Genomic DNA, 288,358 nt, shown 5'->3' with positions numbered 1-288,358 from the left:
ATGAATGGGCGGCTGTAGTCAGGGTACGCTAGGATTTCCTCTCTAGTCAGGGCCGCTCTCAGCTGGCGGAAGGATTCCTCATGCTTTTCTTCCCACACCAATGGGGCTCCTAGGGGTCTACCACCCTTGGTCTGTCTCACGAGGAGGTCTTGCATGGGGGCAGCCATCTTCGTGTACCCCTTAATGAAGCGACGGTAATATCCCACCAGGCCCAGAAACTGCCTCACTTCCCTCACCGTGGTCGGTCTCGGCCAATCTTGGATGGCGGTGATCTTCTCGGGGTCGGGGGCGACACCTTCCGCACCAACCACATGTCCTAGGTACTGCACTCTGGGTTTCAGCAGATGACACTTTGAGGGCTTCAACTTCATCCCATACTTAGCAAGGGACGTGAACACCTCGGCTAGGTGCTCCAGGTGGGCTTCATACGTCTGTGAGTACACAATCACATCATCCAAGTACAGCAAGACGGTCTCGAAATTTAGGTGCCCCAGACAGCATTCCATCAGCCGTTGGAAGGTTCCAGGGGCATTGCACAGCCCGAACGGCATGCTATTGAACTCGCAGAGTCCCATAGGAGTGGCAAAGGCAGTCTTCTCTCGGTTTTCCGGTGCCACGGCCACCTGCCAGTACCCGCTGGTGAGGTCGAGGGTGGAGAAGTAGTTAGTGGTTCTCAGCGCGGCCAGGGACTCTTCAATGCGGGGCAGAGGGTAAGCATCCTTATGCGTTATCTGGTTTATCTTCCGGTAATCCACACACATCCGCATGGTGCCATCCTTCTTCTTAACCAGCACCAATGGTGCGGCCCAGGGACTAAAGCTGTCCCTAATAACCCCTGCCTCCTTCATGTTCCTCAACATGTCTTTGGCGCATTGGTAGTGCGCGGGGGGAATAGGCCTGTATCTCTCTTTAATAGGGGTGTGTGTACCGGTAGGGATGTGGTGTTGAACCCCTTTAATCTGCCCAAAATCTAGAGGGTGCTTGCTAAAAACTCGCTCATACTCTTGTACCACCCGGTATACCCCTTCCTTGTGATGTGTAGGGGTATCGTCAGTGCCTACGTGTAGTTGTCGACACCACTCGTCTAAAGGGGGCTTTACACGCTGCGACATCGCTAATGCGGAGTCGTTGGGGTCACGGAATTTGTGACGCACATCCGGCCGCATTAGCGATGTTGCTGCGTGTGACACTGACGAGCGATTTTGCATCGTTGCAAAAACTTGCAAAATCGCTCATCGGTGACATGGGGGTCCATTCTCGATTATCGTTACTGCAGCAGTAACGATGTAGTTCATTGCTCCTGCAGCAGCACACATCGCTATGTGTGACGCCGCAGGAACGAGGAACCTCTCCTTACCTGCGTCCCGGCCGCTATTAGGAAGGAAGGAGGTGGGCGGGATGTTCCGGCCACTCATCTCCGCCCCTCTGCTTCTATTGGGCGGCCGCTCAGTGACGTCGCTGTGACGCCCCACGGACCGCCCCCTTAGAAAGGAGGCAGTTCGCCGGTCACAGCGACGTCGCCGGGCAGGTAAGTATGTGTGACGGGTATGCGCGATGTTGTGCGGCACGGGCAGCGATTTGCCCGTGTCGCACAACAGATGGGGCGGGTACCCACGCTAGTGATATCGGGACCGATATCGCAGCGTGTAAAGTAGCCTTTACTCCCCTTGGGATGGGTGAGTGCTGGCAGTAGGTGGTGAGGTTGGGGGAATGGCCTCGTGGATGGTGTGGGGATCCAAGGTGAACTACTTGGCAAGGGTAGCGTACCGGGGAAGCCTGACTTCTTCCTCCCCGCAGTTCAGCACCCTCACGGGCACTCTCCACTTCTTTACATCTACCACCCCTCAGGCGGCCATTACTGTGGGCCAGTGTTCAAAGGGCATGGGCTCTATCATGGCGGGGTAGTCACGCCCCTGGGGCCCTACCGCTGCCCTACACCAAATCATCATCTCACTCCTGGGAGGCACAATCAAAGGGGCAACATCCATCACTCTCACCCCACCAATCTCTCCTCCTGTCGAGTTCACATGTTGGCGGTACATCAAGGCTCGGATCTCACGCTGCACAGCTCTCTGTCGGCTCCCCGCCGCCGTGGCGGCCAGGTGCTGCAGTAGGGTCAGCACGTCACTCATACAGTGCTCCATCACGTTGGCCCTTAGCACTACCTTCGGGTTATGATCACTGGGTTCATTCATTATCACAATCATACCCTGGTGTTGCAGTTCAGCTCGCCCCACAGTCATGGCCACTTGTTTGTATCCCACTTGGGTCAATGGGAGTCTATCAGCAGCAATCAGTGTTATACTGGCATCTGGGGGAGCCAGCTCATCTTTTCCCCAATACCATTGATATAGTGTGTATGGTATGGTGGTTACCTGTGATCCAGTGTCCAGGAGAGCCATCACCGGTATGCCGTCCACAGCCACGGGGATGATGGGCCGGGCCCCGATGTACCGGTCCCGCCAGTCTGGGGGGCCATGGGGTTCTACTCCTGAGGATTGGCCCGTGGCCCCAGGGGTTGTTCGTTTAACGGACACCGTCGGGAGTAGTGGCCGGGTTTGCTGCACCTGTAACAGATTGGGGGTCCGTTCCGTGAGTCATTGTCCCTTCTCCGCTGCATCCAGGGGACGTCCTCAGGGCTGTTGGCGAGCTGCATCTTCACCAGGGCCTGGGATCTGGTCAGAGGCTGGAGTGCAGCAAGGATCTTAGCGAGGTCCCCATTCATGCGGCAAACTTGAGCAGCGAGCTCTTCCATCGCTCCGCTTGGGGCTGCAGGCACTGGAGGTGCTGATGGGGTAGGGGCCACCACGACGGGAGCAGTCTCCACCGGCCACGGGGCTGGCTCAGGAGCTTCACATGCGGGGGGTTGCAGAGCTTTGATGGCCCGTTCCTTTAATACGGCAAAGTCCACATCAGGGTGTTCTAGGGCCCACAGCCGAAGCTGTTTGCGGTCCTCTGAGGACCTCATCCCCTGCACAAACTGCTCACTTAACATTTTGTTACTGTCCACACTGTTGATGGTGTTCACCCGCTTCAGTGTGCGGAGTGCGGTTTGCAGGCACAGGGCATAGTCCCGAATGCTATCTGCGGGCCGTTGCCGGCATTGATAGAACTGCATCCGCAACTCGGCCTCGGTACGGATCTCAAATGCAGTCTGCAGCTTTTCAAATATGGTGGCTACAGAGGACCGGTCCCCCTCGGCCCAGGTCTCCGCCTCTTGCTCAGCCGCGCCGGTTAGCTGCCCCAGCACTAGTGCTGCACGTTGCTTATCAGTCAGGGGGTACAGTTCTAGTAGCGGACTAAGTTTTTTTCGGAACACCTGCAAGGCATCAGGTTTCTCATCGTACTGCGGTAGCCAGGCAGCTCCGGGCACATAGGGCAAAGAGAACGGCATCACCTGAGCGAGAGCTGGGGCCGCGGTGCCCCCCGCCAGCGCGGCCGGGACCTGGGCAGGCCCATTCCCATCTACAGGTGCTCCCGCGGCTGCGTCTGCCGCTCTTCCAGCGGCTCCGTCGGGCGCAGACATCTTGTTTCCGTCCCCCTTAGTCTCTTTCCGGCTCCTCCTCTACAGGGGTGGGGTTTTGGCCTTCGCGCCTCCACTACTCGAGGAGACTCTCGAGAGGGAATTCTTCGCGCCCAAGATGGCAGCTTCACAAATTTTTCGGCCGGACACCTTCGGCGGTAACAAGGCGCACCTCTACCAGACGGCAGAGCGGTAAGATCCTGTTCGTCACGCCAAGTTGTCATGGGCGGAGGAGGGGACGCTGCGCTCTCCCACTGCTCGGGCTTGGCCGCTGCTGCGGCTGCCGCTGCTCGGTGGTGGCTCGAGCGGTGGGCCGGATCCCGGGGACTCGAGCGGCGCTCCTCGCCCGTGAGTGAAAAGGGTGGGGATTTGATTGTGGGGATTTGGTTATTGTCCGTGACGCCACCCACGGTTGTGGTGATATTGGTGACACCACCGCTGCTCTAGATGGGGATCCCAGGAGCGGTGACAGGGAGCAGCTTTGTTGTTAGTTCTCCCCTCCGTGGGTAGGGGGTTGATTGTCCCGGGGCCCGGTGATGGAGTAGGAGTAGATGGAAGGCAGGTTACAGGGCCTGGTGAGGTGCAGGGTCGTGGGGGCAGCGCTGTGCCGCACGGCACGGTGATACTCACTCAGCCAATGATGAGGACACAGTTCTCGGTAAAACACACGGCTGGATGGACGGGTCCCACAGACGGCTGCGGTGTTGTTTTCTCCCGGCAGGTTGATGGTGACTGCCTTTCCCTGCACCTATGTACTGTAAACGGTTCCAATGGGTTCCCAGCGGTAACCCGCTCCCCAGCTTGGATATGGGCCGGAGGAGCCCGTTTTGCCCGCAGGCTCTGGCCCTGGGAACGGTAGCCTTGGCGGTGGCTGTGTTTCCCTCTCACGGTTGGACTGTTGCCTTCTGTCGGGACTTGGCTGCTGGGAAACCCAGGAGGTTCCCTTCGCTGATGGATTTGGCAAATTCACGGCGACTCCTAGCCTTGCCGGGGTCCGTAAGCCCCTGCCAAATGGTGCTGACTTCTCTTTGTGTACCGGTCCGGTACCGCCAGGCCACCGCCCGTCCATGGTCCTTACGGTAGACTCCGATAGGCCACTCCTGCAGACAGTCACCACCGTTTGCCAACCTTGCTGTACCGCCCGGGCGACACACCCGGACGCTGTCAGATAGTTGCTCCACTACCACTTTCCTTCCTTCCACTTTCACCTCCAAAACTGAACTGAACTCTTTTCCCGCCTCTAGGACTGTGAACTCCTCGGTGGGCGGGGCTAACCACCTGGCCCACCCCCTGGTGTGAACATCAGCCCCTGGAGGAAGGCAACAAGGGTTTGTGTCTGACTTCGGTGTGCCTGACCGGGAGTGTGGGGTGTGTTGTTGCAGTACCTGTGACGTCCTGGCTTGTCCAGGGCGCCACAGAAGCAGCATGTCACTTCTTTTCTGCAGGTACCTGCGGTTTTGCCATTGATAATGGTTAAAAACCGCAGGGACAAAACCGCTGCAAAACCGCACCAAACCGCTGTAAAACTGCGTGCGGATTTTGGGTGCGTTTTTTCGCTGCAGGTGCGGAATTCTGCCAGAGGGTGCATATTTTGCTTAAGAAACACATCTAGCCAGTGCGCACAGGGCCTTAAGGTAGGATTTAGTGCAACGTAGGGACTAAATGAGCAGGAGGAGGTTTTAAGTGGTAGATAATGTGTGGCGCCCTGGACAAGCCAGGTCGCCACAGGTACTACACCAACACACCCCACACCCCGGCTAGGCACACCTAGGTCAAACACAAATCCTTGTTGCCTTCCTCCAGGGGCTGATGTCCACACCAGGGGTTGGGCCAGGCGGTTGGTCCCGCCCACCAAGGAGTTCACAGTCCTGGAGGCGGGAAAGGGAGTCAGTTTAGTTTTGGGAAGGAGAGAGTGAAGTGGTGGTAAAGGAGACTGACTGTGTCCGGGTGCGTGGCCCGGGCACATACAGCAAGGTTGGCAGACGGTGGTGACCGTCTGCAGGAGAGGCTGATTGGAGAGAACCGTAAGGACCGGGGACGGGCGGTGGCCCGCCGGTACTGGATCGGGGAGTGAAGAGAAGCCAGCACCATTCGGCAGTGCCTACGGACCCCGACCAGGCTAGGAGTCGTCGTAAAACCGGTCAAATCCATTAGCGAAGGGAACCTTCGGGGTTTCCCAGCAGTCAAGAACCGATTGAAGGCAACAGCTCACACCGTAAAGGGAAACACAGTCACCGCCAAGGCTACAGTTCCCAGGGCCAGAGCCTGCAGGCAAAAGGGGCTCCCTCAGCATCCATCCAAGCTGGGGAGCGGGTTACCGGTGGGAAGCCATTGGAACCGTAAACGCAACACAGGTGCAGGGAAAGGTAGTCATCATCAACCTACTGGGAGGAGAACAACCGCAGCCACCTGTGGGACCCGTCCATCCAGCCGTTTGTTTGACCAGAGACTCCGTGTAAATTACTGGCTGAGTGAGTACCACCATGCTGTGCAGCACAGCACTGCCCCCGTGACTCTGCACCTCACCAGGCCCCGTAACCGGCCTGTCATCCCCAAACCCTCACCGAGGCCCCCGGGACAACCAAGCCCCCTACCCACGGAGGGGAGAACCAACATCCAAGCTGCTCCCTGTCATCGCTCCCGGGATCCCCGTCCAGAGCAGCGGTGGTGTCACAACTTCACCACAACCGTGGGTGGCGTCACGGACAATATCCCCAAACCACACACCAACCTTCCTTTCACTCACGGGCGAGGAACGCCGCTCGAGTCCCCGGGATCCGGCCCACCACTCGAGCCACCACCGAGCAGCAGCAGCAGCAGCCGGACCCGAGCAATGGGTGAGCGCAGCGTCCCCTCCTCCGCCCGCGACAAATGTGCCATATGAAGTGTTAGCCATAGAAAATACTAAGTGCATGTGTTAGCAAATCAGCTATTGATATAGTGGTAACCTTGGAGGCAGAGCACAGTGGGTGGAGTAAATGTTTAGTTGAAGTTTAGTGAAGATGCAGTAGTGTTATGCACAGGAGGTCCGACTCCTGGGATCACGAGCTTTGTATCAGGGTTTGCTCAGTCCTCAGGAGGAATCCTCCATTGTGTCCTATGGGCATGGCTGCAAGAGCATAGAAATCAGACTCGGCTGCTGGAGGAATAGTGCCGAAAGTGAGGGCTGGACAGGTCAGTCTGTTGAGCAGCGGTAGTAGAACGGTAACATAGGGGGAAGTGCCATGTCTGTCCTAGGAAGGTTAAGATGAAGATTGAACCGTGTGATATGAAGATGTCTCCCAGAAAGTTTGTATGCTGAATAAAGAAGTTAAAGTTTTAGTTAATCGAAAATCGTTTCTGTGATGTGTTGCCCAAGGATGATACCTATGGCATTGACCGGTGGTGGGGTGGTGGACGAGCAAGTAGCAAGGCACAAGTAAGTGTCGCACCCCCAACCACATGCACAACACTGAAGTAAGAAAATGGAGTGGAGCATTGCCGGCCATCACCTGACTCTCTCCTTCAGCTACTTTCAGCTTTCAAAAGACAGCTATGAAGTGGAAGCTGGAATCTAATAGGTTGTAATGGGTAACTGCCAGGGATGATCGAATCTCTCTCTCTCTCTCCAGCTGCGCCAACGTGTATGTAGATGACGCTGTGCGGCCAAACCAAGCACAGTAGCACCACAACAAAGATGGCTGCGGCGTTATTGTGACAGCAAGCAACATCAGATGTGTTCATTGGCTGAAAAACAGGCGCCAGGAAGTCAGAAATGAAAATGAAAGTATCGGAGCGGATATTGTTTTATCCGTCGGATACCAAATAGTGGCGAATAGCCTGTTATCCGTCGGATATCGAATAGTGTCGAATACATTTGCTCATCCCTAATAACTACACCACCTTTCCCTTCCAGTTTTTTCTGTATATGATGACTATCTGATAAAAACAATCTGAACCATTTTGTAGAGAAAGATCTGGTAGCCAAATAACCTGTTCTTCACTACACCCTGCATCATTTCAATCACTTTTATCTGTGTATTTCATTATTAGGTCTGCTGGTGTTACCTTTACAGACCTCGGCATTGTTAACCGTGTCATAGACTTTTCCCGACATGCCACGTATTGTTTTGCATTTGGAAAGCCTGACATTGGTTATTCTAAAAAATGACTGCCTTGCCATTGTTATTGCTGAGAAAACATTATAACGCTACAGCTGGCATCCTCTTATTTTTTTCTTAGCATTTAATAATAGAATTAATTGCTGAGCAGGAAGCCTACAACCCTTTCTCTTCCCTACAATGCCCTCAGCTATCTTTATGAATAGATAATAAAATCCACGACAATTATATTTCAGCCTGTTTGGAAGAAATACATTTGCGCCACTGGAAATTGTACATTTTATTGGAAAATAGAATTTAGTATTCAGTGTGATTTCATTCAAAGTTTTGTACAAAATGATTGGATATAATTTTGTTTTTGGTAATAAACCAAAACAGTTTAGAGAGAATAATATGCTGTCACTAGATGTGACGTTGTGACGACTCAATAGGGTGACGCTGGGGTAGCATTACAGGCCAACCTGCAACTCCACTTAAGGATATTATAATCCCAATCCAACAAGTCTGACAATTTTCATACTAATCTTGATGAGGAGATGTGCTGGAGTCAAATGATCTGTGCACTGTGCGCTATGCACACTGTCAGGATTCCTTTTTATTGTCAGTTTCAGCTGCTGATGGGATTTGCATACTTGCGATCACATGCAGACTAGAAACCTTTTTATTTAATCAGTTTTTCTATTGCTCAACCTGGTAATAGAGGGGAATCCTGACAGTGTGTATATTGCACACGGTTAGGATTCTGCAGTCACATAGTAATTATGCTGCAGTAATTTATGCTCAGCTCTAATAACTCCTTTAACAATACAAAAACATAGCTAACTACAGGGTGAAATTGTGGAGATGTGGTGCTAAAGGGTTATTCCTAACTGAACATATCTCCCATCCAGAGATTACTGTAGGTAATAACTTGCTGATCACTGAGGATCTGACTGCTATGACCACTCTCAAACCCAGGAATGGGGATCTGAAAAGTCTTTTTCGAATGAGGTGTAGCCACTGATCCATTCTTTGTCTAATGATCTGATGGAGATATCTTAGCACTGTTCTTGGCTATCTCCAGCAGCCCCATGTGCAGGCACCACTCCATTCTATTAAAACATTTCAGAGCTCCACTTTTCAGGATCATGAGCAGGGCCAGATTTACACATTTCTACGCCCTAAGCCAAAGTGCATAAATATACACCCCCTCCTCCTGTTCCTAGTGTCACTCATTGCTACTAACGCCGCCCGCTTATGACGTCTTTTGTAGAAGAAAGCTGGTGCTGCACTCACATCTCCCACAGTGTCTATCACTCAGGATCCAGGATGCCTTCAGAGGGGACAGTGATGCAAGAAACTTGTAAGTAACTGCAGTGCTGCCCCCTGTGACTGAACAAGACAACAAAAACTGTAAATATGGACAATGTACTGTACATGCACCACTCAATTTATTTAATGTACGTGTACATTTGAAAAACAGACTTTTATATGTCTTTTTCCAAAAAAGTACTGAAAAATTTGTAATTATTTGGTTACTTCTTCTGTATATATGCCCCCTAGCCTAGCCTAGCTTCGCCTTATAGGAAATTTGGCCCTGATTATGGGGTTCAGTTGGAAATGCCCAAAGAGGAGTGGATCAATTCGTAACAAACTGAATTTCTTATGACTGTCATCTAAAAATATTTTGTGACTTAATTCACCTGAATTGCAGCAAAATTTGATATTCATCTTTCCTCAGACCCCCTTGTACTTCTGTTGCTCCCGATTATCTGACTAGCTCCTCTGTCTTCTACCTTCTTTTCTTCTTGGCCCGCTGACATTGGCATTGTTCCTTAATCCCAGAAGCGACATGTGGAGTGCATTGCAAGTCACTACCATTAATGGCATGCATCGCACCCCAAGCCGACCATGGGAGACTGACACTGCGTACCCCCATAGATCAACACCCAAGGAGACCAGATGTGAATAGTTGGCCAACTGTTCAGTGGCTACTGGGCATTCCAAATTAACTCCTTATTCATTGCCTTAGTTGACTTTCATTTTTCGGCAGCGGTAGCACCGCAGCTGTTTTAATTCGGCTTCCGCTGGAAGTACATCCGCCGAGTACATCTGATTTGTGAGGATGCCCCATGCTGGACCTTCTCGGATCTGATATTGGTGACCTATCCTTCAGATAGGTCACTAATATCTTTGTAATGAATACACTTTAATAAATATTTAAAGGGATTAGAAGACTGTTTTTTTAAACACCAGCAACGATATTTGGGATTAGAACGACGTGTCAACGATCAACTGAGTAATTTTGATCGTTAGCGGTCGTTCGTGCGTTTCACATGCAACGACGTCGCTAATGAGGTCGGATGTGCGTCACGAATTCCGTGACCCCAACGACATCTCGTTAGCGATGTCGTTGCATGTAAAGCCCCCTTAAGTCTACACTTTTGTAAGGATATTTAGATATATTTTCCGTAATATGCAGCATCCCTACACATATATTTATAAGTACTACTATTATTATTAAAGCCTTTATTTCGCAGATGATGATTGCAAGCCTCTAGTGCTGAAGTATGCATTGTATATTACTAACTACCTACCTGTTCTGCCTTGCGACAATCTCCCACTCCAAAAAGTGGTCACAGACAGCTTATGCCTGCTTATTTTGCCTGCTTCCAGTGAGGTCACATCAATAGAGCAGTTATTTCTCTTCTGCTCTGCTAACATCATGTTGATTGACAGGGTGCTCCTAGGTTGAGCCGGCTGTCAACCAACATGACATCAGCAGTGATGACCCGCTGACAGAATAGAAAGGAAAAGAAGGAATTGTTCTGTCTATGTGACATCACAGGAAGCAGGAAAATCGCTGGCATGAGCGGTCCGTGACTACTATCGGCCGGGAGAGATCATCGCAAGGCAGAATAGGCAGATAATTAGCAATAAGATCTTAACCCTATAGGGAAAGTATAAGAAGTGCTGTATAGGCCCTTTAAGGTGATACTAGAAATAAGGTCATAGATTTCAAAATAACTAATGCTATTAATTTTCTCCAAAATTCGGATGCCAACGAAAACAAATTTTTTTTCAGTTTCAACATGTGTGAACCCAGCAAAAAAAGTTGCTGTTTTGTTGGATTTTGAGGACTGGGAAGGGGTTAAAAACATGTTAGAATCAACTCTTGGCTCTCATGCCACCTGTCTCAACTCCGCTTAATCCTCCAATCATTTTTTCCTCTTTGGCCTAATTTTTCTTCTGGATCTCCAAGTGAGCAGTCTCCATGTGACCGAGTGGGGCATGACACATGATATTAATGTCAATGATGTGTATGAGACACCACGGCATCAAGTAAACCCTAGAAATCTGCAGCAGAAGCTGGAGGACATGGACAATGAAGGAGCCTGAAGCTGAGAAAAGGAGTAATCAGGGGAATGAACAGGAGATGGACAAGTATAAGTGCATCTCAATAAATTAGAATATCATTAAAAAGTTCATTTATTTCAGTAATCCAATAAAAGGGAAACATATATTATATAGAACAATAAGGATAACGTTTGGAACACCATTCTAAGTCTGAACTGGGTGCAAAAAACCTAAAAAACATCACTATGGGGAGATAAGGTATGCACACCAGTGACTATGTAAGGGGAATACATGGAATAGCAGAAACTGCTGTGTGAATACTGACTTGAAAAATCCAATAGCTATATGTAAAGTGAAAATGTGAAAAATGGAATCTGCATTACTGCCATGAACATATGAATCAAGAGAAATTTAGCTACTGAATTGATCAATGCAATAGAGCCCCAACACTACGCCAAAGTATTTCTCTACGTTGGGGTCCCTAGCTTGTGTGTGTCCTCTCATGCAGTTAAAAAACTTACCGTGTATGGGAAGCTGAGACCCAGGCTATATATGCGTATGATATGGATTGGCAATAGGTGTGGTTGGGGAGGGTTCACAAACGAAAAACAACTCCCCAACCACACCTATTGCCAATCCATATCATACGCATATATAGCCTGGGTCTCAGCTTCCCATACACGGTAAGTTTTTTAACTGCATGAGAGGACACACACAAGCTAGGGACCCCAACGTAGAGAAATACTTTGGCGTAGTGTTGGGGCTCTATTGCATTGATCAATTCAGTAGCTAAATTTCTCTTGATTCATATATTCATGGCAGTAATGCAGGTTCCATTTTTCACATTTCATTCTTACATATAGCTATTGAATTTTTCATGTCAGTATTCACACAGCAGTTTCTGCTATTACATGTATTCCCCTTCCATAGTCACTGGTGTGCATACCTTATCTCCCCATAGTGATGTTTTTTAGGTTTTTTGCACCCAGTTCAGACTTAGAATGGAGTTCCAAACGTTATCCTTATTGTTAGTTGTTTTTCGTTTGTGAACCCTCCCCAACCACACCTATTGCCAATCCATATCATACGCATATATAGCCTGGGTCTCAGCTTCCCATACACGGTAAGTTTTTTAACTGCATGAGAGGACACACACAAGCTAGGGACCCCAACGTAGAGAAATACTTTGGCGTAGTGTTGGGGCTCTATTGCATTGATCAATTCAGTAGCTAAATTTCTCTTGATTCATATGTTCATGGCAGTAATGCAGATTCCATTTTTCACATATTCACTCTTGCATATAGCTATTGGATTTTTCAAGTCAGTATTCACACAGCAGTTTCTGCTATTCCATGTATTCCCCTTACATAGTCACTGGTGTGCATACCTTATCTCCCCATATATTATATAGAGTCATTACACACAGAGCGATCTATTTCCAGTGTTTATTTCTGTTAATGTTGGTGATTATGGCTTATAGCCAATGAAAACACAAAAGTCATTATCTCAGAAAATTAGAATAATTACCGAAAAACACCTGCAAAGGCTTCATAAGCATTTGAAATGGTCCCTAAGGGTGGATTTACACGCTGCGACATCACTAGCCGGTGCTTGCGATGGCGAGCGTGATAGCACCTGCCCCTATCGTTATGCCAATATGTGAAGATCGCTACCGTAGCGAACATTATCGCTACAGCAGCGTCACACGTACTTACCTGCTCGGCGACATCGCTGTGACCGGCGAACCGCCTCCTTTCTAAGGGGCGGTTCGCTCGGCATCACAGCGATGTCACTAGCGGCCGCCCAATCAAAACGGAGGGGCGGAGATGAGCGGGACTAACATCCCGCCCACCCTCTTCCTTCCTTTTGCTGGCGTGTGGCAAGTAAGGAGAGGCTCCTTGTTCCTGTGGCATCACATGTAGTGATCTGTGCTGCCGCAGGGACCAGGATCAAGTTCGCCCAAGCGACAGCAGCGATAATTGGGAGAGGACCCCCATGTCAACGAGGAGCGATTTTGGATGTTTTTGCAACGATCCAAAATTGCTTCTAGGAGTCACACACAACGAGATCGCTAGTGATCTCGTAGCGTATAAAGCCCACTTTAGTCTTGTTCGGTAGGCTACACAATGATGTGGAACACTGCTGACTTCACAGATGTCCAGAAGGCAGTCATTGACACACTCTACAAGGAGGGTAAGCCACAAACAGTCATTGCTAAAGAAGCTGGCTGCTCACAGAGTGCTGTATCCAAGCATATTAATGGAAAGTTGAGTGGAGGGAAAAAGTGTGGTAGAAAAAGGTGCACAAGTAAGTGGGATAACCGCAGCCTTGATAGAATTAAGAAAAGGCCACTCAAAAATTTGGGGGAAATTCAGGAGGCCTGGACTGCTGCTGGAGTCAGTGCTTCAAGAGCCACCACACACAAATGTATCCAGGACATGGGCTACAAGTGTCACATTCCATGTGTCAAGCCACTCATGAAAAATGGTATATACCATGCCCTTTTAAGAACTAAAAGCATTCTTATTTTCTTAATAAATACACAATAAACATGTAAGCAACTAATCAGAATGAAACCTGCAACATTTCAGGAAATGGTAGTGAAGTGTAAAATCAACTAATAGGTAAATTTCTGACATTGAATTGATTTTAAATTTACAGCTATATCTAATAGATAAAGCTGAGTATATGTATGTATGTGTGTGTGTGGGTGTATGTGCATGTCCGCTAAAGGAATCCACACCGTCGCATTTACAATCACGAAATTTTGCACAGACATCTCATGTGACTCAGGGAATGTCATAGACTATGTTTTAACTGGAAAATTTAACCCCGCACTATACAGTTACCTCCAAAAAACCTGCCTCCATTATAATAAATGGAGCTGTGAGCTACAGGTTATTAATAGGAGCTATGAGTGGTTGCTATAGGAACAAAGGACATTGTTAGTATAAGAAGCTTATGTGTGGGGTAATAAGATGTCAGTGGAGAGACAGATAGAGAGACAGACAGACAGAGATAGACATAGGCACAGACAGACAGAGACAGACAGACAGACAGACAGAGACAGACAGACAGTCAAAGAGAAAGACAGAGGCAGACAGAGACAGACAGACAAACACAGACCGACAGGGAAAGAGACAGGCAGACAGGAAAAGAGACAAACAAAGACAGACAGAAACAGACAGGGAAAGAGACAGACCGACAGGGAAAGAGACACACAGACAGGGAAAGAGACACAGAGACAGGGAAAGAGACAGGAAAAGAGACAAAAACAGGGAAAGAGACAAAAACAGGGAAAGAGATAGAGACAGGGAAAGAGACAGAGACAATTAAAAAGACAGGGAAAGAGACAGAGACAAGGAAAGAGACCGGGAAATAGACAGAGACAGGGAAAGAAACAGACTGGGAAAGAGACAGAGACAGACGGGGAAATAAATAGATGGGGAAAGAGACAGATGGGGAAAGAGACCGATGGGGATCGAGACAAACCTGGAATGAAACAGACCTGGAATGAGACAGACCTGAAATGAGACAGACCTGGAACGAGACAGATGGGGAAAGAGACAGATGAGGAAAGAGACAGACCTGCAATGAGACACACCTGGAACGAGACAGACCTGGAATGAGACAGACCTGAAACAAGACAGACAGGGAAAGAGACAGACAGGGAAAGAGACAGACTTGCAATGAGACAGATGGGGAAAGAGACTGACAGACAAGAGAGACAGACAGACACAGAGATAGAGAGAGACAGGCAGACACAGAGATAGAGACAGACAGACAGACACAGAGACAGACAGACATAACCAAAGACAGACAAAGAAATAGACACGGACAGAGAGATAGACACAGACAGAAGAGAGAGTTAGACACAGACAGACAGACATGGATAGAGACAGAGACAGACATGGATAGAGACAGACACACAGACATAAACAATGGGGAGATAAGGTATGCACACCAGTGACTATGGAAGGGGAATACATGGAATAGCAGAAACTGCTGTGTGAATACTGACATGAAAAATTCAATAGCTATTTGTATGAATGAAATGTGAAAAATGGAACCTGCATTACTGCCATGAATATATGAATAAAGAGAAATTTAGCTACTGAATTGATCAATGCAATAGAGCCCCAACACTACGCCAAAGTATTTCTCTACGTTGGGGTCCCTAGCTTGTGTGTGTCCTCTCATGCAGTTAAAAAACTTACCGTGTATGGGAGGCTGAGACCCAGGCTATATATACGATGTGGATTGGCAATAGGTGTGTATGGGGAGGGTTCACAAACGAAAAACTACTAACATTAAGGAATAACGTTTGGAACTCCATTCTATGTCTGAACTGGGTGCAAAAAACCTAAAAAAACATCACTATGGGGAGATAAGGTATGCACACCAGTGACTATGGAAGGGGAATACATGGAATAGCAGAAACTGCTGTGTGAATACTGACATGAAAAATTCAATAGCTATTTGTATGAATGAAATGTGAAAAATGGAACCTGCATTACTGCCATGAATATATGAATAAAGAGAAATTTAGCTACTGAATTGATCAATGCAATAGAGCCCCAACACTACGCCAAAGTATTTCTCTACGTTGGGGTCCCTAGCTTGTGTGTGTCCTCTCATGCAGTTAAAAAACTTACTGTGTATGGGAGGCTGAGACCCAGGCTATATATACGATGTGGATTGGCAATAGGTGTGTATGGGGAGGGTTCACAAACGAAAAACTACTAACATTAAGGAATAACGTTTGGAACTCCATTCTATGTCTGAACTGGGTGCAAAAAACCTAAAAAAACATCACTATGGGGAGATAAGGTATGCACACCAGTGACTATGGAAGGGGAATACATGGAATAGCAGAAACTGCTGTGTGAATACTGACATGAAAAATTCAATAGCTATTTGTATGAATGAAATGTGAAAAATGGAACCTGCATTACTGCCATGAATATATGAATAAAGAGAAATTTAGCTACTGAATTGATCAATGCAATAGAGCCCCAACACTACGCCAAAGTATTTCTCTACGTTGGGGTCCCTAGTTTGTGTGTGTCCTCTCTAACTACTAACTACTAACATTAAGGAATAACGTTTGGAACTCCATTCTATGTCTGAACTGGGTGGGTCTCAGCCTCCCATACACGGTAAGTTTTTTAACTGCATGAGAGGACACACACAAGCTAGGGACCCCAACGTAGAGAAATACTTTGGCGTAGTGTTGGGGCTCTATTGCATTGATCAATTCAGTAGCTAAATTTCTCTTTATTCATATATTCATGGCAGTAATGCAGGTTCCATTTTTCACATTTCATTCATACAAATAGCTATTGAATTTTTCATGTCAGTATTCACACAGCAGTTTCTGCTATTCCATGTATTCCCCTTCCATAGTCACTGGTGTGCATACCTTATCTCCCCATAGTGATGTTTTTTTAGGTTTTTTGCACCCAGTTCAGACATAGAATTGAGTTCCAAACGTTATTCCTTAATATAAACACAGACATAAACAGACTGACAGGGAAAGGGACAAACAGACAGACAGACACACAGAGACAGACAGGGAAAGAGACAGACAGAGACAGACAGAGAGACAGACACACAGAAACAGACACACAAACAAAAAGAGACAGACACACAAAGATAGACAGAGACTGGGAGAGAGACAGAGAGACAGTTACTATCCCAGGCAACGCCCGGGTACTACAGCTAGTGTGTTATATAGTTGAAATTGCATACATTTTTGCCGGTATTCAATGGTGGTTCTATTAAGTCCCATTTTTACATATAAATCTTGCACTAAGGTGCCTTTTCCATTCCATCTCTGAACTGAATTTACAGGTGTCTATTTTGTAGAGGATTTTTCTTTTCCTACTGATTAGGCAGATTCTCATTTGTGCAGATGGAAATTGCTTATTATGCTGATAGCGTTCTGCATTGTTAACAAAGATTATTAGACAGAATTGTTAAATGCCTCTAGTGTAATTGTATAGGTGACGAGGTAAATGGAGGAGATAAATGATAATCAGGATTCTGGAGTGTGATACTTGAAGACTTTCACAGAGAAAAGAATATGAAGCACTATTGTTTTTATTATTACTAATATCTTTATAAGAAATGCATTAATAATTGTCATTACTTAATCACTGAGGATTTTGACAAGGGTGAATGACCAGAGATGTAATTTGAAGACAACAATTAAAATTGTACTGGCTTTTAATAACAATTATGTGGTATCAGTTGTGCAGTGTCATCACTATATTGTAGGTCCTATTGGGCCCCAACAGACTCCAGGGCAACCTCTGCACCCTCCACAGTTATGGCTCTGACAGTAGTTGTAGACTATTATGGTTAGGGTTGAGTTAGTCTACTCTGTGACTCACCATGCAAGGCTTGGTAATGCAGCCCTACTGCTCCAAGTTTCACTCAATCTTTCGCAACTCCGCACAGGCTTCCACATCAAGTCCTTTGGTCCACTACCTCCTAAAGCTACATTCATATATCTGAGTGACATGATCTAGTGCTGTCCATTTTTTTTAGAATAGCACACTAACCCATAGTTTCATTGAGACCTTCACACAACAGTTCCGAGACTCTAAGCAGGTTCTGTTCTCATATGTGTTGCGGATAAGGCTCGGCTTACAAACACTATGGGGATCCATGTATTATTAATATTATTATTATTTATTATTGTAGTGTAATTTATTCCATGGCGCTTTACATGCGAAAAGTGGTATACATAGTAGGGACAAGTACAATAATCATAAACAAAACATGGCACAGACAGGTACAGGAGGAGAGAGGTATCTGCCCATGAGGATTTACAGTCTACAAGGGACAGGTGAGGATACAGTAGGTGAGGGTGGAGATCGTCATGCGGTACTATATCAGACTGAGGGTTACGGCAGGTTGTAGGCTTGTCGGAAGAGGTGGGTCTTCAGGTTCCTTTTGAGGCTTGTCAAGGTAGGCGAGAGTCTGATATGCTGTGGCAGACCATTAAAGAGTATGGGGGATGCACGGGAGAAATCTTAGATGCGATGGTGGGATGAGGAAAAGAGAGGTGAGTAAAGAAGGAGATCTTGTGAGGATCAAAGGTTACGGGCAGGTAAGTACCGAAAGACAAGGTCACAGATGTAAGGAGGAGACAGGTTGTGGATGGTTTTATAGGTCATGGTTAGGGTTTTGAACTGGAGTCATTGGGCAATGGGAAGCCAGTGAAGGGGTAGGCAGAGAGGAGAGGTCGGAGAGTAGCGGGGTGACAGGTGGATTAGTCGGGCAGCATAATGTAGATAGATTGTAGGGGTGCAAGACAGTTAGAAGGAAGGCCAGAGAGCAGGAGGTTGGAATAGTTCAGGCATGAGATAATAAGGGCATGCACTAGGGTTTTTGCAGCTTCTTGGGAAAGGAATGTTCAAATCCGGGAAATATTTTTGAGTTGGAGGTGGCAGGCAATGAAGTGGGCTTGTATGTGTGGCTTGAAAAAGAGAGTAGAGTCTAGAGTTACTCCCAGACAGCAAGCACATTGGACTGGGGAGAGTGAGGAGCCATTGTCAGTTGGGGGGGGTTGAGTGAGGAGGAAAGATAATGAATTCTGTTTTGTCCATGTTCAGTTTCAGAAATAGAGCACAGAAAAAGGTTGAAATAGCAGACATTGTGGGATTTTGGTTAATAGGGAGGTGATGTCAGATCCAGAGAGGTAGATCTGGTATCATCAGCGTAGAGCAACTAGGGCTTATTTTTTGAGTAGGCTTATATTTTAAAAATAATAAAATAAAAGCCCCAAAAATCCTACTAGGGCTTATTTTTGGGGTAGGTCTTATTTTCAGGGACACAGGGTATGTATTGGCTACCAATGATTAGTCTGAGGTTAGGTAAAAAAAGAGTTTCCTCTGTTTCATAATGATTAACAATGTAATGGTGTCATACTGTTGGTGGTCATAGCCTTGTGTAATAAACTATCTATTCTGTTTCTTTTTATGCCAAACTGATACAAACAATTGGAAAACCTACTTTTTTTCCGTAATATGAAACAAATCAAAATGTGATAAATGACCTCCATTCACAAGTTTGACTCTTCCTGTCTTGTAGACTTTTAAAACTGCGGTAATCACTTGCCATTATCCTGTAAGAAAGACCAAATTGTAGGAATTAAAGCTGATTTATTTTTTGCCGGCATCATTGAGTGAAACAGAGCCCTCCATTGATGCTGTTATCAATCACGTGTAGCAATGTGAGCTTGCCTATATTAGGCAACATAAAGAGCGCATTTCCCGATAGGTCTTCCTGCAGCAGCCTGTAGTTCCTCAAGCTTTCTTGTTAAGTCTGCATTATTTCAATGTAAAACAATAAGCCCTTGAAGAAATATCACTCGCTTGGCAACCACCTACTTCAAGATAACAACTGACATGAGGACTAATTTGGTAATATAAAGTATTAAAACATGACATTTACTGTATCTCCTAATGTAATTGATGGAAACCATGCCGCCGCTCTCAGCTGTCTGTGGTATTTGCAAAGAGACATCTAAAAAGAGTAAGCTGTTCATCCGTTAATTTCAGTGTATATCACTGCAGCCCATCAGGACGGCCTGCGCAATGTATAAACACAGGGAGGCTTTCTTCTCAAGAGCTGCTAACACTTCTGTGTGGTTTCTGATAGTTCGTGTCAACTTCTCTTAAAAGCCGGAGATCAAGAGGTTGCATTTTTTTTTCTCCCAAGAGATATTGAAGTAAATGCTACTTTTTATCAGTAATTGCCATGCGGGCAAATAGAAACATTCTTTCAGAAAAGGCGTCAACAAAAAGTTTACATAAATGGAATTAGCGTTTAAAGGGAATCTGCCATGTCAAAAAATGCTATTAACCTAGAGATATTGGGTTAATCTGTAGGTTAATAAAGTTCTGAAGCCTACCGGTCACCAAACTAAGAATCCAGCTGCTGGGAGGAAATTAACTTTGTTCCTCCCAGCAGCCTCAGTCTTTAAAGTCATAGTGAAGAGGCAGGAGCAGTTTCAGGTACTGCTCAGTATAAAGTGAGCTCCAACCATGCCGCTGGAACTGACTCACCGCTGGCCCTTTACTGATGCAGTGCTGATCCTGCTGTCAGTCGGTGCTGAGGCATTTATATAGCTGCCACTTATTATACACTGAGCAGTGACTGAAGCCGCTACAGCTGCACCTCTCTGACTGAAAGCCAAGGGCAGTTGAAAGGAATAAACTTAGTTTCCTCATGACCAGCTTCAGAGCGCTATTAACTTGAAGATTAGAGGTGAGCGAACCTGAGGTGCAGAGTTTGGGTTCGGAAAACGACCAAAATAGAGTTCGGGTTCGAACTTCGAGTGAGTTACGAGTGCAAACCACTCAAGCGAGCAGCTCTGTGCTTGGATATGATTGATGCTCAATCCTGTGTGAGTCGATAGTAGTGTTTGGATGTTTCGCACTGGGAGTAAAATCAGGGGAATCAGATGCAATGTGCACATACATAAACATAAAAAAAAATTGAAAAACCTCACCCATCCTCCCCCGGAATTGATCTGTTTATAGCTGCGTGCATGGGGGCAGAGGCTCGAACTGCCCAATTACTGACTTTGAGTCAAGAAAGGGTCAGAAACCAAACTTTTTTAAGGTTCCACTGTACCTGCCGAACCGAACGTCCAAAGTTTTCCTCATTTCTAGTGAAGATTAATCACATATCTGCAGTTAATGGCATGTTTTGATGTGCCAGGTTCCCTTTAAGATTAGAGATAGGAGACATACTGTATTTCTTGACATTTTCTGATACAGAGGCTCTATTTGCTGGGGACTGTTCATTGCATTCTGCTGTGTTGCTTGTAGCAGGAGGAGGAACAGGACTAGTGAAGCGCGAACCCGAACTGTAAATTTTGGGGTTCGTACCGAACTCATAGTGTTCGTGCACACGACCCTGACCACGAGCTTTCCTGGGTTCGGGTCCAGTTTGGGTCCAGGGGCTGTAAAAACAAGCACATTATTAAAAAACATTATGAATATACTTACAGATACCGCGACGCCTCCTGCATACTCTGTCTCCCGGCCGCTTCTGCTTCCACGTCTGATCATTGCTGTGACCCTGGGTAACCACCACTGACTAAAGGACCTTCCATGACTTGATAGTCATGCGACCAGTCTGATGTGAATGTTGTACAGACATTGGCTTGCAGACTGGTCACATGGCTAGGACATCACACAAGGTCCTGTAACCGCAGGACGCGTCGCTGGACCTGTAAGTATAATGACAATGTTTATTATTAACGATATTCTTTATTTTATAGCCCCCCCCCGCCCCATCACAGAACTGTAAAGTTCACGTTCGGTGTTCAGACGCAAGTTCGCGGTATCTCAGAACCCAAACTCGAACTTTACAAAACGTTTGGGTGGGGCTCTCAAACACGGACATCGGGGGGTTCAGCTTAGGGCTCAGCACAGAACATAATGCTGAAGACCTTGCTGGCATCACATCTACTGCTGCACTTAGTATGACTGGATCAAACAAATGAGAGCCAATTGACCCATTATGTCAGTTTCCCAGCAGAAATCTGTAGACTAAGGCAGGCTATCAGTCTGAACCTGCAGCAATATTTATGAATTACTTAGGGAGCCATAACTTGATGCTTTTGGGCTACAATTCCAAATCAATTCAGAGTGCCCATCTGTAATAGGGTGTCCCTGTCGCAGGCGGGGAGGACGCCGTCGCTGCTGCGCTCTCACTAACACTCGGATTCGGCGCTGCTGCGATGGCTGCTCGGTGGCTCGAGCGGTGGGCCGGATCCGCGGACTCGAGCGGCGCTCCTCGCCCGTGAGTGAAAGGGGTGGTTGGTTTGGGGGATTTAGTTCGTGATGCCACCCACGGGTCGTGGTGAAGATAGGCACCAACGCTGCTGATAACGGGGATCCCGGGAGCGATGGTAAGGAGCAGCTGGGACGTTGTTTTTCCCCTCCGTGGGTAGGGGTCGGTGGTCCCGGGGCCCGGTGATGTTGTGACGGGGAGGCAGGTCTGGCGAGGTGCAGGGTTGCAGGGACAGCGTGGCACGGTGCCGGATGGCACAGGTGTACTCACTCAGCAAAAAATGTACAAAGTCCTCGGTAAACCAAACGGCTGGATGGACGGGTCCCGCAGCCGGCTGCCGTCTCTCTCCCCGGACAGTTGATGGCGGCTGTCTTTCCCTGCACCTTGATGTTCTCCTTCTGCCTACTATGGATTCCCAACGGTAGTCCGCTCCCCGGTGTATGGGTACCGGAGGAGCCCGTTTGCCCACAGGCGCTGGCCCTTGGGTCTCTAGCCTTAGGCGGTAGCTGTATACCCTCACGGGTGTGGGCGGTTGCCTTCAATCGGGAGTTTTGCTGTTGTGAAACTCCTGGGGTTCCAGTCACATTCGGATCTGACTATTGATGGCGGCTCCAAGCCTGGTCGGGGTCCGATGGCCCTGCCTGTGTGTGCTGGCTTCACTTCTCTCCCTGGTAGGTACCGGCGGGAGACCCCGGTCCTACGGTTCCGCGTTGCTCCACCACTCCTGCAGACGGCCACCACCGTCTGCCAACCTTGCTGTCAGTGCCTGGGCCACAAACCCAGACACCCAAGTGCTTACGCCTCACTCCTCAAACTCCAAACTCTATCTGACACTTTTCCCGCCTCCAGGCCTATGAACTCCTCGGTGGGTGGGGCCAACCGCTTGGCTCCGCCCCACCTGGTGTGGACATCAGACATTGGAGGGAGGCAACAAGGATTTTTGTTTGGCTGGTGTCCCTGTCTAATGGGGGTGGGGGGTGTTTGTATGTTATCTGTGATGACCTGGCTAGCCAGGGCGCCACATCCCATGCCCTGCTACCCCTGAATATGTCTGGTGAATGAGTTTTATCTTAATGCACTATATTTCTTGTTTATGCTTGTTTTTTATGGATTGTGATTTTGTAAATGTATTCTCCTGTGATATGTGATGTGATGTGGCCGGTTGCCACTGGGTGTCACTGTTTCCCGGGTCCCTTTGTGAGAACGGATGGATAGGGAGTGAAAAGGCAGCAGGGGATAAGTGGGGAGGGATGGTCCCCGAGATAGGAGGGCATATAGGGCAGAGGATTCCAGGAGGATTGGTAAAGGAGGAGTCGGTGAATAATACAAGAGGGAAAGGACCTGCAGGGTCGGACAAAGCGGAGTAGAGTGTATGGTGTGGAGGTGACAGACATAAGACTGAAGGAGTAAGAAGAGAGGAGTACACACAGAAAAGGGAGCTCATTTGCAGTGAGGCATAATATCAGTGAACAGGGAGAAAAGGAGGAGGGCACCCGTTCCTTCGGCCGGCAGCAACTAGTGCCTGTGGGAACGTTAGCACAGCTGGGGCATCATCAAGAGTTCATCCGTCCATTGAAAGCCGAGCCTAACAACCAGCCAACATGTGGAGGGATTGGGTCAGGGAGAGGAGGATAAGTCACCCCATGGTGGCCGCAACTCTAGAGCCGAGCTGGATACTGAATAGAATGATTGTAGATGATGATGACAAATAAGCCTTAAAGAAATGGAAATCAACTGTGAAATTTCTGTTCAGTAAAGTTATGGAAGTTTTACCTGGTGGTTACCTCATTCCTGACAATGCGGTGTGCAAGGCTGATGGAAGTGAATGGGACTCAGATGTACGGTACTCACTCCGTACACCAGTCTGCCCCCTGTGTTTGTACTGTGCCAGGGTGGGTTGAAGTCTAAGACCTTTGTCCACGACTGCCCCTCTCTAGCACTTTACACACCGACCATGTGCCATTTATGATACTGATGTCTTTTTCTGTGGAAAACCAACCATTGGTCTCCTCCATCTGTATGGCCGGGGCATGAGTTCTACTCACCTAAGGAATGCGCAAGAATGAATTCTCAGCATGTGACGATCCTTTTAATTGCGGCGTGCTCCTTGTATAATGTCATGGATTGATCTATAATGCTGTATAAACCATAACATATAACATGTGTAAAATGCTCGGTGTACACGAGTATATTTATACTTCATGAACCTATCTGTGTGAATATACTTGTGTTTTATAACAGACTTTAAGCTCTCACTCTTGAAGTTTCTTTATTAATTTTAGATACTTTGTTTTTCTCATCAATCTTGGTACATCATCACAGCCATCTGTTAGATCTAAGCTTTAGGGCAGAGCCTCTGATGGCTGTTTCATGTTAAGTTTCGATTATTGTCTTGTTTACTTTTTATTTTCCAGATTCACTTTCCTTTCTTTTGTTACTTTCTTTTATTATTTTTCTCTTTAGTCAATCAGGTTATAGAAAAATCACACTTAAATATCTTTAGAATAGATCATGTTTTAAAGGCTAGTTCACATTAATACAGTTCTCCCCACACAATACTACCTCAACATAGCACCTCCAGAGCCACGTACATGAATGAAGCTGATGGACTCACTGTGGACAGTCTGGCCTTCATCTTGGCAGTATTCTTCTATTTTAGACATGCTCAAAACTGTGTCTACAGTGACTCCATCGGCTTCATTCATATGATTGGCTCTGGCCGAGCTCTATAAAGGGGTGGTTCACTAGTTAGCATTACTGGCCACATCAATATAATGTTGAGACACAAGGCTTCTCTCAAATACCTTGTGTTGCCAATAGTGCCTGTGAGCGGTGCTATTGTTGTCCACTCATCCCCATCGCATGATCACTGGGCTCCGTGACCTCTGATGTCAGGTGATGTCACGTGAACTTCCAGTTGACCTGACACCACCGAGGTGGGCCCCAGTCTCTGCGAGTGACTGGGCTGTAGGCAGCCCAGTCACCGCTCATGACAGCTCACCATCACAGCCCAGCATCTCCCTGCTCTCTCCTTCACTTCAGAGCGCTGCAAGCAGGAGCGATGGAATAATCAGCAAGAGACAGGACAGGGAGCTTCTACCTTTTACTGACGCTCTGCAGAACAGTCCAGAACATTCCATTTATATACTAGGATGGTGGTCTGACCTGCGCCAACGAGAGTTCAATTTCTCTGCTGTGTAGTAGTGTAATCCTTCTACTGCTACTTCCCTTCCTGGGAAAAGTTATCTTGAAATCCTGGGATTTTCAAGACAGACACATTCTGGATCCCTGATCCCTTCTAGTGAGCAGGCAACTTGAATCCTATAGGAACACTTACTGTTTCTTATAGAAGTTTCCAGATTCAATGACGTCTTTGAGCGCCTGGGCAATTTACTGCTCCTTATAAAAAGGCTTCAAGTAGTCTTTCACTTTATCACCGACCCTGAAAGTCCAGGTGGTGTAGGGACTGATACCCAGCCAATTTGCAGCTGGACCCTTCACAGGACTCAAAAGCCACCTTAGTCCAGGACCGTCTCCATTTTACACTCTCCACATGCACACTGACTTCTCCTCACACACTAGCTCCTTCCCTCTCCTTCTAGGGCTCATCCACAAGTCTTCTTTTCAGACTAGGTGAACAGCCCCAGTTAGGTAGTTAGGCAAATGTGGGTGTGTACAGTAAACAGCAGAGAAACCAAATCCCATCAAAGCTGGCGACACATGTCACATACCGAAATATACATGTAGCCATTTTTTGTGGTGACTCAGACAAAGGGTGCCACACCAGCTTAATGTATTCATCCTGATCTGTGGTTAATTTTGCTTGGACTATTTATATTATCTCCCTATTTTGGGGGTTCCATCAACCCAAGTAACTTTTCTCAGACTTTAATCAACCTGGATGTCCCGGTTTCATGGACAAATACATTGTGGGGATCACTGTATTTAATTATTTTAATTAATATTTGTTTACAGCATTTGTTTGTATCATTATTGGTTTACTTATTACAGCTATTTTTATCAAGGGCAGTAAAGTAATATCTATATATTTTTTGCATTTATAAACCTCTTGGCTAGAGCACGACACAGGTTCTATTTTATAACTAACAGCTACAACTATATATTCAAGTACTTCACAAAACTGACAATTTTTGTAGTTACTTTCTCTCTTTATATCCTAGCAAGCTCTGTATTTTCTGTGTCTGTTTTATTTCTATTCAGCTGTGTTCACTTACTTGTTTTAGTTGCCCCATCACATCTTGGGAGGGGCCATTTATACTCACCATGCACATGCCTCCAGTCTTAACTTTATTACAAGGTGATGGATGTTTGGAGTCCCAGCTCCTCAGTTTAGGATAATTTTGCTGAGTTATCGCTTTTGCTCTTCCCTGCAGTTTGTTTATGTTTTTTACTTTCCAGTATTCTCCCATTATGTTTCCTTTACAAGTTGCTTGGGTTCCACTTATTCTGTAAGTTTTTTTCAGTTTCCTCTGTCTTCCTTGTATGACTGTGTGAACACATCTTTAGCCCTGTGTCTCACACTCTGCCTGTGTACACTCCTTTTATGTTTATTGGTGTTTTTTGTTGCACTTGGTTTATTGTTTAGGGTGCAGTTAAGGACACTCAGGGTCAGCCAATGTTGAGTGGGGACACCATTGAGTTCATTTAGGTTGCCAACCTCTGCGGTCAGGCAGGGACAAAGCAGGGACAGCCAGGCCTCTATCACATGTCAGTGTTTGTATGCCAAAACCAGGAGTGAAACTTACAGAGAAGAACTACTGTATAATTGAAAGACTGACATCTGTTCTGTGTTTTTGAGACACTCCTGGTTTTGGCCTCCAAATATTGATGAAACATTGATAAAATACTGACGTTTGAAAAAGGCCTACTTACGTGTGTCCGTGTGTTTCTCATGCCGACATGTCCATTTTTCTCCAGTATCACGGGTATCACACGGAACACAAACGTGTCACACGTAATGCTAACGGACCACACGGATTTGTTCCGTGTGACACGTACCGGAGAAAAGACATGTGTCTATGAGAAAAAAAAAACCCTTTTAGTCACCTTCTCCAGCCCTCCTGTTTCTGCCGCTGCTGTCACTTGCTTCCGACCGCCACTCATTATGCTCATTGAATATTCACTTCACTGCGGCCAGAAGCTGCAGCAGCGGGGGAGTCGGCAGGATCGGAGACCGAAGATCAGCACCACGAACAGCAACGCCAGGGACAGGTGAGTTGAAAGTTCCCATTCTCCGTGTTATCACGGATAACACACGGAGAACACACGTGTACCATACACACGGCACACCGAGGGCAAAACGCACCTCTGACACGTCCGTGAAAAACGTGCGCGTGTACCGCCCGCGGCCTCGGCTGCGGCCGCCAAGCCACTCGAATCCATGCTCGCACTGCAGGCGGTGGCTCGAGCCTCTCACGGACCCGGGGGTCACGTCGCTCTGCAAGGGGGGTTGGCGCTACGCGCGGGGGAATGCGGGTGTTTGGTTTTGGGATTATTGTGCGTGACGCCACCCACGGGTTGTGGTGATGGTGGACACCACTGCTGCGGTGAAGGTACGGGGACTCCTAGGAGCGGTGTAGTGGCGCAGCTAGGTGTTGACCCCTCCGTGGGTAGGGGATGTTGGTCCCGGGGCCCGGTTGTGCGAGGGCCGGGGTGCAGGGTGCAGTGTCGCGGTGCGGCGCGGTGTGGTGCCGGATGGCACTGGTGTACTCATGATTGAACCACACAGAGTCACTGGTAAACCAAACGGAGGGATGGACGGGGCCCGCAGCCGGTTGAAGCTTCCTAGTCGGGTTGGCAATGTCCTCCTTTCTCCTGCACCTGTGTTTGTAGTATGACCACTGTGCCTGGGCACTGGTAGTCCGCTCCCCAGCGTGTATGTGTCGTAGGAGCCCCTTTTGCCTGCAGACGCTGGCCCTTGGATCTTTGGCATCTGGCGGTGGCTCTTATCCGGAAGGGTTGGGCTATTGCCTTCAATCGGGACTTTGATTGGAATGAACCCCTGAGGTCCAGACCCCAATCAGTTAATTCGACTATGGTGGTGGTGTATAGCCTAGTTCGGGGTCTGAGTACCCTGCCTGGTGCTCCGGTATCCTGTTGGCTCCCCGGTTCGGTTCCGGCGGGCCACTACCCTGTCCCTCACGGTTCCTCTGGTCGTATTCCCGGTCTCCTGCAGGCGGCCACTGCCGTCTGCCTGCTTGACTGTTTGGGGGGGGTCCTAGGCTCCTATCCAGGCCCTGCGCAGAATCGTACTCCACTACTCTCCACTCTGCTGTACTGAACTGAACTGTCTACTGTGTTCCTGCCTCAGGCCAGCAGACTCCTCGGAGGGGCGTGTCTTTCCGCCTGACTCCGCCCACCTGGTGTGCCCGTCTGACTCTGAGGGAGGCAATCAGGTCTTTGTGGTTGATTGGTGGTGCCTTTCTAGTGTGGGGGGTGTGCGGTGAGTGTAATAACCTGCGACCCCTGGGGTCCAGGGCGTCACACGTGATTTTCAGGGACGTGTGAAAGAGGCCTTAAAGAGACTTTTTTTTGTCAAATTTGGAGAAACCACGTTATATTAATTGTGTTAAGCTACTTTTTTTCAATTGACATTTTGCAAACAGCAGACCATTTGTATAGTTTTCTGATAAACTTAATTTGCAGTGGATTTTGAATCAATTTGATTGCAACTTTAGGAAAGGTGCCTGAGATGAACTTTTAAGGGAGTCTTAAGCACCCAATGGCTTTATGAACAAAGCATGTTTCCATATAAATTTCGGCAGCTGGTCCTGAGAATTAGCATACCTGTGCAAAATTCCAGAACATATGGGCTGCTTTATAAGAAAACTATCTTTTAAGTAATAGGAATATTAGGAGCTTTGTGCACCTTGGCCGCCCACCTCCAACCTGGCTTCATTGATTGATAGTATTGGCTATACTTGTTGTGTTTCCCTTTAATAGTGATACTTCAGAGTCCATATATTAATACACCTAATAAGAAAACATTTCTACACTACTATATGGTACATACATAACAGCTGAAAAGAAATCCATCAGCTTTATTATATTTAATAGTAATTCTAAACACCAGACAGTGATTCTAATTCTTCTTTTCAAACTTGTTTTTATCTTCTGATTTTCCACATTTTTTATTCTGTTTTCTGTACACAGTTATGGGGGCGGTTATCCTTTCAAAGCTAATCTTTAAGCATTTTCAGATATGCTTTGCAGCAGCCACATGGCCCATAGACAGGCATATACCGGAGCTGGTCACTGACTCCTATGGGAGAATGTAGTAGGTCATTGTGCAGTAAGGGGGAAGGTCAGCGCTGGCATCACCTATTGCGACTGGTTCATCCTGTGTTATCTATATATAGGTATCATTTTTCAGTGTGATCCTGCCTGTGACGATAATGAGATGACCGCTGAACAGCAACAGACCAGGAAGTCTCAGGCTAATAGTATTATTACGCCATAAAAATGGATGAGGTTAGAGTGTCCTGCCATCGATAGCTACCTTAAAGGGATTTTCCTAGCAACACAATCACTTCTGAAAATTAAGGCTACCAGCAAATATCAATGATTATCAGCAGAAGCTGCTCCATGGTATAGCGGGAGCGACAAGCACAAGATACTCTATTTACAGTGTTCCTATGCTATGTTTAATACAAGGGGGCACAGGTTGGGATCCCTCTATTAAGTGAACATGTCATCAGAAAATTACCTACTGTTTAGAGGGAACCTGTCAGGTCCCTTATGCCCTCCAAGCCAGCAGCAGTACATTTGCATATCCCTTCCTAACAATCCTGTATATCATTTCCTACAAAAAAAAACTTAAAAAAGCATTATCTCAATTTTGTCATATGGAAACTAGGGCTTTGACTAGTCAAATGGGCGTTGTTTCCAGAGAACAAAAAAAGAGACTGATGGCACATCCTTCCTTTCTAATGTGAAAGATACGGTAATAACAAAAAGGAGACAGCTGCACTCTGTAGTGCGAAGTAGAGTTGAGCGCGGTTCGCGGTTCGAGGTTCTCCAGTTCGCGGCTCGAGTGATTTTGGGGGCTGTTCTAGATCGAACTTGGTGTCAGTCACCGCTGGCGTAGCTCCTGTCTCCGATACTGCTGTGTACGCTCTATACACAGCGCTATACAGAATAGGGATAGAAGTTTCTATTAGTCCTTGTAAGGGCTAATACCGGCAGGGTCAGAGCCATAGGTGACAGTCAGGTCCGTGAAAACAGATTTTAACAGCTACACAAGATGACAGCGTCTGTGTAGCTAAGGTCAGGGATTTCCTCGCTGCATTTCCCCATTAGGAGGGATAGAAAGGGAGGCTTCCATTCCTCTACCCAGACCCACAACCCTGCCACTGTACCCTCCTGCCCTTTGCACACTCAAACTCATTGTTACTAAGCCATTATACTAGCAAACACTGAGTAAACTTAGTGGCATCCTAAAAGTGGCTGTTGGACTTCCATTAGTGTCCCACTGGTGCAAACCTATGTGCAGCACCTCTGCATTGCACACTCAAACTCATTGTTACTAAGCCATTATACTAGCAAACTATGCTGCCAGTTTAAGGGCCATAGTTGCATTGTCAGGGATAGTTATTGTTGTTTATTCTGCTGTTAATAAAGATAGACCACCGCTGCAATCTACACCACCTCTCAATTGTTACTACCACATTTTAAGTGCACAATCTTGTCACAATCAAAATGAGTGGCAAAATGGCAGATGCTGGTGGAAAGGGGAAGAGGCGTGTTGGAAAAGGAAAAAAAGGGTTTGTCCGTGGGGAAGGTGGCAAAGCTCCATTAACATCTGCTGAAGATAGACCATCTTCCAGCAAAAGTAAGATGTCTACTACTTACCGTGGACAATCCGATGTGCTCCCTTTTTTACGGACACGAACAACTGGAACAAAGGTAGATGATGGCCAAAAAAAGAAAATGCTTGAATGGATCTCAAGTGGTCCAACAAGTGCCCTCTCCTCCACCTCAACTACCGCATCCAAAAAACACCAGTCCTCTGAGTTGTCATCCCAATCACACTTGCTTTCTCCCAGCTCTGAAGTCTCCATCCGCCCTGCACAGTATGGTGGAACTGAGATGGCTGAGTCTGCAGAGCTGTTCAGTCACACTATAGCCTGGGAATCAGAGGTCTGCTCCCAAGCTACAGTGAGTATAGACCAGGAAATGGTCTGCAGTGATGCCCAGAACCTTTGTGACTCAGATTCAGGCCGTGATAACCAAGTTTCTGAGCAAAATGTTGACCCTTATTCACAAACTGAAACACCTGTTGTAATAGACAATGAGGAACATACTGATGACGATGAGACGCAGATACCAGATTGGGATGACAACTTAAATATTCGGTCAGGGCAAGAAGAGGCTCAGTCTGAGGGTGAGGGGAGTGCAAACACAACAATTGATGAGGAAGTTCTAGATCCCACCTATTGTCAACCCACAGTCAGGCCCTCGAGGAGGTCAACAGAGACGGTGGAGGAGGATGCAACTGACGACGAAGTTACCTTGCGCCTTCTTGGACAGAGTCGGAGTACTGGTAGCATGTCTACAACTGCATCCTCAGCCACCACTGTGCCTCTGAGCACTAGTCGGGGTGGATCAGCAGGTCGCATGCCCTCTAAGCCTTGCCTAGCCTGGTCCTTTTTTGACATAGCAAAAGATCACCCAAATTATGTGATCTGTAAAATTTGTCGTGATTCTGTTAGTAGAGGGCAAAACCTCAGCAGTTTGACAACTTCTTCCATGAATCGTCACATGAATAAATATCATATGTCCCAGAGGGAAGCTCACCGTGCTGCAATGAGGCCTAGCGGAGCGAACCATCCACCGCCTGCCCCTTCCAGTGCATTCGCGCGCTCTTCATCTTCTAGGACTGTGGGGACAGCTGTCATACCTGGTTTTCCACGCACAACTTCCACCACTGTAACCGCAACAGGCAGTTTGCTTGGTAGGTCGTCAGTTGGTTTGGAAGGGGAAACAAGTGCGTGTGTACAGCTCTCTCAGACATTGATAGCACCAACGTTGGATGAAGGCAACATCATGTCTACGCCTGCACTTTCCTCACAAACCTGCATTTTTCCACGGACACCCTACTCAACACCGTCTACACACAGCAGCCAGATCTCTGTCCCTCAGATGTGGACAAATAAAAGGCCATTTCCTGCGACCCATGACAAAGCTAAGAGGTTGACTTTATCCCTCTGTAAGCTCTTGGCTACCGAAATGCTGCCTTTCCGCCTGGTGGACACACAGGATTTTAGAGACCTTATGTCTGCCGCTGTGCCCCAGTACCAGATGCCCAGTCGCCACTACTTTTCTAATAAAGGTGTGCCCGCGCTACACCAGCATGTCGCACACAACATCACCGCTTCCTTGAGAAACTCTGTGTGTGATCGGGTGCATTTCACCACCGATAGTAAGCATGGACAGGGAAGTTACATGTCGCTGACTGGGCACTGGGTAACTATGGTGATAGATGGTGAAGGGTCTGCTGCACAAGTCTTGCCGTCCCCACGACTTGTGTGTCAATCCTCTGTCTGTCCAAGTTTCGCCACTGCTTCTGCCTCCTCCACCTCATCTGGGTCTTCCACCTCCGCCCCAAGCCTGCCTGGTCAGGCCACCAGCGTTCTCACTGCGCAGAAGGAATCACGCACCCCTCATTACTATGCTGGCAGCAGAGTGCAACAGCATCAGGCGGTCTTTAGCTTGACATGTCTTGGAAATAGGAGTCACACAGCGGATGAGTTGTGGGCAGCTCTGGAGACTGAGTTTAATAAATGGTTGTCTCCACTCAACCTGCAGCCTGGTAAGGCCGTGTGCGACAATGCTGCAAACCTGGGTGCGGCCCTTCGCCTGGGCAAGGTGACACACGTACCTTGTATGGCTCACGTGTTGAACCTTGTTGTCCAGCAATTTTTAACACACTTTCCCCCTAGATGGCCTTCTGAACAGGGCACAAAAACTGTCTGCTCACTTCCGCCATTCAACCACCGCTGCTGAGCGACTTGCATCGCTCCAGAAGTCTTTCGGCCTGCCGGTTCATCGCCTGAAATGCGATGTGGCGACACGCTGGAATTCGACTCTCCACATGTTACAGCGACTGTGGCAGCACCGCCGAGCCCTGGTGCAATACGTCATGACGCATAGCCTGGGCCAACGAGATGCAGAGGTGGGACAGATCACCCTGATGGAGTGGTCTCAGATCAAGGACCTATGCACCCTTCTGCGCAGTTTCGACATTTCGACGAAAATGTTTAGAGCTGACAATGCCATTATCAGCATGACAATTCCAGTCATTTACATGCTGGAGCACACGCTAAACACTATTCGGAGTCAGGGGGTGGGACAACAGGAAGGGGAGGAACTACAGGAGGATTCATATGCGCAAGACACAACAACATCACCAAGGTCCAGACGTTCATCATCACCAACGTGGCAGGCATGGGACCATGGGGGACAGGGATCAACAAGGGCGCATGGTAGCAGGCGAAATGTTGAGGAAGGTGCAGGAGAACATGAAGAAATGGAGGACGAACTGTCCATGGACATGGAAGACTAAGCGGATGATGGAGACCTTGGTCAAATTTCAGTTGAAAGAGGTTGGGGGGAGATGTCAGAGGAAGAAAGAACGGTTAGCACCTCTATGCCACAAACACACCGTGGACTTGGTCCGTATGGCTGCGCAAGACACATGAGTGCCTTCTTGCTGCACTACCTCCAACATGACCCTCGAATTGTCAAAATTAGAAGTGATGATGACTACTGGCTTGCCACACTATTAGATCCCCGGTACAAGTCCAAATTTTGTGACATAATTCCAGCCATAGAAAGGGACGTACGTATTCAGGAGTATCAGCAGAAGCTGTTACTCGATCTTAGCTCGGCTTTTCCACCAAACAACCCTGCAGGTGCAGGGAGTGAATCTCCCAGTTGTAACTTGCCAAACATGGGACGGTCTCGTCATCTTCAACAGTCTACACGTACCAGTAGCACCGTATCTGGTGCTGGTAACAGCAATTTTATTGAATCTTTTCATAATTTTTTTAGACCATCCTTTGCAAGGCCACCAGAGACAACAAGTCTGACACATAGTCAACGGCTGGAGAGGATGATACAGGGGTATCTCCAAATGAACATCGATGCCATGACTTTGCAAATGGAGCCTTGCTCATTTTGGGCTTCAAATCTTGAAAAATGGCCAGAGCTCTCCACTTACGCCTTGGAGATTTTGTCGTGTCCAGCTGCCAGTGTTGTCTCTGAACGTGTCTTCAGTGCTGCTGGGTGTGTGCTGACAGATAAGCGCACGCGTCTGTCCAGTGACAATGTGGACAGACTAACGTTCATCAAAATGAACAAGTCATGGATCCACAAGGAATTTACTACCCCTGTGTCATCCTGGGGAGAGTAAATGCTTGTGGATTTGGAATGTGCTTGATGCAAATCAAAACATCCTGTTTGCAACTAGGGCACAAGTGCTGCCACTGAAGGGGTGGGTGTGTGTGGGGCCCAATTTTTGGAAAAAAGGGAGACTCTTCTTGGAGTAACCCTTGCTGTGTTTTTAAAAATGATCCAAGATGCACAGAGCTGGGATCAGGAAAGACTTTGCTACCTACCCCGGTGTAATCCTGGGGACGGTTAAGTATGGCGTATTTTTGAATGTGCTTGATGCAAATCTAGCTGTGAAGTGTACAACTAGGGCACAAGTGCTGCCACTGAAGGGGTGGGTGTGTGTGTGGCCCAATTTTTGGAAAAAAGGGAGACTCCGCTTGGAGTCACCTTGCGGTGTTTTACATGATTTAGAAGGGCGTGCCATGCCTATATCTGTGTCTCCTTCTCTTTTTCCTTGTCCTGCTCTTTTGTTTTCGCATGAGTATATGTTCTTGTCACTTTCCCATGTGTTTGTGTTGTGTTGTGAGTTGTTTGTCACCTTTTGGACACCTTTGAGGGTGTTTTCTAGGTGTTTTTATGTGTTTGTGATTGCCTGTCATTGTTTCCTACGCGGTTCGAGTTCGGTTCGTCGAACGTTCGCCGAACCGAACTCGAACGAGACGTCCGTTCGGTGAACCGAACTCGAGCCGAACCGCGACCGGTTCGCTCATCTCTAGTGCTAAGGCTAGTTTCACACTTGCGCTATTTTGACGCAATTGGAATCCGTCAGTAATGTAGTACAGTTCATTTATTTACAGTGGAAGCGCGTTAATATGCCACGTGTGTGTGTCTTGCAGTACCCGCTTGTGTCCACATGATGTCGCGCTTCCACTGTAAATAAATGAACTGTACTACATTACTGATGGATTCCGTTTGCGTCAAAATAGCGCAAGTGTGAGTGGGGCCTCAGATATACAGTATGTATTAATGAATATGGGAATATAGACATGCATTGAGCACGACAGCCAACGGCAAGGTGACCTGTTTGTGTTGGGTCCCTATCAAACTAATGCCTCTCTTTTGGTAAAAAAAAAAAAAACCTACAATTTATGGGCGGACAGGAACCTGCAAATGGAAAATTAACATAGCTTAAGGCTGAAGCGCCAAACAAGAAACAGTTGCACTCTGAAATGCTAAAGCATGAAAACCATGAATGTAGATATGCATTACTGCTAAGGAAAATCTAAGAAAAATTAGATATTTAGCATACAAGCAGCTCCCTACTTGCCAATACACAGAAGGTTTTTAAGCCCAGAGAAAGGCTTCAGTATAGAGTATGTACCCAGTTATGAGATATGCCGTTATGTGGCGACTGGGCAGATATAGAAATGGCAATTTTTGTATGCTAAATATCTCATTTTTCTTACATTTTCTTTAGCAGTAATGCATGTCTATATTCATACATTCATGGTTTTCATGCTTTAGCATTTCAGAGTGCAAACTGTCTCTATTTTGTAATTTTATGTCATGTTCATTTAGGCTCCTTTCACACTGCATTTTGCCTTACGTTCAGTGGTCCCATTGGGGCATCTGTCCGAACCGCCCCTCCCCCACCCTGCAAAACGTGTTTCGTATACATGCGCCGACAGGGCCATTGACTATAATGGAGCAGACTGTTAGCGTGTGCTCTGTTTTGTACCATTTTTGCACAGATACATTTTCTGCAGGCGGACACCCGAACGTGTACAAAACAGAGCACACGCTAATGTAGTCTGCTCCATTACAGTCAATGGCCCTGTCGGCGCATGCGTCCGAAACACGTTTTGCAGGGTGGGGGAGGGGCGGTCCGGACGGATGCACCGACGGGACCACTGAACGTAAGGCAAAACGCAGTGTAAGATTTCCCTTATGCACCTGTTCACATTGCAGTTTGGTGAGTGCCGTCAGTCTTAAGGCTGAAGAACAGGAGTGCTCAATCAGAAGGCATAACCCTGTAATCTAAGAAAAAGACTGATGGCACTTCCTTTCTAATGTGAACAAGTGAAAACCGAGCATGAACTAGTCGGCCATCTTTCTGTGTTATCACACCTTGGTGGACATGATAACATGATTTCCATGACCTGGCGTCACCAGTCACCACCGCCAGGATTTGGAAATCTCACACATGCATGTGGCTCATTTTTGCAATGTCAGTGTGTACCGCCCCCGTGTCAGAGGCCGAGCCGCTCGGATCCGGAGCCGCGGTGGCTCTAGGGGTCTCCAGACCCAGGATTCTGCGCGGACACTCGAATTAAAATAGAAGAGGGGGGGAAAGTATGTACAGGGGATTAGAAAGTTCGTGACGCCACCCACAGTGTGTGGTAAGATGGTGTACCACCGCTGCTGCTGGTGGGGGAGCCCAGTGGCGGAGGTATATCAGCAAGCTGTTTAACCCCTCCGTGTGTAGGGGTGTTTGTGCCCCGGGGCCCATTTGGGTGTTGGTGTTTGGGGTGCCGTTGGGTAGAGGAAAAGGGCTTTTCAGTGTACTTACTCAGTCCAGGAATAACAATACCGACAGCTTGTAAACCAGAATTCTGAGCACCACTGCAGCCTGGAGGGAGCACGCTGGGAACCGTGCCCTTGGTGTTGCTGTTAGCCTGTGGTCTTTTCCGTGGCACCTTTTCTCTAGTTGGACCTTCAAGCTTGAAACTTTTTGGGTCCCGCTCACCCATATGGCTAACGGAGTGAGCTTGCTCTCAGGGTTCACATGTAGGATTTCTTTGGACTGTATTTGGGAAAGTCCTATCCCATCGGTGTGCTAGTACCCCAATTTTGTAGCGGGTTAGGGATGAATTTTGAAGTCATCACCCCCGTCGGGTAAATTACCGGGACACGTGAAGCTACTTCCCTGCCTAAGGTCCACGTATCCCGTCGTGCCCTGGCCCCTGCCCAGTGATGGCTCAAGGCCGCCGGCTGCCCTCCTTTGCAGTCCGTGCCCCTTGACACGATCCCCTGCGACCGGGGTTCCAGCTCCTACCACGCCCAGACCAACGTCTGCCACCTAGTAAACTCCAGGAGCCCTGCTCCGAACCAGTGACCTCTCTCTCCCAGAGAGTCATTTTCCACCTCCTCCCCCTCCTGTTTTCACTCTCTTCTCACTTTCCCCTACCAACCCCCATATGGGCGGCCCTATTCCCTTCAGGCCCCCCAATGGTGTGTCTGGTGGGTTCGTTGTAAAGTGTTTCTAGGATTTTGACTGGCTAAGCTGTTAGCAACAGCAAAGAGGAGGTGGATACTGTGAAGAAGGGCAGATTGCACAATACCCTGTGACAACCTGATAGGCCAGGGCGTCACAATTGCACCTCTGAAGCATGGTGGATGCTTCCTGGCTTCATTACGCACACTACACATGAACGGAGATTCAAAAACCGTGCACATGAGCCGTCTTCTGAACTGCCATTCATGCGCAGTGCTGCTAATGAAGCCGGGAAGTGTACCCATGCACATTAGCAGCAATAGACTCACTGTGACTTTTATCTTTTGTATTGAAGCCTCTAATGATTGAGTGCAAAAGTTATTGTAAAGGGAGAAAGAGTTGTGACATTAAGGCTATGTTCACACAAGGCTTTTTTTCGTAAGTTTTTGTTGCATTTTTTAGCTGCAGATTTGCCTTGGTTTTATGTAAATCTATGCTAATAAAAAGCTGCTTTTTACTGTCCCAGCAAAGTCTATGAGATTTCTGAAATCTCATGCACACACACACACACACACACACACACGCATCAGGTTTTTCTCCTGACTGTTTTGTCAAATCCCTGCGATTTTGGTCAGGTTTTTAAAGAATGAGCATGTCCATTCTTTGCTGCAGTTTTGCTGCATTTTTTCTTTGATACAACCCATTTTGTAGAAAAAAAGCAGCAAATCCCGCACCAAAAACGCCACTAAAAAACGCATGAAAAATGTTCCAAAAACGCAGATAACTCAAAGGAGATTTCCTGCCACAAGATCAGGTTCTGGTCAAGAAAAAAACTTACCAAAAAAGCCCTGTGTGAACATAGCGTTACTGTAGAGAACGGTGGATCTTGTGTTACCTGCTATTGTAATCCTTCCTATTATGATAATGAGACTTCTGAAAAGGAAGTCTAAAATAGCCCCAGATTAGGAGATGAAAAAAAAATATCAAAAAATGTTAATAAATATACAATTAACACAAAACCTAATTAAAAAAATGTTATTCTCTAATGATACTGTACATTCCCTTTAACTTATCGGTATGCTGAAGTGTGACCCCCTGGCCTATCAGGTTGTCACAGGGTATTGTACAATCTTCCCTTCTGCATGATGTCCATCTCCTACTTGATTACGGGTCCCTGACCTTTGATGTTGCTAAGAACAAGCTAATCAAAACCCTAAGAACACTCTGCACCACACCCACCAGACACACCAGTGGACGGCCTGAATGGAATAGGGCTGGCCACTTGGGGGGTTGGTTAAGGAGAGGTCAGGAGTGTTAGGAGACAGTCAGTTCGTGGTGACTCTCAAGAGGAGAGGTCACGGAGCGGTGAAGTGTGTTGGAGGAGAAGCGGAGCTGGGCTCCTTGAGGCATCTAGGCGGCAGATGTTGGTCTGGGCCTGGTAGGAGCTGGACCCCGGTTGCCGGAGATCGTGACAAGGGGCACGGACTGTCGAGAAGGACAGCCGGCGGCCTTGTGCCATCACCGGGCAGGGGCCAGGGCACGACGGCGTATCTGGACCCCAGGCCAGGAAGTAGCTTCAGGCGTCCTGGTAATTCACCCAACGAGGATGGAGCCTTCAAGATCCGTTCTCCACCCGCTCCAAAATTGTGGTACTAGCGCAACAAGGCTGATAGGAATTTCCCACTGTCTAGTCCAGAAAATCCCAAGCATGAACCCTGAGAGCAAGCTCACTCCATTAGCCATATGGGTGAGCGGGACCCGTTTAGTTCTAAGCTAAAGGGGACCAACTACAGAGAAAGGTGCCAAGGTCAAGGTCACAGGCTAACAAGCGACACCAAAGGGCACGGGATCCCAGCGTGCTCACTCCTTGCTGCAGTGGCATCAAGAACTTTGGTTTACCACGGTTGTCAGGGTCAGCGTTATTGGACTGAGTGAGTATGCAATTAAGCCTTACCGGCCCGACGGCAGCCCCCGACACAATCATCGAGTCCCGGAGCATCCCCCCTACCCGTGGAGGGGTTAAACACCTGGCTGCCCACACCATCGCCACCGGGTACTCACAGCCGCAGCGGTGGTACTTCATCCTTAACACACACCACGGGTGATGTCACGAACTTTAATCAAACCGTCCCCTGTATATATCCCCCCTTTTAATTCAAGCGGCGCATGACCCCCGGGTCTGGACATTTATCGAGCCACCGCGGATCCGGATCTGAGCAGCCCGGCTGTTGACGCGGGCGCGATACAGAGGTATTTGGTCCCTGTATTATGTATTGGAGGAAATTATCAATTATTGTAAAGACGCTTTAATTTGGGAGTAACAATCATAGAATTTCCATTTTGTGCAAAGCCCCTAAGCCCTTATTCTATAACATAGCTTGTGATTTTGTTTCTCAATATGCGTCTTTAAGAATTTGTATTTTCAAGGAAAACAATCAAAAAAATCAAGAAAATGGCTTTATACTTATATTTGGAATTTTTAAAGCAAGCAATAAAAGTTACAGAAGGTTTAGGTTTACAGATGAAAGAATAAATCTCCTTTTTAGAATCATTTTCTGCATGGCGACACTTGTCAACTTTGTTTGTCAGCCAAGTTTCATTCTTTGCTAATGCAATAGAAATGTAATATAAATTGAATTTGTTATTCGATCATGTATTTTTATGGCAATATGGCCATGTTTTTATTGTGATATGTATAGCATTCGGTGCTAGAGGGCACAGATTTCACTTATACAGGAGGTAGAAATTATATATTTTTTTTCTTATGTACTACATTAATTAGTTATATTATCATGTAGGAAAAAAAAAATGTGTTCCAGATTGTGGGGCAGAAAGGAAAAAAAAAACTATTACTAACAGTTGGTCAGGTCACTGGATGGAGAAGTATGTAGGGAGGAACTTAATTAACGAAGGGAGTAGGAGGAAGAGTAATGAGCAGAATTTCCTCGGATAAATTTGTTTATATGACCATCGTGCAGTGTCCTAAAGTTACTGAGATAAATCTGTAAGATGCCACATTATTTAAAACCGAATAACGAATAAATAATATTATATTAAATGTTATTTACCAATGGATTATGTTTATTTTACATCAACAATGATAAATGTAAACAAACATGATTGTCCGGTGCTGGTAAGGGCTCACCTGCGTCACTTACGAGAGGAAATTTCAGATATAAATGACCCTTCTGTGTCACGGTCGGATGACAGGTCTGCGCAAAAATGTTTCCAAAAATTGTTTTGATTATTCCATGTCATTTTTATGTTTATGGGTGAATCCGAAAATGACCTTCGTTTTGTCATAGGACATCACATTTTCTAACAATTTAGGCAACTATGTTAAATAAGGCAATACCTTATTGCCTTATAATAATATAATAATAATAATACCTTATTGCCTTATTACCTTATTGCCTCATTATAAATGAAAATAGACTTTTAAAAGGATTTTTTTATTACATGAAAATCATTGTTTCCACTGGAATGAGCTCACTAGCACACACTAAAATAGATTATTTTTCCTTGTGATGCTCTTCATGGTACATTAATGGCTTATGCTTACGTAACTGCTGAATATTCTCCAGCGATTTGACAGCATGTGCGCTTCAAATCGCTGCAGAGATACTGCGTAATGCATGTGTGACGCCCTGGGCATCCAGGTGTCACAGGTCACTACATTCACCACATACACCCCCCCCACACTAGAAAGGTACCACCAGTCAACCACAAAGACCCGATTGCCTCCCTCAGAGTCAGACAGGCACACCAGGTGGGCGGAGTCAGGCAGAAAGACATGCCCTCCGAGGAGTCTGCTGGCGTGAGGCAGGAAAACAGTAAACAGTTCAGTTCAGTACAGTGGAGTGGAGAGTAGTGAAGTACAGTTCTGCGCGGGGCCTGGGTTGGAGCCTAGGACCCCCAAACAGTCAGGCAGGCAGACGGCAGTGGCCGCCAGCAGGAGACCGGGAATACGAACTGCGGAGCCGTAGGAATCGGGACAGGGTAGTGGCCCACTGGAACCGAACCGGGGAGCTAACTGGATACCGGAGCACCAGGCAGGGTATTCAGACCACGAACTAGGCTATATGCCACCACCATGGTCGAATTAACTGATTGCGGTCTGGACCTCAGGGGTTTATTCCCACCAAAGTCCCGATTGAAGGCAACAGCCCAACCCGATAGTAGCCACCGCCAAAGGCCAGAGATCCAAGGGCCAACGTCTGCGGGCAAACGGGCTCCTATGACATCTACACGCTAGGGAGCGGACTACCAGTGCTCAGACACAGTGGTCAAACTACAAACACAGGTGCAGGAGAAAGGCGGACATTGCCAACCCGACTAGGAAGCTGCAGCCGGCTGTGGGCTCCGTTCATCACCCCGTTTGGTTTACCAGTGACTCTGTGTGGTTCAATCGTGAGTACACCTGTGCCCTCGGGAACCACACCGTTGCCGCACCGCAGCTCTGCGCCCTGCATCTCCCCAAACGGGCCCCAGGATCAACCGCCCCTACCCACGGAGGGGTCAACACCTAGCTGCGCCACTACACCGCTCCTGGGAGTCCCCGCACCTTCACCGCAGCTGTGGTGCCCACCATCACCACAACCCGTGGGTGGCGTCACGAATAACCATCCTAAAACAAATACCCGCATCCCCCGTAGGTAGCGCCAACATCCCTTACAGAGCGACGTGACCCCCGAGTCCGTGAGAGGCTCGAGCCACCCCCTGTAGAACACGAGCACGGATTCGAGTGGCTCGACGGTCGCAGCCAAGACCGCGGGGCGGTACACATGCAGTATTTTTATTAAAAAGAAGCCGATTTCATGTGCTATGGCTGCTGCCCCCACCATAGACAGAGTGGAAGCTGCATCCAAAGCGCACAGAATAATTGACATGCTGCTTTTATGACCGCATGGATTTTGGGTCAAAATTTTAGCACCCAAATCGCTGCGTTCAAAAGCAAAGTGCGCACATGTTATGCACAATCTTCATACATTGTGCAAGGGACGCAGGACGCATGCATTTACTCTGCAGTGCAATACGCAGTGTAAATGCATGAAATTACGCAACGTGCGCACATAGCCTTACACTTGTGAGTAGCAGCTGGAATGTCTCTCTGAAGCGTCCAACAGTAGTCTGCCATCATTGTAAGGGCTCGTGTGCACGTTGCGTCCTGTCCATAGCATAAATAAATGCATCCTCTGGCAGTATCTGTTTTTGACATTTTTGTTTTTATAAAAAAAAACGCAATAAATACGCATGCGTTTTAAGCGTTTTTTCCCTGCATTTTCCATGCTTACATTTTGATGCGTTTACAAAACATTAACAATGGAAAATAAATTTTCGTCAAACAAACACCATGAGAAAAAAAAAAAGATTTAATGCTTCTACTCATGCACTATATTGTGAATATTCTGAAAAATTATATTAAATAATATTTATTAAAAAAAATATTAATAAATATATTATGACTGATTTTATTTAGGGCTGGGTGTGAGGTCAACAGTAAACCTTTTGTTGCGGATTGCAACAAAAATGCATGCAAAACGCAATATTTATGATTTTGGAAGCATTTTCAATAGTTACATAGTTACATAGTTACTTAGGTTGAAAAAAGACCTAGGTCTATCTAGTTCAACCTTCCTCCACCAGTTCTACATTTAGTCACTAAGTCATTTATAACCAACAATGTTGTGTGTACTGAGGAAATCATCCAGCCCTTTTTTAAAAGCTGTTATAGTATCTGCCGTTAATACCTCTTGTGGTAGGGTATTCCACAGTCTGACCGCTCTAACTGTAAAGAACCCTTTCCTATTTAGGTGTCGGAATCGCTTTTCTTCCACTCGCAGTGAGTGCCCCCTGGTCCTTAGTATTGTTTTCGGAAGAAATAAGTCATGTGCCAGTCCTTTATATTGACCACACATGTATTTATACATATAAATGAGATCTCCTCTGAGACGTCTTTTTTCTAAGCTAAACATATCTAACTTTTTCAACCTGTCATCATACGGGCGGCCTCCATTCCTTGTAGTAGTCTAGTTGCCCGCCTTTGAACTGACTCTAACTTCTGAATGTCCTTTTTAAAATGTGGAGCCCAAAACTGGATCCCGTATTCCAGATGTGGCCTTACAAGTGATTTATAGAGGGGTAACAATACGTTGGGATCACGGGATCTAATTAGTGATGAGCGAGTACTAAAAAGCTCGGGTGCTCGAAGCTCGGGCCGAGCCTCCCAAGATACTCGTGTACTCGGGCCGAGCAACGAGCCCAATGTTATCCTATGGGAGACCCGAGTATTTTTGTGAAATGACCCCCCGGCAGCATGGAGAAACCCTAAAAATGTCACAAAAGTCTCAGAAGAGTGCTCAAATGACATGGCAACAGCATGGGGAAGACCCCTTGAAGCATTTATCACTGAAAAGTCACAGCTGTGAACAATTTTGTCCGCGTTTTACGCCATTTTTACGGACTCACCAGAAAACCTTCCAAAATGACCCCAAAATGATTTTTCATGGCGGAAATGTTAAGGGCACATACCCAATAGTGAGATAGAGCTGGTGTATGTTACTTTTTGAGATTAATACATGAAAGATTTTACGTGAAAACATTGTGTGGCACTCCGATGTCCCTGAGAAGAGACGTACATGAAGGCCTCTTGAGTCTAATGTGCCCATTTTGAGGAAGTGAGTCTTTGTAGTATTTTCCTTTGCCAGGGCAGTCCAAAATTGTGAGGTTCACCAATGCCCCTGCATACAGACGTGCATGAGGGCCGCAAAACATTAAGTGTCCATTGTCAGGAAGTGGGTGTATTATAGTATAGCCCTTAGGCAGGGCAGCCAAAAATTGGGAGGCTCCACATTGTCCCTGGATAGAGACGTGCATGATGGCCTGTAAACCTGAAGTGCCCATTGTAAGGAAGTGGGTCTATTGTAGTATAGCCCTTAGGCAGGGCAGCCAAAAATTGGGAGGCTCCACGTTGTCCCTGGATAGAGACGTGCATGGGGGCCTGTAAACCTGAAGTGCCCATTGGAAGGAAGTGGGTCTATTGTAGTATAGCCCTTAGGCAGGGCAGCCAAAAATTGGGAGGCTCCACGTTGTCCCTGGATAGAGACGTGCATGAGGGCCTGTAAACCTGAAGTGCCCATTGTCAGGAAGTGGGTGTATTATAGTATAGCCCTTAGGCAGGGCAGCCAAAAATTGGGAGGCTCCACATTGTCCTTGGATAGAGACGTGCATGATGGCCTGTAAACCTGAAGTGCCCATTGTCAGGAAGTGGGTGTATTATAGTATAGCCCTTAGGCAGGGCAGCCAAAAATTGGGAGGCTCCACATTGTCCCTGGATAGAGACGTGCATGATGGCCTGTAAACCTGAAGTGCCCATTGTAAGGAAGTGGGTCTATTGTAGTATAGCCCTTAGGCAGGGCAGCCAAAAATTGGGAGGCTCCACGTTGTCCCTGGATAGAGACGTGCATGAGGGCCTGTAAACCTGAAGTGCCCATTGTCAGGAAGTGGGTGTATTATAGTATAGCCCTTAGGCAGGGCAGCCAAAAATTGGGAGGCTCCACATTGTCCCTGGATAGAGACGTGCATGAGGGCCTGTAAACCTGAAGTGCCCATTGTCAGGAAGTGGGTGTATTATAGTATAGCCCTTAGGCAGGGCAGCCAAAAATTGGGAGGCTCCACGTTGTCCCTGGATAGAGACGTGCATGAGGGCCTGTAAACCTGAAGTGCCCATTGTCAGGAAGTGGGTGTATTATAGTATAGCCCTTAGGCAGGGCAGCCAAAAATTGGGAGGCTCCACATTGTCCCTGGATAGAGACGTGCATGAGGGCCTGTAAACCTGAAGTGCCCATTGTCAGGAAGTGGGTGTATTATAGTATAGCCCTTAGGCAGGGCAGCCAAAAATTGGGAGGCTCCACGTTGTCCCTGGATAGAGACGTGCATGAGGGCCTGTAAACCTGAAGTGCCCATTGGAAGGAAGTGGGTCTATTGTAGTATAGCCCTTAGGCAGGGCAGCCAAAAATTGGGAGGCTCCACGTTGTCCCTGGATAGAGACGTGCATGAGGGCCTGTAAACCTGAAGTGCCCATTGTCAGGAAGTGGGTGTATTATAGTATAGCCCTTAGGCAGGGCAGCCAAAAATTGGGAGGCTCCACATTGTCCCTGGATAGAGACGTGCATGATGGCCTGTAAACCTGAAGTGCCCATTGTCAGGAAGTGGGTGTATTATAGTATAGCCCTTAGGCAGGGCAGCCAAAAATTGGGAGGCTCCACATTGTCCCTGGATAGAGACGTGCATGATGGCCTGTAAACCTGAAGTGCCCATTGTAAGGAAGTGGGTCTATTGTAGTATAGCCCTTAGGCAGGGCAGCCAAAAATTGGGAGGCTCCACGTTGTCCCTGGATAGAGACGTGCATGAGGGCCTGTAAACCTGAAGTGCCCATTGTAAGGAAGTGGGTGTATTATAGTATAGCCCTTAGGCAGGGCAGCCAAAAATTGGGAGGCTCCACGTTGTCCCTGGATAGAGACCTGTTAGGTTCTTAGTGCCTCCGTGCTTGCATTTAAAAACCGCACGTGTGTGCCTGTTGGTGGCAGCTTTCCGCTGCATTTGTGTGAGTTTTGCAAAAACTTGGATATAACGCACAAGTCTAGTGAATACACATCAGCACAGCATTGCAAAATGCGCAAGGGCGTTGTCAACGAACAAGGAAGTGGACGTGATGGTGGTGCAGGCAGAGACCGAGGTTGTGTGCAAGCTCTAATTTCGCCACAACAAAGGGCCACATCTAGTCGCTCGCACGTCCTGTCCCAAATTCTTGGGGACCGCAGCAGTACACCGCTCTTGAACCAAGACCAGTGTCAACAGGTTGTTAGTTGGATAGCGGATAATGCTTCCAGTCATATTGGCACCACCACAAACACTCTGTCTTCCACACAGTCAAGTGTCAGTAGCCGTGATACTGCACCGCACATTTCAGAACCTGATCCTCCTTCCTACCACCAGGCCGAGTACACGTCCACGGACATTACTGATACCACACTTGGACACTCGGAAGAGCTGTTCGTTCACGTTTCCATTCACAAATTCTGGCTTCTCGCCAGCTCCTGTTGAAGTGGGCCATGACGAGATTGTATGTACAGATGCCCAAATATTTGAGCAGCCACGTTCTCACGAAGTTGGCAACGTGTCTCAACAAGGGGTGGACGATGATGAGACACAATTGTCAGGAAGTCAGGAGGAGGAGCAGGGTGCGGAAGAGGAAGACGACGTGGTGGATGATCCAGTAACTGACCCAACCTGGCAGGAGGATATGCAGAGCGAGGACAGCAGTGCACAGGGGGAGGGAGGCGTAGCATCACAACAGGCAGTAAGAAGCAGAGTGGTGGCCCCAGGCAGACGTCAGGCAACTGTTCCCCGGAACAACACGACACAAGGTGCCTGTACAAAGGTTAGGTCTTCCCGAGTCTGGCTGTAATACTATTGTATGTATTGAGGATTTCGATTGCGTTAGGGCAATGACAACCAGAGACGAGTTCTTGGTGCAAGACGTTTATAATATGCAACCAGCAAATATGTACATAAACGGAACAAAAACACAGTAGAACATAAATACAGGAAATACCTTCCAGGGACGGAGCGAAAGGGAATTCCCGGGACCGCGCACCGGACTCCCCCAGGGAGACCACCAAGAGCGAACCCCTATACAGGGACTGTCTGGCAATCACCCCAGAAGCCCTAAATGCGCAGCAGCCGGGACACAAAAGGGCAATAGGTAAGTCCAAAAATGTCCGTACGTGATGGGAGTCCAGAGTGGTATTAAACGGAAGGAACCGGGCAGAAGTGCCGACCAAAGACGGCAAACGGAGTCCGGGCACAGCTAGATGATACCAGATGAAGTCCAGAGTCGGTGTCGGTTGTTTTCCAAGAGGATCCGAATAACAATCAGGAACCAAAAGCAGCAGGGCAGGAGCACACAGGAAGCAGTATACTCAGGCACTGGACTAAGCTTTAGGGGCGGCTTTTAAACAGATGGACAGGAAGTAGGGCAACAGAACAGAAAACTCCATGTTAACAAAGGGCAAGCTCTTTCAAAAGAAAACTGGAAAACCCGGAACTCTGACACTGGCAGTTTTTTAAGTTGGCTCCAGATGATTCTAAAAAGGCCATTTGCAACACCTGCCATGCCAGCATCAGCAGGGGTACCAAAACTAGCAGCCTGACCACCACCAGCATGATCAGGCACATGTCAGCCAAGCACCCGACTTTGTGGGAAGTACAACAGAGTCGAGGAGCAGTGCTTGCTGATGTCACTGCTACGTCTTCGCTGGTTGTGCATGCGAGCCAATCCCCTGTCCATGCTGCCTGCGAACAAGCCTCCTCCACTCCTGCACCTGCAGTTGCCTACGCAGAAAGAACACCATCATCAAGCACGTCCTTGTCCCAGCGCAGCGTTCAGTTATCCATTCAGCAAACCTTTGAACGCAGGCGCAAATACACTGCCAACACCCCACATGCCACAGTTCTAAATGCTAACATTTCGCGACTGCTTGCGCTGGAAATGTTGCCTTTTAGGCTGGTTGAGACAGAAGCATTCCGCGACCTGATGGTGGCAGCTGTCCCACGTTACTCGGTCCACAGCCGCCACTATTTCTCCCGGTGTGCCGTCCCCGCATTGCATAACCACGTGTCACAAAACATCACACGTGCCCTGAACAACGCTGTTTCAGCCAAAGTCCACCTAACCACAGACACGTGGACAAGTGCATGTGGGCAAGGCCGCTACATCTCGTTGACGTCACACTGGGTTAATATTGTGCAAGCTGGGACCCAGTCTGAGCGAGGGACGGAACACGTCCTTCACACACCAAGTTTTGCAGGCCCTACCTCAGTCAGGGTTTCACACACACTCTACAGCTCCGGAATGTCATGCTCCTCAGCCTCCTCCTCCTCCTGCGCATCCTGATCCACTTTACCCTCCACACCAGTCCCAAGCTGGAAGTGTCGCGGGCGGAGGAGGGGACGCTGCGCTCTCCCACTGCTCGGGTCCGGCTGACGCTGCTCTACGGCTGCTGCTGCTCGTTGGCTCGAGCGATGGCCGGATCCCGGGGACTCGAGCGGCGCTACTCGCCCGTGAGTGAAAAGGGGTGGTTTGGGTTTTGGGGATATTGTCCGTGACGCCACCCACGGTTGTGGTGATTGTGTGGACACCACCGCTGCTCTGGACGGGGATCCCGGGAGCCTGTGACAGGGAGCAGCTTTGTTGTTATTTCTCCCCTCCGTGGGTAGGGGGGTTGGTTGTCCCGGGGCCTGGTGATGGGGTAGAGATGGATGACAGGCGGGTTGCGGGGCCTGATGAGGTGCAGGGTCGCAGGGGCAGCGCTGTGCCGCACGGCACGGAGGTACTCACTCAGCCCAATGATGATGACACAGTTCACGGTAAAACAAGTGGCTGGATGGACGGGTCACTCGGACGGCTGCGGTTGTTCCTCCCTGCAGGTTAGTGATGACTGTCTCTCCCTGCACCTAAGTTAAGTGTTGGTAGTGATGGTTTCCCAACGGTAACCCGCTCCCCGACCTGGATATGGGCCGGAGGAGCCCCTTTTGCCCACAGGCGCTGGCCCTGGGAGACGGTTGCCCTTGGCGGTGGCTGTGTCTCCCCTTCACGGTTGTACGGTTGCCTTCTATCTGGACTTGGCTGTTTGGAAACCCTGAGGTTCCCTTCACTAACGGATTTGGCAAATTCACGGCGACACCAAGCCTTGCCGGGATCCGAAAGTCCTCTGCCAATGGTGCTGGCTTCTCTTTGTATACCGGTCCGGTACGGCCGGGTCACCACCCGTCCACGATCCTTACGGCAGACTCCAATCGGCCTCCACTGCAGACGGTCACCACATCCTGCCAACCTTGCTGTCCTGTCCGGGCCACACACCTGGACCAACTTCAGGCTCTTTGCTGTCACTTTTCTCCTCTCTACTACTTTCCTCCTTCCACTTCCTTAGCTTAACTCTCACTGCCTGTGTTTTCCCTCCTCCTCGGTGGGTGGAGACCAACCGCCTGGCTCCACACCCTGGTGTGGACAACAGCCCCTGGGGAAGGCAACAAGGATTTTGTGTTGACTATGATATGCCTGCAGGGAGTGTGGGGTGTTTAAGTGTTGTGCTCTGTGGCCCCTGGCTTGTCCAGGGCGACACAGAAGCACTGCAGCACTGCCTCGGCGAAGCGGCAACAGGCAGTGCTGAAGCTAATCTGCATAGGTGACAAACCCCACAATGCAGAAGAGGTGTGGACAGCTCTGAAACAGCAGGCAGATCACTGGCTCACAACTCTGAACCTAAAGCCAGGAAAGGTCGTGTGTGACAATGGCCGGAACCTGGTGGCGGCTTTGAGGCGAGGCCAGCTGACACATGTTCCATGCGTGGCCCATGTGCTCAACCTCGTGGTTCAGCGGTTTCTAAAGTCATACTCAGAGCTGTCTGATCTGCTGGTAAAAGTTCGCCGCCTGTCTGCACATTTTCGAAAGTCACCTACTGCTTCAGCCGGCCTTGCCGGCTTAAGACGCCGTTTGCATCTTCCGGCACACAGACTGGTGTGTGATGTCCCCACGCGTTGGAATTCAACTCTGCACAAGTTGGTCAGGATATGTGAGCAGAAGAGGGCAGTTGTTGAGTACCTGCATCACCTAAGCCGTCGGGAAATGGGTCAAACTCCACACATAACACCTGAGGAGTGGAGATGGATGTCCGACCTATGCACCATCCGCCAAAACTTTGAGGACTCCACCAAGATGGTGAGCGGCGATGACGACATTATTAGCGTCACCATACCGCTTCTCTGCCTTCTAATATGGTCTCTGCTCAAAAAACAACCATGATGCATTGCAGGCGGAGCGCGATGAGTTTGAGCAAGAAACAGTAGTGGGTGTGGGTGATGATAACACACAGCCCAGCCTCATCTCATCACAACGTGCAGTGGAGGACTATGACGAGGAGGAGGATGAAGACATGGAGCAACTCTCTGGCCAAATTGAGGATATGACATGCAGTCATATCCTCGGTTCAGCGTGGCTGGCCAGAGGACAGGGTAGATGATGAGGAGGAGGAGGAGGAGGACAGCATGTTCAGTCATTGTGTTGGTCAGGATACTGAAGTGATGGCTGTTAAGAGTCTGGCACACATGGCTGACTTTATGGTAAGCTGCCTGTCTCGTGACCCTCGCGTTAAGAACATCTTGGCCGACAATCATTACTGGTTGGTAACACTGTTAGACCCACGCTAAAAGGAGAACTTTATGTCTCTTATTCCCGAGGCGGAGAGGTCAGGCAAAATGCAGCAGTTCCAGAAGGCCATAGTCACGGAAGTAGGCAAAGCATTCCCCTCACAAAACGCTAGCGGCATAGGTCAGGAATCAGTGGACAACCAAGGCGTACAGCCGAGAGGGGCACAAGTCCAATCCGCCAGAGGTAGGGGAACAGTCTTTAAGATGTGGGACAGTTTTCTCAGCCCCTCACATACCACAGCCCCTGAGGTGAGGGGTAGTGCCACAAGAAATCCTAAGTTTGCCCAGATGCTCAAGGAGTACCTTGCAGATCAAACAACTGTACTCCGACATTCCTCTGTGCCTTACAATTAATGGGTATCCAAGCTGGACACGTGGCATGAATTGGCTCTCTACGCCTTGGAAGTCCTGGCCTGCCCTGCCGCTAGCGTTTTGTCAGAGCGTGTTTTTAGTGCCGCAGGTGGAATCATTACAGATAAACGCACCCGCCTGTCAACTGTAAATGCTGACAGGCTGACTCTGATCAAGATGAACAAGGGTTGGATTTGGCCAGACTTCACCACACACACCAACAGCAAATTACAGCGGAATTTAAAGTTTGTAACGGGAATTTGCCATGTACCTCCACTCACCCATGGTAACACACTTCTGGACTTTGGCTAATCGCTGGACTGCTCCTCCTTCTCCTCATGCGCCATCATGGTGACCGTTACAATAGTTAAGCCGTTGTTTCAGGTATACCCCCAGTGGTAAATTTTTTCGCCCATTCTTTCTGAATGGGCATTACAACGACAGGAGACCCGCTCCTTTGCAATGGGAACAATGTTTTGAGGCCCTCATGCACATCTCTATCCAGGGACAATGTGGAGCCTCCCAATTTTTGGCTGCCCTGCCTAAGGGCTATACTACAATAGACCCACTTCCTTACAATGGGCACTTCATGTTTACAGGCCATCATGCACGTCTCTATCCAGGGACAATATGGAGCCTGACGCTGCCACCGACTGCCACACACGTGCTGTTTTTAAATGCAAGCACGGACGCAATAAGAACCTAACTGGTTTTTAGGAGCGACAATTACTGAGAAGTCTGACACTATCAGACACTGCTGACTGACGTGTATTATACACTAGACTTGTGCGTTATATAATAGTTTGTGCAAAACGCGCACCTGTACCCTGCCACCGACTGCCACACACGTGCTGTTTTTAAATGCAAGCACGGACGCAATAAGAACCTAACTGGTTTTTAGGAGCGACAATTACTGAGAAGTCTGACACTATCAGACACTGCTGACTGACGTGTATTATACACTAGACTTGTGCGTTATATAATAGTTTGTGCAAAACGCGCACCTGTACCCTGCCACCGACTGCCACACACGTGCTGTTTTTAAATGCAAGCACGGACGCAATAAGAACCTAACTGGTTTTTAGGAGCGACAATTACTGAGAAGTCTGACACTATCAGACACTGCTGACTGACGTGTATTATACACTAGACTTGTGCGTTATATAATAGTTTGTGCAAAACGCGCACCTGTACGCTGCCACCGACAGACACACACGTGCTGTTTTTAAATGCAAGCACGGACGCAATAAGAACCTAACTGGTTTTTAGGAGCGACAATTACTGAGAAGTCTGACACTATCAGACACTGCTGACTGACGTGTATTATACACTAGACTTGTGCGTTATATAATAGTTTGTGCAAAACGCGCACCTGTACCCTGCCACCGACTGCCACACACGTGCTGTTTTTAAATGCAAGCACGGACGCAATAAGAACCTAACTGGTTTTTAGGAGCGACAATTACTGAGAAGTCTGACACTATCTGGACTGTTTTACACTGTGTACACCAGCCCCAGATATGATGAAGGCTGGTATACGGTCACCACTACCCTGCCTGCCTGCCTGTATACTGCTACAATAGTCCTGACAAGGACTCTTCTGGTCACTAGCCTGTATTCCGACCTGGCTATACCCTGCCTGTATATAGCAACAATAGTCCTGAGAAGGACTCTGCTACTGTACTCCGACCTGGCTATACCCTGCCTGCCTGTATACAACTAGAATAGTCCTGAGAAGGACTTCTGGTCACACTGTTTGCAGCCCTGCTCCGGAACTAACTATAAAGGGCCGCAAAGCTTTCCCTGAATCAGCGACACTCTCCCTGCACTGACTGTCTGGATAGCTGTGAGCAGAGCACAGCGCGCCGGCCGATATAAAGGCTCGGTCACGCTGTGCAGGCCGGCCAATCACTGCAATTCCACAACTAACAGGGCTGTGGCATTGCAGTGGTCTGCCAGCCAATCCCTGTGTGAAGCCCCACAGGTGTTGTGTCGGTGCATTACCTTCAGGGACTCCACGTAGCTGGATCTGGTCACAGGTAGGAGATCTTCTTCTTGTCGTGACGCCACTCTCAGTATTGCGGTCAGTGGGGACCGCCACTGCAGGTTGAGGGTCGCCTGGGGCTGATGGTATGTGCAGTTAGTTGGAATAGCCTCCTGAGAGTGAGGCAAGCCCCAGGGCCCGATGTAGGTGCGTAGTACCACAAGGCGCAGAATAACTCCACACAGGCAGAATGTCTTTCAGGGTTTTTACTCACTTCAGGTGGCAGGGTGAGTAACCCGGGCGTAGCTGGGATGAACCAGGCGGGAACCAGGTGTCCTTCAGGCTGACTTGTGAGGGTGACTACTAACTCGCCTTCCTTAGCCCTTGGTGGTTTGGGGTGACCCCGACTTTGAGTCCCTATGGGGGTCACCCAGGGAAGTTGCTGCAGCCTCTCTCCCCTTCGTTCGCCGTGTGCTTGTCGCCTGGGCCAGATCACTCCAGCTTCTTGCCTCCTGTGAGCTATGGGCCCTAACTGTGGCTACGTGGCTGCGGCTTTTTGTGGTGTTGTGGCGTGGGCTTTGAGAGCCCCACACCGGCAGGTTTAGCAAAAGAAAGCTGGATCTATCTCCGCTTCGGGATCTGCCGCCCGTTTGGGCCTGGTACTCTCCAGCAGTCTCCTTACTTCCCACTCCGTGCTCTTCTCTCTAGCTGAGATGGGTTTCGGGTAGCACTCCTAGTTGACCGTTCTCCCCCGTCAGTAGCCACTGCGCGGGCGCTGTTAGACAGCAACAGCCCCACAGGTCTGCTCCTCACTGAGCCCTATGGAGTTCTGCTCTAACTGACTCACTGCCCCTCCTCTCCTGTTCTTGCCTACGCCACCTAGCAACCAGATTCTCTTACCACACCCCTTGAGAGGAGATGGAGGCTTTTGGCCCCCTCCACTATTCCAGTGAAGGTCAAGGCTTTTCCCCCTCCTGGGATCCCCAGGGGTCCTCTCATGGGTACATGTGTGAGAGCTGATCACTATGCGCCTGTGTACCACACCCCTGTCAGCCTTCTGGATTACCTGTATTGTACTGTCCCCAGCATGGGTGCAGTACTCAGTGGTGCCTGACCAGGTCAGGGGCGCCACATTCCCCCTTAGTTATCACCAGCACGTCCTCGGGCTGCAAGACAACATTTTAAAAATGCATAAAACATTAAAACATGTAAAACATTTTAAAAGCACCAGGTACCATACATCACCACCCTCCACCCACAAGTCCGTTAACCCACCCAAAACCCTTTCACGTTGGCCGCGGCTTCAGCCACTTCTGGCAGGATGTAGAGGCGGCTTCCATGGGCTGGTGGTTTCAGGGTATACCTGGCCTGGTGGATCCGCGCCTTCAGCCTCTTCTGGCAGGATGTAGAGGCGGCCTCCACTGTTGGTGCTGACCAGGTACCCTCTTTGTGGTGGAGAGCCAGGCCCCATAAACAGGCATGCTCTCTGGTTGCAGGTAAGCCAAGGCCCTATATACGGACGGGCCCCCTGGTTGCAGACGAGCCAAGCCCCTAAACAGGCTGACTCTGGTGGTGGTGGTGCCCTCTGGTGTAACTATTTACACTGCGAGAGTTTGTGGCTATAGCCAGTTCATAGCCTTAAGGTTTATTTCTCACAATAGTTTTTGTGGGCACATTCTTAAACGTAAACGTTGCAAAACTTCCAACTTTTCAAAACTTTAACTTGCTGTATGCTTTACTTTATGCAGATTCCTCTACTCTTCCATACCAGGGCTTGGGCCTGTAGGGCTGCGGCACCTGTTGGTTTCTTGATCTCTTTCTTCGTCTGTGGTAGTCTCATCTGTAGGTTCCTTGTCTTTTCTTTCTTGATCTTCATCTGTTTCCTTTGCTGCATCTGTTTCTTTATCTCTGTCTTTTCTTTCTTCTTTGGGACATGGTACTACATCTAGCGCGTACCAGCCTCTTTCGCCTTGATGCAGGGTAAATTGTACGGAGTCTCCCATTTTTAAGTTTCTGCCAGGGTGTCCTCTGGGCAGATGAGCTCTCACATCTCTTTTATTGACGAAGATACCTTCTTTGATACCAGGTGCAACAATGAACCCGTATCCTGACTTTAGGCTGAAGTCCTCCACTACTCCTCTACAAAGGGGTCCTCTGACCTGTGCTTTGGCTCTTCTCAGGGACCGTTTTTCTTGTAGGTCTCTGGCCGTGACTTCTCTCTGCTCTGGGGATGGCGGTGCAGGGAAAGACTGGGTTCTACTGCGGCGCTGTGTCTTGCGGGCTGGATTCTGCGAAGTGCAGCTTACAAGCTCCCAGGTGAGACTTTTAGGCAGATCTTCGTCAGCGGACGGTGTCAGGTCTTCCTCATCCCAACGGGAATAGGGCAACATCTCCGGCTCTGGGACTAGCACTGCTGCTGGCTCCTGAGTCAGCTCCTCAGTTTCCTGGCCTCCTCTCCCTCTTAGTTCTTCTTGGCACTCCTTTGGTGGCAGTGCTGGGGATGAGCTTTCTTCAGCAGGCCCAGGCGGGGGACTCTTTGGCGTGGTTGCTGCAGGGGTTGCTGGAATCCTCTTGGGGGTGTGCGGAGGGAGCAGATACCGATCCACCATCTCTTGTGGGAACTGGGCCTCTAGGTCAGCCTTCAGCTTCCAGTATTCGGGGTCCTCTCCTATCAGGGACTTCCTAGCAGGGACTTCCTTAGACTGGGGAGCGGTGTCTGCTCTGGCCTTGCAGGCCGGGGTAAATGGTGATGCAATCTCTTGGCGGGCCGCGCCTTGTATGGCGGCGGCCTGGTCTTGGCGGGCCGCGCTCGGCATGGCGGCGGCCTGGTCTTGGCGGGCCGCGCTCGGCATGGCGGCGGCCTGGTCTTGGCGGGCCGCGCCCTGTTTGGCGGCGGCCTGGTCTTGGCGGGCCGCGCCCGGCATGGCGGCAGCCTGGTCTTGGCGGGCCGCGCCCTGTTTGGCGGCGGCCTGGATCGGCGTCGCTGTCGCGATGGAATCGGTGCAGGCTGGGCTGGGCGTCGCTGCAGGGACCGGGTCTTGGTGGGCCGAGCAGGGCATCGCTGCGGCGGCCGAGGCTTGGCGGGCCGAGCAGGGCATCGCTGCGGCGGCCGGGGCTTGGCGGGCCGAGCAGGGCATCGCTGCGGCGGCCGGGGCTTGGCGGGCCGAGCAGGGCATCGCTGCGGCGGCCGGGGCTTGGCGGGCCGAGCAGGGCATCGCTGCGGCGGCCGGGGCTTGGCGGGCCGAGCAGGGCATCGCTGCGGCGGCCTGGGCTTGGCGGGCCGCACCTGGCGTGGCTGCGGCCTGGCTCAGCGTCGCCGCGCCGGGCGCCTCTTCAGGGACCGCGAGCGTGGCAGCAGGGGTCGGGGCATCCGGGCCGGCAGGGGTAATACTGGACTCACCCGTCCGGTCTGGCACTCGTCGTGCGGTTCCCCTCTCATAGGCCTGAACCGCGGCAGCCATCTCCAGAAGTTCCATGCGTTCTTCTCGGATCTGCTCCACGACCCGGGTCTCCAGTCGGTCGCAAAACTGGGCCAGCTCCCGATACCACCAGGCAGCGGAGCCCGGTTCTGGGTTTCTGCGGTCAGACGCCATTTCTTCTGCGCCGTCTTCTGCACGATTTCCCAGCAGTGGACTCGTCGTTGCCTCTAGTAGCAAGCTGTTCAGTTTCTGCTCTGCCTCTTTCAGCAGCTCCTCTCCCAGCAGCAGGCTTGTGGCTCCCTTTCTGTCCCGACGTCTCTGGACGCCTCCGCTCTCTTCACAAGCGAGGTCAGAACTCTGCAGGGGATCTCTGGGTAGCCACACCTCTTCGTGGGCGGTAACTTCTTCCAGCGCGGGCTGCTGTTGTTTTTCAGCGCGCTTTTCATGGTGGCAATATGGCGGCGCTTCCAATTTTCCAAGCGGACCGCCCAGGCACATGGTCACCTGTCTGAACAGGTCTAGTCCTTATCCTGTTCGTGACGCCAGATGTGAAGCCCCACAGGTGTTGTGTCGGTGCATTACCTTCAGGGACTCCACGTAGCTGGATCTGGTCACAGGTAGGAGATCTTCTTCTTGTCGTGACGCCACTCTCAGTATTGCGGTCAGTGGGGACCGCCACTGCAGGTTGAGGGTCGCCTGGGGCTGATGGTATGTGCAGTTAGTTGGAATAGCCTCCTGAGAGTGAGGCAAGCCCCAGGGCCCGATGTAGGTGCGTAGTACCACAAGGCGCAGAATAACTCCACACAGGCAGAATGTCTTTCAGGGTTTTTACTCACTTCAGGTGGCAGGGTGAGTAACCCGGGCGTAGCTGGGATGAACCAGGCGGGAACCAGGTGTCCTTCAGGCTGACTTGTGAGGGTGACTACTAACTCGCCTTCCTTAGCCCTTGGTGGTTTGGGGTGACCCCGACTTTGAGTCCCTATGGGGGTCACCCAGGGAAGTTGCTGCAGCCTCTCTCCCCTTCGTTCGCCGTGTGCTTGTGGCCTGGGCCAGATCACTCCAGCTTCTTGCCTCCTGTGAGCTATGGGCCCTAACTGTGGCTACGTGGCTGCGGCTTTTTGTGGTGTTGTGGCGTGGGCTTTGAGAGCCCCACACCGGCAGGTTTAGCAAAAGAAAGCTGGATCTATCTCCGCTTCGGGATCTGCCGCCCGTTTGGGCCTGGTACTCTCCAGCAGTCTCCTTACTTCCCACTCCGTGCTCTTCTCTCTAGCTGAGATGGGTTTCGGGTAGCACTCCTAGTTGACCGTTCTCCCCCGTCAGTAGCCACTGCGCGGGCGCTGTTAGACAGCAACAGCCCCACAGGTCTGCTCCTCACTGAGCCCTATGGAGTTCTGCTCTAACTGACTCACTGCCCCTCCTCTCCTGTTCTTGCCTACGCCACCTAGCAACCAGATTCTCTTACCACACCCCTTGAGAGGAGATGGAGGCTTTTGGCCCCCTCCACTATTCCAGTGAAGGTCAAGGCTTTTCCCCCTCCTGGGATCCCCAGGGGTCCTCTCATGGGTACATGTGTGAGAGCTGATCACTATGCGCCTGTGTACCACACCCCTGTCAGCCTTCTGGATTACCTGTATTGTACTGTCCCCAGCATGGGTGCAGTACTCAGTGGTGCCTGACCAGGTCAGGGGCGCCACACCTGCATGAGGGCTGGCTCTCAAAAGAGCGCCAACATGCAGAAATGAAGACCACGAGTACAGCACGAGTATCGCGAGATTACTCGGTCCCCGCCGAGCAGCCCGAGTACAGCGATACTCGTGCGAGTACCGAGTAGTTACAAGCATGCTCGCTCATCACTAGATCTAATCTCTCTTTTTATACAGCCTAAAATCTTGTTTGCTTTAGCAGCTGCTGCCTGACATTGAGTGCTGCTGCTCAGCTTATTTGTAATGAGAATACCCAAGTCCTTCTCCTGTTCTGTAGTCCCGAGTTTACTTCCATTTAATGTATACGCAGCTATAGGATTACTCCGTCTGTCCATAGACTTCAATGATAGCTAAACGCTGCCAAAACGGACAAAAGAATTCATATGCTGCTTTTTTAAACTCTGAGATTTTGTCAAATTCTTGACAATCAAAACGCTGCGTTTAAAAAGCATCGTGTGCAAGAATATTGACGAAATCTCATAGATTTGGCTTGAAAACGAAAACTCATGCATTTTGACAATGAGACGCTGCTGCTCAAAACGCTGCGGAAAAGCAATGAAAAATGGAACGTGCGCACGAGCCCTAATGCTCCATCTTCCCTGGTATCTTCTTTCCATCTCTTTAATGTCCTGGTGGAATCGTTCACTTTGCTCTTCACTCACAGCTCCCATTTTTTTAGAAAAAGTTGTCAAGGTGGGAATGCACCGTCAAACTCATCAGGCAACCTAAAGCTTGAAATGCTTTCAGCATCCGTCCAATGATCTTTTTACCTAAAAATTTCTCTATGACTTCTTTAACCCTAAAACGCATACCTGGAGCCTCGCAGGCCTGCTAGGTCATTTGTTTTCTAAGGAAGATTGTTATGCTTGCGCGTTCTAGGGTTAATAATCCCTTCACGACCAGCTTTCCATTTTTTCCGCCATTCTTCTTCCAAGAGACGTAACTTTTTTATTATTCAGTCAATATGGTCATGTGAGGGCTTGTTTTTTGAGGAATGAGTTGTACTTTTAAATTAAATCAAGAGTTTTACCATATCGCGTACTGAAAAATGGCAAAAAAATTCCAAATGCGTGAAAATTGCAAAAAAAAAAGCGCACTATAGTTTTTGAGATATTTTATTTACTGCGTTCGCTATATGGTAAAACAGATGTATCAGTGTGATGCCTCAGGTTGGTGCAAGTTCATAGATACTAAACATGAGTAAGTTTACTTTTATCTAAGGGGTAAAAAAATCAGAAGTTTGTCCAAAAAAAGTGTTGTACGTTTTGCACCATTTTCCGTAGTCCGTAGCGTTCTCATTTTTCGAGATCTATGGCTCAGTAATGGCTTATTTTTGGCGTCTTGAGCTGAAGTTTTTAACGGTACCCTTTTTGCGCAGATGCTATGTTTTGATCGACTGTTATTGCATTTTGCAAAAAATTTGAGGAGCCTTAAGTACTGCAGAAATTCTTTTGTAACCTTGGCCAGATCTGTGCCTTGCCACAACTCTGTCTCTGAGAAACAAAGAGTGAAAAATTTAAAGGGGTCTGAATACTTTCCCTACCCATTGAAGAAAAACAAAATGCTAGCACTAAATGTGCACTTCAGCACTAAACATTCCAAACTGTACTTATTATAAAAATTATTATAAAAATTTTGAGATTTTTGGCAAAAAATTGCAATTTCTTGAGCTGCCTCGCCACGTCACGGCAAATCTCATTTGAGGCAGTCCTACACTAAAATATTTTTATAAAATGGGCCATACGGCCTCACATATGAATAGTTGAACTGCTCTTAGCAGCACTCACCTGGTCTATTTCAATCCCGCACCCATGACTGAGTCATGGCTGTGGGCGGGACAGGTCCAAGCAAATGCTGCATGAAGTAAATAGCCTGTGGACAAGGCCTGATGACAATGTGAACAGTCACCAACCGCCAAAATCTAGACAGATGGAATACATCCCAAATTGGGGTGCATAGCAAAGTGGGGGTCAGCCACCGACCAATTCAATGAAGAAAAACAAAAACCCAGCACTAAATGTGCACTTCAGCACTAAACATTCCAAACTGTACTTATTATAAAAAATTTGAGATTTTTGGCAAAAAATTGCAATTTCTTGAGCTGCCACGTCACGTCACGGCAAATCTCATTTGAGGCAGTCCTACACTAAAATATTTTTCTAAAATGTGCCATACGGCCTCACATATGAATAATAGAAGGAATTATTAGTGCTGAAGTGCACATTTAGTGCTGGCTTTTTGTCAGCACTAAATATCACAAGGATATCGCTGCTGCGACGGGGGCGGGGACTATCGCGCTCGGCATCGCAGCATCGGCCTGCGATGTCGCAGCGTGCAAAGTACCCCTAAGGCTGTGGTCAGATAGTTTCATATGAGAGTATTGGGGTGATTCTGCTAATGACACTATGATCAGTGTTTGATCAGAGTGTCTACTTAGTGTGATCCTATTTTCTCACATGAGAGAATCTTAACTCAGGTGAGTAGAAGAAGGAGAACAAAGTTTCCCCATATTCTCCATCTTATTATTGAGAATGTCTTCTGAGTACAGCTCGATGAATCCCACACACCCATAGACTTGAATAGATGTCTGCTCCATTGGACCAAGGGCTATCGTGACGCCCTGGGCAAGCCAGGGGTCACAGGTCATTGCACCACCACACCCTACACCCCAGTTAGGAACACCAAAGCTAACCCAAAATCCTTGTTGCCTTCCTCCAGAGGCTGATGTTCACACCAGGGGGTGGGCCAGGCGGTTGGCTCCGCCCACCGAGGAGTTCACAGCTCTGGAGGCGGGAAGAACCAGGCAGTTAAGCAAGGGAAGTGAAGGAGTAAACATGAGTTGAGTTAAGGAAGTGAAGTGGTAGAGGAGCAAAGGAGAAAACTGGAGAAAAGGAGTAAAAGTGAGAGTAGAAAAGCCTGAAGTTGGTCCAGCTGTGTGCAGGACAGAGTCAGCAAGGTCAGCAACGGCGGTGATTGTCCGGAGGGGTGACCGTTTGGAAGTTCCTGGAAGGACCGCGGACGGGTGGTGGCCCGGCGGTCTGGAGCAGTGTACAAAGGACAGTCAGCACCAGGGCAGGGGCCTCTCGGACCCCGGCAAGGCTAGGAGTCGCCATAATTTGCCAAATCCGTCAGTGAAGGGGACGTCGATCCCCCAACAACCAAGTCCCGATTGAAGGCAACAGCCCAACCATTACAGTAGAGACACCGCCACCGCCAGGGCACCAGTTTCTAAGGGCCAGCGCCTGCGGGCAAAGAGTAGAGCTCCTCCGGTCCAGCTTGAAGCCGGGGAGCGGGTTACCGGTGGGAACCCATCGAGACCATAAACAACATCAGGTGCAGGAAAAGGGACATCACCGTCACCTAATGGGGAAAGCAAGTGCAGCCGTCTGTGGGAACCGTCTTTCCAGCCGTGTGTTTTACCGAGAACTGTGTCAACGTCTCAGGCTGAGTGAGTACCACAGTGCCACAAGGCACAGCGCTGCCCCCGCGTCCCTGCGCCCACCAAGCCCTGCACCTCCCAACTCTTCACTGGGCCCCGGGATCACCAACCCCTACCCACGGAGGGGCAACACCACAACTTGCTACTTCACACCATCACTCCCGGGATCCCCACACCGAGCAGCGGTGGTGCTAACAAATCACCACAACCGTGGGTGGCGTCACGGACAATAGACAATATCCCAACAACCCAATCCCCTTTCACTCACGGGCGAGGAGCGCCGCTCGAGAACCCCCGGGATCCGGCCCACCGCTCGAGCCACCACTGAGCAGCAGCAGCCGGACCCGAGCAGAGGGGTGAGCGCCGTGCTGACACCCTCCTCCCCGCCCGCGACAACTTGGCGTCACGAACAGGATCTTACCGCTCTGCTGTTGGGTAGAGGTGCGCCTTGTAACCGCCGGAGGTATCCGGCAGAAAAATTTCAGAAGCCGCCATCTTTGGCGCAAAAAGTTCCCGCTCGAGCGTCTTCTCGAGTAGCAGAGGCGCGAAGGCCAAAACCCCGCCCCGAGAGAGGAGGGGCCGGAAAGAGCTAAGGGGGACGCGATGGCGGCTGGCTGCATGTGAACGCAGCTATAAAAGCAGGGACGCCAGGACTCTGCAGACATCTTGTTCCTGGGAAGAGCCACCAGCAACATGTGGATGCCGTCCCGCGACACCGTAGCCCCCGCGCCAGGAACCGCGGCGTGGGTGGAAATCCGGACCGCGCAGCTCTACCTAAGGCTGCAGGTCAAGATGCAGCTCCTCATGGAGGAGTGGGAGGCCGACATGGGGGACGTTATAGCGGCCGTGCGGAGACGCGAGGAGGGAGCGGAGGAAGGGAGGGTGAGTGACCCACGCCCCGATGCCCTGGAAGGGCCGGTCATCGCGGCTGCGGGACCCGGTCCAAGCCCTCTCCCCCCGTTGCCTCCCTCGCCACCCGTCTCGGAGGCTGTGGCCCCGCCACTAGGCCTGCTACCACCACAACCGGTAGCAATACCCAGCGTCCCCGCCCAGGCGGGCCGACCTGTGGCCGGAGCCCGTAGCCGACCGGAGGTGTTGCTCTGGAAGGTCCCAAAGACAGAACCAGAGGCATCCCGTGAAAAGTCCCCCGAGCCAGAGCTGATGACCCGCTCCGAGCCGAAGGCCCAGCAGCGGAAAGCCCCTATACCCATCCCCCACACCTCGGCTGAGGTAGCGCCGGGTTGTTGCTGTAAGGCAGCGCCCAAGGCCAAGACACCGCGGGACACGCCGCCCAGATTCCTGACAGTGGGCAACGTCCAGAATGTCCCGCGGGGCCCGACCCGTGCGCCGGAGCTCGCAGCAGCGCCGTATTGGGATAGGGAGCCGGTACCGTTGGGCCTGGAGATCGGTGAACGGGAGAGAAAGAAGGCCGAGCTGGTGGCCAGAGCCATTAGAGAAAAGGAGAATCTCCGGCAAGCAATATTCCGTGTCCGGGGACCGCTGTACGAGGGACAGGTGAGGCGGTTTGATGTCCGCCGGGGCTACGGGTTTATCTATGAACCGGGCCTGGAGGCCGAAGTGTTTGTAGCCCGGCGGGATGTGAATGCCCACCTGCCTGAACATTCCGGCCGTAATCTAATGCCGGGCGACATCGTCCAGTATACCCGGCACTGTGGAGAGAGAGGGTGGTTTGCCCTGGATGTAAAACTGCGGGGCAGCCAGGAGAGCAGGGTGAGTCCTGCACCCCCTCCCTCGGAAGAAGCTGAAAGTCCGGAGTAGGGCAGCGGATGCCCGCTGTAGCAGCCCCCATTGGGGCCATTACTGAGTTCATGTTAAAAGTTTGTTTGAAAGTTTTGAAAAATGATGAAAAGGATCACCGAAGTTTAACCAGATTGTCTAACAGTGATTGAACTGGCCGGAGCCGGCACCGTTGTCCCCGTGGGGACCATTTAAAAAGTTGTTTTGCATGAGGAACTGCTCATGGACAAGCCCGTGAACTTGCAGGGCACCCACAAACGTTAAGTGGCTTGTACATAAGTTGTTTGCCGTTACCATTTCCGCAATGCCGCCTCCGGAGAGGCAGGTTGGAGGGAGGGCCCTCAGCAGAGCAGGCTGGGGCCCAGCCACCAAAGGAACCGGTGGCTACCCTCTGGTACCCTTCCGTTGTGGGAAGAATTATTAAAAATGTAAATATGTTACCGTTTACTTTTATGCATTTTCAGAAAAATAAAACCGGTGTTGGACGGGCAGCCCACGGACGGTCTGCATTTTGCTAAGGGGGAATGTGACGCCCTGGCAAGCCAGGGGTCACAGGTCATTGCACCACCACACCCTACACCCCAGTTAGGAACACCAAAGCTAACCCAAAATCCTTGTTGCCTTCCTCCAGAGGCTGATGTTCACACCAGGGGGTGGGCCAGACGGTTGGCTCCGCCCACCGAGCAGTTCACAGCTCTGGAGGCGGGAAGAACCAGGCAGTTAAGCAAGGGAAGTGAAGGAGTAAACATGAGTTGAGTTAAGGAAGTGAAGTGATAGAGGAGCAAAGGAGAAAACTGGAGAAAAGGAGTAAAAGTGAGAGTAGAAAAGCCTGAAGTTGGTCCAGCTGTGTGCAGGACAGAGTCAGCAAGGTCAGCAACGGCGGTGATTGTCCGGAGGGGTGACCGTTTGGAAGTTCCTGGAAGGACCGCGGACGGGTGGTGGCCCGGCGGTCTGGAGCAGTGTACAAAGGACAGTCAGCACCAGGGCAGGGGCCTCTCGGACCCCGGCAAGGCTAGGAGTCGCCATAATTTGCCAAATCCGTCAGTGAAGGGGACGTCGATCCCCCAACAACCAAGTCCCGATTGAAGGCAACAGCCCAACCATTACAGTAGAGACACCGCCACCGCCAGGGCACCAGTTTCTAAGGGCCAGCGCCTGCGGGCAAAGAGTAGAGCTCCTCCGGTCCAGCTTGAAGCCGGGGAGCGGGTTACCGGTGGGAACCCATCGAGACCATAAACAACATCAGGTGCAGGAAAAGGGACATCACCGCCACCTACTAGGGAAAGCAAGTGCAGCCGTCCGTGGGAACCGTCTTTCCAGCCGTGTGTTTTACCGAGAACTGTGTCAACGTCTCAGGCTGAGTGAGTACCACAGTGCCACAAGGCACAGCGCTGCCCCCGCGTCCCTGCGCCCACCAAGCCCTGCACCTCCCAACTCTTCACTGGGCCCCGGGATCACCAACCCCTACCCACGGAGGGGCAACACCACAACTTGCTACTTCACACCATCACTCCCGGGATCCCCACACCGAGCAGCGGTGGTGCTAACAAATCACCACAACCGTGGGTGGCGTCATGGACAATAGACAATATCCCAACAACCCAATTCCCTTTCACTCACGGGCGAGGAGCGCCGCTCGAGAACCCCCGGGATCCGGCTCACCGCTCGAGCCACCACTGAGCAGCAGCAGCCAGACCCGAGCAGAGGGGTGAGCACCGTGCTGACACCCTCCTCCCCGCCCGCGACAACTATCAAACAAAAAATATCGGATAGCACTTGTCCAACTTATACGCTCATGTGAGCAAGCTCTCACTGCAACTGAGCAGAAATCTTGGCCTACTGAGCTGAAGAGCAGCTCAACACTGAGTTCTGAGGGAATGAGGGGCCAAGAGAGTGAGTGAAGCCAGAGGAGTCAGTCCCATTCGGCAATATTGTGAGTACCGAGACAGAGTGAGAATGGTTCTCGACCTAAAAGTCCCTTGAAGTGAGTCTAGTAAGTTTGAGAGGTCATGGCAAAGAGGTCATTGTCTGTTCATTGTCCCAATGTATTTTTAAAGTCTTAACAAACAAGTTTACCATCGTAGAAGCACTGGTTGCCTCCATGTTCTGTTTAAAGGCCATTAGAGATTATGAGAGCGTGTGTGCTAAAATTACAGAAAAACTGTGGATGACTGCACCAGTAAAATACTGTCCAATTATACACAAATATTGTTGATGTGCACACTATATGCACATAGACGTGACATGCCAAGGTGATTTTTGAAAGGTTAATGGCTACACTGTCACTCAAGACCTTACAAGCTGTAGAGCATTGTGACAGGAGGCTGGGGCTGCCTCTGATTGATGCAGGGAAGACTATGGTAAGGGGTAACCTACATTAGACACATAGCGGCAGAAAGCAAGGACTGTCAGTCATCTTGGCTGATATGTAAACTCTAAGTCTTTCTTAGAGTGAAGGATGGTATGGATACTGAGGCATGGGGGCTCCATATTGCTTCGTCAAAGAGAATCAGTGTGTGTATGCCTTTGGGTGGGGTGTGCGACACTGCTTTCATCGGAGTGGTGTTGTGGCGCCCCTGAGGCTTCCGTCACCACAGAGATATTGCACCTCAGTCAGAGGTGTGGTATCCCATCCCGGGTAAGAATGGGGACAACTGCCGGTGTACAGACAAAACTTGCACACACCAATTGGTAGGCATACACTGGGTCAGGGATAGTGGCAGCAACCCCCATAGATGTATTCATACATATAAGTCCCATTTCTGGTCCCAATAGTGTGGGTGGGGCCTAGTCAGTGGGTGTGTGGGAGGAGTCAGAAAGTAGGAAGTTCAAGTTTAGTCAGACAGGCAGTCTGTCAGAAGGAGTAGAGGAGTGAGGAGGTGGGCTGTCAGGAGAGGGCAGCAGAGAGAAAGGACAGAGACAGAAGGAGGTTCCTGGTGAAGATCCTGGGGTCTAGTCAGGCCCAGGTGACACTCAAAGAAAGAAAGGATTCCAGGGCCATGGAAGGGAAATTGTCCCGTGACCTGTTCCAATGACAACATCAAGTGGAGGGATCTGGCTGCATTCAGGGACGGTCCCTAGACAGAGGGAAGAAAGACAATTCCTCAAAAGTAAAACCAAAGGCCTGGGAGATCATTGCAGGTGCCCAGGGCCACTACCCGCCACAGATCCCCAGTGAAGAGGGCAAGAAACAACTGCGGTTAGCCCCCTTTATACAGGCCCTGTGGTGGAGGCCAAGACCAGCTCTGCTAAAACAGTCAAGGCTAAGAAGTCAGTCAGAAAAGGACACACAACTAGGGGTACACCGCGACTGACCTCTGACATATCCGGGATCGGCGGCGGCCCCTGACAGCGGATCCTGGCACTCCGTGGGTAACCGGTCCACGGACGAATTGAACTGAACAGTGAGTAAACATCTTGACTGCAAGCTCTGTGTCGTCTGGTTTATCCTACACCTCGTCCATTAACACCATAGACTTTACCAAGCACCAAAGGTTGCCCCGGGGTATCCGCTCTACCTGTGGAGAGCAAGAAATACCTCAGCTGCCATACCATCAGCCCCGGAGGTCCCTTCCAGCAGCTGCGGCTTCATAGCTGCAAATTACCACAGGTGGCGACACGAATCTTTCATAAACTTTATTATAATCATCTCCCCAATATCGCCACATTAATTGACTCCACCAGGGTCACGGAGTCAGGCCCCGCCACCGCTGACTACCCAGGACTAGTCCGGCCTGACACCGGGTCACCCAAAGCCCTGGGGTGGGCGAGTAAGTGTCCATCACCCCCCAGCCAATTCCAGTCGTAGATTCAGTAGACTAACTCAAAACACTAGAGTACTCTTGGCAAATCAAAACTTAAACAGTATATTCATTCCACACTATGATTAACATGGCCTCAATCCTGATGGTTCTACGGTTACTGTTTCAACCTACAGTATCCCCGCTATTTTGGAACTAGTCCACAATCTTCCGGGCACCTGTGTCTCTCTCCCTCCACTCTTCTTTTCACCGCTCTCCACTTCATGGCCCCAACAGCTGTCTACTCATGCGACTCCCCTAAACCAGCCAGCGTCAGCCGTAGGCTCCAGAAGTGTAATAGGTTACCTCAAAGTTCCCTGATTGGCTTCTGACTCCGTACTACTTCTTTACTTCTCGAACCCATCTGCAGAACTGGCTCTCAACTCTCTCTGTAACCGGAAATTGACTCTCTGCTCAAAACTAGTTCCACCAGTGAGCTGAACCTGACATTAATTGTTTCTGTTACTAACAAAAGCTATCTACGTAACATTCTTAAGCTTTACATTACTTCTAATAAATGACATCCTAAACCTTTACCTCACTCTACATCATACTTAACAGTCTCCACTTTGCTATATCTGACTAATAGACATTGTTAACACATTCACAGCACATAACTAGTGATGGGCGAACCCGCAGATATCCGGAATCAGCTGGTCCAACTTGAATTAATTCCAGATATTTGGTCAGATGCCAATCCCCATATAAGTCAGTCAATTGTAACCTGAACATTATGCTGTAAAATGGTGATAGTTAGGGCTAGGGGGATTAGAGCAGGCGCGTTATACTTACCGAGTCTCCCAGTTGTCACACTACTTCCATGGCCACTCATTATCCCTCATGCATATGCACTGCTTCCTCCACTCCCCAGCAGTTCTGGCATCTGTGATTGGTTGCAGTCAGACCACGCTTCCACCCTGTGTGACAGTATGTCTGACTGCTTGGAATCACAGACATCTGCATCTTTATCCTGGTGTAAAACTAAATAAATAAATAAATAAATGAAACTGGTGTAGGCTCTCCCCATATTATGATACCCAGCACAGATAAAGCATACGGCTACAGGATGCAGCCCCAACCCTTGTGTTTTTCTTGGCTATATTAAAATAATTCTGCTTTTCTTTTAAAGTATTTAAATAAATAATTTTTAAAAATGGTGTGCGGTCCCTACAATTTTGGTACCCTGCCATGATAAATCCCAATTCTGGGGGCTAGTATTCTCAGGCTGGGAAGGCCCATAGTTATTGGGCTCCCCAGCCTAAAAACTGCATCCAGGAGCTACCCCGAACTGTCAAATCCATTAGATGCGACAATCCCGGTACTTTACCTGACTCATCCCAATTGCACTGGTGTGGTGGCAATCGGAGTAATATCAAGGGTTAATGACAGCTCACAGATGCCACTAAGCCCTAGATTAGTAATGGGAGGCATCTATGAGACTCACCACTGCTAACCTGTATTTGAAAAGAAATAAACACAAAACAAAGAAAAAATCCATGATTTGAAAGAAAATACAAAAAAACCCTCTTTCTCCAATTTATTAACCCCAATCACCCAGTTCCGACCTAACCCACATGAGGTCCCATGATGATTCCAGCTCTGATACGTACTGAAGTCACAGCATGCGGGCATGTCCGCATGTTGTGGCTTCAGCCAGAGACTGACTGAGCCGCAGCTGTGACGAGACTTAAGGGTGCTTTACACGCTGCGATATCGCTAGCGATTGCTAGCGATTGCTAGCGATGTTGAGCACGATAGCACCCACCCCCATCGTTCGTGCGACATTTGGTGCTCGCTGCCGTAGCGAACATTATCGCTACGGCGGCGTCAGAAGCACATACCTTGTCAGCGACGTCACTGTGACCGCCGAACAATCCCTCCTACAGGGGGGAGGTGCGTTCGGCGTCACTGCGACGTCACTAAGCGGCCGGCTAATAGAAGCGGAGGGGCGGAGATGGGAGGGACGTAACATCCCACCCACCTCCTTCCTTCCGCATTGCTGTTCGTCGTTCCAGCGGTGTCACACATAGCGATGTGTGATGCTGCAGGAACGACGAACAACATCGTACCTGTGGCAGCAGCGATATTAAGGAAAGGAGCGAAGTGTCAAAGATCACCATTTTTGAACGATTTTGCAATCGTTGATCATCGCTCCTTGGTGTCACACGCTGCGATGTGGCTACCGGCGCCGGATGTGCGTCACTAACGACGTGACCCCGACGATATACCGTTAGCGATATTGCAGCGTGTAAATGGCCTTTTAGTTATTCTGCGACCACACCTGGAGGTTGCCATGGTACCCTACCTGTGACCGCAGGTAATCTGACCTCAGGTGACCATATTGGACTCTGTTACCTGACCTCTGGTGAACTAAGTTCACAGACCTGCATCTCCTGGTAGAAAACAGTGATTTTTTTGCCAAGAGATTCAGATTTGGTGTTGAAATTTTTACACCATATAACTGCACCAAATCTGAAAATGCATCAATACCACATCAAAACCGCATTGTATTTTGATGCATTTTGTATGCCAGAAGATGCAGATTTGGTGCAGGTACAGTATATGGTGTATACATTTCAGCACCAAATCTTCATCTCTTAGCAAAAAAAAAACCACACAAAAACGGTTTGTGTGTGGTGGGTCTGCAGCGCAGAGTGCCTCGCTCATGAGGGAGAAGTGGAAGGAGAAGGCTGATCCAATTGGGATGTGACGCCAAAAAATGGATAGAGGCATTAGAAATACAGGATGGGGAGCCAGAATAGATCCCAATGAATAAAAGGGGGAACCAAGAAACAGAACTCGAAGGGTTGAGTGAGATGGCACCATTTTCCTGCAGGAAGTTGAGGAAGGAGAAGAGACCTAAGATGATGGAGGGGGACTTGATGATAGCCCAAGGAGGCCCAATGGTAGGCAATTGCAGGTATGCCAATTGCTGGTGTGTTGCCCAGGGTTATTGGGTACTCGGTCTCGGGCGGTGTATAACTGGGGAATGTCACTTGGTGGCCGTTGCCCGGTTCCATGCCCTGGGTGCTTTTTAAAAGGGGTTTTATTTACAAGGGACTTAAGAGTTTATCACATGACGCCACTTGTTCGGCTATGTGGATGGAGCCGCCGCTGTACAGTTTTCACTACTGGGACTGGTGTTGGTGGCAGCCTGGATGTTAGGCATTCCGCAAGCAGGGCCAGGCCTCAGAGGGTAAGTGATGTAGATGGGTGTTGAAAGAAGGTAGGCCACACAAGGGGTTGCAGTGTAACTGGTTCCTTTACTCACAGTAAGCTGGAAACTGGTCACCCGAGGCCGGCTGGTCTCAACTGCAGATCCCCTTAGTTCCAGTGCCGGTTTAGTGACCTGGTGGCTTCTTTCCCCTGCACCTCTCTTTGGTTGGTGGGTATCCGTGGCTTGGAGTGGGATCTCCTCCGGGTAGTCTCTTAATGGCAGTCTGTATGACGGTAGCGTGAACTCTGTGGGGTTGGAGTCTCTGGTCCTGTTCCCCGGTTCTCCTGTTGCTACTGTGTCCAGAACTTCAAGGTCAGTGAGGTCCTTGATGGTCCCCTCATTGTGCATATTTTATCAGGTCTGTCTGGAGCGCTTGCCTGACCTAGGATTCTGTACCCCGTTGGTGCGTGGTTGCGGGAGTACACCACCATACTCCACTTGCAACCAACCGCCTGGGTCCTCAGGTCACTGTCACACTCCTGTCAGTGCTTCCTCTCTCTCTCACTGTCACCGACTCACTGCTCACTGTCCACTGTCTGCCCCTCCCACCTGGTCGTCAGTGGACAGGATTGGCTTCACCTCTAGGCCGCCATCCATTGGTCCAACCCTAGCCTGGTACCAGTCTATGGGGAAATTTGGGGGAGAACAGGGTTTTCTGGGATGTTTGGTTGTTACTGGCACTGGTCTTCTGGGTCCCTAGGGGGTAGACCCTGCATCCTTGTGGGGATGCAGTACCTTGTAGCTCCCTGATGGCTTCAGGGGCGCTACACTGGCACTAATAGAGGAAGGGGTGAGGCCAAGTGACTTGGCAAATAAGGTCATCGGGCCTTCTGAAGGATATGCCGGGTGTAGTTTAGAGATGGAACTTTGGAACCTTGCCTAGTTCATTGCTCACGGAGGGCCCGGGTCGCTGGAGGCCTTGTAGAAGCAGTTGCTGGTGGGTTTCCCACTGACCCCAAAATAAGTCCTGACTCCAATGGAAATTGTGATCCTGAAAGAAACACAAATCCATGAAAGCTAGGACCGCGAGACTGCAGGCGCTAATCGCCAATCCAGCCATGCTGTACATAGCTCCCGCTAGGAAGGACAATTTGAAGTCTCTGAAAGTCCGTGTTTCAACTGGCTGAAGAATTGCTTTACCCTCCCAGTTTTGTTGCGCATCCCCCTTCTGGATTGAGGGACATTTCAGTCACGAGACGGTTGTATGGTCATTTGAAGGACTGAGCCCAATCCAAAATGGACATTGCTCTAAGGACAGTGCGTCTGTCTTGTGGACAGGACTAAGGAAAAAAGAACTGTGTGTTTGTCCTAATGCCAGATGGGTGAACAATGGAATGTGCCCAGGATGTGAAGGGAAACCCTTAAAGAGGATAGACTATGCCATGATATTGGCTTGAGGGCCCTTATGAAAGGGGCCAAGGTTAATCTGGGAGACTGTTGCTGGGTTGGAGGAAAAAAGACTCTGATGGTTGTGATCTGTGTTCTAGAAAAGAGGGAAGATGTCATGTTAATTAATTTTAACTGGTGTGTGGGGTTGGGCTTGCTATCTTCCATGTTTCCGGATGGTTGAGGATGACTGTCATTAAAGGAGGGAGAAATATAAGGAAATAAACATATTGCCCAGATTCGCCCTTGAAGGTACCGTGTTATTGTTATGATGTGAATTGTGGCTTGCACTAGTGGTGGTGTAATGTGTTTTGACTGTTGACAGAATAAGAGGGAGATAATGTTGGGACTAGCCCAGATTGCGAGAGGCTAAAGTGTAGGGTCAGAGACAGTTTCCTGTCAGGAGTCCAGGTAGGGCCCAGCGTTCCAGAGAAGCAGACCTAAGGTCCGGCTACAGCAGAGCCACATAACGTGGGTCTCCCTAGAGTGAGAGGAGACAAAGACGGTGATAATGAGATCCTGATTGGAGAGACCAAGACTGAGGAAAGTAAGTTCCTGAGCAGAGAGCAAAAAATGACTAAAATATATAGTGACCGAGATTAGACTGGGCCTGGGACAAGATGTCTAGCAGCTCGACTCTGGGAATATAACTCTTAAAGATAATGGGCAAGGACGAACAGAATGTGAGATGCAGTGAGTGCCTCACATGGGAGTCCCTTAAGCACCTGGAAGATAGAAGCTAAGTCTGGCCATATTTGCAAATCAGTCCTCTAGAAGGCAGATAAGAGCAGAACCATGTGTGGAAGAAATGACTTTCATGGACTACACAGTACTGTGTTGCTATGATGTGTTGCTGTAAAACAAGCAAGACTATTAAAGGCAGGAAGTAGCAAAGTGGAAGAAGTAGATAGACTGTGTGTAGAGAAACTCTGTGTTAATGAAGAAATGTACCATAAAGGCTGCTTTACACGCTGCGATCTTGCTAGCGAGATCGCTAGCGTGCGTACCCGCCCCCGTCGTTTGTGCGTCACGGGCAAATCGCTGCCCGTGGCACACAACATCGCTCGGACCCGTCACACTACTCACCTGCCTAGCGACGTCGCTGTGACCGGTGAACCGCCTCCTTTCTAAGGGGGCGGTTAGTTTGGCATCACAGCGACGTCACTAAGCGGCCGCCCAATGGAAGCGGAGGGGCGGAGATGAGCGGAACAAACATTCTGCCCACCTTCTTCCTTCCTCATTGCGGGCGGCTGCAGGTACGAGATTGTTCCTCGTTCCTGCGGTGTTACACATAGCGATGTGTGCTGCCACAGGAACGACGATCAACCTGCGTCGTGTGCATCACGAATTCCGTGACCCCAACGACATCGCATTAGCGATGTCATTGTGTATAAAGCGGCCTTTAGTCATGTGCCTGCTATCTATTTATATAGATGCCATTAAGTGGTTGTGCAGTAAAGTACCATTTATTAAGAACTGGTGGTTAGAGATGAGCGGACCCGAACTTTTAAGTTTGGTGTTCATACTGAACACAGACTTTACAAAAACACTAGTGCTTGAGTTTGGGGTTTTGGGTGCTTTACTTATGCGAGCAGCACTATGCTCTGGCATTCTCTGGCTTGGCCTATGGCAAGCCACTTTCTGTGCTTGATCGGCTTGAACTGGGGGTAAAGTCAGCATTAGCAGATGTAGAGTGCACAAAAAAGTAAAAACACTGCCCACCCTCCCCCGGATGTGTTCTGTTTATGGCTGGCTGCAATCGGGCGGAAAGCCATACTGCCAATCAGTGACTTACTTCCAATGAAGTTCAAATCAAGTCCGGGTCCAGTGCAAAACGTTTTTTAAAGTCCGGCTGAACCCACGGAACCTGAACTTCCATGGGTCCACTCATCTATACTTTAGAAAAACGAAAATTGCCAGCTTATCACTTGTAAATGTCTACCTTATATGCCACTCTTCTTGTTGAAGGCTCAGCGTCAGATTAGAGGCAAGAGCTCTGTCACGGATGTGTTAAGACTGGCTGACAATTCTGTGGCATCCAGTGTAAGAAGATCCCAGAGATTGGCAGCACATATTTTTATCTGACAGTTCCCCGTTTCTGCAGCTGCAGACTCTAGGACCCTGGGAATCTTTCAGTTTTCCTCTCTGTTGCCAGCCTCTGACTTCCTTTATAAACTTCGCTCTGTGGATATTTGGGTGTGGTTTATAGTTTGCTCCTGACTGAGCTGTGGAGAAGTCATGTTGTGCTGTTGCTCCAGACTCATGTAATTGCTGCAGCTCAGATAAGTGTTTGTCTTTGCTATCTACTAGGGCTCTGGTGATTGCAGTTGTGTTTCCCCTGTATTGTTCCCTTGTGTCCTCCTTTAGTGATAGTGGTGTTAGCAAAGAGTTCATACCCTCCATCCTTACTTAGGGCCCATTTGCTAGGGTGAAATAGGGCCCCAGGTATTCCACCTCGGTGAAAGGTGCAGAACCTGTATAGGGTCTAGTACAGGGTTTCCCAAACTCTAGTCCTCATGGCCCCCAACAATTTGTGTTTTCAGTATTTCCTTACTATTGAACAGGTTATGGAATCATTATCAAGGCATCACCTGTTCTATGTTAAGGAAATCCTGCAAACATGACCTGTTGGGCGTCATGAGGTCTGGGGTTTGGAAACCACTGGTCTAGTAGGACTGTGAGTGTGAGCCGCACGTCATAGTCAGGGGTCACCATTTCCCCCATTCCCTAGCTATAGGGCATTCCTTCCCCCCTCCTGTGTGTTGTCCTTTATGGCCAGTATGCAGGCATTGGTTCTATCCCCGGCTGTGACAAGCTCATGCCACACTTAATATAAAAGAGACAAAGGATTTCCAGCCAGCCAGTAGAAGATGCAAAAGATAGGTGAATACTTTATTCCAAAGAGTATAAAAATCATCCGCATACAGGTAGTAAATAGGCAAAGGTAAAATATTGCTTGCAAGCAGTGAGAATGAGATGCCTTCTTCATAGTCACATTCACCTATTTTTTGCATCTACTACTGTCTCACTGGAAATCCTTGGTCTCACTCAACTCTACTGGTGGTCTCTCTCATTGAATTGGTTAGCAACTGGTCCTGGCTAGGTGAAGTCAACAGCATCATGCAACCCGTAAAGGCGTACTGTTTCCGTAGTCAACGTTCACACATCCAGCCAATACCCCTTCTTTCATGTAAAGAAAAAAAACAGACTTCACACACAGCTACCACCCCACACCATGTTACAGCTCTAAAGGGCAATAAATAGCAGCTAAATGTTTTATATAGATCAAAAGAATACTGTATTTTTAGGGCATTAATAGCTAAACAAACCATTCAGATAAGAACATTATACTAGGAATTGCCATTTAAAGAGGCTCTTCCCTTTGGACAATCTCAGCTTGATAGACGCATGACCTGAAAGAAGTCCGATACCAGTCAGATAATCCCCAAGAAATCATCTGTATTCTGAAAGGCATCCTGGGTGGAAGAGTGTCCAACGTCCCTGCAGTGCTTCCACTAGTAATGCTAAATATGCATGGGCTTTTATACATGTATGCGTGTGTACTCTACATATACACACACATATGTATAGAAATATGTATGTGTGTATATATATATATATATATATATATATATATATATAGATAGATATTTAGCATGGGTATTTGATGGTATCATAAAATCACAGTCATGTACTGTTCAATATGGAAAGAGATGTCACCATCACTCCGTGCCCTTGGTAAACATACAGTTTTCCAACATGACAAGGATCCAGAGGCGGAAATATCATTGGGCGGGTGGGATTCTGCAATATGATGAGCTATTGGTCTGCAATAGGGCCCATTTACTATTCTTGCACAAGGGCCCTTTTCAGTCGGTGTCCAACCGCCAGTGCAAGGATCTATTGTGTTCTGAACAAGTACAAGGTGAAAGTGATTCAGTGGCCAAGTATCTCCTGATCTGAACCCAACTAAAATGTCTATAGGTTTGTTCTGAAGAGACAAGTTGCTGTCACTCTCCATCCAGCATCCAGGCTCTAAAACAGGTAATTTTTGGAGGATGGAAGAAGACATTGGTCTGGACATTGGACATTGGTACTGTCCTTAAAAACCATGGAAGTCATACAAAATGCTAGATGTAGTACTTTTTGATGGGGGGATGAACTCATTTTTGCAGTAACTAATTGGAATAAAACCAAAGATTGTATTATTAAAGACATAGTATTAACTTTACTTTTATGTTATGGGTTAAAAAAATGTTCCCTGAAGCTCCATTTTGTCAACATTTTGGAAATTGTTCTTGTAATCAATGAGATTTTGATTCAAATTTTACATTTCAAAAGGGTTGCAGTCATTTATGCTGAGCACTGTATAACCATTTTTATCATTTTTTTTCTTAAGGACTTGCTTAAAGGGATTGTTCAGTTTTTAAGGGTGCTGTACACGAGACGACAGATCGTGCGATGCATCGTCGGGGTCACGGTTTTCGTGACGCACATCCGGCATCATACACGACATCATCTCGTGTGAAACCTCTGAGCGACGCAGTATGGCTCACAAATCGTAAGTCATGTACTCGTCGCTCAGTTTCATAATATCGTTCATTTTTACTTGTGCCGCTTGTTCATCGTTCCCATGGCAGCACATGTCGCTCCGTGTGACATCACGGGAGCGATGAACTCTGCTTACCTGCATCCCACGGCTCCCGCCGGCTCTGCGGAAGGAAGGAGGTGGGCAGGATGTTTACATCCCGCTCATCTCCGCCCCTCCGCTTCTATTGGCCGGCGGCTGTGTGACGTCACTGTGACGCCGAACGTCCCTCCCCATTCAGAAAGTGGACATTCGCTGCCCACAGCGAGGTCGCTCAGCAGGTAAGTACGTTTGACGGGGGTTTCACTACTTTGTGCGACACGGGCAGCGATTTGCCCGTGATGCACAAACGACGGGGGTGGGTACTATCTATTGTGAAATCGCACAATCGGTCGTCCTGTGTAAAGCTGGCTTTAATACTAAAATATAGATCCAAAGGTATGATTTCAAAGTTAAAAAACCTTCATGCAGTTTGTAAAATTAAATGTCTCCAAAGAAACTTCAATGGAATTTCATCTCCCTTCCTTTATCACGTCAGAAATCCATCTAGAGCCTCCACTATCCTCGTCTTCACTGGCATTTGTTCTTGGCCTCCACTTTCCGTTCTTTTAATATAAATCACAACAGCAGCATAATTGTGATTCCTGTTTCAATCCTCCTCAGATCTATACTTATCCGCCTGCCTCCCAGCTGTATAGGACGGTCCGTGTGTAATAATGGGCATTGTTCGTCCGTTCTGCGGAGTTTTGTATATTTATTGTTAGTTCCATCCTATTTATAAAATAATAGAAAGCAAGTTGAAAACAAAACCAACGCGGCAGATAATAATAGCAACATCCCTGCCATTACCTCCCCAGTGTTACTGTCGGAGCATACTGCAGATGACTAGCTCCCCCTTTTGAAACTTGCACAGGAATGGAAGATAAAACATAATGAATGTCCTATGTCTTATTTCTTCTCATTTAAATAATGCTAGGAGCACGCACAGTACGTTACACATCAGGCAAAACACAGAATACAAGCAAAAGTCCTGGGAAAAGTAGACACAGTATTTTATATTGTCAAACTTTTTATATACTTGCATATTTTTTATTGTTATTTTGCAATAAATGTTCAAACACTTAAGGCCCCATTTACATGCAATGACATCGCTAACGAGATGTTGTTGGGGTCACGGAATTCGTGACGTACATCCGTCCTCGTTAGCGACGTCGTTGCGTGTGACACGTACGAGCGACCGCTACCGATCGAAAATACTCACCAAATCGTTGATTGTTGACACGTCGTTCATTTCCCAAATATCGTTGCTGGTGCTGGACGTAGGTTGTTCGTCGTTCCTGAGGCAGCATACATCGCTACGTGTGACACCGCAGGAACGAGGAAACTCACCGTACCTGCGTCCTCCAGCAACGAGGTGGGCGTGTCTTTCATGCGGCTTCTCTCCGCCCCTCCAATTCTATTGGCAGGCCACTGTGTGACGTCGCACGAACTTCCCCCTTAAAAAAGAGGTTGTTCGCCGCCCATAGCGACGTCGTTAGGAAGGTAAGTATGTGTAACGCGTCCTAGCGATATTGTGTGCCACGGGCAGCGATTTGCCCATGACGCACAAACGGGTGCTTTCACGAGCGACATCATTAGCGATGTCACTGCATGTAAAGCAGCAATAAATGTGTGTTTATAACCAGAATACAGCATTGTGTGCTGACATTCATTACGCCTAGAGTTGAGCAAGTATCTAACTATTCGTACTTGCAATACTAATAATAAATACTGTCTAATACTCGCGTATTCATTCCGAATAGCGTGTGCAATGCAAGTCAATGGGGAAAACTCGGAAAGTAACGAGAATTCGTGCAAGTAGCGAATAGTGTGGAATCTGGTTACTCGTTACTTTGCCAGGTTTTCCCATTGATTTGCATTGCACACGCTATTCAGAATGAATACACGAGTATTGGACAGTGCTCGTTATGAGTATAGCAAGTACGAATAGCTAGATACTCACTCAGGTCTAATTATGACTTCTGTTTGAAAAACATAACTATAAGCCCTCATCCAGACGTCAGTCTCTTCTTTTTCTCATACGTGAAAAGAAACTGAGTTTCATCTGAATCTCTCTGATGGAAAAAAAAAAGTTTATTCTGGCCGGTGACAGGCGAGTGTGGTCTGATTTTTTTTTTTATGGACCCGTAGATTTATTGCTGATTTCGATCCGACACTCAGATTAATATCTGATGAGTCTCCGCAATTTTGCATGGATCACTTGAATCATGGAAAAATCAGACATGTGAATAACCCCATAGACTGCCACAGTCTTTTCTCTGTGGCGGAGTTTTTGTGACAGGTTCTGGGTCAAAATCTCACTTTAGCTTATGGGACTTTACGGATTAAATGGATTCCCTTTCCTTATGGGGAGGAGAGAGTTAATGTCAGTTTACCTTCCAGCAGATCCTGACTCTTCGTCAGGTGTTTCTGGTTCGGACCACGGCCAGGTTCTATAAATATCCTCTACTTCTGTGGCGCCCCTGATGCTTCAGGGGCCATAGGGTACTGCATCTCACCCGAGGTGTAGTATTCATCTCAGATAGGGAAGAGGTCGTCACCGGAAAACAACCAATAACTAGAGATGAGCGAACCGGCCGCAGTTCGGCTCGAGCTCGGTTTGCCGAACGGAGGTCTGGTTCGAGTTCGGTTCGGCGAACCACTCGAACCCCATAGGAAACAATGGGAGGCAATCACAAACACATAAAAACGCATTATAAATGTACACATACAGTTAATAAACATTGCCATAACACTTACCTGTCCCCGGGATGCGTCCTCCACTCTGTCTCCCGCAGCTTTTCCATCGGTAATCGCTGCGTCCTCCGGGAACACCAGCAGTGATGCAGGACCTATCGTGACGTCAAAATAGCCATGTGACCAGTCACGTGTCTATTATCTCATTGGCTACAGACTGGTCACATGACTATGACACGTCATGCTAGGACCTGTCATTGCATCTTTCTGTTACACGGTGCACGTTTGTGTATCGCCGTGTACCGGCGACATACTCTAGCACATGGTCGACTCCCCGCTCTGCTTCCCCGTTCCCTTAAGGTACCGTCACACTAAGCGACGCTCCAGCGATCCCACCAGCAACCTGACCTGGCAGGGATCGCTGGAGCGTCACTACATGGGTTGCTGGTGAGCTGTCAAACAGGCAGATCTCACCAGCAACCAGTGACCAGCCCCCGCTAGCAGCGACGCGTGGAAGCGATGCTGCGCTTGGTAACTAAGGTAAATATCGGGTAACCAACCTGATATTTACCTTGGTTACCAGCGCACACCGCTTAGCGCTGGCTCCCTGCACTCCTAGCCAGAGTACACATCGGGTTAATTACCCGATGTGTAGTCTGGCTATGTGTGCAGGGAGCCGGCACTGGCAACGTGAGAGTGGCGGACGCTGGTAACGAAGATAAATATCGGGTAACCAAGGAAAGGGCTTCTTGGTTACCCGATGTTTACCGTAGTTACCAGCGTCCGCAGAAGCCGGATCCTGACCGGCTGACACAGCTGGTCAATAACGGAGATCACCGTTGTCATAGCAACGCGCTTGGTAGCGGTGACGGTGACGTCCCGCTACCAGCACGCAGTGGCACTGGAATCACGTGATCGGAGCAGCGTTGCTATGGCAACCCGTGCCACCGCTTACAGCCGGGAGCCTGTGGTCACTCTCACAGAGTGATTTCTGCACGGAGCACAGCGTCCTTTCTCCCATGCAGCTGTGCTGTCTGAGGTAGCAGAGCTGCATGTGTTGAAGGAGAAAGAAGACAGAAGAGCAGGATCGTGGAGGGGTGACAGGGGGTAATAAAGATGGAGTCTATAATGTGTCTATTTATTTCTATTAAAGTATTTTTTCTCTCTGTGGTGTTTTTTTTTAACCCTTTATTGGAGATTCTTAATGGCCGGGTCAAACGTGCCTGACATTAAGAATCTCTGACTTAATACTAGCTAGTAAAACAAAGCTAGTATTAACTCATTATTACCCAGCAAGCCACCCGGCTTCAGGGCTGCTGGAAGAGTTGGATACAGCGGCAGATGATGGCGCTTCTATGAGATTGCCATTTTTTGGAGCGGGTGCGGACTGCAATTCGCAGCAGAGGGAAACCTCGGGCTAACCTGTGCTGCAGATTTCAATCCCCAGCTGCCTAGCTGTACCTAGCTGGACACAAAAATGGGGCGAAGCTCACGTCGTTTTGTTTTTTTTTAATTATTTCATAAAATTAATGAATTAATTAAAAAAAGGGCTTCCCTATATTTGTAGTTCCCAGCCAGGTACAAATAGGCAGCTGGGGGCAGCCATACCTGCCTGCTGTACCTGGCTAGCATACAAAAATATGGCGAAGCTCACGTAATTTTTTTTTTGTAGTTTTTTGGCAAAAAAAATAAAAAATGCTTCCCTGGATTTTCCATTGCCAGTGAAGGTAACACTAAGCAGTGGGGGTTAGCAGCCAGTAGCTGCTTGGATTACCCTTAGCTAGCAATACAAAAAATGCAGCGGGAGCCCATATATATTTTTTTTTAATTATTTATTTAAATAACTAAAAACAAAAAGGGCTTCCCTGTATTTTGATTGCTGGACATCACAGTGCTGTAAAAATTATTCTTTAAAAAAAATGACGTAGCGCTCCGCGGTATTTTTGATTCTCAGCGCAGATAAAGCAGACAGCTACGGGTTGCCACCCCCATCTGCCTGGCGTTACCTTGGCTGGCAATCAAAATACAGGGAAGCCCATTAATGTTTTTTATTTAAAAAAATAGTTAAAAAAAAAAATGACGTTGGGTCCCCCCATTTTTGATAGCCAGCTAGGGTAAAGCAGATGGCTGTAGCCTGAAAACCACAGCTGGCAGCTTTACCGTGGTTGGGGATCCAATGTGGAGGTCACCCTAGGCTTTTTTTTATAATTATTTTATAAATATTAATAATTACAAAAAAAAGTAGGGTCCCCCCTAAATTGGATCACCAGCCAAGGTAAAGCGGACAGCTGTGGTCTGGTATTCTCAGGGTGGGAAGGTCCATAGTTATTGGTCCTTCACAGCCTTAAAATAGCAGGCCGCAGGCGCCCCAGAATTGACGCATCCACTAAAAGCGCCAATCCTGGCGCTTCACCCCAGCTCATCCTGTGCCCTGGTGCGGTGGCAAACGGGGTAATAAATGGGGTTGATACTTGTTGTAAGGTCACCTGACATCAAGCCCAGCAGTTGTGATGTCATGGCGTCTATCAGATACCCGACATCACAAACTGTCAGCACTAACAAAACAAATAGACGAAAAAAAATGTATTTGAAAAAACACTCCCCAAAACATTCCCTCTTTCACCAATTTATTGTATGAAAAAAAAATAAGGTGGTCCCACGATGACTCTGGACCGTCTAGAATATGGGGGGACACGCTCAGGGAATGTGTTACCCATTTTCTAGGAGTGCAGACCCTCCATGTGAGGAGTGTGGGTGCAATGAATCTGCACCCACTCTCCCCGGGTCCACAGCAGCAGAGTCCATGTCGTAACTGTTGCTACCAAAGCTGCAATGTCCTGCTCATGAGGTAAGGACATGCCTAATCAGGAGAACTATTCTACATTTCCAAATATTGGTATTTGCTGATATTTTTGCTATTCCACCTACTTTATATTGGGGATAGGATCATGGAGATGGAATACCCCTTTAAGTCCAGTTATCCAGCTGAATGAATACTAAACAACAGAGCTCGCTATTTAGACAAGTTTTCTTGTGGCGTATAATGGACTCTCATGTTTGGTAGTCGTTCAGCAAGCAACAGAAATAGCAAATCCCTCCATTTGTAAATGTAGTATAGCTCTCCTGATCAACTATGTTCCTTACCTCATGAGCAGGGCATTGCAGTAGCTTACAGATGCATGGTTACCACCACTCACTGTGTCTGAACACAGGAAGCTGAGCTGACAGCCGCTCTGTGTATGCGGCAGTGTCTATTGTGAAGGAGGGAGCTGCGGGGGACCAATGCTGCACAGGTACCGTGGGACACCGGGGAACACCAGTGGGGTTATAGGGGGTGACCTGCCAGGGCCTGGGGAGGAGTTTTCTGTCGCATGTGTCATGGCACATGCGACAGAAATCAGAGGAGTAGGGTGAATGCGGCCGGTGCGCTGCTGTGCGCGTGGCCATCTTGGATTTTCGGGAGGGGTCGGGGGGGGGTACTTTGGCGACACGGGGGGACCGGAGGGGACCAGGGAGGAGATTTATCTCCCATCTGACATGTTTGTTCATGCCAGATGGGAGATAAATAATTTTTTACCGGCGCTGTCATTTACTGTAACATGATCACTGGTATACGATGTATACTGGTGATCACGTGAGCGGGGAAAAACCGACCTGAATCATGATCTCCAGGGTCTCAGCTACCTCCTAAAACCCCGGAGATTTTCTGACGCTGGGGGGCGCTATTCACTTATTTCTGCTTGCTGTTTATAAACGGCAGAATAGAATAAGGCTACATTCACACGACCGATCCGTTTTTGCGGTCCGCAAAAAACGGTCTGTTTTTTTCATGGGTGCATCCGTGTGACATCCGTTTCCGTTCCGTATTGTTAGGTCCAGGTGGTGGATCCACTGGGCCGTGCACCCCACCGGAGGCCTGGGTACACGTTAGCCGGAGCACTAGCGTGGCAGGGACTGCGTCCCACAGGGGACGGGTAGAACAGTCACTGGGGCTTCAGAGTTCCTGGAGACAGTGCAGGAATCCGGCACAGGTGCCGGGTAGGAATGTCAGGCAATAGTATGATCTCAGGACACGGTACAAGGGGGACCTGAGCACCTAGCTTTCAAGACAAGGCTTACAAGACACGTTGATCAGGCCCCGCCCACATGGCAAGGCCAGTCTTATATACCCAGCACAGCCTCATGTCATATCCTGCTGCAGCAGTGCTGGGCCCATAAGACCAGGTGAGTGGGCACGGCCCAACCATATACAGAAGCGAGTCATAGAAACAAAGCAGAATCGGGCACAGCACAGCGGATCCGCCGGGCAGTGGAGCCGTACTCACAGGTTTGATGGATCAGCTGTTTCAGGATTTCACATGCGCCTGTGTGGATAGTGCCTTGCAGAGTGGTGCTCAGCGAGCGGCATGAAGAGAGTTCAAAGATCCAGCATAAAGAAGAACGAGGCGGCAGCTCACTCCGTCAGTTGCACAAAACTTTTATTCTGCGGTTGCAGACATGTACAGGAGCAGTGAGGAGAGAGGGGGGTGCGGGGGCGAGGAACGGACGACAGCCTGTTTCGCGCTGTGTAGCGCTTTGACGAGTCCAAGCGCTACACAGCGCGAAACAGGCTGTCGTCCGTTCCTCGCCCTCGCACCCACCTCTCTCCTCACTGCTCCTGTACATGTCTGCAACCGCAGAATAAAAGTTTTGTGCAACTGACGGAGTGAGCTGCCGCCTCGTTCTTCTTTATGCTAGAAGCATGAGTCAGACACATGAGACTGGGGACAGGACACAGGAAAGCACGAGCGGGAGCGGCAGCCGTGACCGGTGGACACGTGGACCGGATCAGTGGGTAAGGAGCAGTTCCATGCAGGTTCGACCGGATCAGTGGGTAAGGAGTGGTGCCGGGATGGTGCGACCGGATCAGTGGGTAAGGAGCGGTGCCGAGGCATCGGGAGCGTGACACGTATACGGTCCGTATGTCATGTCAAAACAGAAGGAGGGAAAATACATACATTTACCCAGGATCCATAGCTTCATCCTACATGAGGCGGTCACATGTTCACTCCAGCGCCATTTTCTACTGCTTTTCACAATGTAGAGCTCTCTGGTGATTTTCTTGTGTTTGTACACTTCATATCAGTCTTGTCTGTCATTATAATGGCACAAAGACACATAATGTCCCACTTTCTTGCATTTTATAATTTTGCACCCTTTGGTGCCTTTCATGTGGCACTAAGGGGTGCTTAGCCTAGTATTTACCAAAATAAATAAATACATTTTTAAAAAAAATGACGTGGGGTTCCCCCTATTTTTGTAGCCAGCTAGGGTAAAGCAGACGACTGTAGCCTGCAGACCACAGCTGGCAGCTTCACCTTGGCTGGTAATCCAAAACTGAGGGCACTCCACGCTGTTATTTTAAATTAAATAAATAATTAAAAAAAAAAAAACGTAGGGATCCCCTCAAAATTGGACCACCAGCCAAGGTAAAGCAGACAGCTGGGGTCTGATATTCTCAGACTAGGGAGGTCCATGGTTATTGGACTCTCCCCAGCCTAAAAATAGCAGGCCGCAGCCGCCCCAGAAGTGGCGCATCCATTAGATGTGCCAATCCTGGTGCTTCGACCCAGCTCATCCCGTGCCCTGGTGCGGTGACAAACGGGGTAATATATGGGGTTAATACCAGATGTGTAATGTCACCTGGCATCAAGCCCTGGGGTTGGTGAGGTCAGGCGTCTATCAGATACCCGACATCACCAACCCAGTCAGTAATAAAAAAAATTGACAAACACATTTTTATTTGAAAAAACACTGCCCAATACATTCCCTCTTTCACCAATTTATTAGAAAGAAAAACAAATCCAGGTCTGCTGTAATCCAAGCGGTTACCATGACGATCCATACCATAGTCACTGTCCCAGCCAATGAAGAACAGAATGTTCCCCATTGGCTGGGAGAGCAATGCAGTGTCCTGAGCTAACATCAATAGGTCAGCCCAGGTCACTGCAGGGCATGACAAGTGCTGCTGTCAGGAGCGAGGTACATTACCTGCGGTGATGATCTCCTGCACTGCTGACAGCAGATCTGTCACTGAGTTCAATGACCTTCACAGCCAAGTATCGCGAGAGCCTGTGACGTCACCGCTAGTGACAGTCTCGGACCGCAGTGAGAGATGTGAAGCGGCGGCCATGGAAGACAGTGTCAGCGCTGAGGTCGGGAGGGCGGGACTTCATCACCGCAGGTAAGCCGAGCGGGGTAATGCATGCGGAGTGTGAGGTGGGCGGAGCCTAACGGGGTAATGTGTGCAGAGTGCCAGGTGGGCGGAGCCTAGCGGGGCCATGTGTGCAGAGTGCCAGGTGGGTGGAGCCTAGTGGGGTAATGTGTGCAGAGTGCCAGGTGGGCGGAGCCTAGCAGGGCCATGTGTGCAGATTGCCAGGTGGGCGGAGCCTAGTGGGGCCATGTGTGCAGAGTGCCAGGTGGGCGGAGCCTAGCGGGGCCATGTGTGCAGAGTGCCAGGTGGGCGGAGCCTAGCGGGGCCATATGTGCAGAGTGACAGGTGGGCGGGGCCTAGTGGGGCCATGTGTGCAGAGTGCCAGGTGGGCGGAGCCTAGCGGGGCCATGTGTGCAGAGTGCCAGGTGGACGGAGCCTAGCGGGGCCATGTGTGCAGAGTGCCAGGTGGGCGGAGCCTAGCGGGGTAATGTGTGCAGAGTGCCAGGTGGGCGGAGCCTAGCGGGGCCATGTGTGCAGAGTGCCAGGTGGGCGGAGCCTAGCGTAGCCATGTGTGCAGAGTGCCAAGTGGGCGAAGCCTAGCGGGGCCATGTGTGCAGAGTGCCAGGTGGGCAGAGCCTAGCGGGGCTATGTGTGCAGAGTGCCAGGTGAGTGGAGCCTAGCGGGGCCATGTGTGCAGAGTGCCAGGTGGACGGAGCCTAGCGGGGCCATGTGTGCAGAATGCCAGGTGGGTGGAGCCTAGCGGGGTAATGTGTGCAGGGTGCAAGGTGGGCGGAGCCTAGCGGGGCCATGTGTGCAGAGTGCCAGGTGGGCAGAGCCTAGCGTGGCCTTGTATGCAGAGTGCCAAGTGGGCGAAGCCTAGCGGGGCCATGTGTGCAAAGTGCCAGGTGGGAAGAGCCTAGCGGGGCTATGTGTGCAGAGTGCCAGGTGAGTGGAGCCTAGCGGGGCCATGTGTGCAGAGTGCCAGGTGGGTGGAGCCTAGCGGGGCTATGTGTGCAGAGTGCCAGGTGAGTGGAGCCTAGCGGGGCCATGTGTGCAGAGTGCCAGGTGGACGGAGCCTAGCGGGGCCATGTGTGCAGAATGCCAGGTGGGTGGAGCCTAGCGGGGTAATGTGTGCAGGGTGCCAGGTGGGCGGAGCCTAGCGGGGCCATGTGTGCAGAGTGCCAGGTGGGCAGAGCCTAGCGTGCCCTTGTATGCAGAGTGCCAAGTGGGCGAAGCCTAGCGGGGCCATGTGTGCAGAGTGCCAGGTGGGCGGAGCCTAGCGGGGCCATGTGTGCAGATTGCCAGGTGGGCGGAGCCTAGCGGTGCCATGTGTGCAGAGTGCCAGGTGAGTGGAGCCTAGCGGGGTAATGTGTGCAGAGTGCCAGGTGGGCGGAGCCTAGTGGGGCCATGTGTGCGGGTGGCGGAGTGCGGAGTGGGTGGAGCCTAGCGGGGCCATGTGGCGCTAAGGACGTCTGTGTCGTGGACTGCATGGCTAGGGACAGGTGAGTATGTGTGTGTGTGTACATGTCGAGTGCAGGAGGGGGCGGAGCCCAGCGGGGAAGTGTCAGCTCCCTGCACACGTAACCAGGGTAAATATCGGGTTACTAACCAAAGCGCTTTGCTTGGATACCCGATGTTTTTCTTGGTTACCAGCTTACCGCAGGCTGCCAGCGATGGCTCCCTGCACACTGTAGGTGTAAAAAGCCACGCTTTTGCTGATAGGACCGTTCTCGAACGTAACTCGAACTGTCGAGCTTTTAGCTAAAAGCTCGAGTTCGAGTTCTAACTAGAGCACCCCCCAATATCACTCGAACCGCGAACTGGAGAACTGCGAACCACGAACCGTGCTCAATGCTACCAATAACACATTCAACCAACACCTAACACGGGAGTTCTTCCACTGGGACTGGGCTAGGGTAGGTGCTGGAGTAGCCATCACAAGGTATGGGATCTCTGGCCCACTAGTTCAGGAATCCGGGAGTGTGGGGCACCAACAGGGGTAGTAAGGAGCCATCTCACACATTAGTCAGTCGGATCCAGGTGCAGCAAGTGCCAGGTCGTGCTCAGGAGGAGAATAACAGAGACACAGACAGTTCAGGACCCGTGGTCTGGAGCTGGAGGCGCAACTCGGATTCTTTGGAAAGAAAGGGGATCCTAGGGTTCACGGGGAGTGCAGAAGGCACCCGTGAACCGTTCCACGGCCCAGGAGCTGGGGTGGAGAGAAACCGTCGAAAGAAGACGCACAGAGGGAAACACTGGCCACGACCTCCGAATTATCCGGGATAGGCTGAAGCCCATCGCAGCGTAGCTCAGTGCTCCAACGGCAGTGTGCTTCCCATGAGTAAAGAACTTGAACTGCCCCCTCTGTGTCGTCCCGTTACTGCCGGTGCATCCAATATCGTGCCCCTTCGCTATTGGCGACTACCACTCCTATCATCCTCCCAGGGGCCAAGCTCTACCTGTGGAGAGCTGCAACACCCAAGCTGCATTACCATCCACCGCAGAAGAGAGTGGCCCTCCGCAGCGGTGGCTCCCATTGTAGCCACACACCACAGGTGGCGTCACGAACAACTACTCCCATCATCCCCTTCCCCCATCTTTATTGACACCGCCATGGTCATTGAACCGTGCAAGGCAACCGCGGCGACCCAGGAAAAGAACCGCGGCCCAGTGACGGGTCACTTCCACCAAAGGGGGCTGGCTATTTTCATCGTTTGGAAGCTTGGCCAGGAGGAGAAAGGAGCTGGTGTAACCCTCTCTCTGAGACTTGCTTTGTTTGCTGCAGCATTGGTGCTTGCTGCAGAAGTCTGTGTTGTGCTAGTTGTATGGTGTGGATGTTACCCAGTAGTCTGTTGTCTTTCCCCCCTTTTATCTTGTTTCCTTTTGTGCACTTTTAGTGGCTCATTTGTGTGTGGTTACCGTGTGTACAAGTTGTTGTCTTACTCTTTACCCGTTTGTCCTTATTTGTCATTGGGGCTGATGACTTCTGTTCTTGCGTTTTCCCCTTGGGTGGTGGGTTGTGGAGGGAGGGTCTTATCATTGGGGCAGATAGGACCTAGGTTGGAGGCCCGGACCTCCCTACCTTCAAGGGTACCTCCAGGTGTTAGGGTGAGCGCAGGGGCCCAAGCCTTAGGGCCAGTATAGGTTTTCCTGTGTTCCCTTGTCATCCGTGACATAGACTATCATAGGTATGAGTGCTATCCATAAAAAACACTGATAGCACTTGTACGAGAAAAATGAACATCTGAATCTTTTTGGTGCAGTTTTGTCACAAATCGGCATGTCTATCCTTATGCCAGCAAAGTCAATGACAATTCTGAAATTTTGTGCACAAGTTGCTTATTTTTTTCTTTGCAGATTTGGTTGCAGAAATAATCTGCAGCATGTCAATTCTTGATGTGTTTTTGCCTGTGGGTTTTTAGCTCTTCCACCCATTGAATTCATCATGAAAAACACACCTCATTTTTGGTGGGGGGTTTTCTGCCAGAAGATGCAGATTTGGTGCAGAAAATTTTTGCACCAAATACTCAGCGCATATAACCTAGGAAGAGCAGAGGTAGAGACTGAACCAACCGTCTTTTTGCCAAATTAGAAGACACCAGCAGGACACAATATTTTATAAATCATTATACTTGGGAGGAGGCTATTATATTATACATCACTGTACTTTGGTTATAAGGATGGGTGCTTATTACAATATATTGCACATCAGGCTACCTCGATCTCGGGGAGATGGAATTATCATACAATAAGCCATTATTGATTAACAAACTTGCAGAAATTTGTTTGAATTTGGTCAGGAAAATTGGTTTGCATCATATATATACTGTATTTATATATATATATATATATATATATATATATATATATATATATATATATATACTAGAAGGTGGCCCGATTCTACGCATCGGGTATTCTAGAATTTACGTATTGTGTAGTTCATGTATGATTTTTGTTATATATATATATATATATATATAGAGATGTTGTTGTGTGTAGTTACCAAGTGTTTGTGTAGGCGCTGTACATGTTCTGGGTGTTGTCTGGGTGTGGCGGGGGGTGAGAGCGGTGTTGTATGTGTGTTGCGTGTGTTGCGTTGTTTGTGGAGCGCTGTGTGTCTGTAGCGTTGTGTGTGTGTGTTGTGCGGTTTGTGTGTGTGTGGTGTGTTTTGGGGGGAGATATGTTTTGTGCAATGTGTGTGTTGTGCGGTATGTGCGTATATTTGTGTGTGCCGCGGTGTTTGTGTGTTGGGTGTTGTGTGTGTGCAGCGTTGTCTGTATGTGTGGGTGTCTGTGTAGGGCAGTTGTTTGTGGTTCCCAGTGTGTGTGTGTGTGTGTGGTGTGTTGTGCAGTGCGCGCGTGTGTGTGTGTGTGTGTGTCTGTGTGTGTGCATCAGCCTCTCTTCTCTCAGCCTACCTCTCCCAGCCTCCCTCAGCATCAGCCTCCCTCTCCCAGCCTCCCCAAGCATCAGCCTCCACCAGCATCAGCCTCTCTCCTTCCAGCCTCCCTCAGCATCAGCCTCCGCCAGCATCAGCCTCTCTCCTTCCAGCCTCCTCCAGCATCAGCCTCCCTCTCCCAGCCTTCCCCAGGATCAGCCTCTCTCCTCCCAGCCTCCGTCCTCCCAGCCTTCCCCAGCATCAGCTTTCCCCTCCCAGCCTCCCTCAGCATCAGCCTTCCCCAGCATCAGCCTCTCTCCTCCCAGCCTCAGCCTCTCTCCTTCCAGCCTCCCCCAGCATCAGCCTCTCTCCTTCCAGCTTCCCTCAGCATCAGCCTCCCCTTCCCAGCCTTCCCCAGGATCAGCCTCTCTCCTCCCAGCCTCCTTCCTCCCAGCCTCCCCCTCCCAGCCTCCCTCAGCATCAGCCTTCCGCTCCCAGTCTCCCCCAGCATCAGCCTCCCCATGCATCAGCCTCTCTCCTTCCAGCCTCCCCCAGCATCAGCCTCCCCTTCCCAGCCTTCCCCAGGATCAGCCTCTCTCCTCCCAGCCTCCTTCCTCCCAGCCTCCCCCTCCCAGCCTCCCTCAGCATCAGCCTTCCGCTCCCAGTCTCCCCCAGCATCAGCCTCCCCAAGCATCAGCCTCCACCAGCATCAGCCTCTCTCCTTCCAGCCTCCCCCAGCATCAGCCTCTCTCCTTCCAGCCTCCCTCAGCATCAGCCTCCCGTTCCCAGCCTTCCCCAGGATCATCCTCTCTCCTCCCAGCCTCCTTCCTCCCAGCCTCCCTCAGCATCAGCCTTCCCCTCCCAGTCTCCCCCAGCATCAGCCTCCCCAAGCATCAGCCTCCACCAGCATTAGCCTCCACCAGCATTAGCCTCTCTCCTTCCAGCCTCCCCCAGCATCAGCCTCCCCAAGCATCAGCCTCCACCAGCATCATCCTCCCTCGTCCCAGCCTCCCCCTCCCAGCCTCCCCCAGCATCAGCCTCTCTCCTCCCAGCCTTCCCCATGATCAGCCTCTCTGCTCCCAGCCTCCTCCAGCACGCCGTGCTCCTCTGCCGACACTCACACACCCGATCGCATCCACTCACACACACCCGATCGCATCCACTCACACACACCCGATCGCATCCACTCACACACACCCGATCGCATCCACTCACACACACCCGATCGCATCCACTCACACACACCCGATCGCATCCACTCACACACACAGACACTGACGATATCGCACATACGCGCTTATACTCACAACATCCGGAGGTATCACATGCTTCTGGCCATGTGATCCTCCCGCAGGTCCTGGAAGCTAACAGCACAGTACCGCCGCCGAGAAGCAAGCGATATCCCAGGATGTTGTGAGTATGTGGATGCGATGTGATGTGTGAGGTGTGTGTGAGTGTGATCTGATTTGTGTGTATGTGTGTGCTGTTATGTGTGTGTGCTGTTATGTGTCTGTATTTTCCGCCGCTGCAGGACCTTGATGTGTGGATGCGATGTGATGTGTGTGTGATGTGTGTGTGAGTGTGAGCCGGTGTACACTGGTAACTATGATACACATCGGGTAACTAAGGGACCTTAGTTACCCGATGTTTATAATGGTTACCAGCTTTCACGGCCTCCGTCAAGATCCCAGCATCGCAAGGTTATGTCTGGCGCTGCCGGGATCCTGACGGAGCCGGTGTAGAAGCAAGTGATATCCCAGCATGTTGTGATGTGGGAGGTGTGTGTGAGAGTGAGTGTGATCTGATGCGTGTGTGTACTCACCTGTGAGTCGCGGCTCCGTGTCAGTTGGGCCAGAGCGAGCGTGCATTGCGTGAGGGGGGCGGGGCCTGCAGAGAGCCGGGGAGAGAGGCCAATCCGTGTGGGGGGGCGGGGCCATGGCGAGCCCAGCGGCCAATCAGCTTTGTGTCACCGTAAGGACACAATTTCGGAGCATGACAGACAGACAGATAGACAGACAGATAGTCAGACAGACAGACAGACAGACAGACAGACAGAATAAGGCAATTATATATATAGATATATATAAATACACACAGCTTCATTCTGGTATCGTCCTCTTTGATCTGGCAACTGTGTTGTATTCAATGTGCCATCTTGAGCTTATTATGGCACCCGCCATCTTTCTGTGTTAACTAGGCCATGACGTTATGACATCACTTCACGCATTTCATGATATAGTGAGATGTCATGGATGATGTCGCAGCCTAGTCAGTGCAAGATATGCCAGACATTGGAAATGCACAAGAACTCCCAATTCAGACTACACTAATAACCAGAGAAAAGAAAACAATTAGGTTCAGGGAATTTATTTATTTTTTTTAACTATTTTTAAGCCAGTCCCAGCACTTTTGAATCCTGCAAAAAGAAGCCAGTTATCCAAGATTTGTACAAATGAACTACCAAATAATTTTATTTCTGTTGAACCCAAACATTTTGTGAAATTTAAGGCAAATTTGCCTCAAGCATATACAAGTGCATCTCAATAAATTAAAATATCAAAAACTTAATTTATTTCAGTAATTCAATACAAAATGCCTATATTATGTAGAGTTATTACACACAGAGGGATCTATTTCAAGTATTTATTTCTGTTGATGTTGATGATTATGGCTTACAGCCAATGAAAACCCAAAAGTCATAATCTCAGAATATTAGAATATTATATAAGACCAACTGAAAAAATAATTATAAACTCAGAAATGTTGGCGCCTACTGAAAAGTATGTATGGTAAATTCCTCAATACTTGGTCGTGGCTCCTTTTGCATGAATTACTGCATCAATGTGGCGTGGTATGGAGGCGATCAGCCTGTGGCACTGCTGAGGTGCTATGGAAGCCCAGGTTGCTTTGATAGCAGCTTTCAGCTCATCTGCATTGTTGGGTCTGGTGTCTCATCTTCCTCTTGACAATACCCCATAGATTCTCAATGGGGTTTAGGTCAGGTGAGTTTGTTGGCCAATCAAGAACAGTGATACTGTGGTTATTAAAGCAGATATTGGTAGTTTTGGCAGTGTGGACAGGTACCATGTCCTGCTGGAAAATGAAATTTCCATCTCCAAAAAGCTTGTTGGCAGACGGAAGCATGAGGTGCTCTAAAATTTCCTGGTAGATGGCTGCGCTGACTGTGGTCTTGAATAAAGCACAGTGGACCTACACCAGCAGATGACATGGCTCCCCAAATTATTACTGTTTGTGGAAACTTCACACTAGACCTCAAGCAGCTTGGATTGTGGCCTCTCCACTCTTCCTCCAGATTCTGGGACCGTGATTTCCAAATTAAATGCAAAATTTACATTAATCTGAAAAACACCTTGGCCCACTGAGCAACAGTCCAGTTCTTTTTCTCCTTGGCCCAGGTAAGACACTTCTAGCGTTGACTATTGGTCATGAGTGGCTTGACACAATGTGCAACAGTTGTAGCCTGTCCTGGATACATCTGTGTGTCGTGGCTCTAGAAGCACTGACTCCAGCAGCAGTCCACTCCTTGGAATCTCCCCCAAATTTTTGAATGGCCTTTTCTTAACAATCCTATCAAGGCTGCGGTTATCCCAGTTGCTTGTGCACATTTTTCTACCACACTTTTTGCTTCCACTCAACTTACCATTAATATGCTTGAATACAGCACTCTGTGAACAGCCAGCTTCTTTAGCAATGACCTTTTGTGGCTTACCCTCCTTGTGGAGTGGGTCAATGACTGCCTTTTAGACATCTGTCAAGTCAGCAGTCTTCCTCATGATTGTGTAGCCTGCTGAACCAGACTAAGGGACAATTTTAAATGCTTAGGAAGCCTTTGCAGGTGTTTTGAGGTAATTATTCTAATTTTCTGAGATATTGACTTTTGGGTTTTCATTGGCTGTAAACCATAATCATCAACATTAACAGAAATAAACACTGGAAATAGATCACTTTGTGTGTAATGACTCTATATAATCTGTGTTTCACTTTTTGTATTAAATTACTGAAATAAATTAACTTTGATGATCTCCTAATTTATTGAGATGCACTGATAGGGGAGGGCTATTATATAAATCATATCAATATAAATCATATCAATATAAATCATATCAATATAAATCATATCAACCTTATGGGAGAGCATTAATTTATACATTATTATACCTGGGTGATAAGAAATGGGAGTTATTGTAGTATTATTATTGTATTATTATTATTGTTTTCAAACAGGGATAAATGTTTTGTCGCATCCTAGTAACTGGAAGCAATTTTTATTTTACACTATCCACTTCTCTAATGTCGTCAGTAATTTTTTTTTGCAATATTGTGCCCCAGCACAAAGTATTATGCCTCCACAGTGCTCACCATATAGTATGATGCCCCCACAGTACATTCCCCAACACATAGTTTAATCCCCTACAATGCATTCCTCTTAGAGCCCAATAGACATAATTATGGCCTCCCAGGTTTTGACTCAGTTCATTTTAGCCAAATTCACCTGAACAGATACAGTACAAAACCCATTGAATTCAATGAGAGGCAAAAAAAAGGCATAGGCAAAAAAAGGCATAGACAACACCTTTAGGAGGGCCCAAAAGCTGCCAAAACAGCTCAAACCGGTTTACTGTGCAGCTACACTGTTGTGGCACAGCCATTAGCTTTCTAGACTATTAACAAAGGTAATATTAAGGTGAATGAGTGACAAGGATAGGCCTGGTGCACTGAGTCCCCTGCCACTACAGACAACACACGACTTGGAGACCCAACTTGAGTCTCCACATTTAAAAAAACTAGCTGCAGACATGAGGAAAAGTGTCATCAATTGCCCCAGAGAAAAATAGTATACTGGCCCAGCATGGACACATGGGACAGGGTCTGGAACAAGGCCTGGCTCAACATTTTTTGCTTAAACATTGATCAGTAACAGGTGGATGAGTGACAGGTGGGTGTAGGCCTGGTGCTCTGAGATCCCTGCCACTACAGACAACACATAACTTGTAGATCCAACTTGGAGTCTTCACACTTCAAAAAATTAGGTGCAGATACCAAGACAGTGGCATAAATTGCCTCAGAGTACCCATAGTGTCTTTGCACAGCAGTCACACATTGGCTATGCACAAAACAGTGTCTGGCCCAACATATACAGTTTTAAAATTAAGTTAAAATGAAGAGGTAGGTGGGTGGATGAGCGACTGATGTAGGCCTGCTGTGCTGGGAGTAGACATGAGCGAACCTGTCATGGTTCGGTTCATGTTGGCCGACTTTCCTGGTGTTTGACGAACATATCTGACACCATTGAATTCAATAGGAGGCAAAATGTGTGTTAGTAAGGGTTTTGGTATACTGGTGTTAGTTAGGGCTAGGGGGGCTGGTGCTAATAGGTGCTAGGGGACTGCAAAAAAAAGAAAATAAGGAATAAAGCAGGACAGTATACATACCGAGTCTCTCGCGCGGCTGTCACATTGCTTCCAGGGTCGGTCATTAACCCCCATACATATTCACTGTTTCCCCTGCCCACTGGCAGTCCAAGAAGCTCTGATTGGTTGCAGTCAGACCACGCCCCCAACCTATGTAAAATCATTTGTGATTGGTTGGAATTACATATGATGTCAGGGTCCCCTAATGAAATATAAAAATAAATAAATAACGAATAAAATGTCAATTTTGGGCTGGCCCATATAATTTGCAATAGCTGATCTTCCCTACTCTCCATGCCCCTACATGTCCCAATGTTACACTATCACCCTCCTATCAATCTGAAGTAGCTAAAATTAAACCCTCTAGCTAAGCTATCGGTCCATCAGCAGCAGCACCTTCCCTAACCTGAAGCAATCACAAAATGTCGCCGACACAAGTCCACTTTTTATATGCAGAGGGACATGTGACTTAGGCAGCCAATGACACAAGCTCTTGTGTCTGAACGATGTGGATGTTTTGTGCACCCTGATTGGCTGCCGGAATATCTAAAAAATATAGTTAAGAAAAAAAAACAGTCCACCTTTCTTCTGACCTCTCCCCACCCCCTCCCCTCATCAAACATGTCCCTCACTCATTATACAGCACCACTATCCTTGCCAAAGTTATAACAAGGTAGCAGAAAAGCATTAGTGCAACCCCGAATAGTTACCGAACTAAAGTTAATAAGGACAACATCCAGTAGCGTTGAAGGGGTGGAATTACATGTAAAAGAAGTTGATAATTGTCGACTGGCAATGAAAACATGAAGTGAAAAATACTGGGAGTTGCAATTTAGCATGACGTGGCCTTTGTCTCTCATTGGCTGAATCAGCTCAGCTTGAGATGTGTGAGTGTGCAACTCCCAGCATTTTTCACGTCATATTTTCGTTGCCAGTCGAGAATTATCAACTTCCTTTAAACATAATTCAACCCCTTCAATGCTACTGAATGGTGTCATTATTAACTTTAGTTTAATTAATTACCAGCAGCGTTAATTACATAGGAATGGGCGTGCCGAGCGTTAGCCACCTTTTGCTTTCATTACTACTTTGCACACTCTTGGCATTATCTTGATGAGCTTCAAGAGGTAGTCACCGGAAATGGTTTTCGAACAGTCATGAAGGAGTTCCCAGAGATGCTTAGCACTTGTTGGCCCTTTTGCCTTCACTCTGCGGTCCAGCTCACCCCAAACCATCTCGATTGGGTTCAAGTCTGGTGACTGTGGAGACCAGGTCATCTGGCTTAGCACTCCATCACTCTCCTTCTTAGTCAAATAGCCATTAACCAGCCTGAAGGTGTGTTTGTGGTCATTGTCCTGTTGAAAAATAAATGATGGTCTAACTAAACGCAAACCGGATGGAATAGCACGGCGCTGCAAGATGCTGTGGTAGGCATGCTGGTTCTCCGTTAGCCATACGGGTGAGCGGGACCCGACTAGTTCCACACTACAGGGTCCAAACAGTGACCAAGGTGCCAAGGAAAAGGCCACAGGCTAACAAGCAACACCAAGGGCACGGACCCAAGCGTGCTCCTTCCTGGCTGCAGTGGTGCTCAGAATTCTGGTTTACAAGCTGTCGATGTCAGTATTCTTGGACTGAGTGAGTACACAGAAACCCTTCCTTCTCCCAACGGCACCCCACTCATGCACCACCAACACCGGGCCCCGGAGGGGTTAAACACCTTGCTGCTGCACCATCGCCACCGGGCTCCCCCTTTCCCCAACAGCAGTGGTGGTATCTCACCTTACCACGCACCGTGGGTGGCTTCATGAACTTCTAAGTCCTGTGTACATACCCTCCTTTTCAAACTCGAGTGTCCGCACGAGACCCCTCGAGCCACCGCGGTTCCGGATCCGAGTGGCTCGGCCGCTGAAACGGGGGCGGTACATAAAAGCTATAGACTGAGAAATCAGGAAAAATTAGAATTATCTCATCCACATTTTTGGTACTGTATTCTGGTGGAGATTTGGTGATTCGCAGAGAATCCATTCTGTTGGAGCATATTCTAATGATACATTATGCAAATTGTACTTTACATTTGGAACCAGCATAACGCACGGAAGAGATATTTCAATAACGTACAACATGACAATGAATACATTATGACAAATTACATCTAGTGTACTAATCTGATATTGTTTATACAAATAGAAAAAATAAGTAGATTAGATCAATGCAGTACAATATGGAAACTAGCTTTAAATCAATAATGGATTGTGATGAGAAGCTATCGCTACCAATGTAACAATTAAAGTAACTGTTAAATGAAGTCATTAAATCCAGATTGTGTTGCTGTATTTTGGGAATAGTTTACAAATGTCAGAGTAATTGATATGAAAGTGTTTTATATTTTGAGTTCAACCAAAACTGGGAGTTGCTAATTAAATTATAACAGCATGGCTTGAATATTTTAATATGTTCTGCTAGGTCAAACATTCACTGCACTTTTTACACAATTAGGAAGTGTTGTGATACTGACAGTGTTCACTATAAATATAAATATCTAGGCACATTCACATGATTTTGGAAACTATTCAAGCTATATGATTATCCAGATAATGTCATTTAAAACATGGCATCACCATCGCTCTCATTCTGTGTTATTTGTGGAAAGCGTCTGCAACCTGTCAATCTGTAGTTGTGACAAAACTGCAACTCACCGTTTTCCCTGAAAGCCATAGGATTGGATTTGTCATTTTTTGACAGTAGAGGTGCAGGCTGATAACTGATTTAGGCCCTGTGTGCACGCTGCGTTTTTTCTCCGTGGATTTGCAGCAGAAAATGTTTATAACCTTTCTGCAGTCATTCCCCAGCAAAACCTATGGAGATTAAAAAATGCTGTGAGCACAGTATGTTTTTTTGTCCCTGCGGGTTTTGCCGCGGAATTTCCACTGCGGAATGAATGTGCATGTCACTTCTTTTCTGCAGGTACCTGCGGTTGTTGCCATAGATAATGGTAAAAAAATGCAGGGAACAACCTGCGGAAAAACCGCGGCAATACCGTGGCAAAACCAAGGTAAATCCACATGCGGTTTTCAGGTGCTGTTTGCTGCGTTTTTTTACCGCAGGTGCGGTAATCTTTCAGAAGCTGCGGAATTTTCTTAAGAAAGTTCCATTTTCTAGTGCGCTCAGGGCCTTAGAACATGTTTCTGCTTCATTTATTTTGGAAGGAAGGAATTGTGAGAGATCACTAGAAGAAAAAACTAGAGACTCCATTCTCCCCCCCATTCACCTTTTGTGCCTCCCCTATTTCCTCATAGACTGTAAGCTTACGGGCAGGGCCCTCACTCCTCTTGGTATCTGAATTTTGTTATTTTGTATTGTCTCATATTGTCCGTATATGTCCCCTCTGAATTGCAAAGCGCTGCGGAATATGTTGGTGCTATATAAATAAAAAATATTATTATTATTATTATGAGACAAGTGAATCTTTTGAAATTAAAATTCACAGGCTTTACTGAATTTCAGAGTAAATTCAATTTGCGTCAAATAAACTTACAGAATCTCAATACTGGAACAAGTGTAATTGTGTGGGAAAAACACATGGGGAGAGCAGATTGAGAGAGGACCCCACTGACCATAAGATCTTATAATGTGTAGTAGAGATAGAGAGGACCCCACTGATCATAAGATAGATCTTAGAATGTGTAGGAGAGATAGAGAGGACCACGCTGACCATAAGATCTTATAATGTTTAGGAGAGATAGAGAGGACCCCACTGACCATAAGATCTTATAATGTGTGGTAGAGATAGAGAGGGCTCCACTAACCATAAGATCTTATACTGTGTAGGAGAGATAGAGAGGACCCCACTGATCATAAGATAGATCTTATAATGTGTAGTAGAGATAGAGAGGGTCCCACTAACCATAAGATCTATAATGTGTCGGAGAGATAGCGAGGACCCCACTGACCATAAGTTCTTCTAATGTGTAGGAGAGATAGAGAGGACCCTACTGACCCTAAGATCTTATAATGTGTAGGAGAGATAGAGAGAACCCCATTGACCATAAGATAGATCTTATAATCTGTAGGAAAGATAGAGAGGACCATGATGACCATAAGATCTTATAATGTGTAGGAGAAATAGAAAGGACCCTGCTGACCATAAGATCTTTTAATGTGTAGGAGAGATAGAGAGGACCCCACTGATCATAAGATAGATCTTATAATGTGTAGGAGAGATAGAGAGGACCCCGCTGACCATAAGATCTTATAATGTGTAGGAGAGATAGAGAGTGTCATGGCTCTGATTTGCGGTGCTCTGCTCTCCTGCAGAGCCGATGCTCTGTTGTTGTATTGTGCTCGGGTGGATGAGTTGTTTCCTTGCCTCGGGTTCTGCATTTGTGCTGGGAGGGGTCTGTTCACAGGAGCCTTGTTCCGGGTGATTGCTCTGCTTCATTAGGGAGCAACCTCACCCAGAACACCGCCACTCGTAGTTCCTGTTCTGCAGCAAGTGCTTTTGGTTCCCTTCAGTGTACTGTTCTGATCTTGTCTCTCGACCCCAGACCTTAGTTACCTTTCTCCGCCCGTGGCCCTGACTTTGATGTTAACCCCTGGCTCCTGACCTTTGGTTCTTTACCTGACCTCGGCTCTGCTTTCTCCCTCTTTTCATACGTGACCTCCTGGCTTCTGATCCCCGCTTGTTTGACTGCTCCTCTACTAGTTGCATCTAGTGACACCTAGTGATTGAGCATCACAGAAAGGACCCCATTGACCATAAGAGCTTACAATATCTGTTCAATATGTTCTACTGACTGTAGAACCTTACACTCTACATGAGAGAGAGAGGACCCCACTGACTATAAGAGCTTACAATCCATGATGAAAGCAAGTTTACTTTATTTGGGTCTGATAGGAAACATTATGTTTGACATCAAACTGGAGAAAGATTGAACCCAAAGTGTGTTAAGAAGACAGTGAAAGGTGGTGGAGGAAGTGTCATGGTTTGGGAAGTGTTTTCTGCAGCAGAAGTTGGATCTTTTCATTTTCAGAGTGCTAGGCAGCTACTTAGAACAACTCATGGCTACTGGGTTTTTTTTGGCATAAGGTTAGAGGATATTGAGTTATTATTATACAAGGGTGTTCATGAAAGATTTCATCCTCAACTTGTTTAACTGTTCAGAATAATGGTAATTTTGACTAGGATTGCCCAAACCTTTACACTCCACTGTATTTTGAGATGACTTACGTGAGATAAACAGCTTTTAAACTGACAATATGTTTGCTTTGTATATTTTTCTGCTAGTTGACAATATTTAACATTTTGACACATATTACTCTGATTGCAACAGCACCAGAGCAATCGAGAAGAGTCAGGCAAAGCACCAAAATTGGCTCATCTAATAGGTGCGCTACTTCTGGCATGGCTGCAGGCTGCTATTTTTATTTTGGCAGAGACAAAACAACCATGGCCCCTCCCAGCCTGATAATGCCATCCCCCAGCTGTCTGCCTTATCTTGGCTGATTTTTAAAAATAGGGAGGAGCCCACACAGTTTTTTAAGTTAAGTTGGATCCCCTCTATTTTTTATAACCAGCCAAAGTAAAGCTGACAGCTCAAGGTTTCAGCCTGCAGCTGTCTGTTTTATCACTGATGATCATAAAAAATAGGTGGGAGCCCTAGTGATATTTTTTTATTTAGTCCCTATTCACATTTTTTTGCAGGGATATTGCCCCCACTTTGCTTTCTTCTGCAACATCCTAATCCTTACTATGACCAGCGTTGGACTGGCTACCGGATGAATCTCCAGTAATACCAGGCCTGGATTCAGGTACCTGCATTGCACTCCGGAGCTCTCACCTGAGCTCCAGAGTGCAGCCTAGACTGTACCGCGAGCGCCAAGTGATTGATTCCCCGGCGCTTGCGGTTCAGTTCATGACATCTGCAGACAGGCCGGGCTGATCTCCAGAGTTCAGGTGAGAGCACCGGAGATCATCCCGGCCTGTCTGCAGCTGTCATGAACTGAACCGCAAGCGCCGGGGAATCAATTACTTGGCGCTCGTGGTACAGTCTCGGCTGCACGTCGCAGCTCAGGTGAGAGCTCCGGAGTGCAATCCAGGTACCTGAATCCAGGCCTGGCATTACTGGAGATTCCTCCGGTAGCCAGTCCGATGCTGACTATGACCATTTTACAGCGCAGAAGTTCGGGTATCCATTAAATTATGTGGGGTTCTGGGTCCGTGGTCAAGTCCGGGTCCACAATCCAACTTTTAACTAAAGTCTGGCTTAACCTGGCAAACCCGAACATCCACTGGTCTAGTAGTAATCTGATGTGCCAAATCTCAGCTGTGATTGAAGCTACATGCAAATTAGCCTGTAAGTGCATTTGGGCTTGTTGAGGTATTGAAAATGCATCTATACATCTTCAATGCATACTCAAGCTAATTTGCATGTGACTTCAAAGTTTAAAAACTCAGGTTAATTCAGGTTATTAAATGACAGGTATCATTTTTAACCTTGTTCTACAATCTATTCATCCAGCTGATTAGTTTCATTCGTAAAATTATCTTGGCAGGTTCTCTTTAAATAATAGGCTTAGCTATTAAAGGTCCAGGTTAAAGACTCTGCCATATATCATTGCTAGAAAATTTTATATGGTAGGTGGGGGTCCTTTCAAAGATTTTCATTTCAGAGTTACATCTCTGGTTTGAATATTAGGCTGATTCATACTTTTTTATAATCTTCCTTTCCACATAGTGTTTATCTGTTGTACAATGGATGGTTTTACAATAAGCAATGATAAATGACTTCCTAAATATTAACCACTTTATTTTGCAAACACAGTTTTAAGTGGTTGGCTTGGAGTTAAGGTAGAGAAGGTCATCAACATTAAAAAAAAAGAACTAGAACGAGTTTGAAATTAGTAAACCATTCTCAAAGAACTAATGACCATCTGGATTGCAGATGCAGCATCCAGATTGTCTGTTGTCTCCACCAAACGAGTTGTCTTACCCAGGGAAAAACTGTCATCTGTCTGTCCTGCCCTACAGACATAAGCTTTCTTCCAACCTGTCCACATGGATTTACTGGTGGCAAGGTCATCCAGTTCTCTGAAACCTCACTTGCTCGCAATATAATTTCTGGCTGGATAACAGCTGCACACATGCTTGGAATTAAATTGGACAGGTCACTGCTGTCAAATAGTCGAATTTCAGAAACGCTATCTTTTTCCTATTTCTAAGCCTCTGTACGTTGGAAAAATGATATATTTTTCTGCTATCAATGTTTAAATATAGCGAAACACTTTTGTTTATGAATATGTAGATATATATTAAATCTGATGTCTAATTTGTATTTTTCATTCTTTATTCAGTTTGCACAGTACAGCTTTGTTAAAAGGATATTCCCATTTCAGACATGTATGGAATATAATATGTCCATCTCTCTCCATCCACTTCTATGAGTGTTATAAAAACATTTGTTTTGTTCAGTTTTATAGTCAAGAGCTGCATTCACAATTCTGCTTTTTGCTTTGGAGAACAAAAGTATTTACGGAAACACTTCTAAAGTCTTAGCTGAGCTTTTATGATGCACTACAATAATTTATCTTACTCATATAAAGACTTTTAAGGATGCTGAAGAAAAAGAGTAGGTGGAACAAGCTTTGTGAGATCAAGCAGGGTATGCTGGGAGATTTCGGCAACGAACGCATACAGATTTGTGAAGGTAGCTCACCTTTAGTATATGCTGCTCTTTGATAACAGAATAAAAGTAGCATACACTACAATTCTGCCCAGTAAAATAAGTAGAGCGATATAATTAATGAGGTCTGTCAGAAAGAATCTATTGGGATTAGTTACACTACAGATTCCAATGAATATGCCGGTCTCTGTGCTTCCTGATCTTTTTTGTCAATGACAAGTGACTTTGTGGCCAATCATCGACCAAACAGTTACCTGCTACAGCTGATGATCGGTTACCCATGCACACCAATGAGCCTGGTTCTTCATTGTACAACTTTTGGCAGGTAAATTTGGGAACAAGCCATAAGATCTCCCATTACAATTCAGTACTTGTCTAAATTGCTCTGACTTTAATGGTTGCCCATTTTTCATTTTCCAACACATCAACTTTAAGAGTTGACTCATCCCTTACTGTCTAATGTACAATGTACTAACTCTTGCCAGGATGATCCATAATATTTAATCTGCCAGGGGTGTAAAGCCTACGACTCGTGTACGTTCTCCTTCTTGCAAGTTTTCTTCTGCTACTCCAAGTTGGGTCAACTACTCCAAAACCAAGTTAAGGTTGAATGTCTACTAGAGTTGAGCGAGTAGCTGATTATTCCTACTCGCTATACTCATAATGAGTACTAATACTAATAAAGTACTCTCGTATTTGTTCCGAATAGCTTGGGCAATGCAAGTCAATGGGGAAAAACTTGCAAGAAGTGTCGGGTAACGAGTGACCCGAATGCCGTACTATTCGTGCGAGTGGCGAATAGTGCGGAATTCCGGTTACATTGCGAGTATTCTCCGTTGACTTGCATTACACATGCTATTCGGAATGAATATGTGAGTAGTAGACAGTACTCATTATGAGCATAGCGAGTACGAATAGTTAGGTACTCGCTCAACACTAATGTCTACCTGTAAATTGAGCCAACTATGTGTATTTGAGATAACATTATAGGATTCTGATTGACCCTGAGACAATTGTAAGGATATCTTCTCTAGATATAGACTAATTCAACATTGCATAATATATTACATCCATATCCTTTGTGTTCTTTGAGTAGATCCATAGTCACGCCTGAGCCTTTACCATTATACACATTACATATTGTCCCTATTTTCACTTCTATTAATCACTGTACTAGAAATACATGCAGCCTATATCATAGTAAGGAAATTAGTGCTCATGATAATAATGTTAACTATTTCCTTTAGCTTTCTAACATACACAACACAATATTTGTAAGGGAAACAGAATTCATGACCATTTCACTTGGAGGGACAGCTGGGAACCTTGGCATGCACCAATGGCTTACTGGAACGCTGCCATTCCACCAAGTGAGGCACTGTCTCCCAGGGCAATAGAATATGAAAATTGGGAAGAAATAATTTTAGTGCACCTGTTACTGCAAAATGAATAGACTGCAACTTCAATTATTCTTTTTGTGGTTTTCACTAATTTCCTTTAAATTGTAATTTCTAACAAGCCAGTTTCTCTATAATCTATATGTTTTACATGTTTGAACTATTATTATTTTCTTACTATACTTATCATGATTTATCACACATTTTTTTATTATCATCTATATATTACATAAAGTGATATAATATACATTGTGGTGATCCTATAAGTTACTTTAGTAAATGAGATGCACAGTACTTCATATAATATCTGTAGAGTTCACAGATAGGATACCAATCCTTAATAATAAGTATGAAGTGATGACACCACACTTTACAACTGTCCCGAACAGTGAAACGGATGAGGGGGAAGAAGAACCACTGGACAAAGATACTGTTCACTGAGTTGCTACCAAGTGTTCAGTACAACCGAAGGAGGTGGAAATAGACAAACACGCAGATAGGTAACTGCCAGAAAGCAACCCCGGGGAATCCTGGCACCTCTGCAGCTGACGCCAGAGGACAGAGACCGGCTAATGGTACAGATGAGGTGGAGGAAGATGTGGACAAGGGCAGGCTGGTAAAGGAGGACACAAGCTGGTGGATGGATGCTGCAGACAGGTGCAGCCTGGTACTGGAGGATACGGACTGGTGGATTGATGCTGCAGACAGGTGCAGGCTGGTGCTGGAGGACACAAGCTGGTGGATGGATGCTGTAGACAGGTGCAGGCTGGTACTGGAGGATGCAGACTGGTGGATGGATGCTGCAGACAGGTGTAGGCTGGTACTGGAAGACACGGACTGGTGGATGGATGCTGTGGACAGGTGCACGCTGGTACTGGAGGAGACAGATTGGTGGATTTAAACAGAAACAGAGTCAATGGACAATAAAGGAGTACAAGTAGAAGCACGGGAACCTGGCAACTAGCACGAGCAGCATAACTACAGGGAAAAATTTAACAGGCACCGTCCAATGAGGGAGAATGCCTTATAAACACACTGCCTCTCAGCCACTTGCTGAGAGGCATGTCAAGGTTAGGATGTGCTGGACCTTTAAGAAAAGGGAGAGCAGTGCGGCCACGTCCTAAGTGTGCTCCCAAGAGCTCTGCTGTGCAGGCACGGATATTGGGAGCCAGAAGCCAGGGAGAGAGAAGGCAGGGAGTGTCAGACACAGAGTGTGGTGGCGACGCAGGAGCTGCAGTTGGGTCACAGGGACTGGAGGACGAAGAAGTGCCAGGATTAGAGTGTTGGCACCCCTGACACACAAAATGCAGGGGTGCCAATAGTTTAACAGTACTCTCTCCCTTATGCCTCTCTACTCTAAACCAGACAAAAATCTCTTCAGGAGGAAAGGGGCATTAATATTCTCCCGGGTTCCCAAGACCTCTCCTCAGGACCAAAACCCTTCCAAAGGATCAAGAAAGAGGTTTTACCTCTCACCATTTTGATGGCCAGAATATCTTTCACCTTAAAGACGTTTTCAGTGTAGAGAGGCAGAGGTGAGGTACCAGGGTCACTGAGAAGTGACTCAGAACAACAGGCTTGAGCAGAGACACGTGAAAAGAATTGGGAATATGTAGCATAGCCGAGAGCTTCAATTTATGAGACATAGTTCATCTGGTTGATGACTTCAAACAGACCAATGTATCGAGGACCGAGCTTGTAGGTTGGAATGTTATGATGGATGTATTGAGAAGAAAGCCACACCGATGTCTCCAGGGAGAAAGCGAGTAGGATTCAATCACCTCTTGTCCGCATGTCTCTTCATCCAGCCAGACGTGCTTTCAAGAGAGATTTTAGTGTCCATGACTGGACAGGTTAACCAGAGCCACAGGAATCATTTTAATAGGACTGATGATATGCTGGCGATCTTCTTCCTGATCAAAGAGGAGAAATTACTTGGAAAGTGCTTCTTGTCTGCTGGCTAAAAGTGTTGAAGGAAATCAAATTGGGCAAAGAATAAGAACCATCTAGCTTGTCAGTAATTAAGCCTTTGTGCTGAGTGTAAATATGGCAGATTCTTCTGGTCTGTATAGATAATAACAGGGTGAACCGCCCCGTCCTGAAAAAAACGCCACTCCTTCAAGGCAAGCTTGATAGCGAACAACCCACAATCTATGATGGAGTATTTGTCTGCAGGAGCTGAGAAAGCCTTCAAGAAGAAACCACAGGTAACCATACATCTGAAGATTTATGCATGAGCACCCCTCCAGCCTCAGAAGAAGAAGCATCCACTTCCAGAAAGAACTGCTAATTAGTTTACGGTCTATGCAAAACCGGAGCAGAAGATAAGGATTTCTTAAGGGAAAGAAATGCTTTTTCGACCTCGGTTGTCCAGGCCTTTACATTTGCACCTTTTTGGTCATGGCTGAGATAGGAGCAATCTGAGCAAAGAAATGGGGAATGAATGCCCCATAATAATTTGCAAAACCAAGAAGCCCCTGGATAGCTTTAAACCCCATGGGAAGAGGCCATTTGAGAATGGAAAACACGTTCTCGAGATCCATCTTCAAACCTACCTGTGTCGGAGATGACATAGCCAAGGAACGGAAGGGAAGGGAGGTCTGTTCAAAAATACAATTCTCGAACTTAGAATACAGGCAGTTTTCCCTCAGTCTCTCTAAGACCTGACAAATATTCCACTATGAGTAGGCAGGTCAGGAGAGAAAACCAGGATATTGTCCAGATATACCACAGATATACCGCCAAACTAGTATTCAGAAGGTCATGGAAGATTACTACTAGACCACCAATTACTAGAAGAAAGCTGGGACATTGCTGAGCCTGAACAGCATGGCAAGGTATTCATAGTGGCCAACCCAGGTGTTAAAAGCATCAGGTTATATGCCCCAAGAAGGTTGAGCTTGGGGAAGATTCAAGCTCCTCTGAGAGGGTCAAAAAGCTCATGGATTAGAGGGAGAGGATATTTGTTATTAACTGTGATCTGATTTAGTCCCCTGTAATCAATACAGAGTCATAGAGAACCATCCTTGATCTTCACAAAGACAAACCAGCCCCTGCCGGAGAAGAGCACTTCCATATGATTTCCCTAGCAAGGTTGTCCTTGATGCACTCAGACATGGTCTACATCTCAAACAAAGTCATTGTAGATACGGCCCCTAGGTGGGGTGGCTCCAGGCATAAGGTCAATAGAGCAATTGTATGGTCTGTGCTTGAGGGAAGACCTCAGCCTTTTTCTTGTTGAAGACATCCACAAATGACCAATAGGGTAGAGGGTAGGCCTGGGAAACTCGACAGAGACCGTGGTTGCTGGACTGGCCGAATAGAGAGGAAACACTTCTCGTGGCAGTACTAACCCCAACAGATAACTTCTCCAGCATGCCAGTCAAGAATTGACTTATGACTCTATAGGCACAACAAGCCAAGGAGGCGCAGATGGGCCATATCTGGAAGCACATAGAAGGCAATCTTCTCCATACGCAAAGCACCAATCTGGAGTTTTACAGCCTCAGTAACAAAGTGCACGGACTCATTGAGTGGTCTCCCATCACCTGAAGAAATCAACAAAGGATTCAGAAGAGATGTTACAAGAATCTGATGGCAATTTTCTCTGACCTGCTGCATGAAATTCCCAGCCAAGCCAGAATCCAGATATACCACCTTCATGAACAGGGCCTCTCCAGATGACACTTACACATTTAAAGTACCGGGTGAAGAGATGCTATCTTCACCTAGGGTAGCCTCTCCAACCAGTCCTAGGCTTTAGAGTTTCCCAGCTTCTTTGGACAGAAGCAAATACGAGGATCAGTACTCCTGCAGTGAAAACACAACCCATTGGCCAAACGATCCTCCCAGCGCTGTTCAGGGATCTTGATATGATCCACCTCCATTGGTTCAGGAGGAAAGAAGGATGTGGATGGCTGAGGAGAGAGCGGTATCTGGAAGGAAGATGCTAGGCCTGTGCGAGGGTCTCTTATCTCTGGACATCTCTCTAGAGCACTCCTAGAACATTAGGTCAACCCGGGTGGCAAAAGAGATCAAGCTGTCCAAGGGGGTGGAATATAACGGCCTGCCAGTTCATGTTTATGATGCCTGTCAGTCGTTCCCAGAAGGCGGCAACCAGAGCCTCGTTGTTCCAAGCAAATTTGGAGGAGAGCGTGCAGAAACATATGGCATGCTGGTCTACAGTAAGAGAACTCTGACGCAATGTAAGGAGCAAAGATGCCACAGAGGTGATCATGTCTAGTGTGAAGTGTGAGGAATGTCAATGTTCCTATGGTCCATTTCCGGGTCCTGCAGCACGACCATATAAAACATCACCTCCCCTACAATAGCTGCATAGGAGCCAGGATAGGCACAGGAGTGCCTCTTATCAGCACCATACAGATTCTAACTTCTTATAATTGCTGTTAAGTTAGCCAATCTGTATGTCGGATGAATGTCTGATTGACTGAAACGTCACACATTTTGAAATTGCTGGACCAATGAAGCATTGACTCTTCTTTAATACAATACATTGGAGTGCATAATCAAAAAATCCTTAGATTAGGTTTCATCAATAAAGTAAATGTTTAAAAAAAACTCCAATGAGATAGTAAAAGATAAAATGTTTATATATAAAATACTATCCAGCTATGAATTACCTTCAGATATCTTATACCTTTCATCTCATCCTGTTTTGTCTTTTGAGAAACCGTCTTTTAATGCACTTGTCATCCTAGCTACTGTAATAAGGAATTATTTTAATAATATTGAATAAAATACGTGTTTTAACAGCAATTATTTTGTTTATAGTGTCATTTTAACCCTCATGAATAGCATTTTATTTTTTACTATCTCATTGGAGTTTTTTTTAAACAATTACATTGTAGTGCTAGGTTTTCTCTTCCAACTATAAGTTACTTTAAAGCCATTTTTCATTCACACACTATTGATTTAATTCAAACTTATACTCAAACAGATCTAAATAAAGGAAACATACAGTATAATAAATATAATTATGCTCTAAAAAAAAAGATAAATAAATAGCTATACGTTTTTAAATATATCCTCTTGGCCTTGCAAAGTTATGAATTTTTGTATTGTACCTAATTAATTTTCTCCTAAATTACTATGCTGCAGTGCTGTTTCACTAAGCCTGTTCTTGCTCCATTTAGAAGCTGCTTTTGATTGCTGCTCAGCCAAGGTCTATACTATGTTAACAGAATAATGGAATTCTCCTGTCAGATATGTGAGGTTTTATCATCAAAGCAGAGCTAGAAATTTGGACTTTTATTGACTTTCGTTTTTTCTATTTGCTTTTTTCTTTCAGCTAATTTTTTATTTATTTTTTCATTTATTTTACACATTGTTCCTCTAATAAGGTCATTAAAGATATTTGAGTGGCAATTAAACATGTAGATACATTTTTTATTAATAATAATTTTCCCTTTGGCATATTAGCCCCAGTTACAAAACAAATTCAGTCTTGTTGTTGCACTGTCAAACTGATATGGGTTTTATTACGACCCATCAGTTCTTCCTCCCTGCTGCATCTGGCAATGGCATGAGCACTATGATTGGAGGCAGTAGTGCTATTGTTGCTTCCTAAATTGTCCACGTAGCGCTGTTTATTCAGTGATCAGAAAGGCAGAGATGGTAATAAACTACCTCTGTGTTCTCTGTGTGGAGTCAGGCTGTTTCTGACACTCTGTACTCTTGCAGCTTCATGATCTTATGGAGCTGTTGATTGTTCAATGATGTTTTGAAACATCATTGCTGAGTCATCTGTATATCAGTCTGACATTTTAAGTAATTGGGCTGTCTGCGAACAGTTAATAAAACATTACTCCATGAGGAACTTTATGTTGAAGGTAAAAAGTAAAAGATAGAATGAAAGCTTTTATGATAAGAGCCACAGGCAGTTAATGATAGAAACCATAGTGTTACAAAATAATGGATAAAGGTTTTACATTGTACATGAAAGGCACCATGTAAGTTTTGTTTATAGTCAATTGTCCTGAACTAAAATAATCCATAATATACCGTGATATGGGTTTTATTATGACCCATCAGTTCTACCTCCCTTCTGCATCTGGCGATGGCATGATCACTACGATTGGAGGTTGTAGTACTATTGTTGCTACGTAAATTGTAAATGTAGCACTGTTTATTCAGTGATCAGTAAGGCAGGGATGGTAATAAACTATGTTGGGATCCAGTGACCGAGGAGGATCAGAAAAAGAGCAATAACTCGGAAACCCAGAAAATAACCAAAGTGGCTGGAACCTTAACGGACTGCAGACCTAATACTGACACACAACTAGAAGTAGCCGTGGGACGAGCCTACGATGACCTAGTCTTCTCGACACAGCCGGAGAACTAAATACTCAGAGAAATAACAGAGAAAAAATGTAGAAAAGCTAATCTGCCTCGGAGTAGTCCCCAAAGATATAGATCGCCCTCCACATGTAAAGATTACGGTGATATAGGAAAACATAATACGTAGCTAGAGAACAGAGTCAGCAAAGATGAGGCCCAAAATTATCTGCATAGGAAAGAATAGGAAAGAGCACTGACTGCAACCGTAAAAACCCTAATAAATACCAGCACGTCTGACATGGAAAAATACTGAGCCTGAACAGGCTCTCCTCGCTCTATCAGTACTCTGGTGTTACTGGGATCCAAGAAAAACATTGATATAGAGAGGGGACTGAATATTGTACCAAGCATGACAAAACACAATACATAACAGAACATGGAGCAAGGAACACAGATACTCCCAGCAGGGAATAATCCAATTCCACCAGGAACTCCACACAGGTAAAATCACAAGAAAGTGAAAAACCATAAGCAAAGGTACAAAACGAACTTATTTGAGAGGAGTTCTGGTAGACACAGAGAACAGGGCTGGTTTCAGGAAGTCCTTAGAACACAAGAAATATATTGAGCACCGGCAAGGAACAAAAGGAAGCTACATAGTTATATAGGCCCAAACCAAATGACCTGATTGCAAATCCTACTCAGCTGTCCAGTTCCTACTCAGCAAGTCAGATGCATTACCAGCACTGACCACAAGAGGGAACCCAAAACTGGAATCTAATTCAAATGTATTCACAAAAAAGTAACTCTGTATTCTCTGTGTGGAGTCAGGCTGTTTCTGACACTCTGCACTCCTGCAGCTTCATGATCTCATGGAGCTGTTGACTGTTCAATGATGTTTTGAAACATCATTGCTAAGTCATACAGAATGTGGCTCAGTCTAACATTTTAAGTCAAACAGTTAATAAAGTATCACTCCATGACGAACTTTATGTTCAAGGTAAAAAGTAACAGAAAGATTTTATGCTAAGAGCCACAGGCAGTTAATGAGTAGAAACCATACTGTTACAAAATAATGGATAAAGGTTTTACATTGAAAGGCACCATGTAAGTTTTGTTTTATAGCCGACAATCCTGAAGTGGATTAAATAATCCATAATATGCGATGAAGTCTTTTCCATGAGTCATGTTCGTTAAATATATGGTAACAACAACTTTATAAAAGAAGAGCAAAACAGCTAAAGATGCGAACTGCCAAAATTAGGACATCATGTTTCAAAGTGGTAATTCTCTTTGACAGTTTTGGTTGTAACAAACATGACATTGGGAAAATTAGCTGAGGCAGAGGAGCACACAGAATGGAAAACCAGGTGTAAAACTTCCTTCCTGCCTCTTGGATCATGGTACATTGAAGGGCATGCACCTGTCCTATTGTTTCCAGACAAATGGGAATACATCTTAGTGCAAAATGAACTTTTATCTAAATGGAAACAAGAGACTTGTGGTTAATTTATGCATGAATTAGTATGCTTCATTACTGCATTGTGTAACAAATTAATGCACGTTGTGAAGCGGTTTATCGGTTATTTTAAGCATCATCAAACTCTTTCATTCAAAAGTGAGAAGGAAACATTTAATCCTTAGTTTATTAGCATAATTTAATAATTGGATTGTTTAATAGACAATAGACTTGTCAAATAAACGCACATCACAACAGCAGGAAATTTTTACCTTATTTATCATTTGAGGTGTAAATCATTAATGGATTTTTTACAGGTACAAATGCATAAAGTTTGACTAAGTATGGGCAAACTTTTAAGTCAACGTGACCGACCACCATTGAACCCTCGGAGTGAAGTTACTGCCTCTACTTAACATTTTTCTTTGCAGAGTGCCTCTTTGTTCTATATGTCCAAATATTACTTTGGAAGTACTTTCTTAAATTATTCCAATTTCTAAAATGCATATTTAATATATATTGTTTTACCAAGCTGTAAAATTCTTAAAGACTGCAATTAATTTTACAAAAACTTCTTCAAATATGGTATGACAAAATTATGTTGTTTTTTTTTTAATCTGGTCATCTTACAGCACTTATATACGCCATCCATTAACCTCTTTTCGACACATGACGTACTTGGTATATCATGGATCCGGTCAGGGTAATCACCTGCGGCTGCTGCGGTGAGCTTGCGATAAGTCCCACACATGTCAGCTGATTTGAACAGCTGACATGTGCGGCTATCAGGTGCAGGTGGATCCACAATCCACTCGTGCCTGTTAACCCCTTAAATCGTGCTGTCAAAATATGACAGCGCAATGTAAATGACAGCAATGGGTAATGTGCACTTACCCGCTGCCATCTGAAGTCACATAACGTTATCACATGGAGCTGATGGTCACCATGGTAGCACAGGGTCATGTGATGACTCCTGTGGCTATCATGAGTCACTTCCTCTTCCAGACGTCAGAGTGCTGACTGTTAGAGAAAAGCAGCATTTCTGCAGATCAGAGCTCTGCAGCTGTGATCTACAGAAATGAATAAGTGATCTGACTACTGATACTTTAAAAAAATAAATAAATACAAATTTAAAAAAATATATAAAAATTCAATTCACCCCCTTTTGCCCCTTTGAGAATTAACGGGTTAAAAAAATAAAAAATAAACACACATTTGGTATCGCCGCATTCAGAAATGCTCGATCTATCAAAATGTAAAATCAATTACTCTGATCGGTAGACGGCATAGCGACAAAAATATTCCACACGCCAAAATTAAGTTTTATTGGTCGCTGCAAATTTTGCCTAAAATGCTAAAACAGGTTATCAAAATTTAGCATCTGTGCAAAAAGGATATAATTAAAAATGTCAGCTCAGGACGAAAAAATAATGAGCCCCATATCCTGAAAATGTAGAACTTTAGGGGTATCGGAAAATGACGCAAAAAGTGCGCCATTTTTTTACATACTTGTGACATTTTTTAACCCCTTAGATAAAAGTAACCCTATACATGTTTGGTGTCCACAAACTTGTACTGAACTGAATCATCACACCGACACATGAGTTTTACTATATAGTGAACACAGTGAAGAAAACACCTTCAAAACAATCATGCAATCACACTTTTTTTGCAATTTTTCCGCATTTGGAACTTTTTTGCTGTTTTCCAGTACACTATATGGTAAAACTAAAGGTGTCATTCAAAAGTACAAATCATCTCACAAAAAACAAGCCCTCGTATGGCAAAATTGACGGAAAAATAAAAAAGTTACAGCTCTCGGAAGAAGGGGAGCAAAACGGAAAAACGGAAAATCGCCCGGGGGTGAAGGAGTTATTTCAAATGTCAAGCAAGGTAGTGAAAGACGCATCTGTACATGAAAAACTAAAGCATAGTCCTGTATAAGTAAATGAACCAATGGAGGTTTCCCAGTGACTCCTGTGATAAACAGATGACTGTTGCTTTGTGGAGCTCAAGTCACACAGACAGGTAATATTAGGAGGTGTATACAGGACTGGTATTAGGGAGGGCAAACTGGGCAACTGTCCTGGGTCCCCACTTCATTGGGGGCTCCCAGAATCTACAAAAGGAGCTACACTGAAAATAAAATTAAAACAATAAAAAAAAATGCACAAATTTGGTATTGCTGTGTTCATAACAGAAATGGTATCAGTAAAAACATCAGCCCAGTCCCCAAGATATAAAGTCTCACCTAGACCCATATTCTGAAAACTGAACACATTATAGGTCTTGAAAAATTATAACAAAAGCAATTTTTTCACAATTTTTAGAATTTGTTTTAACCAATTAAATTTAAAAAAAACTATACATATTTGATATCTATGTACCCATCTTGACCTTGATAGTCTTTTTGCTAGGTCAGTTTTACTACATAGTTAATATGGAAAACAAAACTCAAATAACCATTGTGGAATTGCACTTTTTTTGCTATATTTTTAACGCATTTGGAACTTTTTTCCCTATTTTCCAGGACACCACAGTCAGGGCCAGAAATATTTGGACAGTGACACAAGTTTTGTTATTTTAGCTGTTTACAAAAACATGTTCAGAAATACAATTATATATATAGTATGGGCTGAAAGTGCACACTCCCAGCTGCAATATGAGAGTTTTCACATCGAAATCGGAGAAAGGGTTTAGGAATCTTAGCTCTGTAATGCATAGCCTCCTCTTTTTCAAGGGACCAAAAGTAATTGGACAAGGGACTCTAAGGGCTGCAATTAACTCTGAAGGCGTCTCCCTCGTTAACCTGTAATCAATGAAGTAGTTAAAAGGTCTGGGGTTGATTACAGGTGTGTGGTTTTGCATTTGGAAGCTGTTGCTGTGACCAGACAACATGCGGTCTAAGGAACTTTCAATTGAGGTGAAGCAGAACATCCTGAGGCTGAAAAAAAAGAAAAAATCCATCAGAGAGATAGCAGACATGCTTGGAGTAGCAAAATCAACAGTCGGGTACATTCTGAGAAAAAAGGAATTGGTGAGCTTGGGAACTCAAAAAGGCCTGGGCGTCCACGGATGACAACAGTGGTGGATGATCGCTGCATACTTTCTTTGGTGAAGAAGAACCCGTTCACAACATCAACTGAAGTCCAGAACACTCTCAGTGAAGTAGGTGTATCTGTCTCTAAGTCAACAGTAAAGGGAAGACTCCATGAAAGTAAATACAAAGGGTTCACATCTAGATGCAAACCATTCATCAATTCCAAAAATAGACAGGCCAGAGTTAAATTTGCTGAAAAACACCTCATGAAGCCAGCTCAGTTCTGGAAAAGTATTCTATGGACAGATGAGACAAAGATCAACCTGTACCAGAATGATGGGAAGAAAAAAGTTTGGAGAAGAAAGGGAACGGCACATGATCCCAGGCACACCACATCCTCTGTAAAACATGGTGGAGGCAACGTGATGGCATGGGCATGCATGGCTTTCAATGGCACTGGGTCACTTGTGTTTATTGATGACATAACAGCAGACCAGAGTAGCCGGATGAATTCTGAAGTGTACCGGGATATACTTTCAGCCCAGATTCAGCCAAATGCCGCAAAGTTGATCAGACGGCGCTTCATAGCACAGATGGACAATGACCCCAAGCATACAGCCAAAGCTACCCAGGAGTTCATGAGTGCTAAAAAGTGGAACATTCTGCAATGGCCAAGTCAATCACCAGATCTTAACCCAATTGAGCATACATTTCCCTTGCTCAAATCCAGACTTAAGACGGAAAGACCCACAAACAAGCAAGACCTGAAGGCTGCGGCTGTAAAGGCCTGGCAAAGCATTAAGAAGGAGGAAACCCAGCGTTTGGTGATGTCCATGGGTTGCAGACTTAAGGCAGTGATTGCCTCCAAAGGATTCGTAACAAAATATTGAAAATAAAAATATTTTGTTTGGGTTTGGTTTATTTGTCCAATTACTTTTGACCTCCTAAAATGTGGAGTGTTTGTAAAGAAATGTGTACAATTCCTACAATTTCTATCAGATATTTTTGTTCAAACCTTCAAATTAAACGTTACAATCTGCACTTGAATTCTGTTGTAGAGATTTCATTTCAAATCCAATGTGGTGGCATGCAGAGCCCAACTCGTGAAAATTGTGTCACTGTCCAAATATTTCTGGACCTAACTGTATGTAGTAAAATTAATGGTTTTAATCAAAATTACAGTTCGGCCCGCAACAAACAAGTCATAATATGTGTACGTGGAAGGGAAAATAAATAAAATATGGCTTTGGAAGAAGGAAGGAAAAAGCAAAAAGTAAAAAAAAAAATGAAAATCACCCAGGGATGAAAGGGTAATTGCCATATAATAACAGCAGGAGAGCTTCCTGCCGGCTTCATTCTTCACATGCTTATGATGGGTTTACTAACAAAAATAGAAAAATAACATCTATAAAATGTAATTAGCGTTGAGGTACCTTCTTAATTCTTTAATTTGTAGACTGAACTGCATGAACTGTGCGCTTGAGTTCTCCACAGAGTGGCTCAATGATATTGAGGACAGTAGACTGAGATGGCCACTCCAGAACCTTCAGTTTGCTCTGCTGTAGCCAATGACAGGTTGACTTCGCCTTGTGTTTTGGATCGTTGTCATGTTGGAATGTCCAAGTATGTCCCATGCGCAGCTTCCAGGCTGATGAGTGCAAATTTACCTAAAGTATTTGCTGATAATGTGCTGCATTCATCTTTCCTTCAACTTTGACCAAGTTACCTCTGCCTTTGTAGCTCACACATCCCCACATCATCAGCGATCCATTTCCATGCTTTACAGAATGATGTTCCTTTCATCATATACCTTGTTGGCACCTCTCCAAATATAACGTTTATGGTTGTGACCAAAAAGTTTGATTTTGGTCTCATCACTCCAAACTACTTTTTTCCAGAAATTTGGAGGCTTGTCTCTGTGGTTATTGGTGTATTGTAGGTAAGATACTTTGTGGCATTTAGAATCATAGAATCATAGAATATTAGAGTTGGAATGGACCTCCTGGGTCATCTAGTCCAACCCCCTGCTCAATGCAGGATTCACTAAATCATCCCAGACAGATGTCCGTCCAACCTCTTTTTAAAGACTTCCATTGAAGGAGAACTCACAACCTCTCGTGGCAGCCTGTTCCACTCGTTGATCACACTCACTGTCAAAAAGTTTTTTCTAATATCTAATCTGTGTCTCTTCCCCATCAGTTTCATCCCATTGCCTCTAGTCTTTCCTTGTGAAAATGAGAATAAAACTGATCCCTCTACAGTGTGACATCCTTTAAGATATAGACAGCTATTAGGTCTCCTCTCAGTCTTCTCTTTTGCAAGCTAAACAATCCTAAATCCTGTAACCGTTCCTCATAGGACATGGTTTGCAGACCAGTCACCATTTGCGCAGAAATGGCTCTCTTCTGGCAACTTGACCATGCAGTCCATTTTTCTTCAAGTGCCTCCTTTTTGTGCATCTTGAAATAGCCACACTGCTAGTTTTCAGTGAGTCCTGTGTTTTAGCTGATGTTATTTGTGGCTTTTTCTTTGCATCCCGAACAATGTTCCTGATAGTAGTGGCCGAAATTTTTGTTGGTCTACTTGATTGTGGTTTGTGTTATGAACTGGTAACTGTGGACGATCACAAAAAATCCCATTAATCAGGGAAAAACAAAAACCGCAAGAGTAGTTGGAAACTAAGATGACCGCAAATCCCCTATCTATCGGACAACACTAGACGTAGCAGTGGGATGTTCCTAACACACCTAGACACCTCATCACTGCTGGAGAAACTTGCTACACCTCAAAGATAGAAATGAGGAATCCTAACTTGCCTTTGAGCAGTTACCAAAAGAATAGCAAGCCCCCAACATGTAATGACGTTGATATAAGAAAACACAATACACAGATAGAAAATATAGATTAGCAAAGGTGAGGCCTGACTTAGTAGATACCACAGGACAGCAAAGATAACTGATTGTGGCCAGCAAAAAACCCTGCAAAAAATACCAAACTCCTGATAGAAAAAAAGGCCCTAAGACCACATGGTCTTCCCCCGCTATATCAGGTACTGCCGATATAATGGGAAGAAACAAAATCACAGAACAAATCAATTTCTAAAGTGCAAATAATCCAACTCAGAACAGGGAGAAAACTCCCTTTCTTGCTGAAGGAACTGCTCTCCCAATTTAGCAGAGTGCCAGATCCTCACATACAAGAAAACAGACACAGAACAAAATGGAGAAAAAAACCCACAAACACCCTTAGGTGCAAAACCAGCAATTCAGCAAAGAAAACCTGCAGACTTATCTGGAGTGAATTCTGGTGCAGGATAAATTGAGGAACCTGAAGGACAAATTCCAAGCCATCTTCAGAGGCAGAAGAAAACATTTATCATTGGCAGCAGCTAAGCAAAAACTATTCTCCTATATACACCAGGCTGGTCAGCAATATGACTTCCTGGATTCCCAATTAATACCAACACCTGTTTGAGTCACAGATTAAGAATCAGCTTCATTACCATTCCTGGCCACCAGAGGGAGCTCCAAGCAAGAACCCACTTGGATGACATTCACAACAGGTTTGGTTTTTATAGAGCCTCTGATTTTCCATTTGTTAATCACAGTTTGAACACTGCTGACTGGCATTATAAATTGCTTGGCTATCTTGTTGTATCCCTTTCCTGTTTTATTCAGTTCAACTATCTTTTCCTGTATATCCATTAACAATTGCTCTGCTTTCCCCATTACTCACAATTCAGAAATGTCAATGGCTGGTTGAAAGATGCAAGAGTCTGTCTGGATCCCAGAAACTCATTCAGCTATTATGCACTCACACTGATTACAAGCAAACAGGTCACAGGTGAGGATGCTACCTTTATTAGCCTTTCAAACACATTTTCGTCAACTTCTGTGCACGTTATCAGGCCAAAATCACCAGGGTATGTGAACTTTTGATCAGGGTCATTTGGATGTTTTTGGTTGTCAACATGATTTAAAAAGAGAAAACACAGAAGTTTGACATTAAATGGCTTCACCCAACCACTAAAGCGGGCTTTACATGCTGCGACATCACTAGCAATTGCTAACGATGTCGAGCACGATAGCACCCGCCCCCGTCGTACGGCCGATATGTGGTGATTGCTGCCGTAGCGAACATTATCGCTACGGCAGCGTTGCACGCACATACCTGCTCTGCGACATCGCTGTGACCGGCGAACCGCCTCCTTTCTAAGGGGGTGGTTCGTTCAGCGTCACAGCGACATCACAGCAGCGTCACTGGACCGCCGCCCAATAGAAAACGAGGGGAGGAGATGCGCGGCCGGAACATGCCGCCCACCTCCTTCCTTCCTCCTTTTCTGGTGGACGGAGGTAAGGAGATGGTTGTCGCTCCTGCGGTGTCACACACAGCAATGTGTGGTGCCGCAGAAGCGACGAACCACATCGCTACTGTGCAGAAAATGATATTTTGTTTTAGGTCGACCTCTCCATGACCACCGATTTTTCCCTCTTTTGCGATCGTTTACGGTCGCTCAGAGGAGTCACACGCTGTGATCTCGCTAACAAGGCCGGAAGTGCGTCACAACCACCGTGACCCTGACAATATCTCCTTAGCGATATCGCAGCGTGTAAAGCCCCCTTAATTGTGAGTGGAAAAAAAAGCTTTTGTATTATCATTCATATTTTCTGAAAAAAGGCCAAGAAAGTGAAAAATCTGCCGGTTATGTAAACTTGTGAGCACAACTGTATGTGCTCTGTAAAGATGTGTGTGTGCTGTGTGTGTATATATACAGTGCCTACAAGAAGTCTTCAACCCCCTGCAGATTTAGCAGGTTTGATAAGATGCAAATAAGTTAGAGCCTGCAAACTTCAAACAAGAGCAGGATTTATTAACAGATGCATAAATCTTACAAACCAACAAGTTATGTTGCTCAGTTAAATTTTAATACATTTTCAACATAAAAGTGTGGGTCAATTATTATTCAACCCCTAGGTTTAATATTTTGTGGAATAACCCTTGTTTGCAATTACAGCTAATAATTGTCTTTTATAAGACCTGATCAGGCCGGCACAGGTCTCTGGAGTTATCTTGGCCCACTCCTCCATGCAGATCTTCTCCAAGTTATCTAGGTTCTTTGGGTGTCTCATGTGGACTTTAATCTTGAGCTCCTTCCACAAGTTTTCAATTGGGTTAAGGTCAGGAGACGGACTAGGCCACTGCAACACCTTGATTTTTTCCCTCTTGAACCAGGCCTTGGTTTTCTTGGCTGTGTGCTTTGGGTCGTTGTCTTGTTGGAAGATGAAATGACGACCCATCTTAAGATCCTTGATGGAGGAGCGGAGGTTTTTGGCCAAAATCTCCAGGTAGGCCGTGCTATCCATCTTCCCATGGATGCGGACCAGATGGCCAGGCCCCTTGGCTGAGAAACAGCCCCACAGCATGATGCTGCCGCCACCATGCTTGACTGTAGGGATGGTATTCTTGGGGTCGTATGCAGTGCCATCCAGTCTCCAAACGTCACGTGTGTGGTTGGCACCAAAGATCTCGATCTTGGTTTCATCAGACCAGAGAACCTTGAACCAGTCTGTCTCAGAGTCCTCCAAGTGATCATGAGCAAACTGTAGACGAGCCTTGACATGACGCTTTGAAAGTAAAGGTACCTTACGGGCTCGTCTGGAACGGAGACCATTGCGGTGGAGTACGTTACTTATGGTATTGACTGAAACCAATGTCCCCACTGCCATGAGATCTTCCCGGAGCTCCTTCCTTGTTGTCCTTGGGTTAGCCTTGACTCTTCGGACAAGCCTGGCCTCGGTACGGGTGGAAACTTTCAAAGGCTGTCCAGGCCATGGAAGGCTAACAGTAGTTCCATAAGCCTTCCACTTCCGGATGATGCTCCCAACAGTGGAGACAGGTAGGCCCAACTCCTTGGAAAGGGTTTTGTACCCCTTGCCAGCCTTGTGACCCTCCACGATCTTGTCTCTGATGGCCTTGGAATGCTCCTTTGTCTTTCCCATGTTGACCAAGTATGAGTGCTGTTCACAAGTTTGGGGAGGGTCTTAATTAGTCAGAAAAGGCTGGAAAAAGAGATAATTAATCCAAACATGTGAAGCTCATTGTTCTTTGTGCCTGAAATACTTCTTAATACTTTAGGGGAACCAAACAGAATTCTTGTGGTTTGAGGGGTTGAATAATAAATGACCCTCTGAATAAACTTTTCTCAATTTAAAAAAAAAATGAAAAAAGAAATAACATTCTTTTTTGCTGCAGTGCATTTCACACTTCCAGGCTTATCTACAGTCCAAATGTCACAATGCCAAGTTAATTCCGAATGTGTAAACCTGCTAAATCTGCAGGGGGTTGAATACTACTTGTAGGCACTGTATATATATATATATATATATATATATATATGTGTGTGTGTGTGTGTGTGTGTGTGTGTGTTCAGTGTATACATGTGTGGGGAACATACAGTGTTTGTGTCACATAATGTGTGTATGTATCATCCATTTATAAATCCCAGCAGTGTAGATGAGCGTTCATAGGTGTTAACAGGATGGCCATTGCTTAACGAACGAACAAAATGGAGCTCATTCATCGGGTGATTGGATTGTTTATGTTGCAACAGAAATCCGTGTTCTCAGCATTATATCGCCCTGTACAAACTGCAGAAGTGCTGCTAATAATGTCGCGGGCGGAGGGGTGGGGAATGCCGCTCGTCTGGAATCGCTGGCGCTTGGGTCCGGTGCTTCTGCTCCTCGGTGGCTCGAGCACGGGGTCGGACTCAGGGGCTCGAGTAGTGCCTCCTCACCCACGAGTGAAAAGGGGAGGTTTCTGGTGGGTATTGGTGATGGTGGGCACCACCGCTGCTGGTGACGGGGAATCCCGGGAGCGATGGCGGAGAGCAGCTAAGGTGTTGACCCCTCCGTGGGTAGGGGCTGTTGGTCCCGGGGCCCTGGTTGGGGAGTAGGGAGGAGGTATAGGTGCAGATGCCGAGGCGGGGAGGCAGCATGGGCGCGGGTGCAACGTTGCGGTGCAGCGCGGTGCTGGATGGCACTGTTGTACTCACTCAGACACAGAAGGACAGAGTCTCTGGTAAACCAAACGGCTGAATGGACGAGGCCCACAGCCGGCTGCGGTGTTCTCACTCCCCCCGGATGGGTTGATGGTAGCTGCCATTTTCCTGCACCTGTGTAAGTGTATTTGACTCCTATGGCTTCCCACGGGTAGTCCGCTCCTCGGCGTGTACGTGTCGGGAGAGCCCGTTTGCCCGCAGGCGCTGGCCCTTGGATCTCTGGCCCTTGGTGGTGGCACTTATCCGGACGGGTTGGGTTGTTGCCTTCTGACGGGACTTAGGTGGGACTGAACCCCTGAGGTCCAGACCGCAGTCAGATAATTTGACCTTTTCGGTGGCTCCTAGCCTAGTCGGGGTCTGAGTACCCTGCCTTGGTGCTTGGCTTCAATCTGCTCCCCGGTTCGGTACCGGCGGGCCACCACCCGACCCCGGTCCTACGGTTCCGCTGACCTACACCAACTCCTGCAGACGGCCACCACTGTCTGCCGACCTTGCTGAACGTGCCTGGGCTCCAACGCAGACACCAACAGTTTTCACTCCTCTCCCTTTCACTGCCTACCACAAACTCTTCTGTCTTTTCCCGCCTCCAGGCCTGTGTACTCCTCTGTGGGTGGGGTTAACCGCCTGGCTCCGCCCCACCTGGTGTGGACATCAAGTCTGGAGGCTGGCAACAAGGATTTGATTGACTGGTATCCCTACCCAGGGGAAGGGTTGTGTGTTATGTTAGTGTACTGTGACCCCTGGGGGTCCAGGGCGTCACAATAACATAATAGTGTAGAAAATAGATTGATCTACTAGAGATCTTTCTGTGCCCATCATTCTTCCTAATCCTGTGCAAAGAGAGCCCAAAATAAGCACCGAAGGACTTCAATATTATCAATCACGCTCATTTACCAGTCTGAACTCGGCATGTAAATACAACCTAAATATTTGAATGTGATTGTGAAATATGTGCGCATTTAGGGCCTTACTTTAAACTTTAGCCCAGAACCCCATTTTGTCTAAACCCAGTCCTGACTATATGTGATAGTGTCTCATTGTTTTGTTTTTGGATGAGTAAATGCCACTGGCCATGTGCAGTTCTTTTATACATACTATTGGGTTGAACATATGTAAATAAATTTTAGTGATTCTTCATTGCAAACTCCAGTTTTTATTTTATTGGGCAGGTTTTTCACTCGATTTTAAAACATAGTTTTTAGAGTGTAATAGAAGCCTAATTATGGCCCATAAAACTTATCTTATAGTTGGACCCCAATTCTTCCCAAAGGCATCCAATAGGTTTATGGTTAGAAGTTCATGTAGATGTAGAACCCCACGGGACCTGCAGGGCCTAACTCATCACTGGGCTAGTGGTTTTGTGGGGCTGCTGTGAATAGCCTGACCCGGCTCCATGGCCCCGTCGGCTACAGGAAAAGAGAGAGTTAAAAAGGGGGGAATGGGGTTTGCTTGGGAGTGTCACCCCTGGTGTGCGGCCAGGGATTAGCCACCGCTGCGAGATGTCGCTCTCCTCCAGGGCTGATGTTACTGCAGCTCAGATAGTCCAGCTGAAGCGCTGGGCGGCAGCGCCGGCAACTCAGAGTCTCACACAGGGGCTGCGGCTTCAGGTGGTTTTACTCGCAGTTTGTGTGCTGAGCAGAGTACCGATCATCGCCGGGATGGGCCCCAGCCGATCCCGGATGAAGCAGAGGTCATCACCGGTGTTGTGAAGCGTGTGAGACCTTCCTCCTTGCGCCTTGTAGTGTTGATCCCTGCGGCGTGAAGCTATTTGGGGACCCCAGTGTCCTTGGCTTTAGTTGCTGTCCTGTACGCAGGAAGTGCAAAACTTGTTATGGACCCGACCATGGCCGTGGCTCCTATCTCTATCCGCTGCTATGCCCCGGGACTTTTGGTGGAGGGCAATGGGATGTGAAATCCCCTTTCCCTGCAAATTTGTTAGCATCCATGATGAAGGATCCCCTAACTGAGGGCTCCTCACCCTGACTTGGCGCCAGTCCCGAAGGGGCTGTTGGAGGCTCACCCTCCGGCTACCGAGTTGCTCCTCTGTCTCACAGCTCCACTCGGTCGTCTCCTGCTTCTCGCAGTCCGTCCTGTGCAAACTCAGTGTGGTATCATGGCCCCTGGTCCTGGGACTAATTCTTCCAGCCTCCCATCCCCACGACCAGTCTGCTAAACGCTGCTCTCCTAAGGCTATCTGTTCTCTTCTGCGTCCAAACTGTTCTGAGGTAAAACTCCTTCTAAAGTGAAACTTAATGCTGCTTTACACCAGACAATCTATCGTGCGATAGATCGTCGGGGTCACGGTTTTTGTGACGCACATCCGGCATCGCTGGCGATGCCGGCCTGTGTGACACCTCCTAGCGACGCAGTATCGCTCACAAATCCTGAGTCGTGTACTGCCCGCTAGGTTCCATAATATCGTTTATTTTAGTTGTTCATCGTTTCCGGGGTAGCACACGACGCTCCGTGTGACACCCCGGGAACGATGAACAGCAGCTCACCTGCGTCACACGGCCGCCGCCGGCTATGTGAAGGAAGGAGGTGGGCGGGATGTTTACGTCCCGCTCATCTCCGCCCCTCCGCTTCCATTGGCCGGCGGCCGTGTGACGTCGCTGTGACGCCGAACGTCCCTCCCACTCCAGGAAGTGGACGTTCGCCGCCCACAGCGTGGTCGCACGAGAGGTAAGTATGTGTGACGGGGGGTTACTGACTTTGTGCGACACGGGCAGCGATTTGCCCGTGACGCAAAAAGGACGGGGGCGGGTACGATCGATTGTGAAATTGCACAATCGATCGTACCGTGTAAAGCAGCCTTAAGTGTGCTCGCCCCCTTCCCAGACAGCCCCCTCCTTTTTGATGACTCATCCTGCCCGGGAATTTCCAAGTCTAGCTTCCTGAGCATTGTAAGTGCTGGCTCACTAACTGGGTGTTTATGTAAGTGTATTGTGTAAGCTCCAAGCACCAGCGGTTAACCTCCTCTTACCCGGGATAAGCATTACACCTTAAGACAGATGCAATACTTTGTAGCGCCGGAAGCCACGGGGGCGCCACATAGACAAGTCACCATTTTCCACACTGAGCAAATGAAATACTGCAGCTCTCCTTTGGTCAAGGACATTGCCATGCACATACAACCCATGTTTTTCAGAATATTTTACCATACAAATTATATTAAACACTTAACACAAAATCAAGTACATGTACATTGGAAGATGTGATGCCTTCACATATTCTCATTTACATATATATGACTTATTTAACCTGACAATGCACAAAATCACAAAGTGACAGTTTAATGACCTTGGTGTTTGCTGGCTTCATTGGCTTGTTAGCCTGTGCCATAAGCAGGATCTAAAAGGCAAAGTGCTAATGTAACACTGACAGGTCTGATGGACTGCAATACAGATACACTGCAGTCTGAGTACAAATGAGAGTAAAAAAAAATTCAAGTCCCATAGAGGGACAAAAATAATAAAGTTAAAAACAAAAACAAAAAACAATTGGAAAATTCATCAAAAAAAAGCCCCACATAACATATCTCCCAAAAATTGCAGAAAGAAAATTGCCTAGAAAAATGCATGTTTTATGTAAAAACAAAAGTAAACAAAGTATCCATACCTGACTTTCATATTATTAATCACTAACAGTGAGCAAAGTAAAAAAAAATAAACGACGAGTCGAGAATGTGGTTTTTCAACTATAATGACACAAAAAATAGAATAAAAAGTAATTAAAATTTGTAAAAAAAAAAATGTGATCACACCATACAAAAGGAACCTTCAAACAGCGCTGTCACGAGAAAAATAAAACACAGCTCTAAGCATATTGCAACGCTAAATCCATTTTTTTTTACAAATTGTTTTAATTGTCAAAAATCTCAGAATATACCTACACAAATCCGGTATTCCTGTAGTCATATTGACCTGAAGAACAAAACTGTCATCACTTTCCCCACACGATGATTGACTGGAAAAGTAAACAGTATTTGTGAATTGCTGCTGTTTGTCTATTACTTAGAAATATTTGTATAAAAAGCTTTAAAAAATGTTACGTACCCAAATATGGTACAATAAAAACATCAATTTACCTAACAAATAACATTCACCCACTCAGGTCCATCATCTGTCAACAGAATGTTGTGGATTTCCATGTTGAACCCGGTTCAAATGGGCATATTTAACGATCTGTACACAACTGTAATATCTGGACTGTCTCACAACTCACACTTACAGCTTTATAGACTCACATAAGGTTGTAAATTTAGGTTGGACAACGCATTGCATGTCTGAACCCAGCTATATTGATAGCTGAAAGACTTTCGAAAACTGACATGGCATTTAACCCCTTCAGCCCCCGGGCACTTTCCCTTTTTGCGTTTTTGTTTTTTGCTCCTCTTCTTCCGAGAGCCGTAACTTTTTTATTTTTCTGTCAATCTTGCCATATGAGGGCTTGTTTTTTGCAGGACAAGTTGTACTTTTAAATGACCATAAGTTTTACCATATGGAGTACTGGAAAACAGCAAAAAAATTCCAAGTGTGGAAAAACTGCAAAAAAAAGTGTGATGGCACAATAGTTTTTGGGATGTTTTATTCACCGTGTTCACTATATGGTAAAACTGATGTATGGATATGATGCCTGAGGTCGGTGCGAGTTTGTAGACATCAAACATGTATAAGTTTACTTGTATTTAAGGGGTTAAAAAAATTTCACAAGCTTGTCCAATAAAAGTGTCGTACATTTTGCGCCATTTTCCGAAACCCGTAGCGTTCTCATTTTTTGAAATCTATGGCTCAGTGATAGCTTATTTTTTGCGACTCGACCTGATGTTTCTAATGGTACCATTTTTGCGCAGATGCTACGTTTTGATCGCCTGTTATTGCATTTTGCGTAAAACTTGTGGCGACCAAAAAATGTATTTTTGGCGTTTGGAATTTTTTTGCCATTACGCCGTTTACCAATCAGATTAATTGATTTTATATTTTGATAGATCGGGAATTTTTGAACGCATCAATATCAAATATGTGTATATTTATTTTTTTAACCCTTTAATTTTCAATGGGGTAAAAGGGGGGTGATTTGAACTTTTAGGTTGTTTTTTTTTAAACTTTTTTTTTTACTTTTTTTTTAATTTTACTAGTCCCCCTAGGGGGCTATAGCGATCAGCAATCCAATCGCTCTGCACTATCTGCTGATCACAGCTTTACAGCTGTAAACAGCAGATACGGTCACCTCCTGCTTCACTGGTCTCCGGGCCGAGTGAAAAGGAAAGTGACTCGTCATAGCTGCAGGCGTCATCACATGACCCTATGCTACCATGGCAACCACCGAAAGCCACGTGATCACTCACGTGACTTCCGGTGGGGGCGGCGGTAAGTGAAAATCATGACCATATGTATATACATCTCGCTGCCAGACTTTGGCAGCGAGATGTAAGGGCTTAATGTTATGGGTGGAATGCGATTCCACTCGTAACATGCAGGCACACATGTCAGCTGTTGAAAACAGCTGATATGTGTGTGGATCGCTGCATCCTGCCCGCGGCAGGGGGCGGGGACTAACCTCACACACTGCATGACGGAAAGATCCGTCAAAGGTCGTGAAGGGGTTAAAAGCAAATTCAGCAAATCTAAGCTCTCAGATCCAAATTGCACCAGTTAGCATGCACGTTAATGACAATGGTGTTGAGAGATGGACCTATTTCACAATCTACAGGATGTATACTTTTAGAACCACAAGGTGAGGACAATTTATTGGGCACTAAGTTGGCATATTTGAAAATTTTAACAACATCCACTCTGTTTTTGTTTTTTGAAAACACCCATGGGCAGGGGCGTAACTACCATGGTCGTAGGGGTCACCATTGCGACCAGGCCCGGCAGGTTAGGAGCCTGTGGCCTCCCTGAAGAACAGCAGCCAGCTCCTTTCTGTGAGATAGGAGCTGCGCTGTTCTGTCGCAGACCACTATGCCGCTATATGACCCGGTCGCCGCCACTGACACCGAGCTCCCTGCCCGGTATCAGCGGTGGCGGCACTGGGCCCCCGTCCCCAGTCATCGCACACAGCAATGATAAAGCATCGAGTGGCCCATGTCACTCCATACATCATCATTCTGCCCCCGTGCCTGCGTGGTGACATCACTCCTGTGCGACTGCCGTGCTGAAAGCACAGAGCACAAGATGAGAGGAAGCTGACCGGAGCAGTGGGGGAATGAGGAGAGAGGTGAGGATGGTGCAGCGGGGGAACGGAGGAGAGCGGTGAGGCCTGGGGGCTGCATGATACATAGAGGCCTGGGGGCTGCATGATACATGGAGGTCTGGAGGCTGCATGATACATGGAGGCCTGGGGGCTGCATGATACATGGAGGCCTGAGGGTCTGGCTTCATGATACACATGATACATGGAGGCCTAGGGGGCTGGCTTCATGATACATGGAGGCCTGTGGGGCTGACTGAATGATATATGGAGGCCGGGGGGGCTGGCTGCATGATACATGGAGGCCTGGGGGGGCTGGCTGCATAATGCATGGAGGCCTGAAGGGGCTGGCTGCATGATAGATAGAGGCCTGGGGGGACTGGCTGCATGATACGTGGAGGCCTGGGGGGCTGGCTGCATGATATATAGAGGCCTGGGAGGGTGGCTGCATGATACATGGAGGCCTGGGGGAGCTGGCTGCATGATACATGGATGACTAGGGGGGCTGGCTGCATGATACATGAAGGCCTGGGGGGTGGCTGCATGATACATGGAGGTGTGGGGGGGCTGAATGATACATGGAGGCCTGGGGGGGCTGGCTGCATAATGCATGGAGGCCTGAAGGGGCTGGCTGCATGATAGATAGAGGCCTGGGGGGACTGGCTGCATGATACGTGGAGGCCTGGGGGGCTGGCTGCATGATATATAGAGGCCTGGGAGGGTGGCTGCATGATACATGGAGGCCTGGGGGAGCTGGCTGCATGATACATGGATGACTAGGGGGGATGGCTGCATGATACATGAAGGCCTGGGGGGTGGCTGCATGATACATGGAGGTGTGGGGGGGCTGAATGATACATGGAGGTCTGGGGGGTTGGCTGCATGATACATGGAGGCCTGGGGGGGCTGCATGATACATGGAGGTCTGGAGGCTGCATAATAAACATGAAGGACACCTTATACATGACTGACTATAGGGGTGCATTATACATGCATGGAGGTCTATGGGGGTGCATTATACATGGAAGTCTATGGGAATGCATTATACAACATGAAGGACACCTTATACATGGACTATAGGGGTGCATTATACATGGAGGAGTATGGGGCTGCATAATACAATATGAAGGTTTATGGGGCTGTATTATAATACACATAGGACTATGGGGGCTACATTATAATATATGGAGGACTATGGAGGCTACTATGGGGGTTCATTAAAAAATATGGAGGACTATGTGATGCAGTCTAATATATGGAGAACTATAGTAAATTCATTATAATAATTGGAGGGCTATGAGGGCTACTTTATACATGGAGGACTCTATGGGGGTGCATTATAATATATGGAGGATTATATGATGCAGTATAATATATGGAGTACTATGGGGTGAATTATAATACATGGAGAACTATGGGAAATGCATTATTATACATGGAGGATTATGGGGGTGCATTCTAATATATGAAGGGTTATGTGGGACTCTTTATACTATATTTATTGGGGGTTTTGTACTGCTTTTGTACCTAAGGGGCTCTAGATTAGTGCTATAAACTATTCCAGCAAAATATGCACTCCATAGGCTTCCTTGTAAACCCTACCGTGCAACCAAACAATAATTTCCAATGACATATAGGGTATCACTGCTCTCAAGAGAAATTGAATAACAAATTTTAAAGTCCAGGTTTCCCTATTACCTTGGGGCATAACTAGAGTTGTCAGGAGGGCAATTGCCCTGGGAGCAGCCAGCTGGTAGCACCTTTGGGTCACGTAACACGTCGGTCCTACTTGTCTAACAGGCAGCATATTGCCACTCTCTGAGTTTTGTACTAGGCTGTTCTCAGAGTCAGTTGTTAAAGTAACAGTCAGCTTAGAGAACTTCTTTAATGACATTCTCCCTACACTCAATTGTACTCACCTCTATCAAGTGCAAGTACAATTGAAGGTCTGACTGCAGACACTTCCAAGTCAAGATGATATCAACAACATGATCAGTTCAGTTGATCACACTGCGGATATAACTCCTGCACTGCAGAGGAGTTGGACGGCAGTAATAAAAGCACTCCAACGGAACCAAAGAAACAGCAGTGTTATTGGTGGGGGGAATCGTGTGAAGAGACAACATAGGGAGGAAAAATGTGAGGGAAACTATAGGAGGATGTATATGTGAACAGTATAGGGGGATGTATGAGGGCATAGTGTGTTAAGGAAAGCGTGAAGTGGCAGCATTGGCGAAAAGTGTGAGGGACAATATGGGGGAGTGTGAGGGAACTATATGGAGGGAATAGTTTGAGGGGACTGTAAGGGATAGAAAAGTGTGACTGTGCAAAGTATAGAAACTGGGTAGTGTGGGGGAGCACTATAGAGAGGAGGCAGTGCAGTGATATATTTCTGTAATATTGATGGATCTGATTCATCTAGTGATGGTATTTCTGGTGATGTATTCCTATTAATGGTGGTTGTGGTGATGTATTTCTGTAATGATGGTGGTTCTGGTGATGTATTCATGTGTATCAAGGAGTCAGATAAGATAGCTGTCTGCCAAACAAATATTTGACCCAAAGCTAATTGTTATTGGCTCAACTGGTGAAATGGATTTTCAAAGCTGTAAACTGTAGGTCCAAGTAAGCAGCACAGCACAGAAATACAATACAATGGAGTGGGTCTTGACAAATGAATGGTGGTTCAGCAAGGACCAGAACAGCAATGTATGCGGAAAGGCAAATAAAAAAGCAGAGAAGGTAGCATATATGAAGCAGACACAAGCGTGCAAACTGGAGATTCACTTAAAGAAGTGCGTTACTTTGATTGCGGAGTCCTGGTGTGAACAGATGCAAAAAGTTGCTAAGCTGCTCAGAGATTGGTGTTAACACTTGTAGAAACTGGACATAATACAAAAGCATTTGGCTTCTGCCAAAGCCAACCTTAAAAGGCGTAGGGTGAGGATGTCAGAAGAGTTCACTCAATTACCAAAAAAACCCAACCTGGAAAATTGCAAAGTATGGCATCCATGGGAGAAGGAGGTCGGGCCGGGTGATTGCGCCAGGACAGGCAATACTATCTAATGTGTTTTGTTTGCTATAGCAATAAGACATCCTTCCACTATAATTAATATGGTCACAAAAAAAAAATGGAAAAACAGACCCAGGCCATTAGGCTCTCCTCAACAAACTTTACAGTTGTCACTGCACTCTTGGGCAGGAAGTTTATTTTTCTTGGAATCCTACAAATCAGGATTTATCCAACAAACTTCCAGATGGTAATACATGATTCATTAATCCAGGGAACATTTTCATTGCTCCAATAGCAGTGTGCTTTACACTACTCCAGCTGTCACTTGACATTGAAAATTGTGATCTCAGGCTGTTTTATGGTTGATCAGCCTTGAAAATCTGGTCCATGAGGTTTCAGATGAACAGTTCTTGTGCTAATATTAATGGGATAAGAAGTTGGGAACTCCATCTTTACACACAATACATGTAACAGCATTCAAAAGATTTCTTATATTAATTTAACACTTTTAAAGTCTAATATGGCAGCTCTCACAGGGTAAATATAAGGTGAAATGACAATCTAAGGACCAATTCTACTTCTACTCATCAGTAGAAATCACTTATGCATCTTCTACTAATAGATGTCATTGAAATGGGTATATCTACAGAATTGTGACTACTCACTTATATCCCTTCTCTGATAGAGTAGATAGATAACAGATAGAGTAGACATAAGGCTCTACGATTCATGGTTATATGGGTATGTCTATTAAGTTTGTCCTTTTAGAATAATCATTTTTGCTATTAGACATTATTATTAAGGATGATCGAATACCTCAAATATTCGGCTTCGCGAATATTTTCCGAATAGGTCGCCGCTATTCGACTATTCGCGATTATTCGATGCACAATGTAAGTCTATGAGAAACCTGAATAACAACTATTCGGAACTATTCAGGCTTCCCATAGACTTACATTGCGCATCGAATATTCACATATCGGCGACTTATTCGGAAAATATTTGCGAAGACGAATATTTGACTTATTCGATCATCCCTAATTATTATGTTATGAAGAAGTTGCTGTTTTCAAATTTTGGTTACGATTGCACTCACACCATTAATAATATAGATTGTCTCGTCTAAAACTTTTTTAAACAGACACTTGTAAGCTACACCTTTGATTACTACGAGTCTGTTTTCTCAGCCTTCCTGCAGTTGTTATCGCTAAGATGGCCATAAATATTTCTTAAAATGCTATTATAGGAAAAAGTAGTAATGCAAAAACCTATCAGTTCTGCCAGAGTATAAATCTATTTGAGTCTTGACTGGGTATCAAAATTAGGGGGACCCAATTATTTAAATGATTTTAAAAAAGCCGTATACGGTTCCTCTTATTTTGATACACAGCCAAGATAAGTGCACCGATGCGGGGCTGTAGCCTGTAGCCATGGGTTTTATCTGTGCTGGGCATGATAATATGGGAGGACCCTACTCCAATTTATTTATTTATTTATTTTTACTGTGCACTATAGACCCGCAGACCGAGTCTGTGACTGGAAGCATCAGACATGCTGTCACTCAGTGTAGGGGCACGTCTAACTGCAACCAATCACACATGGTGGGGGGTGGGGGAAGCAGTGAATATGCATGAGTCTAATGAGCGGCTCGGGAAGAGGAATGAGAGACCGCAGGAGCGTACAGCCGCACTGGTGAATTGGTAAGTATGAAGCGCTTGCTCCTTCCTACCCCTTTGCGCTGGATTCTGGTTCCCATAAATTTTATGGAGATCGGCATCTGGCCAGGTACTACGAATCTAACCTCGAGTCGGAGGGGAATTGATTTGTGAGTTCCCCCATCACTATTGTAAAATGCAGGGACAAAATGCAAAAAGAATGAACATGTAGTGGTTTGCCAGAAGTTTGTGACAAATAAACTGCAGACAAAAAAACTGCAACGTGCATACAGCAAATCTGAATTCTCATAGACTTTGAAGGGAATGCAAAAGTGAGAACTTTCTGACAACAAAACTGCACCAAGAAATGTGGCAAAAAACGCAGCAAAAAAATGCAGCGTGCACATGTAGCCTAAATGGTGTTATAGTAAAAATAAATACTAATACTCTGAAATTTGCTTTGGGCCGATACACTCGAATTGGCTAGCAGATTTAATTTGCTCCAAATAAATTTGGTCTAAATCAGAAGTTACCCAATTGCCCTGAAAAGGTTTCTTATGCTCTAAAGTCTCTCCCATACTTCAAAACATAATTAAAAGAGGGAGGAGGTTAAAAAATATTTAAAAAATCATACCCAAATATTCTAGATCCTCACCTGTTTTCTTCTTCCATTCTAGTCTCTGGTTCTTACATCAATTTATTTCCACAACTGAGGGCAGTGATTGACCTCATGTGATAACTTGGGACGCACCAATTCCCAGCATTTAAAATAAATTAGCTAAATTGAAAATTTTAGGACAAAATTTAAAATTCGGGGAAAATTCATACAGAATGCTATAAATCAATTCACTCTTTTCAATTGAGAATTTTTCAATAGCTTCCTAGATATTTTACATCTAATGAAACTGCACAATCCTGCATCTATGTAGACGCTCCTACACTTTCCATCTGAGTTGCTTATGAAATAACATAGATTTTGATCAGCAATTCCGAGCCTCCAATATGCCGCATAAGTGTAATGAGATTGTATTATGTTCCTCTGCCTTCCTGTGTATTGCAACACTTAGCACATTTCAATGTCTAACAGAGTAAAAGATGTACTGTTGTTTAATTATCATTTCGCCATAAGGGTAGTATTTTCAAGTGGATTTTAGTTTGCTGAAGCAGATGGTTTATCTTCACTGGAAGGTCTTCTACTAGGATAAATTAGACTTTTTTCACTTTCTAATTTTCCTACATATAACCTTTCATTGCACTTTAGATTCTTTCAAAGTTGCATCCAGTCTGTTTTGACATCTTTGATGTAGACATGCTTTTCCCTCAACAAACATGATCGCTCAAATGCTTCAACTTGAAAAGCCGGATCTGTCCTCTCTGGTGTCATTAGTTTTTCTGCACTTTTACAAAGTCTAATGTAATTCACTTCACTTAGTTTGATCATATGTTTATCACCATCTAAGTGCCGGCCTTGATATCTATAAAGACTGTAGCTGATAAACCTCCTATGTACTGGATAGTTTATAGGCCTGACAAAGGTTAGCTGCAATTTGGAGGCACTTCTGACAACCCAAAAATGAAAAAAGACTTAAAAAAACAATTTTGCGATCGTCAACCTGAAGTTGTATTAGCGCAAATGAGACTGGGTGGTTGTTTTAGGCAAGCAGTTTGGATGCATGAGGCCTATTATACCATCCATCATTTAATGAAAAGTAAATCCTTAAGGTAGTTATAAAATTAGAAAAACGTTGAAAAAACCTCTTTCAGTTTCATCTAACCTGTTATAAGGGACATCAAACTTTACCAGAGAGAAGATATCACGTAAATAAAGAATTAAGGCTGCTTTATACGCAACGACATATCTAACGATATGTCGTCGGGGTCACGGAATTCGTGACGCACGTCCGGCGTCGTTAGCGATGTCGTTGCATGTGACACCAATGAACGGCCGTTAGCGATCAAAAATACTCACCTAATCGTTGACACGTTCATTCTCAAAATGTCGTTGCTCGTTGTGGACGCAGGTTGTTCATCGTTCCTGAGGCAGCACACATCACTACGTGTTCTTGCGTCCTCCGGCGACGAGGTGGGAGTGTCGTTAATGGTTGCCGGCTGTGTGACATTGCTGTGACGCCACATGAACCTCCCCCTTAAAGAATTGATTGTTCGCCGTCCACAGCGACGTCGTTAGAAAGGTAAGTGCTTGTGACTCCTACTAGCGATATTGTATGCCACGGGCAGCGATTTGCCCGTGACGCACAAATGATGGGGGCGTGTTGGATTTCTACAATCCTGTCTGACAGCCTCTTATTCTCCTCTCGCTATGTAGAACTTATGCATGCTGAACAGAGACCGCATCTGGATGTGGGTTAGAAGTTATGGCAATCATGGAGGTATGCTTATCTATAGAAGGGGTCTAAATTTTGCAGAGAAATTTAGTAGTGAAACTGCAATAAATTCACTGTCATACCTTGGATTTGATCCAACAGTCTTATGTGCTGTGGTCGGTTTCCCTCTCCGTTGGGCCACAGTCAGGTTTGGTTGCTGTCTTGGTTCTGAACACTTTGTTCATGTTCATTGTCTGTCAGCCAACAAGTGTTTCCAATTCTATTATTCAGTCTGCTCCATCACCCGTCGAGTGTAACTATTTAAAGCTTCCTCAGACTTGCATTTCCTGCTGAAGTGTACCCTTCTTGGAAGTACAGCTTATCTGCCAAGTGCTTTCTTGGTTGCCTGATAGTTTTGGTTTACCTTATTTTTTAATCTGCAGTTTCTCCCGGAAATTTTAAGGAGGTATGTGCTACCCTCGATGGCTGCTAAGGGAGCAAAGGTCAAAGTGGTCATCTTTACATCTAGTTAGGATAGTTGCAGTCTGCTCAGGTGCTTTTAGGGACTGTGCAGCTGGGACCTCTAGTATGCACAATAACTAGGTGGGTCAGGTGCAGTCATTTTGAGTTGGACCTTAGTTTACTATATTTTCCACGTGTGCACTATAGTGAGCATAAAATTCACTCAAAAGTGGTTTTCTGTATTTCTTACTCACAAACACAAGGCCTAATTTTAGAGGAGGTCAATTAGTTTATCAGCATGTTTTAAATTTTAGGAAAACGAATACCCTGAGGAATGTCACCCAAACATAGGAAGACCATATCAGTTTTGCTTCAAAATTTCAATACTAACCGTTAATCCATAATTATACAAATAAAAAATCCATTATACAAATATTTTGAACCAATTTTGTTTTAAAGTCACACAATTTAAAATTTCTTAGGAAAATGTCAGTGAATCACTGATGTAAATAAAATACTAAGCCTATAGTTCCTGCTCAGGGATTTTAAGCATGTGCCTTTTTCAAGTTGCTGTCCATGGTACTGATACAAGATATCATTGGGGAAAAAACTCAGATTAAGATAATCTTGACTCGGAGCATTTTGAACAGAGTAGCAACATTTGGCTATGAATTTATGCGTTTCAGTAGGTTGCTTGAGAGATCATCCAACTAATGTGGCCACAAAGGTAAGTCAATTCTGTAAAGAAGAATATACACACAGCAGAAATATCTCCCACTGTACTTCCATATACAGTGGGTAGGAAAAGTATTCAGATGCCTTTACATTTTTCACTAATTGCAGCCATTTGGTAAATTCAAAAAAGTTCATTTTTTTCTCATTAATGTACACTCTGCTCCCCATCTTGACAGAAAAAAACAAATGTAGACATTTTTACAAATTTATTAAACAAGAAAAACTGAAATATCACATGGTCATAAGTATTCAGACTCTTTGCTCAGTACTGAGTAGAAGCTCCCTTTTGAGCTAGTACAGCCATGAGTGTTCTTGGGAATAATGCAACAAGTTTTTCACACCTGGATTTGGGGATCCTCTGCCATTCTTCTTTGCAGATCCTCTCCAGTGCCGTCTGATTGGATGGTGAACATTGGTGGATAGCCATTTTCAGGTCTCTCCAGAGATGCTCAATTGGGTTTAGGTCAGGGCTCTGGCTGGGCCAGTCAAAAATGGTCACAGAGTTGTTCTGAAGCCACTACTTTGTTATTTTACCTGTGTGCTTAGGGTCATCATCTTGTTGGAAGGTGAACTTTTGGCCAAGTCTGAGATCTAGAGCACTCTTTAAGAGATTTTCTTCAAGGATATCTCTGTACTTGGCCGCATTCAATTTCAGTTCAATTGCAACCAGTTATCCTGTCCCTGCAGCTGAAAAACACCCCCATTGCATGATGCTGCCACCTCCATATTTCATTGTTGGGATTGTATTGGACATGTGATGAGCAGTGCCTGTTTTTTTCACACATGCCACTTAGAATTATCACCAAAAAGTCCTATCTTCATCTCATCAGACCAGAGAATCTTATTTCTCATAGTCTGAGAGTCCTTCACGTGATTTTTTTTGCAAACCCTATGTGGGCTTTCATATGTCTTGCACTGAGGAGAGATTTCCATCGGGCCACTCTGCCATAAAGGCCCGACTAGTGTAGGGCTGCATTGATAGTTGACTTTGTGGATCTTTCTCCCATCTCCCTACTGCATGTCTGGGGCTCAGCCACAGTGATCTTGGGGTACTTCTTTACCTCTCCCATGATTGCTCAGTTTGGCTGGAAGGCCAGATCTAGGAAGAGTTCTGGTGGTCCCACACTTCTTCCATTTAAGGATTATGGAGGCCACTGTGCTCTTAGGAACCTTGAGTATTGCAGAAATTCTTTTGTAGCCTTGGCCAGATCTGTGCCTTGCTACAATTCTGTCTCTGAGCTCCTTGGGCAGTTCCTTTGACCTCATGATTCTCATTTGGTCTGACATGCACTGTGAGCTGTGAGGTCTTATATAGACAGGTGTGCGCCTTTCCAAATCAAGTTTTATCAGTTTAATTAAACGCAGCTGAACTCGAATGAAGAAGTAGATCTATCTCAAGGAGGATCACAAGGAAATGGACAGCATGTGACTTAAATATCAGTGTTTTAGAAAAGGGTCTGAATACTTATGACCATGTGATATTTAAGTTTTTCTTGTTTAGTAAATTTGCAAAAATGTCTACATTTCTGTTTTTTTTCTGTCAATATGCGGTGCAGAGTGTACATAAATGACAAAAAAAATGAACATTTCTGAATTTACCAAATGCCTGCAATGAAACAAAGAGTGAAACATTTAAAGGGGTCTGAATACTTTCTGTACCCTCTGTATAATATTAGGATTTGCTGAAATCCATCAATGCAATTATATATATACAGTGCAGACTAAAAGCTTCGACACACCTACTCATCTCCAGGACAACTGTTAAGAGGAGTCTTTGTGCAGCAGGCCTTCATGGTAAAATAGCTGCTAGGAAACCACTGCTAAGGACAGGCAACAAGCAGAAGAGACTTGTTTGGGGTAAAGAACATGAGGAGTGGACATTAGACCAGTGGAAATCTGTGCTTTGGTCTGATGAGTCCAAATTTGAGATCTTTGGATCCAACCACTGTGTCTTTGTAGAAAAGGTGAACCGATGGACTCTACATGCCTGGTTCCCACTGTGAAGCATAGAAGAGGAGGTATGATGGTGTGGGGGTGCTTTGCTGCTGACACTGTTTGGAATTTATTAAAAATTGAAGGCATACAGAACCAGCATGGCTACCACAGCATCTTGCAGCGGCATGCTATTCCATCCGGTTTGCGTTTAGTTGGACCATCATTTATTTTTCAACAGGACAATGACCCCAAACACACTTCCAGTGTAAGGGCCATTTGACTAAGAAGGAGAGTGATGGGGTGCTACGCCAGATGACCTGGCCTCCACAGTCACCAGACCTAAACCCAATCGAGATGGTTTGGGGTGAGCTGGACCGCAGAGTGAAGGCAAAAGGGCCATCAAGTGCTAAGCATCTCTGGGAACTCCTTCAAGACTGTTGGAAGACCATTTCCGGTAACTACCTCTTGAAGCTCATCAAGAGAATGCCAAGAGTGTGCAAAGTAGTAATGAAAGCAAAAGGTGGCTACTTTGAAGAACCTAGAAAATAAGACATATTTTCAGTTGTTTCACACATTTTTATGTATTTCATTCCACATGTTTTAATTCATAGTTTTTATGCCTTCAATGTGAATCTACAATTTTCAGAGTCCTGAAAATAAAGAAAACTCTTTGAATGAAAAGGTGTGTCCAAACTTTTAGTCATTACTGTATATATTAGATTTTTTACTGCTGTAATAAAAATTGCTAGTAGCGTTTTACAAATTACAATATTTCTATGTTATAGTTAAAGTAATATTTAAAAAATAAATTGTTGAATCAACGTGGTACTCACCATTCAACTTAATGATTTCAAAATCATCCGGATAAGAATGTTCATTGCATAAAGAAACAGGTGAGAGGAAATAGAGAGCAGTCAGTATGTGGCCATTTCATGCACGCTTTCTCTAGTAATATCTCTTTACTAGTGATAGGTGGACCCGGACTGTAAAAGATCCACAAAGGTTCAAAAGTACCCGAGCACTGACCCCGGGCACATAGTTTTCAGGGAACTGCAGGTAACGATCCTGGTCCAGCAACTCAGTTATTTAAAAAAAAATAAAGAAAAAACACTTTTAACAAATAAAATTAAATATTTTTTTAAAAAAATGGGAAAATTTTAAAAGAATAAATAAATTATAGTACCCCAGGGACCTGCAAATACAACATGGTGCCAGCAATGTATTTCAGTCAAAGAAAGAGGATAACTTGTGGGGTCCACTTTTTAGTAGTATCTTTTGTAAAAGTGAGGAATTTGGTGAGAAAGAAACATTTTTGTGAAAAAAAAGAAAATTTCAATATAACGACCTAAGGTTACCAAAGTCTGTGGGTTGAAAATGCTCTCTATAGCTCTGAATAAAATCCTTGAGGAGTCTAGCTTCCAAAATGTGGTTACTTGTGGGGGTTTCTGGTGTTTAGGTACCTGCAAATGCAACATGTTGCCCACAATCTATTTCTATTGTATTCCAAAAGTTCAATGGAGGTCCTTGACTTCCGAGCCCGCCCATTTGTCCATATAGAGGTTTCCGATCATATGTGGGCTATTAGCGCAGTCAGAAGAAATGGGGTAACAAATTTTAGGTTCCATTTTGTTGGTTGTCCTATTTCTCGTAAAAACTAATAAATTGGGACTAAATCAACATTTTTAGGTAAAATTGATTTTTATTTTCTTTCCACTTTGCATTTATTCCTGTGAAGCATCTGAAGGGTTAAAAAAACGTCTTGGATTTGGTTTTGAACATATTGAGAGGTGTAATTTTTAGAATGATGTCACTTTTGGATATGTTCTGTCAGCTAGGCTGCACAATGTCACTTCAAATGTGATGTGGTCTCTAAAAAAATGGTTTTGTAAATTTTGTTGGAAAAATTAGAAATTGCCGATAACCTTTGAACCCTTTTAACTTCCTAACAAAAAAAATTATGGTTCAAAAATGTAAAGTAGACATGTGGGGAATGTTATTTACTAACTACACCGTGTGCAGAATTATTAGGCAAGTTGTATTTTAGAGGATTGTTTTTATTATTGATCAACAACTATGTTCTCAATCAACCCAAAAGACTGATAAATATGAAAGCTTAATATTTTTGGAAGTTGGAGTGAGGTTTTTCAGATTTGGCTATCTGAGGAGGATATCTGTTTGTGCAGGTAACTATTACTGTGCAGAATTTTTAGGCAACTTACCGTAATAAAAACCAAATAGATATCCATCTCACTTGTTTATTTTCACCAAGTAAACCAATATAACTGCACAAAATTGAGAAATAAACATTTTTGCCATGCAAAAACAAAATCCCAAAAAATTAGTGACCAATATAGCCACCTTTCTTTCTGATGACACTCAACAGCCTACCATCCATAGATTCTGTCAGTTACTTGATCTGTTTATGATCAACATTGTGTGCAGCAGCCACCACAGCCTCCCAGACACTGTTGAGGGAGGTGTACTGTTTTCCCTCCCTGTAGATCTCACATTTTATGAGAAACCACAGGTTCTCTATGGGGTTCAGATTAGGTGAACAAAGGGGCCATGTCATTATTTTTTCATCTTTTAGACCTTTACTGGCCAGCCACGCAGTGGAGTAGTTTGATGCATGTGATGGAGCATTGTCCTGCATGAAAATCATGGGGTTTTTTTTATGATACTGACTTCTTCCTGTACCACTGCTTGAAGAAGTTGTCTCCCAGAAACTGGCAGTAGGTCTGGGAGTTGAGCTTCACTCCATCCTCAACCCAAAAAGGTCCCACAAGTTCATCTTTGATGATACCAGCCCATACCAGTAACCCACCTCCACCTTGCGGGCATCTGAGTCAGAGTGGAGCTCTCTGCCCTTTACTGATCCAGCCTCTGGCCCATCCATCTGGCCCATCAAGAGTCACTTTCATTTCATCAGTTCATAAAACCTTTGAAAAATCAGTCTTAAGATATTTCTTGGCCAAGTCTTGACGTTTTATCTTATGTTTCTTGTTCAAAAGTGGTTGTTTTTCAGCTTTCCTTACCTTGGCCATGTCCCTGAGTATGGCACACCTTATGCTTTTGGATACTCCAGTAACATTGCAGCTCTGAAATATGGCCAAACTGGTGGCAAATTGCATCTTGGCAGCTTCACGCTTGATTTTCCTCAATTCATGGGTAGTTGTTTTGTGCTTTTTTTGCCCAACACGCTTCTTGCGACCCTGTTGGCTATTTGCCATGAAACACTTGATTGTTCGGTGATCACGCTTCAAAAGTTTGGCAATTTTAAGACTGCTGCATCCCTCTGCAAGACATCTTACAATTTTGCACTTTTCAGAGCCCGTCAAATCTCTCTTCTGACCCATTTTGCCAAAGGAAAGGAAGTTGCCTAATAAATAAGCACACCTTATATAGGTGTTGATGTCATTACACCACCCCCCTCCTCATTACAGAGATGCACATCACCTGATTTACTTAATTGATAATTGTCTCTCAAGCCTATACAGCTTGGAGTAGGACAACATGTATAAAAAGTATCATGTGATCAAAATACTCATTTGCCTAATCATTCTGCACACAGAGTATTTTGTGTGACATAACTCTATGGTTTAAGGTTATAAAAATTCAAAATTTGAAAATTACCAAATTTAATTTTTTTTTGCCAAATTTCTGTTTTTTTTCACAAATAAATGCAAAATATATCATCCTAAATTTAACGCTGGCATGAAGTACAATGTGTAACAAAAAAATAATTTCAGAATCACAGGGATCTGTTAAAGTGTTCTATAGTTCTTTATTATATCATGAAGTGACTGGTCAAAATTGCAAAATTTGGCCTGGTCGCTGAAGTCTAAATTGGCTCTGTGCTTAAAGGTTAATCCCTGCAGCACCCCAAATAATTAGTGGCCACAGGAAGGATATACGTTCACTTTCTCCCTGTCATCACAAGGCAGCCAGGCAGGATGTCAGTGCTATTTAACTGCAGATTAACCCCACTCCCACCTGAGGAAGCGGTTGGCACTATATTGCATACCACTTATAAAGTAAGTGAAACGTACGTAGGGGTCTTCATGTTATGGGATAAGTCTTTTGCTGGGGGTATACCTTCCAAACTTTTTATTTCATCACCAGTGGTAGGTGTTTTTGAAAATAATTGCAATACGAGCACATGCACTTTATGGATTACTGCAATATATGAGTGAACTAGGCTTACATTCAACTAACCACCTTGATAATTGTTCTTACTACCCCACCATATGCTCATTCCGATTCTAGGAATTTATGAGCCTTTGCCTTAATATTGGATATATGTATTCATTGTTTTCCTGTCCAGTGTCAATTTATTTATTTCTTGGATATTTAATCCTTACCACTTGGAAATATTATATTTAAAATTTCAATAAAAATTATTCTTGCATGTTACACTTCCTGTTTCTTTATTGTTGCTTTTGATATGGAGTTTGTGCACATATCTGACTGTCACATTTAAATATGTGCCAATACGGATTAATGAGAATGGTGATAGTGGAATTTTGTATATTAACCCCAAATCTGCAGGTAAATAGTATTTTTTGGTAGACCAGGTTGCTTTTAATGAATTATACTTAATTACAGGTAGACTTTACAAAAAGACTCAAAGTATAATATAGTAAAATTAATGAATCAAAGATTATTTGTTTTAACTCGAGGCTCCATTTCACAAGCAGTATAACTAGAGATACTTAAATCTACGAAGATTTTCCATGCACATTTGAATTGCAGCACAATTATCCCATGCAAATAAAATGCTCCTCCTTATGCTCTTACGTCTTCTAGACCCCAAATGTTAGATTTACAAATAATTAAAAAAAAAAATACTCCTCACCTGTCCTTGCGGCCTTCTGCCTCTTCATTTACCCTTTCCCTGTTGTATGCATCTTCTTCAACCTCTTCTACCCAAGCTCCAGCTTCCAGCTCAGAAGAGGCAAGACGGACTGGATAATGAGGTGGCAGGACAACCAAGTGTTGAGGTGAGTTTCATTGTGCGGGGGAGGGGGAATTAACAATTTTTCCCCAGCCGTCTATGTCTGAGCAAAATGGCCGCCATAGCTGGCCACCATTTTGCCGAATTTAAGTCAAACAAATTGCTAAAAAATAATATACTGCAGAATATTTTTTTTTGTAAAATTTCATATTGAATTCCACTTAAGTAAATTTGCTCATCTCCATATAGGACTTACACAATCTACTGATAAAACATTCAATAATTTATAATTTTAGTATGAGCTTTATAAATTAGCAAAATTAAATATCCTTGTGTGGCTCTGTTAGGGGTGAACACTTTGAAGTGTGCACTAGTTGCCTGCTCCAGACCTAATTGATGTGGATCAAGTGCATGTGTGAAAGAAGTGACACCAGAGAAAGAGTCGGATGTGAATCTCTCCTTGATCAGAGTACGGCGTAGCTCCGAGAGAGAGAGCATTGACTTATATAAACTAGGAAAAGAGGCGTGGTCAGCTCTACAGTGGGCGTGCTCAGATGTGTCCATTGGTCAGTGGGTTGGTCAATGGGTTAGTCCATGGGTCAGTCAGTGGGTTTGTCCATGAGGTCATCAGTGGGTTGGTCCATGAGGTCATCAGTGGGGTTGGTACTCTAGGTTGGCCAGTGTGTCTTCTCTTTATAGGGTGATCTTCTTAAATCTGGATATTCCTTGCATTCCTGGACAGGTTGTGGAGAACAGGAAATGGCAGCCATCTTAAATGTGTGTCACATGATGATATATCTGAACTGACTTATGTAAGGCTAAGGAGAAACAATTTCATTGGTCATTTTCCCACAGTCTCCTATGTTTCAATGTTAATTAAGTATTTGATCCAATGGCCATCCTCAACAGCTCCTCATCTGTCTTGTAACATATGCTGCTGGCACAGTCTGACAAAGCTGCTCTACTGCCTAGATGCCTTTTGGCCTCCAAACATGGTGTGCATTATGACATCGAAAGAGTTCACATTTGGTCTTATGTGACCAGACTATATTCTTTCAGTATTTCTAAGTCTTAATTAAATGTTGTTGAGCAAACTTTAAACACTCTCGAACATTCTTTTAGTTCATTAATGGATTCTTCCTCAGAGAGCGTGCATACAGGCCATGGAGGGTGAGTGCATTAGTAATAGTTTTCTTTGAAACAATTTTACCTGCTGATTCCATGTCTCTCTCTGGCTCTCCAGAGGTGGTCCTTGGGTCTTGGACAACTTTTCTAATATTTCTTTTCACTACTCTACTGCAGGGAGCACTTGGTCAGAGCCGGTTTAGGGTGAAATGCTCTAGTTTTTACTTCTTGCTTATGGCGCCAATAGTTCTCAATGGAACATTCAGTATTTTAGAAATGATTCTGTAACCAATGCCATTAGTATGTTTTGCAAAGGTCTTGAGACAGCTCACTGGTTTTATCCACCATGAGATGTTTCTTGTGTGGCACCTTGGTAATCAGACACCTTTTTATAGGATATCAGATAAATCAGCTGTCATTATTTTTCACTAAATGTCAGGATTGGTTTCTAAGTACTGATAGATTTCTGCTGATGTCATGACTTACCATGGCTTTTTGTACCTCTCTTGCTTCTTGTTTTTAATACTTTTTGCCTGTGGCATTTCTCATTATTACACATAATTGGAACATTCAGTAGTTTAAAATTCTTCTGTAACCAAAGAGATCAGCATGTTTTGCAACAATAAGGTTGCAAACGTCTTGAAACAGCTCACTGATTTTACCGATCATGAAATGTTTTTTGTTTGGCACATTGGTAATGAAACACCTTTTTATAGACCATCAGTTGAACCAGCTGATATTTTTTCAAAAAATGGCAGGATTGTTTTCTAATTACTGATAGATTTCAGCTGGTGTCACGACTTTTTGCATCCCTCTTTCTTTATGTGTTCAATACTTTTTCACTGTGTCATTTCTCATTATTACACATAAGTTAATTTATGGACATCTGTGGTTTGATTTATTTTTCTGTGTGGACTGGATAGGTTGATACCAGCATCTTGTGAGCATTTCATGCAAATAGCACCTTTAGGAATATATGTACTTATAAAATTGGTAATATGTTCTATAACTATATGACAGACACACTTTAATACAAGAATAAACATACAAATCCTGTATCAAGATGCTGCAAAAACCACTGGAAAGAAAGTCAAGAAATAATGTAAAGTAAGGAGTAAATAAGCAGGTACTTACGTGTTTTTGAAAACACAGAGGCATTAGCATAATACCATATACTTAGTATAATTTGATGCATAATGATTCTATGATACGATGAAAATGAGTATGATGTGAACACCATTACACTCTCCGCTTCTAACATTTCCTTCTGAAATGTCTGAACAGATGTTAATAAAGTTATAGGTTTTCCCTAAGAACTCACAGTAGGTGTATTCATCTGCATCTCAGAGTAATTCTAACTGATAGCATGTCAAAATAGGAAAAAAAGAGAACCCAAAATAGAAAAAAGAAACAGGTGCACAATTTTATTGCTTCATTCAATTGATCTCAACAGTCAAATCCAGGGCACACCCTTAAGGATGCTGCTGTCATTATCTTACATTTTCCTGCAGTTATGTAGTTTGAGATTAGAACTTTACTTCACTGAACCTACAGTATGAATACATCAGAGAGACCTTGATGTAGCACAGAAGGCCAGCCATTATGTGAGCTGTGGTAAAGGGATTATTAACAAAATGTTGAGAATGATACATTTTTTATATGCTAAGTGCGCATACTATGAGCCTATGGATTCACTGCTAATCAAATTTGAGATGAAAATGTACAGATCTCAGTGAATTTGAATAATATGCCATTCAATTCGGCACCTTCTCCAAACCAGACAGCTATTAACATTTCACGCACTGATGAAGATTGCATCAGATTGAGTATAGAGTGGCGCAGCGTGGTAGACGAAGCGAGGGATCGACTCAGGAAACCCTGGAATGCTACAGGAAATACCTAGTCCTGGCTGGGTGTGTAGACTTCAGCCATGCACGCTGGAAACCCATGTAGTCCGTATACTGACGCTGGTGCAACTGGCTAGTACCGAATGGCAACTCACGTTCACAAGGAGACCAACTGTTCACTTTAAGCCACAACTCTTTATTGGACATTGTCATTGTCAACTTTATACTCCAGACAGCAAGCACATATCTTCCAGTAAATTTTCACTTTGCATTAACAGACACAGTTCAACTTCCCTCTGGGATACGTCTGATATAAATGGGCAGCCTAGTCCAGTGTTATGACAATCTCTTTCCTTTCCTGCAGTCCCATGTCCAGTTTCCTTAGGAGTTCTATAATGACTAGAGTAAATCTTTGCACACCAGGACATTTCGCGGAACACCACTCAGTTAGTAGATGACGTCACACGTCAGTAAAGTTTATCTTGGTACCTTGACGGTTAAGGGGCCAGGCTACTAGTGTCTTACACCAGTAGAAATCACCCAATACCTTGACATATAGGGGCCTGGATTTTAGGGTTCAATCCTCCAGCTCCTATCATATGGAGCCATTCCGTTCGAGGATCAGTTTCTAGCTGCAACACTGTTCACACAATGTGAAACCTTTAGATTTAGCAGATAATTTGAAAGTGAAATGAAAGGCTGGTGTATTCAATCAATGGGATGACAATCAGGTGTGAGTGGGTGAAATTTACTCACTTAAACAAGGATCTATCAAAGTCTGATCTTCATGAAACTTGGTTGTGGAAGTGTATCATGGCAAAAACAAACAAGATTTCTCAGGACCTCAGAAAAAGAGTTTTTGATGTTCTTTATGCTGGAAAAAAAATATAAAACCATTTCCATACAGTTTGGACTTCAGCAATCCACAGTCATACAAACTGTGTTCAAATGGAAGACATTGAAGACCATTAATTCCCTAGGAGTGATCAACCAACAAAGATCATTCCAAGAGCATGGTGTCTAATAGTCATAAAGGAACCAAAGGTAACCTCTAAGTAACTAAAGGTCTCTTTCCAATTAGCTAATGTTAATGGCCATGGGGCTGCCATCAGGATGACACAGAACAACAATGATGTGCATGACCACATTGAAAGGAGAAAGCCACTACACTCTAAAAAGAACAATCTGCTAATGTTCACTTAAACAAACAAGAATATTGGAACAGTGATTTTGGAGACACATGAGATAATAAAGATTTTTTGGTTTAAATGAGAAATGTTATATTTTCTTCAAGAAAAACACTGCATTTCAATATAAAAATCTCATCCATCTGTGAAAAACTGTGGTGGTAATATCAGAATTTGGGCCAATTTGGCGGCATTTGGGCCAGGATACACTGCCATAATTGATTGATTTTGATTTTTTGCATACTCTTAATGAAAATATCAGGACACTTCTCCATGAATCTCAAGAGAATGTGGACCTTGAGCAAGACACTGCCCCAAAACACACAAGTTGTTGTACAAAAGAATGGTTAAAGAAGAATAAAGATAATATTTTGGAATGACCAAGTAAAAGTTTTGACCTTAATCCTACAGAAATGCCGTGGAAGGCCCTGAAGCAGTTCATGGTGGAGCAGAGGTGAAGCTGTTTTGTAGGAAAGAATGGGTTAAAGGTGCCAAATGAACATTTGTGGCATAATAAACTTTTTTATTCATCCTAAATACGTACTGTATGTGGGGTGTCCAATTAAAGGTACCATGTCACTAAATGTAAGGGAAGCACTGATTAGTAGAGTTGGGCAAAAAGATTTGCCAGACCCGGATTCAGTGGCCATGACGGTAGTCCATGGTCGTACAATCAGCACTTTGCAAACCTTCTACTTGTCTACATCCCCAGATCCTCTTCTGATTAATAGGTCCAGTGTGACATCATTGTAGTGGTGCAATGTAGGCATGATGTCGTGTTGAGCCAATTAAGTAGAAAAGTAGCTGGGAAGCTAGCAAGTGGGAGGTTTGCAGGGCTCTATGATCCTTGGAAAGGGGACCTGTGAATCCTTTTCTTTAATTCTACTGATTAAGGATCTATTTAAAATATATCCTTACAATACAGATCTTTAAAGGTGGCTTTACACACTGCAACATCACAAATGACATCGCTGTAACGTCACCGGTTTTGTGACGTAATAGCGACCTCCCCAGTGATATTGCAGTGTGTGAAACACATCAGCGACCTGGCCCCTGCTGTGAAGTTGCTGATCGCTACAAATCGTTCAGGACCATTCTTTGGTCCTTTGTTTCCCGCTGTGCAGCATGATCGCTAGAAAGTCTCAGTGTGTAAAGGGGACTTTACAGGGACTTCGTTAGCGACTTCCCTTTCAAAAAGCTGCTTTACAACGTCCCCAATGACTAGCTAGGTCGTTCTGCAGGTCCGGATCGCTGTTGCATTGTTGGCCAGGTCTGCCTGTTTGACAGCTCACCAGCGACTCACCAGAGACTTTGTAGCGATCCCAGCCAGGTTGGGATCGCTGGTGGGATCGCTAGAAAGTCTCAGTGTGTAAAGGGGCCTTAAGATGGCCATCTTAAAACAATGGACCTACACTTATCCACAGATTCGCAAAGATGGAAGTCAAGCCGCTGTGAATCTCTCTGATTTCTATGTTGCGGCTCTTAAATGCCCAGTCAAAAAAGAGCATTGGCCAAATATGTGTCCTGTCACACCATGTACTGTTTGTTGGACTGCCAGAGAAAGCCGAGCATGTACGCAATTATTCTCAGGAGTGCAATATAGAATGAGTAGACCTCCGCTTCAATGGGTCATTTCAAAGTTTTGTTCTTGAAATTTGTGGGGTGTAATGCTCACAGTCGGTTTAAGAGCAGCGAGTGGAGTTAGTGGACCCACTGGACTACAGGGGAACCCAGGCTTACCCTTTAGTAGGAGGGGTTTAACTAAGCGCCTACCGTGAGGCAGACTTCAGGTACCAGTCCCTGGGCAGTGACCGGGACTGTGGCAGCTGACCCCAGGATAAAATACAGACTCAGGAACAGGAGGGATAACAGAGGCAGGCTGAGCAGGCGGGTATGGACAGGAATGATGGGCACAGCAGGGATAGGCAGGTATGGGAAAGCAGAGTCAGGTGATGGACACAAGGATAACAGGGAATGACAACTAGCTATCATACTGGGATACTGACTAACTGAATGTGTTGCACAGGCACCTCCCCTAATGGGAGGGTGCCTTAAATACACAGTGCCTCTCAGCCATAGGCTGAGAAGCATTTCCAGGAAATGGCACGGTGGCCCTTTAAGAGGTCGGCCGGTGTGCATGCGCGTCCTAGGTGCACATTGGGGACCCCTGTGTGGTTTGTACAGTGCCCGGGAGGGGAAGGAGGCAGCAGAACACGTAGATGGCCAAGAAAGTGCGGGGGAGTATGCGAGCCGGCCAGGGCGGTGAGTAAGTTCGTGTTTCTGCAGAGACGCAGTCGCTACATGGGATTTGACAGCTTGGACCCCCACTGATGAGAGTACAGAACACTGAAACACTTTTGGACACAGACAGAAGGATCCTTTGCAAAAAACAGTATATGAGACCTTTTTCAGTCCAATGGCTTAAAAAAATGCACAATTCCACCTGCTTTTTGAGGTAGAGAGGCCCCTGGGTAAAGCCACACAGTTTGCAATCCAATTATACTGTATGTTCATCCCTGCACTGAAATACCCCATTGTATTGGAGCGCTATTCATTCTATATGACAAAGTCAAACTCATCATGTGGAATTTTCCCGCTAAGTAAAACAGTTTAAAATGGTTTTGTTAAGGAAGATGAAAATAAATTCTAAAAGCTTTCTTGTGTTTGAGAAAAACTTGAGTCATTCTATGTCCAGATGAAAATGTATATTTGCCATGTGTGCCAGGAAAAATAAAATAATTATGGAAAATTCACACATGGTCCATGCGCTATTTAGAAGTTCTCAGTCTAACAACACCGAGCGAGAGACTCATCTTGAAATTTAGCCATACGCACGAAGCTGATTAATCCCAACTCATGATACAAACTAACAGATTTTTAGAAGGCAGTAAATGCAACCAATGTGTCAGGCTATTACCCAAAAACATTCTCTTCCACAACGGAGTCCTTTATGTTCTCTCTATAGTGGGTAGCAGCGAGGCAGCTTTTATAATACTTCTGTGCACATACTGCTGATTGTCCTATTTACCAACTGCACACATTACTTGCAAGTGTTCTAGAACATCACACTCGCATGCTATCTGTCTGCAATTACCACAAATGGTTAGCGAGGATTTTGTTTTTCATGTGCTTTTGCAATTGTGAAGAATCTGGAGATGCATTGTGCTATTTTTAGGACCACACAACACCATGTTAATTGGGCTAATTTTACCCTAATAACAAATGGTCCTTTTGAACGAGCCACAGCGGTTGTATTGTACTCGCGATCGCAGTAACTTTAGAGGTGCATTGATTTTGCTTGCTCAATTGAACGGACAATATAATATCACCTTCTTTTACAGAAAAATAAAAAAGAACAGTTAATTATAGACAATCAAGAGCTTTTAAGCCGTAATAGACGGCCATTGTATATTTTTCGAGGCATAAAAGCCTTTTTAAAAATGGATTCTATGGAATTGGCATCACAATGAATATCTCTCAAAGTAGCCGTCAAGATACATTAACTCTAAATAAGAAAGCGCTAGCTTAGAGAATGTGACCAATCCTGCATAGGAAACACAACAGTTTTCACACAATTATTTGGTTTATGTTTTATATTTCAGTTATTTAATTTATATAAACCATTTTTACAATTTCTGCCTTTTATTATTAAAAAGGTTGCGCAGTGACTATCTTTTCTGTGCTGAGAATCAAGAAAGATTGCTGCACATGCCAGACGTCTGACTTCTCGCAGGAAGTGCACGTGTATCTCCATGTAGTCGAGTAGGAGAAATGTATCCCCTTTATTACAGTAGGAGGCAGGTATCCCATATATTATATATACCCCGACAAGGAGAGAACGCTGCTCCTGATAAGGTCACAATAATGTATCAAACACATATGTAAGTATATGATTTTTTATTATTATATCTAAATATCATATTTTGTATTTCAAAAGGATAACAATACATAAAGTGCTGGTGCTCACAAACCAATTAAAATCCCTACCCCATAAAAGCATGCAGAACCAAACTGGTGCGTTGTGGAACCAATACGATCAATATAATTATATATATAACTAGGTATCAAAAATTCATAAAAAAGACCCCCAATTACCTCTCACAGCATAAGTAAAGTGCTAATGCATTCATATCATGATGTAAACCGCCCATCGGAGCCCAAAGCCAATGGTTTAAATGGCAGCAAAATTAAACAGTTAATGTTATATAACATAAGTATGTCTCCATGTAATTGCAATTCAAGACACTCATAGAATGGGGCGTTTAGCCAAATATCTGGGTAACCATTAAAGTTACCGTTACAGCTGGAGGGTAAAGTGGAGGAAAAAGATATAAATGTAATCCAGAGTGGTGAACCACAACGCCCAGCACCTCGACGCGCGTTTCGCCCCCTGCTTCGTCACCTCCTGTGTGCGTCGAGGTGCTGGGCGTTGTGGTTCACCACTCAGGATTACATTTATATCTTTTTCCTCCGCTTTACCCTCCAGCTGTAACGGTAACTTTAATGGTTACCCAGATATTTGGCTAAACGCCCCATTCTATGAGTGTCTTGAATTGCAATTATATGGAGACATACTTATGTTATATAACATTAACTGTTTAATTTTGCTGCCATTTAAAGCATTGGCTTTGGGCTCCGATGGGCGGTTTACATCATGATATGAATGCATTAGCACTTTACTTATGCTGTGAGAGGTAATTGGGGGTCTTTTTTATGAATTTTTGATACCTAGTTATATATATATAATTATATTGATCATATTGGTTCCACAACGCACCAGTTTGGTTCTGCATGCTTTTATGGGGTAGGGATTTTAATTGGTTTGTGAGCACCAGCACTTTATGTATTGTTATCCTTTTGAAATACAAAATATGATATTTAGATATAATAATAAAAAATCACATGCTTACATATGTGTTTGATACATTATTGTGACCTTATCAGGAGCAGCGTTCTCTCCTTGTCGGGGTATATGCATTAATTAGTGAGCTCTGCTTTAACAAGTATTATAAGTTATGATATGGATCTGCATCTTTTCTTTTGGTTTAATATCCCATATATTATAGTAGGAGGCAAGCATCCTATATATTACAGTATAAGGCATGTATCCTATATATTACAGTAGGAGGCAGGTATCCCATATATTATAGTAGGAAGCAAGCATCCTATATATTACAGTATAAGACATGTATCCTATATATTACAGTATGAGGCAGGTATCCCATATATTACAATAGGAGGCAGGTATCCCATATATTAAAGTAGGAGGCAGGTATTCCATATATTACAGTAGGAGGCAGGTATCCCATATACTACAGTAGGAGGCAGGTATCCCATATATTATAGTAGGAGGAAGGTATCCCATATATTAGAGTAGGAGGCATATATCCCACATATTAGAGTAGGAGACAGGTACCCCATATACTACAGTAGGAGGCATGTATCTCATATATTAGAGTAGGATGTAGGTATCCCATATATTACTGTAGATGGCATGTATCCTATATATTACAGTAGGAGGCATGTATCCCATATATTACAGCAAGAGGCATCTATCCCATATATAAGAGTAGGAGGCATGTATCCCATATATTACAGTAGGAGGCATGTATCTCACATATTAGAGTAGAAGACAAGTATCCCATATATTAGAGTAAGAGATAGGTATCCCATATATTTTAGTAGGAGGCAGGTATCCCACATATTACAGTAGGAGGCAAGTATCCCATATATTATAGTAGGAGGCGTGTATCCCATATATTATAGTAGGAGGTAGGTATCCCATATATTAGAGTAGGAGGCATGTATCCCATGTATTAGAGTAGGAGACAGGTATCCCATATACTACAGTAGGAGGCATGTATCTCATATATTACAGTGGGATGCAGGTATCCCATATATTAGTGTAGATGGCATGTGTCCTATATATTACAGTAGGAGGCATATATCCCATATATTACAGCAAGAGGCATCTATCCCATATATTAGAGTAGGAGACAGGTATCCCATATATTTAACTCTTAGGCAGGTATCCCATATATTACAGTAGGAGGCAGGTGTCCCATATATTACAGTAGGAGGCATGTATCCCATATATTACAGTAGGAGGCAGGTGTCCCATATATTACAGTACGAGGCATGTATCCCATATATTACAGTAGGAGGCATGTATCTCATATATTAGAGTAGAAGACAAGTATCCCATATATTAGAGTAGGAGGCAGGTATCCCATATATTACAGTAGGAGGCAGGTATCCCATATATTACAGTAGGAGGCATGTATCTCATATATTAGAGTAGAAGACAAGTATCCCATATATTAGAGTAGGAGGCAGGTATCCCATATATTACAGTAGGAGGCAGGTATCCCATATATTACAGTAGGAGGCAGGTATCCCATATATTACAGTAGGAGGCAGGTGTCCCATATATTACAGTAGGAGGCATGTATCCCATATATTACAGTAGGAGGCATGTATCTCATATATTAGAGTAGAAGACAAGTATCCCATATATTAGAGTAGGAGGCAGGTATCCCATATATTATAGTAGGAGGCATGTATCTCATATATTACAGTAGGAGGCATGTATCCCATATATTACAGTAGGAGGCAGATATCCCTTATATTACAGTAGGAGGCATGTATCCCATATTTTATAGTAGGAGGCATGTATCCCATATATTACAGTAGGAGGCATGTATCCCATATATTACAGTAGGAGGCAGATATCCCTTATATTACAGTAGGAGGCATGTATCCCATATTTTATAGTAGGAGGCATGTATCCCATATACTACAGTAGGAGGCAGATATCCCTTATATTACAGTAGGAGGCAGGTATCCCATATATTATAGTAGGAGGCATGTATCCCATATATTACAGTAGGAGGCATGTATCCCATATATTACAGTAGGAGGCAGATATCCCTTATATTACAGTAGGAGGCATGTATCCCATATATTACAGTAGGAGGCATGTATCTCATATATTAGAGTAGAAGACAAGTATCCCATATATTAGAGTAGGAGGCAGGTATCCCATATATTATAGTAGGAGGCATGTATCTCATATATTACAGTAGGAGGCATGTATCCCATATATTACAGTAGGAGGCAGATATCCCTTATATTACAGTAGGAGGCATGTATCCCATATTTTATAGTAGGAGGCATGTATCCCATATATTACAGTAGGAGGCATGTATCCCATATATTACAGTAGGAGGCAGATATCCCTTATATTACAGTAGGAGGCATGTATCCCATATTTTATAGTAGGAGGCATGTATCCCATATACTACAGTAGGAGGCAGATATCCCTTATATTACAGTAGGAGGCAGGTATCCCATATATTATAGTAGGAGGCATGTATCCCATATATTACAGTAGGAGGCATGTATCCCATATATTACAGTAGGAGGCAGATATCCCTTATATTACAGTAGGAGGCATGTATCCCATATTTTATAGTAGGAGGCATGTATCCCATATACTACAGTAGGAGGCAGATATCCCATATATTACAGTAGGATGCATGTATCCTATATATTATAGTAGTAGGCATGTATCCCATATATTACTGTGAGAGGCATATATCCTATATATTACAGTAGGAGGCATATATCCTATATACAGTATTACAGTAGGAGGCATATATCCTATATATTACAGTGGCAGGCATGCATCCCATATATTAGAGTAGGAGGCATGTATCCCATATATTACAGTAGGAGGCATGTATCCCATATATTACAGTAGGAGGCATGTATCCCATATATTACAGTAGGAGGCAGGTATCCCATATATTACAGTAGGAGGCAGGTATCCCATATATTACAGTAGGAGGCATGTATCCCATATATTACAGTAGGAGGCATGTATCCCATATATTACAGTAGGAGGCAGGTATCCCATATATTACAGTAGGAGGCATGTATCCCATATATTACAGTAGGAGGCAGGTATCCCATATATTACAGTAGGAGGCATGTATCCCATATATTACAGTATGAGGCAGGTATCCCATATATTACAGTAGGAGGCAGGTATCCCATATATTACAGTAGGAGGCATGTATCCCATATATTACAGTAGGAGGCAGGTATCCCATATATTACAGTAGGAGGCATGTATCCCATATATTACAGTAGGAGGAAGGTATCCCATATATTACAGTAGGAGGCAGGTATCCCATATATTACAGTAGGAGGCATGTATCCCATATATTACAGTAGGAGGCAGGTATCCCATATATTACAGTAGGAGGCATGTATCCCATATATTACAGTAGGAGGAAGGTATCCCATATATTACAGTAGGAGGCATGCATGGCACCTGGTTATTTTGCTGTCTTTTTGCATTGAAGAATGGAGAGGCGCAGGAGCAAAAGCAAAACAATGTCAAATTTATTCAGGTATTCCATATATTAGAGTAGGAGGCATGTATCCTATATATTACAGTAGGAGGCATATATCCCATATATTACAGTACGATGTATGTATCCCATATATTAGTGTAGATGGCATGTATCCTATATATTATAGTAGTAGGCATGTATCCCATATATTACAGTGAGAGGCATATATCCTATATATTACAGTAGGAGGCAGGTATCCCATATAGTACAGTATGAGGCACGCATGGCACCTAGTTATTTTGCTGTCTTGTTGCATTGAAGAATAGAGAGGCACAGGAGCAAAAGCAAAACAATGTCAAATTTATTCAGGTATCCCATATACTACAGTAGGAGGCATGTATCCTATATATTACAGTAAGAGGCACGTAGAAAGCAAGAAGGAAATGCAAAAATATAACAAAAAATGCCAACATGTTTTTTGTTGCATCTTTGCTGCCTTTTTGCTGAATAAAACTAACATTATTAAACATATTCTGTAGACAAATGACACATATAATCAGCGCCAAAAAGAAGCAGAAAAATCTATTTTTTGTAAGCAGCTTCTTTACTGCCAAGAGAGCAGCAAAAAAGCAAAGTGTGAACATAGCCCTATAGGTCAAGAAACTGTCCAAATGTTCTAAAATTTATGATCCATTCTTTTGGAGTGACCTGTTCGTTTTCAACAGTATTCTGCCAGCACTATAAGTGCTGCAACTCCCTTTTCCTTCACTTCCAAGCATGCTGTCACGGATATGTCACATCTTGATGTGACCTCTGGGGGAGCTAAGATGAGAAGGTTACAACGCATAATTGATAACAGATCCCCGTGGCTGGCCACTTGACAATTTTCATGTATTGGAGTGGTTTTACTTTCCTTTAGTGCTGAAAGGGTTAAGGACTTTTTCCCTTCTGGCTGAAAATGTATAGCCTTTTTCTCAGCTGCAGCACTTTTAGGCCACACCCTTTCACTATTTATACACACTCCTGGCAGCTATATTCTTTATACTGACCATTTTGAAGGTGCCTGTCTCTGGAGAAGCTTAGGAGTTTTTTGCTGGTGCTACAGCAAAGTTCCTGCTGAAGCATCTGAAGATTGTAGTTTATTATGTATTTTACCATTTGTCTGTCTTACCTACCTCGTGATGTCTTTTGTAGTAGCGAGACTAGTGTCTTGCTTTCCTGTGCACTAGTCAGGGTGAGATCAGTGTGAATGAGGGCCTAGGCACGTGAAGGCGACTGGGGGAGACTTATATAAGGATGTTAGGGGAGAGCAGGGCTCAGCTGCAGGTGAGTGTTAGGAGGTGACCGCCTCGCCCCTTTTTCCTAATGACAGGGCCTTCTGTTATCATCCTCCCTGATATTTCCATTTGTGTTTCGCCGCACACTGAGCGTTCCTTCGCCCGGGCGTGACACATGCAATGTGTTTTCATTGTTCAATGGCTTGTCTGACTTAAAAACCTGCCTGTCTTTTACGCCTACATGCAGTTTGACATACAGGGGAGCAGGATCAGATAGTCAAAGACCTCACTTCTTGCAGTCACTCCTACAATAGGCGGATTACATTTCACAGTAGGCGGCACATTAAGAGACAGGCGACACTTGATGGACAGAACTTAAGAGTGATTTTTTTTGGGGACTAAAAACTGTCACACACCACAGCTCCCATGCCACGCTTCCCCGCTCCCGTGTCACGCTCCCCAGCTCCCGTGCGACGCTTCCCAGCTCCCCTGCCATGCTTCCCCGCTCCCGTGTCATGCTTCCCAGCTCCCCTGCCACGCTTCCCCGCTCCCATGTCACGCTCCCCAGCTCCCGTGCGACGCTTCCCAGCTCCCCTGCCACGCTTTCCCGCTCCCATGCGACGCTTCCCCGCTCCCGTGTCACGCTTCCCAGCTCCCGTGCCACGCTTCCCCGCTCCCGTGCCACGCTCCCCGGTCCCCCGCTCCACAGCCTCCTTACCTCCTCTCCCTCACCTGCATCCCCCAGGCGTCCTGGTCAACGCTCCCGGCACCCTTCGGCGTCTCTGAGCCCTCTGCGGGGCACTCCTGCTTCTAATGCACCGCTTCCTCCCCTGGTTTCTGGCACCCGGGCCTCACGCATGCGCATTAGGGCGTGCGCGCGGTCATTGACCCTTTCTTAAAGGGCCAGCGTCCATTGACAGGATATTACACACATAGGTACAGGGTATAAAGAGGTTTCCTTTCCAAGTGGGCGGGGCCTGTTCTTCATGTTTAGTAAGCTAGGAGTCAGGTCCCCCTGTGCCTTGTCCCGTACTTACCTATCTGTCTTGTAGAGCCGCTCCTGTCTCGTCAACCGGTCCTGACGGTTCCAGAACTCCGGACGGTGACTGCCCGCCATCTCATCAGTCCCTACCGTCTCCGATCCCTGGATCCGTGTGGTGACCGACCTCCTCGCTCAGCTGGTTCTGGATTCTGCCTGACATCATCCCGGCCTCCGAACCTGAGCTTCGTCACCCGGACTACCTTCAGAGACTCTGTGGTCCCAGGGACTTCTTCACTCCACTCCTCTGAACGGACTGTCCTGCTACCCGTAGTGCTCCGGCTACCGGGCACCTTGCCCTCGATGGGGTGCTCAGTCCAGTGGATCCACCTCCTGGGCCTACCCGTCCTCCTGGTCCTAACAAAAACACACAATATTTACATAAAGTGACTTTTTGGATTACACGTGAGATCAAGAATAAAGTTCTTTAACCCTTCGAATGTTGACGTACAATTTGTCACAATATCATTGTGTAAATGTTCATTCATATAATTTTTTAGCAAAATCTATAAAAAAAAAGTGTTTAAAATGATCCTTTGTTACCAAATTTATTTTCATAGATATTTCTCCCTACAATTCTGCAGTTGGGAAGCATGCACAGCCTGCACATATCCATTAGTGGTAACTGGGACACATATGTTGTGACCGTTCATTATTAATTACACCTAAATCTTGAAATTCAGCAATATTTTTGACCATTTGCTTATAAAAAAACAGAATGATTTTCCTATGAAACATAAAATTAACGTTAAACTATATGTTACATTTTTAAGACCTTTTTCCATCTACATGTGACCATTCATTACAGATTATTTTTATATCCATGAGGGGAAATATTTATCCTAGAATGTTCTTGTACCGTAACCTATCATTGATAAACTGTGACATTGGTTTACCAAAAATACTCCGACAAACAACACTTCAATTCAACTCGCAAGGTTATACTGAGACAGATACCATCTGTTTTACCCCAGAGACTCTTAAACCATTAGGAAGCCATGTACTGCTGTTTATAGGACATCCTGACATACAGACATGAGTACAAGCTCAAGATCAAAATGATGGCAGCGCTTTATCATTCACTGCAAATGCAAGAGCTTCTAAAATACAGATAGAACGTAACATGAAATTCAGGAAAAACATGCACAAATTTATCAAGCTGCATACTGAAAAAGAAGCTGGAGGAAGAGGCGGTGTAGCACAGTCATACATGCATAGAATATTCTATATTCCAGCTAGTAGATGTCGTGCAGTATTTGGTGTTGCACTCGCTGGGTGTCATGGCAGCATTGGACTCTGTTCACACTGCAGAGTCCAACAAGCAGCCTGGAATCCTTTAGTTGCACAGCCTGTCTTGGGTGTTGCCTGGGTCTGGCGTCACTGCTCTCCAGTACAGCAGGAGCTAATTCCTGCTTGCTTGTGATCATCTGCTTGTGTGCCGCCCCGCGGCCTCGGCTGCGACCGCCGAGCTGCTCGGGTCTGGGCTCGTGTGTCAGTGGCTCAAGCGCCTCCGGACCCGGGGGTCACGTCGCTCTGTAAGGGTGTAGTGGCGGTGCACGCAAGGGTGGTGGGGTGGTTGTGTTGTAAAGTTCATGACGCCACCCACGGGTTGTGGTGATGGTGGACACCACCGCTGCGGTGAAGGTACGGGGACTCCCGGGAGCGGTGTAGCTAGGTAGGTGTTGACCCCTCCGTGGGTAGGGGATGTTGGTCCCAGGGCCCGATTGGTGAGGGGCTAGGGTGTAGGGTGCAGTGTGGTGGTGCAGTGCCTGAGGGAACTGATGTACTCACTCTGATACAAGACACTGGAGGCGCTGGTAAACCAAACGGGGTGATAACGGGGCCCGCAGCCGGCTGCGGTTTCTCCAGATCGGTTGGTAATGTCCGCCTTTCTCCTGCACCTGTATGTGATCTTGGCTACTGTGCCTGAGCACTGGTAGCCCGCTCCCCGGCATATATGTGTCGTAGGAGCCCGTTTGCCCGTAGACGCTGGCCCCTTGGATCTCTGGCGGTGTCTCCTGTCCGGACGGGTTGGGCTGTTGCCTTCTAATCGGGACTTAGGTGGGAATGAACCCCTGAGGTCCAGACCGCAATCAGTTGATTTAACTATGGTGGTGGCTTATAGCCTTGTTCGGGGTCTGAGTACCCTGCCTGGTGCTCCGGTATCCAGTTGGCTCCCCGGTCCGGTTCCGGCGGGAAACTACTCTGTCCCGGTCCCTTACGGTTACGCCGGTCATATTCCCGGTCTCCTGCAGGTGGCCACTACCGTCTGCCTGCCTGATCTGGGGTCCTAGGCTCCAACCCAGGCCCCAAGCAGAACTGCACTCCTCTCACTCCTCTCTCCTAACTTCATCTCCTTCTGTTTTCCTGCCTCAGGCCAGCAGACTCCTCGGAGGGCATGTCTATCCGCCTGACTCCGCCCATCTGGTGTGCCTGTCTGACTCTGAGGGAGGCAATCAGGTCTTTTGGTTGACTGGTGGTACCTTACTGGGGTGGGGGTGTATGTTTTGAGTGTAATGACCTGTGTCCCCTGGGGTGTCCAGGGCATCACACTTGGAGCTCAGGCTGCTGATTACCACCCTCAGCCGCATTCTCCCTTTATAAGGTTCTGGTTTCTGAGGCTGAGTGCCAGATACAGCTTTTGCTTCCTCGGTTCCTGTGGTTGTCCAGTTCTATGGTGATCAAAAAGTTGCGGTTCTGCGTGGTGTGTGAGTTATCCAGTTGTACATTTATTTCCTACCCCTTTTGCCTTACTCCCCAGTTCAAATACTGTCCCTCTTTTGTGTTTGAGTATAGTGTGCATGAGTTTTCGTTTACCCTTGTCTGTAAACGTTTACCCTTGTCTATTTGTGGGGTTTTCATTACTGGGCTTCCGGCCTACTCACTGGGTGGGGAAGGAGTAGTATCAGGGCTTGTACAGGAGATAGGGTCACGCTGGGGGCTTTTAACTGGCTACCATCGAGCCTACCTTTGAGATAAGGGACAACACAGGGGCGCCAGTCTGAGGGTCAGCCTAGGAGCCTCTGTGCCATCGGTTCATACTCCATGACAGTAGAAGTGTCCCTCACAATTCCATTAGGCCATGTTTCCATATGAATCTGGCACTATACTACAGCGGAGTACTCCAGAGGACCCAGTAAAACTGAAACCAAAGACTAATAATGGTCAACAATTACCTGAACACTACAGGCGTCTGTAGTTTGGTGATGAGAATAGAGCTATGTCTGCAGCTTTATCTTATGGAACCATGCCAAACCCATTATAAGTCAGTGTGGTCTTTTGGGCACCAATGGGGTCTGTCTTCAACTTAGCTTCATATAATTGCAAAACCCAATTCTAATGCAAACATACCTGAAAGAAGTTATCCTGCCCAATAATGTTTTTGATCTAACCTTAGAATAGGTCATCAATGTCTGATAAGTAGGATTCCGATCCCCAGCACCTACCACTGATTAGATGTATTAGTGACTGAATTGTAGGCAATGAATGGACGCTCTATTCAATGTGTAGGGGACGCTCCAGGCAGTGCAGCTTATTATTATTATGAATTCTTTAGAACAGGTTCTAATCTCTAGTCGCCACAAGAGTAAAAGTGAAATGTTGTGGTAGCCAGGTGTTGGACCACCACCAGTCCAACATTGATGTCCGATCTTATGGATAAGTCTTCAATATCATTCACCCAGAGAAACCATTTAACTCAAACATATGTACGTACACTGTTCATGTTCCTTATATTACTTGCATGTTAATTAGTAGCCTTGGTGATGGCGGCATGTATGACATGAGATTGCTGAGGCCAGCGGTTGGCTGCAGTGGTCATATGAATGATGTACATGGCACCTGATCATGGCAAGAAGTAAGCGGAGATCAGTGGCTACTAACTGTACAGATTAGGAGTAATAAGAGATTAAAGAGGCAACTATAGTTTTCTTTATTTAAAGGAGTTGTCCGACATTAGCTTAACAAACATTTTTGAGTTTATCTGTGCTGTATTGTCATATAAATCACACCTACATTGTTATTTTTTGTTTTCTAACTTTTGTTCCTCTTGAATTATCCCTTTATTCTCTGCAGCTTCTTGTTTACATTCAGCTCCAGCAAACATGACCACTTCCTGTGCAAAACCTCAGTCAGAGCTGTCACCACCCACCCCAGTGTCCAGCCCCACCCCAGTGTCCAGCCTCTCCCCCTGCCCGCCCCCTGCACACACATTCCCTGTTAGTATTCTTCCCCAGCACCTGACCTGGTATCACTACAGCATTGCAAATAACAGCCCCACATCGGGCTCTGCACCGCACACGCACACATATGGCTCTGCACCGCACACGTATGCTCTGCACCGCACACATATGGCTCTGTACCGCACACATATAGCTCTGCACCGCACACGCACACATATGGCTCTGCACCGCACACGCACATATATGGCTCTGCACCGCACACGTATGCTCTAAACCGCACACATATGGCTCTGTACCGCACACATATAGCTCTGTACCGCAAACGCACACATATGGCTCTGCACCGCACACGCACACATATGGCTCTGTACCGCACACGCACACATATGGCTCTGCACTACACATGCACACATATGGATCTGCACCACACACATATGGCTCTGCACCGCACACGCACACATATGGCTCTGCACCGCACACGCACACATATGGCTCTGCACACGCACACATATGGCTCTGCACACGCACACATATGGCTCTGCACACGCACACATATGGCTCTGTACTGCACACACACACATATGGCTCTGTACCGCACACACACACATATGGCTCTGTACCGCACACGCACACATATGGCTCTGCACACGCACACATATGGCTCTGCACCGCACACGCACACATATGGCTCTACACACGCACACATATGGCTCTGCACACGCACACATATGGCTCTGCACACGCACACATATGGCCCCCCCCACCGAGGAGTTCACAGGCCTGGAGGCGGGAAAAGTGACAGTGAAGTTGAGGAGGTGGAAGTGAGAGGAGTAAAGTGGAGAGTGTCTGGGTTTGTGGCCCAGGCACTGACAACAAGGTTGGCAGACGGTGGTGACTGTCTGCAGGAGTGGTGAATCAACGCGGAACCGTAGGACCGGGGTCGGGCGTTGGCCCGCCAGTACCGACCGGGGAGCGAAGTGAAGCCAGCACACACAGGCAGGGCCATCGGACCCCGACCAGGCTTGGAGCCACCGACAATAGTCAAATCTGAGTGTGACAGGAACCCCAGGGGTTTCCTAACAGCCAAAGACCCGATAGAAGGCAACCGCCCACACCGTGAGGGTATACAGCTACCGCCTAAGGCTAGAGACCCAAGGGCCAGCGCCTGCGGGCAAACGGGCTCCTCCGGCATCCATACACCGGGGAGCGGACTACCGTTGGGGATCCATCGTAGTCAAACAAGTACACAAAGGTGCAGGGAAAGACAGCCGCCATCACCTGTCCGGGAAGAGACACTGCAGCCGGCTGCGGGACCCGTCCATCCAGCCGTTTGGTTTACCGAGGACTTTGTGCATTTCTTACTGAGTGAGTACACCCGTGCCATCCGGCACCGCGCCGCGCTGTCCCTGCAACCCTGCACCTCACCAACCCTGCCTCCCCATCACACCACCGGGCCCCGGGACCACCGACCCCTACCCACGGAGGGGGAAAACAACATCCCAGCTGCTCCATACCATCGCTCCCGGGATCCCCGTCACCAGCAGTGGTGGTGCCTATCTTCACCACAACCCGTGGGTGGCGTCACGGACTAAATCCCCCAAAAACCAACCACCCCTTTCAATCACGGGCGCGGAGCGCCGCTCGAGTACCCGGACCCGGCCCACCGCTCGAGCCACCAAGCAGCAGCCGCAGCAGCGCCGGACCTGAGCGTTAGCGAGCGCAGCGGCAGCGTCCTCCCCGTCCGCGACACAGCCAGATGATGGCTGTGTAAAGGGTGCTTTACATGAGACGAGCTATCGTGCGATGCATCGGGTCACGGTTTTCGTGACGCACATCCGGCATCATACATGATGTCGTCTCGTGTGACACCTCCTAGCGATGCAGTATCGCTCACAAATCGTGAGTCGTGTACTCGTCGCTAAGTTTCATAAAATTGTTTAATTAAAATGGCACCGGTTGTTCATCGTTTCCGTGGCATCACACGTTGCTCCGTGTGACACCACGGGAACGATGAACACTGCTTACCTGTGTCCCGCGGCACCCGCCGGCTATGTGGAAGGAAGGCGGTGGGCGGGATGTTTACATCTCACTCATCCCCGCCCCTCCGCTTCTATTGGCCGTCTGCCGTGTGATGTCGCTGTGATGCCGAATGTCCCTCCCACTTCAGGAAGTGGACGTTGGTCGCCCACAGCAAGGTTGTCCGGAAAGGTAAGTGCGTGTGATGGGGGTTAAACAACTTTGTGCGCCACGGGCAGCGATTTGCCCATGATGCAAAAATGACGGGGGCGGGTACGATCACTTGTGCTATTGCATGATAGATCGACTCGTGTAAAGCAGGCTTTAGTCAGCCATCATCTGTCTCTTTCTACAGTCAATCTGTGATAGCGGCATTTTTATTATGCGGCCTAGAAGTCGCACTGTGTGCTGCACTCATCGCGTTCCTGTGATCGCAGGGAGCCAATGGGATGCTATGGCTGCCTGGGGTTTCTCAAGACCCTGTGCCTGCCATTTTGTTTATCTGGAAAACCCAGAGGAAGGACGTTGAGTTTGTTACCTTAGGGGTACTGTGTGGTGCGTTAGTGAGTCGCCCCCCCCCGCATATTGTAAGGTAACATATGGTTTCATTGGTGAATAGTGGGATAGACGGTGAGCATAAGTCCCACTACCACCAATGATCGCACTATTTTGCACTTTTTGAGCACCATTTTCACAAAAACCATTGATTTTCTTCCCTGATTATACCCCAGTGTTTTCTGTGATCTGTGGATAATCTTTGTATTTGCACGTAGCCACTTTTAAAAAAAAAAGAGTGTTAACCTAAGGGCAAGACTGCAATTTTGGGAGGATTACGGGTTTTTTTCACAATGTCACTTTAATCATTTGCATGTATATATCTGAACCGGGAGGACCGTGAGGGAATTGGATATAACTCCTGTTGATATATTGTATACATCCAATCTGTACTTTGTGTTTTTTTACCTTGTGGTATCACCTGATTGGTCCTAATATAATTTTAATAGAGAATTTAATAAAGGTTAAATTTTAAATACCAGTGCTATACACAACAGGCTTTAGTCAGCCATCATCTGTCTCTTTCTACAGTCAATCTGTGATAGCGGCATTTTTATTATGCGGCCTAGAAGTCGCGCTGTGTGCTGCACTCATCGCGTTCCTGTGATCGCAGGGAGCCAATGGGATGCTATGGCTGCTTGGGGTTTCTCAAGACCCTGTGCCTGCCATTTTGTTTATCTGGAAAACCCAGCCTGTTATCTACTGTATTCTTTAATATAGTAGTAGTGCAATGTACATTATCACACATTCGCAGGCTAAAGTCCCCTAAAGTGACAGAAAAAGAAAAAAAAAACAGGAATTTGACTTATCCATCCTTTTCTCTAATTGAACATGATATTAAAAAAAAGAATTAACAATATAATTTGATTGTAAAAGTCCATTCTGTCATTATATAAAACTAACTCAATCAGTAATCACCGGAAATAGGAAAAAAGTGTGAAATGTCAGCAGAGGACACAGACAGAGGAGATATAGTCCAGTAGCTCATCATAAGCTCACCAGAGAATCAAGACACCTACGATTGTGTGCACACAGTTACAAATTTTCTGTTTTGGCACACTTTGTTGTAGTAGAATAATAGTAGAGCCATTGAACACACTAGAATACAGCGCCCTGTTGCAACTGTTTGATTTAGGGACGTAAAACTATCCAGCTTTTCTTGTCCCTTTCTTTTCTTCAAAAGTTTTGTGGTGCTATTTTTTTCTTTTAAACCTTTTATATAGGAAACAAATTTTAATTTTTGAATACCTGTTTTAATAATTCTACTTATCGACCGTTGACCTCCATGACCACACTGCACGCGGTTGCCGTATTTTCGTAAACGTGTGTGTACCTACTCTGCAACATACCAGCTAAACCCCAACTAAGTGGAGGTGTGCCACCCTTGCAGTGGTCGAACCGCTTGGATCAGGGGTCGCTGCTGTGGCTCGAGGGTCTCCGGACCCAGGGACTTGTGGCCACTCATATGTAAAGGGGGGACTATTTACAGGGATGAGAGTTCGTGAAGCTATCCGTGGTTCGCGGTAAGGGAGTACCGCCGCTGTCGATGGGAGTACCCGGAAGAGATGGAGTGGGGCAGCCAGATGATGTTCCTTCCACGGGTAGGGGAGGCCCCAGTACTCGGGATGATGGTGGAGCGGGGGTGCGCAGGGCCAGTTGGAAGCAGGGGAGGGCCATGTTCTCACTCAGGCAACTTTGGTGATGGTGCAGTCGCAAAGAAGACGCTGACAACAACGTGAACCAAGTCTCTGGGTGCCGCTGCCCTCTTGGGGGAGCCCGTCGGGTATCCGTCCCCTTTAGTACTGCCGGGTGGTCCGGAGCCTGCCTCCGTGCACAAATTATAAAGTGTCCTTGTGGCTCCTAGACATAAAGCTGTCCAGGCCCCGCTCCCTCATTTTTGGATAAAGGAGCTGTGCTCTCAAAGGCTCACGCGTGGGATTTCTGTGGGCTGCTTGGGTTGGAAAGCCCTATCCCCCTCATTACGCTAGTGCCCCTGATCTCTGAGCTTCTTGGGGACAGTTCATAAAGTCACTATCCTCCACAGGTTAATTGCCGGGTTGCCTGAAGCTACTCCCCGACCTAGGGCCCTGTGACCTGCCGTGCTTTCGGTCCCAAACCGGTTATTAGTCTCAGATGCCTCCTGTCCTCCAAGACCAGGTCTAGGCACCAAACCTCAATACCCAGTGACCGGGTCACGACTCCTGCGGACCCAGACCACCGTCTGTGACCCAACCGCTAGCACCCAGGGAGCCACACACTCCCCTAGCTCCTCACTCATCGAGGGTTAACATTACTCTGACTACTTCCCTCCCACCAGTCTGCCTGATCCCTAGGTGGGCGGCCCTATTCCAGTTCAGCAGCCCACTGGTGTGTCTGACAGGGTGTGGTGTGAGGTGTGGTTGGGATTTTGGATGCTGATGGAGGCAGTACCACAGGTTGGGAACCCAGAACCATGGGGGGTCAAGTACTGCACTAAGAATAAAGAGCGTGCAATACCCTGTGACGACCTGACTAGTCCAGGGGCGTCACAGAGACATCATCTAGCAATCCCCCCCTCCATTCCATGGAAGTGTGTGTGATTTGCTCCTCCTGCACCTGTGATGCCTCCACTTAGTGGGGGTTTAGCTGTATCCTGGTAGAGTATTAGTTTTTGGCCTGGGTGATGTACACACTGCTGGCCATCTTTGCTGTAAGTAAAGCCTGCTTTACACCTTTCAATTTCGCATACGATATCGTATGCAATGTGACCCGCCCCCATCGTATGTGCGGCATGTTCAATTTTTTGACCATGCCGCACAATCGATTAAAAGCTGTCACACGTACTTACCCTTCCATATGACCTCGCTGTGGGCGGCAAACATCCACTTCCTGGAGTGGGAGGGATGTTCGGCGTCACAGCGACGTCACGTGGTAGCCGGCCAATAGAAGCGGAGGGGCGGAGATGAGCGGGACGTAAACATCCCGCCCACCTCCTTCCTTCCGCATTGTCGGCAGATTTTCGTTCAATCGCAATTGCACGGAGGTTTTACACTCTACAATCATACTTACGATGCCGTATGTGCGTCACTTACGACGTGACCCCGCCGACACATCGTAACATTTATTGTAGCGTGTAAAGCGCCCTTAATGCTCCAAAAAGCCCCAAAAATCCTACTAGGGTTTATTTTCGGGGTAGGTCTTGTTTTTCGGAAAACAGGGAATTTACCTTTGCATCAGCTTTAGATAATATACAATTACCATTGGAAATATAATATCCAGCCATTAAAAAAAAAAACAAAAAAAAAAACATTTTGCAAATCCCAAACCATGAAAAATGTATAAATTGCATTGCAACTGCAGAACAATCTCAATCAACATCCAATCCAAAGGCTTGAAAGAACAAACAACATTTTGATTGCTTTCACACTCAATGAAACAGTGTAATTTGGCAGCTACAATGGATATTCTGCAATGTATTTATCTCGATTTAGCCTGCGATAATACCATAAAAGATCAAAGGGTTCATATTGGTTAGTGATGTGATAATGAGATAATCAGGGTTTAATGAAAATCAACAGTTATTAGCTAATCAGTTTAGCTTATTGCCTTTTGCCCTGTTATTGTAGGAGAGGAATAATTAAACAGCACTTAAGGTATGGGAAAAATGCTGGTTAGGAATTGATGGAAACAAAAAAATTCTCCAAATGGCCTCCATTAAATTCGTTTTTTGTTTGTTGCTATAACAACCCATAAAAAACCTTGGTGTTCCGGAGCGATATTTAAGGTGGTATTGGATAATCCCCTTTAAGCAGATCTCTAAATGCTACAGATGAACAGAACTCGAAACATTCCTCCATGAATATTCATAATGCGAGTTGTTTTTTGTAGCCTGCCTAGTCAGCAGTCACAAAACACATGGTGTATGTTGGCAGCATCTTGCCTAGGTAGAGGGCTATGGACTGAGGCAATGGCAGGAACCAGGACCTGTGAGGCTGACTGACATTTCCATCTGTAGATAAGGCTGGTAATTAACAGGAAGGAGTGTGCCTGCAGCACTGCACCATCTGCTAGGGAAACGGCTCAATAAGAAAGAAGTTGGATGGTATCTCTGTGGTGGCTCGGTCTGGTTCCGACATGAGGCTGGGCATCTGTTAGCTGAGGAGATAGGCTATTAGGAAATTCAGATGGGAGCGAACAACATGGAAAGCGCACTCTGACCTAGACCATAAAAGCCGCTCTTCAGAAATGGTATCTTTTTATCTTACTTACACCAGGCTTGTGAAAATGATCTGCCGAGGGACCATTACGGCTTTGTTTGAGGTAGTACAATGGAGGGGGGGGGGATTTTTCAGAAATGCTGCGCAATTTTACTGAGAACATTCGTAAAATGTGGATACAGCTGTCATCTCCCGGCAAAGTATAATTTTAGACTTGGCTACGTGATGCGAAATCTTTCCGTAGCCTTGTTCATACGGAGGGAACGCAGCTATCACATCACACTAAGGACTAAGAATGTGACTCTCATTAAAAGTGAAGAAAATTAAAGCGCTGAATGCAGGGAAAAAAGAAAAATAAGAGAGGAGCTTCTAGCAACCTAACGGCTCGGTTCCACTTGCATTTTGCATGGACAAGTGCAATCCGATAAAACATCAGCTTGATCTTACTCTACACCTGAGCTGCTGCCTCACCACCACCCGAGCTGCTGCCTCACCACCACCCGAGCTACTGCCTCACCACCACCCGAGCTGCTGCCTCACCACCACTCGAGCTGCTGCCTCACCACCACTAGAGCTGCTGCCTCACCACCACCCGAGCTGCTGCCTCACCACCACTCGAGCTGCCGCCTCACCATCACCCGAGCTGCTGCCTCACCACCACCCGAGCTACTGCCTCACCACCACCCGAGCTGCTGCCTCATCGCCACCCGAGCTGCTGCCTCACCACCACTCGAGCTGCTGCGTCACCACCACCAGAGCTGCTGCCTCACCACCACTCGAGCTGCTGCCTCACCACCACCCAAGCTGCTGCCTCACCACCACTCGAGCTGCTGCCTCACCACCCGAGCTGCTGCCTCACCACCACTCGAGCTGCTGCCTCACCACCACTCGAGCTGCTGCCTCACCACCACCCAAGCTGCTGCCTCACCACCACTCGAGCTGCTGCCTCACCACCACCCGAGCTGCTGCCTCACCACCACTCGAGCTGCTGCCTCACCACCACCCGAGCTGCTGCCTCACCACCACTCGAGCTGCTGCCTCACCATCACCCGAGCTGCTGCCTCACAACTGTGCCAGAACTGCCGCACAACCAAGACCCCTCCTACTGTTTCCTCCCCAATATCCTATAGAATGTAAGCCCACAAGGGCAGGGCCCTCTTCCCTCTGTACTAGTCTGTCTATTGTAACTTGTATATCTATTCTGTATGTAACCCCCTTCTCATTTACAGCACCATGGAATCAATAGTGCTCTATAAATAAATATTAATAATAATAGTAGTGCAAATCTATGGGGCAGTGTCCACCTGCGATTGATTTCTCATGCCATATCGGCCTGAGAAATGAATCACAGCATGATGCATTTGGCAGAGAGTCTTTGCTCACAAGCACCCATGCAAGTCTATGGGAGCGTTTTGCATATCAGAATGGGCATTCTCATACCTGCCCAGTAGCTAAGTCACAGCAACCTCATTCTGATATGCAAAACACCTAAATAAATATTTAGAATTATTTATCTTTTTTCAGTGTTGCGGGCAGGGGACAGATCATGGCAGGGGGGCTGCTCGAGACGCTCGGATCTGGGGTCGTTACGGTAGCTCGAGGGGAAGCCGGATCCAGGCCTGAGCACCCGTCTGTCGCCCGCAAGTGAAAAAGGGGATTTATATATACAGGGGAGGTCTGTCAGTGACGCCACCCGTGGTGTGCGGTGATTGTTGGTGACATAGCCGTTGCCGCTGGAGGTGATGCCCGGGACCGATGGAGTGGGGCAGCTGGATATTATCCCCTCCACGGTTAGGGGAGGTGTTGTCCCGGGGCCCCAATATAGGTGGGATGGCTCTGTGGAGCGCAATCTGCAGGGTTGGACCGGGTGGTGTTGGTGTACTCACAGTTCTAACACAACTTGACACAGAGTCCAGATGGTAAACCAAACTGCCAGCAACTGGTGGCCTCCGGAGGGGTGTGCTCGAGTCCCACACCCTGGTACAGCAAACAGGGGTCCCTTCCTCCTGCACTTAGTGTTTGTGTCCGTTTTGTTAACTGCTCCGCTTAAAACGGGGAAGTCCACTCCCGGTGTGTTTGTCAGTGGGAGCTGTGGCCCGCGAGAACTGACCCGTGGGATCTTAGCCAGCAATTGCGGAGCCCTATCCCCCTCGTTGGGCTTCCGTCTCGCTCTATCTGGGGCTCCTGTGGGACAAGACCTGAAATCTTGTCCCCGGCTGGTCAATTAGTAAGGTGCGTGAAGCTGTCCTTGCTCTAGGGTCCAGGTACTCTGTCGTGCATGGCCTCCGGACCGGATTCCCGCTGTCGATACCGGCGAGCTACAACCCTGCTTCGGTTCCCTTAAGCTTTCCCGCGACTGGATCTCTGTCGCCTGTGGCCCTGTCTGCCGACTGACACCTAGTCAGTTTTTCAGTAGTCCGGTAGTTCAGGAGCTCCAAACCCTGACTACCCTGTCACTTCACAAATCCTCTCTTTGTCACTTTCCCCATCTTACTCTCACTCTCTTTCTGTCTGATTGAAACTGGCCCCTCCCATTACACCTCAGAACCCCTAGGTGGGCGTCACCATCCACTTGGCCCTGCCCACTGGTGTGCTCCTATATTCATGGGGGATGACTAGGGTTTGCTGGCTGGTGTTATGTACCAGGATGGGGATTGTGTTGGTGGACCAAAGAGGAGAGAATCCTGCACCAGTAGAGGGGTGCAGTCTTCTGTGACAGCCTGATTTTGTCAGGGTGTCACACTAGTTTCAAGCTTTGGTATGTAAGTCTTTCTTTTTTGTCTCTATATACGAGTGTGTGTGGACTATGTCCATTTGACTGACTGTGCTTCCAGGCCCTCCTCCCCCATTTGCCATAGGTGTTTTTATCCTTTAATAATGGGTCTTTCTTTTCCTAAATAGACGTGGTTTTTAAACCATGAATGAGGTAGTAATATAGAGTAAGACACAGTATAATGAGCTTGTCGTGACATGGCTACTGGGCAGGTATGAGAATGGCCATTCTGATATGCAAAACACCTAAAAAAATATCTACAATTTTTTTTTTTTTTTTTGCTTCCTTGTTTTTTTAGTTGCAAACTTTGGCATGTAAGTCTTTCTTTTTTGTCTGTATATAATGTGTGTGGATTATGTCCATTTGACTGACTGTGATCCTAGGCCCTCCTCCCCCATTAGCCACAGGTGTTTTTATAGTTTAATGGTGGGTCTTTCTTTTCCCAAATATAAGTGGTTTTTAAACCATGAAAGAGGTAGTAATATAGATTAGGAACCAGTACATTGAGGTTGCCATGACATGGCTACTGGGCAGGTATGAGAACAGCCATTCTGATATGCAAAACACCTAAAAAAATATTTAGATTTTTTTTTTTTTTGCTTTTTTATTTTTTTAATAGCAAGCCTTGACATGTAAGTCTTTCATTTTTGTCTCTACAGGTCTATGGGAGCGTGTGAAACATCGCCCTGCACTCGCATGTCATCTGACCACAGTGCGATGTACACAGCGACAGACCGGGGAGGAGACGGGGAGAAAGTGCCCCCTCCCTCTTCTCTGCAGCTGTGATCTTGTTGCAAGATCGTATCACAGCCGCATGACCTTTGGCTGGACCTCAAAGCAGAGGGTCATTAGCATATCGTTTCTGATGCTCTTGCACCGCAAGTGTGACGCCCTGGACTAGCCAGGTAGTCACATACATACCAACATACACCCCCCCACCCTAGACTGTTACAACAGTCAACCAAAAACCCTTGTTGCCTCCCTCCAGGGTCTGATGTCCACACCAGGTGGGGCGGAGCCAGGCGGTTAGCTCCACCCACCGAGGAGTTCACAGGCCTGGAGGCGGGAAAAGCAGTCAGTTCAGAGATAGAGTTTGGAGGTGAAAGTAGGAGGACATGAACTGCAAGTGTCTGGGTCGGAGCCAAGGCACTGACAGCAAGGTTGGCAGACGGTGGTGGCCGTCTGCAGGAGTTAGCGGAACTCTGCAGAGCCGTAGGACCGGGGTTGGGCGGTGGCCCACCGGTACCAAACCGGGGAGCGGAGTGAAGCTAAGGACACAGGCAGGGCCATCGGACCCCGACCAGGCTTAGAGCCGCCGACAATAGTCAAATCCGAGTGTGACAGGAACCCCAGGGGTTTCCCAACAACCAAGACCCGACAGAAGGCAACAGTCCACACCGTGAGGATATACAGCCACCGCCATAGGCTAGAGATCCAAGGGCCAGCGCCTGCGGGCAAAATGGGCTCCTACGGCACCTATACGCCGGGGAGCGGACTACCGGTGGGCAACCACAAGAGTCAGAACATTCTAACAGGTGCAGGGAAAGACAGCCACCATCAGCCATCCGGGGAGAGCACCAACACTGCAACCGGCTGCTGGACCCATCCATCCGGCCGTTTGGTTTACCAGAGACTCTGTCATTGATTGTCTGAGTGAGTACACCAGTGCCATCCGGCACCGCGCCGCGCTGTCCCTGCAACCCTGCACCCCCAGCCATCCAGCCTCCCCATTACACCACCGGGCCCCGGGATCACCAACCCCTACCCACGGAGGGGACAACATCCTAGCTGCTCCCTACCATCCCTCCCGGGATCCCCGTCACCAGCAGCGGTGGTGCCATCATCACCACGTCCCGTGGGTGGCGTCACGAACTCTCTCCCCAAACAAACCACCCCTTTCACTCACGGGTGAGGAGCGCTGCTCGAGTCCCCGGGTCCGGCCCACCGCTCGAGCCACCGAGCAGTAGCAGCAGAAGCCCCGGACCCGAGCGTGGCGAGCGCATCCCCTCCGCCCGCGACACAAGCTATGCGCACGTGGAACTGAACTCTAAATAGGACTAACAGAAGACACAAAAATGAGAAGCAGTTCATCACTCATAAATAGCCATTTCTGGAGGCCGTACTAATTGTCGTTAACTCTGTACACACATTGTTAAATGCTTTAGATTAAAGAAGAAGTAAACATTTGCTATTATTTATGTGTAGTTCTCTTAATTCCAAGTAGATCGATGGGGGTTGCTTTCTTTGTCCCCCCAAAATTACCAGGAACTAGACAGGAACGTGCACAGAATTAAGTACAGTTTAAGTTACTCTTTAAAGGAAATCAGGTTTTTACAAATAAATCCCAGACCAACATGATGTTGGCGCAGAGATCCTGATTCCATCAATGTGTCACTTACTGGACTGCTTTGTACAGTTTTGATAAACTCCCTGTTTTTTTTGCTGTAGATGTAGCAGAGCTAGAGATGCTGAGCTGTGTATAACCCCGCCCGAACCACTGATTGCCAACTTCCTGTGTACAGTGTACCTTGCCAGCCAAATGCCAATCAGTGGTTGGGCTAGTGTTACACAGAGTAGTCAGACTACCATGCAATAGTGATAACCTCCTGCTGTTAAATCACTGATTGTATTGAAACTGCAGCATACAGCCTAATTGACACATTGCTGAAGTCGGGCTCTCTGCCCCTATATTATTGCTCTTCTCATATTAAGGGCACACTCACACGAGAATGAAAAATGGACGAGTGCAATGCGAGAATATCTTGCATTGAACTCTGACCAATGTTAGTTAATGAGGGAGAGTAGTTGGTCAGCTTTTCTCACATCCAGAATCTGGATGCGAGAAAAGTTGCAACATGCTGCGATTTTCTGCTACATTTAAGTGAATGGGTTCACGAGAAACATCGGATTGCACTCGGATGTTATCCCAGTGCAGTGCGATATACGCACAGGCTGACAATGGAGGAGATGGGGGGATTAACCCCTCCCTCTCCTCCGCAGCGTCCGCCCTCAGCTTCACAGCTGTGGCTTGATCACAAGATTGGGTCACAATTGCATGACACTCGGCTCACGCTCGCAGCATAACCTGAGCCGGGGGTCATTCATTAGCAGATCGCATCCGAACCTCTCAGATTGGATGCCATATGCTAGTGTGAGTCCAGCGTAAGTAGCACAAATCCAATGACAGATTCCCTTTAAACTAATTACAACCCAAGACGTAAAGATAAGTCATATTTGGCGGGGACTTCCAGACCTTAGACATACCAGTTTGTCCTTACGATATTGCTGGTACAGAAGTTGTGCATGTGCAATTGTCAGCAGTAGCTCGGCTTACATGCCAGTCAAGCCCCGACTCTCATAGCCAGGGATGGTCTATGCGCTGTCCATGCCTGTTTAACACTAGAACTACTGAGGTAGTCATTTTGACTACTTTGCACCATGTATTTCTATATAGGTGTCACGAGTCCAGTAGTTCTAGTGTTAACTTCCTAAATGCCATGATCGATATCAATTGCTACATTTAGCGGGCTAAAAGAAGGAGTGCTCTCCCTCTCCCATCCATTCGGTGACCCTGTGACATCATCGCGAGGGCCCGATCATTGCCAGGGTGACCTCTGGGTCACTCAGCTAAGGAAAGCCTCTGAGATTATGCCAGAAGCATGATCATAGAGGCTTGTGTCAGTGAAGCACTGAGAGATATAATATATTGCAATGCTAATGCATTGCAATAGATTACATCAGCGTTAAAAGTGATAAAGGTTAAAAAATGGTAAAAAAAAGTTTACAAATTTTTTAAAAAAATAGTATAACAAAAATAAGCAAATAAAGAACAAAAATGAAAAAAAAAAGAGTATATAAATAAATATGTATATTTATGTAAAAAAGCAAAAACACAAATTTGGTAATGCTGCGACTGGAACAACCCAATGTATAAAGCTGTAACACTAGTTAACCCCTTCAGTGAACACAGTAAAAAAAACAAAACATAACATAAACGATGTATTTTTATCTTACAGCTGATTAAAAAGGGGAATAAAACGCAATAAAAAAGGGACGTCAATAAAAATGGTATCACTGAAAATGACATCTTATCCCGCACAAAAAAAGCTGCCAATCAGCTCTACCAGTAAAAAATTAAAAAAGCTATAGCTCTCCGAATAATAATAATTTTTATTTATATAGCACCAACATATTCCACAGCGCTTTACAATTCAGAGGAGATATACACAGACAATATGAGACAATACAAATAACAAAATTAAGATACCAGGAGGAGTGAGGGCCCTGCTCGTAAGCTTACAGTCTATGAGGAAATAGGGGAGACACAAAAGGTGAATGGGGGGGAGAAAAGTTTGTTATATATGGTTAAGCCATCGATTTAATAGGGGATTCAAAACTAGCTGCGTGGACCGGTCACCAGCCAGAATTTAAGCAATGCAAAAACTATTTTTTTTTTCTATAAAATTGTTTTATGGTGTAAAAGCTGCAAAACATAAAAAAAGTAATCATACTAACCTGAAAAATAGCACTGTCTTATCACTTTTAGAACACAGTGAAAATTGTTCCCACCCCCTCCAAAAAGAAAAAAATCCTGAATTGCTGTTTCTTCTTGATTTTCCCTCACAAAAAGCAGAATAGAAAGTGATAAAAAATTATGTAGCTCAAAATTTATTATAATTATTTAATACTCTTTTACTAACAGTGACGCACAGTATCTCCTTCACATCATCACTCTGTGCACCATACTTGAACATTATAGGTATGGAACATTTGACTTTAACCCCTTCACAACCAATGACGGATCTATCCGTCATGGAGCGTGTGACGTTAAGCCCCGCCCCCTGCCGCGTGCAGGATGCGGCGATCCGCACACATATCAGCTGTTTTCAACAGCTGACATGTGTGCCTGCATGTTACGAGTGGAATCGCTTCCACTCGCAACATTTAACCCCCTACATCTTGCTGCCAAAGTCTGGCAGCGAGATGTATATGCGTGCAGCCAATACATTTACTTACCGCCGCCCCCACCGGAAGTCACGTGCGTGATCACGTGACTTTCGGTGGTTGCCATGGTAGCACAGGGTCATGTGATGACGCCTGTATCTAACATGAGTCACTTCCTCTCAATGCCGGCATAGTGCCAGCACGGAGAGTAAAGCACCATATCTGCAGATCTTAGACAGAGCTGAGATCTACAGATAGGGCAGAGCGATCGGATTGCTGATTGCTATAGCCCCCTAAGGGGACTAGTAAAATAAAAAAGAAAAGTAAAAAAAAAAGTTTTAAAATATAAAAAAAATAAAAAAAACAAAAGTTCAAATCACCCCACTTTCGCCCCATTGAAAATTAAAGGGTTAAAAAATTTAAAAATATACACATATTTGATATCGCCGCGTTCAGAAATGCCCGATCTATCAAAATATAAAATCAATTAATCTGATCAGTGAACGGCGTAGCGGCATAAAAATTCCAAACGCCAAAATTACGTTTTTTGGCCACCGCAAGTTTTGCGCAAAATGCAATAACAGGCAATCAAAACATAGCATCTGCGCACAAATGGTATCATTAGAAATGTCATTTTGAGACGCAAAAAATAAGCCATCACTGAAAAAAATGAGAACGCTGCGGGTTTTGGAAAATGGCGCAAAATGTGCGCCACTTTCATTCAACAAACTTGTGAATTTTTTTAACCCTTTAGATACAAGTAAACCTACACATGTTTGGTGTCTACAAACTCGCACCAACCTCAGGCATCACAATGACACATCAGTTTTACCATATAGTGAACACGGTGAATAAAATATCCCAAAAACTATTGTGCGATCACACTTTTTTTGCAGTTTTTCCACACTTGGAATTTTTTTGCTGTTTTCCAGTACATTATATGGTAAAACTTATGATTTCATTTAAAAGTACAACTCGTCCTGCAAAAAACAAGTCCTCATATGGCAAGATTGACGGAAAAAATAAAAAAGTTACAGCTCTCAGAAGAAGGGGAGCAAAAAACAAAAACGCAAAAACGGAAAAGTTCAAAACGCTGCGTTCAATTTGCATAAATTTGGGCAAAAACTCAGCGTTTAAAGAAGCAACATGTCAATTGTTTTTGCCATTTTGGCTGCGTTTCCCATCCATTCAATTTAATACAAAACTGCGTTTCTAAAAGCACCGGAAAAGCACTAAAAACTCATGAAAACCGCAAGGTGCGCATAGGCTACTTTCTTTCCCTTTTACATGCATTTTTAAAGCCAAAAGCATTGTCCTTTCTGCCAGAGGATGCTTTTTGAACTGCAACTACCTCGACGCAAAGTGCGGACACAGCCTTAGGCCATGTGTGCACGTTGCGTTCAGTAACTTGCAGAAATGAACGCATCCTCTGGCAGAATTTGTCATTGTCAAATTTGTTTTTGACCACATAAATGCAGGAAATATGCATGCGTTTTTCTTGAGTTTTTGCGGCGTTTTGACCGTTTTCACATGCATTTCCAGTGTTTAAAATGGGATGCATATTCAATACAAAGACACTACGAAATAAAGTTTGAACATTTAAACACTAGGAAAAAAGTGAAAAAAAAAATAAAGCTTTAAATCATACACTATAATGATAATTTTCGGAAAATGATTATGGAGATTTAATATTTATGTTCAAAATAAAGTAAAAATATTGTTTGACTCTTTTTTTTTTTAAGTCGGGTTGGATGTGAGGGCAAAACGAAACCTCGTGACTTCACTAAAATGCCAAAAATGCATGCTTTGATTTTGACAAAAAAGCATGTGTTTTGCATCAAAAATGCATGTAAAATGCTAGAAATTTGTTTTAGGATGCGTTTTGATAATTTTCATTGACTTCAATGTTACCAAAACGCTGTCAAAATGCTCAAAACAATTGACATGTTGCTTCTTCAAACACAGAGATTTTGACAAATTTTTATCACAAAAAAACGCAGCGTTTTTGGACACATAGTGTGCACAAAATATTCCTATTTCCCATAGACTTTGCCTGGAAATCAAAACGCATGCATTTTTGCATTAAAACGCTGCAGTTCAAAACGCAGCGGAAACGCATGAAAAAACGCAACGTGCACACATGGCCTTAGGGTCCCGCTACTGCTAGTGTGACGCCCTGGACTAGCCAGGTAGTCACAGATAGGCCCCGCATAACACCGGTCCCCTAAAAAGGTAACAGCAGCCAACCACATTAAAACCTAGTCACCTCCCTCTGAGCTTGATGGTCACACCAGGGATGGGGGCCAGGAAGTTGGCCATGCCCACCGAGGAGTCCAGAGGGCCTGAGGCAGGAGAAACAGTAGTTTGTCGGTGGCCAGTGGCTAGTTGAGAGTGACAGTAGTCAGTTGGAGTTGAGAGGAGTAGAGTGCAGCAGGCCTGTGGTGACAGGTCTGCAGCGTAAACTGACAGGTGTGAGGGTCGTAGCCCGCATACCTTGGCTAGGAGGCAGGTGGTGGCCTTAGCCTGCAGGAGCTGAGAAGATAGCCAGGTGGAACCGTAAGGGACTGGGACAGGGTAGTGGCCCGCCGGTACCGAACCAGGGAACCGACTGGAAACCGGAGCACCAGGGGCATACTCAGACCTGGAACGAGGCCCAGAAGCCACTGGACCACGTTGAATTTACTGATTGAGGTCTGGACTTTAGGTCCATTCCCATCCCAAGTCCCGGCTGAAGGCAACAGTCCACCAAGGGGGATAGAAAGCCATCGCACAGGCAGAGAGATCCCACGGGCCAGCGTCTGTGGGCAAACGGACTCCACCGACACATACAGTGCCTACAAGTAGTGTTCAACCCCCTGCAGATTTAGCAGGTTTGATAAGATGCAAGTAAGTTAGAGCCTGCAAACTTCAAACAAGAGCAGGATTTATTAACAGATGCATAAATCTTACAAACCAACAAGTTATGGTGCTCAGTTAAATTTTAATAAATTTTCAACATAAAAGTGTGGGTCAATTATTATTCAACCCCTAGGTTTAATATTTTGTGGAATAACCCTCGTTTGCAATTACAGCTAATAATCGTCTTTTATAAGACTTGATCAGGCCGGCACAGGTCTCTGGAGTTATCTTGGCCCACTCCTCCATGCAGATCTTCTCCAAGTTATCTAGGTTCTTTGGGTGTCTCATGTGGACTTTAATGTTGAGCTCCTTCCACAAGTTTTCAATTGGGTTAAGGTCAGGAGACTGACTAGGCCACTGCAACACCTTGATTTTTTTCCCTCTTGAACCAGGCCTTGGTTTTCTTGGCTGTGTGCTTTGGGTCGTTGTCTTGTTGGAAGATGAAATGACGACCCATCTTAAGATCCTTGATGGAGGAGCGGAGGTTCTTGGCCAAAATCTCCAGGTAGGCCGTGCTATCCATCTTCCCATGGATGCGGACCAGATGGCCAGGCCCCTTGGCTGAGAAACAGCCCCACAGCATGATGCTGCCACCACCATGCTTGACTGTAGGGATGGTATTCCTGGGGTCGTATGCAGTGCCATCCAGTCTCCAAACGTCACGTGTGTGGTTGGCACCAAAGATCTCAATCTTGGTCTCATCAGACCAGAGAACCTTGAACCAGTCTGTCTCAGAATCCTCCAAGTGATCATGAGCAAACTGTAGACGAGCCTTGACATGACGCTTTCGAAGTAAAGGTACCTTACGGGCTCGTCTGGAACGGAGACCATTGCGGTGGAGTACGTTACTTATGGTATTGACTGAAACCAATGTCCCCACTGCCATGAAATCTTCCCGGAGTTCCTTCCTTGTTGTCCTTGGGTTAGCCTTGACTCTTTGGACAAGCCTGGCCTCGGCACGGGTGGAAACTTTCAAAGGCTGTCCAGGCCGTGGAAGGCTGACAGTAGTTCCATAAGCCTTCCACTTCCGGATGATGCTCCCAACAGTGGAGACAGGTAGGCCCAACTCCTTGGAAAGGGTTTTGTACCCCTTGCCAGCCTTGTGACCCTCCACGATCTTGTCTCTGATGGCCTTGGAATGCTCCTTTGTCTTTCCCATGTTGACCAAGTATGAGTGCTGTTCACAAGTTTGGGGAGGGTCTTAATTAGTCAGAAAAGGCTGGAAAAAGAGATAATTAATCCAAACATGTGAAGCTCATTGTTCTTTGTGCCTGAAATACTTCTTAATACTTTAGGGGAACCAAACAGAATTCTGGTGGTTTGAGGGGTTGAATAATAAATGACCCTCTGAATAAACTTTTCACAATTTAAAAAAAAAAAAAAAAAAGAAATAACATTCTTTTTTGCTGCAGTGCATTTCACACTTCCAGGCTGATCTACAGTCCAAATGTCACAATGCCAAGTTAATTCCGAATGTGTAAACCTGCTAAATCTGCAGGGGGTTGAATACTACTTGTAGGCACTGTACATAGCTGGGGAGCAGACTCCCGTTGCTGAAGCACAGGCAGTCTACACAAACACAACACGGTGCAGGAGAAAGGCCAAGACCACCAACCCGGGTGGGGGACCCGACGCACCCGGCTGTGGGCACCGACCACCATCAACTTTGTTTACCAGAGACTTGCGTGTGTCAATAAGCGTGAGTACAACAGTGCCATCCGGCCGCATGCTGCCCTGCACCACCCAGCCACTACTCTCCCCAAACGAGTCTCGGGGCTACCACCCCTGCCCACGGAGGGGTTAACATCATGCTGCACGACCATCTCCCCTGGGTGCCCCCATAACTGCAGCGGTGGTGTCTACACTTTCACCATGTCCCGTGGGTGGCGTCACGAACTCAAACACGGCTCCAGCCATACACCTACCTAACCACCCCCATCGAGTTCGCCAGCAACCCCCCTTGCAGAGCAACGTGACCCCCGGGTCCGGAGGCGCTCAAGCCACCCACCAAACGAGCCCGGATCCGAGCGGCTTGGCTGCAGCCGAGCGCGGGGCGGTACACTAACGGTTACCAACCTCTGTTGGACAAAGCTCATCTGCTGGGTTTCTCCATGCTGACCTGTTTGCCCAAGTCTATGTCAGACCTCTGCTATAAGACTAGTACCACTGGAAACAGTTGCTGCCCGAGTTACCCAGGTTGGCTAGGGGTACTCTCTTGTCCCGTCTGCATTTCAGTCTCCAATACTAGTTTTGGGCCTTGCCAAAGCCTATGCACCTCTGGAATTCAGCTGCTTTACACTTTGCTATTTCTTCACTCACGTTTCTTAACTAACTCAAACTTTGTCTCCTGTTCCTTGTGGCTAACTACCTCCGTATTGTTTACTGTTTACTGGCTCACTGCCCATGTCGTTAGGCAATCTCTTAATACCTTTCTGAGGAGAAGCACCTAAAATCAGTCCCAAGATAGCCACATTCGCAAGTTAAACATAAACACATTACGCACATGAAAATTATGTACATTATTGCCCTATACATAGATCAATCTCTTCAGGGCAGGGCTCATGGGTCTAGCACCTCCTTACACTTGCATGGATGCCTGTGATCTCACTAGTATGAGGCATACGAGCCACTTCTACTGACATATTTATTGCGTCACAACTGATAGACTTTGTGATGAGCCGACTTGTTGACTCTGATATTTTGCATGGACGTCCACCTCTTGAATGCATGGACAGGATTAATTTCTTATTCTTCCAACTGTCATGGCACTCACATGATGCAGTTTGGTAATTTTCTTGGCCGAGAGACCACTATCGATGAGCTGGATGATGCTTTTCTTCACTGTCACTTGGGAATTAACCTAATAACACACTGAGCTATAAGGAAATGTGACACCAGGTTGAACTTTGAGACATGCAGGACACACAGAAAAATCACAAAAAGTCACAAAATTCAAGCAACAACTCATGAATAAGGAACACAGAATAGACAGTCTTTAGGTTTGCTTAATAAAAAGAGCCCATACAAGCCAAAGTTTAGAAAGATATTAAATATTTTATTAAAGTGATGTTGGGTACAAAAATACTTAAATATACATATGGACCAGAGGGAACGGTGCTGAAGGGGAAAGAACCCCACGTGTCCCGGAGAGTGGAATGGGAAGATTATTCCTCAACCGTGATCTTAAAAGGATTATTAAAGTCAATTGCCCAATACCATAAGCAGAGCTGCATCATGATATAAAAAAGGAGGAATCCACATAGACTGAAACAAGCCTTCCATGCACCATATAGTAAGGGCAGTACTACTCACCTACTCAGATCACTGAAACACCGGGATAGACACGGGGGGACCGGTGTCCCAACACGTGTTTCGCGTTTAGGTATGCTTCGTCGGGGGACGGATGATGATCAGGTTGAACTTTGTAGTATACAGGAAGATTTTTTTTTTTCAAATACCAGGAGCAAAACAGTAACAATGCAGTGACATGACAAGAATCTGCATAATTAATCATATGTTAAAAAAGCTGCAAGTCGATTTTATGTATGAGATAGCGAAGATGGTTGCCAATAAAATTATGGTAGTCTTAAGGGGGCTTTACACGCTGCGACATCGCTAACGATATATCGTCGGGGTCACGGTGTTTGTGACGCACATCCGGCATCGTTAGCGACGTCGCAGCATGTGAGAGGCTGGAGCGACCTAAAACGATCGCAAAAAAGACAAAAATCGTGTCTTTTGGAGAGGTCGTTTAATTACAAAAAATCATTGTCAGGTAAGTAGCAATGTTGTTCCTCATTCCTGCAGCATCACAGATCGCTATGTGTGACACCGCAGGAGCGACGAACATCTCCTTACCTCCGTCCCGCCGGCAATAAGGAAGGAAGGAGGTGGGCGGGATGTTCGGCCCCCTCATCTCCGCCCCTCCACTACTATTGGCCGGCCGCTTAGTGACGCCGCAGTGACGTCGCTATGACGCCGAACGCACCTCCCCCTTGAAGGAGGGATTGTTTGGCGGTCACAGTGACGTCATTGACAAGGTATATGCGTGTGACGCTGCCGTAGGGGGGGGGGGAGTGCACACTACATCCGATCATGCTGTTGTTACCCCCAGTGCAAGCCAATAACACTGTAAGCGTCTTGCACTGGGCTGATCACCGAGTGTAGCTTAGCACAGTGATGCTCGTGCATGTGGTTGACATACGTAAAGCACCCAATCGCCAAACTCAAACTCTATATTTTTTGTGTAAAGTCTGTGTTCGGCACGAACACCAAACATCGAACCTCAGGTTCGCTCATTTCTAGTGGTACCTTACACTAGATAATAGGGCCTATCTGTAAACTACTGCTGCTGACCCAACCGGTTCCTGAACAGACTAAGGATCCTAGCTGCACAGTCCCTGGTGACACCTGAACAGACTGGAATAACCCTAAATGCAACACTAGAAGATAAAAAATGGGCCTGGCTGCCATAAAGGGTGATCTACCTATTGGCAGGAGAAAGGAGTAGGATCCATAGATGTGACTGCAAAGAAAATAAACCTAGCTAGTCTCTATCTGACTGGCATAAATCCTTGGCAGTATGGCAGGAATTCCAAGCAGGATGCACATTGGAATATAACCAGTAGAGAAGACTAGCAAGGGGAAGGTAAATAGCCACACCCTCAATGTGATAGGCCAGACTAAATGACAATTGAAAACACCTGCTGACTGAAAAGAGTGAAACAACGCTAAAAGATAATCAGCACTTGGACAGAGACTGAACCTGCTGTGGCATAGCAGAGAAGGAAGATGATCACACAGCATAAGGTCACTGGATTGAATCCTGAGGTGAGTCCACAAATCTCTTACCTTTCAGGATACCTGGCATTGCTTTTGATTAGCCAGAACTGGTGTAACATGTCACACAACTGTGCTGGGAATTCTGGAAGGTAAGAAATTTGAGTCTCCTGTCCAGCGGCAAAAGACTAGTGACGTTGACAGGTGTTTGCAAATTGATCCTTCCATCATTACACTACAATCATGGATGATTTATTGAGTGTAATTTTCAAAATGCAGTACTTTTTGGAAGGTTTCTGCTTTTTTGGTGCCTTAGGATCTCTGCAAGTAGTAGTCCAAGAAGCTCTGTGCCTCAGAAGACAAATGTCGCTCCTTATTTTCCTTGCTGTCTACTCAAATAGAAGTGTATTACCACGTAAAGTGTATTGCCGTACTTAGGAGAAATAGCCTAAAAATAATGGGATTCAACTTTTCGTATAAACCATGATCAAGATTAAACATTTTTATCTAAATTTAATTCTAATTGTAACAAATGTAAGTTTTGGGGTTTTTCTGCTGTTCTGGCACCTAAGAGGCTTTGTAAGTGTCACCCGCAATCTATTACTGTCGAATTTGTGCTGTAAAAGCAAAATAGTGATTGTTCCCTTTCGAAGCCCAACATGCGCACAAAAAGAAGTTTCAAAACAAATAGTGAGTATTGCTGCATTCAGGGTAAACTTCTTTGTAAATTTTAGAAGTCCATTTCCTTATACAGTCATATGAAAAAGTTTGGGCACCCCTAATAATGTTAACCTTTTTTCTTTATAACAATTTGGGTTTTTGCAACAGCTATTTCAGTTTCATATATCTAATAACTGATGGACTGAGTAATATTTCTGGATTGAAATGAGGTTTATTGTACTAACAGAAAATGTGCAATCTGCATTTAAACAAAATTTGACCGGTGCAAAAGTATGGCCACCCTTATCAATTTCTTGATTTGAACACTCCTAACTACTTTTTACTGACTTACTAAAGCACTAAATTGGTTTTGTAACCTCATTGAGCATAGGCAGGTGTATCCAATCATGAGAAAAGGTATTTAAGGTGGCCACTTGCAAGTTGTTCTCCTATTTGAATCTGCTATGAAGAGTGGCATTATGGGCTCCTCAAAACAACTCTCAAATGATCTGAAAACAAAGATTATTCAACATAGTTGTTCAGGGGAAGGATACAAAAAGTTGTCTCAGAGATTTAAACTGTCAGCTCCACCTCCAAAGACCTGCAGCATCATCTTGCTGCAGATGGTGTCAATGTGCATCGGTCAACAATACAGCGCACGTTGCACATGGAGAAGCTGTATGGGAGAGTGATGCGAAAGAAGCCGTTTCTGCAAGTACGCCACAAACAGAGTCACCTGGGGTATGCAAAAGCACATTTGGACAAGCCAGTTACATTTTGGAAGAAGGTCCTGTGGACTGATGAAACAAAGATTGAGTTGTTTGGTCATACAAAAAGGCGTTATGCATGGAGGCAAAAAAACACGGCATTCCAAGAAAAGCACTTGCTACACACAGTAAAATTTGGTGGAGGTTCCAATAATGCTTTGGGGCTGTATGGCCAATGCCGGCACCGCAGGAATCTTGTTAAAGTTGAGGGTCGCATGGATTCAACTCAGTATCAGCAGATACTAGACAATAATGTGCAAGAATCAGTGACGAAGTTGAAGTTATGCAGTAGATGGATATTTCAACAAGACAATGATCCAAAATACCGCTCCAAATCTACTCAGGTATTCATGCAGAGGAACAATTACAATGTTCTGCAATGGCCATCCCAGTCCCCAGACCTGAATATCATTGAAAATCTGTGGGATGATTTGAAGCGGGCTGTCCATGCTCGGCGACTACCAAACTTAACTAAACTGGAATTGTTTTGTAAACAGGAATGGTCAAATATACCTTCATCAAAGATCCAGGAACTCATTAAAAGCTACAGGAAGCGACTAGAGGCTGTTATTTTTGCAAAAGGAGGATCTACAAAATATTAATGTCACTTTTATGTTGAGGTGCCCATACTTTTGCACCGGTCAAATTTTGTTTAAATGTGGATTGCACATTTTCTGTTAGTACAATAAACCTCATTTCAATCCAGAAATATTACTCAGTCCATCAGTTATTAGATATATGAAACTGAAATAGCTGTTGCAAAAACCCAAATTGTTATAAAGAAAAAAGGTTAACATTAATAGGGGTGCCCAAACTTTTTCATATGACTGTATTATTGGTTGGGAACATAAAAAATGGTGCTAAAACATAATGGGAAAAAACATAATTATTCATTTCCATGACCCAGCATTATAAAATTCTGTGAAACACACTTGTGTGTTTAAAATGCTCACCACACCCTAGATACATTTATTTAAGGAGTGTAGTTTTTGAAATTGCATCACTTTGGGCATTTTCTGCTACTTTGTGGTCTATGTAAGTGGCGCCTTCAAACTATTTTGAAACAAATCAGTGTTCCAAATCCTAAAAGTTGATTCTACCTCTCCGAGCCATGTCGTGCTTCCAAACCGTATTTTCCAACCCAACATGGATTATATATTCAGAAGAAAAATCATTACAAACCGTACAGTCCACTTTATCCTGCTACCCGTGAAAAAAACAAACAAAAAACTCTATGACCTAAAACAATATTTTTGTGGAAAAAAATATTTTTCCTTTTTGACATCCCAATGTGATAACATTTTATAAACACCTATGTGTACAACAAGGTCACAACACACCTAGATGAATTCCATAATTTTGTGTAATTGCTAGGGTTTATGGTGTTTTGGCACCTGGAGGGATCTGCAATTATGGTGTTCCCAATCTATTCTAGCCAAAATTGCACTCCAAAGTCAAATAGTGAACCTTACCTTCTATAACATGCAGTGAGCCCAAACAGTAGTTTCCAATCACAAATGGGGTATCAGCATACTCAGGAGAAATTGATGCAAATGTTTTTGGATCCATTTTATCCTTTTAACCCTTACAAATTGAGACATTTGGGGCTAAAACATGTGGGACTTAATTTTTAAATTTTCATGTTTTAATATACGTTTTTATGAAGCACCTGTGAATCTAGAACGGTCACTATATCCCAAGATAAATTTCCAAAGGTGTTTAGTTTTCAAAATTGGGTCTTTTAACACTAGAAGTCCCAGAGAGGGGTCATTTAACATTTCTACCTTTGGAACCCAGAGACGGGTCGAATGACCTGAAGGATTTTAGCTAACATAATATAGTCATCGTCTTTTGTTCTGTAACTAAGGCCATTAATGTCGCACCACAGGAGGTTGTTGTTTTCCATTGAGTTTAGCCATTTAGTTTCTAGTTAGTTTTATTCAGTTTGGACTAAGAGTCATTTGACCCTCTTTCGGGACTTCAGGGGGGAGCTCGAAATTTCTGGGACTTCTAGTGTCATGTGGGTTTCTACTGCTTTAGTACCTTGGGTGATCTGCAGTTGTGACAAGATGTCCAAAGCCTATTACATACAAAAATTTGGCCCCAATAGTCATATAGATATAGTGCTATTTTCCTTCCAAGCCCTGTGAGTGCCTAAACAGTTGATTACAAAGAAATATGTGATAAAAAATTGTTTAAAAGAACTGAAGTCCTCAGTGGTTGATAACTTTTAATGGCTAACTGAAAAGATGGTAATAATAGCAAGCTTTCGAGACTGCTCAGGTCTCTTCTTCAGGCTCAATATAACACAATGATATACTTTACCTGTATCAAATAAATATATGATAATTATTAATGAGCGACGATAAACTTTGGTGTTCAGTCTGAACTCAGACATTTCCAAGAAAACAAAGTTTGGGTTTAGAGTTCGGGTACTTCACGAATGCAAACCACTGGCGCAAGCTCGGGTATGCACGGTACTAGGCCCAGTGCGGATCACTTGCAGTGTTTGGCTCTCACACGGGGTATCACGGCACAGGGAGGGACATGTGCGTGCTTTACACGTCAGTGAAGAACGTCTGTGTTTTTCACTGACGTGTGAAACGGGCCTTACGGAGTTGTTTTGAGGCACTTGTGAGTCTAAAGAGATCACAATGCTCCTAGACAAATTCCTTTAGGAGTATAGTATTAACTATACTCCTAGAGATATTCGTCTAGGAGCGTTGTGATCTCTTCAGACTCACAAGTGCGTCGAAACAACTCCATAACATTGACACGTGAAAATGAAAAATTCAATGGCATTTCTTGTAGGATGGGATCTTTTATGTGGAACCTTGGGGCTCTGCAAATATTATGTGGTATCCAGAATCAATTACTGACAAAATTAATCTCCTAAAGTCAAATATCGCTCCTTCCTTTTGTAGGGTATGCCCAAACAGTAGATTCTAACCACATATAGGTATTGGCACATTTAGTAGAAATTTCTTAAGATACTTGGTGCCTTTTCTTTTTTTACAAGTTGCAAGAATAAAAGCATTGAGCTTGAAGCAACGTTTTAGATTAAAGAATGTACATTTTCATTTTTTTTATTTCACTTTTCATGAATTCCTGAAGGGGTAAACAACTTAATAAATGTGGTTTTAAATACTTATAGTTGTGCATTTTTTTAAACGGCTTCTTTTTGGGGGGGGTTAAGCAATGGATCCCTCAAACTCCCAGCAAAGCTTAATAGATCTGTAAAAAATGTGGATTTTGTAAATTTTGTTAAAAAATGAAATTTTAACCCTTCTAATATCCTAACAAAATACAAGTTTGTTTCAAAATTGATGCTTATGTAAAGTATACATATGAAAAATTATATTTAATAACTATTATGTTTTGCTATCTGTTATAAGGGCATCAAAATTCAGAGTTTGAAAATTGAAAATTTTACAAAATTTTTGCCAAATATCAGATAAAGGGCAAATTGTATTGCTCTAAATTCACCACTATCCTAAAGTACAACATGTCATGAAAAAACATTTTCGGAATCTCTGGGATTGGAAGAAGCATGCCAAAGTTATTACCACATAAATTGAAACATGTCAGATTTGAATAATGGGGCTCTGTCAAGAAGATGAAAACAAGAATGTACTATGGGGCTATTTGAATGTACTTTTGTTTATATGTTCCAAATTGGCAGATGATGCTGTCAATGTTGTTCCAGTTTGCTAAAATGAATTGTTAGCTGTTTTTGGTTGGTTGTTGCACTCACAGTTAATGTTCAGACTATTCACTCCTAGTTGCCTAGTCGTAGTCCACATATTGTATGATACTTTGCTTTGTTTCTACTTGATTCCAAAAACAGCAATCAAAGTTTGGAAATTGGCAATGTCTCCTGAGTATGCCAATACCCCATTTGTGATTGGAAACTACTGTTTGGGCTCACTGCATGTTATAGAAGGTAAGGTGCACTATTTGACTTTTAGAGTGCAATTTTGGCTAGAATAGATTGGGAACACCATAATTGCAGATTCCTCCAGGTGCCAAAACAGCATAAACCCTAGCAATTACACAAAATTATGTGTAAGTGTGGACATTTCACCTCACTTAACTAGATATCCTGCGCCCAGCTGAGGAAGGCTGAGGAAAGGAGAAACTTCTGAGTGGGCACTTAGCCAATTCTTAACATGGCTGTGTTGGAAATGCCCACATTGATAATGCTTCCTGATTGGATGTTCTGCAGCCTTTCAACAAGCTTTATTCAGATGAAAACCCTAAACAGGGACCAGATGTAATGGTAAAAGTCTTTGTTCAGGTACAAGACCCTAACATCCAGTGTTCGGTACGAACCCCGAACTTTACAGTTCAGATTCGCTCACCCCTACTAATAAATACTATTACAACACTTAAATTAGGAAACAAACACTAAATCTAGAAATTAACGTCTAAATGAAAAAATAAATATAACTCCCCTCACTGTTTGTTGTCTATAGTCATGGCCAAAAGGCTTGAGACTGACACAAAATTTTAGCTTTCACAAAGTTTGCTGCTTCACATTTTAGTCAGTGGCTTTGTGAACAGAACAGGGACATTTTGGGTCCATGGCTAGGAAACTCTCCAGATCTCAGTCCTTTGGAGAATTAGTGGTCAACCCTCAACATAGAAATTGTAATCCAGCTGCTAGATTGAAGGGCAGAAGTCTGGAAAAGAAGGAGTTAGCACTTTACACCGTTGTGTAAAATGGTAACAATGTTTTGAACGGTTGACTTTTCAGGCTCCATGTCTCACCATCCATGTGAGACTACCTTCATTTTGTAGACAAATTAGTTGGCTACCTCATGCATAAATTTGACTTGCAACTATCTAGCATATAATTAGTTATGCAGATTATTATCATGTCACTACATTGTTACTGATGGAGTAAAAAAAAAAAAATCTTCCTGTATACAACAAATTACAACCTGTTCTCAGATTCCCTAATGGTTCAGTGTGTTATTAACTTTATTCCCAAGTGAAAGGTCTTTGGTTCGAATCAAAGAGCAGCCATGAAGAATATTTCCCAAGAAAAGAGAAAAAGTATAACACAGCTCATCGATAGCGGTCTTTCAGTCAATAAAATTGCCAAACTGCATTGTGTAAGTACCATGAGAGTTAGAAGAATACCAAGTGAAGTCCATCCATCCATTCAAAAGCCAAGAGGTGGAAGTCCAGGAAACATATTGGAGGCAACAAATCAGCTAATCACAATGTTTATCAGTTCTGGCGTGACAAACATGGCAGTGGAGGAGGCTCGTATGCTTCATAATAGTGAGATCACAGATGTTGATACAACCACCGTGCGATGCACATTACACATGTATGGAAGGGTGGCCTGAAATAAAATTATGAAGCCTTCACTTCAATATTGCCATAAGAAGTGTTGGTTAGAATTTGTAAGTACGAAAAGAGGACAGTAGAAGAAGATTGGATATTGGAAGCAGGTGATTTGGAATCAGATAAAAGTCAATAGACTAGGCTCTGATTTGTACAAATGGGTCTGGAAGAAACAAAGGAAAAAGCGGCTAGCGGATCAAGAAATTGAAAGAGCTTTCAAGTTTGGTGGAGCAAGCCTGATGATATGTTGTTTCACAGCCAATGACGTTGAATACTTGACCAGAATTCATTTTGGTTTGAATACTGAGCTATTCATGAGCATGCTACAAAATGATATACTTTGTACACTATGGGTATGAAAAGGATGACATAGTGTTCCAGCAGAACAACGACCAAACTAAACGTTGAGATTGGAGAAGAAATAGCTCGATGACAATGAAGTAGAGGTGCTGGATTGGCCCCCGCAGTCCCCAGACCTCAACACAATTGAACACTTGTGGGTAGAGTTGAAGAAAAAGTTCTATACATACCAAAGTGAGTCATCCAGTATGCACCAACATTGAGAACCTATAGAAGAGACATAGGATCAGATTTTGGTCAAGACATGCTTGAATCTGATTGAGAGCATGCCCACAAGAAAGCTGGAGGTGTGGAAAGCCAAACGTGAATTTAGAAAGTACTAACAAAATGATAAATATTAAAATTTAGATTTTTAGATGCAAAACAGTAACAATGTAGTGACATAATAAGAATCTGCATAACTAATCATATGCTAAATAGTTGCAAGTCAAATTTATGTATGACATAGCCAAGATGATTGTCTATGAAATTATGGTAGTCTCACGTCCGAAGCTGAAGACGATGGTGAGATATGGAGCCTGAAAGTAAAAAGTTCAAAACATTGTTACGGTTTTGCTTGTTAATGTAAATATTGAGTCTTTGCATAAACTTAATGTATTCGTAATAAAAAGTGTAAAAACTCATGAAATATTGATTATTCTACTTCAGTAACCTTAGAAATATCTGACTAATAGATTTAAAAACATTGAAGCAGAAAGCTTTGTGGAAACCAAAATTTGTGTCAGTCTCAATCCTTTTGGCCATGACTGTAAATCATTTTTTGCATGATCCTGAAATGGTCAGTTTTGTTGAAATATTTGACTTAGGGTCAATATCTGCTGATCTGCTCCATCTTGGTGAGACTAAACTGTTGCCCATAAGCAAGAGTGAGGTCTCGGCAAAATTTTGGCCTACTACAAATGAGCCATAAAAGGGAGGCTTCTGCTGCAGACAGTTGTCTTACAGCCAGACTTAGGAAATGAGGAGGAAAAGTGAGGATATATGAGATATCCAGATATATAAAGAGAACATTTCTAAAAAATGTTTGTGACTTTTTTTTTCATTGGAGCTGAGAGTATAAAGGGCACTAAGCATATGTTGATATGCGTTCTCCGACACTGCCTTTAAAAACTACATTTTATTGTTGTACATGGCGACTGTTTCTGTAGACAAAATTGTATCCTGCCATTATTCGCTCAGCTGCTGTGTATGAATGATTTAATCTCAACACTGCGCTTGAGAGAGCAACTATGCCAAGCTGTCAGTCACTATCAACCATTTACGATAAAGCCTTCTCTACTATGGCATTTATGGCATTTGCTCAGGGGTAAAAGGTACATGATGGTAAAAGTATATGATGGGGGAATTTATTGTGCTTGTCATGTGGATTAATTGCATTGATTCTCACACCAATTATCATCATCATAATCATTTTGATCATACATGTTACCATTCTAGAGAATAAAATATGGAATGAGATATATAGCTGATGTTTGGACCTTCAATTGTTAAATTTGTATAGGATACATTTTTTTTGCGCACCCATAGATTTGAATAGACATGTCTCACCATAAATAAAGACACAAATTTGTGCATGCTAGGATTTTTTTCACATTGACTTTGAGTCTATTAAAAAAGGATCATCTGAACGGCTTCACTGAGTAACATTAGTCCGAGTAATGTCAGATGTTTTTTAACAGCCAGTTCTTGGACCAAAAATGTGGTAATGTGAATGTAGCCAAAGTGTGATGATCACATCTTTAAAGAAAACCTGAGAGGTCCCCCAAGCCCACCATACCACCTGACTAGTAAGCACTTTGTAGTATTGGATATATCAATTGAGCTTTAAAAAATATTTTATTTTTACAGTCCATTTTAATATCCAAATAACCTTTTGCCTAGTGGATGAGGTGTTTGTTTCTCACTCAGCATGTTATCACACCCCTATGTAACAGAACACTTGGCACTCAGGAGTTGATGGGAAAGAACAGTGATTTTTATTCCAAGACACTACCAAGCACAAACGTTTCGGTCTGTAATGGACCTTCTTCAGTGTGCAGTGGTGTAGAGTGTCTCTGTTTCCCATGAGAGGCAAGCCTTACAGAATTTCCTGCGGTGTCCACCGCTATACTGAGCAAACTCTTCTTGAAGGGCAGCCCTCGGGTCATTGAGGTTCTGGGGTACAGAGTTACGAGCCTCTACATGATTACTCAGCTGAGCACATAGGTTGTCTATGGGATTAAGGTCTGGAAAAAGTGCAGGCCACTTCAACTGAGGTACCCCACTTCCAGTAGCCATTCCCTAATTGTGAAACCTCAATGAGCTGGAGCATTGTCATCCATGAATATGAGGTTAGGCCTGTGTTGTTCATGCAGAGGCACAATAACAGGTTTAATGATGGTATTCAAAAAGTAGGGGGTTGTCACTGTACCGTTCCCAAAGTGTAGGGCAGTTCAGTATTGACTAGACACCTACTCACACTGTAACACCACCACCACCAAAGCCTTGTCTGGTGACAACAATGGCTGATGCATAGCGCTCTCCTTAATGTCTCCAAAATCGTTGGTGGCTATCATTTTTGCTCAGCATAAATTGACTTTCATGAGTGAACAGCACTGAAGCCCACTGGAACAAGAAGCCTCAAACAGCCAGGAAGATACCGCAGAGATTGCAGGTAGGTTGTGCAATATGTGAAACTGTAGGCAGGTAGGAATGTCCTGGAGACCACAGACAGGTAGCAGTCAAAGCTTATACTCACCTCCCGTGTCGGCATCATTCCAGCAGTGTCGGCACATGGTCTCTCAGAACTAACTTGATAAGGTAGAGAAAACCAAAAAAAGCATAGTGCCTGGGCGCTGCAGATCCTTAACTCTACACAGGTATGCTATGAACTCTTTATTTACAATGCAATTCCAGGACTGTCCATCCACTTGCTTAGGTGTATTGTGAGGAAGAGGACGGACCATATCCAAAGCGCGTTGTGATTAAAGAGTTCATAGTGTACCTGTGTGGAGTTAATTGTCTGCAGCCGTCTTTTGTTTGTTTTCTCTACCTGATCTCTGTTACTTCCTTTGGAAAAAGGCAGCTGGTGCACCTGAGATCTCTGTAACTCACTGAAGCACAGAAAGACTTACTAGTGACCTTCAGCTGTCCGACCAAGATGATTTACTGTGGGAAGCGGCTCCCAGCAATTCCCAACGTGGAGGTTGCGGGGGATTGTAGTGCCACAAGACGGAGTCTCCCTGCAGTTCCTGATGTGAGGGTCTTCCAGGCTTTTAAGTATCCTCTGTATATGCATTTTTCCAGTGTTGTGTCTGTCAACACAACCAACATAAGTGACAGGAACTCACCTCCATTGCATGTTCTGGTAGATCACAGCTACACACAGAAGTGATCCTGTTGCCTTTTTGTCTCCAGAGCTAACTTGAGGTTGTATGTTACACGAGCCCTGTGCCCAATCACTGCTAGCTTGACTTTCTTTGCCTTCGGACTAAAAGTAATCACTTGGAAGTCAGAGCGGCCAGCCAAAATTCTTACTATCTATTGATGTTTGATGGCGATTACCGACACCTTTGGAACGGCACTGGAGGGGAGTATAGGCTTCTTTACTTTGACAGGGGCTACCATGGGAAATGAAAAGGGATTTTTCAAGTAATGGACAACCCCTCTAAAGATTTTTGGCACATCCTAGTCCTGCAAGCTTTTCATTAGGACTGGAATGAATAGGCCCCTATTAGAGTTGAGCGAGTACCTAATTTTTCCCTCTCGCTATACTCATAAAGAGTACTGTATAATACTCGCGTATTCATTCCGAAGAGTGTGCAATGCAAGTCAATGGGGAATACTCGCAAAGTAACGAGTAACCCGAATGCCGTACTATTCTTTACATGTACGAATACTACAGCATTCGGGTTACTCGTTACATTGCGAGTATTCCCCATTGACTTGCATTATACTCGCTGTTCAGAATGAATACACGAGTATTAGACGATATTCGTTTTGAATATAGTGAGTACGAATAGTTAGGTTCTCGCTCAACTCTAGCCCCTATATGTCTAACTTCTCACTGCCACTGCCCATATATTGTGAACACACTGTGATTTATTTTATTTCACAAACCTCCCCATAGTTTATTAAATGTCTTTACTTATCAAGATCACATTTGCTCTAATAAACTCTGCATCCAGAAATGTGTAACAGATAGGCTTAGATCTTTTCTGACTATTCACGTAAGATTTGGACACAGAAAGAAAATTGGAAAAAAAATCTGCTTGCCCTAAACCCCGGAATTGCAATATGGCAAATGAAGGCTTGTCAGTCTCGTCACAAAGGGTTAAATTTCCATTTGTCAAAGGCGCAATGCTAATTATTCATTGGCCTTTGAAAACCCTTTGTTTTGAAATCTTTGCTCTAGAAAACACAGACAGATATTAATTTTTAGCCATGTGTCTCATAAATGAAGGCCATTCTGCTATACTTAATGACAAGGCTGAGGCAGCAAGATGTCATTTGCTTTTTTCTCAGTTTTCAAATTGCTTTCTAAATGAACTACAGCTGTGAGGGCCAGGTGCTGTGATCCCCTTAGAAAGAGCAGGAAATGATGAAATCCAAAAATTCAAAGTGTGATGGATGTCAGCTACCGATTCTGTATGTGAGGTCACCCTCGTGCACCTGGTGCTATCTGCAGAGCACAATTACTGTACATTGCTGCTGCAAATAAATAGATGCACATGTCTAATGCGCGCAACAATAAAATAGAAAGACCCGTAATTATTCTTTTGTTGCCATCACATTCAGTATTTTATTATGCTTTTTGGCAGTGGATTTTCCTCTATTCCATTTACTTTATGGTATACAATTTTAGCAAATACATAAATGTTGACATATGATAAATGGATAGAAAGATATATAGATGGATGGATGGATAGATAGATAGATAATGAATAGATAGATGGATAGATAGATGGATGGATAGATAATTAGGTCATTATTAGATGCAAACTAAAGAATACAGGAGCCTCTGTAAGCACTAAGAGATGTGCGCAAACATTGGATATATGAAATCTAAATTGCATAACTGCCATATAGTACAGCCCGGACTGCCCGCCCCAAAAGGGCTTAAGGGAGAGCAAAATGACTAAGGGCGGCGTCACATGGTACGATCTATCGTGCGATCGCACGAGCGATCGTACTCGCCCCCGTCGTTTGTGCGTCACGGGCAATTAGTTGCCCGTGGCGCACAAAGTCGTTTACCCCCGTCACACGCACTTACCTCCCGGACGACGTCGCTGTGGGTGGCAAACATCCTCTTCCTGAAGGGGGAGGGACATTTGGCGTCACAGCGACGTCACACAGCGGCCGCCCAATAGAAGCAGAAGGGCGGAGATGAGCGGGACGAAACATCCCGCCCACCTTCTTCCTTCCGCATTGCCGGCGGGACGCAGGTAAGCTGTGTTCGTCATTCCCGGGGTGTCACAAGGAGCGATGTGTGCTGTCTCGGGAACGATGAACAACCGGAGCACAGAAGGAGGACCGACATTTTGAAAATGAGCGACGTGTCAACGATCAACGATAAGGTATTTTTGCTCGTTCACAGTCGTTCGGTGGTGTCACATGCTACGGTATATCTAACGGAACCCGTGACCCCGACGACATATCGCCCGATATATCGTAGCGTGTGACACCGCCCTAAGGCTATGTTCACAGGCGACATCTTTTTTTACAAAAAATGCAGTGTTTTTGTCCCAAAAAACACACCAAAAACGCATAAAAAAAACGCAATGCGCCTTTGATGTGTTTTTCCGTGTTTTGCCCAATGCATTTTTTTAAGGCTAAGTTCACACAGGGCATATTTTGCTGTGTTCTTGGTGCGTTTTTGAGGTCATAAAGATGAACCTAAATGCATGCATTTCCTTCTCCCAGCAAAGTCTATGAGATTATTGTGCATCTTTTGTTGGCTGCATCTTGGCTGCATTTTTCAAGTTGTAGCATGTCAATTCTTTTTTCGTTTTTCCAGCGTTTTTGAGCCCTTACAGTCAATACATTTGACTTAAAAAACGCATTGAGCAAAAAGCCGTAAAAACGCGGAAAAAATGCATCAAAAATGCATTGCATTTTTTGATGCAGTTTTTTTACTTTGCCACAATGCGTTCTTGGTGCGTTTTTTGGGACAAAAACACCGCATCTTTGTGGTAAAAAAAATGCCACGTGTGATCATACAAAAGTCAAATCTATTGACTGAAAGGGCTCAAAAACGCTGGAAAAACGCAAAAGACTTGTCATGCTGCATCAATTAATTCAGTTAATAAACGGGGCTGCCGTGGCCTTGTACCTCCAATGACACACAGTCTTTGTGTCTTAATTGTAGGTTAGGAAGTCGCGAAAAAGGGGTTTGGGTCGTGGTCGATATGGTAAGGTAAGACCCTCAGTTCGACTTTGGTGTGTCAAAAATATATGTATAACATGAACGTTCTTAGTGCACAAATTGGCCAATTCAAGAGAGCCATCAACCACAACAAGGTGACCTTTCTCTGTTAGGATTCTAAACCTAATTTTGTCAAGCATGCCTCTCCTGGTCTAAAAACCTATAAATGTAAAGGCTAGATTAGAGCCAATACTAATTAAAAATAGCTTTAGGATCATGGGAGGACGTCAAAGAATATGGAGGCTGTCACCATTTCCCGAAGTAGCACTCTTCCCATTACTCTAAGGCGGGCTTTGCACGCTGCGACATCGGTAACAATGTGTTACCGATGCTGCAGCTATAGTCCTGCCCCCGTCGCACATGCAATATCTAGTGAAAGCTGCTGTAGCGATTATTATCGCTACGGCAGTTTCACACGCACATACCTGCCGTGCGACGTCCCTCTGGCCGGCGACCCGCCTCCTTCCTAAGGGGGCGGGTCGTGTGGCGTCACAGCGACGTCACACGGCAGGCGGCCAATTGAAGTGGAGGGGCGGAGATGAGCAGGATGTAAACATCCCGCCCACCTCCGTCCTTCTCATTGCAGCCGGCGGCAGGTAAGGTGAGGTTCTTCGCTCCTGCGGCTTTACACACAGCGATGTGTGCTGCCGCAGGAGCGAGGAACAATATCGCACCTGTCGCTGCACCGGCATTATGGAAATGTCGGAGGCTGCAGCGATGATACGATAACGACGCTTTTGCGCTCGTTCATCGTATCAAAAAGGTTTTACACGTTGCTATATCGACTGCGACGCCGGATGTGCGTCACTTTCGATTTGACCCCACCGACATCGCACGTGCAATGTCGCAACGTGCAAAGCCGCCCTAAGACTGTTTTTAATTAGTACTGAAGTGATGGCCAGTGCGACTCTTTTTGGTGATCCGGTTCCCATGGCTTCGCTCACCAAAAAGAGCTGGCTTTTTCGGATCGTAAATGGATCCCTACTAAATGTGTTCACCCCAGGTGAACACATATATAAGATTATCGAAACCCTGCCAACCCGCGGATACACCTTGCCCACTTACAACGGGCTGATTAAATTGTTGAGTAGGCAGGGCTTTGTTCAGGTGGACAGAGTTTTGTTCACAGAATATCGGACTTTTACACACAGTGAGAGCCATTAAGAGAATTTAGTGGCTCTCACTGCACTGGTGTGTCGGGTCCTGTCAGTCACAGCAGGGAGCCGGATCTTTGTGTTGGATCGGTTAGTTACTGACACATCACTACTGGATTGGATGGTTCAATAATAACGTTAATCATCAAAAATGATAATTTCCTAATAATTGTGCACACTTTATTACCACCACCCATAGGGTTACCATACTTTGGTAGCTACTAGTTTATCATACTATATAAATTATTCTAGTACAGTTAAGATAGTGACTTCCAGGTGCCATTCTTTCTGCTGCGGTCATTGACTATTTCTGTCCTTTCCATGTGTACAAGACCACTGTGACAGCTTCTTCAAGTCATGATTTGTCTACAAAGTTTAAAACCAAGCCACATTTGACTCATCCTACTGAGCCTGCTTCTGCCCTACTTGTCACTATTAGCGCGCCTAATGTGTTTCACAATAACTGTGCTCCTTTTAACGCACAAATAGTTATATTTCCATGTGCCCTCTACATAGTAAAACTAATGCCCTCCAAGGAGCACTCTAAAAAAGAATAATGGAAAATATCATAGAAAATATAAATGCCTCCTGTGTGATCTTTTCATGGTTCTAATATAGAACCTTTCATCAGTTTGAGCATAATAAACTGGCCACACAATGTACTTGTGGCTATAGAATTGAATTTAAAGGCAGTTTTTATTTATATAATCACACACAGCTCTACGATAACAAAAGTGAGGAGAGCAGACTGTCAGTCAGTACATGTTTCAAATTGAAAAACCTTCTCAAATATATTATGGGGGTGTATTTTTTTGTCTTGTGTGTTGCTGCCTGCTATTTATTAATCAGCATCATGCAGGGCAAAAAGTACACGCACCAATGACAACATTTATGGTAATGAACCTTTAGTCTTAACTAGAGTTGAGCGCGGTTCGTGGTTCTCCAGTTCGAGGCTCGAGTGATTTTGGGGCCTGTTCTAGATCGAACTAGAACTCGAGCTTTTTGCAAAAGCTCGATAGTTCTAGATACGTTCGAGAACGGTTCTAGCAGCAAAAAAAACAGCTAATTACTAGCTGGCTTCCCGCTGTAATAGTGTAAGTCACTCTGTGACTCACACTATTATGACATTTCAGTGTATAGTGTGCGGGAACAGCGCATTCAGATCACTGCTGTATGGATAATGGCGATCGCCATTTTTTTTTTTTTTTCCTTGTCTTCCTTCCCTAAGCGCGCGCGTGTAGTGGGGAGGGCCAGCATGTCAGCCAATCCCAGACACACACACAGCTAAGTGGACTTTTAGCCAGAGAAGCAACGGCATGTGTGATAGGATGTCCATATCACATGTCCCTGCATTATAAAAACGAGTATCTGCCCGTCCGGACGCCATTATCTCTTCTGCGTCCTTGGTGTCAGACATCACTGGCGCAGCTCCTATCGCCGACACAGCTGTATACGCTCCATACACAGCGCTGGACAGCATAGGGATAGCACTTTCTATCAGTCCTTTTAAGGGCTCATACCGGCAGGGTCAGAGCCATAGGTGACAGGTCCTGAAAACAGAGTTTAACAGCTACACAAGATGACAGCGTCTGTGTAGCTAAGGTCAGGGATTTCCTCGCTGCATTTCCCCATTAGGAGGGATAGAAAGGCAGGCTTCCTTTCCTCTACCCAGAGACCCACAACCCTGCCACTGTACCCTCCTGCCCTTTGCACACTCCAACTCATTGTTACTAAGCCATTATACTAGCAAACACTAAGTGAACTTAGTGGCATCCTAAACGTGGCTATTGGACTTCTGTATAGTCCCACTAGTGCACAGATATTTGTAGCACGTCTGCCTGCATTGCACACTCAAACTCATTGTTACTAAGCCATTATACTAGCAAACACTGAGGAAACTTAGTGGCATCCTAAACGTGGCTATTGGACTTCTGTATAGTCCCACTGGTGCACAGATATTTGCAGCACCTCTGCCTGCATTGCACACTCAAACTCATTGTTACTAAGCCATTATACTAGCAAACACTGAGGAAACTTAGTGGCATCCTAAACATGGCTATTGGACTTCTGTATAGTCCCACTAGTGCAAAGATATTTGCAGCACCTCTGCCTGCATTGCACACTCAAACTCATTGTTACTAAGCCATTATACTAGCAAACACTGAGGAAACTTAGTGGCATCCTAAACGTGGCTATTGGACTTCTGTATAGTCCCACTAGTGCAAAGATATTTGCAGCACCTCTGCCTGCATTGCACAATGAAACTCATTGTTACTAAGCCATTATACTAGCAAACACTGAGGAAACTTAGTGGCATCCTAAACGTGGCTATTGGACTTCTGTATAGTCCCACTAGTGCAAAGATATTTGCAGCACCTCTGCCTGCATTGCACACTCAAACTCATTGTTACTAAGCCATTATACTAGCAAACACTGAGGAAACTTAGTGGCATCCTAAACGTGGCTATTGGACTTCTGTATAGTCCCACTAGTGCAAAGATATTTGCAGCACCTCTGCCTGCATTGCACACTCAAACTCATTGTTACTAAGCCATTATACTAGCAAACACTGAGGAAACTTAGTGGCATCCTAAACGTGGCTATTGGACTTCTGTATAGTCCCACTAGTGTACAGATATTTGCAGCACGTCTGTCTGCATTGCACACTCAAACTCATTGTTACTAAGTCATTATACTAGCAAACACTGAGTGAACTTAGTGGCATCCTAAACGTGGCTATTGGACTTCTGTATAGTCCCACTAGTGCACAGATATTTGCAGCACGTCTGCCTGCATTGCACACTCAAACTCATTGTTACTAAGCCATTACACTAGCAAACACTGAGTGAACTTAGTGGCATCCTAAACGTGGCTATTGGACTTCTGTATAGTCCCAGTAGTGCACAGATATTTGCAGCACGTCTGCCTGCATTGCACACTCAAACTCATTGTTACTAAGCCATTATACTAGCAAACACTGAGTGAACTTAGTGGCATCCTAAACGTGGCTATTGGACTTCTGTATAGTCCCACTAGTGCAAAGATATTTGCAGCACCTCTGCCTGCATTGCACAATCAAACTCATTGTTACTAAGCCATTATACTAGCAAACACTGAGGAAACTTAGTGGCATCCTAAACGTGGCTATTGGACTTCTGTATAGTCCCACTAGTGCAAAGATATTTGCAGCACGTCTGCCTGCATTGCACACTCAAACTCATTGTTACTAAGCCATTATACTAGCAAACACTGAGGAAACTTAGTGGCATCCTAAACGTGGCTATTGGACTTCTGTATAGTCCCACTAGTGCAAAGATATTTGCAGCACGTCTGCCTGCGTTGCACACTCAAACTCATTGTTACTAAGCCATTATACTAGAAAACACTGAGGAAACTTAGTGGCATCCTAATCGTGGCTATTGGACTTCTGTATAGTCCCACTTGTGCACAGATATTTGCAGCACGTCTGCCTGCATTGCACACTCAAACTCATTGTTACTAAGTCATTATACTAGCAAACACTGAGGAAACTTAGTGGCATCCTAAAAGTGGCTGTTGGACTTCTGTATTGTCCCACTATTGCATAGATATTTGCAGCACGTCTACCTGCATTGCACACTCAAACTCATTGTTACTAAGCCATTATACTAGCAAACACTGAGGAAACTTAGTGGCATCCTAAACGTGGCTATTGGACTTCTGTATAGTCCCACTAGTGCAAAGATATTTGCAGCACGTCTGCCTGCATTGCACACTCAAACTCATTGTTACTAAGCCATTATACTAGCAAACACTGAGGAAACTTAGTGGCATCCTAAAAGTGTCTGTTGGACTTCTGTATTGTCCCACTAGTGCAAAGATATTTGCAGCACGTCTGCCTGCATTGCACACTCAAACTCATTGTTACTAAGCCATTATACTAGCAAACACTGAGTGAACTTAGTGGCATCCTAAACGTGGCTATTGGACTTCTGTATAGTCCCACTAGTGCACAGATATTTGCAGCACGTCTGCCTGCATTGCACACTCAAACTCTTTGTTACTAAGCTATTATACTAGCAAACACTGAGTGAACTTAGTGGCATCCTAAACGTGGCTATTGGACTTCTGTATAGTCCCACTAGTGCCCAGATATTTGCAGCACGTCTGCCTGCATTGCACACTCAAACTCATTGTTACTAAGCCATTATACTAGCAAACACTGAGTGAACTTAGTGGCATCCTAAACGTGGCTATTGGACTTCTGTATAGTCCCACTAGTGCACAGATATTTGCAGCACGTCTGCCTGCATTGCACACTCAAACTCTTTGTTACTAAGCTATTATACTAGCAAACACTGAGTGAACTTAGTGGCATCCTAAACGTGGCTATTGGACTTCTGTATAGTCCCACTAGTGCACAGATATTTGCAGCACGTCTGCCTGCATTGCACACTCAAACTCATTGTTACTAAGCCATTATACTAGAAAACACTGAGTGAACTTAGTGGCATCCTAATTGTGGCTATTGGACTTCTGTATAGTCCCACTTGTGCACAGATATTTGCAGCACGTCTGCCTGCATTGCACACTCAAACTCATTGTTACTAAGTCATTATACTAGCAAACACTGAGGAAACTTAGTGGCATCCTAAACGTGGCTATTGGACTTCTGTATAGTCCCACTAGTGCACAGATATTTGCAGCACGTCTGCTTGCATTGCACACTCAAACTCATTGTTACTAAGCCATTATACTAGAAAACACTGAGTGAACTTAGTGGCATCCTAATTGTGGCTATTGGACTTCTGTATAGTCCCACTTGTGCACAGATATTTGCAGCACGTCTGCCTGCATTGCACACTCAAACTCATTGTTACTAAGCCATTATACTAGCAAACACTGAGGAAACTTAGTGGCATCCTAAAAGTGGCTGTTGGACTTCTGTATTGTCCCACTATTGCATAGATATTTGCAGCACGTCTACCTGCATTGCACACTCAAACTCATTGTTACTAAGCCATTATACTAGCAAACACTGAGGAAACTTAGTGGCATCCTAAACGTGGCTATTGGACTTCTGTATAGTCCCACTAGTGCAAAGATATTTGCAGCACGTCTGCCTGCATTGCACACTCAAACTCATTGTTACTAAGCCATTATACTAGCAAACACTGAGGAAACTTAGTGGCATCCTAAAAGTGTCTGTTGGACTTCTGTATTGTCCCACTAGTGCAAAGATATTTGCAGCACGTCTGCCTGCATTGCACACTCAAACTCATTGTTACTAAGCCATTATACTAGCAAACACTGAGTGAACTTAGTGGCATCCTAAACGTGGCTATTGGACTTCTGTATAGTCCCACTAGTGCACAGATATTTGCAGCACGTCTGCCTGCATTGCACACTCAAACTCTTTGTTACTAAGCTATTATACTAGCAAACACTGAGTGAACTTAGTGGCATCCTAAACGTGGCTATTGGACTTCTGTATAGTCCCACTAGTGCCCAGATATTTGCAGCACGTCTGCCTGCATTGCACACTCAAACTCATTGTTACTAAGCCATTATACTAGCAAACACTGAGTGAACTTAGTGGCATCCTAAACGTGGCTATTGGACTTCTGTATAGTCCCACTAGTGCACAGATATTTGCAGCACGTCTGCCTGCATTGCACACTCAAACTCTTTGTTACTAAGCTATTATACTAGCAAACACTGAGTGAACTTAGTGGCATCCTAAACGTGGCTATTGGACTTCTGTATAGTCCCACTAGTGCACAGATATTTGCAGCACGTCTGCCTGCATTGCACACTCAAACTCATTGTTACTAAGCTATTATACTAGCAAACACTGAGTGAACTTAGTGGCATCCTAATTGTGGCTATTGGACTTCTGTATAGTCCCACTAGTGCACAGATATTTGCAGCACGTCTGCCTGCATTGCACACTCAAACTCATTGTTACTAAGCCATTATACTAGCAAACACTGAGTGAACTTAGTGGCATCCTAAACGTGGCTATTGGACTTCTGTATAGTCCCACTAGTGCACAGATATTTGCAGCACGTCTGCCTGCATTGCACACTCAAACTCTTTGTTACTAAGCTATTATACTAGCAAACACTGAGTGAACTTAGTGGCATCCTAAACGTGGCTATTGGACTTCTGTATAGTCCCACTAGTGCACAGATATTTGCAGCACGTCTGCCTGCATTGCACACTCAAACTCATTGTTACTAAGCTATTATACTAGCAAACACTGAGTGAACTTAGTGGCATCCTAATTGTGGCTATTGGACTTCTGTATAGTCCCACTAGTGCACAGATATTTGCAGCACGTCTGCCTGCATTGCACACTCAAACTCATTGTTACTAAGCCATTATACTAGCAAACACTGAGGAAACTTAGTGGCATCCTAAAAGTGGCTGTTGGACTTCTGTATTGTCCCACTAGTGCAAAGATATTTGCAGCACCTCTGCCTGCATTGCACACTCAAACTCATTGTTACTTACTAAGACATTATAATACCAAAAATTGAGTAAACTTAGTGGCATACAAGAAGTGGCTGTTGTACTCCATTAGTGCCCCACTGGTGCAAATCTATGTGCAGCACCTCTGCATGACACCCTCCTGCTCTGTTTTTAATAAGCTATATTGATAGCAAAAAATACTGCCATTTAGTGGCATCATAGAACTGGATGTTGTATTTCAGAAGTGGCTGTTGTACTCCATTAGTGCCCCACTGGTGCAAATCTATGTGCAGCACCTGTGCATGACACCCTCCTGCTCTGTTTTTAATAAGCTATAATGATAGCAAAAAATACTGCCATTTAGTGGCATCATAGAACTGGATGTTGTATTTCATTATTGTCCCACTGGTGCCAAGCTATTTCTAGCACCTGTGCAGGACACCCTCATGCAGATTTTGCTATGCTAATGTTATAGCAAACTCAGGGAATTCATTGCTGCATTTGATAATTCGGAGGGATAGAAAGTGAGGCTTTTTTTAGCTTTTCCTTCTGTTCATAGACAGCATCTCCAAGTCCACACCCGAAGAGCAATTTCTCCTCCACGTGTAAGTGTGGAGAGGCAGCTAGTGCGCATGCGTGTGCCGATTTTCCCCAGCCGCAGCCTAACTACAGTGTTTTGCCTAGTGAGTATGCTCAGCCTGACTGTGCCATTCCTGACGCTAAGTCTTCATTTCGGGATACAGCGCATGCTCCCACACTTAGTGCGAAAAGCCTCTTTGCACAGGTACTTGCATTCCGTGCCGGGTCTAAGTCCTGTTTTGTGCCGAGACACCATGCTAAAGCTGATAGTCTTTTTCAGAGACTCTATTTCATGCAACTGACCATGCTCAGGCACTTACTGCATCAGAAACTAGGTCCGGTAATGAACTCTTTGGCTCTGCCCCTGATGTGGGGGGGCCCATATAGACCACAGGGCATCAGGTGTCCTGACGATGTGGCCAGGCCACTCCCAAATGGCTTGCAGAGGCCCGCCCCTATGACTTGTCACCTCATTATTGATGGTCAGACGATGACTTTTGAGGTGTTTGTGTCGTGGCAGCCATGAGGTCATTATTGAAGTTGCGGTTCCAAATAGGACGCTAGTTATGCCACTCATGACGTGTCACTCTGCTTTTGTCTCCAGGAGGTGCATTGTGGTCCACCCTGGTTTGGGGCGGACCCAGGTTATAAAATGGGCTGGAGCCAACAAGGAGGTACGCAGTCTTCTATTATGCTCCGAAAGAGCACACCTCCATGTGTTGAACCCATTGCGGCTTTAGGCCAGAGGTAGGCAGGGATAGGGCGTCGATGCAGGCCGCCACCACAGTTGGTAACGCAGAACGGTTAAGACCAGCTCCTGTCCTACAAGTCTTGCTTGTGCAGCCCAGTGGCATTAACAGGCCTGCTGCTGCTGATGCGCCTGCTGTCCACAGGTGTGGCCCCAATGCACACGGTCAGCGTACTGAATGGCCCCTGTGATGTTAACAGGGAGTTCCTTGGCTGGGTGGGCGTGTTGACCCTGTGACGCTAACAGGGCTCCCAGTCTCAAGATCCGAGTGGCGTCTAACTCGGTTCAGGCAACTATTAGTTTCATAGCCACACAGATCTGTATCCTCCACCTAACCTTCCATTTGCCAACCTCTCCTTTTCCATCTGGGAGCACGGTGGACATTGACTGCTGATGGGGATATATACCTTTCTCTTTCTTTTCTTAATAATTTTCGTTATATACCGCTAACATAGTATATACCACCTTATCCAAATCTGCCAGTCCCACCGTAACAGATGGTGTTTCTTCATCAAATGTTACAGTTGCTTAACCACCAAACCCATGGACAAAAACTATTTTCCCCTTTCCAACACACCTGTTCCCCTTTCCACAAGCATTTGTCCTTTTTCAACTCATTTGGTATATGACCAAAAGTGCAACTCTGCAGGGACACCGTACTCAACACCATCTCAGCACAGCAGCCAGCCCTCGGTCCCTCAGATGTGGACAAGTAAAAGCCCATTTCCTCCTATCCATGACAAAGCGTTGAGATTCACTCTGTGCAGCACTGGTGTTTACTGGAAAAGCAGATCTAAGAATCCGTACCACCTTCCGCAGATACTCCTGTATACGTGCGTCCCTTTCTATGGCAGGAATTATTTCGCCAAATTTTGTCTTGTACCGGGGATCTAACAGTGTGGCAACCCAGTAGTTAGCATTACTTCCAATTCGTACAATCCGAGGGTCATGTTGTAGGTAGTGCAGCAAGAAGGCGCTCATGTGTCTTGTGCATCCAGGAGGACAAAGTCCTTGGTTTGTTGGTGGCAGAGAGGTGAGAATCGTGCCTCGTTCCTCGGCCCTCTCCCCCCAACCTTGCACAACCGAAATGTGAGCAAGCTCTCACTCATCTGCTGAGTCTTCCATGCCCATCGCCAGTTCGTCCTCCATTTTTTCATGGGCTCCTGCACCTTCCTCAACAATTTTTGCTGATACTATGCGCCCTTGTTAATCCCTCTCCCCCACCGTCCCTTGACTTCCGCCTAGGTGCCGCTCACCGTCTGGACCTTGTAGATCTTATTATCCCTTCTGCATATGACTCCTCCTGTACTTCCTCCCCTTCCTCTTGGACCAACACCTGACTCCGAATAATGCATACAGTGTGCTCCATCTTGTAGATGACCAGAATTGTCATGCTGAGAATGGCATCGCCAGTTCTAAAGATCTTTGTCGATATTTGTAAACTGTGTAGAAGGGTGCATAGGTCCTTGATCTGACACCACTCCAGCAGCGTGATCTGCACCACCTCTGGATCAAGTTAGCCCAGGGTATACGTCATACCGTATTTCAGCAGGGCTCTGCGGTGCTGCCACAGACGCTGAAACATGTGCAGATTCAAATTCCTGAGTGTCGGAACATCGCATTTCCGGCGTTTAACCGCCAGACCCTAAGACTTCAGGAGCGATGAAAGTTGTTGAGCTGCTGGGTGCGAAGGATGAAAGTGACCACATAGCAGCGTGCCCGCTGCACAAGGCCATGTAGGCCGGGATGGTATTTTAAAAATTGATGGAGAATCAGATTCAACACGTGAGCCATACAAGGCACGTGTGTCACATTGCCCTGACGAAGGGCCGCAGACAGGTTTGCATCATTGCCGCACACGGCTGTTAAGTCACCAACGTAGTCCACTCAATCAATTTGTACTCCGGTCGCCAGGTGACAACGTGTTCCTTTCGTGCATAGTGCTGATGATGGGAAAGGAGTCGATGCCTGCGGCGCAGGTGGATGCAGGTTATGGTCACCCACTGGGTTGCATTACCTTGACAGATACAGAACCACACGCTGAATGTAGGTGGTGGGTATCTCACAGATGAAGTACCATTATTCAGCTACAACCAATAGGAAGACACCACACCCTTTTTTAGGCCCCTACTGTCTGCAGACCACTGCCAGACAAAGCTATGAACCTCTGGTTACTGTTACCCCCAGAGTTTGTGTGCTTGTTACCTGACTACTTTTCCTGCTTGCTGTTTATGTACCTCGTTGGCCGATCCGCATTTCACCTCTGCTTGTTTTCTGATTAAGTCCTGGCCATCCCATTCTGTTCCTCTTCCTCAATTAATGTTTTTGACCCTGCATGACTACTATTCTCTGGAACTGCAGCCTTCCACAGGTATTGATCAACTTGGGCCCTGTGTAATTCCAAATCACTGTATAGGGGTTAAAGGGTTTCAGGGTTCTGGGTGTCCAGCTTGGTGAGTGGCTTGCCTCTAGCCTATCCTTTACAGCCCATATGAGTGTGTCGATCCAGGCAGGCGTTACACCGTGCCCTCTGCAGAAGGCCATGTAGGCCGGGATAGTGTTTTAAAAATTGCTGGACAACCAGGTTCAACACGTGAGCCATACAAGGCACGTGTGCCACATTGCCCTGAAGAAGCGTCGCAGACTGGTTTGCATCATTGTCGCACCCGACCTTCCCTGGCTGCTGGTTGAGTGGAGACAACCATTGATGAAACTCGGTCTCACTCTCCAGAGCTAACTGTCCACAGTTCCTCAGCGGTGTCTCACATTTCCCCTACATTTCAAAGTAAACATTTGACCGCCTGATGGCCTTGAGCTCTGCTGCCAGCATAGTAAGGAGGTGTGTGGGATTCCTTGGGCGCAGTTACAAGGAAGGGTGGACTGACCACACAGGGTTTGGGCCGAGGTGGAGGACCCACACGAGGTTGAGGAGGCAGAAGCAGTGGAGGAACTTGTACATACAGAGGAAGGATTGACACACAAGTCGTGGGGACGGCAAGACTTGTACAGCAAACTCTTCTCCATCTCTCACCATAGTTACCCAGTGCCCAGTCAGCAACATGTAACTCCCCTGTCCATGCTTACTGGTCCAAGTATCTGTGGTGAAATGCACCCTGTCACACACAGAGTTTCTCAAGGAATCGGTGAGGTTGTGTGCGACCTACTGTGGTAGCGCGGGCACGCCTTTCTTGGAGAAGGAGTGACGACTGGCCATCGGCTCTTGGGGCACTGCAATGGGCATAAGGTCTCGAAAATCCTCGGTCTCAAAAGGGTGTAAAGGCAGCCTTTCTGTTGCCAACAAGTTGCAGATGATGAAACTCAACCTCTTAGGCATGTCATGCCCTTCGAAAATCATGTAAAACACAGCGAGGGGACTCCAAACACAGTCTCCCTCGTTGCCACTAATTGGGCCACACACACCCCACTTGACTGGCATCAGTTGACCCCCCTTTTGAAAAAGAAAAAGATGCTTTGCATGAAGCACTCTCAAAAATACGCGTGCCTTTCCCGTCCCCTGGCTGACCCAGGGGAAGAAAAGTCCTCTGAGAGCCATGACTTGTTCATCTTGGTTCTTTTAGAAACACAGCGAGGGGACTCCAACCACAGTCTCCCTCGTTGCCACTAATTGGGCCACACACACCCCACTTGACTGGCATCAGTTGACCCCCCTTTTGAAAAAGAAAAAGATGCTTTGCATAAAGCACTCTCAAAAATACGCGTGCCTTTCCCGTCCCCTGGCTGACCCAGGGGAAGAAAAGTCCTCTGAGAGCCATGACTTGTTCATCTTGGTTCTTTTAGAAACACAGCGAGGGGACTTCAACCACAGTCTCCCTCGTTGCCACTAATTGGGCCACACACACCCCACTTGACTGGCATCAGTTGACCCCCTTTCTGAAAAAGAAAAAGATGCTTTGCATGAAGCACTCTCAAAAATACACGTGCCTTTCCCGTCCCCTGGCTGACCCAGGGGAAGAAAAGTCCTCTGAGAGCCATGACTTGTTCATCTTGGTTCTTTTAGAAACACAGCGAGGGGACTCCAACCACTGTCTCCCTCGTTGCCACTAATTGGGCCACACACACCCCACTTGACTGGCATCAGTTGACCCCCCTTTTGAAAAAGAAAAAGATGCTTTGCATGAAGCACTCTCAAAAATACGCGTGCCTTTCCCGTCCCCTGGCTGACCCAGGGGAAGAAAAGTCCTCTGAGAGCCATGACTTGTTCATCTTGGTTCTTTTAGAAACACAGCGAGGGGACTCCAACCACAGTCTCCCTCGTTTCCACTAATTGGGCCATACACACCCCACTTGACTGGCATCAGTTGACCCCCCTTTTGAAAAAGAAAAAGATGCTTTGCATGAAGCACTCTCAAAAATACGCGTGCCTTTCCCGTCCCCTGGCTGACCCAGGGGAAGAAAAGTCCTCTGAGAGCCATGTCCACATTGTCAGTGGACAGACGCGTGTGCTTATCTGCCAGCAGACCCCCAGCAGCACTGAAGACAGGTTCTGAGAGAACGCTGGCTGCAGGACACGACAAGATCCCCAAGGCGTATGTGGCAATCTCAGGCAATTTATCCAGATTGGAAGCCTAAAATGAGCAGGGCTCAAGTTGCACAGTAATGGCATCGATGTTTCCTTGCATATACTCATATATCTGTGTGTCCTCCTCTTTTTCCTTGTCCAGCTCTTTTGTTTTCGCATGAGTATATGTCCTTGTCACTTTCCCATGTGTTTGTGTTGTGTTGTGAGTTGTTTGTCACCTTTTGGACACCTTTGAGGGTGTTTTCTAAGTGTTTTTATGTGTTTGTGAATGCCTGCCATTGTTTCCTATGCAGTTCGAGTTCGGTTCGTCGAATGTTCGACGAACTGAACTCGAACGGGAGCTCCGTTCGGTGAACCGACCTCGAGCCGAACCGCGACCGGTTCGCTCATCTCTAGTCTCAACATAATTTATGAACTAAAGTAGCTAATGGAGTGGAGAAATGAAAACTAACAACTATGTTTTGCTCTGCTTTGCAGTTCTGAGAGTGCCCCTGAAAACTAATTATGCCCTCTTAATTCCCCAAAAAAGTAATGAAGACTCATGTTCTCTATACAAAAATAAGCCCATCCTGTAATAAATCACAGCTCTCTGCTGTACACAACTCCATTTTGTAGAACATTACTCCTGTATATACAGCCCCATCTTGCAATTCATCACTCCTCTTGTCTATCTACAGCTCCATTCTGCAGTGAATCACTCCTGTCTACTCCCCCCCTCTATGTACAACCCCATTCTGCAGTACATCACTTCTGTCAGGATACCTGAACACATGTGCACGGCTAATTCCTTTCTTTATGATTGTACTTATATATAGCACCTTTAATTCAACAGTGCTTTACCAACATCATCATAAGTCATGAACAAACCTATGGATAGTTGGGTTCGCCGAACCAGCATAGGGAAAAAAAAAATTGGGATCGCAAGCGAACTTGACGCCAAACTTAACCACAGAACAAAGAACCCCATGCACCTCAATGGGGACGAGATGTTCGGCGCTGTAAAATGGCTGTAAAATGCCCATAGTAAGTGCTACGTGGCTGTGGTGAAAGTTAAATGGTAGTAAGAGCAGGATAGTTTTACATACCGTTTTTCCCGGAAGATCACGCTTCAGTTAGAATCTCTTCCAGGCCCATTAATTAATGTTCATGAATATGCACTGCTTCCCCCTCCCACCTTCTGTGCCAGTGTCTCTGATTGGTTGCAGACTGCTATACATGTACCCCACCCTGAGTCTGTATTTGTGATTGTTTGCAGGCTGAATATCAAAATAGAAGGGAAAAAAAGACATAGGGCTTCCCCCACTTTTTATAACCAGCCACAGTAATGCAGACAGGTGTCAGCTAGTATTGTCAAGATGGGAGGTGCAATGGATATTGCCCCCCGAGCCTGAAAATACCACTACTACCCAGAATTGCCACATCCATTAGATGCAACAACTTTGGGCGTTACCCAGCTTAACCCAATTGCTCTGGAGTGGTAGTAATAGGAGTAATATAAGGGACACTAAGCCCTAGATATTAAATGTTTTTTATTTTTTTTGTACTAACCTGTGTTCTTCTTTGCAATACATCTAGTTTTTTTAGGGTTTTAGATAGCACCCTTTCAAATATACCGTACTTTTTACTGTGCCCACTATCTCCTATTCCTGCTTCATACCTGAAGGAATCCCACACAAACACAGAGATATTGTCCTTGGTGAGATTTGAATCCAGGATAAAAACAGTGCAAAACAACAGTGCTATCCAATGAGCCATTGTGCCGCTCATTAATACAGGAGACCAATCTGCCACTTCCAAAAACTCACACTTCATAGGTGCAAACTCCATTCAAGCGACCAAAAACAGTTAGATGCTAGCGGAGTCACACTTCTGTAACCAGAATGACGACCTCCTATAAGAGCTCCTCTCACTCTATATAGGTTGGAGGCATAAATTGACTAGCAGCCTACATGCTGGATAGTGGTAGAGCAGGCACATCATGAAACCCTCATCCACTGCAGAGTTTTACTTTATTAGTGTAAGTGGAACCTTGGTTTACGAGAACAATCCGTTCTGGGATTGTGCTTGAAAACCAAGTTACTCTTCTAGCAAAGCAAAATTTCCCATAGGAAATAATGCAAGCTCAGACACTTCGTTCCACAACTTGTTCAATGTCCCATCTGATCCCCTATTGTGCCATTCCACGCTTAAACACACACAAAAACACGCGCGCGCACACACACATTATGCTCACCTTACCTTCTGTTCCATCGCCGGACTCCTGGTTCTTGTACTTCGCCGGTACAGGGTGTGAATCGGATAACCATCATGACCGATGCTGGCGCTTCCGCTGCCAGAGCGCTGACGTCAAAGGCAGGAGCCACTTGCCTCTGATTGGCCAGCGCCCTGCCTTTGAGTAGCGGCTGACAGCGGAAGTTCCTCCATCATCGCGATGGTTACCCGATACACATCCTGTACTGGTGAACTACAAGAACCATGAGGCCGGCGATGGAACGGAAGGTAAGGTGAGCATAATACAGTTAGGTCCAGAAATATTTGGACAGTGACACAATTTTCGCGAGTTGGGCTCTGCATGCCACCACATTGGATTTGAAATGAAACCTCTACAACAGAATTCAAGAGCAGATTGTAACGTTTAATTTGAAGGTTTGAACAAAAATATCTGATAGAAATTGTAGGAATTGTACACATTTCTTTACAAACACTCCACATTTTAGGAGGTCAAAAGTAATTGGACAAATAAACCAAACCCAAATAAAATATTTTTATTTTCATTATTTTGTTGCAAATCCTTTGGAGGCAATCACTGCCTTAAGTCTGGAACCCATGGACATCACCAAACGCTGGGTTTCCTCCTTCTTAATGGTTTGCCAGGCCTTTACAGCCGCAGCCTTCAGGTCTTGCTTGTTTGTGGGTCTTTCCGTCTTAAGTATGGATTTGAGCAAGTGAAATGCATGCTCAGTTGGGTTAAGATCTGGTGATTGACTTGGCCATTGCAGAATGTTCCACTTTTTTGCACTCATGAACTCCTGGGTAGCTTTGGCTCTATGCTTGGGGTCATTGTCCATCTGTACTATGAAGCACCGTCTGATCAACTTTGCGGCATTTGGCTGAATCTGGGCTGAAAGTATATCCCGGTACACGTCAGAATTCATCCGGCTACTCTTGTCTGCTGTTATGTCATCAATAAACACAAGTGACCCAGTGCCATTGAAAGCCATGCATGCCCATGCCATCACGTTGCCTCCACCATGTTTTACAGAGGATGTGGTGTGCCTTGGATCATGTGCCGTTCCCTTTCTTCTCCAAACTTTTTTCTTCCCATCATTCTGGTACAGGTTGATCTTTGTCTCATCTGTCCATAGAATACTTTCCCAGAACTGAGCTGGCTTCATGAGGTGTTTTTCAGCAAATTTAACTCTGGCCTGTCTATTTTTGGAATTGATGAATGGTTTGCATCTAGATGTGAACCCTTTGTATTTACTTTCATGGAGTCTTCTCTTTACTGTTGACTTAGAGACAGATAAACCTACTTCACTGAGAGTGTTCTGGACTTCAGTTGATGTTGTGAACGGGTTCTTCTTCACCAAAGAAAGTATGCGGCGATCATCCACCACTGTTGTCATCCGTGGACGCCCAGGCCTTTTTGAGTTCCCAAGCTCACCAGTCAATTCCTTTTTTCTCAAAATGTACCCGACTGTTGATTTTGCTACTCCAAGCATGTCTGCTATCTCTCTGATGGATTTTTTCTTTTTTTTCAGCCTCAGGATGTTCTGCTTCACCTCAATTGAGAGTTCCTTAGACCGCATGTTGTCTGGTCACAGCAACAGCTTCCAAATGCAAAACCACACACCTGTAATCAACCCCAGACCTTTTAACTACTTCATTGATTGCAGGTTAACGAGGGAGACGCCTTCAGAGTTAATTGCAGCCCTTAGAGTCCCTTGTCCAATTACTTTTGGTCCCTTGAAAAAGAGGAGGCTATGCATTACAGAGCTATGATTTCTAAACCCTTTCTCCGATTTGGATGTGAAAACTCTCATGTTGCAGCTGGGAGTGTGCACTTTCAGCCCATATTATATATATAATTGTATTTCTGAACATGTTTTTGTAAACAGCTAAAATAACAAAACTTGTGTCACTGTCCAAATATTTCTGGACCTAACTGTATGTGTGTGTGTGTGCATGCGTGTTTGTGTGTGTTTGTGCATGTTTGTGTGTGTTTGTGCAGACTGCAAGAGCGGGTCAGAGCGCGGTGAAAGTACGGAACCGGAAGTGTGTGCAGTAAATATTTGCTTATACAGTAAAGCTTGCTCATAAATCGAGTTACAAATTTACAGTAAGCTTTGCTCGTATAGCGAAATACTTGTGTCGCGGGCGGCGGGGCGCTGCGCTCGCTAACGCTCGGGTCCGGCGCTGCTGCTGCTGCTCAGTGGCTCGAGCGGTGGGCCGGATCCGGGGACTCGAGCGGCGCTCCTTGCCCCGAGAGTGAAAAGGGGGGTGGTTTGTTTGGGGATTCAGTCCGTGATGCCACCCACGGGTTGTGGTGAAGATGGGCACCACCGCTGCTGGTGACGGGGATCCCGGGAGCGATGGTAGGGAGCAGCTGGGATGTTGTTTTCCCCCTCCGTGGGTAGGGGTTGGTGGTCCCGCGGCCCGGTGGTGTGACGGGGAGGCAGGGTTGGTGAGGTGCAGGTTTGCAGGGGCAGCGCGGCGCGGTGCCGGATGGCACGGGTGTACTCACTCTGCAATAGATGTCTCCGATAAACCAAACAGCTGGATGGATGGGTCCCGCAGCCGGCTGCAGTGTTGTTGTTGTGCTCTCCCCGGACGGCTGATGGTGGCTGTCTTTCCCTGCACCTTTGTGTACTGTGTTGACTGCAATGGCTTCCCAACGGTAGTCCGCTCCCCGGTGTATAGATACCAGAGCAGCCCGTTTTGCCCGCAGGCGCTGGCCCGTGGATTTCTAGCCGGTGGCGGTGGCTGTATCTCCTCACGGTGTGAGCGGTTGCCTTGAATCGGGACTTGGTTCTTAGGGAACCCCGGGGGTTCCTGTCACATTTGGATTTGACTATTGACAGCGGCTCCAAGCCTGGTCGGGGTCCGATGGCCCTGCCTGTGTGCTTAGCTTCACTCCGTTTCCCGGTCCAGTACCGGTGGGCCACCGCCCAACCCCGGTCCTTACGGCTCTGCGGAGTTCCACTAACTCCTGCAGATGGCCACCACCGTCTGCCAACCTTGCTGACAGTGCCTGGGCTCCGACCCAGACACTCGCAGTTTGTGACCTCTCACTTTTACCTCCTGAACAAATTTGCTCCTTTTCCCGCCTCCAGGCCTGTGAACTCCTCGGTGGGCGGGGCCAACCACCTGGCTCCGCCCCACCTGGTGTGGACATCAGACCCTGGAGGGAGGCAACAAGGGTTTTTGTCTGACTAATGTAACTGTCTGGGGGGTGTGTGTGTTTTGTCTGTGGCTACCTGGCTAGTCCAGGGCGCCACACTCGCACACCAAGTTACTCGTATATTAAGGTTCCACTGTACTTATTATGCTAATTTAGCTAAGAGGGGAGAGTGTCCCTTTGCTCCCCCCCCACCCATTACTTAGATTTTTGAGAGTACTGGCTATTTCATTTCTTTGAATAATACATTGTGGATTACTGAAAATTCCACCCAAACCTACAAATTATCATAATGCTGCTGGATGGATTAATGGATAGATAGATAGATAGATAGATAGATAGATATAGATAGATAGATAGATAAAAAGACGGTAGTGATAAGCAAGCACTAAAGTGCTCATTACTCGAATTGAGCAGGTCGGACTCAAATTGAGTAATGAGTATATTGGAAATCTATTGAGAACTCAAACACTTTTCTAGCAGACCCCTTCCTCGGGGAGAAGGGGCGGAACATAGTTGAAATGTGTGTAAGCAGCTCTCAAAAGAAGAGTGAACAGTAAGGGGTGGATGCCTGGATGCATCTCTGACTCCCAGGTTGCTGCAGGTAAGGTAAAAATTAAATAATTAAAAAAAAGGTTGGGTTCCCCCATTTTTGATAACCAGCCAAGGTAAAGCAGACCTTTTTGCTTTATCTTGGCTGGTTATCAAAAATAGAGGGAACCCCAAACTGAATTCTTGATAACCAGCCAAGGTAAAGCAGAAAGCTTCAGGCCAGTATTAACTATGGACCTTCCCAGAAAGATACTTGGTCCTTCCCAGCATAAAAATAGCAGCCCGCAGCTGCCTCAGAATTTGAACATAACATTAGATGCATCAATTCTGGCTCTTTGCCCTGGTTCTTCATGATTGTCCTGGTGCATTGGAAATCCGGGTAATAGGTTAATTGGGTTGATTTTAGCTGTGTAATGACAGCTTGCATCAAGCCCAGGGGTTAGTAATAGAGACGAGTCTATCAGACACCCCCATTACTAATCTGGAAAGTGTAAAGAAAAAAAAAATATTAAAAAAATGTTCCCAGTAAGCTCCGACATAATACACTATCCAGGACTGCTACTGCAGCAATTGTGACAGGCAGTAAAGTAAAGCTATTCACACGTACCAGGTACTGACTATAATTCTTATCAGGGTGGCCAGGTCTCGCTTAGTGCAGCGCTGAGCCAGCAGCTCTGGTGAGCATTGTGGTCATACCCAGCATCTGTGAATAGCTGTACTTTACTGCTAATTACAGTCGACGGAGTAGCAGTTCTGGATTATGGATTATGTTTGAGCATCATGGGAACATTTTTTTAATAAATGGGTGAATGCAGGAAAGTATGGGGAAGATGTTATTCAGTAAAGTATTTTTTACTAAGTGTGTGTGTGTGTGTTTTTTTAACTTTACACCTACAGGGTTAATAATGGGGGTATCTGATAGATGCCTATCCATTACTAACCACTTGGCTTTATGTTAGCTGACATTACACAGCTGACATCAACCCCATTAACCAATTACCCTAATGGCCACCACACCAAAGTAATTGGAAAGAGTCGGGACAAAGAGCCAAAAGTGACACATCTAATGTGATGCGCAAATTCTGGGGTGACTGCGGGCTAATCTTTTTAGGCTGGGAAGGGCCAAATAAGCGTGGACCATCCCAGCCTGATAATTCCAGCCTGCAGCTGTCTGCTTTACCTTGGTTGATGATGAAAAAGTAGGGAGACCCTACTTAATTTTTTCAAATTAATTATTTATTTACTAGGTTAAACCAGCCTAAAAACACCCTTTAGGGCCACATGAAATGCACTAAAGGGTGCAAGTGTAAAATTCTGCCAATATACCTGCTCTAATCTAAGCTGTCCCTACTACATCAACTCTCTCTGAACAGCACTTTGACGACCATTGCACCCCTGGTTCTCATATAAGTCACGATGATATGATGCAATGTGGCCGGCCAATCACTGCAATGTCAGTAGCCACGTGTTATGATGCACACATTTTGCACAGAAAAGCCGCAGATGTACTCAGGTAAAAAAATTGGTACACAGGGCTTCTGTCCAGTGGCCACGGAAAACTGACCTCACTGATATACTACGGTCCTGTGAATTTATTCACTCATCTCTTGTTTTTCCTTTGATTTTTAGAAAATCTCCTGCTATAAGCTACACTAGTCATAAAAAATAATAAAGCTGAATATTACATACCGTTCAGAGGCCCAGTGTTAGATTTCTGACACTGCCCTGGTCTCTGCAGTTGTATGCACCATGGATGTGATATTGACTGATGTGATATGGCACTGTTTTTAATCATAAAGCTTATCGACAATGTAGACTGAACTCCCTGATTGGCTTCATCATTCTCAATGTGACTTCAGCACTACAGCCAAACAATGAGGGCAGCACTGGCGAGTCAGCATTGGAGCCGGAAGGGTAAGTAATACTCATTTTGAATGTTTTTTAACGATCACAGCTTATAACAAAATGTTTTCTGAACGCGGACAATCCCTTTAATTAGATAGGTATTCAAGTAGATGCTGCATGGATGTTTAGATAGATCCATGCATACATACAGTGCCTTGAAAAAGTATTCATACCAAGTAAACTTTTCCAAATGTTTCTATATTATACCCACAAAGTTTGTAGGTGTAATGAGCAAATTGCCTCTTCAGAAAGGAAGAGGACATGAACTCTAGTGCCACCTATTGGAAGTAGCAATCCTAACAGTTAATTTTGACACTTTAACGAGGCTTACGATATGACTAAAGGCCGCTTTACACGCTATGATTTATCTGACGATATGTCGTCGGGGTCACGGATTCCGTGACGCACATCCGGCATCGTTAGCGACGTTGTTGTGTCTGACACCTACGAGCGACTCCGAACGATCGCAAATAGGGTAAAAATCGTTGATCGTTGACACGTCGTTCAGTGTCAAAATATTGTTCGTCGTTTGGAACACAGCAGACATATTGGTACGTTTGACACCCTGCATATGACGAACAACATCCACACGACCGCCTTGGTCAAACAATATATCGCTGAACGATGTTGCCTCGCTTGTGAGATCGTTACGTGTGACCGCTACTAAACGACCTATGTGCGATCTCGGCAAATCGTAACAACAATCTGGGTGTGTCACATCGCTAACGAGATCGCTAGCGATATCGTTGTGTGTAATGCAGCCTTTAGGTTCAAGACAAACCAGAATCTCAATTTGTAGACATGGTGTTTTGCTCCTCATCATGATGGGTGTAATGTGAAAACATTTAGGGTTAAAACATGGGGTAGGAATGCTTTCTCAAGGCCCTGTACATACATAGAAGATATAGATTGAGATATTAGGCCTCATGCACATTACCTAGAAAAGCATAACCAGTCATCACTTTGTAAAGATGCCCAACATCACTTTGTACTTGTGCAGTGCCATTTTATGATGTATCTTTTACTTTTCATATTTTCATATAAGGTTTTCAATGGTTACTGTTAGTTCTATGCACTTTGTTAATAGTGTTCTCTACCATTACAATAGCACATTTTTCAAAACCAGTCCTTTTCAGTAGTTTACGAGAGAAAATCATACTAACATAACAGAGGGGTTTTACTGTATACAAGAAAGTGATTTTTTATTTTTATTTTTTTTTTAAAAACTTCATTGATTTCCATTGAGAAAAGTTTCATTTGTGAGTGGAGAAAATGCTGATATTTAGTAATAATAAATAGATTTTCATTTTGGCATACAATAAGGTGGTATAACATAGTGTGGGTTGGAAGCTGTGGGAGAGGTAGTCGTCTCTAAGTACCGGCATGTTACATGAGGATGGGGGATCCTTGTTGGGTGTGTGGACTTGTGCTACGGGGGCGTTATGCCCTTGCAGGTTGTATGATGCGGCTGACTTCGGTTGGCCAGGATAGGATGGTAAAAAGTTCAATGAAGGAGACCACAATTCCAAATTAAACCTTTTTACTTAAAGGGAATTTGTCAGAAGGATTTAACAATATTGTTTAGAAGTTAAATCAGAGATTTAAGCGATAAGTCTCTTTTCACACTGTGTGCACTTATTTACCTGCAATGTTTGTTTTACCTTCAGGAGAATATCATTGCTGGACTAGGTAAGCTACAGGTCAGCTAGTCTGGCATGCCGCCAGCTCTGATTAGCACCTCTCTGTCCATAGACTTTTAAATACAGAAACGGGTGTGAGTAGGGGCAGCTTTCTCAGCTCTGCTGCATTGCTAAACCTAAAGCTTTTGATTTTGTCAGAACTGCTGCACCCAGCAAACTAAATGATACATAGTTGAATTCAGGATCTGTTTGCCAGATGAGGCAGCAAAAACCTGCTGACAGATTCCCTTTAAGGGGAACTTGGTAGCCAGTATGTACAGTAGATAGCAAATGCATAGTTTCATGAATGCTTCTCTCACAATATGGGACATTTTCATGCACAATCTGTTACTTATTCAAACACAGTTTTGATTCCTTCAACATAACCCAGCTTTATACTACAGTTCAGTTAGTGAGAGTCCTAATCTCAACCTGCGGCTCTGTGTTTTCTTCCGCTTAAAGGATTTATTTTGTCAATATGACCGGTCCTTAGTTTAGCTACTTCTGAAATTCTGGGAACTCTCTTTGTCTCACCTACTGTTCCATCCTGGCCTGTTACCTCTCTGAGTTACAAACTCTGAGCAGTCCTGTGCCTAATCCCATCTCCTCATGATCACTCTGTACCTCAGTCAACTCTGACTCTTTCTCTGCAATCCTGATCACACCATCTTCTTCCTCGGTCTCCTCTCATGTCAGGGACACCCACGTCATGGAGTTCTGCTCACTAGTCAGATTTTAGGTCCATCATTACTGCACGCTGGGCACTATCTGCTCTTCTGACTGGAAACCATCACTGTCCCATCACTCTAGCCCTTCCCACTCTGGTTTATTTCTAAACATTAATTCCATCCTCTCCTGTCGTTAAGCAATACACACCTCAAGATTATGAAAGCATGTCACAGTTCACATTAGCAATAACAATACTTGTGTCTTCAAGAGGAGAATGTGGGCAATATGTCCATCTTCTTACAGTGGCAGAAGGAAAGAAATGTGTTTAATGCTTTTCACCAAGTGTACTACATGAACAAATTGGTAAGTTTAGTGAAATATGAACAATCTTAATAAATTTGGAGCAATTTGCACCATTTTTGCCAACCATATTATTACTTTTTCTCGTGTGACGTGTTTTCCATGTTGTTATTAAAAATGTAACTTTAAAAATGCCAATAATAACCTGTCACGAGAGATGAGCAAACCGAAGATTTGGTGTTTGGTGTTTGGACTTTTATTAAAAAATAGAGGTCGGGTTTGGAGTTCTTTACGTATGAACACCACTAACACGAGCGTCGGTGTGTGAGCCGTTTGCAGTCTTTGAACAACTTGCACTGAGGTGTAACAGCAGCGTGATTGGATGTAGTTTGCACCAAACAAAAAAAAATGGAAAAACCCTCACCACCCGCTCCCGGAAGTGCTCTGTTTATGACTGGCTGCATGTGAGCGGAGACCCGAACTGCCCAATTAGAATTTGGGGTTTAGGTCAAGTTTGGGTCCCAAACCAAATTTAATTTTAAAGTTGTCTGACCCCGACAAACCAAACTTCCGCGGGTTCTCTACCTGTCACCAGATCAAAAGGGGCCAGTTTTTGCTGTTATTTTATTCTAATTATTTTGTCTTGTGTATTTTTTTTAAATTGGTCATATGATTCCAGAAATATGGGCCTTTACATTCAATGCTAATTTTTTTGGTCTTTACATGGAAGCGCGACTCCCAGATTTATATAGAGGCATGTCTTTAGGTTGTTTTGCATAATTTCCCTGTTAGCTACACCTATTGTTTAGAACCATGAAAATGATCACTAAACATAATGGCTGCATATTCCATATCTCTGGAATTGTATGGTGACATTAGAAAAAGAAAGAATAAAAAGCAGAATATTCAGGGAATACTGAGAAAAAAAATAAGCACAAAAAGTGACCACTTTTGACCTGATGACTGTTCCTTTTTCCATTTACTATTGTAACTTCAATTACTAGTGATTAGTGATGGGTGGATAACCGGGACCAGCGGACCTAACCGGATTAAAAAAAAAAATCTGGTTCCGGCCCAGAATTGATCCTGGATATCTGTTATTGGAAGCACTCAGCTGACACTCAGCATGGGGGCACGTCTGACTGCAACCAGTCACAGATGCTGGAGGCTGGGGAAAGCAGTGCATATGCAATGAAGGTAATGAGTGGCCCCGGACGTGAATGAGCGGCCACGAGAGCAGTTAGAGCCGCGCTGTCCTTGGTATGTACAGCCTGTATACTTTATTATTTTTTTCTTTTTTTTTTTTGTATTTCCCTAGTGCTCGATACAGATTATTAGCCAGAATTCCCTGAGAATTCTGGGCCCAGGTCCGGAACTTGGGTACGTATGAAAACACGTGGATGCGGACTTTTACAGCTCAGATCCGCCCATTACTTCTATTGATACGAAGCCTAGAGTAGCAGTGGATTTCAACCCATTAAAGTTATGCTATTTAATTATAATATTTTCTAAAATCACTTTTTTGTGTATAGTTAATATAATTGTTATATAATGTTGCCAATTCATATGAAAAATAATTGAGGCAGCTGTATTGGTCTGTTACTGAACAGTGACGATTAATGTCCTTTAAATTTTAAAACTTTGTATCTTTTCTTTAACAAATCTCTTTTTTTTTCCTGCCAAATAAGTTGTCACCATTTGGCCAAAGACAAGAGCACTGAAGTGCCCGTAGATGATCATTGATGCGTTAGCTTGTGTTCCAATGTTATTAATAGATAGATACACAGACACCTTGGCAGATGTCCGGAAATAATTAACATAAAAGACAACAGGCTATACAAAACAACAAACACCACAAATCATTAAAACCCATGATGAACACAAAACAAGTAGCGAAAGCAAGCGGAAAACATTGAGCGCATGAGCCAAATCTGAAATTTATGGGGACCTAAAACACATCGAGAACCATGGGAATAAGCAAAGAAAAAAGGATCCCCAACAGGAGTATATAAGATTTAGAAAAAAAATAGTCTCTTAAAATGAGTGTGGAAAACTTACTGTAGTCGTCTCCTAAGTTCCATGGTCATCTTCCTTCCACTTCAACCCATTCACTAACATCCAAGCAGTGTGAGCCACAAGTTATGCAGCATCCACTTCTGCTTTTTGATAACTCTACTGGCTGAGGTCCATGGCCCTTTCACCTGGCCCTGCCCAGAGGTGGAAGAAACCGAGTCCCTCCAATCTGACGCAAGTTTTGTCCTGTTTCTCCAGTGTGTGTGTATCTTTTCCAGATTTTGTAGCACACCACCAAAACTATTTCCTTCTAGGGGACAATATGGAGCCTCATTGAGGTTTTCTACGTTTTCAAAACCAAACTAAAGAGATCAATGGCCCAATTCATCATTTACACTTATCTTTTAAAGTCACTTTTTATCATGAGGTATTAGCTGATATTTTTCATGCCAAATTCATCAAAATAGTGCAGATGTTTCATGAAATTGTGCAAAGTCAAAAATGGTCTTTATTTTTGTCTTTACCTGATTTGCGACTTTTTAAATAAAAAAAATGCATGTGTACAATATTGTTGAAAATATTGCTAAAAAAAAATCTGTTTTAAAAAAAAATCATTGTGAGCAGGTGACTGGAGTACAATTAACACATGTTTCGCAACGTTTTTAAAAGTCGCAAATGATGAATCAGCCAACAAAATCTGGAAACTCTAAACACTGCTTACCGTGGTGAACTGAAAGAAAAAAAAACAAATAAAAAACAAAGAACAAAACAAAAGAGGTGATCACATACAGTATAAAATAAACTTAAAAAAGGCACATCTAGAAGCATGAATTTAGTGTAAACAAAATAAAGGTGCAAACACCAAAAATTTTACAAAAAACAGGTTAATGAATCTGGGGCTAAATGTAGAGGGCCCATGAGTTCTTCCCTGATGTTATGACATTCTCTTGGTTTGACTTTAAGCTTGCATTCAAGTGAGCGTATATATCAATCCAAGAAGGGACCGTAAGACTATGTACCCCTGAATATATCAGCAGGTTTCCCGCAGCTGATCCCTGGAATCCGCAGCTATCCATTGCTGCGGGATTCCAGCGAAATATCTGCGGTAAACCTGCGGATATTTGTACGACTTACCTGCGGAAGTCCCAGCCTCTATGTCCATAATGGAGAGGCGAGACATGCACAGGTATGTCCGTAGGAATAATTGACGTTCAATTATGTGTGGCTGCGTGACATCCGCAGCATATTCCGCAGCCGCACATACCACAGCATGGACAAACACTCCCCATGTCCCATAGGATAATAGGATAACATGAGGAGTGTCTGTACTTGCTAAAACCTATGGATTTATCTAGAAAATCCAGATAAATCCGCAGGTTTTCTGCTGCAAAATCTGCGGGTACATAGCCTAAAGGCCCCGTCACACGCTACGATATATCTAACGATATGTCGTCGGGGTCATGGAATTTGTGACGCACATCCGGCATCGTTAGAGATGTCGTAGTCTGTGACACCTCCGAACGACTGTTAACAAGCACAAATACTCAACTTATCGTTGCTCGTTGACACATCGTTCATTTTCATAATGTCGTTCCTCCCTCTGTGCACCGGTTGTTTGTCGTTCCTGAGGCAGCACACGTCGCTACGTGTGACACCCCGGGAACGACCAACACAGCTTACCTGTGTCCCGCCAGCAATAAGGAAGGAAGGAAGGAGGTGGGCGGGATGTTACGTCCCGCTCATATCCGCCTCTCCGCTTCTATTTGGGCGGCCGCTGTGACGTCACTATACAAGTATAAGGCTGCACATCAAACTTAGATAATGGTATAATGCCTCAAGCATATGGAAAAATATTGGAATATACAATGAAAAATGCTACTTGCTAATTTGAACATGTGAATAATGAATTGCATACCTGCCATGAATATTAGGAAAAAGGAGATGTTTAGCAATCGCATTGATCAATGTAACTGAGCCCCAAGACCTCGTCAAGGTATATCTCTATATTGGGGTCCGTAGCTCTGTGACCCTAACTGTGTGTCATCTCATTGCAATTAAAAACTGCTGTGGGTGGAGAGGGGTAACTAAGGACTTTCTTATATAGGAGATGGAAAAAAACATGGCCGAAAGGGGAGGAGCTGTGTTCACATTCAGAAAAAAAACTACATATAACTGAATAGGATAACTGAAGTGAGCAATAATATATATATATTATGAGTGCAAGCCAAAAAATACATACTATACAAGGATAAGGCTGCACATCAAACTTAGATAATGGTATAATGCCTCAAGCATATGGAAAAATATTGGAATATACAATGAAATATAAAGAAAACATTTTTCATTGTATATTCCAATATTTTTCCATATGCTTGAGGCATTATACCATTATCTAAGTTTGATGTGCAGCCTTATCCTTGTATAGTATGTATTTTTTGGCTTGCACTCATAATATATATATATATTAGTGCTCACTTCAGTTATCCTATTCAGTTATATGTAGTTTTTTTTCTGAATGTGAACACAGCTCCGCCCCTTTCGGCCATGTTTTTTTCCATCTCCTATATAAGAAAGTCCTTAGTTACCCCTCTCCACCCACAGCAGTTTTTAATTGCAATGAGATGACACACAGTTAGGGTCACAGAGCTACGGACCCCAATATAGAGATATACCTTGACGAGGTCTTGGGGCTCAGTTACATTGATCAATGCGATTGCTAAACATCTCCTTTTTCCTAATATTCATGGCAGGTATGCAATTCATTATTCACATGTTCAAATTAGCAAGTAGCATTTTTCATTGTATATTCCAATATTTTTCCATATGCTTGAGGCATTATACCATTATCTAAGTTTGATGTGCAGCCTTATCCTTGTATAGTATGTATTTTTTGGCTTGCACTCATAATATAAATATATTAGTGCTCACTTCAGTTATCCTATTCAGTTATATGTAGTTTTTTTTTTCTGAATGTGAACACAGCTCCGCCCCTTTCGGCCATGTTTTTTTCCATCTCCTATATAAGAAAGTCCTTAGTTACCCCTCTCCACCCACAGCAGTTTTTAATTGCAATGAGATGACACACAGTTAGGGTCACAGACCTAGGGACCCCAATATAGAGATATACCTTGACGAGGTCTTGGGGCTCAGTTACATTGATCAATGCGATTGCTAAATATCTCCTTTTTCCTAATATTCATGGCAGGTATGCAATTCATTATTCACATGTTCAAATTAGCAAGTAGCATTTTTCATTGTATATTCCAATATTTTTCCATATTCTTGAGGCATTATACCATTATCTAAGTTTGATGTGCAGCCTTATCCTTGTATAGTATGTATTTTTTGGCTTGCACTCATAATATATTATATATATTAGTGCTCACTTCAGTTATCCTATTCAGCTGTGACGTCACTGTGACGCCGAACGTCCCTCCCCCTTCAGGAAGAGGATGTTCGCCGCCCACAGCGACGTCGTTAGGGAGGTAAGAATGTGTGACGGGGATTAACGACATTGTGCGCCATGGGCAACAAATTGCCTGTTATGCACAAACGACAGGGGCGGGTGCAATCGCTCATGCGATCGCACGATATATCGTCACGTGTGACGGGGCCTTAAGGCTCAGACTGACTGTGCATCTATAGACTGAAGTATGACAGCTGCACATAGAAATGTATGAAGCTGTCACACTCGTGTCGGGAAAGCTGTGCCCAGTCTGAGCACTGAGGTCCCACCTTAGAACAATTAAAAGGGTTGCCCACTACTAGTGGTTGCCCTCTACCCTTTTGATATCCCGTTTCCCCCAGGAAAAATAATAAAGCTTATAGTCACCTCTTGTACCGTCATCCTTCCGGCAAGCTCTTGATTTGCGGTTCTGGGGCTCACGTGGCGTTGTGACTTCACAGGAGCCAATCAGAACTGGCTTCCTTCTCCCCACTTTCAGACAAACAAGTTAATCAACAGAAAGTGAGCGCAGCTGCTGCACTCCCTTCCAGTTGTTTGTTTGTTTGGTCCGAAGGCAGGGAGAAGGAAGCCAGTGCTGATTGGATGTGGGGCTTACGTTATGTCACAACCCCACCTAAGCCCTGGCACCTAGAGGCCAGTCACTGCTGGAAGGGCGCCGGTACGGGAGGTGAGCATAGGCTTTATTATTTTACCTTGGGGAAACATGTGATATCAAAAGGGGTTTTCCACTACGTTAATATGGTCGTGTGCACGAAGGTGGGTCACTTAAAAAAATTTAATGTTTTTAGGACTGTATCAAATTTAAATATTAACACCACTTTCTATAGTAGTGAGAGTTGTATATAAGAAATACAGCATATGCCACATTGCTTTACATACTGAGCACATAGCCAACTAGTAATAACACTGACATTGTTGGATGATTGCAATCCATTGAAAAAAAAAGAAAACTCAATTATATTTGGCTTCCGTGGGGATAGAAAGTATAAAATGACATACCGTACAAGTTTTATTTTTTAAGTGCACCATATAACTCTATTTGGGGTGTAATGAAAAAAAATAGTAATGCTATTGCTTTTTCTAATTAGTTTTTGCAGTGTTCACTGTGCACAAAAATTACATGCTACCTCATTCTTTGGGCCAGTAAAAACAATACCAACTTTAACCCCTCAAAATTAGGTTTTTTTTTGTACTTTCATTTTTCTTAATGAAATGGTATTTTTCTCTACCCATGTGAGACCATGATTTTTTTACAGACGAGTTGTTGTTTTTTTCAAGCATCATTATTTTGACTGTATAATGTACTGAAAAATTAGAAAAGTCCAAATGGGATAAAATGAAAAAAAAAAATGCGCAACTCCGACATTGTTGTGTTTTTTTTAAATTTTGATTTGCAGGGTGATTTGTTGGATGAAAAAGACCTAGAAACAGGATTCTCCTCATCAGTACAATTACAGTGATATCACTTTTGTGTAATTTTTTTTATGTCTGAGGTTACAAAATCTGCAGAACTTTGCAAAAGCTTTTTTTAGCTGTGCGGGGGCCTGATTTCTGTACAACGGTTTGAAGTTTTTATTTATACTATGTGAAGGTCCATAAGACATTTTAATCACTTTTTGTAAAATGTTTGGGAAACGTGAGATGAGTAGAGATGAGCGAACCGGTCCCGGTTCGGCTCGAGGTCGGTTCGCCGAACGGAGGTCCCGTTCGAGTTCGGCTCGTCGAACGTTCGACGAACCGAACTCGAACTGCATAGGAAACAATGGCAGGCAATCACAAACACAGAAAAACACCTAGAAAACACCCTCAAAGGTGTCCAAAAGGTGACAAACAACTCACAACACAACACAAACACATGGGAAAGTGACAAGGACATATACTCATGCCAAAACAAAACAGCTGGACAAGGACAAAGAGGAGGACACACAGATATATGAGTATATGCAAGGAAACATCGATTCCATTATTGTGCAACTTGAGCCCTGCTCATTTTAGGCTTCCAATCTGGATAAATTGCCTGAGCTCGCCACGTACGCCTTGGGGATCTTGTCATGTCCTGCAGCCAGCGTTCTCTCGGAACCTGTCTTCAGTGCTGCTGGGGGTCTGCTGGCAGATAAGCACACGCGTCTGTCCACTGACAATGTGGACATGGCTCTCAGAGGACTTTTCTTCCCCTGGGTCAGCCAGGGGACGGGAAAGGCACGCGTATTTTTGAGAGTGCTTCATGCAAAGCATCTTTTTCATTTTGAAAAGGGGCATCAACCGATGTCAGTCAAGTGGGGTGTGTGTGGCCCAATTAGTGGCAACGAGGGAGACTGTGGTTGGAGTCCCCTCGCTGTGTTTCTAAAAGAACCAAGATGAACAAGTCATGGCTCTCAGAGGACTTTTCTTCCCCTGGGTCAGCCAGGGGATGGGAAAGGCACGCGTATTTTTGAGAGTGCTTCATGCAAAGCATCTTTTTCATTTTGAAAAGGGGCATCAACCGATGTCAGTCAAGTGGGGTGTGTGTGGCCCAATTAGTGGCAACGAGGGAGACTGTGGTTGGAGTCCCCTCGCTGTGTTTCTAAAAGAACCAAGATGAACAAGTCATGGCTCTCAGAGGACTTTTCTTCCCCTGGGTCAGCCAGGGGACGGGAAAGGCACGCGTATTTTTGAGATTGCTTCATGCAAAGCATCTTTTTCATTTTGAAAAGGGGCATCAACCGATGTCAGTCAAGTGGGGTGTGTGTGGCCCAATTAGTGGCAACGAGGGAGACTGTGGTTGGAGTCCCCTCGCTGTGTTTCTAAAAGAACCAAGATGAACAAGTCATGGCTCTCAGAGGACTTTTCTTCCCCTGGGTCAGCCAGGGGACGGGAAAGGCACGCGTATTTTTGAGAGTGCTTCATGCAAAGCATCTTTTTCATTTTGAAAAGGGGCATCAACCGATGTCAGTCAAGTGGGGTGTGTGTGGCCCAATTAGTGGCAACGAGGGAGACTGTGGTTGGAGTCCCCTCGCTGTGTTTCTAAAAGAACCAAGATGAACAAGTCATGGCTCTCAGAGGACTTTTCTTCCCCTGGGTCAGCCAGGGGACGGGAAAGGCACGCGTATTTTTGAGAGTGCTTCATGCAAAGCATCTTTTTCATTTTGAAAAGGGGCATCAACCGATGTCAGTCAAGTGGGGTGTGTGTGGCCCAATTAGTGGCAACGAGGGAGACTGTGGTTGGAGTCCCCTCGCTGTGTTTTACATGCTTTTAGAAGGGCATGACATGGCTTGGAGGTTGACTTTCAGCATCTGCAAACTGTTGGCTACCAAAATGCTGCCTTTCCAACACCTGTGGTTATAGACAATGAGGAACATACTGATGAAGATGAGACGCAGATACCCGATTGGGATGACAACTTAAATATTCGGTCAGGGCAAGAAGAGGCTCGTTCTGAGGGGGAGGGGAGTGCAAACACAACAATTGATGATGAAGTTCTAGATCCCACCTACTGTCAACCCACAGTCAGACACTCGAGGAGGTCAACAGAGGCGGTGGAGGAGGATGCAACCGACGACGAAGTTACCTTGCGCCTTCCTGGACAGAGTCGGAGCACTGGTAGCACGTCTACAACTGCATCCTCAGCCACCACTCTGCCTCTGAGCATTATTCGGGGTGGATCAACAGGTCGCATGGCCTCTAAGCTTTGCCTAGCCTGGTCCTTTTTTGACATAGAAAAAGATCGCCCAAATTATGTGATCTGTAAAATTTGTCATGGTTCTCTTAGTAGAGGTCAAAACCTCAGCAGTTTGACAACTTCTTCCATGAATCGTCACATGAATAAATATCATATGGCCCGGTGGGAAGCTCACCGTGCTGCAATGCGGCCTAGCGGAGCGAACCATCCACCGCCTGCCCCTTCCAGTGCATCCGCGCGCTCGTCATCTTCTAGGACTGTGGGGACAGCTGTCACACCTGTTTTTCCACCCACAACTTCCACCACTGTAACCGCAACAGGCAGTTTGCTTGGTAGGTCGTCAGTTGGTTTGGAAGGGGAAACAAGTGAGTGTGTACAGCTCTCTCAGACATCGATAGCACCAACGTTGGATGAAGGCAACATCATGTCTCCGCCTGCACTTTCCTCACAAACCTGCATTTTTCCAGGGACACCCTACTCAACACCGTCTACACACAGCAGCCAGATCTCTGTCCCTCAGATGTGGTCAAATAAAAGGCCACTTCCTGCGACCCATGACAAAGCGAAGAGGTTGACTCTATCCCTCTGTAAGCTGTTGGCTACCGAAATGCTGCCTTTCCGCCTAGTGGACACACAGGATTTTAGAGACCTTATGTCTGTCGCTGTGATCCAGTACAAGATGCCCAATCACCACTGCTTCTCCAAGAAAAGCATGCCCGCGCTACACCAGCATGTCGCACACAACATCACCACTTCCTTGAGAAACTCTGTGTGCGACAGGGTGCATTTCAACACAGATACTTGGACCAGTAAGCATAGACAGGGTCATTACATGTCACTGACTGGGCACTGGCAAATTATGGTGAGAGATGGAGAAGGGTCTGCTGTCCAAGTCTTGCCGTCCCCACGAGTTGTTTCAATCCTTCTTCTGTATGTAGAAGTTAATACACTGCTTCTGCCTCTTCAACCTCGTGTGGGTCCTCCACCTTGGCGCAAACCCTGTGTGGTCAGGCCACCCTTCCTTGTAACTGCGCACAAGGACTACCACACACCTCCTTACTATGCTGGCAGCAGAGCTCAATGCCATCAGGCGGTCAAAGTTTTACTTTGAAATGTATGGGAAATGTGAGTCACACCGCTGAGAAGTTGTGGACGGTTAGCTCTGGATACCGAGTTTCATCAATGGTTGTCTCCACTCAACCAGCAGCCAGGGAAGGCCGGGTGCGACAATGATGCAAACATGGGTGCGGCCCTTCGCTGTGACATTGTGACACACATGGCTTGTGTGGTTCACGTGTTGAACCTGGTTGTCCAGCAATTTTTAAAGCACTATCCTGGACCACATGGCCTTCTGCAGAGAGCACGGTGTAACGCCTTCCTTGATCCACACACTCAGATGGGCTGTTAATGATAGGCTAGAGGGAAGCCACTCACCAAGCAGGACCCCTAGAACCCTGAAACCCTTTAACCCCTATACAGGGATTAGGAATTGCACAGGGCCCAAGGTGATTAATACCTGTGGAAGGCTGCAGTTCCAGAGAATAGTAGTCAGGCAGGGTCAAAACATTAATTGAGGAACAGGAACAGAATGGGACGGCCAGGACTTAATCAGAAAACAAGCATAGGTGAAATGCGGATCGGCCAACAAGGTACATAAACAGCAAGCAGGAAAAGTAGTCAGGTAACAAGCACACAAAATCATAAAACTGAACTGGGGGTAAAAGTAACCAGAGGTCATAGCTATGTCTGGCAGTGGTCTGCAGACAGGATGGGCATAAAAAAGGGTGTGGTGTCTTCCCATTGGTTGTAGCTGAATGATGGTATTTCATCTGTGAGATACCCACCAGCTACATTCAGCCAGAGATTCTGCATCTGTCAAGGTAATGCAGCCCAGTGGGTGAGCATAACCTGCGTCCACCTGCGCCGCTGGCATCGACTCCTCTCCCATCATCAGCACTATTCATGAAAGGAACACGTTGTCACCTGGCGACCGGAGTACAAATTGACGGACCGGACTCCGTTGGTGACTTAACAGCCATGTGCGGCAATGATGCAAACCTGGCTGCGGGCCATCGTCAGGGCAATGTGACAAACGTGCCTTGTATGGCTCACGTGTTGAACCTAATTCTCCAGCAATTTTTAAAACACCATCACGGCCTACATGGCCTTGTGCAGCGTGCACGCTCGCTATGTGCTCACTTCCATCGTGCGCACACAGCAGCTCAACAACTTTCGTCGCTACAGAAGTCTTTAGGTCTGGTGGTTAAACGCCTGAAATGCGATGTGCCCACACGCAGGAATTTGAATCTGCACATGTTGCAGCGTTTGTGGCAGCACCGCCGAACCCTGCTGCAATACGTTATGACATATAGCCTGGGATAACTTGATCCAGAGGTGGTGCAGATCACGCTGCTGGAGTGGTGTCAGATCAAGGACCTATGCACCCTGCTACACAGTTTACAAATGTCGACGAAGATGTTTAGCACTGGCAATGTCATTCTCAGCGTGACAATTCTGGTCATCTACATGATGGAGCGCACTGTAATTATTATTCGGAGTCAGGTGTTGGGACAAGAGGAAGGGGAGGAAGTACAGGAGGAGTCATATGCGGAAGGGATAACAAGATCTACGAGGTCCAGATGGTCAGCGGCACCTATGCGGCAGTCATGGTGAGGGAGAGGGATTAACAAGGGCGCATAGTATCAGCAAAAAGTGTTGAGGAAGGTGCAGGAGCCCATGAAGAAATGGAGGACGAACTTGCGATGGGCATGGAAGACTCAGCAGATGAGTGAGAGCTTGCTCACATTTCGGTTGTGCGAGGTTGTGGTGAGAGGGCAGAGGAAGGAGGCACGATTCTCACCTCTCTGCCACCAACACACCAAGGACTTGGTCCTCCTGGATGCACAAGACACATCAGCGGCTTCTTGCTGCACTACCTACAACATGACCCTCGGATTGTACGAATTCAAAGTAATCCAGAATACTGGGTTGCCACACTGTTACATCCCCGGTACAAGACAAAATTTGGCAAAATAATTCCTGCCATAGAAATGGACGCATGTATACAGGAGTATCTGCAGAATGTGGTACGCAATCTTAGATCTACTTTTCCACTAAACACCAGTGCTGCACAGAGTGAATCTCAACGCTTTGTCATGGATAGGAGGAAATGGTCTTTTACTTGTCCACATCGGAGGGACCGAGGGATGGCTGCTGTGCTGAGATGGCGTTGAGTACGGTGTCCCTGCAGAGTTGCACTTTTGGTCATATACCAAAATGAGTTGAAAAAGGACAGATGCTGGTGGAAAGGGGAAAAAAGTTTTGGTCCGTGGATTTGGTGGTTAAGCAACAGTAACATTTGCTGAAGAAACACCATCTGTTACAGTGGGACTGGCAGATGTGGATAAAGTGGTATATACTATGTTACCGCTATATAACGAAAATTAATAAGAAAAGAAAGAGAAAGGTATATATCCCCATCAGCAGTCAGTGTCCACCGTGCTCCCAGTTGGAAAAGGAGAGGTTGGCAACTGGAAGGTTTGGTGGAGGATACAGAGCTGTGTGGCTATGAAACTAATAGTAGCCTGAACCGAGTTAGACGCCATTCGGATCTGGAGACTGTGAGCCCTGTTAGCGTCACAGGGTCCACATGCCCACCCAGCCCAGGAACTCCCTGTTAACAACACAGGGGCCATTGAGTACGCTGACCGTGTGCATAGGGGCACACCTGTGGACAGCAGGCGCATCAGCAGCAGCAGGCCTGTTAATGCCACTGGGCTGCACAAGCAGTACTGGTAGGACAGGAGCTGGTCTTAACCGTTCTGCGTTACCAACTGTGGTGGTGGCCTGCATCGACACCCTATCCCTGCCTACCTCTGGCCTAAAGCCGCAATGGGTTCAACACATGGAGGTGTGCTCTTTCGTAGCATAATAGAAGACTGCGCACCTCCTTGTTGGCTCCAGCCCCTTTTATAACCTGGGTCCCCCCAAACCAGGGTGAACCACAATGCACCTCCTGGAGACAAAAGTAGAGTGACACGTCATGAGTGGCATAACTAGCGTCCTATTTGGAACCGCAACTTCAATGATGACCTCATGGCTGCCATGACCCAAACACCTCACCAGTCATCGTCTGACCATCAATAATGCGGTGACAAGTCATAGGGGTGGGCCTCTGCAAGCCATTTGGGAGGACACCTGATGCCCTGTGGTCTATATGGGACCCCCACATCAGGGGCAGGGCCAAAGAGTTCATTACCGGACCTAGTCTCTGATGCAGTAAGTGTCTGAGCATGCTCAGTAGCATGAAATGCAGTCTCTGAAAAAAGACTATCAGCTTTAGCATGGTGTCTAGGCACAAAACAGGACTTAGACCCAGCACGGAATGCAAGCACCTGTGCAAAGAGGCTTTTCACACTTAGTGTGGGAGCATGCGCTGTATTCCGAAATGAAGACTTAGCGTCAGGAATAACACAGTCAGGCTGAGCATACTCACTAGGCGAAACACTGTAATTAGGCTGCGGCTGGGGTACATCGGCACACGCATGCGCACTAGCTGCCTCTCCACACTTAGACGTGGAGGGGAAATTGCTCTTGGAGATGCTGTCTATGAACAGAAGGAAAAGCTAAAGGAAGCCTGACTTTCTATCCCTCCGAATTATGAAATGCAGCAATGAATTCCATGAGTTTGCTATAACATTAGCGTAGCAAAATGTGCATGAGGGTGTGATGTAGAGGTGCTAGAAATAGCTTGGCACCAGTGGGGCACTAATGGAATACAACAGCCAGTTCTATGATGCCACTAAATGGCAGTATTTTTTGCTATCATTATAGCTTATTAAAAACAGAGCAGGAGGGTGTCATGCAGAGGTGCTGCACATAGATTTGCACTAGTGTGACTAGACAAAAGTCCAATAGCCACGTTTAGGATGCCACTAGGTACACTGACTGTTTGCTAGTATAATGGCTTAGTTAAAAAAAGTTGGAGTGTGCAATGCAGGCAGACATGCTGCAAATATCTTTACAATAGTGTGAATAGACAAAAGTCCAATAGCCACGTTTAGGATGCCACTAGGTACACTGACTGTTTGCTAGTATAATGGCTTAGTTAAAAAAAGTTGGAGTGTGCAATGCAGGCAGACTTGCTGCAAATATCTTTACAATAGTGTGAATAGACAAAAGTCTAATAGCCACGTTTAGGATGCCACTAGGTACACTGACTGTTTGCTAGTATAATGGCTTAGTTTAAAAAAGTTGGAGTGTGCAATGCAGGCAGACATGCTGCAAATATCTTTCCACTAGTTTGAGTAGACAGAAGTACAATAGCCACGTTTAGGATGCCACTAGGTACACTGACTGTTTGCTAGTATAATGGCTTAGTTAAAAAAAGTTGGAGTTTGCAATGCAGGCAGACTTGCTGCAAATATCTTTACAATAGTGTGAATAGACAAAAGTCCAATAGCCACGTTTAGGATGCCACTAGGTACACTGACTGTTTGCTAGTATAATGGCTTAGTTTAAAAAAGTTGGAGTGTGCAATGCAGGCAGACATGCTGCAAATATCTTTCCACTAGTGTGACTACACAAAAGTACAATAGCCACGTTTAGGATGCCACTAGGTACACTGACTGTTTGCTAGTATAATGGCTTAGTTTAAAAAAGTTGGAGTGTGCAATGCAGGCAGACATGCTGCAAATATCTTTCCACTAGTTTGAGTAGACAAAAGTCCAATAGCCACGTTTAGGATGCCACTAGGTACACTGACTGTTTACTAGTATAATGGCTTAGTTTAAAAAAGTTGGAGTGTGCAATGCAGGCAGACATGCTGCAAATATCTTTCCACTAGTGTGACTACACAAAAGTACAATAGCCACGTTTAGGATGCCACTAGGTACACTGACTGTTTGCTAGTATAATGGCTTAGTTAAAAAAAGTTGGAGTGTGCAATGCAGGCAGACGTGCTGCAAATATCTTTACAATAGTGTGAATAGACAAAAGTCCAATAGCCACGTTTAGGATGCCACTAGGTACACTGACTGTTTGCTAGTATAATGGCTTAGTTAAAAAAAGTTGGAGTGTGCAATGCAGGCAGACATGCTGCAAATATCTTTCCACTAGTTTGAGTAGACAAAAGTACAATAGCCACGTTTAGGATGCCACTAGGTACACTGACTGTTTGCTAGTATAATGGCTTAGTTAAAAAACGTTGGAGTGTGCAATGCAGGCAGACATGCTGCAAATATCTTTCCACTAGTTTGAGTAGACAAAAGTACAATAGCCACGTTTAGGATGCCACTAGGTACACTGACTGTTTGCTAGTATAATGGCTTAGTTAAAAAGAGTTGGAGTGTGCAATGCAGGCAGACATGCTGCAAATATCTTTCCACTAGTGTGACTACACAAAAGTACAATAGCCACGTTTAGGATGCCACTAGGTACACTGACTGTTTGCTAGTATAATGGCTTAGTTTAAAAAAGTTGGAGTGTGCAATGCAGGCAGACATGCTGCAAATATCTTTCCACTAGTTTGAGTAGACAAAAGTACAATAGCCACGTTTAGGATGCCACTAGGTACACTGACTGTTTGCTAGTATAATGGCTTAGTTAAAAAAAGTTGGAGTGTGCAATGCAGGCAGACGTGCTGCAAATATCTTTACAATAGTGTGAATAGACAAAAGTCCAATAGCCACGTTTAGGATGCCACTAGGTACACTGACTGTTTGCTAGTATAATGGCTTAGTTAAAAAGAGTTGGAGTGTGCAATGCAGGCAGACGTGCTCTGCAAATGTCTTTGCACTAGTGGGACTATAGCAAAGTCTAATAGCCACGTTTAGGATGCCACTAGGTACACTGACTGTTTGCTAGCATAATGGCTTAGTTATAATGAGTTGGAGTGTGCAGAGGACAGGAGGGTACAGTGCCAGGATTGTGGGGCTCTGGGTAGAGGAATGGAAGCCTGCCTTTCTATTCCCTCCTAATGGTGAAATGCAGCGACAAAATCCCTGACCTTGGCTACACAGACGCTGTCTCTGTTTTCAGGACCTGTCACCTACTTAACTCTGACCCTGCCGGTTTGAGCCCTTAAAAGGACTGCTAGAAAGTGCTCTCCCTAAGCTGTCTAACGCTGTGTATGGAGCGCATACAGCTGTATCGGCGATAGGACTCAGGAGGACGGAGCTGCGACACTGATGTCTGACACCAAAGACGCAGAAGAGATAATGGCGTCCTGGAGGAAAATGTCCGGTTTTATAATGCAGGGACATGTGACATGGACATCCTATCACACATGCCGTTGCTTCTCTGGCTAAAAGTCCACTTAGCTGTGTGTGTGTCTGGGATTGGCTGACATGCTGGCCTGCCCCACTACACGCGCGCGCTTAGGGAAGGAAGACAAGGAAAAAAAAAAAAAAATGGCGATTGCCATTATAGAAACAGCAGTGATCTGAAGGCGCTGTTCACGCACACTATACACTGAAATGTCATAATAGTGTGATTCACAGAGTGACTTACACTATTACAGCGGAAACCAAGCTAGGATTTAGCTGGTTTTTTGCTGCTAGAACCGTTCTCGAACGTTTCTAGAACTATCGAGCTTTTGGAAAAAGCTCGAGTTCTAGTTCGATCTAGAACAGCCCCCAAAATCACTCGAGCCCCGAACTGGAGAACCTCGAACCTCGAACCGCGCTCAACTCTAGAGATGAGTGAAAACAAAGAATTCAGGGGTTTCCTTTTTTTTTCCTTGACATTTACTATATTAATTTTGTTTTTTCATGAATCAGACTTTTACAGACTATGGATGCCAATTATGTTTATTTAAAAAAATAATAATAATGTACTTTTAATGGGAAGAATAGATGATTCCAACTTTAATTAGTTAATATTTTTGCAAATTTTTATTTTTATTAAATTTCCATTTTTTTACATTAAGGGGAACCAGTCACCAGATTTGGTGACTAATTGCTGCGGTCACCACTAGTGAATCCCTATATACAGCATTCTAGAATACTGTATATAAGAGCTCAGAATGCTCTGTAGAATGTAAAAAACCACTTATTATACTCACCTAGGTCCTGTATGATGGGTGTCGCTGCTCTCCAGTTCGGTGCCTCCTATATGCGGTTCCTATATCATCCACACAAGCCGACATTGCGGTCATGCGCAGTCACACTTTGATCTGCCCTACTCTGTAAGGTTAAAGACCGCCCATGTATGCACTCATCGCTGACACTCAAGATGGGGGCTCGTCTGACTGTAACTAATCACAGACGCCGGTGGGTGGGGGAAGCAGTGTATATGCAATGAAGGTATGGAGCAGCCCCAGAAGTGAATGAGTGACTAGGACGCAGTTACAGCCATGCTCGGTAAGTAAAGTCTACTTGCTCCAATCCCCCTATCCCTTCTACCACTATTTACAGCCAGATTCTGGTCTCCATAGACTTATATAAGGACCGTCATCCGGCCACATATCCGGGATCAATTCCGGGCCATAAACAGATTTCTTTTTAATCCGGTTAGGTACGCTGGTCCCGGTTATCTGGGAGTCCACCCATCACTAGTTGGCACTCCACGATTGCATCATGGAGGTATTGATAGGCACCACCCATTTTAGTGACACTGACAGAGATTGATAACAGCATCTAAGAGGTTAAACATCAGCAATCATTGTTAGCTCTAGTTGCAGCTGAAAGAATCAGGTGCCGGCTGTATAAGGCTGGTTTCACATCAGCGGTATTCTGCCGCACTGCTGGATCCGGCACAAGGGCAGTACAGTACAATACAGTTCACAGACAGTGCGGCAAGCCCCGGTCACATGGTGTCACATGCTTCGGTCACATGACCGCATGTGCCCGGAGCTTGCCAGTGAACTGTATTGTACTGTACTGCCATTGTGCCAGATCTGGAAGTGCGGCAGGAAAACGCTGATGTGAAACCAGCGTAACTCAGCTGACATCTGCTGTGTACAGAGCAGGCTCAGCTCCTGAGCCCGTTTCATACACCTACACCTGACATAGGACATATTGATATGTTCCATGTTGGGAAGGGGTTTAATAGTTTTATTATGTTTTACAATATATAAAATTTCTGAGACTTGTAAATTGTGTATTTATCAGTTGACAGAGCCGTGTTCTGGCTACTTTTTTTTACTATATAAGTTCATATTTTTACTTGTACCATTTTTGATATGTTTAACTTTTTGAGAGGGAAAAATGTATCAAAAAGCAGAAGTTTTGGAATATTTTTTAGACTGTCCTCTGCAGGATCAACAACACAATGTTTTATTTGTTAAGACTGTTATGCCCTTCTGCCCTACTAGGACAACCCCTTCTGATTCCACATTTTCCCCCATGTAAAATAAAAAACCTGTACTCACCTCCATGGCTGGTGCAGTTACAGTGGTCTCTGGGCTTGCTTTCCCAAGGCTCAAGTGACGTTTTGACGTCATGGGAGCCTTGTATCTAATTATCACCAGCTTCTGTGTCCCCAACTTCCGACAAATGAGTTAATCAACAGGAAATGATGCTGCGGCTACAACTCACTTCCTGTTGATTGTTCCTATGTCGAAAGGTAAAGAGAAAGAAACTGGCGCTCATTGGATGTGGGGCTCGTATGACATCAAAACGTCACTTGAGCCCTGGGGTATGGAAACCCCGACACTACTGGATGTACCCTGGCCACAGAGGTGAGTACAGGCTTTTTATTTCATCTGTAGGAAATGTGGAATCAGAAGGTGATGTCCTATTCCTTTAATTAGCTCAGATCATGTGAGCCCTCGCGGGCAGCGTCCTCTCTCCTCCTATACCAGTCTGTTTTGTACTGTTAATGATTGTTGTATGTATACCCTTTTCACTTGTAAAGCGCCATGGAATAAATGGCGCTATAATAATAAATAATAATAATAATAATAATCATGACAGCTACACGTGAAGGCAGCTGCTTATGACACAGCTAGTTCTCAGGATATATGGAGCAGGCGCAGTTTATAATACTGCTCTACACTTCCTTTATGCACATACAGTAACTCATATGGTACATGTGCACAATATACAGTTAGGTCCAGAAATATTTGGACAGTGACACAAGTTTTGTTATTTTAGCTGTTTACAAAAACATGTTCAGAAATACAATTATATATATAATATGGGCTGAAAGTGCACACTCCCAGCTGCAATATGAGAGTTTTCACATCCAAATCGGAGAAAGGGTTTAGGAATCATAGCTCTGTAATGCATAGCCTCCTCTTTTTAAAGGGACCAAAAGTAATTGGACAAGGGACTCTAAGGGCTGCAATTAACTCTGAAGGCGTCTCCCTCGTTAACCTGTAATCAATGAAGTAGTTAAAAGGTCTGGGGTTGATTACAGGTGTGTGGTTTTGCATTTGGAAGCTGGTGCTGTGACCAGACAACATGCGGTCTAAGGAACTCTCAATTGAGGTGAAGCAGAACATCCTGAGGCTGAAAAAAAAGAAAAAATCCATCAGAGAGATAACAGACATGCTTGGAGTAGCAAAATCAACAGTCGGGTACATTCTGAGAAAAAAGGAATTGACTGGTGAGCTTGGGAACTCAAAAAGGCCTGGGCGTCCACGGATGACAGCAGTGGTGGATGATCGCCGCATACTTTCTTTGGTGAAGTAGAACCCGTTCACAACATCAACTGAAGTCCAGAACACTCTCAGTGAAGTAGGTGTATCTGTCTCTAAGTCAACAGTAAAGAGAAGACTCCATGAAAGTAAATACAAAGGGTTCACATCTAGATGCAAACCATTCATCAATTCCAAAAATAGACAGGCCAGAGTTAAATTTGCTGAAAAACACCTCATGAAGCCAGCTCAGTTCTGGAAAAGTATTCTATGGACAGATGAGACAAAGATCAACCTGTACCAGAATGATGGGAAGAAAAAAGTTTGGAGAAGAAAGGGAACGGCACATGATCCAAGGCACACCACATCCTCTGTAAAACATGGTGGAGGCAACGTGATGGCATGGGCATGCATGGCTTTCAATGGCACTGGGTCACTTGTGTTTATTGATGACATAACAGCAGACAAGAGTAGCCGGATGAATTCTGAAGTGTACCGGGATATACTTTCAGCCCAGATTCAGCCAAATGCCGCAAAGTTGATCGGACGGCGCTTCATAGTATAGATGGACAATGACCCTAAGCATACAGCCAAAGCTACCCAGGAGTTCATGAGTGCAAAAAAGTGGAACATTCTGCAATGGCCAAGTCAATCACCAGATCTTAACCCAATTGAGCATGCATTTCACTTGCTCAAATCCAGACTTAAGACGGAAAGACCCACAAACAAGCAAGACCTGAAGGCTGCGGCTGTAAAGGCCTGGCAAAGCATTAAGAAGGAGGAAACCCAGCGTTTGGTGATGTCCATGGGTTCCAGACTTAAGGCAGTGATTGCCTCCAAAGGATTCGCAACAAAATATTGAAAATAAAAATATTTTGTTTGGGTTTGGTTTATTTGTCCAATTACTTTTGACCTCCTAAAATATGGAGTGTTTGTAAAGAAATGTGTACAATTCCTACAATTTCTATCAGATATTTTTGTTCAAACCTTCAAATTAAATGTTACAATCTGCACTTGAATTCTGTTGTAGAGGTTTCACTTCAAATCCAATGTGGTGGCATGCAGAGCCCAACTCGCGAAAATTGTGTCACTGTCCAAATATTTCTGGACCTAACTGTATGACATTAGTGTGAGGCAATGTTCGCATGCAGCGTTTTGCAGTGGGTTTTTTTTGCATTTATTTATGCACATCAAAGCTGTTTTATAGTAACAGCAAAAGGTGAGAGATTTCAGAAATCTCATCCACACGCTATTTTTTTCTTGATTGAAGTACTACATTTTTTAAATCTGCAGCATGTTTATTCTATCAGCATTTTTGCAATGTTTTTTTCACCGATAGGAAGCAATGAGAAAGTGGAAAAAAAGCAGCAAAAAAGGCATCAGTGTTTTTCTCTGTTTTTTGGGACATTTTACATTATTTTAGCGAATAAAACTGCTTTTAAGGGCATGCTCACACAAGCGTATGACTTGGACGAGTGCAATGTGAGAATATCTTGCATTGCACTCGGACTAATGTTAGGCTATGTGTCCATTTTGCTTTTTACCTGCTTTTTTGCTGCTTTTTCAACTGCAGCGTTTAATGCCAAAATGGTTGTGTTCTGCTTTTCAAGCAAAGTCTATGGGAATTTGGGTTTCTTGTCCGCACTATGCTGTTCAAAATGCTGCCTTTCTGTGACAGAACTTTGGTCAAAAACTCAGCTTTGCAGTTCAAAACCCAAATGGCAAAAACAATTGACATGTGAATTGTTTTTGCCATTTGGGTTTTGCACTGCAAAGCTGAGTTTTTGACCAAAGTTCTGCAACAAAAAGGCTGCAGTTTGAACTGCATAGTGCGGACAAGAAACCCAAATTCCCATAGACTTTGCTTGAAAAGCAGAACACAACCATTTTGGCATTAAACGCTGCAGTTGAAAAAGCAGCAAAAAAGCAGGTAAAAAGCATAGTGCGGTCGCACCCTAAGAGTGGCTTTACACGCTACGAGATTGCTGCACCAATCTCGTTGGGGGGTCACGGATTTTGTGATGCACATCCGGCCGCTGTAGTGATCTTGTTGTGTGTGACTCCTAGGAGCGATTTTGGATCGTTGCAAAAACGTCCAAAATCGCTCCTCGTTGACATGGGGGTCCTCTCCCAATTATCGCTGCTGTCGCTTGGGCAAAGTTGATCCTCGTCCCTGCGGCAGCACACATCGCTACATGTGACGCCGCAGGAACGAGGAGCCTCTCCTTACCTGCCACACGCCAGCAATGAGGAAGGAAGAAGGTGGGCGGGATGTTCGTCCCACTTATCTCCGCCCCTCCGCTTTGATTGGGCGGCCGCTTAGTGACGTCACTGAGACGCCGAGCTAACCACCCCCTTAGAAAGGAGGCAGTTCGCCGGTCACAGCGATGTCGCCGAGCAGGTAAGTACGTGTGATGCTGCCGTAGCGATAATGTTCACTACGGCAGCGATCTTCACATATCGGCTTAACGATAGGGGCGAGTGCTATCACGCTCGCCAACGCTAGCATCGGCTAGCGATGTCGCAGCGTGTAAAGCCCGCTTTAGTCAATGAGGGAAAGCAGATAGTCAGCTTTTTTCTCATCCAGATTCTGGATGAGTGAAAAGTCGCACCATGCTGCGATTGTCAGTGAGAGACGTGTCACTCGCACCCATACAAGTCTAAAGGTTTCGAGTGAAACATCAGCCTGCACTCAGATGACACCAGAGTGTAGTGTGATAATCGCATCAGTTGACAATGGAGGAGATGGGAGGATTAATCCCTCCCTCTCCTCCGCAGCTGTGATCTGATCGCAGGATCGGATCACAGTTCCATGACACTCGGCTCACACTTGCAGCACAGCCTGAGCTGAGGGTCATTAGCATATCCAATCACTCGCATCGGATGCCATACCATCGTGTGAATCCAGCTTTATAATCATGTACTGTAGATAAAGCACACATGTAATCCACACAAAAACACAGCAATAAAAGTGAAATACTGTGGAAAATGCTACACTTGTTTTTACTGCCAAGAAAGTAGATTTTGGCTGTATGAAAAAAACTGCAAAAATGCTGTGTGTGAACATAGCCTAAAACATCTGCACTATTATATCTGGTCCAGATTCTGAAGAGATGTCATACAGTCATGCAACACTCCTCTTGTATTTTTTATGAAGTGGTCCTTTAATTGGACAGAATGTTCTATACTTTTGAAGACAAAACACATTTTTTATTGGTCACGATGGACCAATCAGCTTGTAAAAAATGAAAGTAGTCCAACTGTTCAAAACAGATACAATTTGGAAATATTTCCAGAACTCGTCCTAATCGTTAATTGCATTTCCTTGGTCGTATGTTTAGATTTGTCTCACAATAGGAGGTGTTATCCGCTTCAGTTCTACTGACTTACAGGCAAGATCCTTTTCCTCTTTTTTTTTTCCAATATTTTCCCCTCACTGAGCATAAGCATATGATTATACAATTAAACTGTGCTTTGTTTAGACCTAATTTTATGTGGAACTGTTAAGAAATATCATGTTTAACTGTGCTTAATGTAGATTTCTTCTTAATGATATTTAAGTGCTCTACTGGTGTGCTTGGGAGAAACAATAAAGATCATTATTACAAGATTTGCATGTCTGTGCGCTTCCAAATATCATACATAACAGAGAATTTCATCTTCGTGTCCCTGATGTATGAAGAAGGAATGCTAATCAGCACTTCTATAAATGCCTGTAAATGGGCAACACAAAAATACAACAAAAACAATTAAAAAGAAAATAAACATGCAAAGGAAAAATCTATGTATTGGGTTGTGGTTATTATAAAAGTTGTGGTAGATTTAATTCCATGTAGATGTTTTCACACAATATTCAGTTAACTCATATTTTATTTAGAATCATCAATCTAAAAGCACTGGCAAAAAGCATAGTAAAAAATAAAATCATGACAGCTGTTTGGCAACAATGGTCGACATTTGTATAATTTTGTAAGGGTAAGCACACATGGCGAGTAATACAGAGCGAGTGGAATGCGATAAAAAAAAAATTGCATTCCACTCAGACCAATAGTACTGTATGGGGTCGTTCCCATGGGCGATTGTTTTCTCAGCCCTAATTGGACCGAGAAAACAATCGCAGCATGCTGCAGGTGCAATGCGATCCTGTTTCACTCGCACGCATTCAAGTCTATGGGAGCGAGAGAAACATCACATTGCACTCACATTACACCGCTATAATGCGAGAGCAGTGCGATTCTCGCATCAGCCGGCAATGGAGGAGATAGGAAGATACTGTAAATCCCTCCCCTCTGCATCGCCGGCCCTCCCCTTCGCAGCACCAGCCTCCCCCTCCGCAGCGCTGGCCCTGCCCTCCGCAGTTATGGTCTGATCACATGATTGGACCACCGTCACATGACACTCGCATGACACTCGGCTGCCGCTGTTCTGCGAGTGTGAGCCGAGTGTCATGCGAGGACTCGCACTAAACCCCATGTGGCCTCAGCCTAACTTCTTAAATAGGATCTGTTCTATGTTTTTTTCTACCCCATTTGAGAGAAGCATAATGTAAGAAAGGATACCCTGATACCAGCGATATGCCACTTAGTTTACTGGGTGCTTCAGTTCTGATACAATCAGAGTTTTTCAGCCCCCTTCACACATACTGGAGACACGTTCACACGTATACTAATATAGCTGTTGATTTTCACACCTTTGTGTTTTAGAACAGACCATGTGTCCCTATGAACCTCACACGTATCCATGTGAGACTTGTCTGTTTTTTACCATCAGCCTGGATGTAAAGGGTAAAAAGAAGTCTATGGGTCTGTGAAAAACACATACAGAACATGGATGACATTAGTGTGACATCCATGTGACATGAACCAGAATTCAATGCATTCAAGAAACTAATGATTTGTATGTGTAAAAGATGTGCAAAGATGATAGATAGATGGATAGATAGATAGATAGATAGATAGATAGATAGATAATAGATAAATAAATAGATAGATAGATGTTACAGCTATTAACGAAATAAATAGATAAATAAATAAATAAAACCAACTACGTGGGCTCTCCCCTATTTTTGATAACCAGCAAAGATAAAGCAGACACCTGAGGGCTGATATTTTCAGGGTGGGAATGTCCATGATTATTGGGCCTTTCACAGCCTAAAAATAGCAGCTCGCAGCCACCCCAGAAGTGGCGCATCCATTAGATGGTGATTTGCTTTGGCTGTCCCCAATTGCCCCAATTATCCTAATGCAGTGGCAATCAGGGTAATTGTTTATGGGGTTGATGTAAATTCTGTAATGTCAGCTGTCAACAAGCCCTGGGGTTAGCAATGGAGACGCATCTATCAGACACCCCCATTACTAACCTAGTAATAAAAAAACATACATGAAATTTTTTTTTCAATAAACACTCCCTTAAACTTTCCCTTACCTACCATGTTATTTTAAAAGTCTGACGTAGTCCAGGGATTCCCAAAGAACAAAGTGTATAGCCCATCATTCTGACACTCCATAGACTTTGTTTACAGGTAATTCTGGGTCACGCTGCGCTACGTGAGACCCGGTGCCTCTGAAAAGTGGTGACATCAGTAACGTTAAGGCTCATTACAAACGCTGGGTCTCACATAGTGTAGTATGACCTGTAGTGACCTGGTGACCCGGAGACCCTAATGAGCAGAAAAGTCAGCTATGTTAACGTTCACCAGAAGTGCCGGCTCTCATGCATCGGAATGTTCTGGTAACTCGGCGACCCTCAACAGTGGTAACGTTACTGATATCACCGCTCTTCAGTGGCCCTGGGTCTTGCGCAGCATTGTGTGACCTGTAATTGCCTGTGTGCAAAGTCTATGAAGTGTCAGACTGATGCTCTATACACTTTATTAATCAGAATCCTTGGACTACATCGGACTAGCTGGGAATTTTTATTTTTCATTTGAATAAAGTGGTGAACAAGGGTAAGTGGCTTGTTTAATTTCTCTATGTTTGTATGTTTGTGGGGGGTTTTCATTTATCCTTTTTTGGACTGCGACAGAAGCGTTGGACTGTGGCGGATTCTCTGGAGCTGCGTGGGTTTCCTTTTTTTTAATAAGATGGTAAACGGGAAAGTTTCGGTTAGCGTTTATTGGTTTATTGAAATTAATTATTTTTGCTTGTGTATCTTTTTTAATACTGAGTTTGTAATCTCAGTGTCTGATAGACATCCCTCTATTACAAACCCCTGGGCTTGATGCCAGCTGACACTACACAGCTGACAACAACCCCAGAAACTATTACCCAGATTGCCAATGCACCAGGTAGGGTTAAGGAGAAGTGCCAGAATTGGAGCATCTAATGGATGCACCAATTTTGAGGCAGTTACAGGTTGCTATTTTTAGGCTGAAAAGGGCCATGAACCTTCCCAGACTGATACTATCAGCCCACAGCTGTCTGCTTTACCTTTGCTGGTCATCAAAAATGAACCACTTTGTTCTTTTTCTTTTGTCTGTCAGATGTAAATTAATCCAAAAAAGGTCATGCTAAATATTTTCTCAAGAAAAGTAAGTCAGTCTGCTCTGCTCCTCTTGTTCTATAACATAAAGCTAATCTGGTTGTTCAATGTGACATGTGAGCTTAAGGCCTCCGACACACATGCGTTAAAAACGTGCGTGTTTTGTCTGTTTTCGTATATAACCGGAGACACGAACAAACGTGCACCAATGTTAATCTATGTTTGTGGTCAAACTTGCGTTTTTCATCATGTCTGTGTGTCCGTGTCTGTGATCCGTATGTGTTTCCATTTTTCACGGCAGCATGTCCGTTTCCTGCACGGAACACGCACACACGGTCACCATGAAAGTCAATGGTTTGGTGTGCACAAGTACGTGACACAGATGCATCTCCGTATGCTCCGTGTACGTTTTGTGCTTTTTTCTAGCAATGTCGGTCATTCTTTCTTTTCTTGTGTATGTCGGTCAATCTCCCTCAGTCCGTCGGTCGGTCTCTCTTTCTGTCTCTCTCTCTGTCTTGTCTGTCCCTCTCTCTGTCCATGTCGGTCAGTCTCCCCCCTCTCTCATACTTACCGATCCCCGATCACCGGCGCGGCGCTGCACGGGGTTCACACTGCTCTGGCGGCTTTTACTATTTTGAAAAAGCCGGCAACTCATTAATCAATCTCGTATTCCCTGCTTTCCACGCCCACCTGCGCCTATGATTGGTTGCATAACAGAGAGCAGTAGATGGATGGTTTTCCAGACGCACCAAAGACCAGCCAAATTAAGGTAGTAGATTAATGTTGCTTTTTATTCCATATACAGGTTAACGCGTTTCGGAAGGTACCCCTTCCTTCTTCAGGACCAACAGGAAAGAAAACATCAAATCTGCTGTACAGGGAATCATTACAGCACTATATACCCCACTGATGACGTCATGATCCACCCACTTTTCAAAAAAATCGGCGGGAATCCATACATTTCAACATCTAATGACGCAGTATCTTGTAATCATCAAGTTTCACGGATAAAGTATTTCTAACCATTTCTGGTTAGAAATACTTTATCCGTGAAACTTGATGATTACAAGATACTGCGTCATTAGATGTTGAAATGTATGGATTCCTGCCGATTTTTTTGAAAAGTGGGTAGATCATGACGTCATCAGTGGGGTATATAGTGCTGTAATGATTCCCTGTACAGTAGATTTGATGTTTTCTTGCCTGTTGGTCCTGAAGGAGGAAGGGGTACCTTCCGAAACGCGTTGACCTGTATATGGAATAAAAAGCAACATTAATCTACTACCTTAATTTGGCTGGTCTTTGGCGCGGCTGGAAAACCCTCCATCTACTGCTCTCTGTTATCTGTCCACCGAGGGACTGCTGCCGGGACTTGGATTTATCCACATACATGCTGTTATAGGAGTTGTGACTGTCACAACCCCTATAGGTGAGTAGTACCATCTCTTTCCTTCTCCCCCGTTGTTACCGGGGTAAGACCCTATTTGCGCTTCTCTTTTCCACAGTTTATTCTATGATTGGTTGCAGTTAGACATGCTCACACGCTGAGTGACAGCTGTCTCACTGCAACCAATCACAGCCGCCGGTGGGCGGGTCTATAATGTGCAGTAAAAAAAAAAAAAATAATTACCGTAATTAAAAAATAACGACGTGCGGTCCCCCCCCATTTTGATACCAGCCAGGGTATAGTCACACAGCTGAAGGCTGGTATTCTCAGGATGGGGAGCTCCACATTATGGGGAGCCCCCCAGCCTAACAATATCAGCCAGCAGCTGCCCAGAAATGCCGTATCCATTAAATGCGACCGTTCTGGGACTCTACCCGGCTCTTCCCGAATTGCCCTGGTGCGTTGGCAATCAGGGTAATAAGGAGTTAATGGCAGCAGCCCATAGCTGCCAATAAGTCCTAGATTAATCATTGAAGGCGTCTATGAGACACCCCAAATGATTAACCTGCAAGTTAAAGTTAATAAACACACACAATGAAAAATCCTTTATTTGCAATAATAAACACTAACAAATACCCTCATTCACCAGTTTATTAACCCCCAAAAACCCATCCATGTCCGTCGTAATCCACGGAGGTCCCGCGTTGCTTACAGCTCTGCTACATGAAGGTGAACTGCAGAAGAACCCCGCCACTCCTGGCAGCACCAAGCAGCAACTGATGTAAGTATCATGATCAACGATGACGTCACTCAGGTAATTTGCGGCCACCGCTGGATCCTCCAACTGTGACAGCAAGTCGCCCGGGTGACAGCGATGAAGTCACAGGTGAGTTGCGGTCTAGGGTGGGTGACTCCAGCAGGCCGCAGGTAACCTGAGTGACAGCAGCGAAAATCGCGCTGCTCACTTCAGTTACTCTGGGGATTAGCGGTCACCGGTGATTCCTTCACGGGTGACCGCTAATCAGTATGCGACACCCAGACAGAGCCGCGGTATGACAATGAAGTCGGATTAAGGTCACCTGAGTTCATTCTCTACGCACGACACTGTCTGCTGTCTGCGGGTATGTATCAATGACATTTTACATCACACGCGGACATTTCACACGGACAAAACACACTCACATGTCAGTTATGTATCTCACGCACACACGGCTATTCCACACGCACACACGGCTAGCATACGCTGTTCACACGGATGCCACAAGTACCATAAAAACAGACAAAAAACGGATCAGAGACCTGAAAAACGGCCCGTATTACACGTGCGTGATTTTAACGGATGTGTGTCGGAGGCCTAAAAGGGAGATTCCAGGGACGTGAAAAAAATTCTATAACTGGCCCTGCCCTCATAATTGATAAAGATGAGATGCACATTGCAGTTCTATAGCCTCACACTACTTGTAATTCAGTGTTACACTGGATCTGCTCTTTGCTGCTCCATATACCCTCTGGGACATTACATCACACATCAGGGGGTGTGCTCCATGCTGTTAGCAACAGCTAGCCTTCTTATAATAAAAGTTTCAGTACTTTGAAACATTCTTATTTTTGCAAATATAAAGATGTAAGTCAACAAGGAGTACCCTTCTGTAATCAAGTAACAGGCCATGAACTAATTAATAACAAACAACACATAAACAAAGTATGTGGCCAAAATATAGACATTTTTATTAATGCATATTAAATAGTTAAAGAATTAATAAAATGTTGTATAACAGGTATATGAATCGGACAGACCAGAGAAAGGGGCTACAATAATAATATACAATTCATAATTCACCATACAAAAATTGATAAATAAATAGAGCTGACAATATTTCAAAAAAATGTCCAGTGACAAAATTACATGATATAAAAAAAATAAATAAGTATATTAATATAGTAGCCTAAAAAAACAGCCAATAGTTGGTAAATAGAATTATAAGGTCAATAATTTATTTATGAAAAATTATTATTAAGAAATGCAATTCCCTTATACAATTGGTAATATCTATAGAAAAACGCTAGGTGTAATTATTGCACTGACCCAGAGGAACAATGGGAGTTGATAAGGAAAATACAAAGTGCTAAAATAGCAAGAAAAACTATTAAGGACGTGACTCAACCGGTCACTCTTTGGATCTGACTGCTGTTTCAAATTATAATGTCACGAGTGCACGTGAGACTAAATAGCCAGACAACGAGTCAGTTATATCTATCTCCATAACTGGCACTGAGGTAACTGAACTTTATTCTAAGACAAAGCCCCTAGACCGAGAAGTAAGGGGGTGTAAACAAAAGTTTTAGTCCAATCAAGTATCATAGGTCAGGGCTTCATGACATATAGAAATTAGCATAGTCTTCTTGTTGTTTGGACAGTCCAGGCTTTTAGGAATTCCTTTGTTCATCCTCAGGTGTAGACAGGATGTAGCAGCCATCTTCAGATTATATATACTGATATATACTGTGTTAAGGAGAATACACTGAATATGCAATATACATATATACATGTTAGTAAAAAGAACAAAGACATTCATAAACATGTGTGTTAGTTTACATCTACTAAACTATATACCTGAGTCTATGAAATGGCTGAATTAAGTATTTTTGGATACTCAATTCTTATCCTCAACAAAATGATTAAGACAAGCCCTAGAGTATATGTAAAGAAGTGCAAAGTGCTATTTAAATGAATCTGGGCATGACTAACAGGTAGATAAGATAACAAAAAGATTTAAGACAATGCATAAACCTTTTAAAAGAAAAAGTGGAGAGTGCTAGAATGGTCAGTCGCAATTGCAGGATAGATGTATAAACACCATCCGCGGTAATACAATTATTTAGAGAAAGGGAAAGCATAGTAAAAGGCTGAGTGAAAATATCACTTACAGAGAGGTCCGTATAATCCTGCTACTCCAACGTACGTTTCATACAAAGTCTTCTTCAGGGAACTCTCCCTGACCATTCCAGCATTCTGCACTTTTCTTTTAAAAGGTTTATGCATTGTCTTAAATCTTTTTGTTATCTTATCTACCTGTTAGTAATGCCCAGTGCACTTTGCACTTCTTTACATATACTCTAGGGCTTGTCTAAAGGTCCAGTCACACTAAGCAACTTACCAGCGATCCCAACAACGATAGGGATCGCTGGTAAGTTGCTAGAAAGTTGCTGGTGAGATGTCACACTGCAACGCTCCAGCGATCCCACCAGCAACCTGACCTGGCAGGGATCGCTGGAGCGTCGCTACACGAGTTGCTGGTGAGCTCACCAGCAACCAGTGACCAGCCCCCAGCCAGCAGCGCCGCGTGGAAGATGCTGCGCTTGGTAACTAAGGTAAATATCGGGTAACCAACCCGATATTTACCTTGGTTACCAGCTCACGCAGCTACACGTGCAGAGAGCAGGGAGCAGCGCACACTGAGCGCTGGCTCCCTGCTCTCCTAGTACAGCACACATCGGGTTAATTACCCGATGTGTGCTGCAGCTAAATGTGCACAGAGCAGGGAGCAGCGCACAATGCTTAGCGCTGGCTCCCTGCTTTCCTAGCTACAGCACACATCGGGTTAATTAACCCGATGTGTCCTGCAGCTACATGTGCACAAAGCAGGAGCCGTCACTGACAGTGAGAGCGGCGGAGGCTGGTAACAAAGGTAAATATCGGGTAACCAAGGACAGGGCTTCTTGGTTACCCGATGTTTACATTGGTTACCAGCCTCCGCAGAAGCCGGCTCCTGCTGCCTGCACATTTAGTTGTTGCTGTCTCGCTGTCACACACAGCGATCTGTGCTTCACAGCGGGACAGCAACAACTAAAAAATGGCCCAGGACATTCAGCAACAACCAACGACCTCACAGCAGGGGCCAGGTTGTTGCTGGATGTCACACACAGCAACATCGCTAGCAACGTCACAAAAGTTGTTCGTTAGCAGCGATGTTGCTAGTGATGTTGCTAGCGATGTTGCTTAGTGTGACGGGGCCTTTAATCGTTTTTCTTGCTATTTTAGCACTTTGTATTTTCCTTATCAATCACCTTTGTTCCTCTGGGTCAGTGCAATAATTACACCTAGTTTTTCTATATATATATAAATTACCGATTCTATAAGGGAATTGCATTACTTAATAATTTTTCATAAATAAATTATTGACCTTAGAATTCTAGTTACCAACTATTGGCTGTTATTTTAGGCTACTATATTAATATACTTATTTATATTTTTGATATCATGTAATTTTGTCACTGGACATTTTTTTGAAATATTGTCAGCTCTATTTATTTATCAATTTTTGTATGGTGAATTATGAATTGTGTATTATTATTGTAGCCCCTTTCTCTGGTCTGTCCGATCCATATACATTTTTTAACTATTTAATATGCATTAATAAAAAATTCTATATTTTGGCCACATACTTTGTTTCTGTGTTGTTGTTTTTTAAATATAAAGATGTGAAATATTTTGTTATGACAATTTCTGATATTTATTTAGAGGAAACTTGTCAACATTTCAAATTAGTAAAACATGTTTAATACTATTGGGAATTATAAATAATTACAGAATTTGCACTACAAAATTTGGTCCTCATTTTGTTTGTTTCTTTTACTCCTGCATTGGCTCATCTCATACAATTGTGCAACAGTAATATGCAAACATTGATGTATTTCATTTTCCTTGATTTCTTTTCCCTGTAGCTGCAATATCTTCTTAAAATCTCTCACAGTGCTCATCGCTCACTGCTCCGTAGTTTAGTGGAAAAAAAAGTCTGGATACAAATGGAAGAAATTAATTTTTAATGACATGTTACAGCCAAGATCCTTAGATGTTTTGAGGAGATTTTCCATCAACTCTTCATAGTTATCTGCTTTTAAGTTTCCCAAAAAATTAGTTACCACTAATGCGAATACTACCCATGGTGTCTTTTCCTTGTCCTGCAACAAAAAAAGAATCTCCTCATCTTGAAGAAGCTTACAAGTCTGAGGTCCAAAAATGATTACTTTCTTTATCTTTGCTTCACTCAACCTTGAAAATGTATCGATAAGATACTTCAATGCTTTTGCATTTTTATCCATTGCCTTTACAAAGTTCTTCATTAACCCCTTATATTACCCTGATTGTCATAGCATCCGGGCAATCGGAATGAGCCTGGAAAAGTGATGGGTTTGTCGCATCTAATGAATGCGACAATTCTGGGTGGCTTCGGGCTGCTATTTTTAGGCTGGGGGTTTAATAACCATAGGTTGCCAGAGAATATCAGCTCCCAGCTGTCGGCATTATCTTGGCTGACTATAAAAAATTGGGGGAGGAGACCGATGCCGTTTTTTTAAAATTATTTATTGAAATAATATTTTAAAAAGCCATTGGGTTCTTTTTATTTTGATACACAGCCAAGATAAGCGCACAGCTGGGAGCTGCAGCCTGTGGCTGGCTGCTTTATCTGTGCTGGGTTTCACAAAATGTGGGACCCACACCAATTTATTTATTTTTACACCACTTTAGGGATACAGAAAGTGTGTGTGATTCCAATCAATCACATATGCTGTAACACAGGCTAGGGGTGCAGTCTGACTGCAACCGATCACATACTCAGGGACTTACTGTGGGTGGGGGAAGCAGTGAATATGTATGAGAGTTAATTATTGGACCAAGAAGCAGTGGGAAAGAGGGTAACTAATCCACTACACTGTCAATTACATGAAAACGCAGTTGATTCACAGAATAGCCTCTCTCTTTAAAATGCCTTGGTACGGATAGTTCCACCAACCCTGTCCTAATTGTACTTTTGTGTTTCCCAATGCGCGCTCGCACCTCCATTGTTGTCTCACCCACGTACAACAAACCACAAGGGCAGGAGATCAAGTACACCACATAAGAACTGGTGCACATGTATCTCCCACCGATGTAGTAAGTTTTGCCAGTCTGTGGGTGAGAGAATGTGGAGCCCTTTAACATGTTGTTACAGCAGGCACAGCCAAGGCATGGGAAATTCCCCATCCTCGGTTTACTCAGTGTAGACTGTGTATCCTTCTTTAAAGAACCTATATCGGATCTTACCAATACATCTTTTAAATTGGCAACGCGTTTATATGACAGTAAGGGAGGTGATTTGAATCCATCAATTTCTGGATGCCCCTTAGTTAATAGTGGCCAGTGTCTCATCACAATGCCTGCCAAACGTCCATTAAGGAAATTATATGGAGATACAAATGGGATCCTATTGTTATCTTTGTGAGAATTTTCCTTATATAGCAAGTTGGTACGTTGTACATCCAGAGCCCTGGATCTATATATCTCCAAAGTTTGATGTGCATACCCGCGTTTCAAAAATTTGTCACACATCTCCTTCAAGCGTAAATCAACAACCTCATCTGAGGAAACTACCCTCCTAACCCTAAGCAATTGGCTCCAGGGAAAGGAATCAACCATTTTCCTTGGATGGCAGCTGTTAAACTGCAGAATGCTATTTCTATCAGTCTGCTTTGTGAAAATATCTGTCTGAAGGACAGAACCTGTTTTATACACCAAAGTGTCAAGAAACTGCATTGGTAAAGTGAGTCCGAGTATACATTTCCCCAGTGTTCTGCAACAACCATAATGCTGCCGAAAGGTACGGCATGATGCTCCCTTATAGTACGACAAAACAAACGGCACCACCGGAGGTAGTGATGGTGCTGCAGCGTCAGCAACAGGTCAGCTTAACGGCAAGTCCCAGTTTTCAGTAAGTTTCTGGCAGTGGGCCTCTGCTTTGCGCTTTTTTCTGGACTCCACCCACGCTTTCGCGCTCTTTTTGGGTTCCACCCATGATGACATGCTCCTTCTTTTCCCGCGCCAGATGGTTAATGGCGGGCAAACAGTTTTTATAAAGTCCATGAAGGCACACAGTACCCGTTGTTATGGGCTCGCGATCCTGTTCGTGACGCCAAATATAGCACCCCTCGGGACCTGCAGGGCATAACTCGTCACCGGGCCAGTGATTTTGTGGGGTTGCTGTGAATGGCCTGACCCGGCTCCATGGCCCCGTCGGCTACAGGTAAAGAGAGTCAAAAAAGGGGGGAATGGGGGGTTTGCTTTGCAGTGCCACAGGGATTAGCCACTGCTGCAAGATGTTGCTCTCCTCCGGGGCTGATGTTAATGCAACCTAGATAGTCCAGCTCCCCACAGGTGGAGTGAGCCCTGGGGTGGATGGCAGAGACTGGGAAAGGCCATTGGCGCCAAAGCGCGGGTCTGCAGTTCCAGGTGTTTTACTTACAGTTCATATGCTGCGCCCGCAAAGTACCGGTCATCGCCGTGATGGGCCCCAGCTGATCCCAGATGAATCAGAGGTCACCGCCGGTGTTGTGAAGCAAGTGAGACCTTCCTCCTTGCGCCTTGTAGTGTGGATCCCCGTGGCATGAAGCTATTTGAGGACCCCAGTGTCCTTGGCTTTAGTTGCCATCCCGTATGCAGGCAGCGCAAAACTTGTTATGGACCCGACCGTAGTCGTAGCTCCTGTCTCTATCTGCTGCTGTGCCCCTGGACTTTTGATGGTGGGCAATAGGACGTGAAATCCCCTTTCCCTGCAGATTCTGGTAGTCTACTATGAAGCATGTTCTACCCTAGGGCTTCTGCACCCTGACGGCGCCGGTCCCGAAAGGGCTGTTGGGGGCTCACCCTCTGGCTACTGAGTTGCACCTCTGTCTCACAGCTCCATCCGGTCTGCCTGGTACCCGGTCGACCCCTCTGAGGGGTGCCTTTCGGCCACCCCCCAAAGGCCTTGCTCTTCTCTGCTTCAAGCTGTTCTTGTTCCTGCGTCCAAACTGTTCTGAGGTAAAAACCCTTCTAAAGTGAAACTAAGTGTGTTCGCTCACATCCCAGGCAGCCCCCACCTTCCGGATGACTCATTGTGTAACTGCTGGCTGGCTGGAAACCACCTAAGGGAATTGTGTAAGTGAAAACCAGCGGTTAACCTCCTCTTACCCAGGATGAGCACTGCATCTTAAGTCAGCTGCAATACCCTTTGGTGACTGAAGCCTCAGGGACACCACAACTGTCCCTTGTTCCTTTGTATGTTCTCTATACACCGAGTGCATTAAGACTCACACTAACTGTTTATAATGTCTGTGGGTAAGGCATGCAGACTTTCCTGTGTTCTATGTGATGCAGTGTTAGCTAGTCTCCTCTGTTTTATGATAGCAAGATCTGACATGGAAAAACCTATTGCAAGAAGGAGGCAGGGACAACATGCTAAGGGTTCAGTTCCATTTGAGTTTTGCACGGACAAGTGCAATCAGATAAAACATCAGATTGCTCTAACTCTTGTGCAAAACTATGGGGCAGTGTCCATCTGCGATTGATTTCTCATGCCATAGCAGAATGCAGAATGAATCATAGCATGCTGCATTTGGCAGCGAGTCTCGACTCACACGCACTCCCATACAAGTCTATGGGAACGCGTGAAACATTGCACTGCACTCGCATGTAATCCGACTGCAGTGCGATGTACGCAAAGACAGGCCAGGGAGGAGATGGGGAGAAAGCATGTTTGCTCATGATCACTTGGAGGACTCTGAGACAGACTGGTTCAAGGTTCTCTGGTCTGATGAGACCAAGATCGAGATCTTTGGTGCCAACCACACACGTGACGTTTGGAGACTGGATGGCACTGCATACGACCCCAAAAATACCATCCCTACAGTCAAGCATGGTGGTGGCAGCATCATGCTGTGGGGCTATTTCTCAGCCAAGGGGCCTGGCCATCTGGTCCGCATCCATGGGAAGATGGATAGCACGGCCTACCTGGAGATTTTGGCCAAGAACCTCCGCTCCTCCATCAAGGATCTTAACATGGGTCGTCATTTCATCTTCCAACAAAACAACGACCCAAAGCACACAGCCAAGAAAACCAAGGCCTGGTTCAAAAGGAAAAAAATCAAGGTGTTGCAGTGGCCTAGTCAGTCTACTGACCTTAACCCAATTGAAAACTTGTGGAAGGAGCTCAAGATTAAAGTCCGCATGAGAAACCCAAAGAACCTAGATAACTTGGAGAAGATCTGCATGGAGGAGTGGGCCAAGATAACTCCAGAGACCTGTGCCGGCCTGATCAGGTCTTATAAAAGACGATTATTAGCTGTAATTGCAAACAAGGGTTATTCCACAAAATATTAAACCTAGGGGTTGAATAATAATTGACCCACACTTTTATGTTGAAAATTTATTAAAATTTAACTGAGCAACATAACTTGTTGGTTTGTAAGATTTATGCATCTGTTAATAAATCCTACTCTTGTTTGAAGTTTGCAGGCTCTAACTTATTTGCATCTTATCAAACCTGCTAAATCTGCAGGGGGTTGAATACTACTTGTAGGCACTGTATACCACATAGCAACATAGCTTATCTTGAGGTGAACTAATCTATCGGTGGAGAATTGACTTTGGGTGCCTTCACACTTTAGCGATGCAGCAGCGATCCGACCAGCGACCTGACCTGGTCAGGATCGCTGCTGCATCGCTACATGGTCGCTGGTGAGCTGTCAAACAGGCAGATCTCACCAGCGACCAGTGACCAGCCCCCAGCCAGCAGCGACGTGCAAGCGACGCTGCGCTTGCACGGAGCCGGCGTCTGGAAGCTGCGGACACTGGTAACTAAGGTAAACATCGGGTATGGTTACCCGATGTTTACATTAGTTACCAGCGCACACCGCTTAGCTGTGTGTGCAGGGAGCAGGAGCCGGCACCGGCAGCGTGAGAGCTGCGGAGGCTGGTAACGAAGGTAAATATCGGGTAACCACCTTGGTTACCCGATGTTTACCTTGGTTACAGCTTACCGCAGGCTGTCAGACGCCGGCTCCTGCTCCCTGCACATTCAGGATTGTTGCTCTCTCGCTGTCACACACAGCGATGTGTGCTTATCAGCGGGAGAGCATCAATAAAAAAACGAACCAGGGCTGTGTGTAACGAGCAGCGATCTCACAGCAGGGGCCAGATCGCTGCTCAGTGTCACACACAGCGAGATCGCTAATGAGGTCACAAAAACGTGACTCAGCAGCGATCTCAGTAGCGATCTTGCTGTGTGTGAAGCACCCCTTTGAGTCAAATTTCCTCAAATTTGTAGATCTCTGCTAATTAGAAGACATTCTGATTTGATTAGTAAGGATCACAAAAAATAAATGTCTGGCACTATTTCGTATACTGCTGAAGACTCAGAGAGGGGGCTTCCCCATATTGCTTTGCAGCTATCACATAACAAGGACTACCAGTGTCAATCAGTGGAGACTATCGCAGGGACTATAAAAGATGAGGGTCAATCAAGCAGCCCCATTTTAGGAATTTATAGCATAGAATGAGGTGGTCAGAACATATATGTCACATAGGGATAGAAAAAGGCCTAAATTGTATTGTATTTTACTAATTCAGTGCTGTAGCACATTGAAAATAAGAGTGTCCTGGGAATAATAATCCAAAGATTCAAGTGATATAGGGAGGTGCTGAACCTGCAGAGTCAGTGTGATTGTGAATTGACTAATCTATGGAGTATTGCAGTAATAACATCTTATCAGCAGTATTTTTTCATACACTGCAAACTAGGGTAAGTGTGCACACTGATTTTGGTGCAGACATTTTCTGCACCAAAAACTGTACCTTGTGGCAGAAAAATGTACCAAAAAATGTATGCAATTTTTGGTGCAGTTTATTTGTGCCATGACTTTTACTGAAATCATTGGCTTGAAAGGCTACAAAATGCAGGAAAAACACACCAAAAATTGACATACTGCTTCTTTTTTCTGCACCCAATACTGCAAGGAAAAAAGAAGCAACATGTGCACAGCACTTCTGAATTCTCATTGACTTTGCTGGTATAAGGATAGACATTCAGATTTGGGCAACAAACTGCATAAAAAACGTAGTGTGCGCATACAGCCTAATACCCCTCATATATTTACTACTAAGCCAAAATCATGAAACCAAGGCTTGTGCATCACAAAATATGTGTTTCTTAGTATGTGGAATGGGCAAGCTTTATGTTTTTTTAACAGACAAAAGAAAAATCTGCATCAGCCAAAAATATAAACACAACTGTCTACCTCAGGAAGTGTGCGTGTTGTAAAAAGTATCTTTTTTTGCACATTTCCTTGTTATAGCAGCCAAATATTAGACCTGTACACACCACTTGAATACCTCTGTTGGTTACCATCTGTTTTCTCCCTAGCCAAAAAGGTACTGGTCACTTGGACATTAGCAAGACTGTGTGTGCAATAAAGAGCCAAGACAGCTTCATTACAGTCCAAGGAGACCTCTGAGTATCATAAACCCTTTTTCCGGGCAATTAAGGGCTTTGCGATATTGTGATTTGCAATTCTCCTTAAATCAATTTTTGGGTAAAATTCAGCCATGTTGGAGAATTTTAATATCAAATGATCTGCTCTTCTCTAGTCATAACACATTGCATCTGTTCTATTTTGATGGAAAGAGTACTGGATTTCATGTGCAAATTAGTATGTTGCATAATTGATGCAAACGGAAGAAGGGGGCCCCAATTATTTGTTTTGGGGTTGGTTACCTTTGAGAAAGAAAACAAAAGATCTGCATGCTGAGCTTTTTTATTTGTCTTCTAAAAATTCACAAAAACGAACCCAAATGGACCCCATAATAATCATTGGGGCTCCTCTGTTTCCATTTTCATACGTTTTACAGAAAATCAGTTTTGCACATTAATTCCCCTATACAGAAAGCCACAAAGAATGTACAAATAGAAATGTAAAAATAGTCTTAACTATACCCTCAACTTTTCCAGAAGAGAAAAAGGGATACAAATTTTGGCACACAAACCACACCTATTTACTACCATGGCAAGAGAAGATGTCAGAGGAAGCATGGTGGCAGTGATGGAAATTTAGCAGTTGCCCAGCAGAACGTAGACGTCCCATTGTGACTCGGTTGGTTGGAAGCTATGGATTTCTTTTTTGTTCATTCATTCATGCATTTGTAGTTTTATCAGTTATAAACTCAGTTTCAACATACACCGATCCTAATATAAATCAAATCCTCCTCATCAGTTCAATCTTATCAATCTTTTGCCCAACATTAAGCAAAGTATGCTAGATTTGGGCTCGATGGAGTTAGGTGTCATGCAACGTAGCCCCTGCTCGCGCATGCGCGTATCCTGGATGGGCGTCCGCCATTGTTGTGTTCCCCTTCCTTTGGTGTATCAAATTTGCTGTCTGCACATGCATGGCTGGTAATGCGCGTCCGTGCCTGCACAATTGAGCTTTATCTTGGGGATTCTCATTTTATGCCTCTAGTGACCTGACCACAATGGGACATGCGCAGTGGGGCACTGAAGACATTGTAGCCCTATGTCTTTTTCATTACCTGTTTTAGCCAGTAATTGGGTGCCATAATATAAATGCCAGCCCACATCTGGCATACTTTGCTTACAGCCATGGATTGTTGTTCCCAGGACCCCGTACCTTTTCCCCAGCCTCTTGATGAACCTCAATATGGGAAGGAGAAACACACTGAGGCAAAGAAAGGTTTGAGACCCGCATGTGAACAGGGAAGTAATAAGTAATGTAGAACTGGCGGGTTCTACAGGCGGTGGTCCCTCCCTAAGGTGATCGGTCTATAGGTGGTGATTTCAGGTGGTGATTTCAGGTGGTGATTTCATGGGCGAAGGGGAAAAATCTTAATTACTTACCGGTAATGGGATTTTCAGTAGCCCATGACAGCACCCTTAGTTCCCCTCCTATTCACTGGTTATGGGCAGCCTTCGGGGAGTGTTAATGCTAGTGGTGTATTCCTGGGTAGTGGTATGATTAAAGTTTTCTGTTTTGTTTTGTTGGTCCTCTCTGGCTCTGTAAACCTACTGATCTGGAGGAGAGGTACCACCTTTTTATCAGTGGGTTTCCTGTCCTGATGTGGGTGGAACCTATCTCTCTAAAAACTTTATTAACTCTTCTTGTGCTGGTTGATATCTGATGTGTCAGGGATATGAGTTTATCAGTACTATTCCCCCTTTTTGACCGGGTTTTGTGTAATTGATGTGGTAGTAGCAGATTATATCCTCTAAACGCGCTACCTGTGTTCTGAGTAGACCTGTATATTTGCGGGTGATCTTCTCACAGAACTCTCATGTTTTATAAGTTTGATATTCCATACATTATGGGTATGAGTTTTTGTACACCATCTCGCATTAACGGGTTTTGAGCAATTGCTGTGATAGTTGTTGTGGTTAAACATATCAGTTTATTTCACTACCTGGTCCTTGTGTAGTCCTCTTTATCTGTGGTGATTTTCTTAAGGATTTTTGTGTTTTGTAGGGTGGATGCTGTAGTATTTACATGCACTACCTTTGTATGCCACTATTTTCCAGTCCATCTACTTTGGCTTTTGAATGACATATTGAGGTTATCCTAAAGCAGCAGGGACAGTAAAAGGGCAAACCAACATGGAACAGAGGTGCCCAAATACTTAAGGTGTCATATCCTCCATGGCTAGGCAGGGTCAAAATTCCCTAGGGTATCCCTTAGCCCTTATTTTTCTGTCGCTGACACCTCGTGTCTTTTTCTATGCCGACTTATGTTTTGTAGAGTGGATGCTGTGATATTTACATGCATTACCTTTGTATGACACTATTTTCCAGTCCATCTACTTTGGCGTTTGATTGACATATTGAGGTTAGCAGGGTCAGGTAAAGGGCAAGCCAACGTGAAACAGGGAAGCCCAAAAACTTAAAGGGAACCTGTCACAAGTTTTTCGGCCTATAAGCGGCGGCCACAACCAGTGGGCTCTTATATACAGCATTCTAACATGCTGTATATAAGAGCCCAGGCCGCTGTTTAAAACATAAAAAACACTTTTTAATACTCACCTGATGATCGCGCTGCGGTGGATTCTAGTCAGATGGTCGTCTCCATTAGAGATGAGCGAACCGGTCGTGGTTCGGCTCGTGGTCGGTTCGCCGAACAGGGGTCCCGTTCGAGTTCGGTTCGTCGAACGTTCGACGAACCGAACTCGAACCAATAGGCTATAATGGGAGGCAATCACAAACACATAAAAATGCATTATAAATGTACACAAACAGTTAATAAACATTGCCATAACACTTACCGGTCCTCGCGATCCCTTCTGCACTCTGTCTCCTGCCGCTATTCCATCCGATGATCGCTGAATCCTCCCGGTGACGGCACTGCCAGCAGAGAAGCAGGACCTATCGTGACGTCAAAATAGCCATGTGACCAGTCACGTGGCTATTATCTCATTGGCTACAGACTGGTCACATGACTATGACGCCTCATGTAGGACCTGCGAGTGCATCTCTCCGGTACACGGTGCACATATGTGTATCGCCGTGTACCGGCGACATGCTCTAGCACACGGTCGACTCCCCGTTACGTTAGGGACCGGCTGACACAGCCGGTCATTAACGGAGATCACCGTTGCCATAGCAATGCAGTTAGCGGTGACGTCACCGCTAACCGCGGCTCCGAGAGCACCGTTGCTATGGTAACGCGTCTGTCAGCGTTACCGCTGTTACCGCTGACAGCCAGCACTGATCACTCACGGAGTGAAGGCTGCATGCTGCTTCCCGATTGTAGTGAGGATTGTAGTGAGGATGAGGTTCCCCAGCCCATCATGGGCTGGTGCACCTCATCCTCACTACAATCGTCACTACTACTACACTAGTGAGGATTGTAGTGAGGATGAGGTTCCCCAGCCCCAAGTGATGAGCTGGGGAACCTCATCCTCACTACAATCGTGACTACTACTACACTAGAAAGAAAGAAGACAGAAGAGCAGGATCGTGGAGGGCTGACAGGAGGTAATAAAGATGGAGTCTCTAATGTGTCTGTGTATTTATTTCTATTAAAGTATTTTTTCTCTGTGTGGTGTTATTTTTAACCCTTTATTGGAGATTCTTAATGGCCGGGTCAAACGTGCCTGACATTAAGAATCTCTGGCTTAATACTGGCTAGTAAAACAAAGCCAGTATTAACTCATGATTACCCAACAAGCCACCCGGCTCCAGGGCTGTTGGAAGAGTTGGATACAGCGCCAGATGATGGCGCTTCTATGAGAGCGCCATTTTCTGGGACGGCTGCGGACTGAAATCCGCAGCAGAGGCGCCCAGAAACCTCGGGCTAACCTGTGCTGCGGATTCCAATCCCCAGCTGCCTAGTTGTACCCGGCTGGACACAAAAATGGGGCGAAGCCCACGTCATTTGTTTTTTAATTATTTCATGAAATAAGTGAAATAATTAAAAAAAAAACGGGCTTCCCTATATTTTTGGTTCCCAGCCGGGTACAAATAGGTAACTGGGGGTTGGAGGCAGCCCGTGGCTGCCTGCTGTACCTGGCTAGCATACAAAAATATGGCTAAGCCCACGTCATTTTTTTGGTGGGCAAAAAAATTCTGCATACAGTCCTGGATGCAGTATGCTGAGCCTTGTAGTTCTGCAGCTGCTGTCTGCTCTTCTCCATACAGACAGACAGCAGCTGCAGAACTACAAGGCTCAGCATACTCCATCCAGGACTGTATGCAGAAGTTTTTTGCCCCCTGAAAAAATTATGTGGGCTTCGCCATATTTTTGTATGCTAGCCAGGTACAGCAGGCAGGTACGGCTGCCCCCAACCCCCAGTTGCCTATTTGTACCCGGCTGGGAACCAAAAATAAAGGGAAGCCCTTTTTTTATTATTTCATGAATTTCATGAAATAATTAGAAAACAAATGACGTAGGCTTCGCCCCATTTTTGTGTCCAGCCAGGTACAACTAGGCAGCTGGGGATTGGAATCCGCAGCACAGGTTGGCCTGAGCTTTCTGGGCCCCACTGCTGTGAATTGCAGTCTGCAGCCGCCTCAGAAAATGGCATTTTCATAGAAGCGCCATCTTCTGGCGCTGTATACAACTCTTCCAGAACCTGCCTGCTATACCTGGCTAGCATACAAAAATATGGCGAAGCTCACATCCTTTTTTTGTAGTTTTTTGGCAAAAAAAATAAAAAATGCTTCCCTGGATTTTGCATTGCCAGTGAAGGTAACACCAAGCAGTGGGGGTTAGCAGCCAGTAGCTGCTTGGATTACCCTTAGCTAGCAATACAAAAAATGCAGCGGGAGCCCATATATATTTTTTTTAATTATTTATTTAAATAACTAAAAATAAAATGGGCTTCCCTGTATTTTGATTACTGGACATCACAGTGCTGTAAAAATAAATCTTTAAAAAAATGACGTAGCGCTCCGCGGTATTTTTGATTCTCAGCGCAGATAAAGCACACAGCTATGGGTTGCCACCCCCATCTGCCTGTCATTACCTTGGTTGGCAATCAAAATACAGGGAAGCCCATTAATTTTTTCTATTTAAAAAATAGTTAAAAAAAAATGACGTTGGGTCCCCCCATTTTTGATAGCCAGCTAGGGTAAAGCAGACGGCTGTAGCCTGAAAACCACAGCTGGCAGCTTTACCGTGGTAGGGGATCCAATGTGGAGGTCCCCTCAGGCTCTTTTTTATAATTATTTTATAAATATTAATAATTACACAATAAAAGTAGGGTCCCCCCCAAATTGGATCACCAGCCAAGGTAAAGCGGACAGCTGTGGTCTGGTATTCTCAGGGTGGGAAGGTCCATACTTATTGGGCCTTCGCAGCCTAAAAATAGCAGGCCGCAGGCACCCCAGACGTGGCGCATCCACTAGATGCGCCAATCCTGGCGCTTCACCCCAGCTCATCCCGTGCCCTGGTGCAGTGGCAAACGGGGTAATAAATCGGGTTGACACTAGCTGTAAAGTAACCTGAGATCAAGCCCAGCAGTTTGTGATGTCATGGCGTCTATTAGATACTCAACATCATAAACTGTCAGTACTAACAAAAAAAAAATCGACAAAAGAAATTTATTTGAAAAAACAGTCCCCAAAACATTTCCTCTTTCACCAATTTATTGTAAGAAAAAAAATAAAGGGGTCCCACGACGACTCTGGACCGTCTAGAATATGGGGGGGAGACACTCAGGGAACGTATCCCCCATTTTCTAGGAGTGCGGACCCTTCATGTGAGGAGTGTGGGTGCAATGAATCTGCACTCACTCTTCTCGGGTCCACAGCAGCAGAGTCCATGTCGTAATGGTTGCTACCAAAGCTGCAATGCCCTGCTCATGAGGTAAGGGCATGCCTAATCAGGAGAACTACTGTAGAGGAAGCTCTGCTCACTGGTATATAGGTGCTCAGAGGTAATAATAGATAAAATTAGTGAGTAACCTCGGCACTCTAAATCTCCCAGACTAAGTCAGTAAGTCACAACGGATAGTAATGCAAAATCACTCTTTATTGGTCCGTATTAAGAAAAAAATTTTTTTCATAAGCATATATGTTTTTGTCCAAAACAAGTTACAAATGACGTTTCGGCCTGAGCCTTCGTCAGATTGGACTTATCTGCATGTAATCATGAAAAATGACAATAATCAGTATCACATAAGAGTGAGAGAACAATAACATAAACTCGAACAATGTAGAGGTACAATTGGGATGCAGCAAAAAAATTGCAACACAGCAAGAAATGAAACACATGATACAAATGTCATAATACAGTACAAGGACAATATAGTAATGACAAATATGGGGTCAGAGTAGGCTAAAGGTCCAGTCACACTAAACAACTTACCAGCGATCCCAACAACGATAGGGATCGCTGGTAAGTTGCTAGGAGGTTGCTGGTGAGATGTCACACTGCGACGCTCCAGCGATCCCACCAGCAACCTGACCTGGCAGGGATCGCTGGAGCGTGGCTACACAAGTTGCTGGTGAGCTCACCAGCAACCAGTGACCAGCCCCCAGCGCCGCGTGGAAGATGCTGCGCTTGGTAACTAAGGTAAATATCGGGTAACCAACCCGATATTTACCTTGGTTACCAGTGCACGCAGCTACACGTGCAGAGAGCAGGGAGCAGCGCACACTGAGCGCTGGCTCCCTGCTCTCCTAGTACAGCACACATCGGGTTAATTACCCGATGTGTGCTGCAGCTAAATGTGCACAGAGCAGGGAGCAGCGCACACTGAGCGCTGGCTCCTTGCTCTCCTAGTTACAGCACACATCGGGTTAATTAACCCGATGTGTCCTGCAGCTACATGTGCACAGAGCAGGAGCCGGCACTGACAGTGAGAGCAGCGGAGGCTGGTAACAAAGGTAAATATTGGGTAACCAAGGACAGGGCTTCTTGGTTACCCGATGTTTACATTGGTTACCAGCCTCCGCAGAAGCCGGCTCCTGCTGCCTGCACATTTAGTTGTTTCTGTCTCGCTGTCACACACAGCGATCTGTGCTTCACAGCGGGACAGCAACAACTAAAAAATGGCCCAGGACATTTAGCAACAACCAACGACCTCACAGCAGGGGCCAGGTTGTTGCTGGATGTCACACACAGCAACATCGCTAGCAACGTCACAAAAGTTGTTCGTTAGCAGCGATGTTGCTAGCGATGTTGCTTAGTGTGACGGGGCCTTTAGACAGCTCTGGTACGAAAGAGATGTCAATCATAAAGTAACATGTGCAGTAGGTGTAGAGCTACAGTATGCATGGCAGAGCTAATGGGTAGACCGACCATAGAAAAAGAACAGAGAAAAAGTGGAGAAAAAGTGGAGAAAAAAATGGAGAAAAAGTGTAGAAAAAGTGTAGAAAAAGTGTAGAAAAAGTGGAGAAAAAGTGGAGAAAAAATGGAGAAAAAGTGGAGAAAAAGTGGAGAAAAAGTGGAGAAAAAATGGAGAAAAAGTGGAGAAAAAGTGGAGAAAAAGTGGAGAAAAAAATGGAGAAAAAGTGGAGAAAAAATGGAGAAAAAGTGGAGAAAAAGTGGAGAAAAAGTGGAGAAAAAAGTGGAGAAAAAGTGGAGAAAAAGTGGAGAAAAAGTGGAGAAAAAGTGGAGAAAAAGTGGAGAAAAAGTGGAGAAAAAGTGGAGAAAAAATGGAGAAAAAGTGGAGAAAAAATGGAGAAAAAGTGGAGAAAAAGTGGAGAAAAAGTGGAGAAAAAGTGGAGAAAAAAATGGAGAAAAAGTGGAGAAAAAGTGGAGAAAAAGTGGAGAAAAAATGGAGAAAAAATGGAGAAAAAGTGGAGAATAAGTGGAGAAAAAGTGGAGAAAAAGTGGAGAAAAAGTGGAGAAAAAATGGAGAAAAAGTGGAGAAAAAGTGGAGAAAAAGTGGAGGAAAAAGTGGAGAAAAAGTGGAGAAAAAGTGGAGAAAAAATGGAGAAAAAAATGTAGAAAAAGTGGAGAAAAAAATGTAGAAAAAGTGGAGAAAAAATGGAGAAAGAGTGGAGAAAAAGTGGAGCACCCTTTGGTGCCTTTCATGTGGCACTAAGGGGTGCTTAGCTTTGTATTTAGCCAAAAAAAAATGAAAAAAAAATGACGTAGGGTTCCCCCTAGTTTTGTAGCCAGCTAGGGTAAAGCAGACGGCTGCAGCCTGCAGACCACAGCTGGCAACCTCACCTTGGCTGGTAATCCAAAACTGAGGGCACCCCACGCTGTTATTTTAAATTAAATAAATAATTAAAAAAAAAAACATGTAGGGGTCCCCCAAAATTGGATCACCAGCCAAGGTAAAGCAGACAGCTGGGGCCTGATATTCTCAGACTAGGGAGGTCCATGGTTATTGGACTCTCCCCAGCCTAAAAATAGCAGGCCGCAGCCTTTAGATTCCATTAGATGCGCCAATCCTGGTGCTTCGCCCCAGCTCATCCCGCGCCCTGGTGCGGTGGCAAACGGGGTAATATATGGGGTTAATACCAGATGTGTAATGTCACCTGACATCAAGCCCTGGGGTTGGTGAGGTCAGGCGTCTATCAGATACCCGACATCACCAACCCAATCAGTAATAAAAAAAATAGACGACAACCACATTTTTATTTGAAAAAACACTCCCCAATACATTCCCTCTTTAACCAATTTATTAGAATGAAAAACAAATCCAGGTCTGGTGTAATCCAAGGGGTTGCCATGACGATCCACACTGTCCCAGTCAATGAAGAGCAGGATGTTCCCCATTGGCTGGGAGAGCAGTGCAGTGACCTGAGCTAACATCAATGGGTCAGCCCAGGTCACTGCAGGGCATGACAAGTGCTGCTGTCAGCGAGGTACATTACCTGCGCTGATCTCCAGCACACTGACAGCCCCTGTCACTGAGTTCAATGACCGGCGCCTTCACACCAAGTATCACGAGAGGCCCGTGACGTCACCGCTAGTCAGTCTCGGGTCGGAAGTGAGAGAAGGTGATGTGACAAGCGGCGGCCATGGAGGACAGTGACAGCGCTGAGGTCGGGATGGCGGGACTTCATCACCGCAGGTAAGCCGAGCGGGACCATGTGTGTGTGTGTGTGTGTGTGTGTGTGTATGTATGTGTACATGCCGCGGGCAGGAGGGGGCAGAGCGAGCTGAGCGGGGAAGTGTGGGCTTCCTGCACGTAACTAGGATAAACATCGGGTTACTAACCAAAGCGCTTTGCTTGGATACCCGATGTTTATGTTGGTTACCAGCTTCTGGCAGGCTGCCAGCGATGGCTCATGCACACTGTAGCTGTAAAAAGCCCTGCTTTTTGCTGCTAGAACCGTTCTCGAACGAATCTAGAACTATCGAGCTTTTGCAAAAAGCTCGAGTTCTAGTTCGATCTCGAACAGCCCCCAAAATCACTCGAGCCTAGAACTGGAGAACCTCGAACCGCGAACCGCGCTCAACTCTAGTCTCCATTGTCTGGTGCCGGTGCCACCTCATTTGGCCATCTTTGTCGTCCTTCTTATACAGCCGCGGTGCATGACGCATCGTACGTCATCCACACTCGCCGGCATTGAGGTCCTGCGCAGGTGCACTTTGATCTGCCCTTTGTAGGGCAGATCAAAGCATTGTAGTGCGCCTGCGCGAGTGAGTATGACGTAGGATGCATCATGCACACAAACTTCAGAAGAAGGATGAAGATAGCCAAAAGAGGTCGCGGCAGCACTGGAGAACAGAGACGCCCATCTGACTAGAATCCACTGCAGTGTGACTGTTAGGTGAGTATTATAAAGTGTTTTTTATGTTTTACACATCAGCCTGGGCTCTTATATACAGCATGTTAGAATGCTGTGTATAAGAGCCCACTGGTCATGGCCGCCTCTTATGGGCTGAAAAACTGGTGACAGGTTCCCTTTAATGTGTCATTATCCATGGCTAGGCAGGGTCAAAATTCCCTAGGTTTCCTAGGGTATCTCTTAGCCCTTATTTGTCTGTCCCTGACACCTTGTGTCTTTCTCTATGCTGACCTTTATGTTTTGTTTTTTGTTGGGTGTGTATTGTCCTTATCAATTTTTAATCATATAGTTAGTGTTTTTTATTGGGATTTTTGAGATTTTTGTTAAAATGAATACAGATTTTACCTTAGAATTGAGAATTAATTATCAGGCCAGGAGGAGAACGAAGGAGATTACTCTGATAAGATAAATTATAAAGTTGCTTATTTTCAAATTTACTATTGCTTTATTAAATAAAAAAAACTAAAACTGAAATTACTCTTTTAAAATATGCAGTGTAACTTGTCACATTCTTATGGGCATTTTAGCCTGTCCTGTATAGTGTGAAATAACTAACAATAATAATTCAAGAAGTGTCATTTATTCAGCGATGATATCACATTGTCAGATATCCTATCCAGACTGTTACACACCTATATCACTTCCTACCACACTGAAAAGCTGCTTCCAGTGGAGATTACACAAGGCAAACAACACTTTGATTCAAGCAATTGGGTTTTAATCTCCCAGTGTAACAATTATTAAAACAAACAACTCTCAATTTTAGGACAAGGTTCCTTTAGCAAATGTCAACACATTTACATGTCATATACACAGTACATAAAATCTGTGCCAAAATCTAATAGTCCCCGGAGAACCAACTCATTATACTCTGCCTACCAGAGAGAGAACAGAAGCGCGTTTCATAGAACCAAATGGAGGGCGGAATTGAGTTTTATTTTAGCATTATCTGACTTTGTGCTGGTATTTTTCCTGATTATGAGAAGATTTAATTCCACCATTGTAAAGTAGATAAACTATTTAGTCTATACTTGTGGTCTTCACGAGGTCCTTTAGCTTCTGTAAATCTTTCTCCTGAGAGATATTGTATTGAATCAACTTGGGGTCCACAAGTTATTGAGTGCTGCAGTGTGGGGGTCTGGGCTTTGTACTGGGGTTTGATCTGAGGTCTGAAAACTTAAGCAGTCTAAATTAATTTAAACCGTGTTGTATTTGGTCTAGGGTCTAAATTCATTGGGAGATCTGATTACTGAATTTGTTCCTGGATCTGTCTGAGGTCTTTTCATTTAGGGCTGAGGTCTTAATGGTTTTGAGGGTCTGAATTATTTGGGGTTAGATCTAGAGTCTTAATTGTGATAGTAGTCTGGGTTGGGGTTTAAATTTATTTAGAGGTTTGGTGCTCCATCCGTAAATATTTACCTGTTACATCCTGTGTAACTTGTTTAATCCTGCGGTCAAACTCTGACAGCAGGATTTCACATGTGCCTGCATGGGGGTGCACAGTTTTAAGCACATGACATGAGTGTGGGTTGCCATGACAGCAGGGGTCTGTTGAAGACCTCTGTGATTGTCGTTACAAAGCTCCCTTGAAGTCCTGCTTGTGGCTGGGCTTCAAAGGAGACGTTGTTTTTTTGCTATATACATCAATACTGTGGTACATCATATGATAACTCCCTGACTTGGATGTGGACTTGCACTCTGAGCCCGCATGTGTCCCAGAGACATTTAACTCGCTACGGTAGGGTGTGCGCTATTCTACCTGCCTATCGGCGCGCCAATGATGTAATTGCATGGCGCCGATGGGTTGCAGCGCTTTATTGAAATCCGTCTGTGTCCGGGCTACAAAGGAGACAGGGATTTTTACTATGTGCAGCAACGCTTTAACATGGTTGTATATACAGTACAACAAGCGATCAGACGATTGCAGCTCTAAGTCCCTTAATTGGCTATTAGAAAGTAAAAAAAAGTTTTATAAAGTATGAAAATAATAATAAAATATGTATATGTATATTGTATATACAAGTTCAAATAATTCCCTTTTTGCCCCATTAAAAATAAAGATAATTTAAAAAAATACACACATGGTAGCGCCGCATTCATAAAAGTCCAGTCTATCAAACTATAAAAATAATTAACCTCATCAGTAAACACTGTAAACAAAAAAAAAATCAAGAACACCAAAATTACATTTTTTTGGTTGCTGCACTAACACAAAAGAATGGTGTAATAAGAGTGATCTTTTTACACCTAAGCCTGCGACTGGAACATGGGGGCATCCGCTACGTCTTGAGGAAAGAAGGTTTAATCATAATCACAGACGAGGATTCTTTACTGTACGAGCAGTGAGACTATGGAACTCTCTGCCGCATGATGTTGTAATGAGTGATTCACTACTAACATTTAAGCAGAGTCTGGACGCCTTTCTTGAAAAATTTTGATATTACCAGTTATGTATATTAGATTTTATGACAGGGTGTTGATCCAGGGAACTAGTTTGATTGCCGTATGTGGAGTCAAGAAGGAATTTTTTTCCCTATTGGAGCTTGTTTGCCACATTGGGTTTTTTTTGCCTTCCTCTGGATCAACATGTTAGGCTACGGGTTGAACTAGATGGACTTAGGGGTACTTTGCACACTACGACATCGCAGGTGCGATGTCGGTGGGGTCAAATTGAAAGTGACGCACATCCGGCATCGCAGGCGACAGCGTAGTATGTAAAGCCTAGATGATACGATTAACGAGCGCAAAAGCGTCATAATCGTATCATCGGTGTAGCGTCGGCGTAATCCATAATTACGCTGACGCGATGGTACGATGTTGTTACTCGTTCCTGCGGCAGCACACATCGCTGTGTGTGAAGCCGCAGGAGCAAGGAACATCTCCTACCGGCGTCACCGCGGCTCCCGTAGGCTATGCGGAAGGGAGAAGGTCCCGCTCATCTCCGCCCCTCCGCTCCTATTGGCTGCCTGTCGTGTGACGTCGCAGTGACGCCGTACGACCCGCTCCCTTAATAAGGAGGCGGGTCGCCGGCCAGAGCGACGTCGCAGGGCAGGTGAGTGCATGTGAAGCTGCCGTAGCAATAATATTCGCTACGGCAGCTATCACAAGGATATCGCATCTGCGACAGGGGCTGGGACTATCGTGCTCGGCATCGCAGCATCGGCTTGCGATGTCGCAGCGTGCAAAGTACCCCTTAGAGTCTCCCTTCAACCTTAAAAACTATGAAACTATGATACTATGAGTTCAAAACATCATATTTATCCCAAAATAGTATCAATATAAAGATCATCTCACCCTTACAAAAATGAACTATCACATAGATAAATCAACCAAAAAAATTAAAACATTATGAGTCTTGGAAAATGGCGACACAACCCTCAAATTTTTGGGGGCAAATTTTGGGAATCGCCGTAATCATACTGAGAGTACAGTTCCACTTGCCTTTTGCACAGGCAAGTGCAATCTGATAAAACATCACATTGCACTCATACCAGTGCAAATCTATGGGCAGTGTCCATCTCTGATTGATTTCTCATGCCATAGCGGCATGAGCAATGAATCACAGTATGCTGTGTTTTGTAGCGAGTCTCGGCTCACACACACCCATACAAGTCTATGGGGACGTGTGAAACTTCGCACTGCACTTAGATGTCATCCGACTGCAGTGCGATGTACGCAGAGACAGGCAATGGAGGAGATGGGGAGAAAGTGCTCCCTCCCTCTTCTCCGCAGCTGTGATACAATCACAGTCGCATGACTCTCGGCTGACGCTCGCAGTAGAAGGTCACTAGCATTTCGCTCCGATGTTCTCACATCGGAAGCTATGCACAAGTGGAAACATACCCTGATGAGGAGAATCCTATTGCAAGGTCATTGTCATCATAAAATATACAAGATAAAAACAATTCCCCCTAAAATGTCAAAATTGTGCCCCACAGGGCAGGCGGTTAACCTACTCGTTGCTGGGCCGTCGACGGTCTGTTCAGACATTGTCACAGGGCCTAGCCCAGCTTTGTTGCCCCGAGGAGTACAGTAAATGGTGGGGAAGAGATGATGGGGGTAGTAGTAGGAGGAATGTCGTGACGCCACCTGTGGTATGCGGCCAGGGAATCGGCCGCTGCTGTCGTCCGGGGGTGGGGAGATGGTAGTAGCAGCTATGGATGGTATTGCTCCCCACAGGTGGAGCTGGCCCCGGGGACAATGATGGAGGGAGTAGTAATGGCGGGCACCGAGGCGCGAGGTGGCAGTGTTGGTAATCAAGAGATAGAGTATTTGGCTGCGGTTCCAGGGGTCTTTACTCACTCATTAGTGCTATGCTGCTCCACCAACCCCAGATAAGTTAGGAGAAGTAACCGGTGTTGAAAAGAAAAGAATAAGAAAGTCCCTCGTCAGAGTGGTTCTTATAGCTGTGAGGCACCTGGGCCGAGTGGTAGCATACCCAGCCCCAGGCCCTGTGAAGAGAGAAGGAAGTGGTGTCATGTCCCAGAACTGATGTCCCGGGTAGACTGACTCTTGATTGTGTGTGTGATGCTCCTTTTCTACCTCAAGTGGAATCCGCCCCCCTGGTGTTTGTCCTACTGACCGGGGAAGTCCCAAGCTCTGTGTTGGCCACCCCCTGCCTACCCTAGCAGAGCTCTCCAGAAAGAAGGCTCCTAAGCTATATGTAAAGTGTGAATGTGGAACACCAGTGATTAAGGCCCCTCCTTACCTCTAGGTGAGTACTGCAACTTGAATGAGCTGCAATACTCTGTGGAAACTGAAGCCTCAGGGGCGCCACATATGCCTCTGGGAATAAGGGGGGATAAAACAAAAAGGCAAAAACAGAATTTGGCCCCATCGTGAAGGGGTTAATTGTCTGGATTTGGCACATGTAAGATGGCAATAAGAATTTTTAGGCCATGTTCACACACTGCAACTGTTACTGCGTTTTTGGTGCATTTTTGAGGTCACAAAGATGCACCTAAATGCATGCCTTTCCTTCTCCCAGCAAAGTCTATGAGATTTCTATTTCGCTGTCCACATAGTGCATCTTTTTTTTGGCTGCATCTTGGCTTTGTATTTGAAGATGCAGCTTGTCAATTCTTTTTGCGGTTTTCCAGCATCTTTGAGCCCTTCCAGTCAATAGATTTGACTTAAAAAACACATTGGACAAAATGCGGTAAAAACGTGTCAAAAATGCGTCAATAATGCATGTCCTTATGTGTTTTGCACATAGCAGTGTCTTACCCTTGATGTACCAATGTACCATCTTGTATGGTTTGCAGTGTGAAAGTATGCTATAAACTTGCATAGATGTGGGAAGCAAAGGTATCAGATGTACCCAGGCCCTGGGGACCGAGACAGCTCAAAGATCCTACTGTAAAAAGGAAGACACAACTGTATCTAATAGCACATCAAAGAAGGGGGATTGTGATTTCCATTTTGCAACTGTGTAACAGGGTGACCAGTGTCCTAGCATCCCACTTGTTTCTGGTGACTAGTGGTATTGTATTATATTAAATTGAAAGTATTGTATTAATGTACCTTCCCCTGTGTAATTGTAATGCCTGCCTGGATCCACAGACTCAGACGGGCTGTAAAGGATAGGCTAGAAGGAAGCCACTCACCAAGAAGGACCCCCAGAACCCTGAAACCCTTTAACCCCTATACAGGGATTTGGAATTACACAGGGCCCTGGAGATCACTACCTGTGGAAGGCTGCAGTCTGAGAGTAGTCGTCAGGCAGGGTCAAACCAGGAATTGCGGAACAGGAACAGAATCAGCAGGCAAGGACGTAATCAGAAACAAGCAGAGGTCAAAACCGGATCGGGCAGCGAAGTACAAAAACAGCAGGCAGGAGGGTAGTCCTCCTAGGAAACAAGCGGTAATCAGCACATGAAATCACAGAACAGGACAAAACAGGAGCCAGAATTTTCGGAACTATCTCTGGCAGAGGTTAGCAGACAGGAGGGGCATTAAAAAGGGTGTGGTGTCTTCCCATAGGATGTAGCTGAATGATAGTAATTCAGCTGGGAGACACCCGCCACCTACAGTCAGCCAGTGGCACTGCAGATCCCCAGGAAACCCAGACCAGTGGATGAGAGGAGCCTGCACCCACCGGCGCCGCTGGCATCGACTCCTCTCCCGTCACCAGCACTATCCATGGCAGGAACACGGCGTCACCTGGCGATCAGAGTAGAAGTCGATGGAGCGGACTCCGGTGGTGACGTAACAGTAATATAGCCGGTTGCCACCAGAGGTCATGGGTCCCGGGTACCTCAGAGGAAGGGATGGACTGGGAAATGACAGGGCAGCAGGAGTTAATCAGGGAGGGACAGTTCCCAGGATAGGAGGGGATACAAGGCAGGAATTGTGCAGGCCAGGGGAGCTAGGGAGATGCTGCTGTAGTGGAAAGAACAATAAAGAGAGGTCCAGGAGGCTCAGAAAAAGCAGAGTGGAGTGCATAGGGTGGAGGTGGCAAAGACAGAATTGAAGGAGCAAGAAGGAAAGAAAGGTATGCAACCAGATTGGAGCTCATTTGCAAAGGAGTGTGAGCCCAAGGAGCAGAGAAAAAGAAGTTGGGTGCCCTACCTTAGGCTGGCACCTGTTAGTACATCAGGGAACGCAGTCACAGTGAGAGAGAAGCTTGGTCCATCCATGTGTGCGCCGAGCTGAACGACTACCAGCCTTGCTGGGTGAGTGGGTCAGAACCGGGAGGATAAGTCGCCCCATAGCGGTCACCTCTGTAGAGCCGAGTCGGGTACCAACAGGGAAGAATGTAACTGATGATGATGATGACCATGTATCTGCCATGAAAAAAGTACAAGCTGCTGTTATATGTTTTCTCGGTAAAGTTTTTCATGTATTACCTGATGGTCGTCCCGTTACTGAACACACGGGGCACGAGACCCATGGAGGTGAATGAGAGCCAGCGGATCCGGCTGAAGATACAAAAGTGCAACAGTCAGCAGGTACCACCTCCACACCACTTACCACCCACTCCACTCTGCCACCTGTTTCTGTACTGTGCCGAGGTGGGTTGAGGTCCACAGCCCTCGCCCACGACTTCACCTCCCCGATGCTTTAGAATTGGAACCGAAATTTTAAACTCATGTCTCTAAAAATGATCACGTGTGACTTCAACTGCAATCTAGAACGAATGTACAAGGTATATTCACTGTTAAATATTCTATAGTTTTAGGTAAAAGTAAATTGGCAAAAAAGTTCAGTAACTTTTAAGACATTATTTTGCATGTACTGGCCCTGATTTACTGCCTATGTTATAGTTCAGAGCTAATTTCATAATTCTGCTGGGTTGTTTAGAATACAGTGCCAGAGTCAAGGTAATTGAGTGAATTTTAATTTGCTACCTAATTTGTACTGTATTAATTTGTACTATATTAATCCAAATATTTTAATTTGCTACCTAATTGGAACTATAGTCTCAGAGATTGCAAGCTATTCCTAAGGGGCACATGAAATGAATGGGCACTGTTCAGGCTTGGCCCATTCTGTGTAAAAAATTATTCTTAGTTAAAGGGGTTTTTCTGGCACATAATAAAAGTAAACAATCCTTGAAATAGGGTCATGAATTTTAGAAAAGTGGCAGTCCAATACCAGACACATCCACTGATCAGCCATTAGCTCTGGCAGTCACATCTGCCACACTTGAGCTAATAACAGCTGATTATGGAGATATTCGTTGATGGTCAATCCCAGATACAGAAACCACACAAGATTTCACCATGACTTATTTTACAAGGTTTGGGGGGATATCTGTGAGCGTGCCCAGGGTGGCAATTGCTGGTTAAGCACATTTCTCGTTTGCCCCGGCACCCCAAATGGGGGTTATGGTCCTGACTGGGCGCCTTTTCTTCTGGTAAATCAGCACCAATCCACGGTGAATATAGTATGAGAGTACAGTTGTACAGTTCTTCCAACACAACATTGTACGTGAGACAATGAGAACATAACTTAAGCTCAGTTTCCAAAGTAGAAGGCACCCAAGGACGTACTTCATTTATGATCTCCTCAACTGTTACTCCCCTCATTCCTTCGTCAAGCAGCTTAACATCACAGTGCCATACGCAAAAGTCCTTCTAGTCCACCGACAGTTACGCGTCATCCCAGCAACATGGACTAACGACACTTTCAGATCTGCTGCCCAGGACTGCATGCTCATCATATTATTATTATTATTATTATTTATTATAGCGCCATAAATTCCATGGTGCTTTACATGTGAAAGGGGTATACATAATAGGGACAAGTACAATAATCATAAACAATACAAGGCACAGACTGGTACAGGAGGATAGAGGTCCTACCTCTAGATAGGTGAGGATACAGTAGGTTAGGGTATAGCTGGTTGAGCGGCACTATATCAGACTGAGGGTTTTGGCAGGTTGTAGGCTTGTCAGAAGAGAAGCTTGTTAAGGTAGGCAAGAGTCTGATGTGTTGTGGCAGAGCATTCCAGAGTATGGGGGAGGCACGGGAGAAATCTTAGATGCGATGGTGGGAAGAGGAGATGAGAGGGGAGTAGAAAAGGAGATGGTAGAAACCAAAGTCAGGAGCAGTGCTGCGCTTACCTCTTCCACAGCTTCTATCTGCATCCAGGACATCTTCATAGGGTGCTGATTAAAGGAACTGTGGTGTGTGCAGCGCCACCCTCTGATGTTTTCTTTGTCACGATTTCTCTGTGAAGAGCATCTTGCACACTAGGAGATGCTCTGCTGGCTGGCAGGTTGATTGACCGTTCAGGCTTCTATGCTGGTTCTGGGAGGTGTTAATTGCTCAGGCGTTCCATCTTCTGTGTAATTGCTGTGCTTCTTTAGTGAGCATGCTCTGCCAGAACCTTGCCAGTCACACTTTCTGGTTCTGTTGATGTGCTGTTGGCCTCTGTTCCTGCCTGTACTCAGATCTTTTTTTTCCTAATCCCAGACAGTTGTTTGACTCCTCTCTGCCTGCTCCCTGTTCTTGTCATGACCTCCTAGCTTTTGACCTTGGACCGTTACCTGACCACGTCTCAGTTTTCTCCCTTAATCCATTATGTGCCTTCCTGGAATTCTGATCCTCGGATCGTGAACTGAATACACCTCTGTATACTCCCTGTGTCCATACGTGTCCTCCTGTTAACAGACCTCGGCTTTCTTGACTACTCTACCATTTGTACTACCCGTAAGTAGTGACTCGCATCACAATCCTGTTCCAGAAGAGGCTATAGAAACTGCAGAAAAGTGAAGTCAGCCCTAGCCTCACAGGAAGTGAAGTAAAACAAAGCACATTTAGGGATTAGCTGTATAGGGAGAATTGTAGAGAATTTTATAATAAAACTAATTATAAAAGTTTTCAGTGTTGAAAATAGATATTTAGGATGGACATTTTATGTATCTGACTCCATTTTTAAGCAGACCTTACCTAAGTTAGAAGTGAAGTTGGTCATATTTAAGTACATACCTGTCTGTATAATAATGAAACATAATCATCAGGGATAAGAAAGCAGACCTCTAAGTGAACCGGGAGCTGTCTAAATATAGGAATCAGCCAGTTAATAATTCCTTATGTCTGCTTATAGTTCCAGTCAAATCATATGAGGCACCCTAAGAGACTTTAATCCTGCCCAAAGTCTTACATAAATGGACTTCAAGTGTAAAATATACAGATGAAGTCAGCTACAATTAACATATATTTCTAGTGATGACTCGATAATTCCACCTAACATTCCGAAAAGTCGGCCGTTGCATTGTATCTCAGCGCAGGAACTTTAAGAATTTAAAAGTTTTTATGGGTATTCCCAAATCATATATTTATGGCATATCCAAAGGATATGCACTAAAATATAGTGGGAACAGATCCCAGCACTGGGACCCATATTGATCTCAAAAGCTGATTTCATTTTCGTGCTTCTTTCAGTGGAGAGATAGTTGGAATCCCAATACAAAAGAACAGGAATTATGAACATATCTCCAGTGAGTTACTCACAACAGGCCCTGTTTCCCAAGATATATACAGATCCCATAGGTGGGACTCACTTATACTAATTATCCTGTGGATATGCTATAAATGTATAAGATATGAATATCCCTTTATCGATGTAAATATTTTAATAGGGATTGATTGTGAGCACTTAAATATGGCAATATGGTAGCCTTCAATTTAATATGACATAGGATTGCAAATTAACTGCCAAAGATTCGAGAAGAATCATACGTAAGTGACCAGGAAGCCATTATCCTCCAATGCTGTCATATTCTTGAACTACAACATCCATGGAGGCCCAGAAGTACAAGGTGTTCAGTGCTCAGAGACAAGGTCAAAGTAAGGAAGATTGAAACTCTGCAACTACTAAACAAGACACAGAAGGTGAAACATCAAGAAAGAGTCAAGATTTTTGGACTGATGAGATGAGAGTGACTCTTGACAGACCAGATGGATGAGCCCAAACGTGAAGTGACCAGAAAGCCATTATCTTCCGGTGTTGTCATATTCTAGAACAGCACCCTCCGTGGAGAGCCCAGAAGTACAAGGTGTTCAGTTCTCAGAGACAAGACCAAGGTTAGGAAGACTGAAATCCCGCTTCCACTAAACAAGACACAGAAGGGGAAACGTCAAGACTGGGTCAAGATTTTTGGACTGATGAGATGAGAGTGACTCTTGACAGACCAAATAGATGGGCCCGTGATTGGATCAGTAATAAGCATAGACCTCCACTTCATCTCAGATAGTAGTAAGGTAGAGGCGGGGTCCTGCTATGTGCTTGTATTAAAGATGAGCTGGTTGAGCCATTTTGAGATGAAGATGGACTCAAAATCAACTCCCAAACCTACTGCCAGTTTTTAGAAGACACTTTCTTCAAGCAGTGGAACAAGAAAAGCTGTGAAGCTTTCAAGAAAACCATTATTTTTCTGCAGGACAATGCTCCAACGCATGCATTGAAGTCTCCACTTCTTAGCTGCCCGTAAAGTTCATGATGCGGCCAATTTCCGTCTTTTCATTTTCTTATGTTTCTCCCCTTCATCTCAAAGCCATAACTTTGTTATCTTTCTGTCCACACACGTATTATGCCTTGATTTTTGCGGGACGATTGTACTTTTGAATGCCACCATTCATATTACCATATGGTGTTCTGCAAAACGGAAAAAAAATTCCAAGTGTGGTGAAATTGTGAAAAAAACACAATTCTGACATTTTTGCTTTGATGACATACACTGTGTGGTAAAATGACCTAGTAATAGGATTCTTCTTATCATTACGATTACAGCGATACCAAACGTCAAGTTTTGGATTACTTTAGTCATGTGAAAAAATTAACTTGATGGTTGTTTCGCCATTTTCTGAGACCCGTAGCATTTTCATTCTTTCAGCCGCTAGAGCTATATTAGGGCTTATTTTTTGTGGGACTAGACAACATTTTTACTAATATCCTTTTAGGACAGATGAAACAGTTTGATTGCTTGTTACACCATTATTCCTGGTATTGTAGCAACCAAAAAAAACGTAATTTTGTCATTGATTTTGTTTTCCTTTTACGGTATTCACTGATCAAGCTAATTATTTTTATAGCTTTATCAAATGTTTCTGAATGAGGCAATACCATACACCATATTTTTCAGATTATAAGACACACTTTTCCTACAGGGAGGAGTGCCTCTTATAATCTAAATGTAGCTTACTGGGGTGGTGGAGAGTGGTTGCAAGAGGCTGGGGGAATGCTGCGGCTGTACAGCGGCTGCGGTGGTTAACGCGAGGTCTGCGCAAGATGGTGCGGGGTCTGCGGTGAATGGTGCTAGGGTGGCTGTGCGGTGCCTGCAGCTGCTGTGAGGGGTCTCCAGCGACTGTGCAGGGTCTGTGCGGGGTTTCTGGTGGCTGGACTGGCGCTGTGGGTCAGGCGGTGAGGACTTCAAATAATGCCGCCTGGAATTGCTCGGTTCAAGCTCTCATCTGCGCAGGCGCCGCCTACGGCCCATTAATCTCCCTCCAGCGGACATCAGGAAAATGGTGCCTGGATGTGGCGCTTGCACAGATGAGATCTCAGCTTGCCATTGAGCTTAGAGTTCAATGCACTGACTCGGGCGCCATTTCTTTGAAGCCCTCAACGCCCGCAGCGGCCCCTGCAGCAACTGCCCCAGCATGGCAGCCTGAGCCTCCGCCGCTGCACTAGCACAGCCTACAGTTTCTGGGACAAACACTGCCCCTGCCTCCTGTGACTCCTCCACCACCGCTACTGCCCCCTCCGGTAAAAAACTACCGGATTACAAGATGGACCCCATTTTCTTCCACCTTTTTTTGCTCTGAATTTGGGTGCGTCTTAAGGCTGCTTTACACGCAGCGACATGGCTAGCGATGTCGCTAGCGATAGCACCCGCCCCCGTCGTTTGTGCATCACGGGCAAATCGCTGCCCGCGGCGAACAATATTGCCGGTACGCGTCACACCAAGTTACCTTCCTAACGACGTTGCTGTGGCCGCTGAACAAACTCTTTTTTAAGGGGGCGGTTCGTTCGGCTTCACAGCGACGTCACACAGCGGGCCACCAATAGAAGCGGAGGGGAGAAGAGCAGCCGCATGAACGTCACTCCCACCTCGTTGCCTTAAGATGCAGGTACGATGTTGTTCATCGTTCCCGGGGTGTCACACATAGCGATGTGTGCTGCCTCAGGAACGACGAACAACCTGCATCCTAAACAAGCACCGATATTTGGGAAAAGAACAACGTGTCAACAATGAACGATTTGGTGAGTATTTCGGATCATTAGCGGCCGTTGGTGTCACACGCAATGATGTCGCTAACGAGGCCGGATGTGCGTCACGAATTCCAAGACCCCAGCAATATCTCGTTAGCGATGTCGCTGCGTGTAACGGGGTCTTTATAATCTGGTGCGTCTTATAAAGCAAAAAATATGGTATGTGTATTTTTTTATATTTATTACCATATTTATTTTTATTTGTAGAAAAGGGGATGATTTGAACATGTTTTGGGATTTTTTTCATATTTTGTTAAAACATTTTTTTTATTTCAACCTGCAATCATCTGATCGCTTGTGCTATGTGTGGCAGTGTTACAGCATTGCTATGCATACTGAAAATCAAAATCTAACATAAACATTAGCTAAACAATGGTTTTCACAGAAGAATTGTAATGACAGGCACAGGGATCTTCACAAGACTGATGGCTGTCTTTTGAGGATCTTTTGGTCTACTTCACTTTGTCAGGCAAGTCCTATTTAAGTGATTTCTTGATTGAGAAAAGGTGTGGCAGTAATCAGGCCTGGGTGAGGCTAGGGAAATTGAACTCAGATTCCCAAAGATGTGATGTGATAAACCACAGTTAATATTTGTTTTAAGGGGGAGGGGGCAATCAATTTATTACCCAGAGCCCTCTAGGATTAGATTTAATTTCTCTTCATAATAAAGACCTTCATGTATAAACTGCATTTTGTGTTCACTTGTGTTATTTTTGTCTAATATTTAAATTAGTTTAGTGATCTGAAACATTTAGGCGTGACAAACATGCAAAATAATAAGAAATCGGGAAGGGGACAAACACTTTTTCACACCACTGTATATTGTATCTTCACTAGTGACAGAAGTTTGACATGGAAGCATAAACAAGAATGAACCTTAAAATCTTTAATAGTTAAAACAAAATTGTAATATTTATAAGCTTTATGTGGACTTAGAAACATCACTTACATGATTTATTCAGTTAATTAATGAAGGTTTGTGGGCTTTTAGCTGTCACATTATTAGTAAGTGTTTATAGACAATAGGATTCATTAATCAATCTGATTATTAAGCTAGCAATTTTAGTCACTATATTCGTATTACTTAGCCATGCGGAGGATATTTAATTAAGGTGTCAGCCTGGGAAATGATGTCCCTTACAAAATTTAATGAAAGGGCGCATTCACTAGGTATGAGGAAGGGCATAAAAGAGGAAAACTGGTTTTGACATAAAAAATATAAAAATATTGACCAAACAATTTCAATAGGCAACTACGGCTGTGAGAATGTGTCTTTGAGTAAAGCTGATGTCAGTGCAAAGCAATCCTGGACAGAGCCTAGCATTTTGGTTGTGTAGTGTTAAACTTTTTTTTTTTTTTTTTTTAACGGCCTTCAACTCTATCTTGAGTCAAGGCGACTTGATGGATGAATGTTCTGTAGGAAGATCTATTTTCTGCAAGCCTAGACAAGTCCACCAGGGTCTTCTCAACTGTTTTCTTGAGTGTATCAAGCCATCAGGTTGCTGGTCTTTCTCTTTGCCTTGTTCCTTTTATTCTTCCGACCATGATGTCCTTCTCCAGTGACTGCTTTCTTCATATGATGTGTCTAAAGTGAGCAAGTCAAAGCTGGGTGATCATTGCTGAGTGACATGTCTGGCTTGTTTTGGCTACCTTTGTAACAGCCCTGGGTGTTACTGCCTTTCTCCATCGAGCTGTTATACTTTGCTTGCCTGGGGATTATTGTTGAATTGCCAAGATCCCCTTAGCATCCATTAAGCTGACATTATATTCAGCTCTAACTAGCTGGTTACCCTTGCTACAGTTATGGTTGTTACTGCTCTTTCTTCACAGAGTTACTATACTTAGTTTACTTAGGGATTACTGTTGTTTTATATCCTTCCCACTGGCTTGCTATCCCTTGGGATGACCAAGGTTACAATTGCCTTTACAGCTTTATGCTTTCGCTAGTCCAGCATTTGTATTTTATTTTATTTAGTTTTTATTTTTTTGTACATCTGGATCCCTTTGTTTCAGGGGATTTTTCTATTGCACTTCTATGCACATTTTGCTACATGCTTATGTGGCACCCCAGTGGTTTGGTTGCCACAGTAGCGTAGCACTCCTCACAGGGGGTGATACTATGCCTGGAAGCAAGAGAGGGTTCCCCATACTAGGTAGCATCTGCAGTCAACACTTTCCTAACTCCAGACCAGAAGGGGGAGCTCAAACAACCAGTTCATGGGGAGCTTGTATGTGCATTCTGGCCTGGGCGAGGGGTTAGTAACACACACACATGAAAGTTAAACTAGTCAGAACAAGTCAGGAGCAGGAGAGAGAAGATGGTCGCTGAGAAGGGAGCTGCACCATAGCTTCATCACGGCCGAGCGCAGAGGACAGGACACCGGAGTCCGAGGCTGCGTGGGTTCTGAAGTCCCCACAGCTGAATCCAGAGGGCAGGAGACTGCTAGGTCTTCTAACCAACAGAGTGCCCGGGGCACTGCAGCAGAGTAGAGCCAGGAACCATGACTGGAGGAGTAATCAATTAAAGGGAAAAGGCGTGCACTCTAAAAGATACGAGGTGCAAATAGTTGGGTAAACACCCTATGACTGGGGGAGTGGCACCATGAAAAGGCTTGCGTTGCCTGCTGTACGGGTGAGAACCAAAACCAACACAAGGAAAAGGGCCGCAGCGTAGCTTTAAGCCGCAGGGACCCACACATTACAGCGCAAGAAGGAAGGCCTCTGAACCCACCCGGCTAGGTGGATCCCCTCAATTGCTTCCAAGGTGACCGGACCTCCGTTACGAGCTGGACCAGTCTCCTGGGCCAGTATCATCTTCTACCGAGTAAAAGGTAAATGAAACTATGATCCCTGTGTTGTCCAGTTATTACCGGCATTCTTGGTACTGCACCCCAACGTTAAGTCCCTTCATCATTTGTAAAGACTACTACTCCCATCCACCCTGGGGCCCAGCTCTATCTGCTGTGGAGAGCTATACCAACTCAGCTATGTCACTATGTGTCCCAGCGGTCCCATCCCACAGCGGTGACACCTATCTGACCGCATACCACAGGTGGCGTCAGGACATATTCCCTGTAAATAATCCCCACAGCCATTTATTAAAATGACACCACTTGGGTCACGGAACCGGGCCCTATCGCCATGAAATCCTCCGAGCAGAACAGAGCCGGCCAGGTAACGAATACCCCCAGGCCCCGATGCGGGCGTGTCACTTATTAATTACATAATTTGGGTGTGGTGTTTGTTTGGGTTTAAGCCGAAACGCGTTATATGATTTTTCCACTATGAACTGCATTTAACGTATTGCCAGGATTACTTCAGTACTAGAGATGAGCGAACCGGTCCCGGTTCGGCTCGAGGTCGGTTCGCCGAACGGAGGTCCCATTCGAGTTCGGCTCGTTGAACGTTCGACGAACCGAACTCGAGCTGCATAGGAAACAATGGCAGGCAATCACAAACACAGAAAAACACCTAGAAAACACCCTCAAAGGTGTCCAAAAGGTGACAAACAACTCACAACACAACACAAACACATGGGAAAGTGACAAGGACATATACTCATGCGAAAACAAAACAGCTGGACAAGGAAAAAGAGGAGGACACACAGATATATGAGTATATGCAAGGAAACATCGATTCCATTATTGTGCAACTTGAGCCCTGCTCATTTTAGGCTTCCAATCTGGATAAATTGCCTGAGCTCGCCACGTACGCCTTGGGGATCTTGTCATGTCCTGCAGCCAGCGTTCTCTCGGAACCTGTCTTCAGTGCTGCTGGAGGTCTGCTGGCAGATAAGCACACGCGTCTGTCCACTGACAATGTGGACATGGCTCTCAGAGGACTTTTCTTCCCCTGGGTCAGCCAGGGGACGGGAAAGGCACGCGTATTTTTGAGAGTGCTTCATGCAAAGCATCTTTTTCTTTTTCAAAAGGGGGGGTCAACCGATGCCAGTCAAGTGGGGTGTGTGTGGCCCAGTTAGTGGCAACGAGGGAGACTGTGGTTGGAGTCCCCTCGCTGTGTTTCTAAAAGAACCAAGATGAACAAGTCATGGCTCTCAGAGGACTTTTCTTCCCCTGGCTCAGCCAGGGGACGGGAAAGGCACGCGTATTTTTGAGAGTGCTTCATGCAAAGCATCTTTGTCTTTTTCAAAAGGGGGGTCAACCGATGCCAGTCAAGTGGGGTGTGTGTGGCCCAGTTAGTGGCAATGAGGGAGACTGTGGTTGGAGTCCCCTCGCTGTGTTTCTAAAAGAACCAAGATGAACAAGTCATGGCTCTCAGAGGACTTTTCTTCCCCTGGGTCAGCCAGGGGACGGGAAAGGCACGCGTATTTTTGAGAGTGCTTCATGCAAAGCATCTTTTTCTTTTTCAAAAGGGGGGGTCAACCGATGCCAGTCAAGTGGGGTGTGTGTGGCCCAGTTAGTGGCAACGAGGGAGACTGTGGTTGGAGTCCCCTCGCTGTGTTTCTAAAAGAACCAAGATGAACAAGTCATGGCTCTCAGAGGACTTTTCTTCCCCTGGCTCAGCCAGGGGACGGGAAAGGCACGCGTATTTTTGAGAGTGCTTCATGCAAAGCATCTTTTTCTTTTTCAAAAGGGGGGTCAACCGATGCCAGTCAAGTGGGGTGTGTGGGGCCCAGTTAGTGGCAACGAGGGAGACTGTGGTTGGAGTCCCCTCGCTGTGTTTCTAAAAGAACCAAGATGAACAAGTCATGGCTCTCAGAGGACTTTTCTTCCCCTGGCTCAGCCAGGGGACAAGAAAAGCACGCGTATTTTTGAGAGTGCTTCATGCAAAGCATCTTTTTCTTTTTCAAAAGGGGGGGTCAACCGATGCCAGTCAAGTGGGGTGTGTGTGGCCCAGTTAGTGGCAACGAGGGAGACTGTGGTTGGAGTCCCCTCGCTGTGTTTCTAAAAGAACCAAGATGAACAAGTCATGGCTCTCAGAGGACTTTTCTTCCCCTGGCTCAGCCAGGGGACGGGAAAGGCACGCGTATTTTTGAGAGTGCTTCATGCAAAGCATCTTTTTCTTTTTCAAAAGGGGGGGTCAACCGATGCCAGTCAAGTGGGGTGTGTGTGGCCCAGTTAGTGGCAACGAGGGAGACTGTGGTTGGAGT

This window comes from Anomaloglossus baeobatrachus, chromosome 3, assembly GCF_048569485.1.
Source record: "Anomaloglossus baeobatrachus isolate aAnoBae1 chromosome 3, aAnoBae1.hap1, whole genome shotgun sequence".
Lineage (NCBI taxonomy): Eukaryota > Metazoa > Chordata > Amphibia > Anura > Aromobatidae > Anomaloglossus > Anomaloglossus baeobatrachus.
This window is presented reverse-complemented; position numbering follows the sequence as displayed.